This window comes from Lepeophtheirus salmonis, chromosome 10, assembly GCF_016086655.4.
Source record: "Lepeophtheirus salmonis chromosome 10, UVic_Lsal_1.4, whole genome shotgun sequence".
Lineage (NCBI taxonomy): Eukaryota > Metazoa > Arthropoda > Copepoda > Siphonostomatoida > Caligidae > Lepeophtheirus > Lepeophtheirus salmonis.
The window spans coordinates 16,698,371-16,986,728 of record NC_052140.2 but is presented as its reverse complement, the minus strand read 5'-3'; the positions used below and the strand labels follow the sequence as shown (position 1 = coordinate 16,986,728).

General features: G+C 30.7%; 3 protein-coding genes across 5 annotated transcripts; 1 reads left to right on the top strand and 2 right to left on the bottom strand.

The window, feature by feature from the left end:
• Window positions 1-2,359: 2,359 nt before the first annotated feature.
• On the bottom strand, window positions 2,360-2,941 carry LOC139906468 (piggyBac transposable element-derived protein 4-like). The gene has a single exon (XM_071891365.1). The coding sequence runs from the start codon at window positions 2,939-2,941 to the stop codon at window positions 2,360-2,362; it is 582 nt and encodes a 193-aa protein (XP_071747466.1).
• Window positions 2,942-94,824: 91,883 nt separating this feature from the next.
• Window positions 94,825-100,377, top strand: Notum (palmitoleoyl-protein carboxylesterase notum). Of its 2 annotated transcripts, none has more exons than XM_040720616.2 (5): window positions 94,825-95,062; window positions 95,730-96,637; window positions 96,826-97,171; window positions 97,249-97,901; window positions 99,792-100,377. In XM_040720616.2, exons 2-5 carry the CDS (start codon window positions 95,731-95,733, stop codon window positions 99,938-99,940), a joined length of 2,055 nt encoding a protein of 684 aa, XP_040576550.1. In that variant the 5' UTR covers window positions 94,825-95,062; window position 95,730; the 3' UTR covers window positions 99,941-100,377. The 2 variants fall into 2 exon arrangements, with proteins under 2 accessions (XP_040576550.1, XP_040576551.1); XM_040720617.2 differs by having other exon boundaries at window positions 94,835-95,062; window positions 97,252-97,901.
• Window positions 100,378-114,824: 14,447 nt separating this feature from the next.
• LOC121125560 (innexin inx2-like) lies at window positions 114,825-254,717 on the bottom strand. Of its 2 annotated transcripts, none has more exons than XM_071891493.1 (8): window positions 254,609-254,717; window positions 207,450-207,726; window positions 181,738-181,938; window positions 167,634-167,700; window positions 123,171-123,313; window positions 117,612-117,793; window positions 116,556-116,741; window positions 114,825-115,650 (listed from the first exon to the last, which is right to left on the bottom strand). In XM_071891493.1, exons 2-8 carry the CDS (start codon window positions 207,615-207,617, stop codon window positions 115,350-115,352), a joined length of 1,248 nt encoding a protein of 415 aa, XP_071747594.1. In that variant the 5' UTR covers window positions 207,618-207,726; window positions 254,609-254,717; the 3' UTR covers window positions 114,825-115,349. The 2 variants fall into 2 exon arrangements, with proteins under 2 accessions (XP_071747594.1, XP_071747593.1); XM_071891492.1 differs by lacking the exon at window positions 254,609-254,717 and adding an exon at window positions 247,618-247,670.
• Window positions 254,718-288,358: the final 33,641 nt, after the last annotated feature.

Below are 288,358 nucleotides of genomic sequence, written 5' to 3'. Positions count from 1 at the left end.
CATCTCTTATTGTGTCTCTTCTCATTCGTTGTTGCAAATTCTATAACTTATATTACCTGACACGATAGTGGTTATTTATGTGAGTCAGGTTTTTCCATTGTAATTATCACAAAATCAACGGCAAGGAACAAACTGAAAGCAACATGAAATACTACTCTTCGCGTCAGTCTTTTATTTGTCCGGCAACCGTTTGACCGTATGATTCCCCAGAGGCAACAGAGGCAAGCCCAAGTGGCTCACTGAGGATAAGCAGAATATTTATTTGGGGCATTACGGCTGGCATTGACACAAATTATATCTACTGCCCATTTTAATACTTTTTGTATATACATGTTTGAGGTTTTACTTATTCATTTGTTAAGAAGTGCCTCAAAATTTTTTTGATTATCACAAATGTACTTTTAGTTGCAATAGTTTGAGAACAACTGATTTAAGGTATCTTATAAGGCATTTCGGATTAAAATTGTATTTCAATAATTCTACAGAGGGTACATAATGAATTTTAAAAAAAAACTGGAATGTGGATTAATTATTTTTTAAAAGAATGATTAAATGAAAAACAAAATTAATCTTTTATAGACATTTATTATATTTTGTAAAAAAGAGCCTACCTATCAGTTAAATGTTAGTAGAATGTAATTACAAAATACTACAATATATGTAATATTAAAACTTGAACGAACTGATTAAAGTACATTAACTGCAACAATCGGTTAATGATACTATAAACATAAATATGTTCGTAAGTATATATTTGATCTAATTTATGAGGAATTTTAAAAGCTACAAATTGGTTTTGTTACATAGTAAGTAATAAAATCCTTTTTTTCTTATGTAGCAATCAATTAGTGTTGTATTGACTCAATAAATTATTTACTCAATTCAAATTTTGGAGTAGATTTTCGTATTTAAAAAAGCCAGAGTTGAATTAATATATATTTTTTTTAATATTATAGTGTTAGAATTACTCCAGCTGATCTATGAATTTTCTTTGAAGTCCATACAAATAAGTTATAATACAAATATCCTTCTCTAATTGTAACCGTGAATCTTATTTATTGTGACAATATTCCATATTCCATTGTTCCATATGAGCCGGTTAGTTTTTTATCACTTCCACCTTAAGTAATAGTATTATTTGTTAAGGTTGAAGTGATAAAAATTTTGGAAAATATCATCCAGAGGTAAAAAAAAGTATTTATACGGAACGTCTACGTCAAGACAAGTCTAATTGAATTTTGATTACTTGAATATTTTTATTGAGTCCAATTCAGTTTATATCCAGAGAAAAAGTTTAAATGACTTTTGAGTTCAAGTCAAGTCTTGAGTCTTAAATGTTCGATTAATTACTTCTATTAATTAGATCAGTTAAGTATTTTTGGTTGCCTCAATAACATTCAATGGTTAATCCATCCTCAATTAAATAGGTGATAAGAAGGGACTATTGGACTGTATTTTTCCTCGATTGTTGTCAACACCATCTCAGATCGGTTTTCATTGATAAATAACGAATGTCATGCTGAATCCCTCTAGGTAAAATCCTTACCTGCGCTAAATATTAGTTATATTGTTTTCAAATTACCAATGGGCATATCTGACATGATCTGCCTCTATTAAATTTCCAGTTTTTGATTTACTTAACTACTTGATCGACTAGATTCAATCAAATCAATTCTACACAGCACTACATCGAATATTTTGTAATTACTAATAAGTGATTACGTTTTTTATGTATCACTGTGTTTTATTTATTTCTTATCTACAGGATTCAGTGACAAATTTGGCCTTCTTAGAAAAGGTGCAAAAAAAATTGTTATCTTTAAAGATTTTTAATGAAAAAGAAAAACAACAGGTAGTTTATAATGTCCAATATTTACATCTTACTCATAATTATTTCCTTTTGTATCAATTAACTTTTCAGTCATGTTTCGGAAGCATTAACATACCTTCTTTAGGAGGCTCCTTTCCATTTTGTCAGTTTCTTCCTTGAAGGACTTTAACACTAGAACGACGGATAGTAACAACCCCCCCTTAAACGACGGTGGACATCAAAAATGATACCTATCTATTTTTTAATATTTGTAACTGTTAGTGGTTGATGAAATTAAAAGTAATGTGTTCATTTTTATTTTCTCCGAAGATTTATTTTTTATTTAAAAAAATAAACATAACTTTTATAATAACACATATAAAGAAATCATTATTTTTTACAAGTTACAATTGTTTTTTCAGTAACAATACAAGGCTTGCATAAGAATCTCTTACATTTACAACAGGTTTTGCTTGCTAAGTGCCGTGATTTTCTTGTACAGTTGACTGTACACCAGCTTCTATTTTTAGTTGAACAGTTTGATTGTGATTAAAATAATAGATTATTTTCTTCTATATCATCCTTAGATTCATCATCTTCACCAATAAGTTTGGTAATCAAATTATTCAAAAACTGGCGACGAGTTATTTTCTTATCAGTCACTTCTCTGTACGAGATAACAGCATTTATACCAGCAAAATCCAAAATATTATAAAAAACTTGTAAAGGCCATCGGTGAGAGGACATTTTGGTGGAATAAAGGATTGCCATTTGATCTAGAATATCAACTCCATACTTAGTTTCATTATAATACTGGATTGATTCTGGTAACCTTTTTCGTACATCTATAACTTTAACACTTTTGGGAACAGAGCTCATAATTAAATTTTTTTGGTTTTTTTTCCCTTGATAAGAAGTCAATGTATTGCCACTATTTACAAAGATTAAGCTTGAAAATAGTGCTTGTTTGGTAGCTTTTAGTTCAGGAGGTTTTTCTTTCCACGCACGATTCATAGTTCCTAAAATAGTCGTCCTATTTTTCGGAAGTTCATTTGCAAGGGACAATGACGTAAAGAAATTATCTGTTGTAACATTCCTCCCTTTACCCAAATACGGTTCCATTAGCTTCATTACGACATATTTTGATAAAGGTTTATTTGCTGGTCTTTAAGAATCTTTGCCCAAGTAAGGAAATCCATTGACCAAATATTTGGACGATGCTTCAACTGCTAACCAAAATTTTATACCAAATTTATCAGGCTTTTTAGCCATACATTTGGTAAATTGATATCTAGCTTTTGTTGGGAATAGTTGCTCATCAATGGTAATATTTTCACCTGGCCTGTATGATGACTTATAATTTTCGACAAATCGATCCTATACCATTAAAATCAAGTCGAACTTGTAGTTTTGAAGTCTTTGTGACCTTGTGGAACGAATATCAAAGCGGATATATCTCAATAATTCCTTATATCTGTCGCGAGGGATAGTATTCATAAAGAGACTGATCCCCAATTTTCTGGAGCAAATGACTTCTGTCGGATGCCCTTTGGCTAAGATTCCTCTCGCGTACATTATTGCAATCAGTTGGAGTATTTTTAGTTTGCTGGTTGTCCATACATCATTCTTAAGCTTTGAACGAGTCTCAACTATTTTACATTTTACAATGTGATCAATAATATAATTATCGATCAAGAGTTCAAAAGCTGATGATGTTTTCTCTGAAATGATGTTACGTTTTGCAAATGATGATGAACCTGAGACTTCCTTTAAAATGTTTTCTTGGCTAAAACGGGATGAAATTTCTCCATTTCCTATTTTTTTGTGCCAGATTGTGTTATCCTTGCCAACATACATTGACTCTTCTAATAAGCCGGTTGACTTATGTATCTTAGAAAACGAGAATGGAGAGAAATTTCTGTTTAAACAGGCTTGAGCCTGTTCATACACAATTGTAGAATAAACATATTATTTGAAATGATTGGGTATCAAATATGATCTGTCGAAGTAATGTTCACTGTACCAACGAAACGAATACTAATTTTAATTTATAATTTAGTTTTTTGTGATTAATAAAATGAATTAGGAGAATTCATGAACTGATAAACAAATACAATCAAGAAGTTTCTCACAATATTTCATTGAATCCCAAACGGGTATCAAAAGTGATACCCTCGTCGTTCTAGTGTTAAGAAATAGGCCAAAGTAGCTGTGAGAGGAAGTCCATTGGTTTGATATTCAAGATAACCTTTCTATAATCATTCAAAGGCTTAAAAACTGGACACATGTGAAGTGCCATAGGGAGACACAGAATTCATGGCCCAAGATACTTTGATACTTTCTCGACTTACAATTTAGAACATAAATATTTTTAAAGACAATTCTTATGCACTAAAAGGAACCTAAATATGATTTTTGTTTATTGTAGACGGGGAAAAATCCCGGAAATATGTTGACTAATAGAAAAAAGACAATTTTTTTATTATTTTTTTTTATTAATATGAACGATTTTGTTTGAATTTACGTCATTAACAGAACATTTATTTTTATAACGTAGTGGTTTCAATACCAATTTAATATATTAGCGTTCAACACTAGTGTACTCGTAATTTTTCTACCCCTGAAAAATCCTAAGTTTTATAAAGGGCATTCTGCTTAGAACTACATTTAAAAATTTAGATTTTTTAATGAGATGTGATTTATTTTATTTAGTAAGTTTTTTAAGGTATTACACAGTGTTACCTTTATACTGACACAAAAAAAAATATTGTTTTTTGATATCAGCTGTCGATTATTCTGTTTCTCTCCCCCAATCAGTGTTCTGAACGTTGATTGGTTGAATTAGAATGACATCTTATTAAGCTGTGAACAATGATTTTGGGTATTTTTTTTGTTTCTTTTTGTATGATAGGTTTGTGATACAATAAATGTAACTACGTGATTCATTAAAACAAAAATTAAAATATATATAATTATGGGTGTTTTTATAATACTTAGCTTTAAAAAAATAATATTTTTTTTTTTTTTTACAAAATTGTGTAGAAAAAATTGTTATTGTCATGAAATGAGGAAGCGTAGTTCCAACTATAACTAAGAAAAAATTGATTTTAAAGATGTGATGGTGCTAAATATTAGACCTCCGTCATTTTAGTGTTAAACTCTTGAATAATTCGATAACACTATTGATCTGGTATACCGAACACCAAAACACTATTATTTATGCAATATAACGTTCCATTATTCAAATCAACTCAGTGTTTTGGATGACAAAATCGAGGGGGGGGGCAAAAGTGTCAAAAAAAGATTTCAATAGAACTCAAAAGAATGACTAGAAAGAGATTGGTTTCCTTAATTGCTGGTGTCAAAAGTGGTCTCTCCACTCTCACCAGGCTCTTTCCTCCAACTTTTTTGTGGGCTCCCTGGACAGTCTGGTGTAAAAAAAACACGATACCTCTTGCATTGGCACTCATTGACTTGAGGAGATTGGCCTGACTGTTTTCTTTAACTCCTTCAGTTACAGTTTGGCTTTTCTGACAGAGCCCTTCTTTTTTCCAACGTTTCGGACTTGCTGACGACGTAGATGGTGGTCCTAGAGGCGCGTAAATGATTGGAGTGTGCAAATGGAAATTTGTCGTTCACGTTCAAGTCTCATTTTCTCGACTTGTTCCCAACCTTCTTTAATTATTGAATTAGTAAGTGTTTATATTTCAATGAAACAACCAACCAGTCAACAATTTTTAATCAAGATTTAGGGACTGTAATTAAATTTATGGCTTAAAAGCATTTCCTTTTGTTTACTTGGAATCTTTTGTTATACAAAAACATACTACAGTAGCTACAAATTTAAAATATTGTTTAAAATAAAAGGAACCTCATCAGGAACTGACGGGTACTCATTTGATTCCTAACATTTTCATAAAATAATGAGTCGTTTATATAATTTTTCTCTTATGTTTTTTTGTACCAAAGTAATCCTATATTTAAATTTATTACTATATAATGAATCACATACAATGTCAAGGTAATCTCGCAACTAAAACCTAAAACAAGGAAATTGCATTCATTTCAAAAAAAAATATGTATATATCAATCATTTGGACATAATTATCAGGATATAGCTAGCGCTCTATTGTATCTAAATTTGTATAAGATTGTTTGAGCTTTTGTGGTAATAATGTTTATTCCTTTTTGATTAGGGCAAATATAAAAATATATAAAATCTTTAGTATTTTATAAAATTTAAATAAAAACATTGAATGTGATAAAAAATACTTATCAAAAATATAAACAAAATAACACACAATAACTAGTTAAAAGTGAAGGCCCATACTGTTATGATTATATGAAAATTATATTTTTTTTTTAAAGTCTTATTTTCAAACAAGTATTTTTAGAATTTTAATTGATATTTACGAGTATAAAATGGATGAAATAGTTAAAAAATTAATACAACATTGAAATTACCTAATTATTAATATCGTTCAACTGTTTATGATGTAGTTAAATACGTTTTATTTCGGTGTTTATTTTTTCCCTTGAGTGATTATCAAGGAGCCTTTTTGCCATCCAAGATCTTTCTCAATCTCTATACAATTTTAAAACATATCGAGAGTAGGTAGAAAAAAATTAGATTCTCTAGCCTTTTAGCCTTTTATGACACTGTCAGAAAGTGGCGTTGGGATCCTTGTTTATAAAAACAATCCCAAGTCATCATTTACAGCTCTCCGGATGGTCCTAGAAGGAAGTATTTCCCAAAAATTGGGGTGTAACCCCTGTGGGGGTCCTGGGACAAAATAAAAAGGTCGCAAGAGGATTTCCAAAAAGAAGAATATAATTTAAATTGTGTCATGACAACTAAAAAAAAAATTATAGTGCAAAATTTTTATTAGTCTTTTCTGGATCATTTTAAATTATATTACCCAGAAGATAGTACTCCACTATAACATAACTGGATACGCCCCTTTTAGCGACAATGCTAATGATCAGTCCTCTGAAAGGCAAGATGCGCGCTTATCGAACTTTCATGTGACCAAACACTTAAAAAAAAAGATTGTGATTCTAAAACACTCCACGAATTATGGGTGTCTGTGATGAATGCGTACCTATTGCTGGCTAATGCAGATTAAGATTTACTTATACTATTTGGATAATCTTATTTATGTGGGAAGACCTTTTCTGTATTAACTTATATACAAAATATATGCGAATTGTGGCATAATGTGGAGGAGAATAATTGAGATGTTATGTCTAAAATTAAACCTAAAAAAGAATGTATTTCTTATATTTTTCAATATTTGTACAATACAAAACTTTTTTTTTTACTCAATATAGGCTAATAACTTATATTATTGGCCTTTGTGTAGAACTTTATAATAGTTCTACGGCCTTTATGTTATCAATTTGCATAAAATACACTCAAATTATATATTCACCTCGCAATGAGAGATTTAGGGATCCCACATTGTCTAGCCATATATTTTAATGGTCGAACTCAAAAAAGTTTTGGAACCACTGCTAGCCACCACAGAGAAGCTGTTGGTGATGTGGTCTATGGATTTGATGGGGTTTTCCCTGATCTTGTTCTCTAAACTAGACATAAACTCGTTAAATTGTACCCTTCACTACCTACTTTCCTGGAGAGGTATTCTCCACCATTCCTGATCTTGGCCACATAGTACAACAGGTTTCCAGTACATAATCCTCGCCACCTCAACTTCAGCATCTAGGAGATCTGAGATGTGCTGTCCTCTGCTTGTCGCTCACTCATGATGACAAGATGACGTAATGTTTATTTTAGCTTGCTTATGTTCTAAATATAGATAAACCAGAATATCAATAAATAATTATTAAACCTTGCTTAAACATATACAGAGTTGGCGGAAAAGCGTAGATTCTCAAGCCTCTGTGAGTTCATGACCTCTTTGTCAAAAGGTGTCGATGGGATCCTGGTGTATGAAGACAATCCTGTGCTGTCCTTCACATCCCTCTTGATGGTCCTATCATCCACGGAGTAGTCGTTGTTGAGAAGATTCATCAATTTGGTGGGGTAATCTTTGATTTTCTTGTATTGGCTGGACAGGAACTTAGTATTCCTTTATAGTATGTCCCCTGCACTTCCTTTTTTCCCGAAGAGGTCTTCTCCATTATTCATGATCTAGGCATCATTAGGAAACCAAGTTCATGGAGATATGGACATAATCATTCCCACCTCATCTTCAGCATCTAGGAGATCTGAGATGCTCTGCCTTTATCCTTCTTTCTTACTGATGGTGACAAGATGACGTAAAGTTAATTGTATTTTTGTGTATACACACAGGATAGCTAAACCCGAATATGAAAAATAATCACTAAACCTTCCTATTTTAATGAGAAAATTAACAATAATTAACAGTCCACGTTTTGTCGCCCAAGTCTATAGGTATAAGCAAGCATATCTATTTGTCTGATATTTTGTTCATATGTAACATGATATTCCATCATTTGCATCAACTGCGAAGACTGTGTAAAGGTAGTTACTCTTTTGATAACTATACATGAAAAAAATATCATAGTAGGTACATACAATGCGGCAAATTCTCAAAGAAAATGACAAAATAATAAAGCTTTATTGTGGTCAATCTTATCCTCTTTTTTTTATCATCCGATATGTTTTCCTACTTTTTTTCTATGGCTGTATGTATTTATGTTAATAATATGAATGTACATACCACCATAACAAAAATATGATATTTATTGTATATTAGGGTGGAGGTGATTTCTGAATTTTTTTGAAATGGTAGGTGAATGTTCTTGAAAGTACGTTTTCTTTACAAAATTACTGTATTTATAAGAAATTTTGAGTGTACAGGTCGGGGACTCATCACTTGCAACGACATGACTAAATTAAGAAAACATCATTTGATGGTTATCTAGAAAAGACTAATCAAAACCAGTTTTATCTGTCAATTATTTAAAAACTGTCTTAACACCCATCTTTTATTCTCTATGTCCTCTTTCACAAGCAATAACAGACTCAAAACGCCGGCGAATAGATTGACAGCTATTGACGATGAAGGCCGTCTCCAAGGCATAACATTTTTATTCGGGATTTCCCAAACTTCAAAGTCCAGTGGGTAGAGGTCACGGCGGGAGAAGGGCCATAACGAGGCAGGCTAGAAGTCAGACATTTTGTTCCTGCATTAGTTTTACATCTTTTTGGCGGCTGTATGGGGCAATAATGGACTTATTGATGTTGTAGACAGACCGGATGAAGATTAGTTCTTGGCAGTTTTCTTGGCACTGACATCGGTGCAAAAGAAATTGCACACGTGATGCCTTTCTTGTTGTTGCTCTGATATTTTTATTATTTGAGGTATTGGATGACATTTTTATTATTCAAGCTATTGGATAAAATCAACTTGTTTTTAAAACCTAGTAATTAAGTACGGGAATTAAATCGTAATTAAATGGCACTGCAAGTTTTGGGCCTTCAATATGTATTATATTTTTTGTTATATAAGTGTTTCCTCAATTATAAAGATTAAATAAAATTGTCCAAGTATTCAAAATTCGTACTTTTTGGTTTACTCACTAATTTATTATTTATTTTCTTTTGATGTTATATAACTTTTCAGTTTATTATGTAGTTTTTAATTATGAAGGTATTTATCCTGCAAAATAAGGCCGAAAAAGGTAATTAAATTCTCCTTTTTTTTACTTACTGATAAGCAAAAAAAAAAATTTCCTAATTTTTTTTAACTGAAAATAAGTTTTAGACTAATAATATAAAATTTAGAATTATAAGTAGTTCAAAAGTTATCAGTCATTAAAAATTCCAATTTTGTATTAATTTTCGTTTATATATACTATGCAATTTTGGTATATATCAGCTAATTTTTTTAACTATGAAATGCTAACAAAGAAACACACAGGCGAAAATTATGTCGTATTTGGCCTTGGTTATACCAAATCGAATCAAATTTCACTCCAGATTCAATTTTACACATGTAGTAACGTCAGAAGTTCGCAATTTAAATTAAAGTTGAGTTGTAACAACTAGGTTTTTGAGTTTCAAAATGTAACTAAATGTAGCTACTGCTAAATTTTATTGAGAAACGTGTATAATTAATAGTGATATGCCAATCTATGGGATTTGATGATTTTTTTGAAATAGTGATTTTCAAATTTTAAAAAAAAACGGAGTTGGCATTGTGATTTTTATCACAAAACTTATCAAATTTTGTATCGAGTTTTATGTCGCCGTTATTATTAGCAAAAAGTTTGGTTATATATCACAATTAATAATGTGATTTATATAATATTCAAGTAAACATAAAGGAAATCAGGGCCTTCAATGGAAAGAAAATGGATCCCTTCTTTTTCAAGCCTACTGAGAAAATCGGGGCTGAGGCTACTTTAAGGTCCTGAGGAGAAAAACTATGCATGGATCCAAGACGGTACCCCCAGCCATACTTGCAACCTTCATGGACAAGATCAACTGGCCCTCTACCAGTTCTGATCTCAATCTCTTCAACTTCAGTGTGTGGAACGTCTGAGAGAACTTGGTTGGAAAGATATCACCCAGAAATATGATGGAGCTCTTGGAATGTATCAACAAACAATTGGCCAATATGTCCGGCGATTATATTTTGGCAACCTGCGCCAAGTTCTGACCTCGTGTGGACGCTCTCATAGAGGATGGAGGCGGTCATATTGAATAATTCTTGCCAATAATTACAGCTAAAAAAAATTTCATTATACTTTACTAATTAAAAGTTAAAAGGGTTTTGGTTTTGCTTCTTGATTGCAGAAAATTTCACCTTCGCACACTGTATAGTTTAAATAGTAAGGATATTTTAAAAGCGAGATATACTATATGATCAACAAAAAAGTGTTGGGAGAAAAAACAATGATGATTATTTCAGCAAAAAACCATCCCAACATCAAGCAAAAATGTCGAAGCACAAAGTTGTGTGTTTGTTTTTTTTAGTTAAGAGGAAAATCCAACTTTACTGTGAGGACACAGAAAATTAGTCCTGTAATGGGTATTCCAACACAACAATGACCCAAAATACACGACTATGGCAACGGGGGGTCTCATGAGGGATACCTCAAGGACATTAAAAATCTTTATAAGTGTGCAAACTTCCAAATTCGCTTAGGGATCGATCAAATATTTATTTCATTTCCACTGTAGGTATACCACGATTTTGTAATGAATTTCACAATCTCAATATTTCTTGAAAAATATTTATTCAGTAGGATTCATAAAGGATAGCAAAATTATCCGCAAAAATTAGATATTTAACACATAAAGTAAAAAAATAAAACTATTTCAATTAATATAAATTAATAAATGACGCATAAAGTAATCAATAATTCACATAATTTTTTATCAAAAATAGATTTTTCATGTTTTAATATATGTTAACAAATTATATATTTGTAGAAGCATCAAATTTATATCATTTAGATAATTATAACATAGATTATGTGATTAAATAAATTTGAAGAGGCTTCTGTCTTATCCAGTTCACTAACTACGTAATGTAACAGATGTTACCTTTAAAATGGGTTAAAACAGCTCAAAATTAGGATATCATATCTTCAGACCAAAATGACCTTTTTGAAAAAATTTAAAAAGTAGGCTCCGTCCTAATATACATTAATACATATGGACATTTACTCTTTAAAAAAACACGACAAATAAAAAATATGTAAATGAGATAAGGGGAAAAATTGGTTGGACAGTTTTTCATTTCCGTTGTTATTCATATTGAACAATTTATTATATACTTTAATGTTTGTCTCCTTTCCGAATAAAAAATATAATGTAATATTTTCTTTTATTTATAAAAAAGGATGGTTTTTGGTCTTTATGAATAATAAAAGTATTTAGAACAATAACAAAACTTTTTTATTTAGTTTTAAATTGACCACGTAATCACTTTAGTTATTTGGGTTATTAGAAACTTATTTTGCAACTGGAGTCTCGTGTCTTTTCTCACATATCCAAGCTATAAAGTTTCAATCTACTTCAGTTCAAGTCTATAAATAATTTTATCGACTCTGATGATATAATTTGATCTTAATTACAGTCCATAATTAAAATTGTAGGTGTCGTGAAAATAAATCAAAATATGTTTGTTTTTTCATCAATTTTATCTATTTGAATAACATCAAAACATTGCAGTGCTTATATGACGTTTAGGTCGAGGATGTTCATAATTGTATCCAAATTTTCTCCAATATTCCTTCCAAAGAGTAGTGTATCTTTGACTCCACAATGATCGGAATTGAATCGACGAAGCACAATAGCAGTGTGATTAGCTGTTACAATATCTGGACCATAAACTCCATTCACATTTGTAGCTACCTGGCCTACGTTTTCGAATTTATCGAACAAAAACCTTCAAAAAATATTGTATATTTTGTTTTGTCTCCTGGCCATCCGAAATACATGTTCAAACAATACTTTGTCAAAGTATCACAAAATGATTTAAGAGTTTTTTTGTAAGAGCTCTTATTCTTCTAACACCATCTAGGATAATTGGATCACATTTATAGAACTCTAGATTTATATTTCTGAATTAATTTATAGATGTAATAACAGATATATTTTAACTATATCAATAATAGGGATGGAACAGTATGCTAAACCCACAGTACGCAGTTCAGTATGATATTATAGTAAGGTTGTTTTTTTTAATATAAATAATACTATTTTTAAAGGTTTTGTCGTTATTTCTTGTTTGATAATTTATTTTTGTACACAAAAATTATTTATTAATTATTTAAATTCTCTTTAAAATAAGGTTTATATACAATTTGCAATGGTTATAGAATACTAAAATTATTAAATATATTAAGAAAATCAAAAAATTTGAACTTTTCTAAATTTTCCAGTAATAAAAAAGACCTCTGTACTGGAAAAGACCAATTAGCAGTCACAATATCGCCAGCTGTCAAAAAAATATTTCGGTTGATACAAATGTACCTGTAGTTGCGAGCTTTCTTGAAGCTAACATGGAAACATTTATAAATTTAACTAAATTAGGCATCCTCCATACCACTGGTTTTTCGTCAACAGAAAAAGATAAAAATATATTTGTATATTATACACTTAACTCAATTTCATATTTAAAAGTAACTTTCCAGTTCGTAATATGAAATCAGAATGATATATCTTTTATATATTTTCTTATACTTCTATGACTGAAAACGTAAAATTTAGACAACGAGTATAACTAAACTAGTTTAGCTACTTGTTTGTGAATATTAAATAATTAAATTTCTCGAAATGACTTGGCAAAAGTATTTCTTGATTTCCTATGTGAATAACTTTCCCCCGAAAAATAATGGAACGTAAAATAATATGAAATACTGCAGATCGTTTAAGAACTATATGACAACCCCTTAATAACCTTTGTTTGTACCACGTGCAAAATCCGGTGGGGCTGACATAGTAATTTAATTGTATCTACATCAACTAATTGTCAAAACATGATGATTTTCAGAGATATAATTAATGAAACATCATTCACTGGAGATCTTTTTTCATATGATGCACTCCGCTTGGATACCAAAATGTTCAATCCTACACGGATATTCTGAAAGGAAACTGTTAGGAGTTCTACTGATTTGCCTCTCAAAAGAAGAATGCCATGCCCAAGCCTAAATAGATATATTAGAGACATGGAAATTCACAGATATGAATACTACTCTAGTGTTTGACACCACCTTCATAAGTAGTTAAAGTTATAAAGAAGCCGGTAAGCTTATATTTAAAAAAAAAAAATAGATTAAAAGTGGTTTTATCTAGTAGGTAGACTCAAATTAGTTGTAGGCAAAGCTCGGGAAAAGTTGTTTAGTGTAGTTCAATCTCCAGAAAATACCTGGTTAAAACAATTCACGGACAAATGGGGTAACATGAATAAAGAACATCCAAAAAGTCTTGATATTTAAGGATTATGGTTGAAAAAAGGGCAAATTGCTGATAGAAGATTGATAAAATTTTTAAATCAGACACATCTCTAAGATTTCATTATCAAGACATTGCATAACTCATTATAATTTCATTCTTCCTCGAGGGATTCACTGTAACAAACCACGAGAAATTCATTGAGCAAGATGAATGGCCAGAAATATATACTCAAAAAGATGCCTTATTCATTGCGGAAATGAAATATAATAAATATTATTGCACTTTCGAGCAAATAAAGGTTTTAAACTGCAGAGTGGATACCCAAAACTTACAGACGCATGACTTAATTACGAAAGAAATTATTTTTTTGAATCAAGAAAAGACAAAACAAAATAATTTTGGGATATACAATTTAAAAACTATATTTACCTACTTTTTTTAATTAATATGGACTTAATCACAACCAATAGCTGTCATGACACGCAGCTAAACACATTGGCAGCTCTTGACGATGAATTCCGTGTCCATGGCGTACCACACTGTCATTATGGCAGCTTGGAACAGCTCCAAATTTGTATTAGAGGTTCAACAGACATTCTTCTACGAAACACCTAAAAGTGCAAAGTCCATGGTGTTGAGGTCAGGACCGAAGGAGGTTCACAGAGAGGCAGGCCAGAAGTTAGCCATATAGTGACTACATAAGTTTTAGTTCTTTCTGGCTATATGGGATAGAATGGGGATGCAATTAAATTTCTAGTATGGTAGCCAGTCCAGATAGGCAAGTCAACGGTCTCTCCAGCCTTTTAAAAACTGAACCAGGCATAGATGGAGATTGCACATGCGTTGCTTTTTTTATGTTGCTCCGATATTTTTAAACTTTGAGACATGGGATGCAATCAAAACATTATTGTTTTGTCGTTTGATTGCATAATGAAACTGCGTAAATAAAAATAAGAGGTATAAATGTCAATACATTATATTCCAAGTTTGGGTTCCCACAATGTAGAAACAGGATCGGGAGGATTATTAAGGTTATAAGAAATTATTCGAATGAGTGGATGTAGAACAACATTAGGAATCTACTATATATATATATATATTTTTTTTTTTTTCCAAAAACAACTATTCAAAATAAGGATTTTGATGGTGCTTTCTGAACTTATCCCTTCAAAATTGTATGCAAATCTTAAAATTGACTCCAATATGTCTATTGTCTATTGGGATCATTGTATATATGTACATTCATTGTATAAATATAGCAGGATTATCTCTTTTTCTTAACTTTTATTCAAGATTGTTTATATATTGACGCACAATGTAAGTGGAGCATATATACTAACATCAATTTCATGGGCCATTTAGAAATTTTCACGCTTTAATCATATTCTTCTCAGACTTTTCTTTGTTAGCAGATTGAACAATACATACAATATGTTTTCGATTTATTCAATATAAATATGTATGTATACATACATTGGAAAACACATATTTCATGGTAATCGCTTTAAAATAACATTATTCAAACTAACAATGATGAATCAAAATATGTGTAAGGAGTAAAAAAGAATGATCCAGCAGGGTTTTAATCGATTCTTATAGTTGGAAAAGGTGCATATGGAAAATTAAATAGTACATATATAATTTGAATATCATTCAAAAATTGTTAAAAAGTACGGACACTTTTTATATTCTGTATATTTTAGTGTATTAATTCTCTATTTGACTCAATCAGGATAGTCACTATAGAGTAGACCAGGTCCGTTTTCTTGGATATCAAACATGGGCATGACTAAAGGACTCAAGGGATAGAGCGGACAGACAAAAAATCAACAACAACGACATAAGGGGAAGAAAAAAAGTTAATCATCTACGCATTTAGAAAGTACTAGAAGTTAGTATATACACAAATAGTCTATTATTTTCATGATATACAATATGAAGGACCAATAAATTGTAATTTTGATTTAGGAAAGTTATATTGATTATTATTTAAAGATTGTTCTCGTTTAAATTATCATTGTCACTCTCAATCTTAGGGTTCAAAAAGGGTCTTATTCATTTCTAATTAAATATATCAATCCGTATCATCACTTTTTGGATGCACTACATCGTCTTAAATTATAAAATTGTATAGATATTGTAAGAATCAAAAATAACGTTCATATCATCACTAAGCTTTGTTAATATTATAATATTCAAACAAGCGATTCGATAAATTTTAAATTATTCAATATCCATGAATTCTAAAATAAATAATTGCAATTCAAACTGAATAAACATTTCAATCAACAAAAAGTTTAGAGAATTTTTAACTGTAGCTGATCTATTTTTATTATACACTGGACTAAACATTTGACATTACCATTATGGAAAATATATTGGAATTATGACAATTAATTAGATTACGCAAACAAAATACATCCCAGACCTTTCAATTAGATATCTTACAAAAAATGTTCTTCTTTTACTAACTGTAAGATTCTTCATTTACTAATTGTCCACTCATTCGCTTGAGTCATTTAGTCGTGACCTGTAATTATAATCCTAAGTAATTCACTGTACTTTCATACCGAGTAATTTCATTCAAAGTACAGAGCATTAAGATCAAATCGTTGTTATGATATAACTGTATGATGATGTCTCTTTTTTTGTGGTATCAACAGACTCTAGTGAAGTTTAGAGCATTATGGTGAGAGCTGTAATGTCTAAAACAGGTTGGTGAAGCGTCTGAGTTTGAATTGTTATGACTTCATTGCAAAGGAATTAGGATCTTCCAACAGCCCGGATCTTAACTTTATTTTACAAAAATTCTAACTCCAGTTCTAATTAATTTAACAATTGCAATCGTCTCTGGATTTTGAAACAGTTGTAACATTTTAATGTTAAAGTTTTAGTTAAGTATGTACAAATACCAAATTTTATGCAGATTCCGTTTACGATACTAATTTTATATACAATTCCGATTTCGTATTATGTTTAATGGAATTTCATTAACAAATAAAAAAAATTTTAACTTATTATTAATTACTGATAGAAAAAAATATGTAAATTTAGTATTCATAATTAGGTGTAAATAAATTTAACTACTCTCTGTGCTCAGGAGTCAATTAATTGATGTTTTATTAATATTAGGGAGTTGGACGCCCCTATTTTGTAAAATATTTAAAATCAGCTTCCTTGCTTCTCGGCCTCTCTCCTAATTTCAACTGTCTCACGGATAAATAAAAAAAATCCTACAACAAGGACCAAATATTATTTTCTATTATTATACTGGTACGGGCAAGGTGAGATCAAATGGTCTTGAACTGTCTCCAGTTCATAACTGAGTTTGATATGCTTGCTCTAGGAATTGAAATATGTATTAGCTAGAGCTCGAGTCAGGACTTGTGTCTTTTTTCAGTACAAAACTCCAATATTTCAAAGCGCTCCCTCCCCCTAATCTTTTCTTTTTTTGAATTTTTCTGAACAACGTTGTCTAGTATAGTTATTTTGTGATTTGTGAGCGTAATTTGTCTACAAAAGTTAGTTCAAATAAGTTATACTATTTATAGAAATACTTAAGGATAGGTCTTGGTAGTATTGAGCCAACTTCAATACTTCAAAAAACACCAATTCTTGGTAATTCCGAGGCATATGTACACCCCTAAATATAATGTAATTTGTGGAAAAACTACGGATTGTTATATTCTATAAATAGAATTAAACAGGAGTTGCTATACTGTGGTTTATTTATTTGTTTTTTTTTGCGTCTGAGTCAACCAGCTTTACGAAATTTATCCAAAAACGTGTTGCATCTATTCTTGGTCTCCCTACAATAAAGATTTGAGATATAAGTAAATTTGTTCATGGAATTGTTTTATGTTTTTACCAAATTAAGTAAAACATTTTATGAAATCTTTATACAGGTGTGCACGTCTAAAACTGAACACTCCATAAAATTTTACACCATGCACATATTCGTCATTTTATTGCGTTGAACCCGGTTTATACTTCGAGGCAAGGGTCTTCAGTAGTTATAAACAAAACTCCAGCAAAATCTAAATAGCAACAGTGAAACAACAGCCGATAATATGGAGAGACGTCGAGTCGCAATTTTGGAGCTTTCTACGTGGGCAAAAACTCCCACTCAAATGGCCATGGTTCTGAAGTGCAGCCGCACTACCGTTTACAGCGTGCTAGCCAAAGGGAATCCTGAGGCGACCACAAGATCTAAATCAATGCCTCGAAGGTCGGAATGAAATGGTTGCTGCTGTGAAAAAGTCTTTCGAGGACAAGAGAGGCAAGGTTACCGTCAGCGGCCTATCCAAGGAGTTCAACGTCAGAAGAAGGACCATGGGCCGGGTAGTTAAGAAATATCTTCACCTTAAGGTCTACAAGAGAACCCTTCGTCAAGCCCTCAACCCCATAGCCAAGGAAAAACGCCTGACAAGGTCGAAGATTCTTCTCAACAACCTTTAGAAAAAGGCCTCACTCGCCTGATTGTTTGCCGCATGACTTTGCAGTGTTTGGACGTTTAAAGGGGATGCTGTCGAGAGTACAATACAAGTTCAAGGACCAACTGAAGTCTACCCTCAAGAATGCTTGAGCCAAACTCTACCAGAGCTTCATCGCCAAGTCATGCAGCATTTTCCAGTCCTGGCTGGAGTTGGTAGTGGAGAACATGGGCGACCATATTGAATAGACATGTGTCTCAGACTCTCATCTTTCATGTTAAATAAATTAATTCGTCGACCACTTTAAAAATTACAGAATTATTGAACTATTTTTAAAAATTTCAGAGTGTTCAGTTTTAGAAGCGCACACATGTATCAAGTATCAATATTTCTGAAGGAATATATATTCAATTATGCATTGGACATGCCATGTTTTCGGTCATCATTCAAGATTCCTACAGAAAATATTTTTTAAATATTATTTGGTCAATTTACATATATATAACATGGTAATAGGTAAATCATTCCAAGAAAATTTTGTTGATTAGAATTTATTCCAATTATTGTCAGTTATATTGAAAGGTACGTGCAGAGTGAATAGTTAAGAAAAAAATGTAATTAACAATTTATATATGGAATAAATCATAAACTCTCATTATTTGAACATAAGTAAAATTTAGGAAAAAGAAATGTAGACCTGTTTTTGGTATTAAAAAATAAATTAATAAGAAATTATTGAGGTTACAAGTTACATTTAAAAGTTACTTGCTAAAATATCCTTAATAAAGAATAAATCAGAATCTTAAATTCAATAAAGATCTATTTGAACAATTTATATAAAAAAACTGCCCAGGACTGTATTTATCTTCCAAGAAGGAATACATTTTTCTTAATAAAAGTTACTCTTTTTGACAAAAAAGAAAAGAAAATGAAGAGTGGTTCAGAACGAAAAACTATTATTCCTGGTCCCACAAAATATGCCATAGCTCATTTGGGCATCCACTCCGAATAATGAAAACAATACATTCAGAAGGTCTTTTTTTTTATCAGATACGCCCAAAATTCGAAAAACTTGTACAAGACTGACCTTTAAGTTACATTGATCTCTTTTTATTAACATATGTTAATATATCTTGTGATGAAACAGCATCTAATCAAGGTGATATAGAAAGTAGAAGGCCCTTTTCATAGTATTCATCGAGTAGGTTAAACTATATCTCGAAGGAAAATATAGTTTTTCATATGACTTAGATTTTTGTATTAGTTTTGCATATAAAATTAATACATATTTAAATGAAACAATTGATATTAATTTTGTAATTAATTATGTATTAATTTATTTATCTCAAACTACAAATATACACATTGTTTAATAGGATACTTCTGAATGCCAGGTCATTTAGAACCTTAAGACTACGGGTCTCCATAAAAAGCAAGGATCCCACTAGGGTTAAAGAAATCCATCTATTTAGTTGGAATGAATACGTAGTAGATGAACCTGATGTCACACAACTTTAAAGAGATAGACATAAATATTTTTGTGATACCCTCATTTACGACTAAAAACTACTTCTAAATATGAAGTAAAAAATATAATAAAAATGTTCATCCTATCTTGATTTGTGTTCATATTACTTTGATGTTGACGCACCAGATATGTATGTTGCATTGACGAAGCAATCATTAAACAACTTCATTCATTAAGTAGAAACATAAAGTTACATATATATATATATATATGATTTTTTGAAAAATAACCGTTGCAAGAAATGTTATATCAAATATAACAAATATATCAGAAGATTAATAATTTAATATAATTTATATTATTTACTTATTTTTAAAATTTGCAGGTTTTACTCCAATTACTAACGTTCCTCAACATAAATTAATGTATATTATTTTAATTTTTTTTTTTAACTAATGGCATAATAATAACTTTTCCATTTTTATTTTTATTTTATACTATGATTAATGAAAATAATATAATTTTTCATATATTTTTATAGATGGAAATAAGTGTTTCTCTTTTTTTGGGATATTGTCGTATTGCAAGATGCAGAGAAATAACAAGATTAAGTTATTAAATAATAAATATTGTGAGATATATGTATTATTTTTATACTTAAAAAAATAAACATAAATGTTAACCTAGTATCTCCCATAATATATATTCAATTTTTAAATTAGTAATATACTTTTAGTGTGTGGGTTAGACTTTTTAGAGGTTACAAGTCTACAGGCTAGAGGCTCTCCGGAGGGCATCATCTATTTAAATTGCAAATACTCTTTCAAATGTAAAGCATTAAAAAACTTTTATCTGAGCAATTATTCACAACAAAAACATTTAACGTTTAATTAAATTAATTATAATATATTAAGTGCACACTTTACTGTTCATTAATTAAATGCAGGACTTCCCACCCTAATATATTATTACCCATGAATTTCACATTGTTGAAACCTCCAAAGAAATGGAATACCAAAATTGAAACCCATCTAAGTATAAATTTACATGTATTGCACTTAAATGGAACAATTTTTGACGTTTTAATTTTTAAATAAATTTCTTACATACAGGGTTTAACGACAAAATTTGCACGAAAAAATATTCTTACACACATTGCAAAAAAACCTTATTTGAAGAGTTATATTACAAAAAAAAATATGCATTGTACCACTGATTATATTTTGTATTCATTCAGTTGTAATAATTTATAGTCTCAATAGCTCTACGAATCCTGCTTCAGCAGAGTGGGATCCAAAGCATGAAGTAACATTTATTCAAATTTTATTAGGAATATTTTTATTTACAAAGTTTTATTACGCAATTAAATGACAGCAGAAGCATAAAAAACATGTCTCTAACTGTAAAAATGTCGGAATAACAACTAAAAAGGCAATACTTGTGCAATTTCTTCCGAAGGCTACAATCACTGTTTTTAACCCTTTTAATTCCATTTTTCTTACTGATCAATTTTGGCCATTCCAGAACTCTCAATTCTCTTTTTTTTAATATTCCTTTAATTGTTCATATGAAGTTGTACTGGTAAAGTATTATAAAAGATTAGTAAATTACTACATTTACTACATCTGACATGGGAATCTTCTTAAAAGTCCATATAGGTAGATAAAGTATTTTTCCTTCTCTAGGAATGACTGGGACGCTAACCTACGCATATTGAGTTGAAGAGAATACTTTATCTTCAACTTTATCTCCTCTATACACACTTTTGTGGATTTTCCCAGTTTTCGAATTCTAAAAAAAATACATTTCCTTAAACGTTAAGGGGCTAAATGACCCAGAATCAAAATTAAAAAAAACACTGCTTTCGTTTGGGATTTCAAAACAAAAAGAATCCCTGGAAAGATTAAGGCGTTGGAATTATTGTTATTCAATTCTACGACTCTTATTTCCATCAAAATGACACATTATGAGCCTTTTGCTGCTGAAGAGATAAGAACTGTTATCATCTCCACTACTGCAAGGTATGCTCCCTTCTCTTCTATAGTCCGGACACTTCTGGATCTGGATGTAAATTTGGAGTTTATGTTATTAGGCATTTCCCTCGACTTGATTTAGACTCTTAGTTTTTAGAGAGATATAGTTTGCTTTTGAGACTGTTTGTACTTTAAATGGCTAATTTCTTCTAATAATTTATGCTTATTTGCCGTAGTTTGGGTTTTTTTTCAATTTGTTTGTATGTGTGTTCCGAATTTTGTAGGATGACTGATTTTATTGTGATGTTTTTAAATTGTAATATGTATTTAATGATTAGGTAGGTTTTATACGAGAGGTATAATTATAAACTAAAATGTGTATTTACGTTATTTTTTACATGATCCTTCTTCCTTAATTTTTTTTTTTTTTTAATGAAATTTATGCATAAATAATGAAAAATGGAAAAAGTTTCAAATATGGGCTAAAAATTTAAGCAAATCCCCCCTTTGTCATTTTTCTATGCCACAAATTGAATATCGGTAACATTTTTTCAAGCATAGAAAAGAAACCCTGAATTTGATTTGAGAACATTTTTTTGGAAACTAACATTGAACACATATGATTGAGGGTCGCAGGTTTTACTATTTATGTAAAAAAGTTTATTAGATATATTGTAACTATTTTAATTTAGAAATGTTACGGGACACTTAAAGTAGAAATGAAACTTATATTTTCCTTATATACAAAAAGGTTTATAGACGATTTTGTAAAATAAACTTCAAAATCTTAATTAAATTAACTCTCGTATAGTCTTTACTTTTCATATACACCTGTTATCAAAAGATCCCTAAATTACTTGCTTCTAAAAATATCAAATAAAACAATTAAATTAAATCACTCACCATTTATTAATAAACCAATAGCTAATTTTTCATTTAATTACGTTATAATAGTAAATGAAAAAGTATTATAAAAAATTACCCCATATAAATCTGAGTCACATAATAATATAACTTATTTTATAAATAGTGAAAAGAAAACTTCTTACTCTCTGCGTCCCTTTGGTTAGATTTGCCTTATCATAAAATATGGCAATATCAACTCCTCAGTGTAGTTTGAATGTCATCATATACAAGTTTTCAAATTTTGGCCATATCTGGGAAAAACTTATGAATTTGTCACATTCATCCTTGTGAGGGATGCATAAACAAGGCTTTGAATGTATGTCCGAAGTTGTGTAACACTGATTAATTGTTTTGAGTTAAGATTGGATTTTCATTTTCGATCAATCAGTACCATTCTATCTTACAGTTTTTGATAAAAAAAAAGAATAATTTTCATGAAAAAAGTGTATTCTTTCATTGGGCTGCATTTTTTATGTATTAGATGTAGGTAGATATATTTTCGTCGAGTTCTTGATCCAAAATTATGACTTATCAAGGATATTGTAGCAAGTAACTTTTAATTTCAATTTCTAACCTCAATAATTTCTTATTCATGGATTTCATTATCACCAAAAAATGATTTTATTTCTTAGTCTAAAATGTTACTCGTTGTGAAATTATGTGGTTGTAGACTAATAAATATTCACATTTTTATCTTTGTTAAATCAATAGTTTTGGGTACCATTCATGTAAATAAATAATATTTTTTTATAGATCATCATATCTCTAAATGTACAGATTTTTGCAGTGCTCTTATTCAGGATATATGGGGACATAACATGATCCTATTTAGTCTAAAAAAAAGAAGAATCATAAATACTTCATAAGGTTTAACTTTTTATCTTAAATATGTGAGTTTACAAAAGAATAGGCATAAATACTTTAAAAGGGTAAACTTTTTATCTAAAATAGATATAACATAAAATATAATTTATAATCACCGAGTCAAAATGACTCTATGTCAATTTTAGTGCAAAAGTCATTTTAGCAAAAATACACTGATACAAATTAAGAATTTCCTACTATTTCTAATGTTAAAGTCTATTTAGAAAAAAGTAAAGACATTTTAGTTTTGAAAATATCAATAAAAGGTGTTCTTCGTTTTCTAAATTTGAAAACGTGTCAATTTGAGCCAGAAGACGACACGAGGGCTATTATTCGATAAGTAAGGAAACCAATAAATAATGTTTTATGCATTTCTGTCAAAGTTTATACTAGTCATATCGGATAAAATGTTTCATGTCGGATTACAGACAAAAAATCCAACCTACAATTCACTACTCATAACCATTGTTTATTAATGCCGGGTTACAAGACTTTCTTCTTTTTTATATGGATTATGAATAAAACTCTATGTTGATAATTAAAGTATACTCAGTCATGTTAAAAAATATGAGACAATCCTTACTCTGGGTGGTACAAAAATTGTTTTAAAAAACCTTCAATGAACAAAAAAAAACACACATTTAGAAACGTATTAAGTACACGAAAAAAAACTTCTTCTTAAAGTCATCAAAGATAACCGAAATTATAATTTATCTTAATCACGAAACACGTTGTTAACGAATATAAAAATATGCTTATTTCTTGTCTGTTTATCTCTCATTAACTCTAATCTATTATGGACTTATAAAGAGTTTGAATCTGGTAAATGAGGGTTATTTGATTTTATCTCATGCATATTATTCAGTGGGGAGGGGGGTTATACGTATAATATGCATAACTAATTAATTCTTGCCAATTTTTTCATGCTTCACTCATTGAAAGAGAGAAAACGTTAGAGGTTTTGTTTGTTGTTTAAAAACATGCCGAAAGAGGAAATACAGAGTAGGAAAATAATTTAAGTTTTTTTTTTTTTTTTTTTATTATATTGATAATTTTTATGTAGGTCACATCTTTTTAAATATTGATCACAAATTAGTGTTGGATTCGAGTATTAATCAGACTCTCAAAAAAACTCGACTATATTAAAGTCCACAAACTTTTGATACTTCTGAAATATTATTTGAAAAACTCCACTAAGCTCGAATGATCAAAATTATCAAACATACTGGGCCAATCGTTTTTATTTATTCATCTCTATTTTGCAAATTTTGAAGATTAAGTGTCATTTTTTTACAATTTTACTATAAGCAATATTGTAGAATGCATAATTAGCTGTCGATGTCTATGAAGAACATAGTGCAAGTTTTCAGCTTGGGCACACAGTAAAAAAAGAGGATTGAGATAGTACTGATCCTCCGTGCGGGATTGTCCCAAATGGCTATTGGATATAACCCTAGGGCCTCGAGAAAGGCGATTTACAATATATCCTTGGATGTGTGCTCATTGTGGCAACTTGGGCAAGGTTTTTGTTTGCAATCGACAGCTAATTATGTGTTTTAAAATTTTTTTTTTTTTTTAAATTTGTAAAAAAATGACTCTTCACCTCTCAAAATATTCACAATAGAGATGAAAAAGTAATAACGGTTGGCTTAGTAATGAAATTATATCAAAAAAGAAGACATGAAATTGTTAGTGATTTGTGTAAAATGTTAATAACTAGACTGCCCGTGTCTCACAATACAATTAATCTGCAGAATTTTCACTTTTTGGCATATATTAGATATTCTTGGGCAGTTCTAACATTTCAAAAAATATTGCTCTTTACTGTTGAAACAATGTGTCTATATCAAGAATGTCCAACCAGTGGCCTGCACTAATATTGCTGCCTACTTGATGTTTAACTACGGCCAACTACTCATTATCACTTCAAGTAGTTTTTTTTTTTAATTCCTGATATTGGATTTTTTTTTTTTGAAAAAAGACTATTTTTTAAGATAAAATCCTCCCTGAATAGTGTTAACAGATTAGCCTTTTTTAAAAGCAATTTGGGGTCAAAAAAATTAGATTTCGCCTAAATTTGAAAGAAATATGTATTTTTTTTATTTTTTATGTAGCCTTTTTTCAAGAAATTTAATTTAATTGGTTTTGTGGCCCATTAAAATAGTTCAAGCAGCATTGAAGCCATTATACTTAAAGGTTGGACATCCTTGATCTAAATAATAGTTTATCTACTAGTCTTAATCTTCAAATTAAAATTCGGAGTGCAAAACAACAATTGTAAAAATAATGGGTAAATTCTTGTTAATTTACCTATCTTCTTTGGCTCTCCCTTAAAATTTGATAAGAGTCAAATACGTTAATTTGTCAGTCAAAGACAGTGTCCAATAGCTTCAACCTAAATAAACAGAGTACCTTTTTTTTTAAATTATATAAATATAACTTATTATAATAATTTCCTATTAAGCTAATAAATATGTTCACAAAGTACCTAGATTATTTAATCAATTATTGACTACCTTATTGAGGTAATCTGATAGAATAAACTTTGCCTCAGGTCTTTACTCGAGCTTGACTTTACTTAGGCCTGATGTACCAAAAAAAACGTTTGAAATTACAGAATATTTATCTGTTGTATCCGATATCATTTTTCCCAGCTTTAGATTCATCAACATATGATATATCATAACATCTTGGATTAAGCACATAAGTTCCCTTTGTGGACTTAAAGCTTTTTGAATCCGAATAAAAGAAAGGCAACGGCGTTTTTATAATGTTCCGAAACTTGAAATCAATAGTTTTAACTCACATCCAACACTAATAAAAACCTTTTGAAATAATGCATTTTTGTGTTTTTAAGTTTTATATAATTTCCGATTGATCTCTTTGATGATGCTTTTTTTTTTGTTACTAAAAAATACTCACATATTTTAAAAAACAAGTATTCGGATCTAAATACATACTTTTGAGAGTACCAGCTTTTATTCTGGTATCTGTTATAGGAGTATATTGGTTAAGTAGTAAATCTCAAACATTTCTTAGCGAGACAGTTTTTTTATTGTTAGCAACCTGAACAGTGTTTATTTTTTAAGGTATACTAATTAATCTTTCATTCTTGAGGAGTCAACATCTAAGTATAAAAAAATGTAACCACAACTGTGATTTTATGATTGACGAAGAGTACCACTGAGGATCTACTAGGGAGTTTTATGTAAAAGTCCTTATTAGACTCAGAGTAGAGTTTATGCTCTAAAAAGAAGCATTTTTTTCATATGTCCTTCTTTGATACATAGTGAGATTTTTGTTTATTTGCTTTCTCTGATAGCTGGTTGCAGGTAATCGAATGAAACATCATGTTCCAGGGAAGAGAAGCTTAGCTTTATTTATATCAGCTCCAAGTAGCGATGAGGAAAAAGGAAAAGACGGTAGCGAGAAATAAGGTACAAATTAATGAAGAACCATGTTAAAATCAGCTGCCTGCTATATCATTTTGGGAGAATAAATAAATTACTACTATGGAGATGAGTTCCTTCAACATTTATTTTCAGCTTTAGTGCAGGGAAATATATTTTAAAATTTATATTTAAACTTTCATTTTACTGTTTTATAATATATTTTTTTAAATACACTGAAGGTAGGGAGAAATTCATAATTCAGGGGAAGATGTTACATTAAATAATAAACAGAAGGAAAAAAACGATAGCACCAACCGCTTTTCTTCTCATATCTCAAAACTATTATTTTTCTCTACGTTTTTTCCATCCTTCCTATTTGTACCTTAGCTGTATTAGTTCATTATTCTGTGATTTCTCAGGTTCTTTATAATTAAGTTTATAAAGCAGCAAATTACGATTGAGTATTTCAATAAATATACGAACCCCATCGTTAAATTGCAAAAAAAAAAATTCCATTTCAATTATAATTCACTAGAAATAAATTTGATTCAGTTCTCACTTTTTTGAAATTTGCTCATAGATATGTGTATGACTATTACGTTTATAATAATAGTATAAATGTGAACCCTGTTTAATGGTGATTTTAAATAAGCGTATTTATTTTATATGCAATCATTTAATCCTAAGAAAAAGATATATATTTGTATATATATATATATTGCCTCTTTCTATAAAAAAGGGGATAAAGAATTCAAAAATGATGACATTTTTATTGAGTCAACTTAAAAAAGTCACATTTAATGCACCTTTTAGAATTGAGTCTTCCTTTTTAATAAATGATTGATTGAACCTTGGAATCTTGATCAAACATAAACTCAATTTGACGCAAAATTCAAAACCTGAATAAATCAAAAGTGTTTTTTTTTTAAATTCACCTCATTTTGAGCTAGTACCAAATTTTAAACGACAGCTGTCAAATCTTCATAACAATTTGTTCTTTAGTTTGTGAATTATTGTGCTGAGTGGTACCGGGGTACTGACACATTTAATATGGTTCACTACAAAATAAATATTACAACTCCACTATGTTATAAAAATAATTGACCCATAGATGACGTAACCCCTAAATATCTGAAAAATAGTAAATATACGACATAGTTCTCATCTTTATTTGATAATAGCTTGCTATCAGTCGCCACGTTGAAATCTGAACAATCAGTACTTTTAACTTTTACTTAATATATTTCCAAAGCCACTAGACAGGTTCATAAAATATTTCGAGACAAGCTGTAACTGTAAAAAGTGTCCTCTAATCTTTGATGTAGCTCGCTCTGGTCGACTTTAAATGCTTCACGAAGGCTTGCCACATATATAATTTGGGCATATCACCAAGTGTTCATTTAGGTAAGACCAAAAGGTGTAGTCCAAAGTCTGAGTGTCGGGTAAATAAGATGTCATATTTTTTTTTGGCCAGAAATGGATGTTATTGTTCCAGCATTTATGAGCAGCTTTTGTAGTGTGTGGAGAAAAGGTTAAGGGAACCAAAAATATTCAAGTTGAACTGTCGTTCGCTCAACTTTCATATTATTGTCAAAAATATTTTGTTAATAATTGTGGGGTATGTGCAGTGTTGCATAAAATATTTAAAAATATTTGTTATTAAAATAAAAGAAACCGAAAAATAATTAGGTAATCCTGACAATTTGAAGAATGTTTGAGAGGTTAGCAGCTTAGCTGTCATGACATTTTAATAGATCAACTGAAAATAGACGTAAGAAGAAGTAAATATATAAAAAAATCCTACTCATTATGTATCAAGGAGATAAAGGCTGGAATTACTTCGATGTCTATTCTTAATTGTACTCCATGTTCAACCAGGACTTACACTTTTAACTCCTGAGCAAAGCCTCATGGTTACTCTTCTTATTTTTTAAGCATGTGCAATATTTTTTCATTATACTTCGATGTTTTGTCATCAAGAATTAAATTATAATGATAACAGCTGTAGAAAATTATAAACGCTGTTCAGATTGCCAACTGGAAATATCCGCTCCCGCTTTCTACGACATATTAAATCAAATTTCCAGGTGTGTCACCCATTTGGACATAAAGTACCGAGTGGTCCATTAACATCGGAACACTTTGAATTTTAAACTTCAATACAATATAATTTATTAATTAATAATAGAATTTCAACAAAATTAATGCTATTAGTGGATTTGTGTCTGAGCTGTTTTAATTAATAATATCACCACCCTCAGCGGGAATAATGGCTTGCAGGCTGAGGCGGAAGGTTTGGTACTAGGAGGAATTGCAATTCTCTGTCATGGGATCCCAGTTCTGGATTACAGGGATTTTGAGGGCATCGGTGTTTGGATGATAGACACTGCAGCCCTTCCCATACATGCACCCTAAAGGTGTTTGCATCAGGGATGTAGGGGGGCAAAAAACTGTTCAAAAGAACTCATAAAAATCATTCAAAAGAGTCTTGCAGCAGAAGAGACGGGTTTCTTTCATTTCTTATGTCAAATGTGGCCTCTTAAACCTCACTACGCTCACTTTTTTTGATAGCTCTCTGGACAGTCTTGTGTGAAACCCCGAGATCTCTTGCATGGACCCTTTTGAACTTTAGGAGATTCGCCTGGGCTTTTTTCTTTAACTCCTCCGGGTCCAGTTTGGTCTTTTTGACGGAGTCTTTCTTCCTGTCTAATGTTTCGGACTTGCTGGTAGAGATAGAATGAAAACGTTCAAGGATCTTTTTCTCGATTTGTGGGTAAGCTTTTGTTGTGTAACTAATTATAATTGCTTACTATATAGAAATATAAATTAACTTTAATCACACAACCTTCATAAATTATTGAATTAGTAGGTGCTCAGATTTCAATGGACCACCCGGTAATGTTTACCCTAGTTCTTTATCTATTTTAAAGGAGCTCCAAATACATTCCTTGTGAAAAGTAAAAAGATCATTATTTCTTCTCTCTTAATCAACAAGAACCTTTGCATGATTTAATAGATTAACATACCTTTTAATAATTAAGTTTTTTTTTTGTTACTCTATCATAATATACTTAGAACATGATACTGTACAATTATTTATTATTAGTGTTAGATTCGAGTTATGTTATAACTATCGATTTGAGTTTTTGAGCATTGAGGCACGTCAAGCTTAAGGAAAGGCATAAAAACCCTTTTTACAATAAATTTATCTAAGTTCAAGGATAATGTCAGTTTGACTTTATTATGAATTCAAAATACTAAGAGAGGCTAATTAGATTTAATAATTTACATTTGACAATAAATAGAACAACAAATTTTATTAGGAATAAATAAATAAAAATGTAAAAACTCACTTCAAATTAAATATTTACAGTTTGAATTTGGTTCAGTTGAGTTTTTCAAATAATATAATGGCCGAGTCATAGTAATTTTCAGAAATAACTTAACTATAATAAAGTCGGGTTTTCTTTAATATAGGATCCAACACTATTAATAGCATGATGATTATATGCTTGTTATTCTTACTACATTACCTTACGCTTCATTTTTAACAATAATTGTAATTAGTATGTTTTTGACAAGCCGTAATTAAAAAAGAAAAAACTTTTGAATACAAGTGCATTTATGTACAAAATTACAAAACTTAAAGAAATTCTCAGAATATATGTTCTCTTGTTATTTTTTTTAATAATTACACTTCACATCAGGCTTATTATGTGAATTGGATTTTTTTAGAACAGACAAACTTAAATAAAAAATGACAATAATGAATATTTATCATTTTAAAATTTTGACCAATAGAAAAAAATGAGACAATATACGTTCATCCATTTTACAAAAAGATTTTTGTCGAAAATAAGGGTTGTTGTACACTCCATAGTCCCACCCTCTCGACCCATGTTTAATACATATCTAATATTTATCATATTAACCGTCCCTTTAATATGGGGACATTTGCATTGGGTGGTTTATTTGCTCCACACCCTAGTTAGTGTCAAACATATTATGAAGATCGTAGGGTGTACCCGGAATCATGTTTACAAGATTAAAATCATAATTAGCAGATCAGACCCTAGAGAGGTTATCTAGCAGTGGTAGGGGCCCAAAAATCGGGATTGTACAGGATACTGACACGGCGATCATCAGAAATCCGGCCAAGTTGAAAGGCAGTATATCAAGCCTCTCAATGTCAGTGATTGGCTTGCAATCAGATATATCAAGGAATGGGGGAAGGTGTCATATGCACAAAGACATCGAAAACTGCTTTCAACAGCAACCAAGGTCAACCGAGTCAAGAAAAAACCATAAATTATTTACTGGGTTCAAGCATAATAGCTCAACAGTTGACAACTATTCACAGACTCTTCCTCTCTCGACTATTCTATATTGAGCGTAGTCGAAAAAAGAGCCTCTACTATGTCTCATCGAAATTTTAATGATTTTAAGGCCTCGGAAATGGGCTGCTATATCCAAAGGCTTCAGTAAGAAGTGCTGCAGTACCTCTAGGCCTAGATCTGTGGGAATTTTAGTAAAAAAATGATTTTTTTTAATGGAAAGATATCTCAATAAAGAAGTCTGTTATTAAGCCTCAACGTTCATTTCCTTTCTATTTTTGGAAAAATTTACCCTATTCGTTTGTTATACAAAAGTGTATAATCTTATCTTGCACACTGTATTAGGTATGATGTGTACAAATAAGGGGAGTCTAAATTAAATCAGCTGAGAGTCTAATAGCTAACAATTTTGAAATGGTCCATAGTCTTCCTTAATTAATTGGTTTTTGACAAGCGTAATTAAAAAAAAATTGATTACAAGTGCATTTATGTAAAAATAAAAAAAATCGCACAACTATGCACTCTTGCCTTTTTCGTATATGTACATATGTATAAAAAATCAATTATAAAACATCAATGTACGTCTTTTACCTTTATGTAGTAGGTAAAAACTACTTCTTTTTAATAAAACGGCAACTGGCCGAAAAGATCAAAGAATACCCGCAATTGTTTACATAATGGCTGAGAGAGAAGAGCAGAGGGGTACATCAAAGGAACCGCCTCACACCCTTAAGAATAATCGGTCTCTTTGATCTTTTTTACAGAGGGAAAAGACGAGAGAGAGAGAGAATAAAATAACTTTTTTTATTATTTAAAAAAACAACAATATTTAAGAAAAAGAAGAACTCTTTTTTTAACCGCCTGAAATCCAGTCAGGGACCGGCTTCTTGTTGTTATCATTATCGTAATCATCCTATCTCTTCCTTGCCCCCATTTTACTTCTACACGCATAAACATGTCTTCGATCTCTAACTCAGAAGAGGATCATAGTTATTATATTATATATATATACAAGATCGTTTGACATATTCGATGAATGATTTTTTTTCAAAACTGAATCCGGATTAGATTTGTATTCCTCGACAAATTATCCTCCGTTTCTAATAACAAATTACTTTAATGTGTCCTTTGTGAGAGCCGCAAATTGAACTTTAAGTAACAAAATTTCCTCGTTACATTGAAAAAATCACAAATTGATAGAATTCATGCATTTGAAAGAGAGGTTTTTGGGGTCGAATGAAGTCCTATGCCCTAAATGAATAATTTTGAACAGTAGCAAACATTTTTGGTTATGTGAATACAAGCGCCAAAGTTAACTGGAATATATATGATTTGTGTTTTCTTGGTTTGTATGTAGGACTGAAGACCGTAGTCCCGTCCAGTTCATCCCTACATATTAAACTCGGTCCTTGATGACGTCACTCAACTTCAGTTCAAGTACTGATAGTCCAAGGGACTGACAGTTTTATAGACTGGACTGGACCGGATATATAAAAAAAAGTTACTTTTTCCTTATGAGTTGTTACGGCTTTAATTGATAAATTAAAGCCGTAATATTGAAATACATGATTCGATATCTCTTGTTAACATAAAAGAAATGCTATTTACCGCCTTTATCAATGACTTGGTCATTTTTCTTATTAGGTAGATCTTTTCAATTCAATTTAATTGTCTAATAAGGATATATTTTGTCAATCCACTAGCCAACTGCCAAACCAAGTTACGTAAGAATACAATGTTTTTTTTCTATTTAAAAATAAAATTAGGAACGGTAGAGACTAGAAACTAGGTCAAGGTTAATTCAGAACCAAATGTTATTTTCGTATCTCTTTTAAATAATATTAAAAGGATTTTTTTAAATTAATATTATAATATGGTGCCCGTCAACAAAAAAAACAAGCCTAAATGATTTTTCAGAATATTGCGTCTGAATTCATTTTTATTTTTTGAAAAATAACTCTCTATTTTTATTAGCAAATTATTCTTGTTGACCCTTTGAAGGCACCGCAAGTTACATTTAAACTAGCCAAAATCTATTGTCACAGAAAAATAATTAAATATTTTTAGATAATCTAATTAGCCTAATCTAATTTTATTAAATCAAACCTTAGTATCAACTATGGCTAAAATTCGTGAGTATATTCATTCATCCTCCATTTTTGAATGCAAAGCCTATAATTGACTCAAATATGTCTTTGAACATCGGTATTTTGGTATTCATAAATAGTCACTGTTAAAAAAAATTAGAATTTAGCTTTTTCTTGATGTTTCTTCAAGATAGTTTTTATATTGACAAATCAAAAATGTTTGTTTGATAGAGATATTTTGATTTTAACCGACAACTTTATAAGAACACTTGAATATGGTTAATGCTCAACAATTTTTTTAATTTTGACGAATAAAACATTACTGCATTTTTATTGTGCAAAAAAAAATATATATGTAAATAATTTTTTAAGTTAAATATATTTTTTTTAAATATCTATACATATTTTAAGTAAATATACAATGGTTAACAAATATTAATATCATTTTACCAAAAAATGTAGCATACTTTCAACAAAATACAATTTTTATTTCATCAGTGGGCACAGTGTGAACGTCATGAGGGCTTTCTTCGATGATTTTTGTGATTTTACACCTATAGATAACTCTCACAAAATCCTACATTTAATTATTTAAAATATATGGCTGTATTTATTCATTATAATTATAAATGCATACAGCATTGACGTACCGAGTAGTTCATTGAAACCTGAACACTTACTTATTCAATAATTAATAATTGAAATTAATTCATATTCTCATATATTAAAAAATAAACAAAAAGCTACAAAAAAAAGCTCTGAGGTATCTATCTTACGCACAAGTCGAGTAGGTTACATTTGAACGTGATCGACGAATTTTTATTCCCACACTCCTTGACGGTGGGAAACCCCAGAAAAAAGTATCAAAGCAGTTTGGCGTCTCAAGGACAGCACGTCCAAAACGTTGGATGGGAACAAGGGCACTGTCAAGTCCAAGAGGCACACGAAAGAAATGATTGTGTTTCACACCACACTGTCCAGAGAGCTATCATTACAGTGAATAGAAATACTCTTGTGAGGGTGAAAAGGCCACTTTTGACACCAACAATGAAAGAAACCCATCTCTTCCATTGCAAGACTCTTTTTGGTATCCTACAGAATCTGATGGAAACTTTCTCTGCATTTTGGGTACAGGTATAGGGGAAGACATCCAGTTTCCTTTATCGAAACACTGAGGCCACTATAGTACCACGGCGTTCGTATTCGGAAGATATCTCAAGGATTTTATATGTTTTTCAGCTAAATTTGATTGAAACACTTATTTATACATAGATCTCATCGTTGCCAAGAAATAAGGATTAATAATGTCTTGGATTTGATATCCCCACCCTATAGATTAATCGATTAATAACCGAAAAACAAAGAAATTTTCTTATCCTAGAATATTGCTTGTTGCCCATGGAAAATAACATTGCAGTTTATTTTGGAACTATTTGGAATTAATACAATGTTAGACCAACATGTAATTGGCTTCTAGAATTTTCAATTTGATGTATCGTACCGACTGCTGGGCAAGACACAAAGGTTTTGACAAAACACGCAACCAATCATATGTAGGACGTCACTATTGCTAGAATATTAAATTTGATTTATCGTACCGACTTTTGGGCAAGAAAGACAGATTTTGACCAAACACCCAACCAAAAAGCAAAAAAATGATTGTTGGGGGACCAATAGTGGAAGTAGGACAACCATCAGCAGTTATAAATTGGTCAAATTGACCCAGTTGATATTTTTAGGGTTAAATTATTTTTCATTAAATCTGCTGAACCCTATTTGAAAATGTCAAGTACTAATTAAATATAACAGACAACTCTATAAAAATCATCAAGTAGATTCCCAAGGGATTTTTTTTCTATTCTTTTCCACTTGAGATCTTCTTCAATGTGAAATGTTTGACGCGTCAACATAAAAATAATCAAGAAAAATAAAAAATCATAAATTATCCTTTTCTTTATTATATTTAAAGTTTATACAGGCCTATATTTCATAAGTATATATGAGCAAATTTTAGGCTTTATATTTGAATTTCTAGGATTACTTAAGATACCTAAGTATTTTAACTATAATTGTGAACCTTTTTTTATTTAAAAGACTTATATTGGCTCAACAAGTCTTCCAAATAAAATTTCTCAGTTTTTCATTATTTTATTTGAAACTTTTGGAACTTTTATTGCAATTTTTGAACCCAAAGAGTTCATAAAAGTAATTTGATGATAGAAATTGAAGATAATTTGTCTAAAATTACAAATCGTGGGGTGAGCACCAAATTGTTATCACTTAAATAATAATTTTACAGAATTATGTTTAGAAACTCTATTCAAGTTCTATGAACAATGGTTTATTCTAATTCTTTTGCAATAAAATAGATATGAGCAATTGATTTCAACAGTTTTAATTTCTCTGTTTTGAATGATTAAAATAGATTATTTTATTTTTAGGATATCATATATGCAATAACACCAATATTTGTCATTTTTGTGTAACAATAATTAGGCCTTCAACCCTCAAAATGTACGAGGGGGTTCTGAAAAGTTTCCAACCTCAATATGAAGATGGGTGTATTCGTAAATGAAAGCTAGTTACATACATCTAGTATCTGTTGACAATTACTCAGCAATGTAATAGCCGTTTTGAACGTACAGTAGTTACATAACAGTCGTTTGAGTAGTTAATTTGAGTATTTTTGTGGAAATGTAGAAAATTGAATATTAAGGTATCATTAAATATTTAAATAGATTCAAACAATAGTATACATATGAAGACTTGTTATTCTAAATTTTGATGCATCTACGTCAATTAAACTCGGAGTAATAATGTCATAAATAAAAATTATCTTGTGAACAATTATTTTGCAGAGAAAAACATCGAGTACTATTTGAATGGATACAAGTGATGGGAGCTGAGAGACGTGTGTAGAATTAAAAGGAGACTATGTTGAAAAATAAAAGTTCAAAAAAATGTCTTGTATCCATCTTAGGTCGGAAACTTTTCAAACCAATTTTTTAATATACACTTGATATTGAGAAAAATCATTCTAATAGGTTTTTTCTATGTTGATGGGTCTTTTTTTTCTTCTTCTTCTTTTACTAGTCTGTTCTGTTACATGCATGACCTTTTAAATGCCTAGTTATTTAATATAGAGTCAAGACTTTATTAAACCTGCATAGAGTAAAAGTATTATTTGCTTGAAGCAACATAGATTTTCTCTAAATCAACCATCAGTAATTATGAACTCCCTACTAATAATTTGTCCCCTGAGGAAATATTTTATGATCTTTTTTATTTTATAAACTTACTTTTTCTTCTTTTTACTTCCTTATAGAAGCTGAGAAACGGGGTAATTTTTTCATTATTGATAAGTATTGCCAGTGATGTAAGCTATGTGTATTGTTTAGCCCACTCTTTTAGAATTGGTAATCTAATTAATTATAATGTTTTTCCTCAGTTGTACACATCCTTATTTAACTCCTGAGTAGGTAACTTTGTTACCTACTACATTCATTTATATTCAAAACCTGATGGAACATTCATGTGTGCTCATATAAGATGGAGAGTAACCTTGACAATTTGTTGCGGAGATATACTTGTAAGTACTTGTTGGACTCAGAGTAGAATTGGAGATCAACATTGGAGGTATTCCAGCAAATTTTGGCATTGTATATATATCCTTTTTTCCTTCCTCCCTTATCACAGGTGATTGTAGCTGATCTAATGAAACATCATGACAACTAAGATACTTTTGTCAAATTGTCAGGGTTACCATGTTGATTTTTGCTTTTTTTCTTAACATAACTAAATTAAACACCATTTTCATCACATTATATTACATATGCAATCTTGGGCTGAATTCTTTAACTTTGATTTTGACATAGATTAGGTGTGTTCAAAAAGTAAGGTGACTTATCAAATTTTGCAGGCAATGTAGATTATGTATGCTCGATTTTTTATCTTAGTACAATCGCCATATATATACGTTTACTGTTTCACCTATATCAAATGTTTGGATAGTTTGTGAGAGGTATAAGGGTATGAAAGTATTTTGCATGTTCGGTGATTTTTTGCTATTGAAAACATGTATCATACATAGAATTTGTATCAATTTTTATGTAAAAAATGAAATTAATTACTACAAAATACTTGAAATGTTGACAAATGTTGTCACAGCTAGGAAGTAAAAAATGTTTACAAGTGGTACAAACTTCTAATATAGCCAGAAATGTGGAGATAAAGAGCCTCAAATGTCAAAGTTTTGATCATTGTTTTTTGTTTTGTTTTTTCGAATACTGTGGTGTAGTGTATCAGGAGTTCTTTACCATATAGGCGTAGGGTCAACACTATATGTGTATATGAATATGTGTACACGTTGGACGTTATATTTTATAGCATAATATGAAATAACATAATTATTGCAGGCGTGTGCAAATACCTTCGATGCACACGCTTTTAATACTTCAAAATACAAATACATTATTGCTATTTCTTAGATCAATATATGTTTGTGATATAAACTATGGTAAGCTCTATACATTGCACCCGGTGACGCTTTTTCCTACATACATCCATTCATACAGACAAATTCAGCTTTATTAATGTAGAATTTACGGATTGACTTTTTTGTTTTCGACTTAATTGACCCAAACTGATTTTTACGTAGACTTGTTAAGTTTGATCAAAAAACACATAAATATATTTTCAATTGTTTGAATGTATTTAAAAGTTGTGCAAGTCAATATTTCTCCCAAAAATTGCATTAGCATCCTTTTTTTTCCAAATGTTGCAATTGTATTTGTAGGCATGGACGGTTGGAACATTTAGAAAATATCAAATTGTTTTTATCAATTTAAAAAAATAGACTAACCAATATTTTTTGATGTATAAATAACTAGATTTTTGTAGGGAATTATTAAATTTGGATGTAATATCATGGATTAAGATGTCATAAGATTTATTCTGTAGACTACTGACCAGTAGTATATAGAAGAAAAAATTCACTCGAAAACACTATTGAAGAATAAAGTGTGGATGATATAATTTAATGATGAAAAATAAACAAAGGGGAAATATTGTTGTAAATGATCCTTTTATATATTTAAAATCATCCTCACTGAGTGAGTTGTGAATTTCAAAAAAACCATATCAACTGTTGGCAAAATAATAAAACATTCAAATGATATCAGCTACAGAAAAACAATAAAAAATTAGCTGCATTTGACTCAAATAACCCTTTTCAAAAAAAAAAAAAACTTTTGTTTTTATCCAATATCTCCATTTAAATTTGACAAAAATTATTGATTTTTTTTCAACAATAATTTGCATTATTATAATGTGATCATTATTGTTGTATCATCTTGGATATTTGAGGAAAGGAGGCCGATTCAACCCTCCAGTGTTGCAACTACCCCCAATCTTCCACTATATTGTGGCCCCGTTTTGTCTCCTACTCAATGAACCTTCATATGTATAATCAAACTATGACAACTATTTGTTTTAATCGTGCCGAAACATCCGACAGTTAATGATCTTTTATTGTGTATGTGGTTTTGCCTATTGAATCACTCGAATATATGTATGCGTGACGTTTTAAATGACAGGTTAAAAGCCTACATATGTACATTGTACATACCTTAATTTGGTATCCATGATAAACAGCTCATTATAGGCTAAAAAATATAATGGGAGTTTACAAATTTGTATCTTATGTTAGGCTGGAAGCAACAAAGGTCTGGAAATACCAAATTGAAATCTAATTAATGATTAATTTAGGCGCCTTTTAAGCTTCAAAGTATTTTTTTTTTTCAAATTTGACCATAACATTAATTTTGTGTCAAAGGCAATGGTGTTAAAACATTTTACTGTGTGTACGATAATGATGGTACGGTAAGGGGTTGCACTGCAATTTGGTTTGATGAGTTTTTACCCTCAGATTTTGTACATATATAATAAATAATCACAAATTAAATATTTTGATATTATATAATTTTAGTTATATTTTTTAATTAATAAATTTAGTTAGTGAAATAAGATTTCAATGCATAAGCATCCTTTTATATAAGAGCTCATTTCTATATTTGTTTATAGAAAAAAATAGAATAATGACATACATCCCAACTGATGAAAATCTACTGTAATGGTGGAAGGGTAATTTTAATAAATTTACGCATTTGCCCATGTTAGCTTCACGATACTTCACAACTAGAGATACATTTGTATCAAGTAAAATATTTTTTGGACTGCTGGCGATATTATGGCTGCTTATCAGTCTTGTTTATTACTAGAAAAATTGAGACAAGCTCATCCTTTAGCATTTTTTTTAAATTCATGTGTAGTAGTACTATAACCCGTGTATATTTCTTATTTTGTAGGGAAGTTATGTATATTCAGGAATTGTTTATTAGTACAGAAAAAATGTAGAGCAGGTGTACCAAACCTGGGGTTTAACATACCTTCTCAGTGCTAGTGATCTTATACAATTTACCACTAAAGAGAGCTTGCCTATGACAGTAGTAGAACCACTCGTCGTAGGAGCCCTTCTTCCTCTTTAAGGTTTCGGACTTACTGACGGCGTAAACGGACGCCCAACTGCTTGGAGTACGCTTATGGAAATTCGTCAACCACGTTCAATTGTCATTTTCTTGACTTGTACGTAAGCTAGAGAGCTCCAATTTGTTTCATTTTGGACCTAATTGCTTATGTTTTAATATATCAAAATATGAGTTAACTTTAATCACTCAATCAATTAATTATTAAATTAGTAAGTGTTCAAATTTCAATGGACCATCTGGTTGTACAAAAATTAGAAAGAGTAATTGAATAAATAATTTAATATTTTTACAATGTAACTTATTAGATCGTTCAACTATTTATTATGTAATTAGTTACGGTTATTTGATTTCATGAATTAAGAAAGAATATATACTATTAATAAAAAAATCATACATAGATTTATGCATATTGCAACTTTTTCCCCCAAAAAAACAGAAAAAAAACAAAGATTGAGTTTGAAACCATTTACTTTTTCCAGATTATAGAATTAGTGCTTAATAGTTTTCATGAATATTGTTTACAGTTTAACAAAACTTTATTATAATTCAACCAATCAACTTTTATAAGACTGATAAGAAGAAATAAAGATGAAAGAACACATTTGATTATAAAATACATCCTGCTTTTTTTATGTTAATGAGGTAACACCGTGATCTTTACATAAAAAAAATAATTAATTTTTACCTCCACCAAAGATTCATGTTTTCGCCTCTGTGAGTTTGTTTGTCTGTTTATAAGGAAGATTTAGTTACATAACGATTTTGGCAGAACTTTGTAGGAAGAATAGTTATGAGACCAGTAAGATACCATTTAAATTTGAGTGTTCAAAATCATCTGAAATAAATGTTAATTTTAAGTAAAAGGGTTTTCAAAACAAAGTTCAAAGACCATAATGGACATAAAATTGGGAAAAAAATGAGATCCATAAATTAAATTTATGTCAATTTTTGTGTATAAAAAAGGCAGTACTTTTATAGTATAAAAACAAGGTCACCAAAACAGGTGAAAAAATGTTTTAGGATTGCAAATCTTTAGTTATAAAATACATCTGAAATAAATGTTAATTTTAAGTGAAAAGGGTTTTCAGGAGAAGTTTGAACAAATCAGTCTAAAATTTAGCAAGTATAAGTATAAAATAACCAAGCATGTTCCTATGATACTCCATTTAGCCTCCGAGGTCATTAGTGTTTTTGATCACATGACCACGTATTCCTCTTTCTATGTCCTCGTGGTATCATTTGCAAGTTAATTCTGAGATCGGTTGAGAAAGAGTAGTAATCAATATCTAAGTATTGAGTACACTGTTTCTCAAATGGCGAAGAATACTCATTAACAGTTTTGAACAAAATTTAGTAAATAACAGAAATTTTTTTATTAAATTAAATATATTTTGCCTTTTCTCTTTCTATATCTTTGTCCATCTTTCTGTCTCTGCCATTGTTTCTTCTCCCTCTGTCTCTTTCTAAATCCCTGATTCTGTCTTTTTTCTTCTGCCTTCATTATTTGTTTATATTCCACTTTATACAGCCCTGCAAAACGGCACCTACTGCTAGTATCTACATTGCAACGAAAAAGTTTGGAAAAAAATGGAATTTTACTTATTTTTCTAAAAACCTCTGTTTTTATCACCAGGTTGCATAGTATTTAGTCTATTAAAATGAAGAAAAATTATGCTCAATATGGGTATGTAAAACATTTATTTGCAAAAATCAAATTATTTTTGTTAAAATTTCAGTTTCATCAAAAAGTCATCTCTTTGCTGATATAACTACTTTACAGACTTTTGGCAGTCTTGATGTTAGTTTTTCAAGATGGGCAGGTGGGATATCACTCCAAGCACTCGTCAAAATGTTCCAAAGCTCATTCTTACTTGTGCGGCACTTTTTACGACCTTTTCTGTCTAGGTGTTCCCACAATACCTCTATGGGGTTCAAATCAAGAGTTGGAGCTGGCCATTGCATAATAAATTAGATTTGAGAGGCTTCTTTCTTTTCCAAGAAGTTTTTGGAGAGCTTGGATGTATGTTTTGGACAGTTGTCTTTTTGAAAATCAAACTTCTTTCCAATTAATCTCTGTCCAAATGGAATGGCTTCTATCTGCAGGATAGAATGATAACCAATTTTTCATACTTGCCATAGAGAAACATTATATATGATATGAAGCCTGGCCAAAACAGCTGGATTTTTACAAACAAAAAATTAAAAAATATCTTTTAATAATAATAATTTTCATAAAGTAAAAAATTTGATAAAGTCATCAGCATAGATGAAAATGGCAAAAAAAAAAAAAAAAAAATCTAGACTATTTCTTGCCAGTGTATATAAAACCTATTTTTTATTAGTTATTATATAACAGTATTGGTAGTTTTTGGGGCTAAGCCTCCCCCCCTATAGGTAAAAGATAGCTATGCCCCAGATCGTTACAATAAAAAAAAGGAAAAATTCATAGATTTTACTTCAAAGAGGCCATATTTGGGTCAATAAAAGTCCCTTTAATCAAATACAGGTTAGGAACTATAGTTAAAATTATTGGACGTTTTAAGCTATTCTACAAATATGAATACAAAGCCCACATTTGACTAAGGAATATGTTGATGAAATATTGGGCAGTAAGTATTTATGAAGGAAGATAATTATTTGTCATTTTCTCCTTTTTGTTATTAATGTTCCAGATTGATTTAATGCTGATGATCCACATTTAAATATAAATGTGTATCCCAAAAATATTATCTACGTACTTACATTATAAATTGTTATAATATGTTGATATTATAATTCTTTATAAATATTTTGAACTTTAAAGAACATTTTCATACAATATTACATATTTAGAAAAAATAAATCACTTTGTAGAAAGAGCTATATTTTTAAAGTGACTTAAATGCCTACGAGGAAAAATATTAATAAACACAATTAGCTTTGATATTTCAAATGTAAAAAGAATTATTCCTTTGATTTAAGTATTCCTTTGAATTTATAATCAAAATTTAAGGAATGTCTTGTTGTACAGAAGATTAAAGACAAATACATTTTACAGTTCTAAGATAATTTACCGAAAACTTTATGGCCGAATGACTACTTTGTCGAAAAATGTAATATGTATATATGTTATGATCATGATATATACTGCTATACTATGTAATCATAATTTTCATTAAGTTTATTCCAATCTTAGATGACCTAAACGACTGATTCAATTCATACGAAGAAAGAACACAAAACCTCCAGTCCGTAGATAAATTACGAAAACGTTAATTTTATGAAATCAAGAAACAGCAACACCAAACTACATTTAGCTAAAGATATTTCCTCCATCCCAAGCAACAACAGCATCTACACACCAGCGAACCAATGGAAACTCTTGACAATGTAAGCCGTGAACGTTGCAAACCGCACTGCTATAATAGCAGCTCGGAGATAATTCAAATTTGGATCAGAGATGCGGTAGACATTTCTCTCTAAGATGTTTTAATCTACAAAGTCCTAGTGGTTAAGTCAAAGCTGTAGGAGGGCTACTTGGAAGCTGCCCATAAGGTAGTCAGATAACTTGAGTGATAAGCGAAGTTGTCTGAGCAAGGGAGGGCAAAGAGCCATAAGCTTCTCCTGCTTGAAAGAAACAAACAATTAAAAGTTACGTGATTATGTTCTTATATAATATCGAATGGTATTTTTATTCAACTCCCCCTTCATTTCGAATTGATTCAGATCAAAAATTTAGACCAAGCTTACAAAACAACGATAAATTTGAATAAGTCTTTCTAAACAAGGTCATTTGTCTTTTCTAAAATAAAAAAGGTCCTTAAAAAATAAAGGAAAGGAGAGGATCTGGTTACAAAATTCCACTTGCATTGATTTTTTACGATTTATATAAGGGAAAAATATTTCATCGTTATTCAGAGATTAAAAAACTAATGCCTACATATCACATTTTCAAGTGTTTCTCCATTCATCGTTGAACATGGAGACTCACAATTTCAGCTAGAACTTTTTGATACGCATCAAACCGGGCAAACTAGTTTCTGAGATCCACACCGACCTCACTATCATTTACCCAGATCCCCTCCCTAATTTTGAAACAATCTTGCAGTTGGCTGATGAGATCTGGGATGGCACTTTTAAACTAGAGAAAGGTGTCTCATCAGGACGTCCCCCGGAGACTAGTACACATTACAGCATCGCTCAAGTCAAGGAACTCGTAAAGAACAAACCCAGAAGCCTAAAGAAGAACAAAACTCACCTGAACGTACTTCTACACTTGTGGAACAATGTACGTCCCCACATAGCCGTTCTTAACGTGGAAAAAGGTGGAACGATCCAACAGAGTCCCTACGGTCCGGATCTTCACTTCTGTGAGTGATTTGTCTTTCGTAAGCTGAAGCACCTGGTCCGGAATTACGATTTTGATAGCCATGAATACTTCACACGCGGTGCTCTGCTGGTGACGAAGTTAGTGAAGGAAGAGGAGCTCTCCTGGCAGTTGTGGGAGTTGAAAACCCATTGTCACGACGAGCCGGAGGAGACTATGTGACATGATTGAGTACTTTTTTAAACTTCTGAATGTATTTTCTTCTAATCTTATGTTTTTCTCATGTTTTGTTCAGTTAGAAATGAAAAAATCATATGATCATTCTTGAATACAAGTTACCTGCATATCTGAATAATAAAAAAAATGATAAGGAAGAAATAACAAAAGGTTTTATTATGACTCATTCTCTTCTACGCAATATGCAAATGATTAACCATTTGACATTAAATAGTGTAAAAACAAGTTTCAATAAAAATATATTCCACCCTCTTTAAAATTTATATCACAATTACATTGCAAACCAAGAAACCTAAAATGAAGCATCAATAACATATTTTTATATAAATCATTTGTTTTTCTATAGAATGTATTTTTTCTCTTATGTACCGTGCGTTAGTGTAATTTTGACACATTTTAGATTAGTACATAATTTTTCTACTAATCATCAGTGGATGGGAAATGGAATGGAGACTTGCTACTCGACTTGATTTTATAATGAAATAGTAGTGACTTGATTTAGACTCGATAGCTGAGACTCTCAACTGGACATGGACATTTAAATACGGAACTCAATACAAACATTCCCACAATAAGTTTTAAAATACAATTATTGACTTAAAATTAGTTTCTAAATATATTTAAGGACTCAAATGAAGTTGATAAAAATATTTAATAACTAAAAATGCACTTGATACAAATATTCAAGGACTATGACTGTTTAAAAAAAGACTTAATGCTTGACTGAGTCTTTTAGCATAAAAACTTTTCTTACCTCTTCTTATTATTGATACAATTATTACATAACACATGATATTTTGAGATATCCGATTTGGTATATAAACTCTTTGGCTTCAATAACTTGCTTCAACCAGCCTCAAATTGACGAGTAGATTATAATACTATAATTTAACTTGAGTTTAGTACATTACTCAGTTTTTGTTCATTGAGAACACTTAAATTTGGTGCACGTTGAGTGATAAGATTGTTTTCTTTGCAGTTATAGGTACCAGTTTGACGGTCTTCCATACAATAGGCTGTAGTTTTATTCGTTTATAGTTTAATAGGGAGGCGATCTTATCAAGTGGAACACATTTTTTTTTTCGCAAATTGGACGTGCATCATTGGGGCATTCCCCCACGTTCGGTTATTTAGCATAGCTTACAAATGTTCACATAATATTTTGATGCCATTGTTCAAAATTAGGAACAAGATTCGAAAAAAATTTTTCGTCCATAATTAGTTTTTGTTAAACAGTATCCTGTCCATATATGTTCCCATAAGATTTTTCTCAATGTTCATACCGTTTAACGGCTAAATCTACACTTGTATCGGCTCATTATGGTTCTAAAAATCATTTTGTACGTTCAAGAAACTCTGTCGTTTTAAAAAACTATTTATATTTCTTAAAATGATATACTTCATCATGCACTCATATGTGCAATTTTGGGCAAAAATATTGCTGACAATAAGAATATTTTCATACAAATATACTGTGTGACTAAAACAGAAAATGCAGGCGCAAGGTGACTGGTCAATGGGCATTGGCAAGCAATATATTTAACATATGATTGCAGATTTTTTTACCTCTAAAAAATGTTTGGAAAAATTTGAAATCTTTTGCATACACGTAGTTCAAACATTTTAAATAAATTTGACTTTCATTAATATAGAATATCAGTTGAAGCAATTTAAAAATCCTATTGAGACAACAAAAAGTCTGTAAATATTTGATTATGATATAAGCCAGACTCTTTTTTAAGGATAAAAAAATCATGGTTGATTCAAAAAGTTTCCGAAAAATATTAAGTATAATATGATTTGAAGAGAGTATTCGTCCGCTCAAGAAATCCTGAGCGCCCTCACGTTTTTTTCCCACTCGAATAGGAGTTTTGAATCAAAGAATGAATTTGATTTTGATTGTAATTAAATTCCTGAAATTTATATAAATTATTTATTCCTCAAAATAAAGAGACTTAAGGTACAAGAATAAAAACAACCATAAAATCATTAAGCCAATGTTTTACCTACAAAATATTTGATTCATTGATATAAGTAAGTTTTTATCTTTAGAACTTTGACTTCCATCCTTAAATAATCGACCACCTTTAGGAAATGCTCTCTCAACGGTAGCTAAGGCAGCAGTTTAAAATCAAAAGGCAATATTTGTACAGGGTTAGATCGAATGGCAATGCTCCCAAATATTCAAATTAATTTTAAAACAAAAATTAAATTGATATAACTCACATTACCAAATAAAATGAGATAATATAAGGTGATAAATGGTCATTGTTCCCAAACGATTTGTAATCCAAATAATTTGTTTAATTAAAATAGTTTGGGAACCACTGTCTTAAGGGACATCTAATAACGAGGTTTCGTGAAATGTCATCAAGTTAAGCCTGATAATTTGTTTGAGATGAAACAAAGGATTCTAACGTTTGTGAACGTATCCTTGCGTGAGATATTGAGATCTTATGTGAATATACTACATAAAATATAAGAAAATCTTATTTCAGTCTGGAAAATTCGTTTACGAAAATGAAAGATCCATCTTCCAACGTAATCTACACACTTAGGGAGATTGCAGTGTCTCTGAGGGAACTGATGTCTGAGTTTTCGTAGAGTATCCAGCTACATGAGAGGTAAATTTGACAATGGAAAACAGTAGAGAGTCACTGATAGAGCATAGAAAAAAATATTGTAGCTTATCTTGAGACATAACTTCAATTGTCTTACAAAATTAAAAAAAAATCTTTTACTCTCAAATTTGAGGTAGAAATGGAAAAAGTAAAATAAATTAATATAAATGACCAAAATTTTAGCGGTTTTATCGTTCTTCTAATAGTGTGAAAGTGCTCCAGTTGTAGTTCAATCATCTTTGAGCTACGCTCACTAATGCTTTGGACTTGAATAATTTGGAGAAGTGATACTCAATCTTGATTTTTCGACAAAAAACATTTAAAGAGGATTGTTTATTTCATAAATGTATAATATTATTAGAATTTGAGATTATATCTGAAGGTTTCTGAATCAAGAGAGGTTCTTCGTGTTGAAAAATGATTGAGAAACTCTGTTGTTGTTAATTTACATTTAGAGTTGATGGGGGAAGACCAAAAAAATTAAGAATCATCCTGTTTAGTAGACTTTACAATATTTATGAAATCGTTACATTGTTAATGAATCAAAACAATGATTTTTAAAACAATAGAGCATGCTGATTTTGCATAATATAACAAGTACTGATATGTTAAACAGGCATGTTTATAATTATAAGTGGATCCGACTTTTATAAGATAAGTATATGGAAAATCGGTCCCATGAGATATCTATTTTATAAAAATGAAAGTAACAGTAATCTATCAGTTTATTTAGTTTTATATTAGGTTTAATAATATGCAACCTATTTCATTATATACGTCGTATTATTTTTTGTATATAAATATGCATTAAAATTGCCAATTTGTAAGTTTGTGGCAGTCTTCTTCTACAATTCCAGAAAAAATGGTTGCTAGCACCTACGACAGGAACCTCAATCTACTGAAGACCAATATCAAGCATGTAAGGGCCCACTTGTCCAAGTACATTATTCGTGACAACTGTAATGATTTCCTTTAGAGATTGAATTTTGTCATTAAACCTAAAGGTGTGTAAATATTGTATAATACAATAAATTGTATGACTTCGAGGTTGCTCAAAAAAAAATCAATTTTTCTTTGTAATATCCACCGTTTCAAAGATATAATTATTACTAATCTTCAAAACACTCATGAGTTACCCTAAACGTCCTACAAATTAACAATTTTTCATACAAATGACTGAATATTTAATAATATACATAACATTCTAACATAAAAGCAAGATCATTTTATGTGGAAATCGATCTGTAAGCTAAAATAATCGATTATGCCCTACTCTTCAATTATTTTTGACTCGTTGGGTGGAAGCCGCAGTTTTTAACTCCTCTATTATTTGTTACCAAATTCCAATACACAATGATAAGTATCAAAGTAAAATGACTTTAATTAAAAAAAATTGGTACTTCTAAAGGGTAAAATTTTAAATGAGGCGCATCATGAAAAAAAAAAAATCAAATATTAAGGATTGAGTTGACTTTAAACCTATCATTTGCAAAAATTTGTAGCAATGGAGCGTAATTTTAAGTGCTATAGAAAGATTTAAAACTATAAATAAAATTTTGCCTGTTTTTCAATGTATTAGGACAACTTTAAAAAAACATTTGTTTATATTTATATTTTTTTTTGTGGGAACTGTTTTTTTTAATACTATCATTACCTTGAACTAATACTTTTTAGACAGAGTATGTTAGTGATTCAAACTCATATGGACTGTTTAATAAAGTTTGAATGAAAAAAGAGGTCATTCTACATCAAAAAGCAGAAAAGTTTTTTTATTTGCAAACTCTATATCTATCTAACTAAAAAATACAATAAATTTTAAATACTCATATCTTTTGAAACTGTGCTTTAATTTTAAGAAACAAAGTATTACTTCAGTATTTTTATAATATTAGCTCATTTTGGAAATATAATATCATATAATTTGAAAATGTAAAATCAGTTGTTTTTTTGTCAAATTAGATTCATTTTAGTTATAAATCCCTTAACCATATGTGTGAAATTTTGAAGATAATAATTTCATTTTTCGAGCTATTTCAAAATATTAAAAATGAATTGCAGTTGATTAAATTGATATCTTATAAAATATTGTAAAATTATCAATCATATAGTTTTGTATTAAAATTGTATATTTTTTGGCAATTTAATATGGAATAACCCAGTTTCAATTTTGATAAAATATAAAAAAATTTGTGGTTTATTTATTATTTTAAATGTGTATTAAATATATAGTATGGTAGCATGAAAACAATCTTGAAAAAAATCAAGAAAAGAAAAAAATCCCGATGTATTATTTTTGGTTATGTGAACATACATCCTAATATTTCATGGACATTTGATCAAATATAGAATAATTAAATAAATTTTTCGAATAAGTTGATATACCAAAATAAATTAACTATATTTTAACAATTTTATTTGTTTAGTTTGATAAAATTAGGCTTGATTTTACCTTAAAAATCAAATTTATATGAATTTATCAATATGTAATTGTGACAATAAACTTTGATACTTTAAATGCACATCCAATGGGTAAATGAAATTAAATGAACTATAGATAGTCAAGATTTAAAAATACATTAATAATTTAATATCTTCAATAATTCGAAAAAAAATAATGATAACAAAACATGTAGACAAGATTTTTGCAAAAAATTTCACTCAATATGACCACTTTCAGTATCAATTACAGCCTTTGAAGGTCACCTGAAGGCCATGCAGTAGTTGAAGACTATCCTTTCTTATAAGTTGTTCCTCCAGCTACATTGCAGGACTTCTGGGAGTCCAAATTTAGGTGTTAGGTGATGTGGGTTTCCCTTTCAAATGTTCCCTATACAAATACGAATACTGGTATAACCTATACTGGCGAGAAAGGGGGCATATCTCTTTGGACCAGAATCGAGTCATGTTATCTGTGCATAAATATTTACCTTGGCGGACGTGTGAGAGGGCCGCTGTTCTGAGCCCACGCATATCCAACTACCCTACGAGTAGTTGGCAAGATGGTGTACCTTAGCACATTATAGTATGCCTCCTGGCCGATTATCTGTTCAGCTTTGAAAGAGAACAGAGGCATCTTCTTTCCATGAGAGGCTATAACGCCGAGGACCATTGTTTAGGCCGGATATTTGGTGTGGTAAACCCCTTGGACTTCTACCTTTGTTTCTGCAAGTCAGTGGTTTTACGGCAGTTGTGGAATATATCCACTTTGAAAATTTTCTTGTCCGAGAAAATTTTCACAATCGACCCATTTTCCTTGATCTATGTAAGGATTTTCTTGCAACTCTTGAGCCTCCTGGCTCACATGTCGCTTGTCAGAAGGTGGTGTAGGATCTTTGTGAAAGAAACGAATCCCAAATTGGGCTTTATTGGTCCTAGGAGCCACAGAGAAGTCGATGGTGAGGCGAATGATCGACTTAATGGGATCTTCCTATATATTCTTCTCCAAACTTAAGAAGAACTTAGTATCCCTCTTTAAATTACGCCTTACCCTTCCTGACATTCCAGATAGGTCTTCTTCATTTTTATTTGTCTTGGCCAACTTAAAAACCAGGCTCCTAGAATACTTTACAATGTCTGTAATCTTCCTCACATCAACTCCATCCTTTAGGAGATCTGAAAAGCGCTGCTTTTTGCTTGTCACTCGCCCATGAGGATGAAATTACTGAATGATTAGTAAAGCTTGTTTATGTAAAAAGGACACCGTAAACAGAATATTCAAAATTATCACTAAACTTTTTCGTAGTAATGAGAAAATAAACATTAATTAAGTCCACCCTTTGCTGCCCTACCCTGTATATAATACATATTTAATATTGAGATTCGGATTTACTGATGTGATGTTAAGTCACTTACAGTGTAAGAAACCAGATTAGAAACAATTATTTTATATTGAATTTGATACGCTTATTCTTATAAACCACGAAAGTAAGGTTGATAATTGATTCGACAAGAGATTAATTATAGATAATATATTAATTTTTCGAAATGGTCCCCACTCTCCAGTCAACACTGCATCTACAAGGACTATAAAGGTGTTTACTTCGAAATCACTAAATCTTTGAATAATATAGTAAAATGTTGGACATGCCTTCACCTTAACTTCATCCTACACAGTATAGTCTGGTGGCGAATGGTCAGTTGATCAAAGATGCCACATTATCCAACATCATAATCCTAACAAGGTTTTTTTTTAGATCAAAACTAGACCAATGAGCTTCTGTCTGACATAACAGTCATTTCTAAAATAGTTTACAACTGATCAGATTATCTTAGGATCGACTTGGAGCTCCGTAGCAAGAGTTTGCATGCTTGTAGTCGACCTGCCCTCAATTTTCGCTGATAAACCGGTCAGGAACTAATCAATACATATGTTTTGCACCCTACTACAAGCCTTACTTTTCAAAGCCTTTTTGATCCTCCTTTAGCTCCTTGACAATAGTTAAAAGCTTCATGGAGCAAGACATGATATGGAGACTATCTCCAGTTGAGAGTGGTGCGTCGAGGAGATCCGTCACACAAATACTTCTTGGACCCAACCTTCAACTGCGGTGTAGATTGACAAATTATGGAAGGATACAAATTATCAAGTTTGAACTACTTAAGACACTCATAGTATTAAAAAAATGTCTTATAATAAAAACTATAAAGACTCATCTTAAAAGATTTTAAAACTTTCATAAAAACAGTCATATGGTTCTATAAACCACAAACTTTTATTATTTATGGCTCATTTAGCTATATTTTATTTGTATTCTAAATATGAAGCTATTAAAAGTCATTTATAGTTATCTATAATTGGAAAAAAATCTTATACAATCAGAAAAGCATAATTGCCTTTGAGATTGAACTATTATTAAAAGTACTACTCTTGGTTCTTTTAATCTTTTTTCTCTCTTCTCAAAGTATGTACATATTAGGATTTCCTAACAAGACTCCCGTTTTCCCGGTTCGATAGTTCATTTGTTGATGATGCCATATGTATTTCATAACTATGAAAATTGGAACAATCACATCATAAGTTAATATAAAATATTTTGCTTAAGTCATACCTAATAATATTATAAAAATATATAATTTTCCTTTAATGTAAATAAATAATGTGTATATTTGTAAAATAGAGTATGCGTTTTTGTGCCCTTTATGGGTTCCCACACTGTTAAACCTGGAGGACTAATATTCTGCATGTGTGCCTCTATTGAAGATCGTCAAGCTAAAACAGGGATGTCAATTTTTGAGGGGCATTTAGGGGGCTTATTCTATACCCATAACTCAAAAATTGTTTTTTGGAGATCAAAGAGAACATAACCATAAGGGGGTTGATTTATGAATCAAAAAGTAACTGGTGTTTCAAAAAACAACTATACGTTTTTTTAAATTTATTTAAAATCAAAAAAGTAATTGGTAATCTAAGAAATCGGTCAAAATACACTTTCGTTTTTTGTTTTTCAAGTGTCCAAAAAATGGATTTCCAATCGTATTTTGGATTCGAAAATAAAATAAAGTTTGTTGGAAATTTGTCTGGAAAGTAGTTTGCATATAAATTTGAATTATAAAAATCGACGTTTAATTGAAATATCTTTCATTTTTTGTATAATGTTTCACCTTTTTTCCTTTTTTTTTTTTTTTCTCAATTATTCATCAAACGTAAATTTTTAATTTGTTTAATAAGAAATCTCACAAAACAACGCATTTTGCTCATAAAGTTGTAGACTCTAATACTATAAGCACGATAAATTATTTAAATTTCCAAAAAAATTATTGCATAATTTTTGTAATATTTGCAAAAATGAACAAATTGTTAATGTTTATTTTTTTGACAACATTATTCTATATAACTGTTTGGTTTTTAAGAACAAATACAATTGGGCTAGGTTTTTGTTCTTCTTCACAATGCTAATAATTTTTCCCTTGCTAAATTCGTGCAAAAAAGTGTTTTTCCATTTTCTTTGCAAATTTTGATTTGACAATAAATGGACTTTTCATCTAGACAAATTTTTTCATGCATGCCCACATTTTAGGGGTCTAAACATAAAGAAGAAATAATATTGCCAATTGTGAATGTGATTTCCGTCCCACTCCTTGGCCCGAGCAATGCCGGATGACACTTAGCTAGTAATATATACAAATTATATTTTTACAAAAAATAACAAGTAAACATTATTGCAAAATATTAAAAATGGTGCCCCAGCACAAGTTTACATTGTAATTTTTTTTTTGTTAAAGTTAAAACAAGTCATACATTATGACTAAGCAAAAAACTGGAATGGGATCATAATGAAATCATCTTCATTTCGACCTATATCTGAAAAAAGTCATAATAGTACATTTCTTCTTCTGATTTTTTCTTTCTTAGTATACCTAAGATGAATATGATGCAAATATACAGTTATTTAAACCAGGATAAAGGTACATGATCAATTAGAAAATATTTAGGCTTTGTTTTTGGTGTACTTTAGGGGATTTAGGTGGCAATGATGACAACCTTGCTAAACACTCTGAAGTCTAAAGCTGTAGTTTTAAACAAAGTCTTCCATGTCAACAAATTCACATTCTGTAAAACAAAACTAAAATAAGGAACATACCAATATGACAAATATAACTTTTTCATTTATAGACCTGAATGAAGATAGTTCCATTAATATTATACTCTAATTTTTTGCATTGTCGTAGTGTACGACTGGGTTAAATTTTGAACATTTTTTGGCAAAATCAAGCTGGAAACATGGCTGGGGGACTTTTCCTAATATTTTGCAAAAATATTAGAAGAGTATTTTTCACCAAATATGCCTTTTTTAATATAAGTAAAACTAAATCACTAGTTTTCGAGAGTTGAAATAAGTTGAGTCTAAGTGAAGTCATGTAGTCATGTCCCACTGAAGTGCGAGTATCCTTTGAAAAGGGGCGCACTTTGAGGTTCTCCACAACTGGCCCTTACACTCATATAAGTCTAAAACTTCAGATATATGGTTCTTTTGTTGGGATGAACACCTTAACTAAAAATTATCAAAATCGGTGATGACCATGTCAAAAAATTTCAAAAAGTGACACTTGACATGGATTTGACCTTTGGAAAAAAATGTTTAAAAGCAATAGTGCTCGAACCAATTTCTGAAATCCCGAAATTTGGAATATTATTTCCCGGTATACCACTCAACAACCATTTCCCGGAAAATAAGAATCCATGGTACACACATATTAGTATAATATATTAATATCAAGTAACATACACTGGTCGTATTCATTTCCATTAAAAATAATGATAAATTGTAAATGATATCTAATAACAATACTCGAAGAAGTAGGCGAAGTAAGATAATGTACCATAGAGTTCCATACTACATACTAGTAATAAGATTTGTCTAAGATTGATTGTCTCATACATCATATTTTTTTCCATTCCTTTCTTGGATGTTATTTCTAGCCACCCATTACCTTCTGTCATGTATGATATACACACATTAATAATATATCTATAATATAAATCTTTCTTTTCTTGATAATTTCTCATAGAAAATATATTAATAGGGTCGGGACTTTTGTTGAAAAGCAAAGACATCAGCTGACACAAAGGCTATAATATTACCACAAATTGATTAATATAAACGGCCATTCCAAATAGATAAATACTATTCAATTCTGACTACGGCTGAAATTCTGAATAGTTGCGAAGTATCGTGAAGCTCACTTAGAAAGATTTGGAAACTTGCTTAATTGCTCCACGATACAACTGAGTTTTCGTCACCTAGGAATTATTTTGTCATTTTGTAAGTCCTTATCTACTTTTTTGTATAAACAAATGCTAAGTTTTTTTATATAAAATTATGCTTATTGATTCAAGTCTTACCTCTCTATTTAATCTATTAATTTAAAAATTAAATAACCAAAATTTTATGATGTCAAAATATTTAATATTTGATTAATTACCGGGCCAGCAATTATTATTTTTTAGAGGTAAATAACCTTTATTTTTTCTTCTTCTTATGAGCAAAGTAGAAGAGCACATAATTACTTATCGATTTCTAAGAAAAACTTTGTCCTAGTAACCAACGACAAACAAAACAAGAAGACGATTGAGATAGTAGTGCTTCTCTGCGCGAAATTGTCCCGGAATGTCATTGGAGAGCAGACAGGAGGCCTCAAGAAAGACGATTTACCGTGTTGGCAGGCATGGAAGAGATTGTAAATCGTATTTTTTTATCAATTAAAAAAAAAAGACTCTTAATCTCTCATAATTTCCCTAATAGAGATGAGTAAATAAAATGGTTGACCCGGTATATACTTACTGCAACGAGAGAGAAAAACGTACCAAGCAGCAGTATAACCCCCTACTATATCAGCCCTAATTCTGTCTGACTCTGATAATTTTTTGAAAAGTCTACCTATCAACTTTTTTTTTTTTAGTTGACGTTAAAAAATAATACATCCTTATACAAATAGATAAACTAATTAACAGTATACTTTGACAAACAAAGTTTAATTCCTTCTCGGACGAAGCTTCTAAGTCAAAGCAATTTATCCCATAAAAAATAAGTAAAAAATAAGCTTCAAGCAACTCATCCGTCCTGTTGCCAACTCTCGGCCAGCATTTAGCTTAATAAAAAGCTCGTGTATTGTGGCACTCATATCTAAAGGTATTACTGTCCTAAACTGTGTACCCCATGTCATAAATGTTTATTGCAACAGAATTAATATAATTATCTTCTACTGTTTTACTGGAACGACAATCCAAATCTCTTTCATGTCTTTATTTACTCAAGTGATGTGATTGTCAAGGAAGTGTTTGTAGGAACGCCTCTTCTTAGCTTTCACTCAAGGTATACTAGGCCTTTGGATGTCTCTTGAATGTATAGGTTCTTCTTGTCCACACGAGCCAACTTTTAACATATTAGTTTGCGGGTGTCCTGCCTGGTAGAGTTGGTAGTATTTATTCAATTTTTGCAATCCGTATTTTATGTAATTGTATTTGAACAAAATTGTTTCCAAATAGTTGTTTTTCTACTTTTTAGACGTGTTAAAATTGTATAAATTCCTTCACGCAATCTCGATTTACAAGCATTTAAAAAAATGTACTTATGAAATTATGCAAATAATTAAGAATGTACTCCAAACTAGTAAAAGCAGGTGTTCAATACATAATAAAGTTCGTTTTTTCCATTATTAAATTTGAATTTTACACATAGAAAGTGCAAAACCAAAACTTAGAATTAAAATAAAACAACTGTATTTCTGTTTAAATTCAACTGTTTAGGTTGTCCTGAAAGCATTTTAGAGTTTCAATATTCAGTTTTTATTCATGGCCTTGAAGATCCTGTAAATTGGAAAATGATTCAACAAAAACAAAAAAAGAAAACGTGTTCCTTATTTTGCCACGCAAAAGTGTCACCAAAAAGTGTTGTAGTGGAAGAGTTTTGCTCCCAGAATATGGTCGATTTCTACTCCTATACCGAGTGACAATTAAAATCTGAAAACTTTGAATTTTGATCTTCAACAGGAAATAATTTATTCATTAACAAAATAATTTGAACATATAAATGGATATGTGTCTGAGATCTCTTTATCGTTAATTTAGCCGACTTTAGCAGAAATGATGGCTTCTGGGAGGTTTTGGAAAGCCTTGTACTTGCTGGAGATGGAGTCCTCTGTCAAGGCATCCGAGTGCTAGTAGACAGTGAGGTTGAGGGCCTCGGTATTTGGATGACGGACACTTCAGGCCTTCCCCTCGATATGTATCTAAAAAAGGTAGTCGAGGGGTGGGCATTAGGACTGCAGGGGACCAAAAGTGGTAATTAAAATAATCTTGCAACAGATAAAATAGGTTTCTCTCATTGCTGGTGTCAAGAATGGGATCTCTACCCTCACAAGTATTTGTTCACCCACTTGTTTTATTGCTCTCTGGACTGTCTGCCCTGAAACCCCCAAGATCTCTTGTAAGGTTATAATGGACTTGAGGGGGTTTCCTCCGGATCTACTTTGGCCTTTTTGACAGGGCTTTTCTTCCTGTTCAACGTTTAGGACTTGCTGACGGCGTAAACGGTGGTACTGCAGACGCCCAACTGTTGGGAGTGCGCGAATGGAAATTCGTTGATCAATATCAATTGTCTTTTTTTCATCTTGTATGTAAGCTAGAGAGCTCAGATTTGTATGGTTTTATAAATAATTGTTTATTTAATATATTGAAATATGAATTAATTTCAATCAATTAACCTTCATTGATTAGTGAATTATAAGGTGTTCAGATTTTAATAAATCCCCTGGTAACGTGTGGTCCAGTATAAACCCGATATTAGTACATTGGATTATACATTGGGGGTGTTTTGGAATAAAAGAGAAATAGGACCTCTCATCTGAGTGTAAAGTCTCTGAAGTCCACAATCACCAATGAGTTGGATAACCTTTCTAACTAGTTCATCATTAACAGCTGCTTGAACATCCGACCTCGTCTGCAGGTTGTTATTGAATCAAGTTTTGACTTTAGTATTTCTCTATATGTTTTATAAAAGTCATTAGCCGAACAAAAAAAGTTATCAAAATTCCAAGTTTTGCTACCCACCCTGTACGTAAAAGCCAAATCATGAAAATTATATATGTATATGAAGATAATACATTATTTTATCAACAAAATACTTTTTAACAAAATTTTAAAAAGATTAATATTTCATCCACCTTCATTCTTTTCATCATTTTGAATTATCCTACAATGAGTGTTTTTTACTCCAACTTTAATGTAATTATTTCTTTTAGAATAACCTACATTTGATTTTTTTTCCTTCAGAAAGTAAGTACTTAAATGCAAGCTTTTAAGATAAGCTTTCTAATTACATTTACTTATAGTAATATACCTTCATAAGAACTAAAGATATAAAGAGTAAAGTTAAGATATTTTAAAGTACATATATTCAAAATATGGGGCTTCTTGATAAGAATAGTTTTGAAATATTAATTTCTCAAAATTAACAGTATGTCTCAATATTTGATTAGCTTTTTCATAATTGGTTTTTCTATGTTTTCTATGGTGAATGAATGCCAACGAAGACATGGATAGACATATGTTATATTACCTCAATTTTCTAAAGGAGGCTGTCTGGTTCGCCCAACTGTATAATCTGCTGGTTAATTCAGATTATTATTTTATGAAGCCTAATAGATTTTTATTCTTCATGATGGCAAAAAAAAAAAAAAATCAAAACAACAATTTAATTCAATAAAATACAATCAATAAACACACCGGTTGAAAACTTGAAACCTCAACACTTGGAAAGAAAAAAGAAAATAACCTTCTATTCTTTAACTATACACTTAGCTATAATATTTATTAATCTTTTTCTGATACATAGCTAATGACAAATTGGTATAGTCTATTCGGCCGCACAGGCCACACAGATGAAGATTAGCCTATTGCAAAAAGGTTTGTAAGTATTGTGAATGAAGTTCGAGAACATAACTCCCACTCCTAGTCAACAGTGGCCTTTATGGCTTCAACGTTCAGGTGTCAGATGCTACAGACTCTTTTCTCGATTTGCAGCCAGAAAGACAAGTCAAGAGGATTTACGTCCAAACTGTATGGTGGGCAAATTCTCCCAGAAAGCGATGTTGTTAACAAAGAAGGTCTTTTGCAATGTGAACAGGCCCCATTTTTATGACCGACAATATTTACCTGGATATAGGGGGAAAGTTTTGCCTTGAAATCTTCGATGCACATGACTGCTGAGAGTCTATATTCCTCATAAATTCACCTAAAGTTGCTGCCCACATAGATGTAAATGGGCTATAAAAAATGGGGCTTGTAGAGGAGTTTAATACTGACTTTTTCAAGTTTGGGTAGCTCAAGTTTGTATTTAATTCCTAGAGAGTCAATGATTGAGCAACAAAAACCTTTAGAGTGTTGATATAGATCAAAAAGAATTCTGAATTATTGCATAATTGGTGAATAACAACTAAAAGTCGTTTTTTTTTAAATTTTAAATAAATTTTCCACCTGAATCGTGATATTCTTCTGTTTTCTGAGATAGGCTTTGACATTTTCGAATATAAAATTTTAATGGGGAAAACATCCCACTGACAACAAAACAGAAAAAGCTTCTACAAGCTCTTTTTATGTCCATCCCTATTCTTTCGAGATTTCTTACTCTGGTTCTTCATTTCATCCTTGATTCATTTTCAATTGAGAAATATGAATTTCCTTATCACCTTGCCACTTTTATGTAGAATACTTCATTTCACTACTTCAACTCTGCTATTTATGAATGATTTATAATTTTGAAAACTTTTTTTTTTTTTTTGCATTAGTTATTTTATTGACAATTTAAAGTGATTAAAAAATTTAAAAAAATCAAGTCATACATTAAAAACAAATATATGAAAAATTGGAGTGTAAGTTATGAGATTATGTGCAGTCATAAATTGAAGATTAAGTTGGACTATCTTTAAATCTATAACTTTGTTTGTACCATATAATTTTGTAACTTCAAACCCTACAATATTATCATATAAATTTATTCAAGACGAATCTTCCCAACATTATTTGTATTTGTTTTCATTTATTCGTTATTTTTGTTTTATGCTTAATGATAAAAAGTAACTAATTGAATAGATGGAACTTTTTTACAAATTGATCCTTTGCTATTAGCACCTTTGAATAATTTGATAATTTTTATTTTTGATTTAAATCATAAAATGCAAAAAAAACCTGGTCAAGAGTAAGAAATAAATTCTTACAATAATCATTTATGGTAATGAATATTACACGTAAATTGGTTTAATTTTAAAATCACAAGACTTTCTTAATTTTAAAAGTTTAAGATACAAAAATTTGGGAAAAGTCAACTATAGTCTTTTAAAACAAAATAAAAAAATTGTAGTAATAGTTTTATTGCATAACTTCAAATGTGCATCAGTCAGATGAGTGGTTTACGAACTACAATCAAAAATGTAAGTGTCTTCAACACGATTTGTGATTCAATTCATTATAATCCAGAGGTTAAAACTCATTGCTGAATTAAGCTATAGATAGGAAATTTCAATTTTGAGTATTTAAATAATATCTTGTTTGTCATTCCACATTTGAATAAAGTGGGATTAAAAAAACAATCAACTGTTCTACATTTTACATACCTTGGGCCCGATGTTCTCAATCATACGGTTTTTCGATTGGCTTCTCATTGACATTCATCTCCATGGTCAGGGCACAAATGTGCTAGTTCTTACAGTTTTATGATTGTCTTCTCATTCACGTTCATTTACATGGCTAGGGCTCCCATGGACTGTCCTGAGTTGTTTCCCACCATATTCTGGAGCTTGTCAATGAATTCTTCGTCTTGCTTTGGGTTAAACCATTTGGAATGTTTTTTTTTTTCAGATAGGCAAAGATTCAAAGTCATAATTTGATTCATTAGCTCATGTTTTACATTACAGACAAACGATTCAGCAACTTTCAACATGTCTGTAATATTTTTCGTTTCATGTTCGGTGGATATCATAATGAGTACTGCGTGGCGTTTCCACTCACGGGGAAGGTAAATGCATTTATATTGTTAGGTTGCTGGCCAATCTCCATACTAATCAGCTGACTTGGTTTCAGTTCAATAAACAATGTTGTCTTACAAATATGAGTTGCCAAACTCACGATTAAAATATACTCCACACCCAATAATTCGGCTGTTCTGTAATGACAAAAGATCGGAATTGGGGATCAGAGGATATTTTTCATTTTTTTCATCTGATCAAGAAAATAAACTTAAATCCTCCGAAAAAATGTTTTTCATGGATGTGTTTTGATTTGAAAGTCTGTCAAATATCCAAAAAAATGATTCTCACATGTTTCTATAAAATTATCGATTTAAATTTTTTTTTTTTAAACAAGTAATGCAGATCAGAATTATATATTTCAACAACATTTGGACTACATTGCTCTTATTTGCCGCACATTATGGATATTTTCGGACTAAAGATGTGGCAAGCAAATAAATCGACTATTTAGCACTGTGCATTACGTATGTGTTTTGATTACTCGAATCTCGTTTTATGATACCAATTGTATAATATATTATTATTTGTTGTAGATTATTCTGCTTGTTGAAAATGGGGTCAACTTTGCATGTTTTTTCATCCGAGAATAAGATAACACGATTGCCATGATGCCTCAGGTTGTTAAGCAGTCGTTTGGTCCGCTCCAAATGGACATTTTGTTGCTGTCCTATTATTAATAGTCTTTCCAAGTACATCTTGGACTTTTTCTCCGGCGGCCTTGATCGCCCTGGACACGGTGGAGGGAGCCACTGACTTATTTTTGCCAAATTTGGCGATAGACGAGGTGGGCATAGCCTTCTACAACTCCCCTCGATTTGAAGGTTTTTCCCTCTTTCATGAGCTTTCTGACCCTGTAGACAGTATGACTCTCTATCCAAACAATCTTGAAAATTCCAGGTATGGTGTGGTAGGCGCAAATCAAAGCAGCAATCTGATTTATTTTTGCTTCCATTTTAGTTTACAGAAATAATAGAGGTAATAACAATAGCTCATTCCAAAGCGTAAAAAGTCACCTGTCGTATGAAACATCGGAAATTTACAAATTACAATCACTATACATCGAAAAATAAATTTATACTTTTGGTACATCCATTCTGTACAACCCAGTATATATATTGACCATCTTTCTTCCGTAGGGAAAAATGATAAATCAACGGCTAATTGTATATTTTCATCTAGGTGAAAATAAAATAAAATAAACGTTGCACTATATTGGAGAATTTGAAGATAAATTCTGAAAATAAAGGGTTGTTATTTTAAAATGAATTAATTATTTTAAATGACACTTCTGGTCGATTAATAAATTATCTTACTGAATGCACTCTGACCTCTATCTATCTATATATATTTTTAATTATTATTACCATTATTACATTATCAACTAATATACATTTATATTTAAACATTAGACACACAATTTCACCTACCCCCCCTCCGACATAGAAGTTTAGACCTTAGTTCTACTCCATATAATCTTTTCTTCTGCCTTCTTTATCTCCCTGCGTTCAGGATGTACCTATATTTTCTAGACCGGTATATATCGTGCCTAAAGTTTATATCTTAAGTTTGCTGGTTTTTATGACATATTAGACGATAAGTACCAGTTTTAATACTAGTTTAGTATCATACCGTTTTTAATCTGTCAGTATCACGGTAACACTCTAGTACCGGTAAAACAAAATACCATAATAACACATAAATAATTTATTGAAGGAAACTTTTCCCTTGAACGTAATATATAAGAACTGTACTGCGAGTAAAAAAATGTTTAACTATATCGATTTAAATACAACGACCATACAAGGGTGATTTTAGAGGAACATATTACGACAGAATATCGTTTAGGAATAACTTACTATGTGATAAAAAAAAGCAGTAAAAATAGCCACAAAGATTTTATGTTTTTAAATATCCAGGAATGTAATTGCAAGTTATTATCACTTGTAATTTATTTTGGAATTTGTAATACAAGTAAAAACTTGAAAAATAATTATAATTCAAGTTATTTTGATGATATCAGAACATTAAAAATAATGTAGAAATACAACTATTTCGAAAATTTTATGTGATGTTTTAATCATAAAAAACCTAGTTTAATCAGTTGCTTAAAATGTGATTCCTCTACGCAAAAATGTTTCATGAATTAACTAAAATGTTATCTTATATCTACTCGAATAAAAAGTAATTAGCTCTTCATATTTGTTATTCATTAGCTACTTCGATTAATAACATTTCCGTCAATAATTATGTCTCTGTTTAATTTACAAAGTAAATACATGTATTTGGCTATTAATTCATAAACTATGTATTTGTTAAATATATATGATCAATATAATTTGTACTATTTAATATTCAGAAGTCCACCTTATTATCTATACCTTGTTTTTAGTGGTTCTAGGAGATGTTCTTCTTTTTTCTCAATACCGGGCCTCTTCACGTCTGTATTAACGGGAAACTATCGTTGCACAGAATCATCTATTATGTGAAAACAAATATGTGGTGCTAAATTTATTTTACTGTCGTAACTATCCCATTAGCAGTGACATTCAAGTACAGATTGTCATAAAATCACAAACTGATGTAATCTTGAAATATAATGGGGTCGTTTGAAAAGTCAGTGCAAAGTACGAGAAATGGAAAAACTGATAGTAGGGTCCCATTTAAATCACTTTTTGTAAAAAAGTAAAGAGATAACTATTAAAATGCGTTCTTTTTGATAAAAAATACAATTCACAAAATTTGACAAATTTCTATGAATATTTCAATGTAGATTAACGGTAATAAAGTTTTTAAATTTTACATATATTTGGAAAACAAAAACGTGATTTTGTTTTAATATCAATCTCATACTACGCATTAAAGTTTATTATTTAAATTAATAAACTTAGTTAAGTTAAACTTCTATCAAAAGTTTCTTATAAATGCTAATGATAACTCATTTTTTACGTGTCTTAAAGAACGATAAAAATGTTTAAATGAAATGCAGCCTTTTTTTTTGTTTGTTCACCTGTGTATCACAGCCAATGAGTGGCACTGAAATCTAAAAAAACTACAAATACGTTTTGTTACTTATATTTACTAATAAAGTGACAATTTTGAGGACCTCAACCTTGATGACCTTTTTGCGTTTAATAAAAAAATATTGCAATTAAATGTAGTAGAAGCTAATTTTATAAACAAAAAAGGAACTCCGAGGTCGTTTACTAGATTATATTTACTTTCAAGGGGAAGGGGCTTGGTTTTTCGATTTTTTTTGGGAAATTTTTTTAAAAGTTTTAAAAATTCATAGCTATTGACAAAAAATTAGATTTTGTAAAAAAAATTGGAAAAGTTATTTTTTTAGTTTTTTTAAATATGATTTAAGGACTGATAAAGCAAGGACGTCCTGTTACTCCTTTGCCCCAACTTTAAGGCCTTACGGGAACCAATACGGATGCGGTTTTTTTTTGTCTGATGCAACGATTTCGAATATCATCGCAGAGGCTACAAACTTAGTCTTGATGAAAAACTAAACCTCATATACTCCGCTTTTTTTGGAATTTTTATAAGAAAACCCAAAAATAAAATAATAAATTTTTAAAAACAAAAATGTCAAATAGAAAGTATTTTAGAACAAAAATTTAATATGAAATTTTTATAAATAAAATTTAAAAAATAAAAATTTATTGTGGATTTTTTTTTTTTTTTTTTGAGAAAATAACAAAAATTCGGAGCAGTTTACAAAAAATTAAACTATTTGAAAATAAATTCAGGATTTTAAAGTTTTTGAAAATAAATTTTAAAAACAATCAGCTATTCAAACAAAAATTAAACTACGGCTAAACATTCCAAAAAATGTACATCTCTTTAAAAAAAAAATCAAATATTAAATATTTTGGAAAAAAATTTTAAACATATACACAAAAAATTTAGTTTTTTGGAAATTTTTTCAAAAATTGACATCTTTTCTCAAAAAAAAAAAATTTGATTAAATATCTAGAAAAAAAAATTCGAATGTTAAACTTTTGAGAAAAATTTCAAAATTTATAACTAATCACAAAAAAATTAAATTTTTCGAAAATTAAATTGAAACATTAAACTAATTTTTTTAGTAAAAAGAAAAATTCCTTAATTTAAAATTTAATTCTTATAGATATCGCTAATGTACTGGATAAATTTCTGCAAATGGACAAATTCTGATATATCTTTTTTTATCTAATTTGAAAAGAAAATTAAAACAATTTTCCATCAATATTTTGAAAAATAATAAAGAAGACCATTAACTAATCGATTATATATTTATTCTTATTGTAGTCATTATAGATTATTCCAAAGCAATATATATAAGCTTATATGTATATATAATAAATCGGACTTATCGTTAAAAATAATCTTAAATAATAAACAATATAACTCATTATTTTTCTTATTCAACTTTCTTTCACAGCAAAAAATGCTTTTATTTTAATAGATATACAAGCTAATTTTTGTTCGGTATACCGGCACTTTAGTGATACCGGAATATTCATGTGTTTCAAACGTATTCATACTTAGCTGATATTTGAACTAATAGAGTCTTTCGTCATACAAAATTGTTTATAAGCTCTAAAATGGTTCATTATAAAATTTAGCAAGAATGAAAATTGATTCACCCTCTAGTTACTTACTTAGTTTCTCCTTACACAAATTTCACCAAAATCTCTATTTATGGAATTCTAAAAAAACAGATACATGTTAATTATTTAATAAAAACATTTTTTTTTTAAGCTGAGCTGGACAAGTATTGAAATCCTTGCGTTTAATAAAAAAATCTGTTTTCACAAAGGTTTTAATAGTTATTGTTTTATAAGTCAGTAACATACTTAATATGACTGAAATGAACCCTAAAGTAACTCCCAAATAACTAAATGGAAATGATTTCTAGATTAATTTGAAAATAAATTTATAAAATATATTATTTGATAAAATTTTAAATAAAATAATTAAATTTCCAACTGTCCATACATTGTATACACATAAATATTCTTGATATATTTAAAGAAACAATTGTTTGTCAATAGTTTTTTATAATGTATATTTTTTGTAAGAACAGTCCTATTTGAGATATATCTAAATCTTAGGCTTTTTATAAATTAACTCTAACTCGTTTGAAGTAATTTTTTGCCAGTTTGAGTAGAAAGAATTGTTCGATTTCAGGACTCAATGGTCTTACTCTGTTGAAAAAGTCCTTCATGAATGACACGTCCCTTTTATGATGACATTTGTGAACTAGTCTGAAAAAATTTCCTGTGAAAGAACCCTGCATGTAGATTACCACTAATGGAATGTTAGTCGAAAAAGTATTTTGGAGGGAAGTAGTTGAGTGGACAATGAATAAAGAGCTCGGGAAAAATTACTCACTTGAAGTCATTGTACTTAAATTTTATACCCGGTCGCTCTTTGGGATTGATAAATCCTTACAGTATGTAAAAATGACATCCGGCGTTTAATATTTCCGCATTTTCCCCATATATATGATTTTAACAAAAAAAAATTATGAAATTGTACAATGTTTTCTTCCCAGTAAAATTTACGTAAACATTTTCATCTTAATAGCCGAAAAACCACCATGGAGTCAACAAAAGAAGATTTAATGGTTATTACATTTTTCAGGGGCAGCGCACAGGTGTGCTGTTATGATGATTTTGGTGAATAAACGTTTGGATATTAGTAACTTTTAACAAGATTAGATTCATAATTCTCGAAGCCCATCTGGATAGCTATAAACAAATGGGATGTTTACCTAAAGTTATAAATACATAATTCCAAGCTATTGTCAAAATAGTTTGGGTTGTCTCAAACGAAGCCCAAGACATACCACTTCACATCTTTTAGAAAGGCTTGAGTATAAATACTGGAAGTCTGCATAAAGGTGATGAGGTATGTGGTGGTTCCCTAGATTAAAGAAGTCCCTGAAGATTTTCCATGGGGCTGGAAACTAGACTATGCCCTCTTCCACACCTCTAAAATGACTCAATATTAGCTCCAGGACAACTTGTTGTCGAAAGAAATTTGGATTCCTAGCTCTGCCAATCTGAATTAAAAGTAAACAGAAGTCACTGATAGTCAGTGATCGACTTCATCGTGTAGAATGCAAGAATTGAGATCGGGATCAACTTTGCAGGACCTGTGTCTTGATCAGGATCTAAATCGAAACCGAAAATCATAAGCAACGAATGTCGTTGTAATACCCAGTCAAAGCGGGAAACTGAAAAAGTAACCGCGTGGATCATGTAAATTCTTAAAGAAGATTTTCTATTTTCTATCGATTCTGAATTGGAAGCTGGAAATGGCCGCTTATTGCGGTGAGACGCTTAAAACAAGTGGCTGATAGACCAGGTTTGAATATAATATTTATTGTAAATTTACTTACATAGGTCAGATTGCTTAATTTCGACAAAAAAAAGTTAAAAAACGTCTACTCATACTGTAATCGGTATTTTTATACTGATCCTTCTTTTGGATGGAAGACTGCAGTATTGTCTAGTTGAGTCTCTGTCTGTTCCAGTTCAGTGCTGAAAATTAGTCCTCAAACTAATTAATTTCGGTATTTAATGACGCCACTCATCTTCTTTTTTTTTTTTATCAATTCTAGTACTAACACTCCGAAGGGCCGGTCCTACGACATAAAGTACCAGTCCCAAGATCCGCTTGGACTGAATAAATAAAATCTGATACATTCCTCATAATTGATACAACCCCATCTGACCAATGGGAACGAAATACAAAAAAAGTATCCAAATTACCATACTAATTTTGGTAGTGGAAGACGTATACATAAACTAGTTCTTTTGTAACTATATATGTATAATCTGTGATCAATGAATTTAGTTTGAGATGATATAAAAACAAAAACAAAAAGCATATATTATATTCCTTTATTTACTTATGAAAGACGATCTTTTTGTTTGTACTTCTAGAATTTGTATTTAAGCAAATAACTTGTATGTATGTTTTGTATGTAGATTGTACATATTTATATAAGTTGACACTAAGTAATTAAATGCCAAGAAAGGTATATATTTACTTAGCTAATTCTATTTTTTGTGATATGTTCACTAAACCTTGGGTATTAAGATACAATGGATGGAGTTTGAATATTTCTTTTTAACCAAAAGGCTGCAAAGACTCAACTTTAATTTTTTGTATTCTAATCTCAAAATTTATAAACAACGAAATTAAGATTAAAAGGAAAATTATGATTAGATTGTAAGCCGTACCCATACTTACATATATCCCTCCGAATTTTGAACAAAACTTACCTGACTCAACTTTACCAAAATTCTCAAAAAGACAATTAATAAATAATCACTCTTGCCCTTTCACATTCTTTACGTATTCCTCCAACATATCACCTTACTCCTCCTCTGCAGAAGTATTTAGGCTATCCACATTCTCATGAGAGGTGGCACATTCCTTTTTGTCACCATGGTACCCCAGATCACATGGACAAAAAGATTGGCAGTCTTTAGAGGACGGAGCCACATTGACCAGGGACATAAATCCGCCAGATTGTCTTTAGATCAATTTTTAGTATTTTTGCCTTTGTGACCGGGATGGAGTCTCGCTTGATACCATAATTTATCTTGGGAAAGTTGGCCGTCAACCAGAGAAAGACCCATGTCTCCATGAGAACTATATACACGTCTATGTCGAACTCAAGGTGCATTGGAAACCAATAAGGGAAATAATCGACTTTGAATCGGATGCATCGAGCCCAAAACTTCCAGGCCTTTTCTCAAGGCTCTTGTTGTAGTGGGTTGTTTTTTCTTGATAATTTGTCCCTTATAGAACGGAACGGTGCAGGAGATCTCGTTGTAACTCATTCCCGCGACTAGAAGTACTGACATACGATTTATTTTGGCCTCCACCCCAGATGTCCTTGGTCGATTACAGAATCGTGTTACAAAATAAATGTTTGTATCTTTTGGTTTATGAATTGATTGTAAATCGTCTTCCTTGAGACCCGGGTCTGCTACTTGATGGCTTTTAGGACAATCTCACGCAGAGAGGTGGTGATGCTATGTCAATCCTCTTCTCGTACTGTGCGCTTATGGTGGCGACCAGGTCAATGTTTTTCTTGACTAATTATATATACTGCAACATTGTTTATAAGAAAATACCGACTGCTAGGCAAGACATACAGATTTTGACGTCATAGAGTTAAGCAGCAGTACTCTAACAATAACAGTCAAGAAAAGCGATATATAGCTACTCAAACAGTTATACTCTTTGATTTCAATAAATAATAACAAACAAACGACTTTGAAGTAAAACAGTGAGTTAAATTTACTAAACCTCTTATAAAAATAGCTGAATATACAAATGTATCCTAAACAAGGGTTTATCGAAATATATAAAGAATGTTATATTCTCTATTTTTTTTCCTCAGGAGTATACTGAAAAGTATTGGCGAAAGAACGTAGATTCAAAGGAATTTGAAGCATTTTTATAAAGTTTGGGGGTGTAAAACATCCCAGTTCACTAACAGAGGATTAAAAAATATAGGTATTATTTACCCCCTTAGGAATTTTGAATCATACTGCGCATTCCTAGTTTGGGGTTGTGCAAAGCAATAGTGAGCGGCGCTCAATTGAGTGCCACTAAAAATTATTGAGCGGGTGGGCACCAATTGTTTTGCATAACGAGCGTGAGTGTACTTGCATTTTAGAACAGCGATAAAATTGCTCAAATTTTACTCATTTATAAACATTTGTATTACTTTTTTTGTTTGTGCATCTTATGAGATAACATCAAAAAATGTGATTTGTCACAAATCGTACTAAACACTTGAACTGGCCTAAAAACTCACAGTATTTTAGTCTAATATTATATTAGTACTTAATATGATCTTATTTGCATGTGGTAATGTGAGTTCTATCAATTTAATAATTATTATTCAATGATATTCGAATGTTTTGTAGAATTGTCATTGGATCAAATCAAGTACTAATGTTACCTTTTGATTTAAACACTGCTGTCCTCAGCTACCGTTGACAGCTTATTTCCTAAAGATGAACAATGTTTTAAGGATAAATGCCAGAGCTTAAAAGATCAGAATTTTGAAAAAAAAAAAAATGTGAATGAAACAAATTATTTATGTCAAATATGGGATTTTAAAATTTTTTTTCCATAAAATTTAATTTTGTGTACACAGCTGGCGATATTTTGAATTTTTTTTTCTAAAAATCAATAAAATTTCTTAGTAAAGGATTAGGTTTCGAAATTTTTGGAATAGTTGGAATCAAACTGTATATTTAATTTTTTTTTTTTTAAATATAATTTTTAAGCTTAAAAAAAAAAAAAAAAGTTTTGTATATAACTTCCAAAAAAAAACCCTTCCCCTAAAATATAATCCTAATAATAAAAAAAATTAATAGAAACTATTTTTTTAAATATTAAAGAATCGGAATCAGCATTGCAAATTTTTACATAAATCGCATCGGAATCTGGATTTTTTGGAGTCGTCCCATCACTAATTTACATATAGGAAATAAAACAATAAATTGTCAATAACTTATTTCTTGGATTTTTGTTTGAGATGCATTTTATGTTGGCACCCACTATATAAAAATATGTATTATAAAATTTGTCACTAAAAACATAGTAATATACATTTTTCATTCTTTAAGTGACTCATTTTTTATCTTGATTGGCCCATTAATCATAGAATATATACTCTTTTATTGCGCCTCATCAATATGATATACCTAATATCCATATGACTATAAATTATCTTAACATCTCAAATAAAAAACACACTTTTTTATGGACTATAGTTGGATTTGTAAATTTGTGTAGACATCTATTTGATAAATACGACAAGGTATATTTATTTTGCTTTATTCAATGTCTTTATCTATTAAATTTTCTTAAGGGGATTAAAGTTATTATTTATTTATCTTTGTCTCAAGTGCAACACTTTTTTTAAATATTAAAAATCGCTAAAATTCAAAAAATATCCTCAAAATTCGGATAATTAACAAAATAATTTTAAATTTTTTCCCTCTGGTTCTCAAGTGAAATGAAAATGTCATACATATAATTGGTCAGTTCTTCATGAACCTCAGCTCTAGCTTAAGCGGCGATGATGATGGTGTTCTGCTGATCCTTGATCGTGTATCAGACACAAAATAGCCTCATCTTGAGACATCCAAAGATAGAAAAAGTTGAGTGGGGTTTCAGGGAGAGCCGTGTTGGCCAGCCTCCTTGACCTTTCAACATATATCATGTGAACATTTAAAATCTTATATACTAAGTTTGGAAATAAATACCAGTCTCCCCCTTCCCCCCTTCTACAAATTTCAAGCATTCACTTCTAATTAATATCACAGTTTTAGGTAAGGCATTTGCCTTGACCCGCGTTGGAATATAAAAAACAAAACCCCACAAAGTAAAAATTGTTTTGTAATATTTTTTCATAAAATTTCTAAATTTATTACTTCAAGGGACGAGTTCTGTTTAAACTTTTTAAACTTCGTATTTCTTTATTTGTTATCGAAACAAAAACAAATGGGTTTTCCATTATTATTATTTATTTATTTTTGTCATGAGATTATATGGAAATCATTCTTAAAAATTATTGACCATATTTATTATTATAATATTGAGGTTATTTTACGTGCAGGAAGTTCTAGGATCATGGTTATACTCGGCGTATTCGTATACATTGACATCATTGTTAAAGTATTGTTTTTCTGTCATTTTATTTACTGATTTCTTACCGTAAAGGAAAGACGAACAATTTTAAATTCTATATTTTAGACGATGGGTTCTCTATGCATCTTTAGATTAATAATAATTGTATATGTATATGTTTTGTAGTAAACCAAGGAAAGGGTTAACTGATCAGTCTGAAATATAGAAAGTGAATACTTAACTGCTGACTGGAATTGGTATGAGACCTAATTTATGTTTTTTCGTTTTATTTCGTTGATTTTTATTCAGTCAATATTTTGATTAAATGCTTTTAACATTTTAGTTTAGATTTATGAACAATTATGTTTGGTGTAAGCCTTAACTAGGAAATTATATTTCCTCAAATGCAACTTGACCAAAAAAAAAAATTACATAATTCTTTTATATTATTTCCTTTCTAAAAAACTGCGTTCTTGGTAACCTGTTGAAATAAATATGATCATTTATTTTTAATAAAGCCTTAAAATAATAATTTTTTTTTTGTTAAATTATTTCTTTTTTTTTCAAGTGAACCAACTTTTTAATATTTAAATTTTTCAGATAGAGTTGCTTTGATTAAGTATAATTAAATATTATAGAATTGCAATTACTCTGTCTGACCTAGGAATCTTCTTTAAAGTCCAAATACATAAAGGATATTTACTTTTCTAGAAACGACCGAGGCAGAAACCTAGGAACATTAAGTTAAAGAGAATAATTTATTGAACTGCGTTGTTCCATTCAATTTAATTAAGAAGTAGATTAATTAAATTCATATCTGAAAAATCCTGTATATTAGATCAAAGAGGCTGTTAAATTACAAAGTATCTTAAAATTTAATAACAAAAGGGAAAAAAAACTGTTTAGTGTATATTCTGTGTTTAAAAAGGGCCACACAGTTTAATTAATTCAATTTAACTATACATGATACAGTTTCTAGTATTAATAAGAAAATTTGCCACCTATTCATTTATAAATAGAAAAGAACTTTAAATAAAGAAATGAGGAGACATATTTCTTTTTAATGAATGGAAGATAAAGTAGGTATTGGGTTGATCGCCTACATAAACTGAAATAGATGACAAATAGCCTGTCAATTATATGCCTAAAAATACACCCCTACATTAATTAGTCTTGGAATAGATAACATCAAATACGTTTTGCAATTTACAACTGCATCAAATAAGTATAATTTGTTTTTTGACAAAATAACAATTCAAATGGCATTCTTATGATTCTTTTTCTTTTTTCTTTCTTTCAAAACAGTGCATTCTATTTTAACATTATAATAGCAACTTTGGTTATGAAAAGCTACATTTGAAATCGTCTTGTAGATGTCATGTATAAGTTTTAAGCTGTGTAAGCAAAATTGTAAAAGTTGTTGCCCACCCCTGCAAAAAAAAAAGAAGAGTTATTTACAATTTAGTGTTGTTTCGGTCTTAAATTAGGACCATAAACCGCGGTACAGTCCAATCCCAATTTTTGGTCATTATAGAAGATAAAAAAGATCTTTTATTACGTCCGCAGGACTGATCCCAAGGACCAAATAAGACCAGGCTTCAGACTAGACTGGATCGAATAAATAAAGACTTACACAACACTACTACAATTACAACGAACTTTGACCTCATTCAGAGCCTGAAAAAATGCATTGTGACAATTTTTTGGCTTGATTTAATAGCGCAGATTGTAATAGCATATTAATTCTACAGTCAAACTATTTTTTCATGCGTTTGTAGATCATTGGAGTATGCAGAGTTTTGAGTAAAAAAAGGTTGCATTATCTTGCGTAGCTTTTCATTTTTCTCTATGTTGCACTTTTTTAAGGAACATACGCTTAATAAAGCAAATTATTTTTAATAATTTGCTTTATTAATATAGATGACTCCTGAACATCTTTGTATATATGGAAATATGAGTCCCACTACAACTGCAGTCAAGTAAATGGTGTCCTCTCATGGCTTTGGTTTTTATGATGAAAATGAGAAACAGTCTAATGTAAAAGATTAAAATTAAATGTTTTATGATATGTATATTCAGTCGGAACTCATAAAAATAGCCGCTACTGGTTTCAGAAGCAGTCGAGTAATAAATAGTATAATCTAATAATAAAAGGGATTTTCTAAAAAAAGGATTGTGAATTATATTTCATCTAAAGACATTCCGATATCTGATAAAAAATCATTATTGTTATGATAATATCCCTCAGAATAATAGGTTTTTCTTCTTCTTCAGAGAACTGATAAAGTTAAAAAAGATAACTTTTGTAATGCTCAAAGATTAGAATATGCCAATAGCGTTGCTCCCTTCTCGATTATAATCTGCCGAACTATCCAAAAGACATCTGTTGTTGTTCTTTTCGTCTTTCAAAAGGATTATTTTAGAAATTTTATTTTTATTATAAGTTTAGCTATATGCTAGTTATCTAAAGTGCTTAATTCTTTATATTTATTTATAAAGTAAAGATTAGTAAGAAAGATTGTATAATAATAGAAATAGAAAAAAAACACTCTCTATAGAGGATGGGTTTTTTCTTAAAACAGTCCCGTAGTAAATTTAAAATCGATTAAATCTGAAAGAGACAATCGACATGGTTTATGAATATACTTGTAAAATATAAATATGCAAGAGTTATTGTGTAATGACTACTTTTGGGGTATTAATGATCTTCCCTATGTAACCGTTTTGTTTGTAGTTTACATAGTTTCTTCTGGATTTTTTCCACCAAGATGCCTCAATATAAACAAAAAAGTAGTCTTTAAAGTCAGAAACGACAAAATGGAATTCAAAATAATTCTTATACTGGAAATGAATGCATATTGGAAGACCGCAACCTAGACTGCCAATGCTGAGTATAAGTATACTATACCAGTAATCCATAAAACATATCCTACCGGTTGATAAATATAAAATAAATAAAAAATCAACGTGATAATCCTGAGAAATCGTAGAATTCTTGAGAGGGGAGCAGTTTAGCTATCATGACCTCATATTAAATCAGTTGCATGCAACTGTGAGAGAAATAAACAAACTCAAATCACACTTTGTATATTAGGAAGGACATATAAGCTAGAATTACTCATATGGATCCTCAATTTAATCACAGTCCAAAAAAGATTCACACTTAAGGCTCCTGGGCAAATCCTCATTATTACCCTTCTTCTTTGACGATCATACACAACAAATTATTATTTATACTTAGATGTTGTGTCGTCAAGAATTAAATTTTAATGACAATAGCTTTGGATGATAAAAAATTCGTGCTGGGAAAACTGCATTGGAGAAAATTGAATGTGGAAGACTGCCATTGAGGAAAATTGCCAGTTAGGAAAACTGCCCATATTTTGATCAAACTTCATGATGAATAATTAAAACATTATAAATTCACTGGATGTGACTATTGAAATACAAATAATGTTATTTGCATGTAACATAATATCCATAAGAGAAAAGAGTTAAATGGCGTAAAAATACAGAAAAAATACGGTTTTCAATTTGCAAACCAAGAACTAAAACTATTCTTTGGTATCAGAGGGTTACTTGGATGTTGGTGATGCTTTGGCGGTGGTTTTTAATGATCCAAGGGTACCCCAAGTGTCCCACGCAACCCGAGGGCTTGGAAGTATTTTTTAGTATTAGAGGGGTTCCTTGGATGAATTGGCAGTGGTTTTAGCAATCCCACAATACCCAATATCCATATATTATCTTCTTAGACATTTTTAATACACCTCTAGACCTCCTGGTTTATTTTTATACACGTATGTTAATCATCAAGACTTCATATCTTAATATTTTAGTTTTGACATCTGTTTTTTATTGTTTTGTTTTTTCCATTTATTATATAGGAAAAATTGTACAAATTTTGTTCGCATTAAAAATCAAATTTTTTGTGATGATGTATTCTAAAGTGTTCAAATTTTTATTAATAGCTATATTTGTAACTAAAAAATTACACTTCAAAAAACTATTTCCATTTGTTCTTAATTTTGAATCTATTTATATTCAAATGATTTCCAAGCATCGTTTGTATTCAAACATATGAAAAATATATTATGTAGTTATTTAAAAAATATATATATTATGTTCATCATAACTTTTTATTATCAAAAGTGCATTTTTAGAAATGAGAAAAAAAAGTAAAAGGTTAACTATAAAATAGGTATATAGACACTCAAATAAAGAAAATATAATCTCAGATGAGTAATTTTTATAAAAAGACTTGTGATAATTTTCAAAATGTCATATTTGATAGTCTGTGTAGTAGACCGTCACGCTTTGGAAAGAGATCTCATATTTCTTTCGAGCCTTCAAAAGGCAATTTAGAAAAATTTAAATTCAATTCAAAATTTCTAAAACATGAAGTTGTTTATTAAAAATGAAACTATTTAATATTTTTGAAGATATCAGGTTCAATTTTTTTTTATTTGATTTGATCAGGATCTCAATTTACCTATAAAAGTTTATTGACCTCTTTGAAATAATTCAACTATGGACTATAAAGTATTCTTGTTCCATTTTGAAATGGCTTGAAAGATTTGAAAAATGACCTTATAAGGTTGAAACTTTGCTGATATCTTTTTATGATCGATATGTTCAGAGAAATCTTTTGGTATCAACAAAATAAGAGATCTTCAGCAAAACGGGACATTTTAAAATGTATGGCGCATTAACTAAAGACCTCTCTTGGGAATATATTTCAATAATGAAGATCTTTGAATCAGTAAAAGAAAATGACCCACTTTTAACATTATGTAGTATTAACTTTTTTTCAAAAAAAAAAAAAACCAAAAATATAAATTTAACAATAAATTTTCATGGATAAAGTAAAATATTTTTTACATCAAATACATATGTTGACAAAAAAGCAATATCGTATAATTTTTACAAAATTCAGTGTCAATATTAAAATTTTATTCCTACAAAATTTTCGTTAATTTATATAAACAAATTATTCTTATTGACCCTTTGAAGGCACTGCTAATTACACTTAAAGTTCCCACAAATCCCAGTAAGTCAGTAAAATGATGAGAAGTTGATGGATTTTATTTTAAAAAAACCATATTGAGGCCACTTTAAGTTTCTTGCATCGAATAAAAGTTTTAAATTGTAGTAAAAACTCTGGTGTATGTTATCCTTGTCCGCAAATTTGAATACAAAGTTAATAATTGAATTAAATATGACTATAAAATAGTGAGGTCTATGTATATATGACCTTAAAAATAACTTGGAAAAATCTATTTTTCTTGACTTTTTGTTCAAGACTGTTTTATGTTAACGCTTGTTATTTATAAATAACTGATTTTAAAGTAAAATTTTGTCAAAAATTTATTGGTTATTAAATATAAATTTAATTGTTATGAAAAATAAAATAACATAATATAATAAACTTTTAAGCACTCTTATCTATATTTCAGGTCAAAGTATTCGTATGACTAATTAGTTAATTTGGAATATTAACGTCATATGTTATTATAAAAACAATATCGAATAAATATCAATAAAAAGAAAAATGCGTAATTTAATATTTTTACAACAAAAAATACATACTATTCAATATTTTATAGGCATATTTTAGTCAAATATAGACTTCCTATTCCAATTTAAGTAATTGGTTAAGACGCCTTAGAATGTTAGCTATAGCTTAAAATCTTCATTTGATTGATAATACTAAATTTGGTCCCGTCCAAGTAAAATCGTTTTTTTTTTTTATGTTGATCACTTTTGGCTAATTTAAGCGTAATTTTGAGCGTCTCTAAAAGAATTAAATAATAGTAATTTGTAGATAGAAATTGACGATATATATTCATCAAAGACTTTGTATAGACTCAATTTTGAGAAAAATCATTCTAGCTTGCATTTTGTTTAGACGTACATATATTATCCATTTTTATGACGATAAAAATAATTTGATTTCTAAAGAGTTCTTGATTGAAATGATGAATTAATTTCTTAATAACTTTTTTATAGGTAGAAATAGTGTAGAAAGCGATTTTTTGTTAGCTACGTAAATATGATTTGATTTGACGGACATCTCGTTATACCCAATTTTAAATACATATACATTAAAGTGATGCTGATGTCCAACAAAGTCATAAATTTGCACAATTAACACTTAACCTTATTTTTAAATTATTTATTAAATTACGAATAACATGTAATAAAATTATATTCATATTTACTTTCAGTATAGATGGGATATTTTTTTTTAGAAAAAGAGACAAAAAACAATAGAATTCCCCTTTTTGGATTTGAATGTCCGTAATATATTTTTTTAAATCTATATTTTAGATTAAGATACAATGGTTAGAAAATTTTTATGCCATTTTTGACAAAAATTACCAGTTGTTGCCAAAATCGGAGTAGAGTTTTCAAAAATGTCATTGTTTTCTTCAGCTGTGAGTTAAAGTAAAAAAAATCTTAAACAAAAATATAAGAAGAGGAGAAATATTCAAAAGAATGTTTGGACATTATATACAGGGTGCTTCAATATAATTTTATTTTTTATTATCCATGACAATCAGCTTTAGAAGTAGTAAAATGGACAGCGTGGTTTCATTCTATAGCCAAAATTTAAAAGTTTTCCTAATAAATACAGTTACTATTTATTAAGATAGGAAAGATACACTAGACCCGTGGTGTGGTACGAACCACAGTACACTCTTCTCAGTACGCATTTTGGCAAATAATTATAATGTTAAATAATATCATTTTTTTCTCAAAAAGAACTGCAAAAAGTTAATATTTGAACTATAAATTTGCATAGATAATAGAGACGCATTACAGCTTGGAGTGTGCGAATATAAATTCGTCGATCACGTTCAAGTCTCATTTTCTCGACTTGTATATAAGTTAGAGACCTTAACTTTGTTTTGTTTTATAACTTCTTAATGATGCTTTAATATATAGAAATATGAATTATATACAATCACTCAACCTTCATTAATATTAAATTAGTAAGTGTTTAGATTTCAATGCACTCACAGTTTTACATACAGTATTAATATTTCGGTCAATTGTAGGTTTCCTTTTGAGATTAACAGGATGAGTTTAGATACTCAAGATTGTTAAATATAATTTAAAACCTTCAATTGATTTAGAATACTTAATTTGGGGGCTACCAAAATATATATGTATCTTTTAATTATATTACTATGACGATTATTTTGTGATATTTTATGTGAAATTTGTGCTGCTTCCAAAGAATTAAACAATAAACATAATTCTTTCATAAACATCAACGATCATTATTCCTTGGAAAAAATAAATTTAGCTTGTGTTTGTTTTGACAGGCAAGATATTATGTAATTTTAAGACTCACATAAATAATTTCAATACTAAGAACTTACTTTTTAAAATGATTAAATAATTGTTTAAAAACAATTTTTTAATTTATTAAAAATTAGCAGTTTTGGAGGGACATTTTTTAAATGATGAAATTCTTAAATTATTTTGTCAGAGGATATTTCAACAGTTTCCTACCTTAGAAAAATAGTAAAAACTAAATTGTATGAATAATCTTACGATTTTGGTAATAATTGTAAAAAAACATCATCAACTAGCTACGTAAACATGGTTTTTATTTGACAGACATTTCATTATATTTAAATGGAATTTAATGATATTCACTTTTAGATATTGATATATATATATAATGCGTATGCCAAACAAAGTTGTAAGCTTTGACAAATAACGCTCTACCTTATTTTGAAACTGTGAATGGATTTTCTAAAAATATTTCATTGAAATTATACAAAACTTTGAATGTGTACCATAATTATTAAAAAAAAAATATATTTTATTTAGTAAACTTGTTTTAATATCGTTTAAACAGAGGAAAGTTACGCTGTCGCACACTGTATAACATATCCAAATATTTTATACACATATTTCAGTCTACTTTTTGAAATAAGTTGAAATACCAAGAATTTAAGTATAGTTTAACACCTTTATTTGGTCGACATTCGGTCAAAAAATTATCAAGAATTGTTTATTTAAATTGCCCGCGCTGAAGGGATTTTAATTTTTTTTTTTTAGGTCGGTAGCACTGTTTTTTGTATTGATGCCAAATTTGAACGCTGTTTGTAGACCAATTTTCTAGTAGTAGCAGCTGGATAAGTCAGTCTACCTCACAAGTGTTCCAAGATTTTTATAACGAACACAATTATAGAACAAAGAATTAGCTTCAAATTTTGTGTTGCGAACAAAATTTCATATGCTGACATGTTGAAAATGTTAGAGAAGGCTTTTGGTGAATCAGATTTATCAAAAACCCATGCATATGGGTGGTACGAAGCGTTCAAAAAGGGCGTTGAGATTGTCGATGACATACCGCATTCTGGAGCACCTTCATCCTCTACCAGCAAACTGAACATCAATGCAGTGAAAGAGTCAATAAGGAATACTAGTTGGGCTTACTAAAGCATTTGCGTGAGAAAGTCCGTAAAAACAATCATAATTATGAAAGAACAACCCGTGTATTTCACAGGACGATAACGTATCATCGCAGAGAGCCACCATGCTAAATAAATACCATCGATCAACATCATTTTCGCCTGATTTAGTTCCGTGTTACTTTTTTTTTTTTTTCCAAAACTTAAATTGTCACTCAATTGAACACGTTTTGAGTCTATTTAATCCATATTAAAAAACTTGTTGAAGGAGCTAAAGGCCATGCCAAAAAGTGGCGATAGAAAATGTTTTGAAGACTGGAAAAAACGTTGGTATATGTGTTTAGCATCCAATGGAGATTAATCTTGAATGCGACCAAATACATCTTAATGATTAAAAGTGAAATTTGTGTTTTATTTAACAATTCCTGGTACTTTTTTGACAGAATGTATGATACTTAATTTGGTCACTATATAACCTTTCAAATATAATCCATCAATATTTATTATTTCAAACTGACGATGGTTTTTTGCTATTTTAAGTTCAATTTATGTTGCTTTCAAAACTGAATAATTTGTTGAAAAACTCTATAACTATTTTTCAAAAACACAGGAGTAATATAATTTTATCTAACTTCTATGTTTACGACCCACATATTAGTATTAATAAAAGTAATATTTCCGGGACGGATTTTAAACCATAAACATTAGAACAATGTTGAGGCAATAACTTCACCCTAATATATATATAAATATTACCTTTTTTATCAAATAAAATAAGCATATCTCTATTAATGTCAATTTAAAAGCCCTTCTTTGATGATGTTTAACGTCCTACTATAGAAAAAGCTAACACAAAAACAAAAAATATTTTAAATAGTAGGACTATAACCATTAAGAGATTTCATGTGATGCCTCTTTACGCCTTTCTTGTCAGGCTAAATGATAGACCATAATTCTTTTTATCAAGATATTTTATTCCTTTTAAAAGTAAATGATTCTTTAATTATGTATAATGATAAATTGTCAAAGAAAAATCTAACAAAAAACAAAATCAATTTCTCATAAAAAGTGAAATAAATTTGTCATTGAGTTTTATATCCTCCATATTTGGTTTTCACAGATGACTGCAAATTAATTATCTAATGACAGTCAACGTGCTCCTGTCTGTACTTCCGCCCTTCTTTCCCATCAATGTGTTATCCCAAAAGGAAATCAAGAGTAGGTGACACATTTAATGTCAAAATTCAACTTCTTTTTTTAGAGAGGAAGACAAAAATACAGCATTGTTTTCATTTCTGAATGACAACTTGCAAATAATTTACGATTTGATTTGTAAGTGAAATATGTGGAAATTAAATACATGCGGAGATCATGAATGAATACGTAGGAGTAAATACACCAGAGGTGGGATCCTGGACTAAAGAATTGCGTCTCGAATGGAACCTCAAATTTAAAGATTCGTGACTTGACTTAGACTCAATTTGCCCTCGAAAGCTAGTTTATACAGACCTCCATAAAAACCTGACCACTATCAACCTACTAATATATTTATGGACCTGAAACATAGCTCAAAGGAAATTTGAGGACTCAACCTTGACTAAATAACAAATTACTCTGGGCAGTCTTTGAAGTTTGGATTATTTCTATATATTTTTTTTTATTGGAGTAAGATATGAAATGATTTAATATATTTCTTTGTAATCTTTCCGACTTTTTAAATCTTAATTCCGTATAATTAAGGCAAATTAATGATAATAGCAATATAATCCTTATAAATTAAGTATGATTGACAGGAGAGCCAATATACATAAATTAGAATCTCCTCCTTTACCTGCGGCTCCGATTATAAATTATATGTACCAGAGGAACAATAACTACCTTCTAAAAGGCTCCAAATTTATAATTATAGTATATAAATATATATTTTACATAATTAATGTTTTGGTCGATTAATTAACTGTTTGACGATAGGATGTTGTTGAGATGTAGAGAATCTCTTTCTAGAGTATATAAGAAGATAAACTGTCAACGAAAACAATATTCGAGTCATATGTTGTTATATGTTATGTTCCATGAGACAAATGGTTTTAATTAATAGCCGCAAATGATTTTTTAGTTGTTCAATAGTAATTGTCCCAATATCTCAATCTTTCGTTAAGGTTTTAAATAATACATGATCCTTGTAGCCCGTTCATATTTCTATAATATTCGTTTATTTATTTTATATACAAAATGACTATAATGTCTGTTTAAATTTACTTAGCAACGAAACACATTACCCTTCCTTCATAATGATACTACAAATTATGTCAAGTTATAATAGTCCTTCGTATCTTATACTATGTTTTCTTCTTTTCTAATAATGCATCTTTTGAATTGAATTAAAAGGTATTTGTTATCTCTAGAGTAATTAATAGAAATAAAATCTTTATTCATGGTTGATCCTTAATATGGCAAAATTAGCAATCGTGTACATCTTTATATCTCTGTAACCAAAATTGAACAAAGGTTACGTTCTTGCCTCTGTTTGTGTGTTATTCACCAGGAGTACGGCAAGACTTACAGATTGATTTTAATTAAATTTGGTAGGAAGTCTATATTTAATCACAGTAAAATACCATTATATGACATTTTATGTAACAAAAATCGTAAAAATACATAATCGATCACAACTTTGAGATACATAACTCAATTTGATTTATGACAGAGGTTTTGGGATCTACCAAGTCCACATTCTAGTTTGTTTAAGTTTTTAACTCTTTAAATTCTTTACCTTTTTACCACAGTACCAAGTGGTCCTTTGAAATCTGAACTCTTTGAAGTTTCAACTAGATATAATGTATTAATTAACAATAGAATTTCAACAAAGTTAATACTATAAATAGATGTGTGTCTGAGCTCTCGTAATCATTAATGCAGCCGCCCTTTGCGGCAGTGATGAATTCCAGGCGTGGGGGGAATGTATGGCACATGCTGCAGATGTATTCTTCCGTCATGACGTCCCAGTGCTGTCTGACAATGGCTTTGAGGACCTTGGTGTTTGGATGACGGACACTTCAGTCCTTCCTTTCGACATGCACCCCAAAGGTGTTGTGAATGGAGTTTGCATCAGGGCTAGAGGGGGCCAAAAATTGTTCAAAAACAAATAAAAAGTCGCATTCAAAAGAGTTTTGCAACGGAGGAGGTGAGTTTTTTTATTGCTAGTGTCGTAAGTTACCTCTCCACCTCGCAAGCCTTTTTCCACCCACTTTTTGATAGCTCTTCAGGCAGTCTGATGTGAAACTCCAAAATCTCTTGCAGGGGCCCTCATGGACTTGACGGAATTGGCAATCCAGTTTGGCCTTTTTCACGGAGCTCTTCTTCCTCTCCAACATGTATGACTTGCTGACAGCGTAGATGATGGTCTTGGAGACGCTCAACTGCTGAGAGTACGCTAATGAAAATCACGTTCTATTGTCATTTTCTTGACTTGTAAATACGCCAGAGAGCTCAAATTTGTTTATTTTGTACTTAATTGTATATGCTTTAATGTATCGTAATTTGAATTATTTTCATTCTTTCAACTTTCATTTACTATATAATTAGTATAATTGTTCAGATTTCAATGGACCACCCAGTAGTATATCAAATTAATACTAATAATGCCACCTTATACCGCCACTATGTCTTATTTTTGTTCTGGTAGATCCTATAAGATATATTAGATTATTTTTTTGTCAAAACCCAATAACTTCCTTCATTAAATTTGGTCTTAAAAGATCAAACTTTATCAACAAGAAAAAACAATGTTGGGAGACCTGACTTGGACAAACTCATGTACTCTCTTTTCTCTCGTAAATGATGAACTACCAAAAATATTTGTTTAAACTTTGTTTTGATCAACAATTTATTATTATTATTTTTACAATGATACCTCTAAACCTATTTTAATTTAACATTTTATTTAGTTTTAGCGTTCACACTGTACTGGTTTTTTTTTTAGATGAAGAGAAACTCTTTCTAGAATATTTATTAAAATAAATTGTCAACGAACTCAATATTGGAGTGACATGTTTCTGCATTATATTCAATGAGACAAATGGTTTTCATTAATAGTCGCACACGGTATCTCAATATTAATTGTCCCAATATCTCAATCTTTTCTTAAAGTTTTTATTAGCGTCATCTGGCTTAGACTTGTTCCATTCCCGTTTCTCCCCTCCGTTTTTTACGTAAAAATATGTACAGATCCTCAATCGTTAATTTAAATAAGTTTATTATTTTAAATGTAACATAGACCGTGTGGTCAATTTGTGTCCTTATTTAATTGGCTACAAAAAAACTCTTATTCAAAAATTGCATAGTTAACGAGGTAAATGATAAATGGACGTCATATTTGGTATTTCATAATGGGCATCTCCTAAAGACAAAAATGAGGAAAGTGGGAAAACCCAAATTTTTTATTTTTACTTCAAATACACAAACAGCCTAATATTTTATAGAGATATGGGAGTAAACTATTGGATGTGTATTCATATATGTGGAATGAGTTAATCTACCCAAGAATTTAAGCTACAGTTGTGAACCTGTATTTGAATGAAGATAATTATAGAAAGGGTCTTTCAAACAAATTCTATCAGGGTTAATTTTGGGTACTTTCAGATCAATTTGTGGCGCTTCAAAAGGGGTATGAAATTTTTTTTGTTAACAAATATAGTTCATAATTTGTCGAAGAGCACTCGTCTATGACCCATACAATTTTGAAAAATTTATTTCATCTTTTTTATTATTAACGTGTGCATGTTATATTTAAGATAATTACAACGTAGAAACTGTTTAGATATTGAGATGCAATGATTGACCACATTCTGAAGGATTTAATTAGTATGTACAAATGTTAGATTTTGTTGACTTATAATAATGAATTTATTATTAAACTTTGGAAAACGTTTTTGTTGTTTCTTGACGAGGCTGCTAGGCACAATCTTTATTAAAAGAGGAATCCAGCACGACCGAGAATAAGACGAGGTATAATTTTCAAGGAACACATATATATTCTTGATTAACACATATTAAACACTACTCTAATTAATTCAGCGATGACAGGGTATTTATACTAATAAACTTATAAAGTAAGCACCTTACCTATATATACATTACACACATCTAATGATTACGATAAAAGAAGAAGTGGGGAAGTAGAAGAAGATCCTTTGTACATACACAACTTCAAGTCTTCACAACTAAAAACACAACGAAAAACTATTAGATCATAAATAGTTTCAATAATATATTAATAATTAATTTATTACCAATATAAAGTTACTAACAGATCTTAAAAAGATCTTTGATTTGAGCATTTTCAATTCTAGTTTTAGTTTCAATCTAAAATAAATAATTTATTCATAACAATCTGTCAACGAGAAATAAGAAAAGAAAAAGAGATCTCTTATTGAAATACAAACATGTGGAAAAGTCGGTAAAAATCAAACCTCAAAAAGAAAAAAACACACACAGACAGGAAGAAAGATGTTTATTGTAAGAAAATAACAAGAATAATGGAACAAGTGCACTGCTACTCAGTGAGGCCCTCCTCATTCAACATTTTCTTCCCAAAATGTGTACGCATCAAACTCCCTTGATAATTCAACATTTCCTCCTGTCAACTTTATTGTTGTTCATGGAGAGGAGTATTGAATAAAAAAGATTCCAAACCAGAGGAGGACTACCCTCCATATGTACAAGGTCTTACAGATGAATTGAGAAAATCTTTAAAGCCCTATAAAGAACGAACTTGAGGGGGTAGAATCATAAATTATTTATTATTTGAAAGTTAAATTTAATGACATTCTATTATTCATAATTTTTGAGGAGATAACATCGGAGTATAAAGTAAGCGTGTTTGCTTATAAATGATGGAGAGTTACATTGAGGACTTGTAACGGATTTATAAGTGTATATTTTTTCTGGACACAGAGTAGAATTGAAGATTGAGATTGGGTTAATTCCTGTCTATCTCTTTGTAAGACACAGAGTGCTGTTTATTTGTATTTCCTTAACTCATAGCTGCTCGCAGCTAATTTAACATCATGACAGCAAAGCTGCTTCTTCCCAAAGCATTATTTAAATAGACCAAACTACTATTTCGATATCAGGTTTTTATTTTATTAGCATATCGAAAATGCTTAGGATTTACATTCCTACAAGGTGGTCCATATAAATAGAGAAAACCTTTAAAGACTTATAACAAACGAACCAGATGTGGTAAACCATAACATTTTTATCATGTGAAAGATATAATTAATGACATTCAATTAGTTATAATGAGATACAACCCTCTTGCTAAACTGGGCCAAACGGTGCCGGAAGTTTTGAAAGGCTCAAAATACCTCGTACAGATCTAGCCGTGCCAATGTACGGGTAATGGTATTTTCAAGGCTTCAAGACAAATTATACTTGCCACAGGCATCATACTCGATCCTTCTCCAGAGATAAAAATCGAATTGGTTCATGTCAGAGCAGTTTGCTTGCCATAAATCCGTTTTCCAAAAGTTAGCACATTTTGGAGCCAAGACATTCTGCACTTTTTTAGCCTTGTGCAATGTGTAATCTCTTCCTTGCGATACTACATCCATAAATTAAAATGTCCAAAACCAGAACTAATAAAATGGAAAAGCTGGATTTACACGAGGTAACCCCATGGATCCATCTAATTCCTTTGTTATAAGGCTTTAAATGTTTCCCAATTTATTTGGATCACCCTGGATAACCTCATTTTGTATCTTGTACCAATTTTCACCATCTTCAAACTACCAACTATTCTTCAAAAAATTATTTATGGAATTGGTCATGACTGAATATTTAATGAGATCTATCCAGACCCATTTTTAGACCGGTCCAGACAGAATATCCTTAAAGGTCTGAAATTGTCTCTGACTGGTCTAGGATTTTCAGACCAAAAACACATATTAATGGAAGTGAAACCGGCTCTTAAGTACTATCACATAATTGTTTTGCCAATAATACAATCTTCCGAATTTCTAAGTTAGAAAATTAGAATGCAAATAATTTTCTAATAACGCTTTCAAGCGTTATTCAAACTGGTCAACTAGTCATAAAACGAATTCAGTGGACACTCCTGTTTGTAAAAGTTAATTTTCCATCACTTCTTACCAGATTGATTTATTTTTCAAATACATGTCCATTTCTTGCAGATACAATTTCTAGAATACAACATTTATTTTTGTAAAATAACCAGACATGACATAATATAAGAATAAATAAGATCGTCATGATTCTTGAGAGAGGACATATCAGCCGTCGATGTTTTATTTTTTAGAGAGGGGGAGTCATATAACTGCTACGAGAGAAGAAAAATTCAGAATTCTAAGACAAATGGATATTGGATAAGCATTATGGATCGATTTTCTGTGGAGGTTACATCTTTAAAACAATCTATAAATACCTTTTTTTATCTCCATCAAATTCATGATGGTCATCGATTCAAATTGATCAATGAGACCCTGAATTTTATAAACTCCCTTCCACTTCATAGTGCCGGTCTAATATAGTTTGTCAACTTTACATATTCAGGAAAAAAAAAATTACAATTCAATTTGTAGAAAGTGGTTATTTTAGGGATCACTCTGATTTAATTGTATGCTTGCTAAAATCTTCCTTCTTTATACCAGATGGTCCATAACAATCTGTACATTTTGAATTTTAAATTTCAACAAGATTTAATTTATTAATTAAAAATAAAATTTCAACAAAATTAATAGTGTAAATAGATGTGTGTCTGAGCTCTGTTAATTATTAATGTACACTCCCTTAGCGGCAATGATGGATTCCAGGTGGTTGTGGAAGGCCTGACACCTGCTATAGAGGTAGTCATGGCGTTCTAGTGCAGGCTGACAGTGGTTTTGAAGGTCTTGGTGTTTGGATTACAGACGCTGCACGCCTTCCGTTGCAAAACTGTGTTGAGTAAGTATTTTCTAACTCTTTTTTGACACTTCCGGCCCCCAACAGCCCTTATGCTAACCCCTTGAACATGCACTCAACAGGTGTAGTCAAGGGGGGTTAGCATCAGGCTATAGGAGGGGGGGACAAAAGAGTAAATAAAAGTTCCTAATAACTCCAAAGACTCACTCAATATAGTTTTGCAACGGAGAAGATGAGTTTTTTTTAGTCCTGGTGTCAAAAGTGGCATCTCTACCCTCACAAGCATCCATCAACATACTTTTGATAGTTCTCTGGCATGTATAGGTTGAAATTCTGAAATCTTTGCATCGGCCCTGATGGAGTTGAGGGGATTGGCCTCTTTTTTTGATAAGTATCAAATTAACGATGCTAACTTGGGTACCAGAAATGGTTTTAAAGTATCATGACAACACTCCTCACCATTAATTGATCCTTATGACCTTCAATTATATAAATTTCCTTCTTTTCCTTCTTCTTCTTCTTACTGACACGTATAATCAAATGAGTTGTAATTAGTGACAATGAGTAATTAGGGGGAGGTCTTTTTTTAATAATCCCTTTGATTTTGTATAAAAATAAACAACTCTGATTAATAACTACGCCAAATGTTACTGTGATAAATGATGTGAAGAATTACAAGAGACGCTGAGAGAAACTTTTCAACAAAAAAAAAAAAAGATTATCCCTGGCTGTTTTTTTCACACATATAGAGTAGCATCCCCTCAGATTGTATTTGATGGAATTTCCCATCTCGAAATTATTTGATATAATTTTAGGTTGTTAATGATCTAATAAACATTTTTGTTAAAGATATCAACCAAATCAATCTATGCTTTTAATTTTTTTAAATTCTGCCTTAGATTTTCATTATTTCTTATCAAAGGAAAGAAAATGAGATACTAATTCGCCCAAAAGTGCTGTCAAGCATTATTCTGTGAGTCCTACACAGGTGAACTTCTTTCAAGCCATTGTGAACACGCTGTATGCGCTCAACAGCACACTATTAGCTTAAAAATATCCCCTTTAGCAGAGTTTATTCTCAAAGTAAGGAGGATGTTAACAGCAACGTATTATTTCATCATTAAACTCAATTTTGATCATCAACAAGTTTACATCATTAAACTTCATCTTATTTTTAAATAGGTTTTGTTAACAATTAAAGAAAAATATATATATATTAGATTAAATATTAAAGAGCACTGTGACTTGTTTTTAGGCCCTTATGACAAAGGTGAAGGACTTACAGTTGAAGTATTGGGGTTTTAGATAATATAATTTGAACTATTTTTATTGATGATGCGTGAGAAATGCATTTTTCGGGGTGAGAATGGGAAAGTTATTGTAATTGCTTTAATTGTACACAAATTGCTCGAAACTTGAGAGCCCTGAACAAGTGGTACATGTAAAATATTTTGAGAAGTATAAAAGTATGGATAAAGTACTTTTTTCCTGACGCCCATGACGTTAGAGTTCAGTTACTTATTGTCTTGTAATCTTTGAAAGAGTTTATGAATTATGATGAAACTTCAGCGACTCATATAACGGTATTAGTTGTAACTACGTAATTTCAGTTGGTGTATATTTGTATTTTTAAAAGTCCGATAAAGAACGGATCCAACACTAAATACTAAAGCAGATTTGGAAAATAAAAGAAGCCTGTTCAGATTCCCAACTACAAAAAGCCGCTTTCACTTTCTAGGAAATATTTTATACACCTCTATCTACTATGAATAAAAATCAAACATTTTGTTTCCTGTATTTTTTTTGATAACATATACACGATAATATAATTGACATATTGTAATAAGTAAGTGGTACATCAACACAACAACAGGCAAGATTGATTTCTTTTTTTTTAAAAATTCAGTCTGGATTAGATTTATATGCTTCAAAGAATCATAGTCAACTCCTATTTACAAATTATTTTGATTAATACTTGTGTGTCCCCGTAAATTACATTTAAAGTAGCCGTAATTTATCGTCCCAATGAATTAATTCTAAATTGATAGACTTTATTAAAAAGACCATATACTGGCTAAATCCGTAATAAAATGAAGGGTTTAATCTATAATTAACATTGTTGGGTGTGTGAAATAATCTCAAACATTTGAATAAAATGTCTATAATTGATTAAATATGTTTATATAATATTAGGCTACATTAAGTATTTTGTTGCTCCATATTTATTCGGCAAATGCCAGTCATATGACCGGGCCTTTTGGTCTTTGGAATTTTCTGTAAAAATATTAATGGTTTATTTAGCCAAATAAGATTGATAAGATGACACAAATCTGGTAAAACATTATTAATTTTTTTCATTATAGCGCAACAAAAAACAAACATATTACAGAGCGACTCATAAGTCTTAGGACAACTTCAACACCCTATAAAATAAACAAATATTTATTTCTCAAAGCAATTTTATACACCATTGCAATAAGCAGAACATTTTCTTCCAAATGAGTGCCAGTTCATTCATTTTGGGCATAATTTACGACAACTACAGCTCTCAAACACTTTGGACTTAAATTGAAATGCTATTAATTTTTCTCTTTATAATATTGATGGCTTTTTATGTAATGCAAACTTTATTAGAATATAATCATTCAAATAGTTATTTAGAAGCAATTTGCTAAAATTATATATTTTATAAAAAATACAAAACTTTCTAATTTCATACCCCTTCTAATATCTAAATGAATATTGTATATCATAAACACATTGATCTCCTTGGTATTTGATTGTTACCAAAATTTACGAAAAATAAAATAAAAACTAACAATGAAATTTGATTAAATTAATTATTATTTTATAATCCAATCATCCTGCGGGAAAATCCTTGGATCCTTAGTAAACACCGACCAAAATCCCTTCACCAAAATAATAAAGTCTCAAATAAAATTCCCTGGAATTAACATAGGATCATAATATTAGAGTCAATAAAATAGTTTATTCACCAAAAAAAAAAAAATATTATTATGGTTCAATTCACTAACATATAAATTATGAGCTTAAAAATAAATTTATTGCATTTGATTAATTTAAGAGACAGTCTTACAAAAGACCCAAAAAAAAGTTAAGAGATTATAAACTCATAAAACATTTAAAGAGTTATAGTTTTAATTTTATATGAAAAGGGAGAGACATTGTTTTTAAATTTGTGCAAAATTTACACATGCATTCAAAATTTTACTTTTGAGCCTTGCACTGTTTAGATTCAAAATAGTTTTTTGATTTATTTTTTAAAAATTTAGCCTTGTAAGTGAGTACAAAATGGTTGTCAAATTCATGTGTAGAGATCCCACTGTTTTAATAGACGTACTGTAGGTGATGTCATTATAGAGCGAGCACATAACTAAACCTATATGAAGTTTATAAAAAATAGTTACACGCATACATTATGGGTTTTCTAGATGATATATCTTCCAATCAGCAATTCAGAGATTGAAAGATTTTCCTTTCAATTAAGAATGGTTAAATATACACACAAATAAATTCTTTACAGTCCAAGCTGTTGAAAGCAATTGTAGGCTACTAAAAGATATTTATTTAAGCTTTATTCCTCTATAATTATTAATAGTTACAATAGTTTAATATATATATATAGGTTATTCCGAGACAAGAAGACTACGGATCTCAAAAGTGGCTTATTAATTTAGAGAATGTATAATGGAGATCCTTCTAAGGTATGAAAATCTTGAAAATTTAAAATCAAAAGGTGTATTCCGAATAAGTGACTAATCGATAGGATGCCCATGCTCCTGTTATACAATTATGTAGCTCAACATACGCAGTTTACAAAAATGCAATTGTTATTTTCTATTCTGCTCCGCCACATGTCTAAAATTGGCATACAAACTTGTGCTGTGAGTTACCGCAAACTGTTCATTGAGGGGCTGTATCTCTGGCTAATTCCTTTTACAAACAATAATGTACATTTTTGGGATTTACATTCAATTTGTTTAAATAAATTAATACAAGGATTTTAAAATAATTAATTAAAAAAGGAATGAGTCTTTTACTTTAACGATCCAGCTTAGCCTTTGAACGAATAATGAACTTCTTCAGGGCTACCACATCCAATTGTAGTTCGCACAGGCCATGTAATTGATCCTTCCCCAGAGATATAAATCGCATGGGTTCAGGTCCAGGCTGTTTGTTGGCCAAAATTCGGGCTTCAGAGGATATTTTTTTTGGCCTTATGTCCTGTGTACTGTCTTGATAGTAGGTGTAAATTCTTCCTTGGGCTACTCCCTCCATCCAGGGAATGTAAATTAAAAGTGCAAAACCAGAACCGGTACAAAGGCAGATCTGCATGAGGTCACCCAGGCATCCGAAAGGTTCCGGTGCATTGTGGACGATGTTATAAAGAGAGGCGGATCTCATTATAATTTTTTGAATTTCATTAAATGTAGCTTTTAAATAATAAAAATAACATGGTTCGAGCCCATCTGGTTTGGTTGTAATAAGCCTTTAAAAAATTTCCCAATATGTTTGGACCAACCTGTATATATTCAACTATTGTAATAATAAATATTTTATGTACTCTCCAATTCTCATATGTGTTGTCCCTCATCACAAAAGCAATCAAAAAAGATTTTTCTCAAAATTGAGCATCGATTACGTTTGTATTCCTCAATAGATTATTATCCATTTCCATGAAAAAATAATTTTTTAATCCATTGGCTGTGCTAAAAACTGATCGCCAGAATAAAAGAATAAGAAATTGATATATATTTTATCTTCATAGGTCCAAGTTATGTCTTTTAAATCAAATAATTTTTATTAACTAGAGTCAAAATTTAGTATTTTAACATTTCTCCAAGTTTGAATACAAATACTAAAATTGACTCAAATGTGTGTATGAAATATTGGCCTGGTAAAAATACTAATTGCCATTTACTTATTTTTGTTCAAGATTGCTATTATGATGATGCATGACATATGCAGTTAATTTTATTTTTATTTTTTCGTGTGCAATGAACCACATTAGAATAATACAATAAATAAAACACCTGTTGCAAGTTTCTATGAGCTATTTTTTTATTTACATTGAATATATTTTGCATTTTAGTTTTAGGGACCTGGAATAACTGGGGAGAGAACAGAAAACAGATCCGTTTGAATGATATGCAACGGCATCTCTCATGGAATGAGGAAGAATAATTATTCACGATCCTTATCGAATCCCAAACGAAGATAATTGGCAAAATACATAAATCATTTCTTCAAAAACACATTCCTCTACACAAGAAAAAAATAAGTTATATCCCCTCTAAAAAAAAACAATAAAATATGTCAAACTAGCGGACATTGTTTTTATGTTGATGCTGTCAACTGTTTCCGGATCCTCATTTTAAAGTACGTATGTAGATATTTGATATCATTCATGGGAGTGAAAAAAAGTCAAAGAAAATAGTTTTTTATTCTCCCACATGTTTTTGTTTTTTATTTTGAAACGTACCTTTGTCTAAATCAATTAATCAATCAAATTCTTCTAAATAGAACCGGTTCTTTAAAGGGCTAATTTAAAAACAAGTACACTCACGGTTGATACATTTGCTTCAATTTATAGAAATTTTGTCGATAAAGTTAGGTTTTTGTTGTCCATTGATTCTAAACATAAAATTTTTAGAATAATAATGCCAAAAAATATGCCTAAATTAAACAGCAAGATCATAGCCCTGAATGTAATAATTATTATTATTAGAATCATTTGACACTTTGAATAATTTTGAGCATATCTAGTAAAAAATTACATTTTTATTTATTGACGAGTGACCCTTTTTACCCCAGGAGTATTTGTCATAAATATTGATATGTAATTTTGAATGTTTGCAAGTGATGACTAAGAAAATGAAGAATGTAGTTCATAGTTTCTTGTGACGTCATCATCTGTCTTGTAAATTCAGCAAAAATGCTTTCGATTACCTCACCTATTTATCCGTGCCCTTACCTTAACACAAGGGGCACCTGAACCAATTCACAAGTGAAAAGGGTTTGTTTTATAAAAACGACATCATATTTTGATGTGAAAATTATTTAAAGCAATACATTTTTTGTTAGATGTGGATTTGTCTCTTCATAGCCCTTATCAATGTTAAAAACACTAAAATCTCTAAAATTAATATTTTTTTAATAGTATAATATAGTTTTTTTATAACATATTCTACAGGGCTCTTAAGTTTAGAAATCAGTTTAGCGTGTAATTTTTTATTTTACTACGTGACATCATTTCATCGTATAAGAACATAATTTTCTCAATTTCGTAAATAAATTCTTATAAATGAAGAATAATCCTCGCAACCATTAATGTTCAACGACTTTAGACTAAATATTGAAATGCATTTGTAGCTTGTTGTGTTGCCTTCTTTGCAAAGATGGAAACTTTGGATTTCTAAATCAATCATTTTGAACTATTTGAATATATTATCAAGAACAAATGCCAGATGAACGCAATGTGTTGCGTGAGAATTTAGTTGCAAATGTGTAGACTTGAGAGCTCATAAACATTAATTTCATACAATTTTTTTTGAATAGTGTACATTTAGCTGTTCATGGCAAAACGAATACGATCAGGATAGTCTTGGAGAACTTAAGAGATAAATAGCAGTTGGTACGATTGACTTACTTGACTAACTACCAGATGATTTTGGAGGAAAGGGAGTGTGATATAATAAAAATAACGACGTATCGCGAAAAAAAGTTGTGTACGTTCGAGGGAAAATGATGAGCTGTCATCATCAGCGCTACCTCAAAAGGAACTTTGTGGATAAAAAAGTCTTTGAATAATCAACTAATGTTGGACAAGAATTCATCACATTGTCGTTATTTCGTTAGAGGAAAAATGAAGGAATGAACACATTTTTTTTTCTTTTACAATAATGCACGGATAAACCAAGCCTGTTTATTAATAGTTGTCTATGAATAAATAAATAGAATGCATATATTTGATCATATAAACATATCATTGAGCTTTTCTCCTCTTTTTTTTTTTTTTTTGGGGGGGGGACGAAATGTTGCGAGGAGATGCAAGTAATATTTTCAAAAATCAATCCATATACGCCATAGTTTTCTATATGATAAATTTATCATATAGAAATCTGGCAATCTCTATCATTTTGTATATAAGGGGAGAGATGACTACCCTACCTATCTGGAAACCCTTTACAAATAATGATGGAGAATAATGGTTAACCATTTATTTTTATCATACAAATATTGTTCTTTATATTATTATATCTGAGCAGTTTTACTTTCCCGATAAATGTATGTGAAGATGTGTATGAAGTTTACATTAGTTGTAAGACCGCGTGCGTTCCTCTCCCTCCTTTTCTTTTTCTTTTTACTTTTGAATTTTTCCCCGATTTACATTTCCAATTATTATCAGTCAGTTGAATTCTCAAGTTCATTAGAGTCGCCTATATGTGAGACAAATATATATAGCAATTTAGTCTATAATTGATTGCCGTGTTGCTTATTTAAACACACACCCAAAATGGTTTCGGTGATAAATATATTTAAAAAACATCAAGAGGAATAATAGAACCATCCCTTTTGAAAGTTTATTCTAATCTTATATTCGTTGGAGCCTACAACCCAGTTTTTCAACCCAGGTATGTAATTATATATTTTAAAGTATTTTTGAAGGTGTACTATAAAAAATTATTGTTAATTACAAAAAGGGGTCTTCTTTATGATCAAATTATTATTCATTAAAGAAGCCGATCAAGGAAATATTTCATCCATTATTTAGAAAAAAAGGTTTTTCCATTAAGCAAATGAGAGTTATCATATTGATTGAATAAATATAGAAATTTCTTCTTTCAAACCAATTCGTACACTATTGATTTAAAAAAAAAAGATTACGGTGTGTGCCTTTTGAGACATTAAATTTGAAAAGTACTTTATTTTGGAGCTATATTTTTTAGATTCTTAATTAATAATGATGTCATAGGGATACAACAATAATCAAAAAACTGTTTACTTTGCGCAAATTATTTATTCAATTGATGAATACGTAAAAGAAATAAACACCTGTGTTCCTTCAAAAATCTACATATAAGAATAGACTGAAAAGAATCGGTGAAAATTTTTTAGAGGAAGGATCTTAATGATAATCTGTTCCACTTTTGTTATTATTTTCTTTCAACATAACTATTTTAACCATTACATTTGCGTATAAATGACGCGTCTATATGACGACAAATAACTCCCAATCAATGATCATAATATTTAAAATGATAATGTATTTATGAATATATATATATATTGATATTATAGAATGTGGACTCAACTGCTTGGACCTACTCTAACCCTCCTCCTTTGTGGTCTGTTTCAAGCCCAGGGATGGCGCATTGACTCTTCCTCGAACGAAACACCACAAAGCTTACCCCCGGATACTTTTCGCAAATTAGCTCAAGCTCTTTATCAACGTGGAGATAAAGCAGAGAACCGCCTCTCCAAAAAAATATTTTACAATCGTAACATTACATGTAATGACGGCTCCCCTGCTGGTTATTACATGCGGCGCAATTCTCGTTCCAGACGTTGGGTCATATTTTTGGAGGGTGGATGGTACTGCTACGACAACATATCATGTGAATCTCGTTGGATACGACTTCGAAGTTTAATGTCATCTGAGAGATGGCCCTCTGTTAAAACAGTCGGAGGTATTCTAAGCTCTGATGTGAGCGAGAATCCTCACTTCTCTGATGCAAACCACATCCTCATTCCCTACTGTAGCTCTGACTCATGGTCCGGCACATCAAAAATGGGAGAAACAAATTCTCGTTTTGCTTTTATGGGTGCGTACATCATTCAAGAAGTCATCAATGAGCTTGTCTATTATGAAAAATTACTTCAGGGGTCGGAACTGTACTTGAGTGGAAGTTCCGCTGGAGGAACGGGAGTACTCATCAATGTAGATAGTGTTGCGGAATCTATTAAGCGCTTTGGTCGAAATGAACTGGTTGTTCGTGGAATCTCAGACTCTGGATGGTTTTTAGATAGTAATCCCTTTTCTCCTCGAAGTGATGGCTGTGACGAAGAAGGAAATTGCTCACCTATTGGAGCCGTCCGCAAAGGAACGCATTTATGGAAAGCCAAGGTGCACTCCAAGTGCAAAGAATCTTTCGGCCAAGAGATTGCCAATTGTTTTTTTGGATACAAAGTATATCCCTTAATCAAATGTAAGTGTACTTTTTAACGAGCCTTTGCATATTTAATATAATTTAAAACGATTTGTCACATAAAAGAAGGTTAAAATATAACTTTTGCTTTATTGCCAATATTTTGAATATCATAAGTAATTTATTATACTATATTATATCATTTTATAGCCTCATATTTTTATCATTCTACACATTTATTATTACAGCTCCTCTCTTCATATTTCAATGGCAATTCGATGAGGCACAAATGATTGCAGATAATGTGGGTGCACCTGTTACTAAAGCTCAATGGAACTTTATTCACAGAATGGGGGATCAACTACGTGATTCCTTTAATAATGTCACTGCAGTATTTTCTCCAGCCTGCATATCCCACTCTGTCTTAACTAAACGAAATTGGATATCTATTGAGGTGGATGGAGTCACTCTACCAGATGCACTGAACTGTTGGATCAAACACCTCTCCTCTTCTTCTTTTTCCTATTCGAAACGGTTCAAAAACACAGTCCCAGATCAAGTTAAAGTGAATGTTATATCACCGCTGAGTAAAAGGTAATTTTTAAATTCGTAGTATTTTGTATTGGAGCTATTCATCCAGAGTCTATATTCTAAATCTTTATTATTTAAAGTAGGGGTATATCTTCAATGCTTGCGGATGCTCCTCGATTTATTTATAGTACAAAAGACCGCTACAAAAAAGTAACTACGAACTTAATCCCATCCGTATCCATACCTCCAACTGAGGATAATTTCAAAAACACAATCTCAAATCGACTTAAAACCCAAAAGAATAAATCCTCAACTTCCTCCAGCGAAAAACGGGGTAAAAAAAGTCTTTCCTCCAAACGAAAGAGACGAAATAGAAACGTAAAAAGACGAAGACTTCGAAAATTAAGACAAAAATGCAAACGACACAATGATGCTGCCTGTGTTGAGTTTTTTAAGCCTATCAATTCAGAAATTGTTAAATCCCTGGACCGAAGAAGTAGTCGACGACAGGGAAAGCAACATGTTCATAAAAGGAAAAATCACAAAAAAAGTCAGCGCAAAAAGAAGAAAAAGAAAAAAAGGCGAAATAATAAGCGACGTCGAAGGAGGCGTGAAAGAAAGGCCAGGCGGCAAGCTAGGAAGTTGAAGCCTCGGAGTGTTTTATATAATCAATCCACTGGTCCTCCACTCAAGACTTACACAGCCCATAAAAAGTGTTTACTTAGGCATGTAGACACTTGTTCCTGGCCACAATGTAATCGATCATGTCCAAAGCTTCGCAATCCTGCCACTGGTAAGTCAAAGATCATTCACGTAGTATATTAGCCCAGAAGTAAAAAAAATAATTAATATCCGTTCGCGTAAAACAATATTATTGAAATTAGCAAACCTGAACAAAGCCCTTGCTGAAGAGTTGTAAATCATACAACGTCTCAGTTTATATTAAAAAAAGCTATGCAAAAAATGTCATAGTTATGAAACATAGCCTTTATGTTTATGACGTCACGGGTTTTTTTAATCAACATACTAGCAGCGAATATTTTTTATTACTCTAAGTCTTACACTTTGATAATGTGATCAATGGAACTCTATTCCGTGGGCAGATCTTAGATCTTATTTGTTGATTTTTTTTTATCCATTTCTGGAATATCCGGGTTTTTAAAGAAAAATGGCCAAATTTTAAGTCAGAAAAATTAGCAAAAGACAAAAATTTGTTAACCTTTCTTTCAAAATCTTGCCACAAGGCATCATCAACTTCAAATTCGTTTATTGGAGAATTTAATAGTTAGTTAGTCTAGTTAGTATTATATTAGGTAGATGGTATTGCAATAGTGACATGTTGTATCAGGTTTGTTTATAGGCGTCCGCTATACTTCTGTCTTATCTTATCACATTGCACATGAAATGTCCCTAGAGAGGTTGTCAACATTGCAATATATTCCCAATATTGGTACATTTGTTTTATAATAACCGAAAGTTTGCTCAGAGTATCATTATTGGTTGTTTTAGAATTTTTCAATCGGATCAATTTTTAATGGTTTTCAGTAAAATTATGAAGTTTTCTTCACCTAAACAATAACGGCAATATAAAAAAAAAACTCAGAGAGGATTCCCAGTTCTATAAGCTTTTCAAAGTTTGACCATTCATTTACTCTTTCAACCATAACTTTGAAAAACATAGTTCGGGGGACTAAATGATGTTAACCTTCGAGGGATGTAATTTATTGAAGCAATGAGTTATAAATAAACATCATAAATGTAGGAAAAGGAACGACAGTGTCTCCTACTACAAAGTCGGGGAGAAGTCGAAATATTGTCATAAGGCTGGTCAGCAAACTTCCAATGAATCGAAACTTCAGTTTTTACACTCATAATTGCTTCACATCTCAACGTCTACTCTGTGCTCTCAAGGAGATTATAATTTATAGCAGAGGGACAGTAATATATTACCAGGATATAGTTTGAAAGTTATGTTATGCTAAAAAATGTGATATTCGAATCCAGACAAAAAAACCGTTTTCCAATGGTATGACAAGTATCTTGCACATATTGCATCCAAAATGTACTATGAAACAAGGGTCAGTAAATGAAAAAAAGTATAGTGATGTTCCTGTCCCTGCAATGGTTAAAGAAAACAATACAAACATGGATGATGTTGACAAACAGAATAAAAATAGTTGTAAAAAATTGTGGATTTTTGAAAAAAAATTTCAAAAAATTTTATATTTCAAATCATTTAATTTTTGAAATGTTATGTGAACATTAGATTCTGGAAATTTTTTGTTAATAGTTGGTGATTTTTGAAATTTTTTTTAAAAATATTAAGTATTTTTTCCTTGTTTTTTCAAAAAATTCAATATTTATAATTAAATTTTGAAAAGTAAAATAAAAATTAATGTTAAATTTATTTTCAAAAATTTAACATTTGAAAACTTTTATCAAGAAATTTAGTTATTGGATATTTTTACAAGAAAATTCCAAACCCCCCCTCCCCGCTAAATACAATCCCGCGGACGCCCTATAAGGCGATGATTTTTTTTTAAATTCCTGAAACTGTCAGGGCTATCAAATTATTCCAGGTTTCTATTTTTTACGCGTACTTATATATATTATTTTTTAACATCTCTACAAATGTAACACAGTATCCATGAACAATAATTTCGCACATTTTAATTAATTGCAGGTGAGGAAATGGACTTTTTAGAGCTTCTTAAGTCCTTCGGCCTGGATATGAAAAATGTTGCCCGAGCCCTTGGTGTGGATTATGCAACACTCAAGGATATGGACAAAGACGTACTCCTTCATCTTCTTACGTCTCAACCAAATAGTTAGATTGAAACCCCTACAAAACATTTCTCATTACGTCATTGTTTTGTTCTTGGTTTTTGTCACAGACTCTCAAAAGTTCCTTTGTTTGGATAAAATATAATTTTTATGTTTGTTTTTATGTTTGATTTTTATCTTGAAGAAATAGACATAAAAAAATCTACTGACTTGATTCATTCAGATTTCAAATTTTTATTTCTAAGATGTTTTTTATGAATAATATGACTATGTATTTATGTATTCAGTACCTGTGATTATTAACTCTATTTGATTATTTGTTATCAATTTTTGTTAGATTTAGAATCTAGTATTAATCAGTAAATGATTATTTTATAAATGACTCATTATATAAATTTTTAGATTTTTTTTTTAGTTTTTAGATGTTGTATTTTTATTATTTGATATTTATTTAATTATATGCAAATAAAGACCTAAATCATTAATATTTGATATTAAGATTTTTTTTTTTTTTACTTGATAACTTACCTATAAATCCTAACGTCAGTACTTCTCTGGGGTTTCTAACACCCTAACTTTAAAATAAATATGTCAGCAATAAAAAAAATCATCAGTGTTTAATTACCTACATCCTGATTGGCTGTAACATATATTTAACAGAACCAGCGAGAGGAACTAATATTGCTCGTATTGGGATCGAGATTAATACTTATCCTACCGTCCCTGACGGGCAAATTGTTCTGTTAGATATGTATATAATAGGTCAATTTTGGTGGAGCAACAGGTGAAGTAGAACTTTGCCTTGTTGCTCTATGGACCCTTTACCATTGTTTGTATCGTTGTTCGTGGATTTTGTGGAGTATGATTTAATAGTTCTACTTGATCTCTTTGCCGGATACTTCCACTAAAAATAAGTTCCTAAAGACTCAACGACAAACAAGACAGACAATTGGGAAGGTTCCATTGGCCAAAGAGGCATAGTTCTACCTTATCTGTTGTTCCACATATAGTGTACAAGGGTGGGTACATTTTTAACGAAAATGTACCTCATTTATGCCATTTGAATTGAAAAATTAGCTTTTGTATCATTCAATATGATCCCCCTCGCCATTGTTCACCACAGTAACCGTCGTTTGAGTGAGATGATGTGAATAATTTTTGGGGGGAAATTTGAATTTTAGAAATGATTTTTCAACATTGTCTCCATGTAACTCTACCCACTTCTCCTAGTGAAGTTACCAACGGGACAGGTTCCAAAGATGGGTCCATTGCCGGGATAAGTTTGCAGAGCTGATGACAAAAACTCACTTTAACTCACTCAAAATACTGTTACGTAAGAACTGCACGTCTAAAAGGACTGAAACTTTGATGAATAACAGTCAACAGATGCTGGAGAGATGTGACAAGCTTTTATATACGAGTGGTGTTATCTTTATGTTGAGGTCGAAAACCTTGCAGACAACCTTCCAGACTTGTAGGAGTAACTGGCATTGCTAGGACAGGGTTGTAAATTTAGACACATCTTACCCCCGGGAAAGTCAAACTGTTCTGTCAGGTTAATACAGTTTCATTCAAAATAAGTTTGTTTTGATATTTGACAGAGATGTATTTTGGTATAATCATTGGATTCTGCTCTATTTTAACAAAATTAAATCTAGAGCCCTTTTCCCCGCATGTAACTTAACTTACAATTGGACAAATAATAAAATTAGTTAATTAAACATTTATAAATGCCATAAACAACATATTAATTAAGTATAATCACACTCAAAAAAGAGATGTAAACAGACAACTAGACAAATTTTGCTTCATTAATATATGTATATTAAAAAAAATCTAGCTTTTCTTTATTTTTAACTTTGAAGATCAAGTAATCAATATTAAGCTTACAATCTAAAATGAGGTGTCAACAGAAAATTGTTGTCTTTTTGATATCAAAGAACATGATACATTTTCTTTGAATATCGTATATGTATGTTAAAAAATATATTAGTAATTCTTTTGATCTATTAGTCACAAAGTTTTATTTTAGTAATCTCTCAATAAAAAATGAGATGTCAACAAACAAATTTTGCATAATTAATATAAAAGAAAAAAATAATCACTTTTCATTTTTAATTTGACGCCCATAACAGGCTCAATATAATTTATTATGATGAAGAAGTCACTCAGTTCCAAGATTTTTAGCTCAAACAAAAAAATGAGGCATCAAAAGAGAAACATACACACTTTTTTATCGATGAAGAATAAAAAAATACTCCTTTGCTTTAATTTGACAGAAACACTCGTTATTTCATTGTTCTTTCTTTGACTAAGTATTCATGCATAGGTAAGATATTAATCTCAGACTTTTATATGATGTATTAACAGACTCACAGACAAATTTTGTTTTATTTATAAAAAATAATTAAAAACATTTTTTTTAATATGATACCCATGTTTAATATCAAATTGTTATTTATTTTTATTAATTAGTCATATTAACCTAAGATATTATGAGCCCTCAACAAAAATCCACAAACATAATATGGATCAGCATCAATTCCTTTAAGATTTTATTCATCTTAATTATAAGTTTGGGAAAGGAATTTTCTGTTTCAACAACAAATTCAACATTCAAATCTTGTTTTTTCTTAGAAACAATTTTTTTCCATGTTCATTGAGAATGTTTCGTCAAAAGATCAGCTCATTCCACAACAATAGTAATCACTAACTTAGAAACTATTCCCAGATTCACATCCAATTTGAATATGTATAAAGGTTTGTGTAACTTTTTTTTGAAAACTTCAGCAAAATAAAAGTTTAAAAACTTCTTAGAAATTGACACATATGATACTAAAAGCATCAGTGAATCTATAAATATTTTTTTATTAAGACATAATATACCTGTTCATTCAAAGTCTAAAATAAAAGTTGTTGAAAAAAATATTTAATTTTTTTAACTGTAGAGAACATATAATTTCTCAATTAACAAATAAGTATAAAATATCACATGTTTTATACAAAATATTATATCACTTACTCCTTTTCAATTTCACTTTTGAAGTTCACTGTTCGGTTCGGTAAACAAACATTATTTAAAAATTAATAACATAATTAGTTAATAACTTAAAATCTTATAAATTATTATCCCAAATGAATTGAATACAGGAAGTGATGTTTGATAAATTAAAAAAATTTCATGGAGGGTACATTGAAAAATTCATGATAGACACGCTACAATACAGGAATATTTCAGTCTCTGGGGTGATTAATCACTTGAGGAAGAGTTAAAAAAGATAACATTTTAATAAGTGTATGAAATAATGGTTCTATGCTATTAATGGATGAAAATATGAAATACACTACAAATATTATGAAAAATAACATTTAGTGTGTCTAAACTCTAAAGATATGCTAATCAATATTTTCCACGTTACGAAAATAAACAAGTTCCTGGCATTGCCTGGAGTTATTTGGGGTCCATCAACATACACGCATTGTTGTAATAATATAAATTTGCATTATTAGTAAAGAAAAATATTCCAAATATATATTATTACTCTACGTTTTTCATAAAGACATTTACACTAAATTACTCAGTACTTATATCTTCTCTCCTCAAGAATGGAACATTAGGTTTTTCCAAAATGATTAAAACAGATTCGTTTGAAGGGAAAGGAGAAGACCTAGCTACGAAACTCCACCAGCATAAAATTTTCATGAATTCTATGGTGGCAAAACATTGTATATTTATTCATATATTAAATGGCTAATGCCTACATCCACATTTGCACATGTCTGTCGATTCGTCGCTGAACATGGAGACTCACAATTTTCCCTCAATCTTTTTGATACGCTACAAACTGAGCAAAATAGTGTCTGACATACATACCCACCTCACTATCGTTTTCCCTGGCTGGTGAGATCCGGGTTCTTCTTAGACAGGAACGAGCAAAGGAATGTATTGGTTGATCCCATGGATAAGCGACCCTCGACTGCTTGTCCAAAATAGACAACGAAAATGATAATTATCCTGATTGGCTTTACCTGCAAACCCAAGCGAATTTTGTTCCAATCCCTACCTGCTGGGACCATAGCCAACCGAGTGACGATGATAGAGTACCTCCAGACATCAAAGAGAGTCTTTACATCCCTGAGTTCTATCTCTGTGACTGGTTTCTCTTCCGTTAGTTGAAGCACCTGATCCGGGATTTCGATTTTTATAGCTATAAAGAACTCACACGCTGTGTTTTAGCGGGTGATGAAGTTAGTGAACGAAGAGGAGCTCTCTAGGAAGTTATGGAGTTGGGGAACCATTGCCACGATATTTTCCAAGCCGGAGGAGACAATGGGAAATGATTGAGTACTTGATTGGTTTGTCAACATGTAAGAAACAAACGGTACGATTTTTAATCCCTCTTATATAGTTGAAAAGGATGTCTCTAGGACCTATTTTACATCTGTGTAACTCTATATTTTTCATAATTATTTGCCTTTCCATTTTTTGTCATTCAGTTAGATTACCCCTACTATTGAAGATCTCAACAAAGTACTCTAGCTTCCCTTTGATGAACGTTCCAGCCAAGTAAATAAACTTTCGATTTTTTGTACAGATTCTGGCCTATTCATAAGTTGGAAGATTTTCGAAAATATGTCTTTGCTTATCGTAGCAACGCTAGGCCAGAACAGATTTATGGTTTCAATAGTTTCATCTAGACCTTCTCTTTTCATTAAGTAAATTTCATTTCGAACTTTTTTCCACCAGGTCATGTTCCGATAGTATGTTCCAAAAGAAAGAAAATAATCTACACGTGACTACTTGATCCAAGAAGTAACAATGCATTGGTATGTTACAAAAAAATTTCTAATTCATTTTTTCCATATGAACCTCTTATATCTAATACAGGAATTTTCGACCTCTTTTTTAGTGATGTACCCCTTGTAAAGTATATATTTAACCTGAGTACCCCCTGTTCAAACACAAAACATTTTCAATTTAATGACAAAGGTGTATGCAGGATTATATTTAGGAGGGAGTTTTGATTTTTGGACATTTTTTTTCAAAGAAATCCAAATATTAAATTCCTTCGAAGGAAAATTTCAAAATCTATAGCTATTAACAAAAAATTAAGTTTTTTCGGTAAAAACATTAAAAATCTACAGCTTGTTTAAAAAAAAATTAAACTTTTATTTGTAAAAATTTTAAAAAATCCTTAGTTATTCATAAAAAATTTAATTTTTTGTAAAAAAATTCCAAAACCTATATTTATTTTCAAAAAATTATTGCATATAAATCAAAATCCACAGCTGTTCGCACAAAATTAATTTTCTTTGGAGAAAAAGTTAATAACCCATAGAGCTACTCACATAAAATTAAATTAAATTTCCAATATTAAATTTTTTGAAGAAAAATAATTAAGTATTACATTTTCTAGTAAAATCGAAAAATTATTCATTGGGGTTGGGGGCTACAGACCCTAGAGCCCACCACCTTCATACGCATACCTGTAAATTGTTCTTTCAAAATCTCAATTATCCCCGGAATGCTTTAAAGTACCTCGAGGGGCACTAGTACCTACATTTGAGAACCACTGATCAAATGGATAATGATAAAAAATACATTTTGATACCAAAATCAAGTCTATAGCTACAATATTAAGGAAGTTATGACCAATTTATCATCAAAATGTTACGGTTTTTTTTTTTTTTGTGTGTTGTTTATATTATAACCTATACCAAAATCTGTGATCTATTAAAATATGATATAATTAAATACCTGTAATTTAATTGTATAATATGAAGTTCTAGAATATGAATATTTTCCCATGCTCTTCAGACAATTAATGATAGTTATTGAAAAAAAGAAGAGGTTAAAAATTAAGACAAAGTACTTTCATATTGTACAGTAATAACAATTGAATGTGCTTACGTCGGGTTCAAATATTTATACTTGGCATTAACAAATTAATAAAAAATTTCACAAAGTACTAAATAAATAAATGTCATAACGTCCATTATATTTTTTATTTGATTTTTTACACTTTATTCATGTTTTCGAAGGATATTTTGAGATAACTTAGTTTCAAGCTAATAGTACTATTTAACGAAGGAACGGATTGATTTTTTTTTTAAACTGGGTGAAAGATTAAGAATTTATCTACAGTAAATTTAAAAAGGTGAAATTGATTTCCGCCATTTAAGTAATTAAAATCCAGCATTTTTATAAGGCATCCCCAAAACACTTTTAGATTCTGCGCACGCCTCCTACAACTTTTTTTTTCTCCGTAAATTGGCATTTTGTAACTTACCTACAATGTAGTAACGAGCATGTGCACCTACAGTAAGGGATTACATGTCTATATTATTTTAGTATAATGTGTCTGTTTGTCGACGTCTAACAACTCCAAGCAATGTAGGGTTCTCCTTTTAGTAAATTATATGATCATTAGGATTGACAATGAAGTTATAGGCGTCAAATAATAATACTAAGAATGTCGAAGATATAAATAAGGTTTTATTAGATATAAAAAATTTGAAATATGATATTGTGGGCGCTAATACTTATCTTTTTTTTTTTTTTTTCAAATATGTCATGTCCACTCAATTATCATCTCTTATTTTATTTTAAAAGATTCATATAGTTGTATAAAATGAAGTGAGATATATTTTTTTATTATTTTAATGCAATTTGTCATTAAATGTAGTCCATCAACTAGGCTATTTTAATGCACACTGTGATAAAAAACCACATGGTATTTAATAGCGTTTATATTTCATTCATATATTTATATTAATTGACTTGATTATTTTACATAGATCAGTGCTTCTCAAACTTTTTACATCCCATAAGTCTAAGAAAGTATCCACATCCTCATTTATTACTATTTTTTAGCTCCTATATACGTTTGAAAAATTATTACTACACATACAGAGTGAGACAGGGACATTTTCTGCTACCATTAAAATTATTTCTTTCCCGGTAATAAAGGTTTCAGGTGACATCTCAATTAATGTTCTGGTAAATCTGTTGTTTTCTTGTGTTTTGTTTTGTGACATGAACGATGGAAAGAGAATGAAAGGTGTGGATTGACTATGTGTAACACTTTATTACAAACGTCATACGGTCTTGCAGTATCTAGCCTGTCCAGGGTATTTATAGATAAATACAGCTATCACAGTACATACATTATAAAACTACTCGAGATAGTTAGGAGATTGAGAGGAGGGGGTGTAGGAGAGGAACTGACTGAGTGGCAATGCACAACGAAATAAATGACCAGAATCTAAAAGGGTAAGGGTTTCGGATGTTTTCCACGCGGATGTTGAACCAAAAAGAAATTTGGCATTGTCTAGTGTGACTGTGGGAAAGTTGGGAACATCAAGGTCGCCAAGGAGAATGCTGAAGGAGTCAAAAGGAATACAGTAAGTAGAAGAAAAGGTTTGAAGCAAGACGAAACATTTACCAAGTCCCTGGAGGAGAAGATCAAAGAAGATCCAACAGTCTCAATGCGCTGCTTGGCTGACAAGTTCAACGTGGACGACATCACCAACAGAAGAAAAGAGCTTTGTCTGGACTCCAGGGCATCTCCTCACCGACAATGAAGGCCTTAAGGCTTGAGATATGCAAAAATGCGTAATTACTTGAAGAGTAATTTGTCATCTGTGAAGATCTTCTCAGAAAATAAAATTTTATTATAAAAGAATATTTTATGTATAATTTAAATAAATAGATTTATTTCAAAAATATGCATATCCAATTATTATTGTTCAATTTTGTAGTGATCCCATTTTTTATGAAAGTGTACAAGCAAAAATTCACTATCATCATATTTTTTCAAATTTCAATCCCAATTTTTTGACGGCATTCCTTGTAAAAGGAAGATTAATGCAATGGGAGAAGGTTACGTCTAACTTGATCATACATCTCAAGCCATGATATTCCTCATTACAATGTTTTATGAATAAGTTAAAAGGGTCCGAAGAAGATAATCCTTCTTCTGATTTGGGGATTGTTTTAAGGGTAAAAAATGAATCTGAACAATAATAGTCCCAAGTTAATATAATCCCAGATTTTTCAGAATTCAGATGACTGAAAAAAAAACAGAGATCAGTTTTGTATTCTGCACTTAAAGATAAATTTCCTTTTTTGGCTTGAATTCGTTTGTATAAAATGAGTTGTCCAATGTGTAATTAGTATTTTATGAACTTTTTGGGTTAATATTCATCATACCCCTGAAAAATAATTCATAATGTGTCATTTCGAAATTTATAAAAAGATAAATTAGTCTGCTTATTTGATTTTTTTTCTCAATGGTAAACAAAACAAGATTTTTTATTCTTACCAAGCCGTTGTAATTATTATTTGATTATTGAATACAGTGCTTGTACACACAATGAGGGTTTGCTCAAGAGTTATAAGTGTGAGTCTTTGTTAGACTCGGATTGGAATTGAGGATCGAAGGCGGAGTTATTTTATCCTATATGCTGTTGCTGATCTAATAAAACCTCATGACATCTCAGCTACTCTCCTACCAAACTTTTTTCAAATTGTGAGGGTTACCTCATTAATTTTATGTCTCTTTCATTTATACGGGTGTCGTTTCAAAAGTCCGTGCGATGTCCGAGAGATGGCACTGATGGAGCGTAGTGAGGTTATGTTTAGTTAGTAACATCACTTGAAAGAACACACACCAATTTTCAGCCATTAGAGTCTATTTCTTTTTGTCGGGCATTCATTTGAATCAAGGAATCGGCCAAAAAGATTATGCTGACTTTCTTTTGGATTCGCAAAGAATAAGCATCATCGACTATCTGCATAGAACCTAACTAAGGGTAGAAGTATTACAGGTGTATATTATTCATCGTTATTGGACCGTTTGAATAAAAGAGCTTCAAGAAAAATGCCCACAATTTTCCAACAAAAAAGTCATTTTCCATCACGACAATGCACGAGTCACACCACCTAGTTATGGTTGCAAAATTAATTGAAAAGAGGGTTCTAAATCGAGATGCTCATAGCAATAGCAAGATCACGCACCTTTACTCTTCTGTAATCCATCACCTTATTATGGATTTTATCAATGGTTTCTGGAGTAGTAACCTCAACACGGCGTCCGGAACGTTCAAGGTCACTTTTGCCCTATGAAACTACTTAAAAACTGTTTCCATCAGAGGCCCCTTTAATGTTTATCTAGCTGATTTTTTGTCTCTTGAGACCTTTCTTCCGTTTGTACAGTGATGTTTAATCGACACACGAAATTATTTTTCGTCCATTTTTGAAAGTCACTCTGTTTCTGCGATTCAAACAAATGCCAAACAGAAATAATTATACCAATCTGGTGGAAAGTAGGTGTGTGTTCTTCCAAGAGATGGTACTAACTAAACACAGCCTCGATACACGGCAGTAGTTGACTAATTTTCACCTCAAAAATTGAAACTATTTACTATTTCGAGCTTCTCTATCATATCACTACTATCTTCTAATATTACATTGCAAATATGACATAGTTACGAAGAGTAATAAAAAATATGTTTCATGCATACATGAAAGATGCAACTTCCTAAGTCTAAGTTTTTAAGAGTTAAAGAGACCTGGAAATGAGTTTATGATGCATAGCTATAAGAACTTGTTAATTACTAAATAATCAAATTTGAATAGCCTTAATTTCAAAGAGTAGCTTGAATAACATATAACTTTTCACGTATCCACTTATTATAAAATGAATTTAATTATTATATGTACTTAATTATTTCAGTCTTGGGGAAATAATTAAATTAGACTTTGAAAAAGCTCGGCGACAGTGTTCGAACTGCTTTAATTATAATCGCACAATCTCTAAATGTGAAAACGAAAAAATAACAGTGAAGCAATGTATGTAGAAGATAACTTCTTCTCTCTCTGAGAAAAGACAAGAGTACATCAGTTGTAAAGAATGTAACAGATCAAATGCCGAATATGGTATCTATACAAATCCACTAAAATAATCGATGATAGTGACATAATGTTAATCCTTCTCGACCCCGAAAAGAAGAATAGCTTTTGGCACATCGGATCGAATGGAAAAAGTTTATCAATTAATTGGGAAGAAATTAGAAAAAGTATACACTGAGAGTCCCAAAGGAGGCCGTCAAGACTATCTCAGAAGCCCAATAAATCTCAAAAGATCTAGATCAAGCTCCATCAAGAGTGAAGCGGTCTCCGATACTCCATTTAGTTAGGAGATGGAACAGTATATTGCTTCAACATAATCTAACACCAAATCAGAAAAGATCACTATAAAATTAAGTCATTGCAACAGATATATCAACAATTAGTAGCCCCAATGAAGGACCCCCCCCCCCCTCGTATATTGGAACGAAATGTTTTAGACAATAGTCCCAATAGAAGGAAAAAAAGAATGTTAGCAAAACAGATTTACAAAAAAATCGTTAATGTGTTGGTTTTATTATAATATAATTATGTTTTGTTTCGTTCTTTTGAGATGAAACAATATCAGTAATCTAACCAAAAAAAACATATCATGTGTATTATGTAAATTTATGCAGAGAGGCTTTTTAAAAAAAATACTTGGCAATTTGCATTACTCCCTCACATTTACAAAAATCTCAAGAGATGAAATATCTCAGCATTACATTGGACTCGAAACTTAGATTCCACACTCCTCTCAGAGCACAATTGTCAAAATTTAAGAAGTTTCGCCATACAATACTTATCGGACTAACCTGGGGCATTAGCCATCGCAAAGCAATATGGGCTTATTTTAGTGTGGTCAAACCGGCCTTAGCATATGGAGCTCTGATTTAAGCATACAATAACAGGGCAACCAAATTTTTGACAAAATACAGAGACTAGCATTGCAAAATTCAAACACCTTTATACGTCCAATTAATTTGTTTGTTTGTTAGTCAAAATGATTACAACAAAAGTTACAGATCGATTTTGAGCAAACTTAGTATGAAGATTATATACAAATGGCCACAGGAAGAGGTCATAACAGATCAAAGTAATTCAATACTAAAAAATGCATAAATCACCACAACTATGGAAATTTTGCTCTAGATTGATTGTTTATTCTAGTTTATGATGTAGCTTGTCCAATTATATACTATACATGGATTTTTAATATAACTGTCCAATCCAAAATAATATTATTAAAGTGAGAATTAGTGTAAGCTATCCAAAATATTAAAAATTTATAACTTTAATGCAATTCAATTGGGGGTCTAAGGAGGAGAATAAAGGGGCACATGTTCTATTGGGAAACAACTTCATGTACAAAAAGTTCACTGCACGCTGCTTTTCATCCGAAAAAAATACATCAGGTACATTGTACAAGTTTCCACGCACGTCAAACTATCTCTTTCTATCTCAAAATAGGAGACAATAACAGCAGAAATTCATTTATCGAAACTTTTTAATAATAAAGAAATAAATTCGCTAAATAAAATGTCGCTAAAATAATATTATTGAAGTAGAAGGAGAGGACTAAGAGTCGATCCATCGACTGAGGGTGAGGCTGCAGGAGATCATATCTCATTATGCCCAGTACTACGGCTATTTCCATGATGGGATCTCCTATAGCCTCTTTCCTTATTCTATGAATCGACTCCGAGGTCTTCTTTTACTTCACCTCCTTCTGTATACTCCATAAGAGAAAAACTCATAACCTTTTCCACATAATGATACCTTACATCTACTTGCGTGATCATCCAAAGTGCTAATACCCCAAATATCTCTAAAAAGTTGGGGTATCTCTCCTCCAACTCCAATTACAATAATGTATTCTTCTCTTTGCAAAGTTATTTCTTAGCCCGTGTGGGCAAACTTAAAGAATGTACCCAATAATGGTAGTACTTGGAAGTGTTATTACTATGGGAACCATTCATCTAGAGCATTTAGTTTTAAAACCACAAAATTAAATTACGTTTTATAAAGATTTATTCCCAATATGGACACTACTTATAAACCATTCCTTAAAGATACATTGTCAGATTTATTTAAATAGCAGCTCCATAATAAATCCATATAAATAAATAAGTAGCGTATCTATAAATATGGCTTATTTGATTAATAACTTACTTATATTCAGATTACAAAATCTCCCAACTAACAAAAAAAACAAAAAACATTAATAACAAACCAAACACATTTAACTACTGCATTTTTTTGATTGTTTTTTTTTTTTTTTGTACACCTACTCAGTCAAGTAGGTTGATATAATTTCTAATAGATTATTTTTCATTTCTTTTTTAAGCGAAGAAGAGATGTAGTAAATGTGACCTATTTTTATCAGAATCTAGGACTACAAACTTTTAATTTATATGGTCTACTAAGTTATTCACTTTCTCCCAATCCATGGAGAAAAAATATACATTTTTCAATCTATGATAAAAACGTATTGACATGATATAAAAAAGAGTTGTAAATCATAGGGCACCCAGATATATTAGAAAAAACAATCTAATAATGATCTTAACAGTTTAACAGATATTTAAAAGAATAACATCTAAGCTGTCCTGACGTTTCATTAGATAACTACTAAGAATCTTGCAAAAACATAGATTGGATGTCAATCCTTAGTACTACTATGAACCTACTAAAGGCTTACCCTATAGCTAGAGTTGTTTAAAATATGATCTTTTATTTATGTTTGTAAACAATTTTTTTTAAATGTTATCAGTATTATTTAATTCTTGAGAACATATAAATTTAAACAAATTAGGAGTTAATATGATAATAAATAACATACAAAAACACTGAGCATATTTTGGGGGAGTTTTAAACACGAGTCCTTGTTGGAGTTAGAGCAAAATTAGGGTCGACATCGGAGTAATAATTTATGTATATTTCCTTGTAGATAGGGTGTGGAATTTGTGATTATTTTCTTTCTGTAAGTTGCTCCCAGCTAATTTAATAAAATATCATGACACTTAAGCTGCATTCATCTCTAACATTCTTCAAATTGTTGGGATGACCATGGTAATTTTTGATTTCTTTTATTTTTACATACATGGCAGATTATATTTCATACAACCATTAATTTGAGACTTAATTTAACTTAACAGTTGGGGAGTACAAGTTTATAGGAAATAGGAAAGTAAACAGTCAGCCCATTCCAACTGCCCTGGAGAAAATTGACCGTGGAAGATTGCTCTGGACAAAATTGTCATGGAGGAAAATTGGGGTTAGGAAAATTGCCTGGGAGAAAACTGTCCTTATTTTGCTGAAACTTCAAAATATTTCCAAGCCCTGGTGTCGGTGGGGTTCATGAGAGTATCCCTGTGTCCTTAAAAATCACGGCGAATTCATCATCCAAAGAATAATTGTCTATTGCTTGGAACTATTTTTGATATTAGAGGGGTTCTTTGGATGCATTGGACGAAATTGGCGGTGGTTTATTGCAATATTACAATTCCTGTGGGTAATCAAGGGAGAGGTATTCAAACATATTTTTAGAGAACCTAAGTTGTTTATCCCCCTCCCCACTTGGCAATCCTCTCAATCCATTTCTTAGAAGATTGGATGGAATTTAAAAAATTGAATGGAAATTGTATTGCAATAATATTAATCACACTTGAGGGAACTTCCAGGGCGAATGAAATAATATGTTTAGATATTTGTCATAAATAATATTAAGAGAATTTCTAATTTGTTATTATTCATCATGAAGTTTAAACAAAATACGGGGATTTTCTTCCACGGCAATTTCCCCCCCGGGTAGTTTTCCTAGTACCAGCTAATACGTATTATCAATAAGTAAAGTATATTAAAAAAGTTATGTGACATCGTTAATATATCATATAGCAAAGAAATACTCAATTTGCATCATTTATATAGTAGACTATAAATTCATCTTTTAAAGTTATTTATCTCTTTTTATTGAACAAATAGGTTATGCAACCAACAATTTGTACAATATCGTATAACTTATACATACACGACACACACATACCCATAGGACACAATGATTAAATATACATAATTATAGGAGTGCAAAAGAGGAAGAAAAAAGAAGTTATCACTTTTGAAATGTGGGGACAAATATTTCATTTTTATCACACTTTCAGCACATTCCTCCCCTTCCCAAATGTAATTAATTAGCAAGATTGTATTTTAATTCAACTTTTTGGGTACATTTTTTTATTTGCTCTTCAAAACGTCAAAAACTTCTCTAAATATTTCTTTCAAATCCGTAAAACTCTTTTTAAAGAAAGATGAAATATAATATATCCCATAATTAATGGGGTGGTTAGTCAACACTGAAGCCAGCTTTTTCTCATGATGGACTTGGGATTTTATTCGTATTCTTTGATGAATAATTATCGTCCATTCATTCGGATAAAGCCTTAGTAGGCAATACAAATTACACTTCAAGGTCAAAATGAAACAATGAGTAAATTTATTGATGTTATTTTAGGTTTGTCAATTTACCTGTCAAAATGATAATAATAATTACGGTGTTTTTTGATACCCAGATTCCCCTAGTTGTTTGAATCTATGTGATTGACCGTTCACATTTGTGACAGTGGGGCAACAACTAAATTAAACAAAAATTCTAGACGCATTTCTAAATCATTTTTTAAAATTGTATCTCCTATAATTAGTAATTTGTGGAAGACAGACTAAAGAAATAATTTTAAAATACACATACAATAAAACCAATGTTAATCGGTCAGATAAGGAAAACCTAAAAACGACCGCTGAATGCAGGTGATTTTTATCATGACTATTAATATATATATTGATATTTCAAATGCATGCCTTATATCAATTCAATAGACTATTGCGTTATCATTTTGAACTATTAATTTTTTTCCTTATATACAAAAATAGTATGTTTAAAAAAAAAATAAGATTGGACAAATAATCTTTTTGTTTAGTTTTTGGTAAAAAATTAAGGTTTTATTTTTCATTTAAAATAAATAACTAACGTTTTTAGTGGATGTTTATTCAAAAAATGAAAGAATTTCTTTTAATAATATTTTTATAACATTTCTAAATTTGCATTTGTAATTTTTCAAAAGACAGGTGGTTTATTTAGTCATATTTATACTGTCATCAAAATGCAGACACTGGAGTAGTTGTTTCAAAATATTGAGTTAAATAATCATCATTTCTTGACTGACAAACTAAAGTTAGAAAACAACATTAATGTATTCACCTATGATATAAAGAAGAAAACATTTTTAAAAATGATTTTAAAGTCGAATAGTTTTTTAAACAACCAATGGATTTGTAATTTACAGCCGGAGTATTTAATAATTAATTATATAATATCTATCTTATCTCTATAATATATATATATGTATGTTGTATATATTGGCGTTTGTCAGCTCTTAATAATTGGCTTTCAAAAAGGTTTCAAAACATACAAAATGAATAAGTAGAAATGTTAAATTAGGTGACTCCATGAAGCACATCAAATACATTAATATTATGTTTTAATTCAATATATAGTAATTATTAATTGTTCAATCAAACGACATAAGGCATTGCCACTCGACCTCGTTTTCTGGGTTTTCCGTTTTCACTTCCAGAGCCATCCTCGTAGGCTCGACCGCCAAGGCTATCATCCACACTAGACTCCGCTTTATCTATGCTCGTAAATTTGCAATCGATGTATCTTAGTAAATATCGAAAGAAATGAGTGTTGGAGTTTCTTCCAATTTGGTAGAGAACCCACCAATCTCCTAGATAGCACCGTGCTAAAATCCGTCGAACTGATTTTGAATCTTCAGGCTTGAATGTTCGAGCTCTCATCATGAGAAGCGTAGGTCTACAAAAATATATAAAAAAAAATAATTGATTTTTAATGTAAGGTTTCGTTGATATATATTATTGTATGTTCCGTTTTTTATAGATCTCAATATAGTTATAAAATACATTTTTTAAGACTTGTACTTATGGTAATTTGATAATTGAGAGAAATATATAATCTTTAAATATATATTAATATGCGGTGAGTCAATACAGCAACAATCTTGAAGATAAACCAAAAAAATGAATGAGAAATATATTTATTTACGTCATACAAAAAACCCAATATTTTATGGATATATTTTTATTTTTATTCAAATTTCTTGGATGAGTTTGGTTACACCAGAATATTTACTTAATTAATAATTTGAGCCCGATACGAATTTTTAAACAAATCTGTCAATATATACTTCATTTAATATTTCAATGCATTTTTACTATTTTAAGTTCAAATTGCAGTAGTTCAAATTTGATAATTATAATAATTTGTTTATGAAATTGAACGATAATTTGTACAAAAATGCATAAGTAATCCAAACTCCATTTTGAAAAATTGTTTGTACTTGCTTTTTCATTAGACGGATCACAAATATGTATAAAATTCAGTATTTTTATACACAAGACAAGGGAAAATTGACACAAAACGAGTAGCAAAAATTGTAAAAAAACTATGCACGTTAAAATTTTTTATGATTTAGCATTGGAGCTATTATTTAGTTAATTTTTAAAGAATTGTGATTTGATGTATTTGTGACATTCATTAATTAGTAAATAGTTATAAAATTATTTTTTATCACAAATAAGGGGGGAAATTAGTTTGCTTTATTGATGACGTGTCACATATGTTTAATTTCGATAAAGTCGAATATAATTTGACTACATTTCTATGACTCCATAATCTATGCGTAATTATTCTTCAAATACCTGACATGAGGCATCATAATCACAGCAAGTCTGTAAAACAGATGAATGGCAGTTGCAATAGTGACTCCGAATAGCCAAAACCAGAGAAGTACGTATATTTTTTCATTGATGATATTAAGTGATAGCACACATAGACTATTAAACTTTTGTTCCCCGGCTGCTGTTCCGACGCTGTGGAAAGTACAACTGAAACAAAAAATCATATTAGTAAATTATATTATACAAGAAAAATGGGGCATTTCAGAACCAAAACGACCACTGGAGTGAAGGACATATTTGAGAGTTAGTTAATATTTTTCATGATGAAAATACCACTTAGATATGAAAATTCTAAAGTTTTAATATAAATTTGTGTATTACTGGAGATGTGGGTGTCTAAAGTTAGTAAAATATTAAATATTTAAATAAAAGTCCCAAAAATATTTGTAGACTAAGGATTTGTGTACCATTGCCCAAACTTTGCTCACTTTGACCTATATAGGAAAAATTGCTCATTTTCCACCTTTTTTTTTGTGAAAATTGCTAATTATTTTAAACTGGCTTAGAAAAAATAGAGAAAATTTCAGTTGAAGTGGCGTCACTATACCTTTTTTTTTTTTTTGGGGGGATGGAGGCTGAACCACCCGAAAAATTTCTGTTATATCCCTCCTCCCTATTTTTTTCCTTGGTCTCTTTCTACATCCCTTTTTCTGTCTTTTTTCTTCTACTTTTATTCTTTGTTTCTATTCCCCTCTATACAGCTCACCCACCCGGACATCCTCTAATAGTATAGAAATAAACCTATTTGTTTATATAAGTTAAACTAAAACGGCGTTGATAATTTTTGGGGCCTAGCCACCCCTTCAATAAAGAAAGCTAGCAAAGCCCCTACTCAGCTATATTACAGAGAAAAATCAGCATTTAAATATTACGGATGGATTATTTTTTCATATTGAAGAAATCTACCTGATTTTTTTTAGTATTTTCATATATAAATAGTATTAGCCTTCTACAAAAAGATGTTTTTTTTTAATTTTTTGGACGTTATGGCCTGGAATGACCCAAATGCAATCTCACCTTGTTACTGTTGGAAAAACTGTACACATTGGATTAGGAAGATCCCTTCTTCTAGAATGCGAAAAACTATAATACTTTAAAACTTGTGATCCATAGAGCATAAATCTTCCACCAAGAAATATATCCGTGAGATAGATATTTGATACATCAACAATAAAGTTTAGAACCTCACATATGAAAAACTAAAAAAAAAAGAGAATAAAAAAAATTACATAATGTGTAAAACTTTACCGATTAAGGGTCGGTCTTATACATACAAATTGTAGAATTTTATAATACTACATCTATGCCTTCATCATTAATATTTGGAAAGCTCCTTTATCAAAAGGCTTTAAAAGGCCTTTTGAAAAATGTACCCCACAAATAAGTGTAATGCTTAAATTTATTCATAATAATTCTTTTTATATTTAAGGAAAAAAATATGTCCTCAAAATCATATATAAATTAAAAAAGTGACAGATTTATGATCACACAAAATTAAATCATTTTTCTTCAAATATGATCATGTTTCATTCAATGTTTGTAGTCATTTTCCATTCCCCTCTCCTTGTCCACAATTAATTCCTCATTTATTTTATCATTGATTGATGGCATCGTTTTATTGAATCATATGTGATTATATTTATCTCTTTATTTTATAGTTAGCATTACTCATATTTCTTCCCTCACGACGCGACGCCTCAGTTTGACAATGGGTATTTTGTCTAATGTGGTTTTAAGAATAAAATATTAACTATACAACTTTGCTTTGTCAAATATGTTTTTAATACAAAGTGTTTTATTTGTTTTCTTTATTAAGTACACCGGAGGTTGAATGGAGGCTCTTTAAGCTATAATACAAAGTTTTTGAACGCCCATAGGATTCACATTTGAAAAGAATTACTTTTTTTAATATCATTGAATGATAATGCTTACCATTTAATCTAACCATGCATTTTGAAGTTTGACTTATTACGTATAAAATATGTAGTTACTAAGGAATTTCCTTTGAATATATTTTTAAGTATTTTTGTCTTACATTCGGATATATAAATTATTTTTACTTATAACTCTTCAGTAATGTATAACCCAAGGTTGATAGAAATACAAGATTAGACCATAATGAATTTGCTAGAATTTTCAGTTTGATGTATTGTACCGACTGCTTGGCAAGACAGACTGATTTTGACAGAACACGTAACAAATCATATTGTATAACGTCACTATTGCTAGAATTTTCAATTTGATGTATCGTACTGACTGCTAGGCAAGACCGCAAGACATACTCATTTGGATAAAACCCACAACTAAACATACTCTATGACCTCACTAATAAAAGCATGGTGGAAGTCAAACATCAGTCGTACATGCATTATGTTATATGTAAACTTGTATTTCTTTAACCTCGGTATAACCGACCAAATTTTTTAATTATTTTACCCTTAGCTTAAGCAATAAATTTTGTTTTATTGTTATTCAGTAACATGGTTTAGCACGTGTTATCTTAATTTTATCATGCAACCTTTTTTACAAAAAGAAAAATAATTAAGGGCAAAAATCAATTCGTAGTTGGCCAATTCATCCGAACTATAGAAATAATGTTCAATATCTCTTTTGGAATGTTAACAGTTTAATAAGAGAGAACAAATTAACGCTTAAACACTAATAGGAAGAAAATAAGCGGAATCATCGACAGGCGACATACAAAATACAGTGTAATTTTTTGTTAGATGAAGAAAAAATTTCATATTTTATATATTTCAATAAATGAATTCGGTTGGTTACTCTTAGTTTTGTTTATTGTATATACTCCAATTACATTTACATAAATAATTAGAACAAAAGCTGATGCGGGAAATGATTTCAAAATGGTTAAATTATACATTAGAAACTAAATTTCTAATATTTAATCTGTATCGCTAATTATGAACAAACACAGTAATTAGGGTGTTACTTCACTAGTAGCTATACAAATGTACACTGCATACATCAGCTGTCTTAGGAGAGCGGTTGCTGAAACATAAATTTGATTTTTTATTGTAACCAGTAAACATTTTGAATGACTTTTTTATCAATTTGAAAATATTAAATTACTTTTCTGATCTCGTTAAGTTGAATATTAACAAGATATACACTAAATCTTTTAATCGTTCACCACTATAGAAATTTGACACATGAGGATTTTTTTTTTTTTCAAAAACAAATTTATAATTATTTTATAAATGTCAAATAAAAAGAAAATAAAACTTTTTGACAAATTATTCCAATACTAATTTTGAAATATTACAATGTTTTAGTTGAGGTTTTTTTCTTATAAAAAAGGAAATGTTTACTATTGATATTAATAAGTAAAAAACTTATATAAATTTAGACATCAACCATTGCCATTTGCCAACGCAAAATTTTAAATACCAAAATATAGCCACTGGTTGGAAGGGTCACAAATTAAAAATAATTTATTGTTTAGTACAATAACTAGATATATGCCAATTCTCAAAATTCTTGCAAGGGTAAATATTATAAATAAAAGAATATCAGGGGAATTAAAAATAAATCCATAATTTTTAATGGACCCCCTATTAATTTTTATCTTTTTGGTAACCAAAACAGTGCATACATGAGAGTAGGTCTCGAAAATTTCCATTATTTTATTTACATTTCCGACAGTTATTGTTTTAGTGAGTCGTACATCGTTGATATCAAAATTACAGGAACAGAATCAACAAAACCAAAATTGCGCGTTTCACACTATTCACATTTTTGGCCTCCATGCTTGCATTTTACCCTTTATCGAAGAAAAACAACAAAATATGGCGTATTTTCTCTTTCCAACTGGTGCACATTGTACAGTTGGACGTGCACTCAAATTATACAGATTCAAATAATAACAAATCTGTCAAAAAAAATTTTAAGACAGAAATCATATGTTTCTAAAGGAGCTTATACAAAACGTCGATTGTCAGAACGTCGACAGAAAGAACCTTGACCGACAAAACGTCGAATGTAGAATATAAAATAAGGGGCTTCTCAACTGATGTTGCGATATATCCCATTCAGACATTTCCCACCTGAAGTATACCTCCATCACCACTCCTATATAAACTACTAGAAAAGGCCCCTTCCAACCCCCTTATAAAACCTGAATGTTGGGATATTTTTGGCCGTCCCCAAAATGGGATAAAACTCACTGCTACTACTTAAGCAACCACTAAGAGCCCCTCACAACCCCTCATTTACAACCTAAGTGTCGGACCCGTTATGGGATGAAACCCATGGCCACTATTTAAGCAACCACGAAGAGCCCCTCCAACCCCTATTTACCCCACAACTGTTGATGCTAATTTTGGGTACAGCCTGGCCCAAAAATGGGATGAAACACAACCCCACTTTTTAAGCAACCACTAGGATCCCACTAAACCCTTCATTTACGCTCCAAACGTTGGAGCTGGTTTGGGGTACAGCCGGGCCCCAAAATGGGATGAAATCTACTGCTGCTGCTTACATTTATCCTCTCCCTCGATTTAAATCCCAAAGGCCCCTGAAATTTGAGGGTGTTTCGGGGTTCATCTCATTTTGGGATCTGGTGGTACCCAAAAGCAGCCCAACTTCCTTAATATAAATTAAAGTGTTTGATAAGTAGTCTTTGAAGGTAACTTATATGCCGCTGGTGGGTTTCCTTCCTTTTTGGGATCCGGCGATACATGAAAACATCCCAACTTTCGAAGTATAAATGGAGGGGCATTACTGTTGTTTAAGTGGGGTGGGGGGATGTTTCGGGCGGGAAATATTTGCAGAGTAAATGTTGCAGCACCTTAAAAATGAATCCAAAAAGTTTGAAAATATTAATAAAAATTATCTAATGTCTTTAATAAATATGAAAATATTGATAATTTAGAAAATGTAGGTTGTATTGGTCCGAATTTATAATTTCACATTTTCTATTTTATGTGTATAAGAAAATAACAGAATAAATAAGAATATTTAATAGGTATTAACGATATAACTATTAATTTTCGTGGAATAAATTAAGGTGTTTAGAGAGGCCCTTAGTTAGTTAAGAATTTATTGCTGTTTACATTAGTACATACATACATTATAAAATTATATATATATGTATGCATTACACAACTATACATGCATACGGCAAAGAACACCACAACACAAAAGGGTATATATGCTACTTCAGCAGAAATTGATCTTAAGTTCTGTTTAATTTTATAGTTATTATCAATAATTTGTTGGATTTTTGACCATTTAATAAATTTGAGAATAAGAAGATATTCATCTTCTTCTTGCATTGCTTGGTATCTCTCATATGAGAGCTATGGGCATCTGTTAATAAGATGGCCTGCACTTTGTGGTTCTTCCATGCAAATATTGCACATTGTACTTGTAGTTTTTTATTTGCTCATATGGGCTAAAACTGGCTCATGACCTGTGTTTACTTGAACAAGTGACTTCATGTTTTAACACGAAAGTTTAATACTCTTTCTTTTGTTTTGGTTTGTTCAAAATGTGATGTGAAATTTTTTGCACCAAACTTCGAAAAACAGATCTCATATTCTACAACTCAGTTTATATTTTTATCTCGTTTTAGGGGGCTATGGACTCAAAATGCCCCCTTATGTTACGGCACTTTAACATTCTAAATTATGCGAGGACAATTAAACAAATATAGGTTTGAAGTATATTTTTATATTGGGTTAAGTAAAACGTTCTGAGCGTTTTTCGCTAGATGTCTTTAGTGAACTATATCTTACGAATTAATAAATTGCATAAAAAACAACAACCTTAAAGAATGCTTAAAGGTTAAGCGTACACTAAAAAATAAAGTTCATTTCCAGTTTTGTGTTTGGTGAAGCCAGTTGTGTGTTACAGCGTTCCAAAATGGAAATAAAAATTCTTTAGTGTCGCCACTGCCAAGGTGAAAAGGCGGAGCAGGCGGTCAAAAAATGTGCTGCTTATGTACCCAATACAGTATTGAATGCAATAGCAAAACCGTGGTTCCAACGATTCTGCTTTGGTAATATGGACATCGAAAAGGTCGATAAAATAATGACAATCGTCGTGTTTGAACGGTATGTGAACACTTATACCATTGGCATGGAACTTAGGATTAGCCAAAACACCGTTTGGAACCATCTAAATTGGATACTCCTAAATATGTTAATTTTGTTATCAAAATTTTGAGCTAAAAAACGTACAAAACTTTTTAGTTCACCTATTATATCAACCTAGAGCAATATTTATTTATGCAAAAGGCGTTGATATATAATGCTTAGAGAGGGAACAAGACTCTACAAAATGGCATATGGTCTTAATAGTTTCATTATACAATGTTGTTTGAACAATCTAAGGATAAATACATAAAAAATAGCAAACGTCCCAAATTGTTAATTTTATTATGATAAAAATGTGTTTGGTCGACATACATAGATAGGAAGAAAATCCACATAAAAAAATCATTCACAAAGCCTGACGTCTCACTATACCCATTATAATATATATTCTAAGATGTATGCTTTCTTGGAACAATAAAACAAACAAATATTATTCTAATAGCATAATAATAAAAATAACCTGTAAAAAGTATCCGTTGTTGTGGTGTAGAGTGCTGTGAAAAAAATTAGCATATTTTCTTGCCACAGCTTCTCGATACAAGGCATTTTCAGAGTTGTCATCACATTCTTCTGGTAGTAGAACACTATTCTTTGCGTCTTTTCCTAAGAAGAAAATTTAAATGAAATATCCAAAACGATTGTTAAATTTATTTTAGTTTGAGAAAAATATTTTATCATGTAAAGTCTCTTAATTAGACGTGAAAAAATGTCATTTTACTCCAAGTTCAATTCAAGTCTCAAGTTTTTAATCCCCAGTCCAAGTCCTTTTTTTTAATTCGTACAATTAAGTCGGACAAATCCATAAAACAAAAAAGTGATGCACGCTTTACGTGGTTAATCAAATTTTCCTAACTTTTTTTTCTTTTTTTTCATAGGACAATTTTAGAAAAATATTTTTTATACAATTTTTATAAAATAAACAAATGTCTCTAAATTTTTTTAAATTTCGAATAACTAAAAATGTCTTTATTGTATCTATATTCACTTAGTGAATAGTTTTTGCTTTATTCTCATAATTTGATCTGGATGTGGGATCTAGAGATGACATTGAAAGGAAATGCAATTTTACAAAGGTAATTTTTAAGCCATATGAGAACTATTGGACACCAGTCGTAATGGAAATTCGAAAAAGTTAATAATCAAACTAATCTAATGTAAGATTCAAAAAATACACAAACGACGTGTTTTCTAAAGTTATCAAAGTTCAATGAAATATTGATGGGAAATTTGTGAGTTGTTAAAATAGGATGAAAAGTTTTATTGAATAATAAAAAATAAAATTTTATCATAGTTTTGAAATGGATCGAGTCCATGTATCATACAATTTATTTTTTTTCAGATCAATGTACAAGAAGAGGAATCATCCTTGATATGTTGCTATACATATATTACCCTAAAAGTCGTCTACATTAAAAACATTTTCTCTTTTTTTTGTAAAATAAACCTGACCTTTCGAAGCATAGAGTTTTTTTTTACCGAAAAACATTCACAGTTTGTTTTATTTGACTTTTTGGTATATAACAAGGATATCACCAACCTGGTACTAAAATCTTAAGTATATATATTAAGGTTCTTCCAGTTATTCAATAAATACTTTTATCGAGTCTAGTTCAAGTTCTTCAGTTTCTTTTGAGTACACTGCAATTTCATATAGGACTTAGATATTTTTTTTATTTAATTAAAGACTAGCATTTGAGTTCAAATCGAGTCGTACATCTTAGCCTTCGAGTCCATGTCAATTATCGAGTCTTTAAATGTGAGATTAAGTCGAGTCACATGTATAGAGTTTTAACCGTATAACATTAAACGTATTATATTTGAAACATGAGTTTTGAAATCCTTTATTTTTTTTAGCAGTTTGCCATTTTTGGACTTAAAACATTATGAATACAATAGCAAATATATATTTTATGGTAATTTTTTTATATTTTAAATGCAAATTTCTTACGCATGACTTTTCAGATTTACTAACGTATTGCCATATCAAAAAATTGACAAAAACCTTCTTGTTTTTTTCTTTTTGAAAAATTAAGAAATCTAATTATAAATATACATGAATACAGTTTACAATTATGCAAATACGTTATAATTTATATTTCTACATCATTTCTGAACGCAGTGATTAGTTTTGAAAACGAAAAATTGAAATATTATTTTTCTTGAATATCTTGAATAATAAAAACAAAAAAAGAGGATTCAGCTACACAGGCTGTAGTCCAGAAATTGGCCAAGAATTGTTTTACTTATAACAAAATAAACATAAAACTGGAGTACTGATACTTGGTTGAAGACATAGTACTTGGTGAATTCCTTGTCAAATCAACCAAAAAAAAAAATAGCTTAAAATGCTTAAATTCATGAGTAGAAGTTTATTAAATTTCAGCCCATAATTATTCTTTGTTCATTAGACGTAAATATACGTCCAAGTACCTTTTTTGGACTAAAATTTTCTGCGTCGCTTTAATGTTTTATTACCAGACGTTTCTGTTTTTTGTAAACTGTTTTATTTAAAAGAGCTTAACTTTTAAAATTTGTGAATTAACTATTTTGAAGTGTAATAGTCGGATAAATGAAATCAAAAGAAAAATATTTAAATGTCTTATTACCTGAATTTAGATTTTTTTTATAAAATAGGAATATACCCTCACCAGTACTTAATCAAAAACATAAAAAATAATTAACTTTAATATTGAATTGAAGTTCAAAGTTTTCAAATTAAGATAAGCTATGTTTTCTTTAAAATATCAATATTTATACATACATTTAAATACAGGGGTGATGTTTAATGGGTGTACTTGTTCTGTTTTCTAAATTTGACATTTCAGATTTTTGACTAAAAAACATACATAAAGCAAATGAAAGATTTTGCCAAATTCTTTGGACAAGCTTTCAAACTCAAAAATATTCATTTGGCCCATCCCCCTATTGAATAATATTCGAATAATTAGAAACTGGACTCCATTTCTATAGGATTAACCAAGCTCTTGGTTATTTCTTTAAGCGTACTATCCTTACACGAATTTATAATACAGTATCTTGAAATTGGAGTATAGCCTCCTAAGTATAACTAAGAGTTTTGGCACTTATTTGTTTAAATTTAGAAGGTTTTCACTACTTTATATAGTATTAAACTGCCGTCAAGTACACTTTAGCCAAATATAAACTCATTGTAGTTTTTGGAAACATTCAATGAATATATAATGGGCTATGATTGTTTTTTTCTTTTTAAAGTAAAAATATATTTCTTAGACAAAAAGTTATGATCACTTAATCTCAATATTGATTTACAAAACTTATCCCTGTGAGAAACTATGACCTGTAAGTATAATTATAAGCCGTTACAAAAAACAAATACACTTGGAACAAAAGACTTACAGCTTTATAAAAAAGACTAAATACAAAAAATTAATTTATTTAAAAGTTTATTAAGCTTTGTTGCCTTAAAAAATATAATAAGAAGCTTGTTTAAATATGAACCTTTTTGAATTTCAAGGCATGAAATGATGCACTCTGTTGGCATGAAAAACATAAATTTTGGAAATATCTGTTTCATTTGGCGCTGTAAAAAACTAAAATTCCATCAAAAAAAAAAAAAAAATTAGCAAAATTCCTTTAAAGCATAGAAGCATGGCACCGCCTTGTTGAAACCACATGTTTGCCAAGTACATAGCTTACAATTAGGACCAAAAAATATGTTATCATGGAGCCATAGCGATTTCTATTTTTAGTAACGTTGCAATTATTATCATCAACGAAAAAATATTGTCCAATGATACTTCCAGCATGAAATCGCACAAAACAGTAATTTCTTCAGGATTCAATGATATCTTGTGAAGCACTTTTGGATTCCTGCCTTACCCATAAACCATATTTTGCTTATTAAAAAAGCCATTGAGCCGAAAATGAGCTTCATCAATGAAGACCAGATTTGGCTATCAAAATCAACATCAGCATTGAACTGTTATTTGAATACAAATTTGGATAATTCTCATTCGCTAATCAAGTTTATATTGCTCCATGAGGAAATGTATACTAATGAAGTTTCTAATTGTCAAAGGAATACAAAAAGTATGGGATCTTTTTTTTCTTGAGCTGATTTTTTTTTTTTTTTTAAGCGTCCGTTATGAAACCTCCTTTATAATTTGATTACTCCCCCACTTGCAAAGCCAATTTTTGTTATTCACAAAGTTGTCATCCTTCTATTTAAATCTTCAATTTCCAAAAATGAACTCTGCCATAAAAACTCACATAGAATAATAAACGATGACCTATAAGCAATATTGTAAGCCCCATCCCCTCCCCAAGTACAACTTATATATCCCTTACTAATCAACATTTGTAAGCAAACTTCATATATTTATGTGCATGTAAGATCAATTTGACTGAAATGCTTTCTATTCCATTCATGTTAGAGAGGGAGTATAATTAAGAAATGAGAATAATCCCGAAAATAATTCCTTTGGGATTTACGATTCCGTCACCTTTTAATCCTATTGAGACGTTAGACATGTAGGTAAACTTTTATTTGATACGGGTTTGTCAATAAAAATGAGCTGAACCAAAGCTAATATTTTGTTGTGAGGAAGTTGTTTTCTCTTTTTATTATTAGTTTCGAAAGCAGAAATATCCATTATTATAATAAGATATTTTTTGGAAAAGATTAAAGTATTACATCTTCTAAAAAAAAAAATTATTTATCATACATCGTTATAATAATTATTATGCAAAAAAAAAGTCATCATTTTAAATTTAGGAGATATAACTAGTGTTGTGTCAACTTGAGTCAATTCGAGCCAATTCGAGTATGAAAAAAATAGAAAAGGGGAAAAAAAGGAAATAGAAAGAATATCTGTGCAATGTGATTGTCCGCTGCCCATTTTTTAATTTATATTTATTTAAAATTTTAGTGTGTAGGTACTACAATTCAGTTTCCAATATTTTTTTTTGGAACTGGATAGGCACGAGTAATAAAGCTTATTTATTGGGTAAAATTCTGCTTTTTTAATGCTTTAAAGTAATTTTTAGATATACAATTAAGATTATAAGAGGTTTGTTCAAAAAGTAAGGTGAATTGTATTTTATAAGAAAAAAATTATTTTTTTATATCAATATTCATGTTCTACTTCAAAGAAATCCCCCTCAGATACAATCCACGTATGCCAACGTTTCTACCAATTCTCAAAGCACTTTTCATAAGCGCTATTCGGTATACTCTTCCAGTGATACAGTCCTGATCTCCTTAATCGTTGCAAATCTCTATCCATTCATATGTTTTCTCAATTATGGGAACATGAAAAATTGACATGGGGCCAAATCTGGTGAATGTGGAGACCGAAGCATGACTGGGATGTTGTTTCCGAACGAATTATACGACGCGTCTTTTGGTCAAACTTAAGCAGTTTCGAAAAAAACTTCACTGACACTCGTATCATGCTCAAAACATTCGAAAAAGTTTATAGCGCGGGCCAACTGATTTGTAAATATGTCAAAACAACTTTTTTCACGGCTTCAACAATTTAATCTGTTGTTGACATGGTTGGGCGTCCAGAGGTAGGATCGCCATTAGTATCTTCCCAGGCATCTTGGAAGAGTTTGTACCCCTTTTAAACTTTTTTTTTTCAAACCAGTATACCAAATGTACTTTGCCCGCGAAATTTAAAAAGTCATTTAACTTTTTGAACAAACCTAGTATATTACAAAACGTCACAAAAAGTTTTGAACTAATTTATGCCTTTTTATAGAATATCTTAATATTCCAAAGGACATTTTTATTTACATCGGATGATTAGTTTAGGAAAAAATCCATTAAAAAAATCCTGATCGCTGATTGTACATGGAGTACTCAGAGAGGGGTCATAATTTTTTTAAACGTACTCAAAATAAGTTTTGAAAAAAATAGATGCAATTGATGATAACACAGGTGAACAATTAGGGGAGTGGGGAAATTAGTACATATGAATTGAAGAAAATAATCAAATTTATCTTTGAGCTATGATATTCCTTATCAGTATATATCAAAGAAGGTCCAAAGAAGAGTATTGCTTTTAATCATTTTTGATCCAAAAAATGGAAATATATGGAATTCAGAACAAGATATAAAAAATGAATAAAAACAGAAATTTTATTACTCGTATTCAAATTTGGGGATTGTTTTACGGCTTAAAAATGACTATGAACCATAATAGTTTTGAATTACTATATTCCAAGACATTTGAGAACTTAGATGACTGAGAAAAAAACTGAGATCAGTTTTGGAGTCTGAACTTAAAGATAAATTTCTTTTTTGCCTGATTTCGTTTGTACAAAATTAATGTTCCCTGTGTAATGAGTGTTTTGTCGATCCTTATTTAGGACTGAAGACTAGAGTCCCTTCCAATTTAGTCTCAATCCGGTCTAGTTCAATCATGTATATCAGTCCTAACTTATAAAGTTCGATCTTTCACAACGTAACTCAACTTCATTTCTTTTTTTTTTATCAGTTCTAGTACTGAGAGTCCAAATGACCGACGGTCTTAAAAACTGAGCTCAATGGCAAATTTAACCGGTCCTAACACTGAGCTGGACGGAATAAATAGGGATTGACACAACACTAACTGATAAGAATGCAGTATTTTTAGCTTTTCATACCTTTTTCATACTCTAAGTTCAATAAGAACTTACAAGAGGCGTCTGTAAGAGTATATTGTTTTTTGTAGGAGGTTTGGCTAATGGAATTAAAATAACAAAATCCAAAAATTAAATTTTTTTGAAAAAAATTCAAAAATCCATAGCTATTCACAAAAAAATTTCAGATATTAAATTTTTTGAAATTGTTTTCAAAAAATTGAATTTTTGGGGAAAAAAAATCAAAAAAAATCAAAAATTAAATTTTTGGGGAAAAAAAAAAAAAATCAAAAATTAAATTTTGTGGAGAAAAACTTCAAAAATTATTAAGTATTTGCAAAAACTTTAATTATTTGAAAAATATTTTTAAATTTTCAAATATTAGATTTTTGAAAAAAAAAACAATATTAAGTTTTCTTGTTAGACAGCAAAAATTCCTTTTTTTTTGGGGGAGTCTAAAAGCCCTCCCAGCCCAACTTTGTGGACACAAAAAAAAATAAAAACTTATAAAGTTGGGTCTTTGATAACGACATTCAGCTTTTTTTTTATTTATTCAACTTTTTTTTTATTTATTCAATATTTTTTTTTTTTATCAGTTAAAGTACTGATAGTCCGAAGGACCAATGGTATTAAACGACTAATAGTACCAGTACAAAGACTTGACTAGACGGAATAGACAACATCTGAAGCAACAATAATGAGATTGTCACATATGTGACTTTTCGTCGTCAAAGAGTTAGAAAAATCACAACTCTGAATTCAACAAAGTAATCCAAATTTCTTTATATCACGGTCTACTTCGCTAAAACAAAAGTACCCTATGTGTTTTATTGCCACCTGTCGATTCACTATTCTCCCTTGATACGTCATGGCTATTTCATAATGTATTCTTTTTAATATATAAATAAAGTAATAAGTTATTCTATACATATGCTCCGTTTCCAAAAGAACAGGAATACAATTTCTTGTTGATCCCTCGTTGTTTATAAATTTAAAAAAATGGTAAAAAGAGATACTATGTGAGTAATAGTCTTTCAGTATATAAGATATAAATAGCAATTGGTATGATTGACTTATTTGGCTAACTACCAGATGATTTTGGGCTTTTTTCTGTTACTTTTTGGAGGAAAGGTTGTGTGATACTATAAAGATAACGACGTGACATATATGAAGATGTCTACTACGAAAATAAGTATAGAGGAAGAAAAAAAATCATGATTGACTTCTACAAACATCCAGCTACTTATGAATATATTTGTAGGATTATGGACCGGATGATTTTGAGACCTTGCCAAGACTCAATTTTACATATCTTAAAAAAAAAATATGGAGAAAAAAAACATGGAATTTTAGAGAAATAAGATTTTAAATATATTAGATATAAGATTCTTGCATTATGTTCAACCTTGAGGGGGATAAAATATTATAAGTACATTAGGGTGGTTCGTTTTGATGACGTTTATTCAACTTAATCAAATCTGGAAATAGTTGTGTGTTGGCAGAAAAATAATTTATGTAACTTATGAGCTTTAGAAAGAGGGTTTTAGAAAGTCGAACCGAAACTGCAATATATTGATTATCGATCTCGGTTCATTTGCTTATTTTCGTTTGCTGTATTTTTTGGCATATTTATAACTTTTAAATGTTCCATTCACATAACTTTATTTAAGTAAAATACGTCGTTACCTTAATTGTATCACGCCACCCTTCCTCCGAAAAGAAAAAAAGGAAAAAGGCCCCGAATCATCTTGTAGTTAAATTGGGGTTTCCCCCACTTTACTTTGCCAAAGCTCCCTTACACTAATTAATTTGTAGCTGAGGTCTCCTTTTTACAATACATGTGTACTATGTATATGTAGACTGAAAGCAATCCTCAATTCTCCATCTTCATGTGCCCTCCCCCCCAGCCCTGTTACGGTCCCCACTTTGAAAAACATTGTTTAAGCAACTTTTATTTTGGGAGGCCCTGATGGAACTTGGGGGACTACACACACTGCGTATAAGGTATCTGTAGCCCTGTTTGTATCAAATATATTTTCCTGTACTCGAATTCTCTAGCAACACCCCTTATTTTAAGTGCCTGTTACCAATCGATAAAAGCTGAACCAAGACCCTTAACTGTTGAAATGAAGGAACTGATACCTGGACCGATAGAACACATGAACCTTAATACAATTTGCACAATTAATTCCCAAATTTTAAAGATCTCTTGCGTTTTCTGTTGTTCAAATAACAATTTTTTAGCCGGTGGCCGTTCTAAAACTGGAACTTTGTTGCGTAGTGTTATTTAAGGAGGTCATTTTTTTACTGTTTTCCCAATAAATATGTCGTCAGTTAACACAAAAGAAAACTAGAATGATTTTTTTTTCAAAATTGAAAGCTTACATTTGTATTCTTTGACAAATAATGGTCCATTTTGATCAATAAAATATTACTATTAACCTTTTGTAGGCGCTGAAAATCGTACTTAAAGTAGGTAAAACTGATTGTCATTATAGGAAAATGGAGGGCCAGAAAATAAATTTATTAAACTGTATCTCAAATTATTGGCTATTTTAAATCCTCTGTTAAATATATACTTGAATATTTAGATATTTCGGTAAAGGGAAGATTGAGTGAGGGTATTTTAAGAGGAAGAGAAGAAGAAGAGGAAATGATGAATCCGTCAGCCCCATGAATTATAGAGGGAAAAGTACTCCGATATGAAAAAATATATTATACCCATCTCCACACAAAAGCTATTTTGATTTTACAATCTATTGTTTCTCCATAAAATAAAACCAGGCATCTAGTAGAATTTTCTTTTAATATATTTACATTCATTCGAAGTGAAATACCATCTTTTAAATTGATCATGCCTAAGATAGTGTACCCCTCAGTGCTCAATAAGGAGCTCGATAGAACTAAGATTTGGACTTATTTCTTATAAATAAAGTATTTTCTATGTAAGCTTTGCAACTTTAGTGATAATAGCAACAAGAAGTGTGTCCTAAAATAGCTTGGACAGTGCCCTAGACACAAAAAGATTATAGATTTAATCAACAAGGGAGCCAAAGGCTACACAGAAAGTTTTGTACGTCATCCCATCTAACGATAACTGCGATGACGTCTTCAATACTGACCCAGTGAAGGCTTTAATAAAAAAAAAGGAAAAATACTCAAAATATGAATATATAAAATTTCAACTGGAATGAGAAACCATCAAATTACGTTCCAGAGTCTCGAAATTTGGCAAAGAGTAATTTTATATGGTATTTCACATTTTCCAATATCTCCCATCATTGACTTCTCAAATTCTGATTTTCGACCCACTCTATTCCGTATACAAATAAATGTATATACTTTTGTAATGTTCAACATTAACTATGTATATATTTTGCAAATAAATTTGATGGAAAAGCAGCGATATAACTTTGTCAACACTAAAAGCAAAGGCATGTCGTTGACAGGAAATGAAACATTATAATATCTTATGAAATATTTACGACTTCAATATAAATAAAATTCATACAAAAAAACTATATTAACTAACAAATGATGTAGGGAGTTCATATAGAATACGAGGAACAAATTATTTTGCTGAAAGATGACAAAAGCCACAACTGATGGAGTGACTTAGCTTTTAATGGACAACGCACTCGGAAGAAATTATTCTTTTGCACTCATATTCAGTTGCTTCTAAAGAAGAAAATGTCAATTATTTATCACAGCTAGTAATATGTAGATCCCTATGAAGGACTGAAGACTGCAGTCCAGTTTAGTCTCAATCCCCTCCAGTTCAGTTCCTAAAACTTATAAAGTTTGCTCCTTGATGACGTCACTCAATTTAATTTCTCCTTTTTTTAATCCCTTTCAATACAATTGTAGTCTGAAAGGCTGGTCCCAATACTTCATTTGCCTGGATTGAATAAATAAGAACTGACACAACAAATCACTATTTTATCCACTTTCAACCTCGACTGTCAAAAGGAAAAATAAACATTCGACAAAAACATATGGCAGGGGCGTCTGCAAGGGGTGGGCTGGAGGGGCTGTAGCCCCCAGCCCCAAATTAAGGATTTTTTTCCTTTTTACTAGAAAATGTAATATTTGAATTGAATTTTGAAAAAAAAAATTCCAAAAATTCATTTTTTGTGAATGGCTGTAGATTTTTGAAAATGTTTTCCAAAACATTTAATATTTAAAATTTATTTTCAAAAAGTTTAATTTTGTATGAAGAGCAGCAGTTTTTTGCAATTTTTTCGCAAAACATTTAATATTTGAATTTTTTTTTGATAAATTTAATATTTGAAATTTTTTTCAAACAAGATTAATTTTTTCGAATTTTTGTAATTTTTTTCAAAAAATTTAATTTTTTGGAATATCTTGGAATTTTTTCCAAAAACAATAATTTTCACAAATTTTAGTTTTCAAATTTTTTTTCAAGAAAATTGATAAAATAAATTCCCCCCCAAAAAAAAAAAATATATATATATGCATATATGATCCTGGATCCTGGACGCGCCTGTATGGTAGCTAGTCTTCTGTATTTTATTTGCTGTGAACTGTATATTATTTGTTAGAGAATAGTTCTTAGTAACTATTTTATACATTGAATTGATAATATGATTAATGACAGAGTATGAAATGATACAAATTCTAGTACAAATTCTGGATTGATATAGGTATATTAATATAATATAATAAATATACATTGCATATACCTTTTTTGAGTTCATAATAAGTAATCTTAGAATCAAGCAACAGTCAACGTACAAAAATGAATGAAAAAAGCTGGAAGTAAAATAAAATACATTTTTGTTTCCTAAAAAAAACAAGCTATATATGGACTTTAAGAGACAATTCTTAGGTAATATAAAATAATTGTAATAGTATTATTTTGACTTTTAACTTATCAGGGCAACTCCATCTTACCATTTTGGAATATTAAAAAAATGCTACAACAGCAAAATATACGTGTGTTGTATCGGTTTATAATATCGGACATACAATCGATCCCGTTGTAAGGCTCCTCCGGTTTATTCAATTTATGTCTTTGATATTCCGAATTTTGAAACACCCACTACAACAAATCATTTTAACTAATTGCAAGTTTAAGTACTAGTGATGGGAATTCCGGTTCTTTTTAGAGAACCAGCTCTTCCAGATCGGCTCACTAAAAAGATATGGCCATTTTAGCTCCCAAACAGCTTTTCAGATTTTTTGTTTCTTTAATATATATATTAAAATTGTAAAGGCTTCCGGAGGGGTGGAATGGAGAGGTTGAACCCTCCCAAATATCCAAATTCCCAAAAAATATTAATTCTGCAAAAATAATTTCCAAAATATTCAATTTTGAAAAAAAAAATATTCTACAAAATTTAATTTTGAAAAAAAATCTAAAAAATTTAATTTTCAAATTTTTTCTCAAAAAAAAATTAATTTTCTGTGAATAGCTAAGGCCCTTTCTGTATTACAACAATAACGTTATTTGAACACATATACAGACACAATTACAAGAACACGTATCAAATTTTACTGCGTAGTGCGTAAGTTTTCTTTCTTTGTTTAGTTTCTAGTAGGTATTACTGATTGACGAATTTGCACTCACAGACCATACTTTGTTCATTAGTAACATTGGTCAATATTTGATTATTTGGTTTAACTATTCTATAGCCTAAGACATTATTTTTTTGTGATATCAAGGCTGATGTCTTAGCATATTTATACAATAAAGATCTATCTACTCAGCAAAAACATAGTTCAAGAATTACCTAAGTATTTGTAACTGGACAGCAGTAAAAACTAAATCGCTTTATTATTTTTGGTAACCAGTCATGGTTATTTACAACTCCCCTTCCTTCAGCAGCACCTTTGAATGATCTCACTCCATTCAATAACATAATCAGTTATTTAAAGTTCCATAAAAATTGTGCAAATGTAACAATCAAGGCATTCTCGGCACATTTGTGGTACCTAGTAACTGAAGTATTCGTACCATTAACTTTATACTTCGATCAAGTTAGAAATGACATCAAAACATACTTGGTGCCAAAATTTAAGAAAAATACTCTGTAGTAAGAGGCATGGCTCATGATATTCCCTTCCAAATCAAAGAAACAGAAAGCAAAAAAAGTAGTTGGTTCTTAAAAATTAACGAAAGATCTATGTGTAAAGTGGTTACATATTTAATATTAAATTGATATTATTATTAAAAGGTGATAATTAGTAAAAAAGAAAATAACTAACAAAGAAAAACATTTATTAATTTTCTTATTCTTTTCTGAACTGAAGTTTAATAATGTTTTCTTTATTTAATAAACGGCCTAGCCGCGATCACAATCAAAGAAAGTAAAGTGACAAAAATATAAAATTGCATTGCAAGAAAATATTTATTTGATTATACAAATATGTTACTTTTCAAAATGTTTTTTTATAAAACCCTATAATAAAAAAGTGTTGCTTCATACACGTTTAGAAATTGCAATTGTGATAGAGTTAAACGTTTAATAAAATTGGGTAAAATTTTGTATTTGTTTTCTACTTACCTAGCTGCAGTACCAAAATAGGATTATGCTGATTCTAATCATGTTGGGGCAACTGAATTACTCTAAGCTAATCCCATAAGTTATCCTGGACTAATATTGTTATATTATTTATTTACAATTTTTTGAACAAATTTTAACTTAAAATTTTTGGAGCCCGGCCTGAATTTCCTATATAATATGTATTTTTTCTGTTTTTTCAATTAAAATTATCCAACCACAGTGATAATTTTTGGTTGATAAAGACCAAAAGTCCTTGAGTTGGGGGCGGGGAGGGGGTTACATCCCCTAAACCCCACTTCCTACAAACGTTATTGAACATAGATATATATATATATATATATACAGTATTAAAATCCAACAGATTATTTGATTTGATACTGTATTATAATTTATTAAAATTACTTAGTAATATTTATTATAATAAAATTGGTTATACCTTTGGTATTCCTATATAATGGCAAATCATAATTATAATAAGATGGCCAATATATACATACCTACATATACAAGATGTGCTCAGAAAGTAAGATGACTTTTTAAATTTTGCGGGCAAGATACATTTGGTTAGTCCAATTTGTTTTAGTATGTTAGCACACTCGCCACGAAAATATTTTTACTGATTCAGCTATATAATATGTTTAGTTTGTTTGTGGGAGGCATAACAATTACAATTGTATTCTGGGTTCTGCGATTTTTTGCTATTGAAAACATGGATCAAAGAATTTGCGTCAAATTTTGTGCAAAAAATGAAATTAAGTGCTCCAAAACAGATGAAATGTGGACAGTGAAACTTTTATGAGTCTAAAAATGATTACAAATCGTACAAACTCTTCCAAGATGGCCAAGAAGAAGTCCATGACGAGGCTCCCTCTGAACGCCCAAGCACGTCAACAACAGATGAAAACGTTGAAGGATTGAAAAAAATTGTTTTTGAAAACCGTCGATTGGATTGGAAAAAGTGTTGGCACAATTCTATTGTATCTGAAGGGGTATTACTTTGAAGGGGAAACCCTAAATATACATTTATATAATAAATAAGTCATCTTACTTTTAGAGCACACTTTGGATGTACAATGTTGTGTCAAATTTTGCTGTGTCTGAGTCAAACCAGCTCTGAGTAATTTTGCAAAAAGTAACCCCGGTCTTCCCTACTATCAATGACTTTTCTAACATCTGAAGACAACAGCAAATCATAATCTACGTACAAGAATGTAAAATAATAGTTAATGCCTATTTCATAACAAATACATAACAAAGTCATATCTCCAGGTAATACTGAGCAAATTATACAATATATATGTCATTTGTCGGCCTGCGACAAAGAAACGATTCATCTATTGTTTATTTTTGATTTAGCCACAGATGGAAATTTTATAACTGACCGATATCTTTTAAACTTTTCTTTTTCAATGAATTTATATTTTTACGTATTTATGTTTTAAATGACTTTTTTAATCTCAGAAACCCAGAAGAATCCTGGAAATCAATATAATCTTAACTAAGTTTTGTTTTTATATTAATGAATGGAATATTTCGAGATGTTAATGCATTGAATGTGACCCACGATACCCATATTTTCATACCTGTTCAGGTGAAAAATAAATTTTGGTACTTTACGTTATGTTTTTGACTAAAAATAATTCAGATAGTTTAGAAATTTGTGATTTTTTTAGATAGAAATATATTTATTCTTTCTTGTTTTATTAATAAAATTTTGTTTGAAGTAATGGATAGCAGAAAGAAAAAAAATAAACTCATTTTTCCTCCGTTAGATGTCCCTGGAATATCTCTTATTACTATTTTAGTTTTTAAAAGTGAAAAGTACTATGATAACAATGAAATACATTTTATTATTTTTGAATAAACCTATAAACATGTTTCGTTAGATTTAGTTTATTATTTAAAAACTTTAAACCTACGTTGAGGATCCCAACTGAAAACAATTTGAGAGGCTCAGTGTCTATTGCGTTGTTTTCTGGGAGATCCTGCACTTTGTAGCTTCCAGCCCTGTTAGGATATCTGGATCGCTACTAAATGTTTTTTAGTTATACAAGTGACCTTCCGGCTGCGAAAGACGAGTAGTAACCAGCGTTGGGGTATGGTATAAGGCTCAGTCAGTTCTATTGGCACAGGTTATCTCAAATCTAGCTTAATATCTTTCCTCCACCTATAATGTTGTCCACTCTAAATCTATCATACACTCTCATTCCTCGATTTTTAACTTACTAAGGATCTCTACAACCTAATTCCGGTCATGTTTTTATGACACATTGGTGTTGTAAGTAAGAGTTTTAGTGTCAATTGAATATAGTTAGTGAATAAAATCGGGTGTATTCTTTAGCTCACCTGTTAATTTGAGTTGGGGAACTAAACAGTAAATTTCTCCAAACCCCTCTCACAACTACTTGTTGAAAAAATATTGAAGCGTCATGAGAACATGTTAATTTTTGGCTTATTTTTTTATTAACAGGCCCAAAATACTCCCAATTAGCATCACTACATATAGTACCGTTTTAAATACGTTGGCTCATACGGAGAAAAAAAATGTTTTTCAGCTCTCCTGATCGTTTAAAACAAAAGGGATCCCAATATCATGGGAGACAATTACATTGTATGTATCAGTACACATGTAAACAACAGAAAATACTCCCCCGTATTGGCTGCAACTTAAGTAATTTTTTGTTCTGCTGTTCGTTTATTTCATGGGAATTCTATTCTGCATATCATCCAAGGCAAGGCTAAAAAGCCTACCTTCTATAAAAATTTTAGTACTCCGAAGATTTTAGAGGAAGAATCTTTAGAAAAAATATTTTCACCTTTTATGACCTAAAGGCCCAAACCCCCTTTTGCGATGGTATTTTTTTCTCCCCTTTTAAAAGAGCAACAAAAGATTTTATTGTTCCTAGACCCTGGCATCTTAAAAGAACTTTTATTAAACCAACCGATGAAGCTCAATGTATTTGTGAGTACTATATGAATTTATTAGGACTTTGAGAAAATTAGAGAAAAATAATTATATATAACCCTTTGTAAATTTTGGATGGTAGGAAATTACATCTGAATTTCCAATCTCTGCTATTTTTATCAAATTTTATAAGACATGGAAATAATTTGGGCATTTTTTTAAGAATATACTGCATGCTTTTTTGCATAGTAGGACTGTAAACATTCCGCAAACATCATGGGTCTGGAAAATGGACCTTTGAATTTAACCAAAGCTTCTATACTCTATGGATTATCTCAAAAGAAGAAACAGTCTCCACAGGAATCTAAAGCAATTGATCTTGCTTTATTAAAATAAGATGTATTAATTGCTGGAAGGCTTACATCCTATGAGCCAATATAACATTACGAACGTAGAACGGTTTTTTTTGGCATACGCTGCTGTATATATATAATCCTTTCCTTGAAAATCCCAAATACTGATGACAGATCCTCGATCCCGGAAGCAAAAGAAGCCAAATTATATCTATTGGTATCACTCCAATATTAGAAGCTACTAACATCAATGATCAGAAGTTTTAGGATTTCTAACCCGGACTCTTGATTGCTATTATTTATTTTGGTTTCAACTATTTTATATAGTAAATTTATGGATGTATTTATTAATGATGTTTTTGTATAATTATTGATGTGCTTAATTTTTTTTTTTCTTAATTTTAAATCAATGACACTTAGTTGACCCCACTGGAATACACTGCTTTCATAAAATAAGTTATTTAGGGTCTTTATTTTCCATCTGGCTTTTTAATAGGAATTTTGGAAAGTTCTTATATGAAGCAAATACTTTAAACTATAATTTTTATATATGTTTATTTAATAACGTAATTGCTTGCACATTTAAAAGAACGGTGAATAAAAAAAAAAAATATTCAATTCTGTAGTACTTGATCAGTTCCTAAATATTAAGTTTATTTTCCCTACCAAATACAGTGTTTCGACTTGGATCTGTCGAATAATTTAACCCTTTTTACAGGTTTCAACCTACTTTTGAATATGAAAAAAAAGAAGATATATGAATTGAATAAGGAATGTATAATATTTGTATAAAACTAAATATTTGTTGTCTAGTGTTATTTTTGATATAAAAGCTTAAAAAATGTTTAAGGCTATTTCAGAGGAAAAACATGTAACTGAATACTTTAATTACGACAATTATGATTAATAATTATTTAACAAATCTTAAGAAATACCGCAAAAGGGCAATGTGACAAAGGAAAAAAATATGTAATTTTAATTGTCATTCTTTGTAAAAGTAAAATACATAAAAATCTATCGGTTTCTTTACAAATCTCATAAAGTTTATTTTAAATAACCATTAATATGTAGTTTTAAGTAACAGAGTTTTGTAAGAAATAAGAGGTTAAGTTATCTAAAGACGGTGGCTTTTTATGTATGAGTAATGCCGGCTCTGTGGGATATCATTTATAGTTGATGAATCTCTATGTTAATAAAAATCATGTACCTCATGTTCCATATTTGAAGTAAAATATTCATTAGTGGATAGAACTTTTGTTATTAATGAGGTTACGTGATAATGACAAACCGTGAGTGCTATTTATAATTATCGATAATTTTCCTATCGAGAACTTGGCCGAATTGAAAGCGAAAAGAATTTTTTTCCTCTAATGTGTTTTTTTCTTCTTCTTTTAGACCACGAATTAGCTCTAAAATCCCCTTATATGACCCTACATATGTTTTTTTTCTGACATGCCTTTGTCTTACTCATCTATTTGATCAAATGGTGGCATTTTTGTACAATCTGATCGTTGATGGCCTTCACAACAGCATTTATAGGGATATTCCTCTTTCTTCTTTGGTGAGGGTTTCTTGCAAAATTTTCAAGAATGTTAAACTGGCTGAAAATACGGTAAACCAAGGCTTTGTTGATGGACAAATCCCTGCTGATACATATAGGGATTACCATCAGGAAGACATTTTAAACACAATTTTTTGTTTCCTTGCATTTCAATCATGTTGTTGATAATTTTAATAAAATAAAGTTAATCAAACCTTGAGGTATTTCTTTATTAAGCAACTACGTCGATAGAAAGACCTGCTACAACTATTTAAACTATTTTTCTTTTAATGTATGTTTCTTTAAACATAAACATGGGGATATATGGGGGTGGCCTGAAAATGTTCCTACAAAGATACAAGATTTTATAACTGTAACTGTGCATACTTCTCCCAACGATTCTCCGATCTCTGTAACCTGACCAAATAGTACTTGGCGTTTTTCACTGCAAAATAACTATTCACAAAAGTGATTCCATCTTCATTTGACAAAAATCATTAATAGTTTAGATGTAAGAGGGTTAAAAAAGGTTTATTGATGCTTTATATTCAAAATAATTGGTAAATTGAAATCTTAAGAGATTTTTTCCGCGTAAATTTTATTGTAATCTATATTCACACAACCTAACCAGCTTATTTTATTTAGATTTCTAAATTTATATAATAGAAACTAAATTGACCAATTATCAAGCATGATTGACCTTTTTTAAAGCCTTTTTTTTAAATTGAACTATAAAGTATATTCTTTAACTTCAGGTAGAATATAAATCACTTGAATAAAAAATATAAAAGATATTCGCTTCTGAATAAGGTCCTTCATTTTACTTTATTTTTTGGAGGTTATTTACATTTTTTATTAATTTTAATCCAGATAAAGTAATAAATAATTCATTTTTCAAATGTTTGTATCAATTTATATTTACTTTTATTTTCATCTATATAGTACTTTCATGTCGAAATATTGCACTTAATTGTTGTAATACCCTTAAAACTTGATTTTATTTTCAAGCTTTAAATGCCAAACTGATACCTTTTGAAAGTTTTAAGGTCATATTCGTGTTCTATGGCTTAAATAACAATAATAAATTTGGACTTCATCCTTCGGGAAAAAGTACTGTTGCAATGTTTAATTGGTTAAAAATACTTTATGATTAGCTTTAAAAAAAATTGCCTTCACTTTTCCAGAAAAAATAATTGTTTTTTCCCCCATTTTTACAGAAAAACACACACATCAGGTTACTCAAACGACTGTTACATAACAATTGCACGTCTACATGACTAAAAAATTGGTAAGTAAGTGTCAACAGATGGAAGATAGTTGTCATAATCTATTATTTACGAGTGTTGCCATCTTAACGTTGAGGTGGGAAACTTTTAAGATAACCTCCTATATTTGTTTGTTACTCATATTGTGTCGTTCTTTATCTAGAACCGCAATCAAGTTTGTTCATCTTCAGCCCCACATATCAATCCTTGAAGAAGATAAAATCTAACACTCGTGATGTTCCTAAAGATGAGTTTTCTTCTTTAGTTATTGAGGTAAATCAATAGTTATAAATTATACAATTAAATACGTATTGTATTGAATGTTCGTATTATTTTGCTTAATAATGAGAACAGGCATATTTTTGGCAAAATATTTTCAATATTCTAAATGTACATATGATAACTCTTATTTGGCTAAATACAATGTCACAAACATTTTAGGACTGTCAGTTGTAAGGTCCAGTCGCAAGGACCGCTAACTTAAGAATTGGCCCTAAGGCATGGCTGAACGGAATAAATTGCTACCAACAGTACACTAAATATTACAAATTCCGAGTATTGACCAGTCAAACCGAACAATCAGATATTGGTGAATCTATACTTGACTGTATACGAAATAACTTTGTTGATTAAACTCTGCTAACTTTTACAAACAATCATTAAAATCCATAATAATTCTTAATTATTATTACTGATGAATCAAAACCTTTCCAGAATTACGTATGAAAGAGTGAGTAATTATAAATCCAATGAATCCTTTATGGAAATCCCAGTACTTACATATTATTGGGAATAAGTCGGTTACTATTTAAATGAAATATAAACTGGAAATATTTTAAGCAACTTATATTGGGTAGAATATTTCATTTTGATATTTTTATGTTCCTAAGATGGTCCATCAAGTTTAAATAACTAATTTAAAAAAAATGGAATAAGTTCGGCTACCTCTGTTAGTAAATTATCCTAATTGCAAATCAAAACGTATCTTATTAATTTTAAAGCATGAAAATGGGTTGCATTTAAAAGGAAATTATTGGAATCAATAATTTAATATTCGGAACAATTATATTTACTCAAAAAATTATAATGACAAATACTATCTGAAGTGACTACTTCAAAAATATTCATATAAGTTTTTTAAAAAATCATAACTACATTTTTAAAGTGCGTTTACAAACTTTTGCGACCTTTGCAAGCATCAACCAAAAGTATAAGTATAAATTTTGTATAAGCTTGCAGGAGAAAGGTGTGCTCGAATGTTAGCTGTAACTGATATTCTAAAAAAATGGGCAAAAGTAATATTTTCAGATTTTCAAAGGGCAAAATGGTAAGGTTACATAGAGAAGGCGATTCTGCACACAAAATTTCTGTAAGGATGTGGTGTTTATACTTCCAATAGTAATTTTTGAAAAATTTGGGGGTTATAAGGAGAAAAAGGGATCAGGGTGCCTAAAGAAAACGTCCACAAAAGATGCCGCCTCGATGAAATAGACTTTTTCAAGATCTCCCACTAGCTCCTACAAGAAAAATCAATTTCTAAAAGGTGCGAAGTAAGTATTTCGAATCTTTTGACTAAACTATTCATGTTTTATTTTATTCCTGAAATACTCTCCTTTCCTGCTAAAAATAAGTTAATATTGCAGGTGGCCTATAACTTTTGCAAATCACTGAATAATATTATAATCTAAAAAAATTAATTGGACTTCTTATTTTTCTTGGTTTTGGTTCATGTTTGTTTTTATGTGAACACACCACATGTATGAATAAAAAATACAACTTTTTTAATAATAAAATGCTTAAATTATATTGAACAAATCTATTTATATTTATATTTGAGATTTTGTTCTCAATTTATACCATAAAGTAATTTTATTATATATTCTATATTGCTTAGTTATTGCTTGAATTCTTTATAGGTCTTGTAAAATTGACGCAGATATTGACCACTCTTATTCGAAAAATAAAATAAAATAGATATGTGAAAAATCAGAGGAACCTTGGCATTCAATGAATAGAATTCTAACAAACATACAATGTATGTGAAACTACTTAGGTATATTCATTTTACTCAAATTGAATTTATTATGGAGTTTGTTGGAAATCATGTTTGAGTTTTTAAAGGCTTTGTAAGTATGAATTTTTCTTGAAAATACCAGCAAAGATATATAGAAATATTAAAACATTAGAATTGTACATTAGGGAATTCTTTTTTTTTTTTTTTTCAAATTATGTTTTCAATGTGTTAATTTATGAGTGTAATTAGGCAAATCCTTCCTCCTGAACAAAATAATTTCATTAGGAAATGGAAGATGATCTTTGTTTACTTATATTAGTTTTATAGAGTGACGCCATCTTGTAACAAAATAGTACAACTCTGTAATTAATAGAATTATTTATTATTACATGTAGGTGTATGTTATTCGCATAAAATTATTTTTAGCATACATTTTTTAAATATCTAGTTTAAGTAACAAACTACATACTGTCACACCACCATCTGGATAATATTTGTATATGCCCTATTGTTTTTAACAAACAAACGACATGGAAACTTTCCGTTTATTTTAATAACCGAACCTTAAAATAAAAAAAATTGTCAATTACTCAAAAATAATATTATTAAAAAACTATTACAAGCACGCTATTTTAAAGATAGACAATAAAAAAATTAAAAGATTTTGTTTATATTTCGTTTGTTCAAGTTAAAATTCTAAACTAAAACGATTTACTATAAACTATAAATTTATAATAGGGTAATTTCAATTTTAAAACCTCATTGTATACAACATTTTGTATTCATTTGATGTAAATATAATCAAATCTGCACCCCCTTTTGACACTCTTGAAAATGCAACTTATAATTGACCATATGAAAATACTGATTTTGGTAGATATAGAGCAATTTTTCAAATGTTTGACCCTGTCATTTTTTTTTTTAATGTCATCACCATTGCTTACTTGATTAAGAACTGCTTTATAATCTAATAAATAAGATGGTCTTTCTTTAAACATAATTAAATACATACTAAGACTAACTTGCTGATCCTCTTCTTCCCTTTTTTAATTCGTATTTAATATATGTTCTTATATATGTTGTTTAGTATATGTGTGTAGAATAATTAGTTTTTTGGATTTTCAATTATTTTGGTGCTTTTTTAAACAAAGAACCCATACCTTAAGCAAAGTTGTAGAAACATGAAATCGATCTTGTTATATGAAAAAAAATGAAGTTATTATAGAAAAAACAAAGTTGCCCTCCAGAGCCCAGCAACCCGGTCTGATCAGAATGAAATAAATGCGATTTATCGTTGGCTGTTTTTAAAAGTGGGACGTACATTAAACACCCACATAAATTATTTTGATACTTTGTAGGACAAACGTCATTAGTTCTGATTGGACATTTAAGAAATAAAGTAAAAAGTTCTGTTTAAAATGTTGGTTAAGGGAAGTTTTAAGCAATTTAAAAAAGCTTTGGATTTATACGTAAAACCATGCATATAATATTGTTTTTAATTCAAATTGTCTTTTAAAAAACCTTTAAACCAGTATTTATACCTTTTACTAATGCTAAAAAACTGAATTTATTACCTCTTAAATGTCTCAAACTACTATTGTTGATTCAAAACACATTCTCTAGCAAACATGTTCCATGTATAAATAAATATACTACTCTAAAATAAGTTAAATTTTTCTTGCAAATATAACCTCGTGCTCTTAATGAAAATATTGTATGTAAGTATATATATTGAATTTTTTATCATACAACATCTGAGGATACTAATGGCATGAAGGAACAGCTGTACCTAATATAAAATAATTTTTAGCCTCATATATATATATTTTTTTTTTTTCAAAAATGTTAAATGTTATAATTTAATCCCTAAAAAAATTGTCCTACAAGATTGTTTTACTCACTTTAACATACGGGATCTTTTCATCTAATATACATATACATATATATATAAAAGATAATATGTTGATTTATCACACAAAGAAAAGAAATTTTAACTATTTAAAATGACTTAATAATTATAAATGCATTTAGTTTTTGTGCCTCATATTTTTTTGTTTTGTTTTCTTTGCTTACTAATTCAATCCGTTTAACACTCCGTTAGTAAACATCTTTTCTGTAGCGTGGTTAGTAAAAAAGGTACAAAAGTAATTTTAAAAAACAAATATATTTAATGACATGATAACAAATTGAACGATTATAAAAATTTCGTCATTTAAATTTTGAATTATTTTTAATAGTTTTATTCATTTGTCATTCGTAAATATCAATTATAATGCCAAAAATACTTGTATAAGTATGAGAATAACTTTTTTTATGGAAAATTAGTTAATTGATGACGTTGTGTGTATTATATAAAATAATAATAAAGAGAAAAATCGAAGAAATCAATTGTAAAAATAAAGGAATGGCTATTAATCAATAGTTAATTAAATTTATTAAACCTTGACAATAAAATATTGAATATACAATACATCCTACAAAAGACATTATCACCATAAATATATAATTGTTTTAAACAAGATTTAATGTTTCAGGAGAGCACAAAAAAAAAGTATTATATTAGCCTTAAAGGATCTAAATCATACGCTCAAAAAAGATATTTTTATATGTAAATATTAAAATATCAATTTTTTTGACATTATATCAAATGTTGTGTTTTGTAGGCCAAAAAGTGGGAACTACTCTTTTATTATTCTTCAACAATATTACTGAATGGAAATACTCAAAGATACATATAAAAATATTATTTGGAAAATTAAAATGATATTTTTTTTAAATTTTAAAGTTGGATATATGTATACTTTTAGAAAAAAAGAGTCCACGTTATCATGTACGTCATGAACACTACAAAGAATTCCAATACCTTGTACGAGGACTATAAACTAGACCTTCAACTAAAGGATTATTTGGACCTACTTCTAACTAGTCATTATATTTTAAACCATGTTTATTTATAATATAATAATTTAGAAATTGAACCAGATCGGCTTAAATGTGAAAAACCTTGTTCTATAATTTTTTGATCAAGTTTGTGTTTCTGTATTCTTAATCATTAAATATTTTTTACAAAAGTTTATAATTGGGGTATATTTTGAACTTAACCAATCAAATCAATAAATAAAATATTTTTTAGATACTATATGAGGAATTAGCTCGTTCACAAAAAGGCATTCATATTAATCTAAGCTGTTAAAAAATCAATTCAATTGAGCCAAAATAGCAATTGCATCCAAACCTTGAAAATAAATTTTTAGTCCATTTCATTCGATAATTATTTAAGACAATAAGCAAAAGTTCCGTAATAAAGTTTATCTACAGGTATATATCTCAAATAAAATAATTATATTAATAAAAAAATCTCATAAGGTCTTTGGAACCCTAATAGAAGCCTATTAATTAATTATTAATCTATCACCAGTATCAATAGCATTTAAATATAAGATATAATACGACGTACTTGTTATTAAATTATTGGATTAAATCTTCAAAAATTATGTTAAAATATTGAACTAAGATCATTTGTTATCTAAACGAAAAAAAATAGAAAAAAAAATACCATAATTCCTAAAATAATTGCAATTATTTGTGATAATTAGAACATCAGTGGATATAGGCCAATATGGAATCGGAAAAAGCCAAATTTTGTTTTACCCTTATACATTGGACAGTAGACCTAAAAAGAAGAAGGGTTATTGTATCTCAAGCTGTTTCTAGCTGCTTTTTTTTGGAAATAAATGGAAATCAGTTCAATTTGACAGATACATTATAAAAAAAAGCAGAAATACATTTGTTCTAGCTTTCATGAGTCGCCAGACTTGAACATCAGAAGTACTACTGGTCTGTTAAATATAGGCCACCACCTTTTTTTCCATCTAATGTTATCTTCATGGACAGCTTCTTTTTTTTTTTTCTTAAATACAACAGATCAACACCTCCTTTTCGTTCATTATATTTTTTTAGAAACGGCATCATGAAATGTCTGATTTATATACTTTTTTTTCATATACTATTTTACTCTCTTGCTTTAAAAAAAAAGGAATATATTTGATACTGTCTCTAAATTTTAGCAACACTAAGATATTTTTATAAATCACTATATTTAACCTACTGGCGAGAGATTAATTCTTTAACCACCCAATTTCAAAATGAAATAAAAGTGTAAAGAATGAATGAAAATGATTAAAAGTTAATTCTGAGTAACATCAACAATCAAAAATCATTTTTTATTAAAATTTATTATGTAGATCTTATTCTGGACAAGATATTCTCCCTTTTCCCAGAAGCTACCTATAATTTTAGATTAAACTACACTCTCGATTCGAGATAAAGTCTCAAGTAATGCATTACAAATTTTAATTAATTTGTACTTTTCATTTTATGTAATATTATGTAAAGTATTCAGGACGACAGAGAAAGAGAAATTATTCATAAATGTTTTCATTTAAATTGAAAACTTCATACTTTTATGTAGTGTTCAATAAATTGACTGATCGTTTGGATTAGCTTAACATTAAATTAGTCGCAGTTCTAAGTGATAGGGTGAATCATGTCTTTATTTATAACCTACATATGTTATATTTGGTAAAATGAAAGTAATTGGTGAAATGAAAAAAGAAATAAGATTAAAACTAAATCAAAAAAATATTTAAGTTATTTTGTGATACAAAAACCCCGTATATAATTTTGCCATCTTTGGTTGTTAATTTATTAATATACAAAAAATATTATTTTAGTGTGCAAAATAATGAAAACATGGTTTTTAGTTATTATCAAAATATTTCATTAAAAGATGTTTATAACATATACAAATATTGCACCAAATTAGGCATGTAAAAAAAACATTATACACGAGAGTGTTTGCTATTTTGTAAAGTTGACCTAATTCAAATTATCATGGATCAAGAAATGTGTTTAGATGTTGATATTGACCTTCTATTTTTTTTTCTCTGCCATCAAAAACCGTTATTCTTCATCCGGTCAAATTTTCAGCATTCTGGAAATACCTCAAAATGAGGTCAAAAAAAAAGAAAAAATCTTGTAACAATTAAAGCCTAAGAAACTTATCTTATAATTCTTTTGAATTTGTTAGTAATCTTTTTGACTTTATTATATGGTCGTTTTTGTAAGTGAAAACTCATGAAGTAACTATCGGCGCATATAAACATAGACAAGTAGTTATGGAAAATCCATAATTACTTGACTATAGGTTTGTATGCGTTAATAATTAGTGAGGACACCAAAAGATAAATTTATTTTTACAAGTGCCCCTACTGATTCTATGTTTTATTTGAAGTATAGTAATAAATGATTTATTATTATTGTGCGTTTATAGTTACTTTATGAGCTTTAACTTACAGCACTGACTACATAATAAAGTCAAAAAATTACTAACAAAGTCAAAAAAATTACTAACAAATATAAAAAAATTATAAAATAAGTTTGTCTCTTCTTATGTCTTAATTACAATAAAATGTGTTCCTTTTTTTTAAATTGATCCCAATTTGAAGTAATTCCGGAATTCTGGAACTTTGACCGGAAGCAGCGTAACGGTTTTTGATGGGACAGAAAAAATAGTTAGGAGGTCATTATCGACACCTAAACACATCACATTATACATGATAATTTTGAATCTGGTCATCTTTAGAAAATAGCTAAATCTCTATCATACGTCCATCAGGTTAATCACATCGTATAGTATACAAAAAAATCCTTTCCAATTAAATAATAACAATTATATAAATTGAAATATATATATTTAAAGAATTCGGAAAAATTATTTATTTGAAGAAAACAGTATATTACTTTCTTACTAAAGGAAGATTTTATAATAAAAAATCTTGGCAATATCGATACTAGTAAACAGTTAAACACGAATCATAACATTAAAGAAAAACAAAACCAACTAAAGGCTTGAAATTCTAGGCATACATATCATATGAGGGTATTTTGAAAAGTCCATGTAAAGTCCGAGAGGTATTTCCTATTTGCAGGTATTGAGGTTATGTTTAGTTAGGTGCATCTCTTGGAAAAACAGACACCAACGTTCAACCAGATTGGTTGATTTTTTTTCCGTTTGCCTTTGTTTGAATCGAGGAATCAGCCGCAAAGATTATGGCAACTGTTTTTTGGATTCGCAAGGAATAATCCTCTTCGACTACCTCCAACAGGGTAAAATTATTACAAGTGTATATTATTCAACGGTTATTGGACCATTTGAAATCAGAGCTGCAAGAAAAACGCCCACGATTGGGTCACAAAGAAGTAATTTTCCATCATGACAATGTACCAGCTTACACCTCAGAAATTGTGGTCTCAAATTTAATGGAAATAAGGTTCCAACTCAAGATTCCCACATCACCACTCTCTTATCATCCCTCACCATGTCATTGATTTTGTCAATGCTTTCTGGAGTCGTAATCTCAACAGGACGTCCACAAAGTTCAGCGTCACTTCTGCCCATATGGTAACTCCAAAAGTATGAAACCACTTACAAACTGTTCTAATCGAAGGTGCAGAGTCTCCATAATGTTTATCAAGCTTTTTTAGGCTTTTTTCCTTTCATAAAGTAATTTTTAATCAATACACAAAATCCTTTTTCGTTCATTTTTTGAAAATTACTCCATTTCCTCAATTCCAACGAATCCCACAAAGAAAAAAATAGACTGATCTGTTTGAAAGTTTGTATTTGTTCTTCCAAGAAACGCTACCAACTAAACATTACCTCGATAGGCACCACTAGTGCCATCTCTCACACAGACTTTTCAAACAACCCTCGTATAGTTATAAAAACATAATCCCAAAACATCAGTTACTTATTGGATCTTAGTTAAAAGTTACATTTCTAAGATAGTTATTCAATGTTGGGGGACGCCGAATGGTAATTTAACCGCTAAATATATCTGTGTTGATGATAAATATTCTAGATTAATGATAGTAAAAACATATGAGATATATTATTGCATGAAAGAAGAACGGAGAATGTAAAAATATTTAGAATCTTATCAGGAAATATTTCACTTGGTTTTTTCTGCCTTTGGTATTTTTATGAATAGTTTTTTTTTATGAAGCAGAAATAATCAAAAAGCTATAGTCGACATTACATGATGGCTTTTTTATATGAAGAAATCAAAGAGAATAAAAAAAAATACTTGCCAAAACTTAGTTTTAGAGTATCTATGCTTTTAATAAAGTACATATCACAAAGTTTGAGTACATTTAATTGAAGAAAAAAAATATATATATGCTCGATTAATGATGATTAAAGGATCGTTTTTACTTCCTTAAGTGATAATTTTATAAGCTATTCTACTAACATAACTTTTCATCCCTTGTTTTATAATCAAGTCTTACTTTTCAGTCCTTAATGAAGGAAAATGTGATCCCTGTGATGTCATTAAGTTGTTTCTTCTTTAATTCATATATTAATTAAATACAATTAAGGAGCGATCCAAAGGACCAGCCCTTGGCTTAAATACATTGTACAAATTAGGACGGAAACAATTCTAATTTTTACTAACGTTATTGTAAAGTATTTCAGTTTACAAATTAAATTAGGTCTGTAAAACTTTAAGTATTATTATTCTTGATTTAACTTAGTAGTAGATAGAAGAAAAAAAAGCAGTGGATACTATCGAAGTGAGAAAAGAAAATAAGAAGAAAATCATTTTTATTCCGTTAAATGGCTTCTAAATAGTTTCTTGTAAATTATTTGTATTCATAAAGTATATATTTGAAAGTAAACACTTGTATGATAACATATATATATATATATGTCAATATTTGTTATTAAACATAAACTCTTGATTAGTAATATCATGTTAGATTAAGTTTACTGAAATTACAAGCATTTAACCTACATTGGTTACCCTGACGTGATATTGTAGGTTTTTTTTTAAAGTTAACATTCTTTTTGAACTTGGGTAAACACTAATTTATATATTGATCAAATATTATTTATTGAAACACAGTTGACATAGACTCAAAATCACGCTAATTAATCATAACAACATTACATTTGGGCATTATAAATATAAAGTTTTAGGATTGTTAAAGTTGAAATAATATAAATTCATTTTCGATAAAAACTTATCTGAAACATTAATTTCTTATAACTAAATTTGGTATCAAAAATGAGTCATAAACTTTGATGAGATTGAGTGATGTATATGGGATAACAGTTTGTAGCACTGAGTATACCTTAGATCGAAAGAAAGGAAATAAAAAAAAAGCAAAAAAAAACGATGGAAAAGTTATCAAATTAATTAAATTCATAAAAATTAAATGAAAAAATAGCTAGTATTACGAATATTTCCAAGAAAATACAAAGTTGCATTTATTCTAAAATATGTTTTAGGAGCATATTAATAATGTTTCTAGCTTTAAAATCTATTTTCCTCAGATTTAAAGCATTTTTATGAATACTGGGATGCACAAAATCCCACTTAACAAAGGTCTATAACAGGATATCCAATTTTTTAAAGTGATGGATTCCTCATTTTTGTATATAAAATGGCCTCTTTTCAAAAAATAAAAAGTATTGTAACAACAAATGTCAATTGTTTATGGAGGAAATTTTTAAAAATAAAATTTGGTAATACAAAAGTGAAAAACAGGTCGTTAAAATGTCCTAATATTCATTTGCTTATCATAAACAAATCTTATCAACAATCAAATATTCGATATTTTATCAACTTATGATTTTTTTACTACTCTTGCACTTAATTAGTTTTTGAAACGTTGATATGATGAACTCAAATGGACTCATATTATGCAAAATAGTGTTGTTACATGATGTCAGTCATGTTTGGGATCTTCAACAGGAAATTTTATAAGAATAATAGCCTTTCTTTGTTTTGATCAAAGAAAATGTTGAGTTATTTACCTTGTATTTGGATGTCAACATGGAACTGACATATAAAAGGATATTTCTTATGAAGAATTTATCACTTATGTAATATTTATTAAAAATATCTTATTACATCAGAAAATATTCTTATTACACAGTAAAGTAAATAAACAATTATTATTATAATTGTAAAGAAATATGACAAATACATTTTGTAGTTACAACCTAAACTGAGTATTTTATTTACACAGGCTACTATCAATATTTTTAATGCTAGAAACGATAATATCTTTAATTACTTTTGCATGTTCTCATGAGTAACAAAGAATACCTCTGATTAATTAATATGGAGTAAGTCCTTGTTGGACTTTCAGTCCAATTGAGGATCGACATTGTTGCTATTGTTTTTTTTTTTTATAGATACGGAGATTTGTGTCTATTTACTTTCTTACATAGGTACTCGCAGCTCATTTAATCAAACGTCATTAAAGCTATGCGTCTTTCCTGCCAAAATATTCCTCCAACTGTCAGTGTGACCACGTTAATCTTCTGTTTCTTTTTTAAACATATCGGCATAATTTTTACAAATATAGCCATTACAGAGTAACGTCTCAAAAATTTAAAAAAATTTAAGCCACTTTCCCTACTCCATATTTTTATTTTATGCCAAACTTTTGATTCAAAAGTTAGTTATTCAACAATTTCTACACTTTTTATTCAATATGCCCCCTCCACTCTCAATGATAGTTTCATTACGGGGTCGAACAGAAGCACAGCTCCCCTTGAAAAATTCTAAGAACAAGTTGTTCCACTCCTCCGTCATCACGGGCTTCAGGGCATCGATATTCGGGTGATAAGTCTTATTCGTATTGACTTCCAAGACACACCAACAAGCAAAGTCTAAGCGGTTCACGTTGTGTGAGGATGAAGGCCAAAAGTCTGCCGACCAGAAGGCAGACATGTTCGACCTGCAGAATTGCTGCACCTTCTGGGACGTGTATGCCAGGTGAGCGTCTTGGGTAAACAAATAGTTGTCCCTGGGGAACGTGCTCTTCAACCATTGTTAGACATGGTGCCTGAGGACCTTATAGTAGACGTCTGTGCTGACTTTTTCATGCCCTTGAAGAATTAGGGAGGCATCTTGCTGCCGTTCGACGCAACTACGCCGAAGACCTTGACTTGAGCTGTATGTTTGGTACTAAAGATTCCCTCAATCTTAAGTCCTGATTTGGCTAAATAGCAATCATTTCTCCTGTTCAGAACAGCGTTGACTGTGACTATCTTTTTGTTGGAGATAGATTTGTGCGCGGAGGAGATAACACACCTTCTACGTATTTCTTGTTGCTCTAACATTTTTGATCACACAATAACAAAAAAAAACACCTCAAACTGTAGCTTTTTTGTTAGTTCTTTCGAATGGCGCCAAATACAAAATTTGTTAGACATTTAGAACTGAAGCTAGACAACCTCAAAGAGGATTCTAATTTTTGAGTACTCAACCTATAAATTTTCAAAAAGAAAGCAGTGCACTAAGAGAAAATTTGTATCTTGTAGAAGAAAGTGACGTGAATCATCAGTAACCATGATTTTAATAAAAACTTACAGCCATCTAACAATGAAGAATATAAGAGTTTTCAGGATAAATAATTAACTCTTTCTAAAAAAAAAAGATGCTCTTTATGTTATTACTAGTACGCTTGAAGTGTTTCATAGTTATTTTTAGAAAAAATCATACACTTTCTACTTTTGCATAGAAGAAAAATAAACTTTATCGCACCAGCTATATAAATGCAAAATACTATGGATAATATTTGATAAACTGGCAGAAGAATTAAAGATAATTATTGGAAAGCCATTGAAAACGGAGGATTATTTTTTTTTGTCTCCACATCGGAAACTAACCTAAACTAGCGTGCAGTGCTTGTATCACTACAGTATTATTTTTATCCAATCAAGGCCAAGTAAAGAGATTTGTGCCTCTATTTTTTTAAATATACCAAACAATTATTCATACATTTTAATAAACTAGGATTTATGATTTTTTTAAATCATATTAATGTTCATGAATAATTTATCTGATTTATTTAATTTTATGTTTTTGAGTTCCAGAATAAATTAATACTAGTTAAAAAAGTCCTTGTGGGACATTAAGTGGAATGAAGAATAGAAATTGTATTTATTGATGCATATGTTCATCCTTTTTACGGAGATGGATTGGTGTTTATTATCTATCCTTCGTAACTCTTGGAAGCTCATCTAATAAAACGCATTCAGAGCTAGTGTAGTGTCACTACTTATTATTTATTAATACAGTCTAGTCTTAGGATCTGTCTATGGGGCCTGTACTTGAAAATTTGCCTAGAAATGGCAATGCTTTTTGAAGTCAAATATGATATATGATATACGAATATATATTCCAAAAAATATTCATGTATTTATTACAATATAAACATTTTATATTTTTACTAAGTTGTATGATTTATTCAATTATATAGCTGAATAATTAAAAAAAAGGAAAAACATCCTCCTCGACGTCACTAAGGATCGATTTACCTTCTTTAAGGACCGGAAAGAGGAACTGGAATGGATGGCACCGAATTGGACTTGGTCCTAAATAAGAAACGACTCAAAACTAGTTCATCTAAGTCTTCCCAAACATTTTTCAAACTCTCATTGTGACCACGTTATTTTTTGGCTTATTTTCCTTAACGTACCATCATTATATTTACAACTAAAACTATTAACCGATTAACGAGGACATTTTTTTTTAGTTAAAAGGATTTGATATTGGTATATAAGGTAAACCCAATAACTATATTTTGTTTTTCCAAAATCTCGGATTTGTTGAATTTGTATGCTTTTGTTGACCGTTATAAATATTTCCTTTAAAATGTATTCAAAAAAAGTACTAAAAAATATAATCGAAAAGCTAAAGGACTTTTTATGGTAATTTTTATTTTATTTCATGCCTGTTTAAATTTTAACCTTTTACATAAAAACATTTAAATCATAAAAAATAATGAATTCCTTATCTTTGAACATGATTGGAAATTAACCTATATTTAAGGCAAATAACTTTTTCTTAAGTAAATATACCCTTAGGCTGGTTATTGCTAAAGAATAGGTTGTCAAAAAATTGGGTATTAATGCATAAATTAGTCCCAATAATTGAAAAACATAAAAGTTTGAATGGGCCCACTGTAATAGTTTTGATTTATATATATATTATATACAGCGTGTTCCAGCTAATTGTGAGACTGTATCTTTGGAAATGTCTCACTGATTTACTTAATAATGTTCCAATTTACTTCTTTATATATACTTTTGAAACAATAAAAAGAAAGAATTTTTGTGACTCACATTTCTTCATTATACCGTGGATAACTGAAATGAAGGCCAAAATAAATCGTGTGTCAGCAATTTTTGACGCGGGAATGAGTTATGATTTGATCTTTAATAGAGTCGCCTGCTCCAAGGATCTCATTACCAAGATTAAAAAGCTTAAAGACGACGCCAAGAGTCTCAAAAGTCGTGTGAAGACAATTTGACAAATTTCTGTAAGTTCGGTTTTCGGTAAATGTTGCTTCTCTCCTTATCATACAGTAACTTTCTCGACTATGGGATCTGGGGCCCCCATCTACCATGTGAATGCTTAAAAGGCTACCTTGACTTCGGGTCGAGGATTGATGCCATGATAGAGACCAAGGGTGGACAATGTAAGATGTAATTGCTTTTATAATGGAATATACATATATATACAAGATTACCCTAAATTCTGTAAAATTAAGAATTGTATGTAACTTCTTTATTTATATTACAAGACGGCTAAAACTTAAGATAAGTAATATTTTACAAATAATTGAAAAAAAAAAATCAAAATGATCTCCTTTTACTGAAATTATAGTCTTGAGTCTATTAGGGAAGGTATTGCAGCAGGCATGGACCATATACATGGGAAGGTTGCCCCATTCTCGAATTAGAGAGGTTTTCAATTCATCCAAATTTGAATGAGATTTCTTGTGGCCCTGTCTTCCATCATGGATGAGATTCAAAAGTCCTTCTGGTTGAAATCAGGACTGAATGAAGGTCAAAAATAGGGCTTCAAAAGCAAAGATGATGAGTCTTGCACCACCCTTGCGTCATATTGGAAGCATATAAAAAAACACCATCTTCTTAAAAGGTCCAAGGTTCTTCATTGAGGTGGAAATTTGTCTATGGACGAAGAACTGTCTCCAGGATAGGATTTGCATACCCTCTGCTATTAACTTTGACTCCAGGGGGTACAAAAACTAAGGGGACCTTACGAGATCTGCTGACAGCTCCCCAGACCATTATTGACTCGGGTTTTTGTGTTCGATAGATTCCATGGGGTGTATTATATCCTTTTATTGAGTCAAAATCCTTTCCTTTTGAGGGTTTTATTTAGCCTCAAAAGACAAAACGATAACATCACTGAAAATTATGTTAGAACCATGCCAATTTCGGTTAACTCTCTTTTCTTTGTTTTTGACCAAAAGGAGATGTTTCCTTAAATGATGACAGGGAACATCTTCAGGTTCTTCTTCAAAAGATTTCTCAAAATCCTCTCTTGTATGGTTTAAATGTTCTTTGTTATCCGTGTCGTTCGTTGTAGACCAATTCAAAAGCGATTTTTGACACTATTTGTATATTTTTATTTGTCTTCAATGTGTTTATATGGAGGTCCTCTTAATATTCATGGACTTTAAGGTCTTTAAAAATGTCTGGGTTGTGTTTCCCAAACAGTGAAGCTTGACGACAGCATTCCAATTGCCTTCCATACTCGTAAATGGAAAAATGAAAAAAACTCTCTTAACAAACATTGTTGACTGTTGATCACTGATTTACTACGGATTTTGTTCCTTCATAATCTCGAAGTTTCTATGATATATAAGTTTAAACATTACTACTTATCCTTTTTGATAATTTTGATTAAGTTGAGCAAGGGAAAGTTAGTTTACGATTTCCACATACATATTGCATAATATACAGTGTATATTATATGCAGGGAAGAACGGATACAGTCTCAAAATAGAACAATTTCTACTCGCCCTTTTTCAGGAACATCAAAAAAGCTTTAGTCATAAAATTTACCTCACAACTCTATAATAATAAATATGAAAAAAAAATATTAATTTTTCTCCATTCTAACCTTGAGTTATTATTTGAAAATTGATTTTGAAGGCTGAAAGTAATTTTTTTGAAGGATAAATATATTTTATTATTCCAATTAGTTTTCCGTTAATTTACATCATTTGATTTATTGATTATTCTGTTATCATTCATTGTTATTATTATTATTTCTTCAAGTTTTAACTATTTATTTTACAATCATATATAAGTAATTTACTCTGATTGCCTGAGCTAATGGATTCGGATAACCTATATTCCAAATATAAAATTCGAGAGATATTAATACAAATATGTACAAAAAAGATTAATAAAGAGAGTCTTAATTAATTCGTAATTACCACACAAAAAGTAATATAAGCACATATTAATTCGTAGTTGTGTGAAACTAACTGGATCCTGCAGGAGTCTTGTCAAGGAATTTCTTCAAAATGATTTTGAAATTAGAACTCCGCGAAGTTGCCAATTGACGAACACAGTCATCTTTTTGAGTATCCTCTTTCACTTCATTTTCTAAAATATTTTCAAAGATAGATATCCCACGTGGAGCATCCTTTTCAATAAGTATATAACTAGAAATGACTTGATTCATCCCTAGGGTAATTTGATTATGTGAGTAGGAGGCAATAGCCTTGGCGAAAACTTGATCCCCCTCTGTTCGTTCAGGGATAATTTAATTACATTCTTACTCACACTTTCCAAAATATAACTCGGCTTAAAATGATCTATAATCGACATAATGATGCGCTGTTGAAATATTAAGTGACAAAGAACCAAAGGGCTCACAAACAACAGGGATACTGCCACTTTATAAGCCCATTGATCGTTGTATACTTCCGACAATCAATCCTTTAATTCCCCATAAATATCATTAGTTCGGCTTTTTGTCGTTTCAGAATCTTCAATTTCTTTGATGAGAGCTACACTTCCACTCTCATCCATACTAATAGATCCGAGTCTTTCTCAAGATATGGGATATTTGGATTTGAACTACGAATAGTCCATTGGTCCAAGTAAAATGCGAGGCTCCGTATTCGTCTTTGGAGTATCGAACGGAGTTGCCTCTGAGATTGATGCAAGAGTGTTTAATGAGGGAACATTATCATTATCATTCATTATTCGTTATTCAAATTCAAAGCTAAATCATTGAGGATACATTTTTAGTCATTGTAAGGCATTGATGTATAAGAGCTACACTTTTGAAATTATAATAACATATATATCCAATATAAACAAGTAAAAATATAGCTTTATTTTTTTCAATATTCTACATAATACTTTTATAACAGTAACTTCTCAATGCAGTCTCCCTTGGTGTCGATAGTTGGTCGTTGCAAATATAAGGAAAGATAATCATATCTTTCTCATAACTCATAGGTTTTGGATAGGATCTTGGTAGAGATAAATACAGCATTGTGATTAGAAAAACAAGAAAAACCCATTGTTCTTTATTTGAAATTATGTTTATTATTATAGATCGTCATCATGTAAAAATTCCCTTTTGAAATTAGAATTTTACCTAACTTTTTCTGCATTTTTTTTAAAGCAATATAATTTTAAAATATACTAATACGTACCCGTAGTAGATATTTTATTTCGAATTATGTTATTAGTAATGCTTTAAATAACTCCAGAATTAAGTTCAATTTGTTGACAGACAACATTTGAAATTATTTTATTCCTTTAGCCAGTATAGTTATAATAATCAATAATATGTTGTTCCTTCAACCATAATGTAGATACATACTAATACTATCTCGCTAATTCTCTTCTTCCTTCATGTACCTAATTCCCTTTCTTAATTCGTATTCAATATGCGTCCTCCCTTTTTCCGTGTGTATCATAATTTGTTTTTTGGATTTCTAATTTTTTGATGCATTTTTGAACCAAAAGCCAATACCTTAAAAAAAAAACTTCGAGACGCAAGGAATCGATCTTCTTTTATGACAAAAATCAACTCATTTGCGAAAATGAACTTGCACTCCTAAGCCGAGGAATTTGGTTTGAGTAGAATGAAAGAAAGCCCTGTGCATGTAACTCAAAATTCTGAACAACTTTTATTTTAAATCTAAAGTCAGTATATGTCTAAATTTTTAAAATAATAATCCTAGCTTTGCGTTTTTATTACAACTATAATATTTTATTATCGTAGGTGGACAAATATAATACTCCTCCGGTACAACTTTTTATATGGTTATAGCTAGTGATGTAAATCGTGTATATTTTTTGTAGGCCTATTTTTGGAATTGGTAATCTAAAGAATTAATTTTCTTTCCCTTAGCTATTGTCAATATTAATTAACTGCTAAGTAGTGAACTTACTTTCCTACTAAATTCAATTACATTCATTCTTGTGTGTACATAAAAGAGGGATAGTAACTTTGAGGATTTGTTGCAAAATTATGAGTGTATGCCCTTATTGGACTGAGAGTGGAACTGAAGAACGACATACCCTGGGTCTTTGTTTATTTTATTTCCCCCTCCCTTTTTACAGCTGATTGAAACTGATCTAATGAAACATCGTGACAGCTAATCTGCTCTACTCCAGGGTCATTATTTCTTTTTTATCATGCCCTAAATACACAAAATTTTCATGAAGAGTTATTCACTTTCTCCCCTTTGCTACCTACAAAAAAGATCAGATAATATAACTATGATGTTTACAAGGATCTTCACTCAGTAATACCATATGTATCTCTCCCGCTTTCTCCTTGCGTTCTACACAAATCCCATTCCAGATGATATTTAGAGAAATGAAAATGGCCACATTTTCATACGTGCAAATATACAATTTGCTTATACAGTTTTCAAGTGAGAAATAATAATTTGTACAAAAAATTCTACAAATGTGTCATTGCTTTGCTTAAAAATGCACAAATGTTGACTTCTTTACTCATAACTAATATTTCTGCACGCCTTTACAACAAATCATTCCACATTTTGTAATAAAATTATTTCTTTTATAAATGTATACAGGGTTCTACAGCTTTAAAGCGTTTGTTCAAATAGGAACGACTTATATATTTCTGGTAGTAAAATTGAAAGTAATAATTCCATACGTTGAAAAGTCTAGTTATTATTTTTTAATTTTCTTAATTTCAAAATGGAAGCTGATTTATTTAACTTTTGTTGGTGATGGAGAAAATTGCAAAATTTGACGAGTTGCATTCAAATGTAATATGTTCAAAAACTACTACAGGCTCGTTCTGGTAAATATAGACCATCTTTAATTATATCCTGAACAATAAGGAAAGTATTTAACTTGGATATTTGAAAGTGAGAGGTTGAAAGGAGGAGGGGACATAATAGAGAAAAAACCACAAGCCTCGGAGTTATAAAAAAACGAACTCCCATACCCAACGTAGGTCTGAAGCTTTCATTGAAATCGTTATCTGCGACTAAGACTAATCCTCTAGCCAAAAAGCGCCAAGTAAACCGTGCAACAGTCTCCATGGCCATAAACACTGACCTTAGGATGAATTCATACCACATCTACAAAAGACATATCCTTATAGACAATATGAAGGGCACCAGGGCTGCCCCGGAAGAAAGTTGCTGAACGAGTTGAAGTTGCATTGTAACTTAAACATTTTTTATTCGGATTAGCAATAATGGACTCTCGACAAATCTCACAACATCCAAAACGACAGAAGGTTGGCCACAGAGAAAACTAATGTCCCCCACGTCTTTAAATCCAAATTTTTAGCCAGCAAAATGACCCTTTGGTTCATAGGGATGCAACAGGAGTCTCTTTCTACCATCTTCTTTAAGCCAAAAGAGAGGGTGGGTGCCAATAGGTACTTTGAACTCTTATCTGACCAAGTGATACCTTCGATGAAAGCTAAGTTCAATGGTGCCGAGTTTCTGTTTCAATGTGAATTGTCCCCCCTCTCACAAGGCCCATAATAACAAAAACTTATTTAAAGAATAGAAGCTGTCATTTTGACACCCCCACAATTAACCCTCTAAATCCTCGTAAATGAATCTCATGGATTACTTCTTTAAGGGGAGTTAGATAGTAATGTTTCTATCTATTCAAACAAAAGAATCCACTCCTTGAAGGCATTTATCATCAAGTACTGGAGCAAAGAAAATCCTTTAGGCCTCGTTTCGTGCGAATAATTGGCGAAAATGGCAAACATACTTCATGATTTTTTTTATGTATTTTTAAAAGTCGTTTATAAAATTTCAAAGCTCTATTTGCTTCCCATAAAGATGCATTTAAGATAGTCCGGATTTACCTTAAATACCCTGTATATTAGAGGCGGAGTGGTACGAGTTTCATAGGAAATACCGTGTCTAAACTTTAATAAATATGTCATTTAATGATGCCCATGTCTCGATTGGCCTTCCTTATAATATTGTATATATGGCTCTTAAATCTCAGATCACGAGAAATGTAAACTCCTTAGTCTAAGTAATCATTTAACAACAAACATATGTAGGCTAGTGAGGGCAGAGTCACTGAGTTAAAAGTCAAAACCTTCCACGATCTCCCCTAAATTATTTATAAATACAAAACCCACTATATAAAATTTTCACTTGTGATTTAGTTTATAAAATAAATCGCAAGCTTTTATTTTAAGTTATGAGCTCAACTACATCAAAATATATTTTAAGTGTAATACAATTTATATGAAATAAGGAGGCATTGTAATTCATATTTTTTATAAAAAAATATATTTTATTATAGAAAAAGAGAGTAAAAAAAAATGGAAAATACAATGTCTATTATTTTTTCTTACATTTTATGAGTCATTCATCATTTCTCAATAAGTAAAGTAGGGGGGAAAAGTTCTATTATACTACTCAAAGTGCCATCAGAAATAATTCGAATCTAAAAAAAAAGAAAACTATTGACTTAAAATGTTTTTACATATGGGCATAAATATAGCATATATATTAAAATATTTTCACCAGCGTATACGCATGATATATTAGTGTAGAATGTCTGGCTTGTTAAGTTGAATAGAAAAAAACACCAATTATTTAGTGGTATACGGTACAACAATTAGCTTAAATTGTGTGTAACTAAAATGGGAACAAACATAAAAGGTTTTAAATGAAGAGTAAGGATTAGAGTTACATGTTTGAAATTGTTAGCGATGTTTTATGATTTTATAAAGAAAAATTATGAGTAACTTTTTTTATATTTTATTTTGGTTTTGAATCAAGGAACAAACAAAACGAAACAACAATCTCATTTTGCTCCGCACCGGAATAAAATTAAGGAACATTGCCCATAATTTGAAATCCTCTTGCACCACTGTGTATGCAGTGTGGGACAGATTTGAATCATTTGGGTCCCCTTGAAGGCTAAAAGTTCAAAGTTTGGCTTGAGTCCAGTTTCTGTGATTTTTAGCATGCTTCCATGTAGCACCATCGTCACGAATCCACTGGATTTCAGTATAAGTAGCATGGGGGAGAGAGAAACTTGTTGAACATCCCACATGGATTATGCGTAGGCTAACATAATTACAAAATAGAAGAGGCCTACAACAGGAAGACTTTTGAAGGCTGTTGTAGGAGCTAATGAGAATTATATTGAGTAAATTATAATTTAAGTATATGATGATTTAGTAGCAAAAATTTCAAGTTTCTATCTCTTATTGTTCTTGAGATATATGATAAAGTATTGTTGTACTTACATTTGTTTGGATTTCGATTACACACCCTGTATAATCATATATAGGGCGTAAACTTTGTTAAACGACCAACACTTTTTTGAAATGAATTTTCTTCTAAGCTAATCATCCAATTGCAACAAAATCAAATTGAAATTAAAGCTCAGTAAAAAAGAACACTATTATTATTCAATATAATTGCCTCTGGCGTCAATGATAGGCTTGACTCGACCTTGAAATCAGAAAAGGTCAAGATGACAGTGTTCTTTTGTGTATTCCAAAGTTCCTCTGGGATCCTACACATCCGCTCGGATTTTGTGTTGCAGGAGGATTTGTTGGTGTGTCGCTCAACTGTACTTCACGAAAAGAAGTCCATAGTATTAAAGTCTGGTTAGCTTGGAGTCAAAGCTTCACTTCAAGGTGAAGAAGGCGAAAAATTTTGTCCTGAGCGACAGCGATGGTTTCAACAAAATTCGATCTCCAGCCTTTTTGGACTCGATGTAGGAGAAAATAGACAGAAGCCCGATGAAAAGCATGAGAAAGATGGCCAAGGGCATCAAGGTCTCCGAGAAACCGCTCAGGAGGACAACAAAGTACCTGGGACCCGTATCTTACGTTGGAAGGCCACCTCAGTTGTTGACAGAGGTGACAAAGGCAAGGGAGATCGAGAAAGGGACTGACATTCCCTGGACAAAGCACCGTGCTTTGGTCATGATGTTTGGATTAATATGCTCCGAAGGGAAGAGGATGGGGCTTCACTGGTTTGAAAAAGGAACACAGGGTTGGTATGCAGGAGTACCTCGACCTCATGAACAATGTAGTGAAGCCGTGGCTGGATGAGAAATATCTGGAGGGGAGCTACGTGTTTTGGCCATGGGAGATGTTGTCCCTGATATCGTCGGACATGAACCCCTGGACTATAAGGTGTTGGGCGCTATTGAGAGGAAGGGTTTGCAACTTCTCATACCAATGGGAGCCCCCGAATGCTGCAGTGGACATAGAGTGGGAGGACTTTGTGAGGAAGACTTGCTTGGCCTTCTGTCTCAGGATCTAGGCCACGCTGGCGGCCAAGGGTTACCATTTTGAGAAATGACATAGCTTATGATATCTCAATAAATCAGTAAAAATTTCGATTCTCTGCCGCTTCTATCCTCAAAATCTGGGTGAAATTGTACACGGAATCAATTACTGCACGATTCCCTACCATACACTGTATATTTAAAAAATAAGCAAGCCCCCTCCCCCTAAAAAAAATCACTGGTTAAAAGTTCTAAATATGAGGGGCTGTTTATTGAAATATTGAACTTGTTCACATCTATATTTTTTCTACTTTTACTCATTTTTGCGTGTTTTATCAATTTTAATTAATGTTATTTAGTATAACTTTGTTTGTTTTTTTAGTTCCGAGGAAATAAATATACAGAAGTTTACTCAAATGACTTTTTATAAAACAACTGAGTAATCGATGTACAATACATGATATAATATACTATAAATCTACGGCTTAAGGATTATAAAGTGATATATATTTACAGGAAATAAATTATATTTGTATATAAAACTAGTAAATAAAAAAAAAGGTTTAATACTTTTTTTTTTATTTAGAAAACTTTATATTGGAAGTTTACTCAACTGGTGACTTGTAGTCCAAATTTGTAACTTATCAACGTCGTAGTTGAATACTAAGACCCAGAAAGAGAAAGTATATTTAAATCATTTAAAAATATTGGTGCCAGATTTTCGGATGTACATATTCATACAGTGACATCCGTCAATTATTTAAACTTTGCTAAGAAAATATATATGCCCCACTTTATAAAATTTGGCAAGAGAATGGGTCAGTATTAGCATTTAATGACTAATTTCTCTGTAGTTAAAGTAATTTTAGTTTGATAACAGTCATTAGGTTGATAAGTGATCATAACTTTATGATTTTGTAAAATGTGAATCCTTTATTCATAAGGACCCTTTTTTTGATTTGGTCTGTTCGAAAATTGGTTTAAATCATAGATTTTTTATTTTTTATTAAGAAATTATGAGTTTTTGGCAAGAAATTAAGTTATAACTTACAGTTATTTCTGATTTATGTATAAAAAATGAGTAAGTTTTTTCATTAACAGGTGTAAATTTATATTTGTAATTATTCCATTACCCCGTGTTTTTAGCACTTTTTTCAAAGGGGGCAATATATTTGAACCTGTCACCGGAAAATAAATTCTTAGGAAGTGCATTATTCAGTGTATTTTCATTTCTAGTAATTATATTTCCTGGAAAACATTGTATTCCCATTTTGAGGAGGGAAGAGAAATTTAAAAAAATATTTCTACATGTAATATACCACTAAATAATAATATCCACAGATTTTATTCCTACTCACTATTAATGATGTCATATCTAATCCATCAACACTATCTGACATGCTCACCCACGAATCATATCTGCCAAGACGTTGCTCAATGGACAACGCGCTCGAGATAAATTATTCTTTAGAACTCTTGGTGCGTAGGTTTGTGCCCTGATCGTTCCTAGAAAAGGAGATATACATTATGTATATAGACTTCAAAGAAGATTCCTAGGTCAGATGGAGTGGGAACATGGATAAAACGTCGAATAGACAAAACAACGAATGGATAGATTATCAACCATAGAATATAAAATAAGGGGCTCCTCCAAATGGTGTTGCGATGTATCCCATCTAGACATTTCCCGCCTGAAACATCCTCCAACCCCACCACTCCTATATAAACTACGAGTATATACCAGTAATATACCATCCCCCTTATGCAACCTAAATGTTAGGGCTGTTTTTGAGTACGGCCTTTCCACTCACAGCCCTTAATTTGCACATCCAAGTGTTGAGCTACCATTAGGCCCCCAAATGGAATTAACCCCACCATCACAACTTATATTTAACTTACATTTTCAAAAGGCAAGGGCCCCACAAAATTGAGGCTGTTTTGGATTTGAGCTCGTTTTGGGAACGGTCGGTACCAGAAAGCAGCCCAACTTCCTGGATATAAATTTAGAAATATGGACGGGCCTTTGAAAATAACTTATCTGACGGTGGTGGGTATAAAGAGGAGGTTTGAGGGGCCATTACTGTTGTCTATGTAGGGGGGGAGATGTTTCTTACAATTTGACGTTTCCAATTTTCAAATTTTGAGGTATATATGGGAGTTTGTGAGGTTTCCTTACTGTTAGTCTATGTAAGGGTGGTGAGGTAAATATCTAAGGCGGGAAATATCTGGAGGGAAATGTCGTAAAAACTGTTTTTCATACTTTGTAATTTAATATTTTCCAGTCGATGTTTTGTCCATTCTACATTTCGTCGTTCGACGTTTTGACCTACTACCGATGGAGTAATTGTAATGTTTCTTTATACATAATCAGTGTAACTCCATCCGACCAACTGAAGGAACAGCAGATTAAAAAATATACGTCTCTTATTCATCATTAGTCATCTCCAGTACCCTCTGCTGACTACAGAAACCTCCCTATAGCGCTTTACACAAAGCTACTTCCTAGTTTAGAAACATAGCCGTATGACGTCACTTATTATCCCTCTTCAAAATGAGAATGAAATGTCCGAGAATAAATTTTACAGGGAATGAAATTACTAGGAACTAACTCATATGGACTTAATTTACTAAAACTGTTTATTCTTAGCACCGTTTGAACCACTGGAAGTTAAAAAACAGTGTTGTGTCAGTCTTTATTTTATTTGGTACATTTCACATCAGTCTACGGATCGAAAGATTACTAAAAAATAATACTAAATGAGGTCATTAAGGACCAAAATGTATAAGTTCTTGGACTGAACTGAACTGAGAGCTACCAGTTTTCAGTCCTATATAACAACTGACACATCACTAGTCAAAAGTGATGTATTCACATTTTTATTCTGTTAAATGATCCTTTGATTATATATTGAAAACTACATCCATTGAGTTTATGAGCTGTAAAAGTGTCAAACTCTTTAAAAAGAAGGATTCCCAAAACTCATCTGTCAAATATGACCGTGTGGGGTTTGAGTCTTTTACGCATAAATATTGATTTTTTTTTTCTTCTTTATAATAATATTAATATCTTTGTGTTCTTACCAAATGATTCCATCAGTCCACCTTCAAAGGATTTCCAAAGCTTTCGAGGTATATAAAAAAGCATTGCCTATAAAAAAAGTAATAAAAATGTTAACAAACTATTACAACAGCATATTTTAGTGTATATATATATATATATTCATATAAGAGGGGAATAAATTATGTAAGACAAGTAAAAACAACACAATGAGATGAAGGGAGAGAGCAGACCACAATTGAGTAAAGATGTTAAAATATATAATAAAAAAATAATGCTATCCTTATGGTCCAAATATTTCTTCTTCTATTTTTTTTCAAGAAAAAAAATTAATTAAAATTAATATAAGGGAATAAGAAAAAAAGTTTTTCTTAAAAAATAATATAAAATAAAAGAATTTTTTTTTTTTTTTTGGTTCTTGAACCACAAGTCGTCGTCTATGCTTTTCCCCCTCATCGTTGCGATTATATATTTATTATGTTCTATTCATAAGGGGAATCTTTATTTATTTTAATAGTTTTTTGTTGAGAGCCACTGTATTTAGTAAAACATTTGAACAAAGATTGTTCAATTAATTTTGTTCCCAAAATCTCTTGCAAAACTCTTATATATATATTTTTTTCAAATTGCATTATTTAAGTTACATGAATTTTATATTATATGGTACTTCATTCAGACTATAGGAACTGTTTAATGTACAAGAATAGACAATAGAATTCACTTTATTCAATCAAAACCTGACTGGATCTCAAAACCTAAACGATAAGAAGAAGTCGAATTTTTGTCAAAAAATTCAAATTACTCCCTGGCCTCATTTTCTTGTGATATTGTAAATTTGGTCTTGAGCTTGATTTTTTCACATTTCAAGGAGTTTTCAACTTCATTACTACCGTTTAAAATCCTATTGAGTTTTTTTGCAATACTAGCGATGTGTATCAAGATCCAACACTTGTCGGACGTTAAACCATCCCTATTTCTACTCAAAAATCTAATGGATCTTGTGGGTATAACTAAATTTTTGATGTTGTAAGCGATAGTATTTAGAAAATAAATTCAAAAGCATCTTTTGAATCAAACTTATTTCAATTATATGATATAACCCTAATGCTTCACACTTCACAAACTTCTAAGTAACTATATTTATTAAAATTAATTATATTTTTTTAAGATAACTAATTATATTAGTCAAAAAATTGTGGGTGTTTTATTTTATTGTCTTTACCTTCAAAAAGATGCAACTGATCTTAATAGCTAAACCTTTATGGTTTTGTGAACTATAATAAGCAACATTTTATATACTAATATAACCCTTGATAGCTTCATAAATATAGCAAATATTTTTGTAAAAACAAATCTTAAATAATTGAAAAAAATAATAATATTAATGTGCTTTATTTTTTAATGAAGTTGTTTGTCTTTCTACTACGACAAACTTTTTATTATTGTTTTGTAAATATTATTATTAGGTTTCCTAAGAAAGAGTCCATTTTTCAGTAATTACAAGACACTTTATATGCACTGTTTTGTTTTCTTTTATTTAGATGTTTCAAACCGAAAAATATTACAAAGTCATATAAATATTGCAACTTTACAGTTAAAAAACAAAGACATTTTGCTTTATAATTGGTGACTTATATTCCAGGTAATGCGGATTAAATAGATGCATTTAGATAGATTAGCGGCCTTAAGCTTAAAGAATCAGATACTGCAAGTAAGCAATATCAAAAAATTGTTGGTATGGTAAAATATTCATTAAAAAGGTCATTATTAATTTTTCTTAATAATTAAACGCATATCCTTTCAATTATTATTGACAATCCATAATTATTTTTTATTTTTGTAAATGGAATCAAATACAAACTATCCTAATCTAATGACAAAGAAAAGTTGAAATTTAATAAATAAGACCAATTCATAATTGCAGTCAATATAACATAAAACGGTAAATTATAATAACGAATAATTTATAAAATGAAGAATGAAAAATGTTAAAAATTTAATTATGATATAACATTATACGTAAGAAATGCTCATGTTTTTAATCCGACGATTGGTAAATAAATTCTTATTCTTAGAAATCTAGCTATTAGTATTCACAACAATAAAGATAGTTTATTATATTTTCTTCCACTCACACTCTTCTTCTCTACCATGGAACAAGGTTATACCGTAAGGTGTGTACGACTGATGTTTGACTTCCACCACACTTTTTAATATTGATGCCATAGGGTATGAGTGGTTGCGTGTTTTTCCCCAGTATTTGGTAAGATACATCAAATTGAAAATTGTAGCAATAGTGACGTCATAGACTATAATTGGTTACGTGTTTTGTCAAAATCTACCTGTCTTGCCCCACAGTCGGTACGATGCATCAAATTGAAAATTCTAGCAAACCTGATTACATGATGGTCTGACTGTGTATTTCTATAAATCTTGCTCTTGACCAATTCTGTCCTATGTAAACTCGTTTAGAGCATCACTAGTAAAACTCCTCGAGGAATAAAAATTTTCATATTATGTTCTAGATAATAAACATTGTAACTTGGTAATTACTTATGAGGCCACTTGCTCAAGATTGCTAGCTCCTCCAAAACCATACAATTTTGGGGACTAGTGTTCTCTTTTTTATTTCTTTACATTTAAAATTTTCTGCATCAGATCCTTCCGAATAAAATAATATATGAACCATTTTTGCTGAAATGTTTACCAAAGCCCTTCTGGCTTTATAAATAAGGATCACCCTAATATATATACAACATGTATAAAAACCACCCTTATATGTACTCATAAGCCTCTATCCTTTTTTGTTTTTTTCACAATGGTTATGTATAACAACAACAAAATTTTGTTGTACAAAAAAAATATATAGACAAACAGAACAAAGGGTATGGTTAAAGGGAAGAGGGTGCCAAGTGAGTATAACAACTGGTATAGGAAGGAAAGATTTATGATCATTGATACAAGGGAATTAAATTGGGTATTTGTCGAATTACATTTCTTTTTTTTATGCTTTCTAAAACACAACGAGAATAGCAACCATCGTCCTATCTGTATTAATACTTCCTTCGCCTCTTGACCTCCCATTATATACATAACCATTTTGTGTACTAGTCTTTACTATAAATTAGACGTATATATATATATAACTTTTAATATGGATAGATTTAAGATATTAAGAAATCCTTATCTTTACCAAAGAAATGTTCACAACACATTTGCGCCAAACTGATAAACTCTGGAAGAGGTTAATTGTCCCATATCCACTTTAGATAATTAATGAAACATTGTTCATGACAAAGGAACCATGTTCTAGCTTTTTCTCTTTTTTTAAAGAATTGTTTAGTGTGGAATCAACAGGAGTGGATTTATAATTCCTACAGAATACATCCTTTGAGTAACTGATTCTTGCATTAGTTTGTTTTAACCAAGACGAAGTTGGTTTCAAAAGTTTCCAAGCTCAAAGTGAAGTTGGGAGGACTTGTAAATAAAAGCTTGTCACATCTTTCTGGCATCTCTTTACAGTTACTCATCAAAAATTTAGGGATTTTGGACGCGAAGTGGACAGTCGTTTGAGTAAGTTTATGGGAGTCTTTTTGTGAAACTGAAGAAAATCGAAGTTTGAGCTATCATTAAATATTTGTTTTTGAAAGTGTAACTGTCTAGATTCAAACCATAGTAGAGATATAAAGGCTTGTTGTGTAAAAGTTTGACGTGTCTACGTCTATAAAAATCGGAGTAATTCAGCCAACTACGAAAAGTGTCCTGGTTACAAATATTTTGTAGAGAAAATAGCTGAGTACTACGTGGATGGGTTATAGGGATCGGAGCATCGCTCGGAGAAGTTTTTAGAATTACAAGGAGACTATTTTAAAAAATAAATTTTCAAAAAAGTGGCTTCAATCTTTATTAGGTTCGAAACTTTTCATACCCCCTTCTTAATATTTTTTTTTTTTTTATAGGCCTCTGTACCAAAATGTTTATCGTTTTTTTTTTTTTTTTTTTTTTTTTTGGAAAACAGTGATTAACCAAGTTTATAAAGGTCAACTTATATTTAATGATAATAAAATATAAAATTATCATTCTTAATAAAAGTGAATCATTTAAAATACAAATAATATATGTTGTTTTTTTTAAATGACATGATAGTGCAACGAAAAAAAGACAATATAATAAAATAAACCACATATGTAAATAATATATATATATACGTGGCACACAAAAAAAAATTAACGAAAAGTCGCTTGAGGTCAGCCTCACTTCCCTGGCAAAAGTAAAAAGATATTTTATTCCAAAGACTTTTCGATATGTAAAAGAAACCAGGCTTAAAGATGTCATTCTTTGGTTTTGGTAGGTAGATGGTATTGAGAGTTGAGAGTCTCATTTTGTGGAGGAGATAGCTTTTATTGAGTATCCAGGGTGAGTAGATAGGTGTATCTTTTTGTTTAAAATTCGGTGGGGCGTAATTATATCTTTAATAGCACGTCTATGAGACAAAGTGGTGATGCCAAGTCTTTTGATTTTGTATTCATAGATCTCGTTATCTCCCAATGACAGAAAAAATGAGACAAACTGTTACATATTCTAAGAACTTAATCAAGTATTTCGATACTATTCTACTAATAACAAGGAAAACAATTCACATAGACTTATAGAAACTACCCAATTTTCATTCTTATTTAGAGAAGACTTGGCTCTGAGTTTTCCTTATCCCCTATTGGCCCGATGGAGTTACACCAATTAGGTGTTAGTTGACATTTTAGTAATACATACAGTTAATCCATCTGACCTAGGTAATATCTTAAAGTAAACATATATATTTTTTAGTCACACGGTTCTGTAGGAGCGAACAAGTATTGATCAAACTTTCATTGTCTTCAGCTGAATAACTTCTTTTAGAAAGTTACTTATTTTATAAACAAACATGCAAAATTAAATTAGCAAAATATTTAATCGGATAATTGTGTATTATCAGTTGATTTGGTAAATATTTTTTGTCAATTCCGCAAAGTTCTTAAAAAATTTGGTTTTTCCAAAATAAATCCAATTGTAATTATCTAATTTGTACAATTTGCACTGGTTTAGAATTATTACATGGCCAAAATTGTAATATGACCAATTTTAGCTCTTTACCGTCCTTATCAGTAATGTTACTCACGCCCAAAGAATTTCGAAAATTTCAAATTATGTCATTGTATTTAAAAAATCTTTTTTTGTATATTACAAATGGAAGCAATTAATAGGTTTCTATAAATTGCTCCAATAAATACTAATAAGATGAATTGCAATTCCTTTTATTGGATTAAATTTTCTGCCAAAGAAATTCAAGGGAATATTTATTTTTAACGGCAAACAAACTATTCTTACTATTCCAGCCCCTACTGGCGATTTACTGTATTTACAAAAAAAAAACACTTTAGAATCTCCTCACTTAAACAAAACAACCACGTTGACCCTGCTACTACATCTTACGTTATTAAATCATGTATAATTGTATCTAATTATTAAAAATTATAAAAAAACTTCTGTTCATATACAAAAAATATCCGTTTAAAGAACATTCACTACTTTGTAAGACATATATTTGAAAAATGGATTTTTTAATGTAAAAAAATGAATTGAAGATTTGCATTATTCCATAAATTACAATTTCTTTAAGTGTATGTAAACACTTTTAAATTACTTTATTTAATCAGAAATACATGTAAGATATAGGCAAATAAAGCATATTGTACATTCTAAATCGGATATTTTATTCCAGACATATCCCTGCTCTCTCACAATAAAATGCCCTATCTGGTTTACATTTAAAAATTGAGTTATCACTTCTGCTTTCCTGCTCAACTTATCCTGAACAGTATGTTTAAATAATTTTTCCATTTATCTTTATTATTTTGCCTTCCAACAATGTAATAATGTTTAGTCTGGTAAATTGAATGTTTACTAGCTATTACATATTGTTCTAAGGGGTGGAATAATCTATGTACGACAAGTCCAACTTGAGTCTATAGTTCATGCAGAGACAATCCTTGTATATTGTTATCGAGTATAGTTAAAGTCCATAGACTTTTTTCGAGCTTATTTCAAATCCATAATTATATTATAGGGTCAATAGATAAAAACTTTTCCTTCAATTCAGTACTTACAGGAGTATTCAGCATTGCCCTTAGTTATTAGGGGTCGAAGAAGATATATTTCTTTAGAATATTATACTTTTATTTATATAGAATAAAACTCCAGAAGAAATCATTAATGTTACTCTTCGTTTTTTATGAACAAAAACACATTTAGTAATTCAATACTTATATGTTTTCTCGTCAAAAGTGAAACAATAATAACAAAAGCTTGGGATTTTGTATTTATTTAAAAGACCAAGAACTATTTTAGTCTGTAGAACGCTACATGGCTGAGTTTTTGTTAGACACACTGTTTGCTAAAGTTAATCTAAAATTACAATCATTCCTTTATAGCGCGTCGGGATTTAAAATCAGGAAAATTTAAGGATAATTTATATTATAATTATTTTCCCAAAATTGATTAAGATATTCTCAAATCTTTTTCTCTTACATGACGGTATCTATAATGAATTTAATCACTCAAACCAACAACCTCCAGCTTTAACTACAGCCTTTAACAAACCCTGAATCTGGCACAGGAATTGTTGAGGAAGTCCTTGTCCATGTTCTCACTGCCTTGAGAATGGAAGCCCACAACGAGTCAACATCGATATGTGCAAAAGACATACTAAAAATATTAGTCCAAAGGCTTCAGATTCGGTGCACTGAGAGGCCACACTTTCTTTACCCTCTTGCTTCAGGAGGTCTGAAGTATTTTCTCTCAAAACGATAATGAGTCTTCTTTTCAGATGGTCCCGACTCCTCAGACTCCTTGAAAGCCTCGGCGATATCGTAAACAGTTGATTTGGGCAACTTAATAAATTCAATGATCTCCTGAGGTGTGCAGTCATCATAGATGCATACAATAATGGCAGCACGGCGTTTGTGCACGGAAGATATGCAAAAGACTTCAAAATCTCCAACCAGTATAGTATATATGCATATTCTGTTCCGTTGGTTGAAAATTTAACCGGCTATGAAAAAAATAAGTACATTTGAATTCACTGACTGAGTTTTACCTACATACGCTTGTTATTAATCAATAGTTACATCCAGTATGAGTTGACCTTAATGCCTGAGATGATTGTTTTATTTTAATGTATGGTATTTAGACAATTCTATACATAATCTCCCTCTTTTTTAATTTGACACGTTGTCTCAATTGCGTTGCTATTTTTTAATTCAAGTATATAAGCTGTCCTACGATACATCCAAAAAAAAGGACTATACGTAGTACATCCACACATATAACATACAGATAAACTTTGTTTTATTAATATAAATAAAAGGGTTTCGATTTCAATTTGAGTTTAAAGTCTTAGATTATGCAATACAGTCGAGTTGCAAGTTTTTAAAATATTGAACATAATCATATTTGAGGCATCAGTCTCGAGTCCATGTGTCTACTTCTTTTTTTTCTTAATATATCTTCCTCAGATAAATAAGTATAAATAGTAGTTATGGGACAATACATCGGAATCAGAGAATCGGCATCGGGAAAATAATGTTTAATTTGCGATTCCGAGATATATTCTTGTGGATTATTATTTGTTACTAATCAGAGGTACAAAAAAAATTAGAAAAGTTATATGGTAAGAAACGTCATGTGAATTTGTTACTGGAGTCTTATAATTTTATAAATATTCTAATATAAGTAACTTATGATAAAAACGGTTCCAAAACTTTAAAAAGCAAAACTGAACACAAATGAAACGTACACCAAAGTGTTACAAACACATAAAATCAGTGCAGATACTGTTATTTCAAGGCAATAAGTTTTTAGAAGGATCTACGAAAGCTCACCTTTGGAAAGTTTACCGGGGAATACTCGCCCTGGGGAAACTCTCTTTGACAAAGCTTGTGGGCAGAGAAATCGCCTTCCTTTATTTTATGGAAGGCAGGTAGAATTTTATTCTATATACCTTGATTTAATCTAAATATTATCTACGATTAACAATTTACGGATGCAGATTTATTTTATCAAATGTAATTCTTAGAAATTTATAGCAAAATTGTAATTTTTAACTATTATTTGAAATACTAAAGAATTGGAGTCAGCCTCGGTAATGTTTTAAATTGACCCATCCCTAAAAAAATTATGTTTTCAGTTAATTGACATAAAAACTGTTTTCATAAGTTGACTATTCACTGAATTAATATTTCTATGATATTATCCTCCCCAAAAACCCACTTTTGATATCAAATGCTATTGGTTTCTATATTAGTGATTTGATATTATCCATATCTTTTTGACTTTATTCCATATCCTAACTAGTTTTATATAAGTTTAAAATATTTATAAGCTTCAATTTGTTTTAAGGAAAATTATAGCACTCACAGTGAGGTTCATTTGTGTCCCAGATGGGTATAAATGATGAAAAAATAAAAATATATTATATTAATATTTAAAACTATTTTTTTTTATACAGAAGTACTTCTGAGTGAAGGAATGTAAGCTTACGTAGGGGTATGAGTTTTGTTGAGGTGAGGGACCAAACTCGAAAATTCCTATATGGTTTCTTTGTTTCGTTAGACAATCAATAATAAACAATATTAATTGAACTGATCAAAGTGGTATTTATTTGTCCTCTACGCAGCAAGAAGTAACAACTCTCGCATACCTATTGGTTTGGAGACACTCCTCATAAGATCCCAAAAAGTGCTAGAGAGTTTTAATGTTAATGAAACGGTAATTGTGAATGAAAAATGATAAATCTAATCTAAATGGTCATCATCCAGAATCTTTCTTCATAATTGTGACTAGCCCTTTCATCTATTAAAAATCCATGGAAATATCTGACATTATCTGGTCATTTGAAAATATTTAAAGGATAATTAATTAATCCTAATCTGTTTGTTTTTGTGGCTTAATTAGGTAGGTACAATTACATCAAACGTAATGAATTCTTGCATATTTTATTAACCATTCAATCCTGAATGTACCAAGGTATTTATATTAGAATTTTTAAATTTGTATTGAAATATAAAGTCAACTTACACTGAAAAAAAAACTGATCAAAGCGTTAGTAGCAACTGTTATTTTTCTCTGTTTCAAAATCAACTTCATCTACCTATACATTTTTTGCATCTCTGGACATACGGAATATTATGTAAATGCACATTTATATAATTAATGAAGCCAAATTTTACGGCAAATGGATGTTTAAATGTAGCACAGTTTCTTCATGTTATAACAACACTTATTTAAAAGCTAGTTTGGACTATTTGATAATATCTCGTTACAAATTTTCTAATGGCATCCCATTGGATGATAATAAACATGGTTTACTTATGTACTTTTGAATATCAATGAACTCTTTGTTACTTTCCCTCTTCAAATCCTAAAGAGAATACATTTATAAGATTTTGAAATACCCCAATACAAAAATCATTTCAGCACTTTTGGACATCAAACCAGTGATTTGAGGGGTTTTAGCGTTATTTAACTTTAAAAATCATGTGTTTTTGAAAACAGTCAGCCCAAGCTAGATGTGGAATAATAAAGGGGAAACGGTTTTTTTTATCACAGTTCATACCCATCCCGACTTTGCAGAAACAAAATGAATTTTTTAGAATGGGGACCTTAAACTCGCTATTTCAAAAATGCCATGATTACAAATAACGTGATTCTTATGAAATCAAGAAAAGACATCTCGAAGCTAGGGGTGTACTGATGCATCGTAATCGGCAAGAATCGGTCTTTTTGAAGTATCAGAATCAGCTTAATGCTGTCAATTCAATGGTGATACCTATGCTTAATTATTTTTATGGATAATATGACATATTTGAGCTCATTTTTGGAAACAAAACTACGTTTACAAATCAATAAAATAACTAGACTACCATAAAGATGGTATCGGTGCATCCCTACTCAAAACCGATTTGTGATATGTTTAAATAGGATATTTAGCGATCGTTTCTTATTCAATATGTGTTCCTTTACATGCAATAACAGCCTTGACAAGCCAGTGAACTGATTGACAGTTCTTGAAGATGAAGGCCGTGTTGATGGCGTACCGCGCTGTTATTATGTTAGATCGGAGCTAATCAAAATTTGGTTGAGAATTGAGGCAGACATTATTCTCAAATACAAATGAAACTGTAAAGTCCAGTGGGCTGAGGTCAGGGCTTGAAGAGGGTTACATGGAGGCAGGCCAAAAATGAGCCATATTTTTGCTGGAGAAGTTTAGATTCTTCTTGCCTGTATGAGGCTGTAATAGACTTCTTGATGTTGTCGGTGCCTACTGGAGACTGACACTGTCACGTAAGAGGTCGCACACGTTTCTTTCTTTGTTGTTGTTGTTCCAACAAACATTATTACTATTAGAGATATGGGACTAAAAGAAAATTCGCTTATTAATGGTTCAGCTGTCGTTTGGTTGCGTAAAAATACTTGTGATAAAAATAACTGGGATAAAATAGTAATTAATTCTACTTCATGTTTTACGTCCCCACTCTTTCGTCCCCACTCTTTATATATGTAATTATTTCTTGTCTAAATAAAATCTTGCAAAAAGATTATATTTCAGATACTTTCTTTTAAAAAAAAACAAAGTTTTTGGTAAAAAGGGAAAAATCCCTTTTAACTTATACATGTTTTTCTTTTTTGCCATTTTTGTGGCAAACTTTTGGACCAAAATGATGGCTTCAATACGGGAATGAACAGAAGCACAGCTGGCTTTGATGAAGTCCGAGACCATGTTGTTCCACTCCTCCGTCATCATGGCATTCTGCGTATCGACATTCGGGTGCAAAGTTTAACTTTGTCTTGTCCTTAAAGAAGCACAAAACAGCGAAGTCCAGGGGGCTCATGTCCGGTGAGGACAAAGTCCAGAAGTCTGCCCACAGTAGACCAATGCACCTTCTTCTTTTTGTCTACTCTGATATCTTCATCGTTGAGTTCACCTTAAAGACCTCAATGATGTCTTCAAGATTCACTTAAGTCCTTAAGGTTGATCCCATCAGCCAAACGATTTCTGACCCAACAGACTGTGGCCTTGCTGACGTTTAAGGCTTTCATGATGTCCGAATTGTCCTCCCAGCATGGATTAAATTGCCTACGATAGCTCTTCTTGCCTCCATCTTAACATATACAGAATTTTCGTTTACAAGGTGTACATCACCCAAGACTTATAATGTAAGCTATTCAAAAATCATCGGAACTTTAATATTTAATCAACAACACCTATTTAAAACTGTATTTTTAGGAAGTTTCTTTTTTTTTTCACCCAGATGTTGGTATTTTCTCAAAAAAAATATTCCAATGTAGACGGAATCATAGTTGGAGTTGAAAAATATAGGACCTGATTCCTTGAAAAAATAAAAGAAACCTAAAAAAACAAAGTAATCATGATGATTTGTTGACTCGGTAGAAGAAAAAAGCTTAGCTGTCATGACAGTATATAAGATCAGCTGTAAGAATCTATGAAAAAATTCAACAAGGACAGGATAAAACATAAGTTTTATATATTTTTTAATAACATCAATGATTACTGGTGTATTTACATTCAAGTTGAATTTTTATGAGCATATGTAAAAACATATTAATCTTCAGTTAGAATGATCTATTTTCTATTTTACGAACCTGTTCATAGCACAGATACGTATATAATAATATGCATAATTATCTCAAATGCATATACTTTATTACTTGTAAAACTCTGCCTATATTTTATACTAAACAAATTATATATACTTTTTTGCATCAGAAAAACAATCTTTTAGAATATACATGCGTGATTTATAGAAATAAGGACCTTAATAAAAACTATAACAAGTTAAAAACTACAAATTACTTTAACATCTAGTTAAGAAAGAAAAATCTAAAAATAAAAAAAAACTCACTTATACTGCGTATAATAGAATGTCCAGTTTCGGCTAAATAGTTTTTTCTCATAGATATAGAAATTTTCTAACAATGACAATGTGTAAAGCCTCTCAAACCATTTTTGGGGCAATTTTACTTTGAAATAAATGAAAACTGCCACTTTTAAGCATCTTGTACTGTTCTAAATAAGATTTACTGAGTCAAAAGTTGTTCTCTATATATTAATTAGTATTTGGTTTATGATTAAAAGCTTTATTGTTCTTTCTACTTAATTTATTTGTTCCTAGATCTGCGGCTTCTCAAATTATCATAGATAAAAAGACTTCATAATCCAAAATTTATCTTTTGACGAATTGACTTCATCACCAATAAGAAAGAATATTATATTCTATAATACAGTCAAACCACAAATAATTTTTAAAAAACACACAGTATTTTGAACGATACAAGAAGTAATTTAAGGCCAGTTTCGAACCAAAAATTCTATTTTTTTTTTTTCAACTTACAGAGGTTTATACTATATCATAAATGACTTGGAATGTTTCATGACTTTTTCAAATGCCATTTTTTGATTGTTCAGAGTAGAAAAGTAAATGTTTAGGCAGGGCCAATTTTACCGTGGCCTAGAACTGAAGCAACCTCATTATATATTTTTTAAATTGATTATTATTTACCTATTAAAATATGAACCCTTTATACTCTTTTTTTTATGACGATTTACAACGTCTTCATGAAGTTGAAGGTCGGAGAGGACCTAAGATACTCTCCAGGAGTAGGCCGAAACCCCTCATTGTCTGTCAACCGCCTGAAGTAGGCCTTCTAGAAAAAGCTAGATTTCTCAATTGCTGACATGGCCAGGAAGATGATCAAGTTCTAATCAGTGGTGTCCAGGGCACTAAAAAAGAAAGGAAGAAAGTCTCTGTATTGGTGGAGCGTGAAAGAAAGATCCTGAAACACCTCCAGAGAACCTGTGGACTCATTATGATCTGTTATGGTGAAGGCTGATGAGTATTTCAAAATTCTGGACATCAAAGTTATCGCATGGATCAAATCCATCGTTTGTAATTTTCTATGGGTATCCCAAGAAGATGGAATAGCCGCCCACACTTCAAAGAAAGCCCAATAGTGGCACCAGGTCAACAAGCACTTCTGTGCAAAGGACTACTTGCAGCCGGAAGGCCAAGACCTCAATTCCCTGGATCAGGGATTCTCAACCTTATTTTAGTGATTACCACTTCCAAAATATTTATTTAAAGCGATTACCATCTTACCAGTACATTGCATTTTAAGCTTCAGTGAAAGGGGTGTTGGCAGAATTATATTTTGTAAAGGGGTTTGGTTCTTAAAAAATCCAAAAAAATTTAAAATATGAAATTTTTTTGAAAAAAAAATCAAACTATTAAATACTTTGTACAAAAATTTCAAATATTACATTTTTTGGAGAAAAATTAAAAAATTTATTGTTTTTCCCAGAAAATTAAATGAAATATTAAATTTTTTCTAGTAAAAAAGGAAAATTCCTTAATTTCGGGGGAGGCTACTGCCCCTCCAGCGTACCTCCTGTGGACACCCCAGAGTTATGTACAACTTGTAAATATTCTTTCTAAATCTCAAATACCCCTTGGAGTTCCTCCAAGTACACCAAGAGGTACACCTACTTAACCTTGAGAGCATCTGCTCTAGACTATTCCGTCTAGTTGACGTGGAGTCCAAGGCCTGCAGGAGACTCAACAACAGCATCTGCATGCTAAAAATCTCGGTCAATAAGGCCTATACCTCCATGATTACCAAAAACATCCATAAGGTCTACAGCAGCTTCTCCCACCGTATCTCATCATCCATTCTGAGGGTAGATTCAATGACTAAAACATGTTGTTTAGTTTCAATTAATATTTTATAAACTTTTGTTTTTATTCACCCAGGATTCTGCTATGGACTTTAATACTTTGTGTGTTTAACTTTTTAAATAATAACTGTTGGTCCGGTACATAGAATATTATACATTAATACATAAGGGACACCTCAAAAATATAATATTAAAAAGCTGCAAATTTAATAATTAGATAAAAAACCTCTCTGTTTATTACTCTAAGCGGAACAACCATACAACTAAATTAAATTAAATTATATTTCTACGAATAAACATAAATACATAGACATTCATAATATGTAAGCAGTTAATATTACCTGAAACATTAAAGTAAAAGGAACCCATTGATAGAAGGCAGTGTCTGGTGTTTCCTCTGCTGCTTCGTTGCGACTTTCTTCTCCTGTTAGCACTGTGTCTACAACACAGCCCACATTCCCTTGAAATTCACTCCTCAAATGAAACGTTGAATGAATCCAACAGTAGTCATCCATGACTTTTGAACTTAATCCAGTGGCAGTCTGAAAGTGATTCTAATTGAGTGAGATGTGTTTTTAATAAGGAGGTTATTTGATATGATAATGGGTGTGTAAGCAACACACTTCATGCAAAAGAAAAATGAAGGGAAATATTAGTTATTTTTTTGTAAAGAAGAGATAAACTGATACAGCATTGAGGTTGATAAGTTATATGTATATGCTCTGTACAAGTTACAACTTGTATACACAAATTGTACAAACTTTAAAATACATTATTTAATTACAACATTAATCATTCTAATTACCAACTACTATTGGATCCTATCATTTCATTTTTATCTATTAAAATTAATGTTATGTACATGTTAATAATTGTACAAAACATATCCAAATATATATGATGTACCATTTGCGTTTTGTAAGACTTACAACACCGTATTGAATTACAATATGAGTCAATTATTATGATTTTATTTTTTTCTATTGAAATGATATGATTATTATTAGGATGGGTACGGTACGTTAAGCCCAAGGTTCGGTACGAACCGCGGTACACCCTTCATGGTTTGCAGTTCGGTATGGTATAATAGTAAAATGTTTTTTTAATAGAATTAATGTAGTTTTTTTAAAATTTTGGATATTTTATCCCTAAACATTTTTTTTTACTATACAAATTAATTTATTTGAAAATTTACTTTTTTTAACACTAAAATTAAGAGTATTTTATGCTTATTCTGATCCAGTAATAGAAAGTCATTGCCTAATAATTATATCCAAATTATTGATAGAATGATACAAACATTATTATAAGAATGACATTCTTTTACTGTTATGTGTTAGTTGTGATTTCACCCCCCTCAGTACATACAAGGTGTTATAAAAAATCCAGAGCTTCATATTTCCAGATTTTTCCGACAAGTATGACGAAATATATGAAATTGTGCTTTTTTTGTGGTGACATCGAAACGTTTCAATTAGTAGCCAAAACATGAACATGGAGTCAACTACAAAATATTTCAAATCTATTACATATTGAGAGGCAGAACACAGGTGCGCTGTTCTGTTTATTTTGGTGAATAACGATCTATATATTACCAAAGCTGAGGTCTTAAGCATGATAGAGATCGACAAGGGTCTAGCAACATGACTTCCACCTACAACACCTCCACATCGACTAAGAATTATCTCTAGAAGCATTTCTACGACTAGATGTCCAAGGATATTTGGCCTCTTAGCTCTCCCGACCAGAATTTGATGGACGATTTTGACTGGAGCTACCTTGATTTAAGGCTAAAGAGAGGTCCTCACACTACCAAGAAGTCCCTAATTAACTACTTAGTCCTAAAATCTAAGAATATAGAACGGTCTATTGTTACCCGGGCTAGTGCAAGGTTCAGGTCTCGAATTGAGGCTGTTTTTGAGGCTAATAGGGGCTATATTGAATGAGATATAATATAAATAATTGTATCTGTTACTGAATATATATATATTTTTTAAGTAATCCTGAAAAATGACCAGTTTATGTTAATTTATTGTATAAAGATTAAAAGCCCGGATTTTGTTGTTACTTATAATAATGATTGATAAATTAAATTAAAATATAGCTATACTTAACCCTAACAATGAATAACGTCCATTTTTCTAGACGGAAGAAAAATAATGTTTTAAAATAAATACTGAGTCTATTTTCTATTTTTTTTTTATCAATGAACATCTGAAAATATTATCAATCATTAACTAATAAAAGGTTACAGGCATTTTCACCCTACTTTGAGAGTTAATAAGCAAAACAGTTTATACGTTTTTAGACGAAATAATTAACTAAAATCATTCAAATATATTGATTGGTGAATTTATTAATCTAACTCCTAAATGTGAAAAAAATGAAAAAGTTATATATATTTTTAAACGAAATTTGAAATAGTTGATGAGTAGTGGGAGATGAATAAGGTTGATAATTTTGGTAAGAATACAAAAGTGTGCGAGGAGAAGAGAAGAAATACTTATGACATCATTGATAAAATAACATACATCTTCTTCTATCAAGAACGTTATCATTACCGCCTTTATTATTCAATATTAATATAATATTTGATGCTGATAGTCGCTAGAGAATAAAAGTAATTATGATACACCACTCATTAAACAGCAAACACAACTGCTTAAGTGGTCACAACAACGGGGGAAGTAGCTTTGGATGGTTCATAACTAGTTTGTCTGACACCAGTTTCTTCACTTAAAGGCCTGAGCATGATAATGAGGTTTTCCCATATTAAAAAGTCAATAAATCTTACTTTTTTATCACTTAAGGATTACCTATGATTGATAAGCTCCAAGAAAAGAGGTTCAGAAAACTCATAGAAGGCAAAACCAACTGCTTAAATGGTCACAACAACGGGGGTAGTTACATTGGGTGTAGCATTATAATAAGCAATTCCTTCATGATAATAGTATGTTGTTATACAAGCATAATCACAGGGGGAAAAATCTTTTTTTGATCCTCTTTATAAGGAGTAATATCGCCGGACATTACTACATAACTTGCTTTTGCTTTAAATCTTTACTATGGATTTAATTCTAACATTTTTTTTTATTTGTATATTTATTGTCTAATTTTATGATTTTGACATTTACTTGTTTATTGATAATTATTTAGATCTCATCGATAGAGATATATCTATCCTGTGCACAATTGTATATAGCAACTTCCACATTAGGAAAAAAGGGTGATGATCTTTTTGAATAAACTACACGTCTGGTTTGTGTTTAGCAACTTACAGTTATGACATATTCAACTGAATTCCGATGTCAGAATAAGAAAATATTATTTGGATCAATCTATTATTTCAATATTCTGTATTTATAATTTATTGTTATTATTAATTATTATAATTTTAATTGATTAATTTTGTTTATTTAACAAAATGTTTAATGGTTAATTTTTTAGTATGTAGATAATATTTAATTAAAGCCTTCTTTTTTAAACTTTGAACTTCAAATATATTTCAAAATACTCTACTTTATCGATTCAGTAGTTATTATTTTGAAAATATGGTTCATAATGATTTACAATTTCATGGAGTGGGACGTTTTCAAATCTACTGTAACGGATAAAAAACGTCTAAGTCAATTATACGTAGTATATCTTCATTAAACATTTTGCTAATAAATACTTTTGTTATGCCCACAAAAATCATAATAAAGCAGGCAGCCAATAATCACATCAGTATTTTAAACAATGATAGCATAAGTTTTCTCCCCCCCTTCTCCTTGCACGAGTTTTTCTCTGCAGAATTATCAACTTTAGAGATGAACAAATACAGGGTTAGGACTAAAAAGTTAGAAAATTTTAAAATCCATGTTCACTTTTATAAATTTGTATTTTGTGCAATTTTATGGCAAACTTTTACAACAAAAGTTGGTAATTTAATCATTTTCTACACTTTTTATTCAATATGTCCCCTATATTCTGAGTTATGGCTTCAATACGGGAACGAACAGAAGCATATCTGGCCTTGATGAAGTTCAAGAACAAGTAGATCACGGCCTTCAGAGTTCCGACATTCGGGTTAGAAGTCTGGTTTGTCTGTACCTTCAAGACGCACCAAACAGCCGGACAGAAGGCTGCTGTTCTTGCTACAAAAAATGTTGCACCTTCTTGGACGAGTATGCTGGGGTGCTGTTATGGGTAAACAAATAGTTGTCCCTAGAAACCGTGATCTTCAACCATAGCAAGACATGGTACCTGAGGACATCCGGGTTTACTTGCCCTAGAAGAAGTAGGGGCCTTCTTGTGGCCGTCAGACGCCACGACGACGAGGCTGGATGTATAGTCCTGATCTCTTAATTCAGCCAAGAAGAGATTATTTCTCCTGTTCAGGATAGCGTCCACTGTGTAGATCTTCTTATCAGAGATCGACTTTTGCACGGAGGAAACTGCACACCCTTTGCCATTATGCTTGTTGCTCGAACATTTTTGATCGTATAAAAACAAAACAAACATTAAACTGTAGCTTTTATTCAGGTCTTTCAAATAATGCCAATTACAAAATTGACAGACTTGTATAATTGAGGCTAGATGGCCTCCAAGACGATTCTAATTTTTGAGTCCTCCCCCTTTATATAAATAGAAACATTTGTTAACATTATGGATGAGTGGGTTAAAGTAAAAAAAAACTTTAACTAAAACTTTGGAAACAACACCAATAAATATTAAACACCCTGTAATATCACCTTTATAATTGTAAACAAATATTTATTTTTATGTTTTCTCCTTTAGAACATAAATATTTAGTCCATTTTGACATACGCTCACAGAGAGTGTAGTCGTACACATGTTTTGTCTTTTTATAAGGTATTATGACATTAATTTATACATTCTTTTTATAAATACTTATTTTACAACATCTTTTGGGACACATACACAAGAAAGGAAAAAAAAAATGAAGAAGAAGAATATGAGGAACACTTGAAGAATTTTCAATGTTCTAGGTATTGGAGGAAAGAAAAAATATTCCTACATATAAAAAAAGAATTTCACAAAAAAAAGTTTTTTTTTATAATGAGAAAAATGGTTTTAGTCAAATTTTTATATATTATATCTTCTTTGAGAAAGAGGTAAAATGTTCGTTCTATTCAGTAAATATCCATTCATTCATATTAAGGAGATGCCTTTGGTTATATGAAAGTATAAATGTTATTTTTTCTCTGTATCTTATCGAAAAGAAGAAAAAGGGGACTTTAGCACAATGAATTGATGAGTAGCAGCATATTCTACAATATAAAAAGTTCCACCTTATTTTTATAAAAGTCATATAATAAATATAAATTAATATATAATACATCCCTAATCAAAGCCATACAAGGTCGTTCTGGTATCTCCAGACTACCTTTAACTGCATCCTGATCAATAAGGAAAGCAATTAGAGGTTCCAAATTGTAATGGTACAAAAGAAAAAACTAAATGAATTTGTTTGCCATTTTCACCAATCATTCACTCGATATGAGGCCTAAAGGATTTGCAGGCCTTGACTACGTCCGTGTGGGAGACTTTGTCACAGTATTTGAATATGTAGGCCTTCAAGGAGTTGATGATGTTACGGGAATTGAGGGAGAGTTTTCTTTCTAAACATCCCTAAAAGAAGTAATCCATGGGATTCCTATAGGAGGATTTAGAAGGCCAGGTGTTTTCTTCTTTATACAAGTTTTGACTCTCGCAGGAGTCTTGTTGAAAGAGGAAATATACAGAATTGGACTCAGCTTTCATATCACTTGGTTAGACAGTAGTTGACTGTACACATCTGTGCCTCCCTCTCCTATGGCTCATAGAAGATGTGGGACATGAAAATACAGTTTGCTCCCGATGACCCCAAGGGTGATGAAACTGCCCGAAAACTAGGTTTTAAAGACGTGGGGGACATTAGTTTTCTGATTGGTCAACCATATGTCGTTTTAGATGTTGTGGGATCTTTCGAAAGTCCATTGTTTCTCCTATGAATAAAATATGATACTATTTTCCTCAGGTCAGAGTTGATAACCCAGGAGATTTTTCCATGGCTTACTTTGCATTTTTTGGCAAGAGCGTTAATCACAGTGATAGGAGATAACTTAAAGGAAAATTTCAGGCCTTCGAGGAATATGGGGATGTGTTTTCTTCCCTTCCTTCTTCCAGTGATTGTAGACGTCGTAGACTGTGCTGTTTGGATATCTGAGGATCTTTTTGATGTATGCTGGGCTTTGTCCTGCGCAAATAAGTTCGATGATGGTTTTCTTGCGGGTCTCCTACATCGTAAATACTTGTTTTGAATTAAAAGTTGTGCAACTAAATTAAAGATAAGTCTCAACCTCTCCCTTTAGATTTGAAATAACCGAGTTAAATCCTTGCCTTATTGTTCAGAATGTACTTAAAAATGGTGCGGATTTATCCAAACAAACTTGTATTACTATTTATTTTACTTCTTTGGGGGTTAGAACAATTTGATTTTCAACTTTCTTAGAAGTTTGATTACGGATACTGCATAAAATTTGTCATATCTATGCAAAAATTTCATTGTCCTACAAGGTCATGTTTAGGTCGCACATCTCGATCAAATGATGAACAGAGGCAAAAACTCTTAACTTAGTGAATATAGATACGAAGAAAACAATTTTAGCTATTTTGCATAACGTAGTTTTGATACACATCTTCCCAACTTATAAAAAGTATTTTTCTCAAATTATCTTATTGAGCAAAAAAAATAGGAAAAGTTAGGCGCGTATAGCCCCATCATTTCTTAAAATTTTCAGAAAAATTAAATAATTTTTTTTTTTGTGTTATTCTCTATTTTTGCTCAATAGTGTTGCTTTAAAAAAATTATGAACCTTGTTTGTAGGTTAGAATAATGACCATCATCATTAATTTATATACAATAAAATTAATCTTCTTTGACAAAGTAAATAATTTTCTCTCTTTTCAAATTCGATATTTTTATTCAAACAAATCATACCGATTAAAAATATTGTCTTTATTAAAAGACTAGTGGTTTTACCAGCATTAGCCAGAGTAATTTGGCGTCGACTAAAAATAAATTATGCTCTAAAAGTTATAATATTAAAAATAACTCGGCAAGAAATCCTTAGTGTTCCCCTCTGTTTTTTATGAGCTTACTCATAGTTTCTGAATACTTATATCAATTCATATGACGTGTTCCCTCCTCAAAAATGAAAGAAGAATAATAAGTGAATGAGAAAAAAATATATAATGGGAAGACTGATGAGTACTTGAGTCTTTAAAGCGTTCAAATATAGAAACAAACCATATTCATTTTAACATACCAGCGTTTAAATTTTAATTCAATTTTAAACATATATTGAAAATGCACATGAATTATAATATATATACCTAAAGGAGCAATAGCAGAAACAAACGGAGACAGGGCTCCTGTTATACGCATATATATTTTGTTAGGCCATATGTATTTCATTAATACGACTACATAATTACATCTTATATCAAAAATATATTTATAATTTATATCAGGGAGCACTATATACAGTGAACCCTGTATAAACGTTTAAATATACAGGAAGCGGGGATTAAATTGTTGCCTACTTTAAACCTTGATAACTTGAAGACGACATTATCAAACATAAAACCGGTTACCCAATGGGAAAGCTATTCTCGTCAGCTTACGATACGTAGTTCAGTTAGCATCATGCCGTCATCATATGAGGAGATAAAGAGCTATAAGTGGAACGAGGAGCTTTCGAGGTCCACCGTAGTCATGGCATTAGTTAATAATGGAGGTGAAATCTCCAATTCAACGATTGCTTCAACCTTAGGAGTGAATTTACAGACTGTTCAGCGTATCTGTAAGAAGCTAGAGGACACTTGGGATGTTGATGCCACCATAAAGAGGGCACCCAAGGAGGAGGGCACCGACAGGAAGGTCAGGGACACCAACTTTGTCAACAAGGTGAAGAAGATGGTTGAGGATGACCCTACCAGGTCCATGAAGGCCGGAGACAGGCCCTGGGTGTAGCAACAGGACACAGCACCCTTCCATGTGTCCAAAATCTCCATGCAGTGGTTAACCAAGAAGTGTTATGACGTCGTAACCAAGGATTTGTGGCCTCCTAACTCTCCTGACCTTAATCCTTTGGACTATTTTGTCTGGGGCTATGTCGAGAGACATACCAACAGACATCCCCATAGCACCAAGGCCAGTCTGATGGACTCCATCAAGGAGGTATTGGCCAACATGGACAATGAGATGGTCAGAAGAGCCTGCGGCCGTTTCAGAGGCCATATTGAGGCCTTTATTGGTGCCAACGGTGATTATATCGAATGAATGGCTACTCTATATCTATATGCTCGTCATAGTTTTGATTTTCAATAAAAAAGTTAAAAAATGTATATTTTGTGTTGGTTTTTGTAGAAAAATATTTTGGCGACAATTTAATCCCCGCTCCCTGTATATGCGTACATCTGCAATATTTCATTAATTCGACTTCATTCTTATTTCTTCAATCAAAATATGTTTATTATATACATCACAGAGCACAATATATACTGCACTCGGTGACTCGTTTTCATATATTCTGATATTCATACAAACAAAAAGACAAATTTTGATGTATTAATATAGATTTATCGTGTAGGGCTCATTAAAAATAAGCAAACAAGTACTGGGTGCGCAAGTTATCTATCCACAAAAAAGATATCTTTATAAACATAAATTTATTTATAAAAATATAACATATTAATAAAAATAAAAACATATTCTTAAAGCTTGATTCATTTTATTCAATAAAATCACATTTAGCCTCAATTACAGTCGCTATACGAGGACGAAAGCGTGAGCAGGCCTTTGTCAATTGGTCCCTTGTCAAATCCTAGATTTCCTCTTGATCTGACATTTAAGTTCGTCTTTGTTGTTGCAAGGGATTCATTTGGTTTGCTTTCTATCGCGCCCACATACAAAAAAAAATCAATCGGATTTGTATCAAGTGAATTGTAGGCCAAAAGTCCGGCGACGATGAAGTCGTCAAACTTGTCTTTGAGCCATTAGATACTTTTCCTCGAGGTATGGCAGGGAACCGAGTTCTACTATCACATGTAAGGTTTTTCGTTTGCAACCAGGGATTCACCTTACTCTTTAGTATATCCAGGTTATTGTTACGTTGTCGCTCCTGTGCAGATTCCAAGGAGAACTCCGACGCTTTTTCAGATATTTTGGACAACGAATTCTTCAATTAATTTCATTTTTCTTTTTAAGAGGTACAAAGTTTGAACAAGCTACTGAACAAAAAATAAAAATTAGCCGCCTATGTAAAAGACGAAAGATTTATTAGTGAGGTGCAAAAAGCATGAGGTCTTTCTTTTCCCTTCCACAGTGGCCGGATAGTTCTTTGGTATCAGTTTGTAACACATGATGCCCTGTGAAATAAAGGAAATTAAGGACTTCCTCCTTATGGCCAGAAGGAAGAACACCAAGAGCGTCAAAACAAAGAAGAACCCTGATTCTACCAAGTTCAAGGTACGATGTTCTCGTTTCTTTTGCACTTTGGTCATCACGGAGAAAGAAAAGCCCGAAAAGCATAAGCAGTCTCTCCCTCCAGGTCTTCAAGTTAAGGAGTTGTGCTGATTGTCTTACTTAGTTATTAATATTTTGTTAACTGAAATATACATAAGATGATATATATCAGACGCCTAAGTGTCTTCGTTTGTCCAAGCAGTTCCCCAAAAAGGCGGCATAGTGCAACCTATATTTGTCTCTCTAGTATCCTTATAATAACTTATAATAAAATGATATGTACAAGTATACATCAGTTTCTCCCATTATAAAACTTCAATTTAATACAATTAAAACAACATACATACACAGTTAATTGAGAGTAGAAATATACAGGTGAGAAAGTAATCAAGATATTTTACAAATGAAAGAATTAAAAACCCGTAGGGAAACAAAATAATTTCTATTTTGATCATTTACTAATGAATCATTTTTTTATTTTTTTTTGCATCCAATTTCATTTCTCCCTCTTAAGAATTTGTAATCATTTTCTTCAGCTCGTTTATTTTTATATCCTTTCGTCCCCTAACTAAATGATTTCTTCCAAAAACTCTGAATAAAAGGGTGCCAATGAGCTGTATATACGTATGTAATTAGGAAAAGGGATTGAACACAAATAATTAATTAATGAGCTCCATACTCAAATTAAATTGGGATTCACGTAGTACTTAGAATGGTGTAATCAAAGTTTTCCTCAGAGACAGAACAGTTAATGAATTAATAGTATGTAGCTATTATTTACTTGCATCAACAACAACGTCTGGCTGGCTTTTAATTTGTGGAAATGACCTTCCTAAGTTTATTTGTAATAATGTAATTGATTGCATTATCCCCTCCCTCTCACAATAAGTAAGTAATGAGAAAAGAAAGTCTTGAATGTTTCCATTTTCCTCCAAAACAAAACCTTATAATAACAAAATTAGGGGTCATTCATAATTCTTAAGCCCCTCCCATTCTTTGAAGGGGATTAGCATTGTTGTTTAATTTTATTAAATAAATATATAGATTGCTACTTATATTTCGGCCCTGAAAGAAACTGTGTGTCATAACTTCCATCTGTAGTATGTAGTTGAGGGCTTAGTATTTACAAGTGTCAACGTTATAATTACGTTTAGTTATTTGAGAATTTATAGTGATTTGAAGTAATTTTTCTAGTAATAAATTGGAATTGACGCGTGAAAACTGTCGTGCAATGATTACTCATAAATGTCAATCTAGATTATCAAGGCAATAGTGCATCGATGAGCTTAAAACCGTATAGTCTGCACCATCTTATAGTAAAAAAAGTACGAATTCAATCGAGGTCGAAGTTTACTCCACGATGAATTTTGTGAAGGTCGTACAAAATCAGTTGTTGTACCAGAATACATGGATATTGTGCATGCACGAATGAAATAAGATCTTGATGTAACTTACTGGGACATCGAAATATCTTTGGATATCAATATGACGAGCATCTACAGGAATGCGTAATTTTTTGTTAGAGGTGCATTCCAAGCTGTTTTTAATATTACAGGTCATGAAACATGGATCGATGTGCATGCCCCTAAAACAAAACCGACATTGACTGTATGGGTCTTTCAAGATGAGCCAAGTTCAACAAAAGTTGTATCTTGGAGAAGCACATCAAAGCTATTGGTTGCGTTTCCAGCATCTACAGGTTATTGCATGAAAATTTAGAAGTAAAGAAGACTTGTAGAGTGCATCAAAAACTTTGTATAATGTTAACACAGATGTAGAAACATGGATCTGTACATATGAGCCTAAAACAAAACCACATTTGACTGTTTGGGTCTTTCAAGAAGAGCCAAATCCAACAAAAGTTGTTCGCGGGAGATACTCATTTAAGCAAATTGTTGTTGTTTTTTTCGGTTTGAGAGATCATGTAGCTTCAGTTGCATTAGAAGCAACGTAGAACAGTTACTTCTGAATGGTACGGGGCTATCTGTCTGCTGGATTTCTTCCAAGAAATCCAAGAGAAAAAAAACTCAAGAAAAGGCGAATCTTTTTACATCATGACAATGAAAATATTGAAACTTCGTCTCAAACTAAAAAGTTTCTGGCTAGTCAAAACTTCGAAATTATGGGCCTTCTATTCCCATACATCAAAAATAAATTACGTGGTTTGTGATTTTCATCACAATAAGAAGTCACAAATACATTCAAAATCTTTTTTCGGAAGTCACTTCAATCAGATTGGAACAAAATATTCCAAAACTTCGTCAAACGAATGCAAAAGTGTATTGATCTTTATGAAGTATGGATAACACCAATTTTGTGTGTGAACATTTGTTTTTTTAATTATCAGGCCAGCAATATAAATAGCAGCCTATGTATGGTTTAACCATCTGTTTACGTTGTGCAGAGGAAAATTAACTTATATAAAACTATTTAATATGATTAACATCATTTTGAAATTAGATAAAAAACAAGAAGCTATTCATTTTGTAAAACAGACACATATTTGCAATTTTGCCAATGTTCTCTGTTATTTGTATCCGACTGTTGAGAAACTTGTACAAGTATCATTTGAACGTTAATACTAACTAAAAATCCGATGATTGTATTCTATTGGTATCACCCTACGAACTTTTCAGTAGACCTAACACACTAAATGGGTAATTGAAGGTGTACTTGCAACGCCAATACGTCATAAAACATTCACTCGCCGTTAACGTAACGAAATACTGATACATGCTTTTTTACCGGAACCGGTACGAAAATAGAGGGTTCATGACAACACTAGTGTACATAAGATGTAGTAAGGAGAAAACCATTATTTTAAAAGAGATGGCTTAGGTAAAATGTATCTCGCGTTGTATAAGTGCGATCAGTATACAATATAAGGCCTTAGAAAGAGATAAGACTTCGGCCTCAATACCTTATGATACAGTATTGTGATTGTTTGAGTGCGTGTCAAAGATGGACACCAGCAAATAAAAAATATGTAATATATTACATTTTGCCGTTAATAAAGGCGAAAACACAAGCCAGGCGGCTGGAAATATGAATAGAGTGTATGGTCATAATACTCTAACAGCCAATCAGGTAAATTTTTGGTTTCGTCGTTTCTGTTCCGATAATTTTGATGTCAAAGATGCGCCACAAAAAAGTAAGTCATTAAAATTATTGGATGTATTTTTACTACACAAATATATTACTGGGTATTTTATTGTCAAATGTTCCACACAGATATCATCTAAACTTTTATTTAATCAAAAGTCTAGAAGTGACCTTCTCAAGTTTACATACGTTCAATATAATTAATTACACTCCACGCCCCCACTCCCACAATATTAATGGGAGAATAAAGTGTCATAATTGAATTACATACATAGATACAAGTTGAAGGGTATTGAGGTTAATTTAAAATATTATATGAACGACTCTTTATTTAGAGATAAAAATAATTTTATTACTGTACATGTAATGCGGAGAAGGCTTTTTATGGATGAAATATGCATAAATTTAATTTTTTAAAGTTCATAATTTTATAGTTATACAGTGTAATTATTAGTCATCAAAAGCTCCGAACTATGAAAATGTCGTTAACTAATAACATCATGGAATCATTTTTAGATGTCAAAAAGTATTGATTGCCTACTAGTGATGACTCAGCCCATAATAGATTTTTCCCCGGACCGATCCTACATTATTTTTATATGTCAATTTGGACAAAAATATATATGTTTTCTAATCATGGACCAATTTGTTGGTCTGATTATATCCATCCCGATTTTATTTTTTATCCTGTCAAATGAGTTGTAGATTATCTCATTCAATATGACAACCAAGTTCATGTTTCTTTTTTTTTTTTTTTTTTTTTTTTTTGGGAGGCGGTGGGGGGCTGGGCTTTCTTGTAACTTTTTTTGCTGTATATTTGATACAAATTACCTTCGTTCTTTTTTTTAAATTTTATTCTCCAAAAATTCCTTTATTTGTGGAGGACTACAGCCAGGGCAATATGGTGTACCTAAGTACCTTATAGTAGGCCTCCAGGCCGATTTTCTGTCCAGCCTTGAAAAAAACGCAGGCATATTTTTTCCATCAGAGACCACAACGCCGAAGACCACTGTTTGAGACGGATATTTCGTGTGTTAAACACCATGGACTTCTTCGTTGGTTTCTGATAGCCAATGGTCGTTCTATCAGTTAGGATAATTATCAAAATTATCTACACACCTTCATAATTTCTTAATCAAGGTTACAAGGACATCGTAATTAATCCTTTTCTCTTTATAGAAACTATCGCCCCAGAAGATGAGAAGATCCTTCTTACTAGGAACTGAAGTTGTAGTTATTGATAAATACATAATGAGTAACTTGAATGTGTTAAAGAATGCCAATTTTTCCTTATTTTTCTGGTACACTTTAGCAGGTAATTTGGATCTATCGATACAGGGCAATTTGAAATATAGACTAGTAAGTAAAACATAAGATTTATAATATAAGAATATTCTGTGGCCCTTGGCCTACGCAGTGAAAGCTGTAAGCAAGTCTTAGAACTAGTTATAACTTGCATAATTGTTATAATTTGTAGGTTATGGCGCCATTCCTATCCTTTGTTGTAAATAATTTCATAACAAATATTTGTAAATTTTGTGCTATCAGTATCCTGAATATTTAAATAGTAATATACAAAATTTGCAGGAATAATATGATATTCCTTGATATCGAAAATATATGAATAAATACTTGATTATTGGAGACTCATCAAAATATTTAGAGTTTTCTATTTTTCGAGATCAAACTATTTTAAGTTTTTCACAAGATATTTTGGATGAGTTCGAGTAATTTTAACCAAATCGTCTATAATTATGTCATGTATTTTTTTTTTCTAGTTCTAGTAATACTCGAATCCAACTCTAGTATATATTTTTATTTTCCAAAGATAAATGTAGAATGCTCATTAAATCTTTTTTTTTTTTTGTCTTAATTTTTGATAAAATTGAAGAAAAATGTACTAATTTTGATTGATTAAAAGAGAAGGGTTTAGTTGGTATTATACAACCGCCGTTCTATTGTTAAATGACCGAATTAGTGCGATCCAACATACTTTATATCGGTGTGAAACCGGTTTAAGTTTTTCAAACGAAACCCCATCACTAATATCAACATATGTAGCTATATGTTTTCTTCAATTAAATGAATTAATTTAATGTCAAACGAGGAGTCTTTTAACAAAAAAAGTACCGAAAAGTTTGATCCAAATAAATACGATAATTTAATATGAATAATGAAGTGTGTTTATGTTCTGTGTGAATTAACCCTCTTTTACTTCCCTTCCCATTCTTACTCGAGTACATTTAAGGGTTTTTTTACCCTTCAACATTAAGATAGATTTTTTTAAATAGTAGATGGAGCATATGATACTATACCGGTTAGTCCATTGAAATATGAACACTTACTAATTCAATAATTAATGGAGGTTGATTGATTGAAATTAATTCACATATTGATGTACTAAAACATTAGCAATTAGTTACGAAACAGAGCAAATTTGAGCTCATTAGCTTACGTACAAGTCAAGAAAGTGACACTTCAACGTGATGGATGAATTTCTATTCGTGCACTCCAATTAGTTGGGCGTCTCCAAGACCACCGGATACCCTGTCAGAAAGTCCAAAACGTTGGAGAGGAAGAAGGAGTCTGTCAAAAAAACTCAACTGGATCTGGAGGAGTAAAAAAACCAACCCGGCCCAATCTCACCCAACTCCATGAGGACCGTTCAACAGATCTCGGGTTTTCCCACAAAATTGTCCAAAGAGCTAAAAAAAAAGTGAGAGAAAAGAGCCTTATGAGGGTTGGGCGCCCACTTTTGACACTAGCAATAAAAGAAAAACATCTCCTTTTTTGCAAAACTCTTTTGAGGGTGGGCCGCCCACTTTTGACACTAGCCATAAAAGAAAAACATCTCCTTTTTTGCAAAACTCTTTTGAACTCTTTTTTGTCACTCTTGTCCCCCTTATAACCCCTGATACCAACCCCCTCGACTACACTTTTAGGGTACATGTCGAGGAGAAGGCCTACAGCGTCTATCATCCAAACACCGAGATCCTTAAAACCACTGTTGGCCAGCACTGGGACATGATGACAGAGTACTACATCTGCAGCAAGAACCAGGCCTTCCGCCTACACCTGGATGCTATCATTGCCCCTAAGGGTTGCTACATTAATCATTAAGAGAGCTCAGACGCACATCTATTTTATGTTATTATTATGTATTAGTTTTTGTTGAAATTTTATTGTTAATTAATAAAGTAGGTATTTCTTGTTGAAGCTTAAAACTCAAAGTGTTCAAATTTTAATGGACCCATAAGTAATCCACAATTAATCATGTTATTAAATCTATGCATGATTTACAAAAAAATGACTATAAACCATTTTTCTTTTCTACTCCAAGATGTATAAAGTAATTATTCCTTATAAAACTTTAAAAAATTCATTTTATAACATAGTGAATATTCTGCATTGCACATAGTTTCATTATTTATTCATCTTTATTATAGTCATTTAATCAATGGTTATGAGGGCAAAAATAAGACTACAACATTCACGGTAGATGGAAATTGAAAAAAGGGGGAAAAGCAGTATAGGATTTTGGCACAAATCCCTAAGATCACATAATGTATCTTAGATAATAATAATCATAAAAAAGAATAAATACATTTTATTCTTATATTCTTGTTCCTGTCAATAGAAATTAATTTTTTCAGCCCATTGAGTATTATTTTTTTTTTTTAAGTTACTGTACACAAAAAAATGATGGACTTTTTTGTTCTCTTTATACATGGATAAATATGTTAGAATGGTTCCTAAAATAGTTTTATCCATCTCACTAAAGATATATAGTTTTTGATGAAAAAATATTTTGATACAATTTTTTTTTTTTTTTTTGATCTTACGTTCTACATAAAAAACAAAAAAGTGCGCCTTATAAGCGGTACATAAAAATATGTTATTTGGTGGTGGAAAAGTTTTGATGAGTTCACCTTCTTCCTCTCATATTTCTCGACTGGCTGGTCTTTGCCATTTGTTTTTTTCTGTTATCTTCTTTACTTACGAGTATAGTATACGATTAAATTACTAGCAGTAATACCCGAAATTCCCTGAAGTTATCATGTGTTGACAGACAGACGTTCGTCATACTTTGCTTTACTCATATAGAAAATAATTTCCTCAGAAATATTAGGTGTTACTCTACTTTTGTCAGGAGTACCTTTACACGGAATTACTCAATACTTATATGTTCTCTCCTCAAGTATATAATAATAATAATAACAGCTTGACAAAAAAAAAAAAAACGAGTTCTTCACTCATATTTTAAAAACTCTATTGAGAATAGATTTATAAAAATAGGATATGATCTAAACGCTTGCAATATTCTATTCATTTTTACACACAAGCTCTGTATATACAGGGTGCGTGAACAAAATCTGCCGCATTTTAAAGACGATATTACTCCATCAGCTGATGTCTGATCCGTCTGTTTTTGGTGTTAAAATTTTTCCCGGGTGATAGGCTTCAATTTTTGTTTACCACTTGTAGCAATAGCATCATTTTAAGTGCCCAAAAAAGTCATGATGTTCAATGAGAGAGGTCGTAGGTGCGCTGCTATTCAGATTATGCATAGTGATCACATTAAATTAAGCAATGCTGACATCTCTGGCCTTCTGCCCATGCCAGTTAAAACGGTCAGAAGTCTCAGGAATCAGCTGGAGGAGACATCGGACCCGATGGACGTTCAGGCTCAAATCCACAACTCCCAGGACCATCGCTGGATTGCCGTAGACAACAGATACGCCCCCAGGGTCATAAAGACCAAGTTTCCGGCCACTGTCATGGTCTTTGGGGTTGTGTCAAGTTTGTTGTCAGCAACAGGCCGTGGATGTGGCAGCAGAACTCGGCTCCGGCTACAAAGCTAAGTGGATGAAAGAAATGCTTTTGCGTTCGTACCCATCTCCTCTTGGCCTCCCTCATCACCGGGTTTGAACCCATTGGACTACTTTGTATGGTTCTACGTGGAGAACATGGCCAACTACTCCTCCCAGAACACCAAGCAGTCTCTCATCACCTGCATCAGGGAGAAATTCAGTGAGATAGAAGCAGTGCAGATCCAAAATATCTGTTCTCAGTTTTGTAGCCGCGTTGAGCGGGTTTTGGCCGCAGAGGGCAGCTACATTGAATAGATAGCTGCTTTATATACTAATAAAGATTTTTTTTATTTTATCAATAAATATTATAAAATAAGCTTGTAGTTTTTTTTTGTTTTTTGAAGCGGCAGATTTTGTCCATGCACCCTGTACTGTATAAATGTATATGATGTATGTACATTATAGAGCACTGTATTTGTTGAGTGTATGCTAAGAGTTGTATACAAAAATGAAATCCAGAGATTTAAAATCATATTTTGTTAGAGCTCTAGATATACTGCATAAGGTCTTATTGCTTTTTTTAATATGACACTCGATGTTAATTGCAAAACGGCACTGAGATTTCATCAATATGACAACTTTGATATTTCTCAGATCAAAAATGGATGTATGGATTACACAAATACGTACAGACGGATAAGCTTTGCTTTATAACTTTGCATAATAACTTTTTTTAAATTATCCTTTTATCTAAATTAGTTATTCCTTCAAAACTCCTCTAATTTTTGAAATGTATGGACTTTTTTAGATTAATACATTTTTTTATTCCCCAATAAAATTGTGAAATTTATAAGGTCAAAGATTTACACAGCCTCTAAATCTTAATAAATATGACTTAAACTTTATATATTTCTTCATTTATGGACTATGTCCTCCTAATATTTAAAAAAAAAAACATTTTAGGAACCATTCTAATGTATAAATATTCAATACCACTTCAGAGCATATGACCAAGAAAGAAAAAGAAATAAAAAAGCCACTCACATAAATTCCAATATTTTTTTTTTTTGAACCATAAGGAACCTCATTTTTCACCCTCTTAGAAATATGACACAAAAATATGAAGTTATTAATTTTATTCTCTCGATGGCTTTCCAAAAATCTACCATAATCCTTTATTTCTCTAGTTAAAAACATGTGTAAAACATTCTTTGGGTTCCTTAACATATTTCAAAAAGAGGAGAATGAAAATAAATGACAAATGGTAGTCCCCTGTTTAGGTGGGGGGAGAGAAAACTTATCTCCCCCTCCACCTTACACCCCAAAAAGTAAACGATGATAAGTTCATAATTCATTCTTATTTTTTTTAAATATTTTGAAAATGTGTATATATCGTAATAGATGTGAGAGTAGTCTTCTTTTTTTTTCTCCATTTGTTGAAGATGGGGTCAAATGGTACATTATTATAATGTTGTCAAAAACTCGGAATTTTACTGATATATCACTTAGTTCTAAAAAACCACTTAGGTTCAAAAATCATCTACATGTACATACTTCAAACTCCGTTAGAGAAATGGGGTTCTATAACGATTTTTAAAATTCTTCTTTTCCTTTAAATATATATTTTATTGCCAAATCCTTTTCAGTTTTTTACTAAAAACAGTAAATATTATGTATGCAATATCATTTATAGTTAGTAGCAGCCTAAATCATAGTAAATTCAAAATTTCATGAGAATATCTTATTTATTTTGTGAGTTATTCTGCTAAGTGTGACGACACTACTTTTGTTATTTCTAAAACAATAGATCAAAATCAATTTTGTGAATTAATTTTACAGTGCTTCTTAATGGGAAAAAAATATTATATAAGCTAAACAATGGCTTGAAAAGTGTTATGGGGACTTTGCTTCATAAAACAGAATAAATAAAAATAATTATAAATTTAAAAAAAGCCAATTTTGAATGAGAAAAATAACATTTTTTCTTTGTTACGCCAGGAACTTTTCACCACATGCGTTTTAACTGTACCAATATGAACTTTATAATTTGCTTCAACCATTGTATTACCCTCCTCATCCAAAGAAATCCTGTAAATCCTTAAATAAAAATGTTCTATCTAATTTTTTTGGTAATAATATGCACTAAAACGATACTTGTACGCAACATATATATATTAGACTGTACTGTTATGATCAAAGTTCATAATTTGCTATGTCAGGATATTTTTTAATCTGTATTTTATTCATCTAAACAAGAAAATAATGTTTAACTGTTTGAAAAAAAGAAAGCATTGTTTTACTTTTTACGTTACTTGTGATAAGGAGCATCCAATAACTGAATATTCCATGGATGATCAATTTATTATTTGTGTCATTTTTGACTAATGTTAAACAAAAATACTATAATATAAGTATTCTGTGGAAGTTCAAATGCCCACAGTTCTATTACTTATAATCAAAACCATGACATCATTATACACCAAAAGGAACTGATAGTATCAATTAAAAGTGGTAATTAGAAAGACTAATTTTATAATTAAATAATGCATACCAAAATGAAAAAATTGCAATTTGCTAATAGAAATTACAACTTGTACACAATATACATTATATAAAGTAGCAGGATTTAATTTAAATTGCTCGCGCTGAAGGGAAATTTTTTTGAATTTTATACATTGCTATCGCACCATCACACAGAGCCACAATTGTGAGCGAATTTAAAGCCAAACACGCAAAAAATACTATATATCAACCACCTTATTCAACTGATTTAAGTCTGTGTGAATTTTTTTGTTCCCGAAACTTAAATTGCCACTCCATGGAACCTGTTTTGAGTCTATTGAATCCATAGAACAAAATTTGTGGTAGGAGCTAAAGACCATGCTAAAAAGTATCTATAAAAACTGTTTCGAGGATCGGAAAAAAACGTTGGAATATGTGTATTGCATCCAATGGAGAGTATTTAACAATTCCCAGTACTTTTTTGACAGAATGTATACATACATATTAGAATAGTTTTTCCTTGTTATTTAAAAAAAAGAATTAAATGGAGTATTTACACATTGTTTGAAAACAACGGCAACAACTAAAATTCAACCGTGTGTTTATTTACTTATTTTGAACATGACGCATAAAAAGTTTTATGTACACATTCTATATTTAGTTTAACGTTCAACCATTTGTTTATCTTGAAAATAATTTGTCTATTTGTCTTCATTATTATTTTCTTTCCTTATAAAAAACTTTAAAACTTATATAGAAAAAGTAATGGCTTAAAACATAGATAAACACAGTTAAAAAACAATGTCCACCCTAAAAGTCTGACCACCTCCCTAATGTTCTAAAATTGACTAGAAATTGGAACACGAGACTCCCGACACAATTTGGATTAGAAATCTATTTTATACTGAGCTAAATAACATTATGGACCATTTTTTATAATCATGTCCATTGCTAATATCAGCGTTGAAAAACAATTTAAATATTTGTTAGGTACTCAAATTTATGTATTTCAGCACAAAATTTGATTTTGAAGGACTGTATTGTAGCATGTAAAAGATAAAATATGTTTTTGATTGGCAAGAGCTATAATACCTGCTCATTGAAAAGGAACAAATTTAATTTAAGGGCAACTTTTCCAGTGACTACATATCTTGGTAGTATTTTGGTGGAACAAGAAAAATTGAAAAAAGGAAATCAAATGTTTATTTTTGGATCGATGTAGCTATATAAAAATTCACTTTCTAAATATAATCCAGATTAATTATGGGTAAAGGCGTACAATGTACATAGATATGCAGTCAGAAACCCCATTTGATAGTAAAAAACCAGTGAACTCTGACTTATTTAGACGATATTTTTCTTTAAAAAAATTTAAAATTTAATAGTGAGTATAAATCCCTCCATCTTAACAATTTAATAAAATATAACACTTCAGCATGATTCAGAATGATTGATAAGTTCCAGTTGTTTTATAGTTAACTTTCAATGCCTAGTTAAAATATAATAGTATCAACCAAGGGTTGCAATTTCATCTTAGTTTCATTTTTGTATGACGATTACCATAAAGAGCCTATCAAATTGAATTTAACGAACTTTCCCATCATATCAATATCTTCATATCTAAGGAAATAATATTTCCTCTGTAAAAGGAATCATTGGGGTTTTTTAAGAAGAGCAATTATTTTAACAATTCTGTTGAATTAATGGAAAAGTTGGCTGACTGGGAAATATCAAGCATATCTCAATGATTTATTGTGTTCAAATCAAAATCTAAGATTTAAATCAATTTCATCAGAGACATTAGGAGTACTTGAAAAAATCTCCTCTTTCTACGGCCACCAGTCTAGGCCTCGCACACTTTGATGGCGTAGTCATTGGAAATATTAGCCCACTCCTTCTGAACAGAGGCCTTCTGGGTATCAATATTATGGATGGGAACTTTGTTGTCTACGAAATTCCATATTTGATAGTCCAGTGAGGAGTTGTCCGTTGATGACGGGGCCAGAAGTTTGTAGCACAGAAAGCGGTTCTATGGAATTTTAATTGAGGCTGTGCGATTTGCTTAAACAGATGGTAGCATGAATCTTTTTTTCCTTATTTTTTTATGCGCAAAAGATAAGAAATAGATCAAAATTGGATCAAACCGAGTCGATAATTACTCAAGTATAAACAATAGTAACTTATAGAAAAATTAAGAAAGTCATTTTCTACATATTTAATTTGATTATAAAACTAAAGTGTACAGTGAATACTCGTATCATTTGCATTTTAAAAGATTGAAAGTATATTTATAAAATTCCAAGATAAATTTTATCACAAGCAATAGTACCAACTACGTAATTTTAATATAGTACAACTTTATTGTGTAGTATAACAATATGTTACTTTTCAATCAGTAGCTAATTGTCTTGTAACAAATATTTATTTTAATCCTCAATTATTTTTTAAGTATAAAAATAATATTACAAAATATCAACAAAATCAAGGATAAAAATTTCAAAAAAAATCTTCGTTTTTTTCTTTATGGATAGAAAGTATAATATAATATCATAAGTTTTCTTTATAAAAGTTAATAGTATTACGGATTCTTAATCCTTATTTCAATAGATTAAATATATTTTGACAAATATGGGATATACATAAAGGAAATATGTATATAATATATTAGGCTGGTTTGTATTTCAACTTTTTTGGAATTATGATTACAGCTAGTGCAGAAAAGTTGGTATGTGGAAAGATAATAACCTATTTAAAATTTAGGCCGCAAATTTTAGTCTAAGTTTGAATAAGTCATTTATTTAGTCCATTAAGATTTTTTTTTTTAAATTATTCGTTATTTTACAAGAAATCATTTTAATTTTGATCGGCAAAAAGTTAAATGACGTAAGGAAATTGTGATTATATTTGTACATGACGTGCCTTTTTTACATTTGTGACGAGCAAAAAGAAAATCAACTCAGAATGATTTTTCTCCAGATTAAGTTAGGAACATATTTTACCGCTTCCCTCAGTATTAAAAACCCCTTCTAATATCCTAAAATGCACCCTTTTAACGGATTGTGCAAGTGAACCCCTGGCGCATTAGGTGAGTCATTACTCACTGCCACACCTTCCCTTATCATCAAGGAACCCATCTAATATCCTATAATACAGCCCACCCATGGGTTGTACAAGTGAACTGTTGCTCCAATTTTGAGGAAAAGAATCAGCCTCCATCAAAAGAATTTCCTAATATCTCTCGTAACATTCAATGTGTGGTTGAGTCTGTCAATTACAGAAAGAAATTTGGTGCTATAATCGAAAATGATTTTCGGAAGGCTTTTGACTCTAACCGGTTGGAGAATCCTATAGAAAAATGTCTATCACATCTCTCATCCAAATTTTGATTCGCTCTGAGCTGCAATGATGACAGTGTTGTACGCAATTGGCAATGCCTTAATCGTCAAGAGCTGAAAATCTGTTTACTGGTGCTTCAATTCGCATCCTGTACCCAAAATTAATCGCCACAATAAATAATGAGAAAAATTTAGATTTTATTTTATGGGTACATATCAGGGCAAATAAAAGTCTATTAAATCAAATAAAGTATCTAAACTTTAGCCTAATTCTTTGGTATATTTACTCATCCCACAAATTTGAATACAAAACTTATAATTTACTCAAATGATTTCCTCCTTTTCTTGATTTTTGTGCAATATGGTTTTATGTTTACGCAACACATTTTCAAGAGATGAAGGATCAAAATAGAAATTCAAAATTTCCCTACGATATTCCTTCTGTTTGCTTCAAAGGGTGACTTTCGTACAAAAAAAAATCCTACAAACTTTTTATGCGAAATATTCAATAATGTTATATTTTAATCTGAAAAGAGTTTTTATATCATGCTAACTTCTCTTTAAAAAGTTTTACGAGATGAGACACCTAAAGACGACATTATAACACTTTGAAATTTTACAAATACTATTTGTACCTCATTAAAACTGTTTTGTTCTGGTCGTAATTAAGATTTGAAAAAGTTAAAATACAAACAGCTCTAAAAAATATAATGCTTCTGCTAAATATATAGAAAAAGAAATATATAGAGCTGGCAACAAGTAGGGAAATATCTTGATCTAGAATTCAGCTGTTTACAAACATGGATGTAGTAGAAAACATAGAGAGAAAAAGAACAGTTGGAAAAGAAAAGCAAGTCACGGTATTACACAGTTAATTTCAAAATTGTAAGTTACTTTTTCCTTCCATTTGGGATATTTTTTGCCCAATCATTTCATCAATTAAATTAACTCACCTGTTTAAAATAAACAATCAGCAGGAGTAACAGGGAATAGGCCAAACTTCTTATACAAACCAAGAACATTTCTACAAACTCTATTTTTAATGCAGCTGAATTATTCTACCTTAGCTTTATATTCGAAAAGACGTCTGCTTTACAATGTCAAACTGCCATTAAAATTACTTTTCACTAAATACGTAGGTTGCTATTTATATTTTTGTGCTAAAAAAACTAGGGTTTTTAAGCTTCATCTGTTATATCCAGTTGATAGCTTAATATTTACAAGTATCAATTTTTTCATAACGTTTTGATAGTTACACATGATTTGAGTATTTTATAACTTTTAATGTAGGTTATCTAGACAGCCTACATTGATGAACTGAGTGCCTTTTATGACGATCCTGTACTCTCCTAAATTACAATAAAACTGGCATAACAAATACAAGCGAGGTAGGATTTCGCTTTCACGACGAATTTTTGTGAAGGTCGTACAAAATCAGTTGTTGTACCAGAATACATGGATATTGTGCATGCGCAATTGAAACAAGATTTCATATGACTAACAATATGAACAACATCTACAGGAAATGCTGAAAATTTGTGTTAAAGGTCTATCAAAAGCTGTTTATACTATTTACACAGCTCACGAAACGTAGATCTATGCATAAGTGCCTTTAAAAAAACAGCAATCGACTGTATGGGACTTTCAAGATGAGCCAAATCCAACAAAAGTTGTTTATTGTAGAAGCACATCAAAGCTATTGGTTGCCTGTTGTTGTTTTTTTGGGTTTGACAGGTCATATAGCTTCATTGGAATTAGAGTAACATAGAATAGTTAATTGTGAATGGTACACAACTATTTGTCTGTCGTAAATCTTTCAAGAAATTTTTTTTTTAAATTAAAAAAGGCGAAACATTCTTTATCCTGACCATGCTAGCTCACACTTCCCTTCAAACTAAGAACTTACTGGCTAGTAAAATTATCGAAAGGATGGTTCTTCCACCGTACAGCCTTGATTTAGCCCTCAATGACTTATTTTCATTCCAATACATTTTAAAATCAGTTACGTAGTCAGCAGTTTTCATCACCAGAAGAAGCGGCGGACGCTTTCAAAACCTATCTTAATCAGAATAGTAAAAATGCTTCGAAAACTTGTTCAAAGGTATGCAAAAGTGTATTGATTTTTATGAAGAATATTTGGAAAAGCAATACAGCCAACTTTGCTCGTTAATTACATTCAATTATTTTAATTCGATCCGCCTTTCTTGATAAACTCAGCCACACGGCATGGAAGTTTTACAGTTTTTGGAGACCTTGTGCAGATACGCGTTTGCCATTTTACGGGTAATGGACGTCTTCAGGAACTCCACAGGCGAATAATACTTGTCACGGGCCTCATGCTCGATCTTCCCCTTGATATGGAAATCGCATGGGGTCAGTCCATCAAATTACAGGCCAAAAATCCAGGTTCAAAAAGTATAGATATTTGGTGGCCAAGACATTCTGCACTTTTTTTGCCTAGTGGATTAGTACATTGTCCTGTTGGAAGGTGTAATTTCTTCTTTTGGTCATTCCATCCAAACAGGGAATGTAAATTTAAAGGTCAAACCAGAACGCAATGCTAGATCAACACGAGGTCGCCCAGGCCTGCTTAAGCTTCTCGTACAGTGTGGTCAAGTTTACAAAGAACGGCAGATCTCATTATAAATAATTGAATGTCATTGAAGATAACTTTCAAAAAAATAAACCTCATCTAGTTCGTTTATATAAGCGTATAAAGATTTCCCTAATTCCTTAATTTCAGTGTATTTTGTAGTTATTCAACGTTATATAAATATAAAATAACTTACCTGGCAGTTGATTGGATCTCCAAAGTATTGTTTCGCTACTCCAATTATTGAGCTAGTTATCAGAATGAGTACGGAGAAACGATAATGCAGTTTGAAAATCCAATTATCAATTGCAATATCCTCTGATTTGAGCATATAACGAACATTGGAGAATATTTCCCCAAACATGATGATTATAATTTGATGATATATAAAGTGTGGGTTTTTTTAGTGAAGTTGTTATAGTGAAATAAGTTGTATTTGAACTATCGTGTATTGAAACATTATTTCTGTAAATCTGGAAGAAGAAAAAAAAATTAAAAAAATGTCTAAAAACATTAATGAATACTGATAACTTAGGTAGACTTAAAGACATTCCTTCATTAATTAATAACAGAGATTTTTTCTCTTGAATTATCTTTAATCTGACATATTATGCAGACTTAATTATACTTAACACTATGTCTTTTATTTAATAAATAAAATTATTATTAGGGATGAATTGGTCTGATCATTGAAATGAATATTATAATTTTTAAACCACAAAAAATCTCCCTTTCAAAATCAAAAGATTTTGTGATCTAAAACATATCTTGATTGTAGGAGATAACTGCATCAAAACATGTTAAATTTTGGAAACACAAAAATTATTAAAGTGGAATTTTTTATTCACAAAAAGAGGTACATTTTAATCAAGGTTAATGGAAATACAAGGTTAGACACTCATGTAATCGGGCTTGCTAGAATTTTCTATTGGATGTATTGTACCAATTGCGTGGCAAGATAGGCAGATTTTGACAAGACACACAAATACTCATAGTCTATGACGTCACTATTACTATAATTTTCAATTTCATATATAGTACCGATCGCTGTGGAAGAATAACAGGTTTTTAACAAACACGCAACCATTCATCTACTATGACGTCAATATCAAAAGCGTGGTGGAAGTCAAACATTAGTAGTACACATGTTATGGTATAACCTTGTATTTCTATGACCCTTGTATTTTAAATAAATCGAACTAAAAATATGAAAATGCGACTTTCTTGGTAGGAAGATTGAAAACCAAACGCATGTATACACAGATGGATCGAAAAGCAACGGAGGTGTTGGTTTGGGATTTGTGATCACTAAAGGTGATCAAGTAGTGGGGGAAGCTTCCATAAATCATCAATCCTCAAATACCAAGCCCAGACGACGGTTATAAAAAAGTTTTTTCTTGGATTGAAGACAATCCTGATAAATGGGATCCTAGTAGTTTTTGCATCTGGTCAGACTCTCAAACAGCAATTGGAGCTTTGCCATCGATAGAAACAAATAATACCCTGGTGGGATATAAAGAAACTCTTTTGAAGCCAGTGAGGCCCTTCTCTCTCTCTCTCTCTGATGGGTAAGAGGGCACAGTAATGTAACTGGAAATGAAATGGCTGATATTCTAGCTTCTGGATCTACCTCCTGACCCCGAATTGTTGGTATCCCTAAGTCATCTCTTAGGGAAAAGGTCTTTGCCTATTATACTGACAAATAGCAGACACTTTGTTCGAACCTTGACTATTGCCGTCAATGCCATGCAATGCTCTAAAGAGTTCTACTTGGGAGGTGGAAGCATCTATTGGGTTTCTCAAAAAGAAAACTTAACTCCTTGGTTCAATTTACCACTGGGCATAGTCTCCTACGACGACACTATCACCTTATTCGCCATGACGTTAGCCACACTATGTTGTGAATGTGGTTTAAGAAATAAAGAATCCCTTCATCTGTTTAATGAATGTCCTAAATTTATAATTGAGTGGACACGGCTTTTGGACAATTTTCGACCTTTTCAAGGACATTCCGTCTCCATCCTCACCAGTTCCTTAATGAAATCTGATGTCTGGCGCTGGCTGAACAATACACCATCCCCATAACACGTTCAGGAAGAACTGGAGCAGGCAAACTATTGCGAGGGTCCCACAAATTAAAGTTATTTTTATATGTTTGCAGGTTTTCATATGATGTGTAGTTGTAAATGTTTTAAGTTAAATTAAATGAAGGTACATTTTAAATCACAAAACGTCTTTATTTTGATTGTGAGAGTTGTTGGCCTTTGAAGATTATAATATCGATAGTTCTTAGATATAAATTGAGTAACTCACTTTAATTCAATTCAGACTAATCTATAATTATTATTATGTGATTTTAATTTTATCATTTGCAACGATAATACTCTACTAGCATCATAACTGTTTTTTTGCACATACATTCTAACAGACAAAGTTGACAATGTTATAGAATGAAGTTGTACAAGGACTAGGCAACCGGAGGCCCCTGGCCATTTCATTTTTTGAAACTTTACAGTCATCATATACCAAGCGTGGCTGTACTTTGATTTCTAAAAAGGAAGGACATTTAATAAAAGATTGTGAAAAAATTATTATTTATTTTTCTCATTATAAGAAGTGTTACAATCATTTAATTTAAGGGACGTATACCCTGTTCTGTTCTGTTTTTTTTTTCAAAACCAATGAGAGAGGTACAGGACTCATATTTAAGATCGATGCAACCCTAATTAATGTTATACACATAGAAATACTAATAAATATATAAAAACTCTACTTCCTTCATATCCTAAAATATTTTGACCGTACAAACGAAGTAAGAAGATATTTTGAGGTTTATTCCTTGATAAAAAATATAAACTTTGACATTATATTTAACTTTATCGTCAGAGTTGGACATAACTTTTGACAGTTTTCAAAAATACTGCAGTATTCATTTTTTTGTTATCAGATTTCCAAAAACAAAACTAAATGGACGTTAATCATTTGTATGCCCAGTATATTGATATCAGCTAAGGGGTCGTATTTCCTGTCAAATTATAGTTAAATGTGACCCCGGGAAATGCTTTTAAATTTAAATAATTATCAGATGTAACTTATGCAAACACTGCATCTTGTACACAATATATATAATGAAATGAAGCTTAAATTATGAAATAATATAATACAGTTTTTCCCGGAATTTCACGTAAGCCTCAAATCCCGGTATTTGAAGAAAGAAGCACTCTCATTAATAATATGATGATTGTGAAGAAAAAAAATATTAACATAACTCTGCTTTAACTTTGACAAATAAAAAAAATGCTTTCATCGAAAGACGTAAGGAATGTTATAAGTATGTCTCTATCAATAAGTCTATGGACATTGTAGGGGAGACCAAGTAGTATTGCAATATGTCTTAGTCATGAATATAAAATGTTACTGCAAAAATAGGGATGTAAATCATAATTGTATAATAAAATACCGATTATTGATGAAGATGAAAATTTTGAGATATTAGATAAAACTGTTATGGATAGGTAAAAGTTATTTTGTAATAATGCATTCAGTCTTTCTTTGTTTCTCCTCTAAATTATGACGTTTGAGTTCTTGATGTTTTGCTATCAGTTGATATAATTTGATTAACATTTTAAACGTACACACTGTCGAAGAATTTGACATATCATATAATACGGAAGTATTTTAACATGCAGTAACAGAAATATATTACAACAACATAATTTTTGATGGAATCAAGAAAAGTCGACTCAAAAACAGTTTGTGATGTTTTTGAATACTATATTTAGCAATATGTATTCCTTCAAAAACAATAACTACGTAGACAACCCGGGAACATATTGACAGCTCTTGGCGTTGAAGCCCGTGTCTATGGTATTCCACACACTCATAATGTACAGAACTTTTTGATATTTCAGAGAGTCCGGATATAGATACCAACGGTCTCTTCAGCCTTCTCGGCACTGATACCACCGCGGAGGAGATGTTTTTTTTTTGTTCTTGTTCTGATGTTTTTACATTTAGAGACATGAGATAAAAACAAAACGTCTTTATTATTGTTTCATCCGTAAGTTAAATAGCGCCATCTATGTTTGAAGCCTAGGATTTTTCAGTCCATGTTTTACTAGAACGTAAAGTCTTTCATGGAGAAAAGTAGCTCAATAGAATAAGCTCTCGTGAGAAATTATTCTAATGCGTGAGATTTGATTGCTCCTAGAGAAGGAAAAATGTTTATGGACTTCAAAGATCAAGTTATCACATTCCCCAAAACAAAACTAAATGGGCGTTAATCAGTTGTATCACCCCATTACATAAATATCAGCTATGAGTTCACCCTTATAACTGAATTGATAAGGTAAATTCTGAAGAATAGATTACATAGAACATAAGGGAAAAATAAAAAAAAGATATTATGACGTCCTTGGTGATATTGTAAAAAGCTTTCATAGGAAATAAACAGGTAAGAAGTGAAAACAACTGTTTCCGGCCTCCCTATTATATATATACTCCTTATACTAGTAGTCTAAAGCCAAAAAAATGACAGTTTATTATTTAAGAATCTTTAAAAAAATATTACGAATTTGTATATTCTATAAGTTATATACAACATTAATGCCTACATAAATCTTTTCTCAGCTACATGCTTAATACCTATATGACTTAGAAAAGACAAAAAAAAGCGAAGAGAAATACATATATCAATTACACTCTCAATGAGAACAAAAATAATAAAAAAATCACTATAACAATGTCATTATATGGTCAATTTGCCAAAAACGATTGTTTATGACCATCTATATATATAGTGAATGAATGGTTCAGAAGGAAGAGAGCCAAATTATTTTTCTAAGGTCAAATAGAATGATAGGCAGGTGATTGATTGTATCTTCAATAGGAGGAAATGCAAAGTAGACATAATGTTTATGTGTATACATGTTATTTTTGAAGTTCATATCTATCTTGACGCATGTTATTATATAGATATACTGGGGGTACTAACAAACTAGTTTTATGGAAATCCGGCCAGTCAAAATGTTTTGGAACATAATTTTAATTGAGTTTTCCAGATGTTTTGGTTAATTTTATGCAATAGTTGAGTTTATAAAAAAACCAGCGGATTCTTCACTTTAAGAACGCCTTATTTATCAAGTCTCCAGAATAAATATTTATGTGTATGGAGAAAAAAAACCAAGAATTGGCTTGTTTAGTGCGTCGGGCTTAGCAATTATAATATTGTATAAACCCTTAATGTCAACATAAACCACCGTTTGGAGGGTTAGGATAAAGGTCAACAATGGTGAAGACATCTGTGATTGTCAAAGAAGTGGAAGGCCGATCAAAATAAAATGCCTTCAATGACAAAAAAAGGTTTTTTGAAAATCCAAAAATGACGCTGACGGACTTGGCAAAGAAGCGGTCGATGAGCCGATCTAAGGTTTCCAATGCCGTAAAAAGCTGGTGGCAAGTCCCTATGATATATTAAACTACCTTTGCTCACTGAACAACAACAAAAATTACGATTTGATTTGCGCAAAAAGCTTTACAGTAACCTGCAGTTTCATGGAAACCAAATTTGGTTCTTCCCGTACAAGAAGACATTAAAAGTGGATCACGTGTAGAATATGCAAAATGATCGGGGCGTATGTATTGGGGAAGTCAACTGCAACCTCCGTGGAATGTCCACTACCAAACATCTGGCCTCAGTAATGATGCTCGGCATTATTTCATCTGAAGATAATAAAATAAAGCCAATTTGTTCCCCGCTTGAGGAATAGTGGTGATCAACGTGGAAGCACTACGTTGTCAACATGTACAAAGCGTTCCGGGGTCGCATCGAACATTTGCTTGAAGGTGTTTAAATTCATAAATAATGTTCTGTAATGAGTAATAAACATGTTCCAATATAAAAAAATCGGAAATTTTATTTAAGACTACTGAATGTAATTAATTGTTCAACGTTCATTATGTTCCAAGACTTTCTGACGGCCTGGTATATTAGTTTTTTTTGCTTTTTTAATTCATAATCGTAGTATACATTTACACTTTAATTTTAACATTGTGTTATGTGGTCTGGCGAAACTGCTAAGGGAGACTATCCACTTGAATGTGTTAGAACTTTGTCATCGATTGCTAGAGAATCAGAGTCTGTTGTTTGGAATCAACATTTTTTTAAACGATTAATAGCGGCTGAAAGTAAAATGCTTCATGACTACAGAAACAACGTCCTGTACCCGTTGTGCTTGATTTTTATTTAATTCGTGCTTCTGCAATTATTATCATTACAACTAGTGGTTTTATTTAATTGGGACGACGTCATTGCTTGCAAATTGCATTTATATAGAGAAGAATTCACTATTTTCTATCCACTTTCTTATGTATGTTTCTTTAAAAACTCAGATTGAGTTGCACGAAGTAAACATTTTAGTATTACAATTACCCCATCAGAACTAGGAATTGACTCTTGAAGTCCATATGCATAATATATATTTTCTTCTCTAGGAAAGATTGAGTATCAAATCTACACACATTGAGTAAAATAATAAATTTTTCCAAGTGCTTTGTCCATTAATCTACCTGGCTCCATGATCCCATCTGTTTTTAAGTAATGGAAATTTACCTACCAATTATTTTGAAATTAAAAAGAACATTTATTTTTTTACAAATAATAATAAATACTATCCCCCTTCGTGAACTGCTGGATCGAAAATGATCTCGCTAAAGTTTCAGAACGATACTGGTTAACAATAAAATGAAACATTGTATCACGTCTAGGATCTTTTTCACAGAAGGTATCTACAAGGACAAGCGTGCAATCTGCAAATAATGTATTTAAAAAAAATACAGTACTTCATAATTTCAGGGACTGCTACTCCCTAAAGTATATAGTACAAGCTTCGCCAGGGTGTTGAGTCCAAATTGGGAAGGAAGCCTTGTATGGTTTTGATCGCTAGCAATCTCGAAGGAGTAGCGTCGTAGGTTGTTATTAAATTGCAGTTTTTATTATCTGAAGAACAATATCATAATGTTTATGCCATGAGGAGTTTTGATCTGGCTGCTCTAAATATGTTTGGGTGGACCTAGTTGGCCAAAGGGAGAGAAGAAGATAGAGTGAGGGTAAGAGAATAAAAGAAACTATCTTCCCAAGTTTCTTAGATTTGTTTACCAAACGTAGGATTAAAAAAAAACTGGATCCTCTCATTTCCCCTTCTTCGTTCTCTTCTTTTATGAGAAGAAAGTTATTTAGAGAACATGTTGTATCAAAATTTAGTTTTAGTTTTTTAATAGTTCATATTATTAACATTTTATTACAGTAATTATCTAATAATTTTAGCAGCTATTTTGTTATATTTTACCGTTTTATTGTGACTGTGATTGTGAAAAAAAAAACCGCAATAGAATCATATTTCTTCTTGTAAATAAGTCTTAAAAGAACTAAAAATATTTAATTTTTTTACAAAAATCAAGCCATTTGGAGCAAGAAATAAACACCAATATTTAAGCAAATAAACTAAATATTGTTGAATAGGAATAATACCTCAATTTTTAGATTGTTTTTTTCTTATTATTATTTATTTCAGCCCTAAGTATCTAAAGTAACAACTATTAACAACAAATAACGTTTTAATGTTGGAGTAGCTAAACACTAATGTTGGGGTTTGGTCTGAAAATCATAAATCGGTCTGAGACCTTTATATTTTGTGTTGGACCGAATTAGTTTAGCCCTACAAAAATGCTCGGTCTGGACAGGTCTCATATAAAATTTTTGTCTAGATCGTTCCAAAGGAAAAATCCGGTCTAGACCGATTTCACAGATAAATCTTTTATAAATTAACATCATATTTTTTTCAAGTACTATGACGTTATACGAAGTTTAAAAAGAGATAGCTTGGATTAATTTTGATACCGCCGTCTCTTATATGTATACATTATTTTTCTAGAACTTATTGTTGATAAAATTGAGGCTAAAAAAAAATCCATCCATAAAGTGAGACCAAATCAAAAACGGTCTGCAATGTGTGACCAAAAAAATCGGTCCAAATCGTTCTAGAAAAAGTCACTCAAGACCGAACCGAAAAAAAAAATCGGTGCTGGACGAGTCTCAACACTACTAAACACTGAAGTTAGTCTTTGAAAAAAAATTATCAAAGGACTTACGTATTTATTATACAATTCAACTACTAATGTCACCTATTAAAGAAAATAATAAACAAAGTCATATTAAAGTTGCTCCATGTTCATAAGCCATGTTCCTCCTTTCATAATTATTATATTTAAAAAGCTCCATTTATTCATTAAATAAAACATTATTTTTTTAAATTAGTTATGTTAAAATTAATTAAACATCAATTTATTACATTGTGCTTTAAAAACTTTTTATTATTTTAATATTACTGGAGAAGTAATTATGCAATTTATTTTTGGTATGAAAAATCATGCAATTAATTTTTGATATAAATGATTATTACACATTTTGAAAGCTATGAGTATATTTGTAAATACATAAATCATCTATTAATTGTAATTTATCAGTTACACATTTCGATTATATATTCTAAATTATACATACTAAATACTGCTAAAACGGGTCCATAACATATTATCTCCTAAAAAAAATTATATCTATTTTTTTGCTTGTCTTTAGAACATATTTTACCTAAATATTTATCATGATATATATTATTCAAATTTTGGTTCAATCTGAGAACACCTTAGAATAACCTATGAATAATAAAAACCAAATTTATTGCTGTTAATTAGACCGTAAACACAAAAATGATTACTAAAATCTTAAACCGCAATAAGTTTGGCCTTAAAAAGTTGTTTTTTTTAATGAAGTTTTAATGTCATTTACATCAGTGAAGTTACGAGTCAGAGTGATATATTGATGTGAAATAACTATAAAAGTGAAAAGTAAAGGTAATAAGAATTGATAAAAAAAAATTACCATTCGAAAAATAAAATATTTATCAAGTTCCTACAAAATGGTTTTAATTCTGTTATGTTATTCAAATAAAAAAATTAACAAAACAAAAATTGCCTCAATACGAGGCCTAAATCCCTAGCATGTCTTGGCTATGTAGTCAGACTTGAGCTTGGTCCACTCCTTCTAGATGGAAGCCTCTAGAGATTGGACACTCTCGAGAGAAGTGGAACATACCCTCTCCTCCAGACGCGCCTACATAGTGTAGTCCAAATGATTCACGCCTAGAGAGGAGGGCAGCCACATTTTGAGGTCCCAAATTCATGAAAGTTGTCTGTCAGGAAGGTATTAGGAGCACAATGACACGGAGCTCTGTCTTGAGTGAAAACAAAGTTGTCCCCAAAATTTTCTCTGGCTCAAAGTATCACGTTCTTATCCTGAACTTTGATAAAAGTATCTGTGTTGAGCTACTTCTTCCTCTCTACAAAAAAGGGAGAACATACTACTCCTGTGCAGGCCACTGGATTATTTATTATGAAGGCATGTCTCACTGAAGCTGATACATTTCAGAGATAAGATGTAATGTTGTCCTCATCCATTATTTTGTATCAATTTTATTTGGGCTTGAAAATAATAGAATGTGTACCACCGGATAAGATCAGCCCTTGAAGAAATATGATGCTCTTATTTGAAGGTATTCCTGTTGAAATAATAATATGCTCTTAATTTGAGCTATCCCTGTTCTCATCCGATAAGAAATTATAGTATAAATATGTTTGAAAATGTATTTATTGGGTTTTGAGAGGGAGATGTTATTACGTTTTGAGAGTCTCGTTTCGTAGAAGTAGTCATTTTTTTTAGTATCCCGGCTGAAGAAGAAAGGTTGATCTTTTTGTTTAAAATTATTCTGTGCGTAATAATATCTTAATTTTTTGAGTTTGCATGGATTGTCTCCCAATGAATAAAACATCGATACACCACTGACATACACCTTATCCATGGACCTAGTCAAATAATTTATAAATTTTATATCTGTACAACTTCTAAATTCGTAAATTTTAGAACATTTTTATTCTAAAACATCATTAAAGTGTATTTACTGGAGTGTGTCTCAAACTTTATAAAATACATAATGTACCACTTCGAAAAATATCATTATAAATAAGATTATGCAAAAAAAAAAAAAATTGTAGAACTTTATATGGAAGACTCTATTTGCTCAAAAAAATGAAATATTTTTGTAATGACCTTTCTTAAAAGACATAGTTATTATTTTACCTATGAATTATAAAATTAATTTTTAAATTTTTTGGTCAGGGATGTTGTATTCCTGCCTCAATATTTAGCAAAAAAAATCAATGGGTATATGCTTTTTTTGATTGATGGAGCAATGTATCTAATAAGTGTTTTCTCTACATGCCTCATTTAATATTTTGAGTGTAAGAAATAAAATTATAAACAACATTTCATAGGAGATTGAACTCCCCCGGAATAAGAATAAATTCAATATGACCTTCAACCCATTAAAAATACAGAATAAACACTTGAAATGTACCGATACCAAAATTTTAGTAGATTCATATTCCGATCTACCATCTTTATAAACGACATAATATTAATATTATTTATAAAGGAATTACATAAACATATAACAAAATGATTTACTTTTTTTATGTTTAACTTTTTATTAATGAGGGCTTGACAAGAAAATACATCAGTCATAATTACATAAAAAGTAACTTCCTCTCCGTGCTCAGGAGTGAATGTATTCCTAGTTGATTGCCTTTACAAATGCATAGACTTTCATTTCGAATGGATATATCTTAACTTTATGCTGGTCTATTATAATTGTAATTATTATTTGTTAATGTATAGATTACCTAACATCTGGATAAACTATAAACTAACACTAAATGTATCGGGATACTTATCAGATAACCTTGATTGTTATTTCTGCCATTCAAATAGAGAGCCAGCTTCACACCTTCTGTGGGAGGGCCCAGTTTTAAAACTTGTTTACTCTACTCTTGGAGAGCTGGTAAAGGAACGCTTTGGAGACTCAGAAAGCCGAAAGGATTTTTTCACTCTGGCTGCCATTGACATCATCACGCAGTAATCGTGGAAATTTAATTCTGAATCTACGCTATGAAAACATTCAGATACAAGTTTGACGATGGCCTGATAAACTTTTTAAAAGACTATATCGGCATATTAAATACAATTCAGCATAGGTCTTGAAGATTTTACTGGATGTTTGTTTGTGTTTTATATATTTTTGCAACCCTATTGTAGTATTCTGTAGTATATATCCAAATCTTTGAAATTTGATGTTTGTTTTGTTTTTGTACGATCAAAAATGTTCGAGGAAGAAGCAAAACGGCAGAGGGCGACAAGAAGATCTTCAGAGTGGACGCTGTTATGAACAGAGGAAATGATCGCTTCTTGGCTGAATCAAGAGCTCAGGGCAAGGGAACATTCAGGAACAAACATTCATCTCAAGTCATGGTCTTCAGCGTCGTGGTGTCCGATGGCAACAAAAAGTGTCTCTACTTCTTCAAGGCTAACGAAAAAGTCAACGCGGACGTCCATTACAAGGTCCTCAGGTACCATGTCTTGCCATGGTTGAAGATCACGTTCCCCAGGTACAACTATGTATTTACGCAAGATGGTGCTACGGAATACACGTCCAAGAAGGTGCAGCATTTCTGCAGGGAGAACATGGCTGCCTTCTGTCTGGCATACTTCTGGTCTTTGTCCTCACCCGACGTGAATCCCCTCGACCTTGATGCTTCGTGTGCTTTGGAGGCAAGACGAACAAAACTTCTCACCCGAATGTCTATGCCTTGAAGGCTGTGATCAAGGAGGAGTGAAACAACTTGTCAATGGGATTCATCAAGGCCTGCTATTCTTTTGGTCGTCCCCAAATTAAAGCCATTATTTAAAATGAAATGGGACATGGGATAAAAGTGTAAAAAAATGTTGAATTAGCAACTTTAGCTTCATAAGTTTGGCATAAAAATGGCACAAAATAAAAATGTGTTTAAGTTAAAGCGGCTTTTAAAGTTTTCTCCTTTTTAAGTCCTCACCCAGTATACCATTGTAAAATAATTTCGTTCATTCAGAAGATATATTTTTTAAAAGGCTTTGTCCATTTATTAATACTTTATTAATTGAAGCACACTGGACAGCTACAAATAAAGTAAATGAAATAATATGCAATTAATGCAGTGAGCAAATGATTATATTATATTCACTAATTTTACGTATATAGACAAATTATAATTTGATGGTAATAGAAACAGTAATTATTTATAGTATATTGAATTTGGTATTTTTAAACCTAATGATAATATATTCATTATAAATTAATTACTTGTAATGAGTATAAAAAAATAGCCCCAAATCTAAGTTGAACATTTATTTTACATATAAGTTTTATTTTAACATATTAAATTTAGTTTTGTGACTACTCAATCAATCATTGAATCGGTTTGTACAGATTTTGAATATTAAAAAATCTGAAATGATTTCATATCCTTATTGGATTGGCTTGATATTTATAACTAAACCTCACTAAATGGTTTGAATTTTGTGGGCTGTTTTTAAGGTATTTCCTAATCAATCAAAATATATAATACGATTCTTCTATATTTCTGAGGAAACAGACTAGACGTAGGTATTGAACAGTTTTGTAACGAATTGCACGATCTCACAGTTAATAAACAATATTATTCATAAGTGCTCAAAATGAAAAAAAAAATGGCCGAAATAAAATATGAACATAGGACATGTAAAGCTACTGATAATGCTTTTGATCATCTGTGTAGATTAATCTATTTAATTATATTTACCTTTCGGTTTCTACATTTTAGTTTTTGTAGATAGTTGTATTGTTTAGCACTCTGAGGGTGGACTGAAATATAATTATCCCTGATGTGTTTATAAAAATAATAAATTATATCTTGAAGAAACCCAAAACTCCTCGTGTAATATACGAGGGTCGTTTGAAAAGTCCGTGCAAAGTCAAAGAGATGGGACTACTGGTGTGTAACAAGGATATGTTTAGTTATTTGCGTCTCTTGGAAGAAGACACACCAACTTTCAGACAAATGGGTCTATTTCTTTCTGTTTGGTATTCGTTGAATCAAGGAATAGTTCAGAAAGATTATGGTGACTTTCTTTTGGATTCACAGGGAATAATCATTATTGGACCATTTGAAACCCGATCTGAAAGAAAAAAAACCCAATTGGCCCACAAAAAAAGTCATTTTCCATCACGAGAATGCACCACCTTACACCTCAAAAATAGATGGTTCTTTCGAGATACAACGGTAAGGCATTGTTCAGATGTTGGTTGTAAAAGTAGACTACCTCCTACTAAAGGATTTCTCCACTTGGAAGCAATGAATTAAAACCTTCATTACATAGTTTCCCCAAGAATCAGCAAACACGAAATGCCTGGATCAAGGCTGTTGCACGAAAAAATTAGGCACGAACTAGATATTCAAGGATTTTCTCTTTTCATTTTAGATCACATGATTTCACTCATTAGAGATCAGATCTGCTGTGCTCTAAGTTGGAGTGATTTGAAAATAAATATTTTAAAACAAGAGGATATTGCTTTAATCTTTCCAAAATTTCCCATAAAATACCGAACATTCCAAAACCAAGACCTACAAACTTTTTTTCGACAAAATCAAATCTTTCTAGGGAATCAGATTTGTTGAATGAGCAGATTGTGGAATTTGAAAACTCCAATAAACTAAAAAAATACGACGACTTCCTTGAAAAAATTTGAATAATTTGGATTCATTTTTCATGAAAATGATACAAAAATATTCATTCATTTTGTATCATGAACTCCAGGGACCTAATTTAAAATTGAGCTTGGTTAAAGAGCAGGAAATAAAATTTAGTGCATATCATAAATAAAAGAAATTTCAACTTTCACAATTTAATGATACCTTAAAAACCAATAAAGTCTAAACAATTGAGTTCATTCAAAACCTCTTGAATCATCCTAAATTATTATCTTATTAAAGAAGAAGGCAATGATAAAGTGTCAATGGATATTATTTCAAAAAATTATTTGTCATGATCAAGCATATACATCTAATGACAAATACAAGCTTGTTTGGAGCAATTGAAGTTTGCTATAGTATTGATGGATATAAATGTTATGATCCGTACTGAATGGCAGCTGGTTTCTCTATGGTTGGCCACCAGTCCAGTTCTCTGTCGTTTGATTAAAGAAAGTGACGATATTTCTCTAGTATCTATCAGGTACTAAAATTATTTATATGTTATTAATATATTTATTTGAATTCATTTTTTCAGACACTTCTAGAGATTTTCATCAAGTTCAACAGTGGAACAAGGGTTTACTGGTCCTACAGAAGCATAAATCAAATTATAAACTAATGCCTCCCCCTGCGGACGCCCCTGAAGGAATTCTGGTCAAAGGACTTTTGACTGCTGTCAAGCACGGACTTGAACCCCCTGGAGTAGGGATCGATGCCATGCCGACGGCCAAGGGAGACCATTTTGAGAAATGGTATATCTAATGGCATCCCAATAAACCAGTAAAAGTTTCAATTCTCTGCCTCTTTTATTTCCAAAAATCTGGGCAAAATTGTACGTGGGAATCAATTACTGCACGATTCGCTGCTCCACACTGTAGTTCCTGTAAGCGTGATCATAAAAACAGAGAGTGACAATGAAGATTTCTTTGGGAGTTAGCATCTATATTATTAAAGCAAATTTGAATTTTAGCCGACGCCTAATTACACCGGGGAATACCGGATACACACGAAAGTATATTACATTATATAATAATCTCTGTGGACATCTTCTATTTAAATATTTATTCAAATTGTAGGGAATAAGGATACTCTTGATTGGAACAAGGTTTTATGAAGCCATAAGTAATTATGTATCACAAGAAGTTAACACAAAGGAATGATTGTTTATTACTAGAACTCCTATAATATATTTACCTACGCATAACATATACTGATCTTCCTCTTAAAAATATTATCAGTAGGAAAAAATGTAACATCATATGTGAAGCCACAACATAAAAGCAAGCTGGTATACTTTTTCTCAATATTGCAACACTATGATAAACGTATCCATTGTTGTGAGTACTCTAATTGATATTAATTCAAAAAGGGAATAAATTCCTTAGGAGCCGCGGTTTTTAGAAATTGATTATTTGGTAACACTAATCAAAAAAACCATACTGAGACGTCCTGACGTTAAAACTATTTTTAAAGAAGAGTGTATAAGTATTCACGTTGCGAGAATAATAATTAGAAGAGATACGCTGGTTAAAAACCAGCTCAACAACTGAAATTGATTACATTGATGATATCAAAATTCGATTTAAAGTTCCAATATCCCACAATCAAATTGACTGAGCTTGTATATAATATATCCATGTAAAAATTTTAAAAAATATCATCAATCGTTTGTTTTTCTATTATAGCCACACATATAACAATTCTTTTACAAAAAAAAAAGTGCTATTACAGTCGTCTGACACTATGATCTTCGATCAATATGAATAAAAAATTCATAAGTATGAGCATCGTTTCTTAGTTTTTTGGGCAATACATCTCGTTGGACAATATTATTTCCTGGATATGAATCCTGGAAGGACAAGACTTCCCTTCTTTGGACAAGAAACATCATTTGTCTTAATTACGGGTAAAAGTTTTCCTGTACGTTATAATTTATCGGTTTATTTCGTTGAAATTCAACTATTGCAGCCTTCTAATAATAAGAAAATAACTTTACACAGCGAAGAATATATGATTGAATGAGGAGAAGAGCCATAAAAACTTAACCGAATACAATTACTCAAATAAGTGCAATCCTCCTTAAAGCCCTTTTGCCTCAAAGATATTTCACTTTAAATATCAATAAATAATTATAGAATTTTGCCCCCAAATTTCAATACATATATACAAAATAGTTAATTTAATTAAAATAATAGTAATAATAAATAAACAGGAGAACAATTCGAACGGATGACAAAACTTCGTTATTGACTATTATTAGACATGATGGAGTATTCATGTTAGAAAAGACTCATGGATTAACTAACAGGCATAATTTGAGGAAAGAGCATAATCTCATCCAACAACAATTTAATGTGTTGTATAAAAATACATTTTCAATATTTTGGTTAAATTATTCAAATGGAACATCCATTTCAAACAAAAATATATAATAACGACGTAAAAACCTCATTTATTTATATTTTACGGCAAAATATCATTAAGGCAAAATGGCTTTAAGGTAAAATGACCATAGGTATTATATGGAACGAATGTTGAATGATAGTTTCTAATTGTTTGTAGATTAAAAAAAGACAATTCTACATGTAACAACATTCAAAACATTGAATGGCCGAAAATAGGCAGAACCATCGACAGCTGACAACTAAATACACTGTTTATTTTTATGTGAGCGCAGAAATACCATGTCTATATTGACTATTTTTTTGTCAATGGACGATTTTTATGAGAAGGAGTCCTGATATCACCTTATTCATTAATGTACTTGATATTTATGGGAAATATTTGATAATTATCCATATTTATTATCGTGGTCAATGCAAATGAAAGTCAATAGTAAGAAAATGTCAAAATCCATGGGGTACACCTATCCACACGACCTTGTTCAGATTTATACTCATTTCTATGTATAAATAACCATGAAGAATTTTTATCATTAGCTGCAATGCGACGAACGTAGATATAAATGTATATGAACATTTATAATAATATATTTCTGGCATCCAAAAATCAAGTAGGTAGATGGCATATAAATCATTTTTCATCGTTATTTTCCTACCCGCATTTAACAAGAAGTGCTAATGGTGTTTTGGAATATATGCAACTGAACACCTTAATCAATTCATCAAAAAATATTATATCTTATAAAAAGTAATTATAGTACGAGTATATATATTAAGTAGTCAGACTGACTGCTTTGCCCAGATTACCCCTTAAACCAGGTTCAAACAAGTTGTTTGATATACCTACCGAGTGGATTTCCAAAACTTGAAGGAAGAATTTGATTACGATTTTATCACAAATTATTTTTGATTTGATCAAAATTTGATTACGTAATCAAACGACAGCTGAAACAAATATAAACATGTTTTATGTCTCTATGTCTAAAAACGTCGTAGCAATAACAAAAATGTCACTGCGTACGCTATCTTCTTTGCAACAGTGACAATGACGAGAAGACTACGGAGACAGTTGGCATCTCTATCCAGATTGACTACACCTTCAAGAAGTGCATTATACTCTCATACAGCCAAGACGAACCAAAACTTACTCAACAACAATATGCCTCACTTTTATCCTGTCTGGGTGTGGCCCTTTTCTAGCTCTGCCCTCCGCTCCCTTGGCATTACCATTTGTGGAGTCTAGGAGAAAAATATCTCCCCAATCTCTCATTCAAATTCGGATTCGTTACAAGGAGCCACCCTAACAACGTTTTAGCTATGTATAATTTGTGTGATGTATAGCCGTAGATTTCAAGGACAGGTCTAATACACTTTTTTAAGTTATAAATTCCTCCGTAGGAGCAAGATATGGTTGCTTAGTGGACTGGAGACAAACTTGATACAACTCTTGACTTTAGTCCTTAAATTCAATGGATTAATTATTTATCAATCAAAAATGTCAAGTCCAACCATGAAATCACATTTCACAAAGCAACGAACAACGATACACACAATAAATAAGGCTACATAAGGCAATAAGGCATAGTTATACATTGCCCATTGCTCCACCAAAAATTGATCTATTTTTTCACTTTTATGACATCACAAATTAGAATGAGCTGACTAAAATTGTTTCCAATCCTAGATTTTTATTTACTATATACCAAAAAAATATATACACAAATATGTAAGAGCCTGTTTATTACTCTTCCTAACAGTAGTCCAATTATGGCATCAGTTGTCCGAGGTAGGATTGTTGTAAAAATGAAAATATACGATGGTTGTTTACAAAGTCCGTACAAAATCCGAGAGATGGGACTACTTGCGCATATTGAGGTTATCTTTAGTTAATAGCATCTGCTGGACGAACACACTCCAACTTTAAGCCAGATCAGTCAATTTCTATCTGTTTGACATTCCTTTGAAATAATTCTAATCGACTATCTAGAAAAGGATAAAACTACTAAAGGTGCATATCTGTCGTTATATCATCGTTATTCGACCGTTTGAAAACCGATCTGCAAGAAAAAAGCTCGCGATTGGCCTACAAAATAGTGTTTTTCCATCATGAATGCACTAGCTCACACCTCAGTAGTATTGTTTGCAAAATTAATGGAAATAGAGTTCAACTGGAGATGCCCACAGACTAGTAATTTCACCATCTTCACTCTTCTGTCATCCATCATCATATCAATTATTTCTGGAGTAGTAACCTCAACAGGGCGTACAGAACGTTCAGCATCACTTGTGCAGATATGTCCGGTTTTGAAACTACTTATAAACTTTTTTAATCGAAGGTCTAGAGTCCCAATAATGTTTATCAAGCTTTTTTTTACTCTCCTGAGGCGTTTTGCCTTTCATAAAATAATATTTAATCAACAGACAAAAAAATTTATCATCAGTTTTGACAATCACACCACTTCCTCAATTCAAAAGAATGCCAAACAGAAAGAAATGGATCAATATAGCTAAACATAACCTCAATACGCGCCAGTAGAGCCATCTTTTGGACTTTGCACGGACTTTTCAGACGACTTTCGTATTACAAACACATTCTACATGAAAAATTTAAATGTAAATTCATGAAATCTTAATTATAAAATAATTTTTCTATAATAAACTGAGTCCATTTTATTTATATTAACATGTAATGCCGAAGTGAATGATTTTTAAACAGTTTCAACAACTTATGTTTGACAATAAATAGAAGTGGAATATAAAAACCAGATATCCCATTCTAAAATAGGAGATAAAAAAACTATTTCTTCTTTTGACTTAGAAAATGGTGGGCCTTTCTAAAGAAATAAATGAAAAATGACTTGTGAAAAAAAAGGTGGATCTTAAAGGGAAGTCAATGTAAAGCTCTGTTCTTTGCCTAAGAGTGCGTATTTTTATATATTTTTTTCACAAAAATATCTTGGTATTGTTCTATAATATTGCAGGTATCTTGAATGGTTTTTTATGTATTCAAGGTTTTTCATTATTTCGAAGTAATGCTTCTGTGTAATTAGCAATATTAGTTAGTCTTTCATGGTGCTCAAATAAAGTATTAATAATAAGCTGGAGTTGTATCGGTCTCTATTATGAGACTTAAAATCACGTTTCGCCCTAGTTTTTCGTCTTTCAAAGATGTCCCAAAATAAAAAGAGAGAATTCTGTAATACATCATTTTAGTAATATAAAAAAACCTCCTTCAGTTACAAGATTTAAACAATTCTTACTAATTAAACATTCTTTATTACACCAAATTTGATAGCAACAATTTGAAATCTTTAAAACCATAATCAATGGAATTATTCGTGCTCAAATAATGTTGCTAATTTCAAATTGTGCAAACGAATTTTTTTTTTTATTCCTTACAAATTTAAAGAATTAACTTATTTTCATACATTGCATGAATTGAAACTCAGAAGCTAGGGTATTTCTATTATATTTTAACAAATACAATATACCCACAGTTGAATTATGTCAAAACATATTTAAAAAGGCTTATATATGCAGTTAAACTTACACTTCAAAAAAAAAAAAAAAAAAAACGGCCCTACCGATTAGCAAGATAGATTTTTAAAACCTTCCCCAACTAGGAGGCGGTCACAAATTGAAAAAAAACTTTTATCACTGATTTTAGGGGTCATAATTATTATAAAAGTATGATTTTGGTATCAAATTATATCTTATTGGTGGGGTGAGAAGCTTGAATTTGATGGTATAATTAGTATAAAACCAAGAGCAAGAAGGATATTTAATGTTATAAGTTTCAAGAGGCATATCCTTGGGCCCAATCTGAGAATGAAGTATTGCACAAATTATTGAAAAAAAAATTGATTTCCTTAAGAGTTCTATATTCCACTAAAATTTCTTATTTATGTTTTTAATGAAAACGGCTTCATGATAAAGGCAAACAGTGTTATGGTAAAACTTCGGAATAATTTTCTTTTGTTTCAAGAAACACACCTACAACTTTGATCCTCTAAAAAAGAAGTACATGTTCTTCTTGTTGAAAAGATGAAAATATCTTACTAGATTGCTTTTGCAATTTCTGATGCTGTACTATAAGAGATGGCATTCAGTTTTTGATGCATTTCCAATGTAACATTTTTCTAAGGAAATGACTAATTCTACAGTAATTTTAAAATCTAGAAAAAAAACCATAGAAGCAATCAATCAACTAAGAGTAAAATCAGTTGATCATCTACTTCTAAAACTAGTAAGTACAAAGTCTATATTCGTTAAATGCAAATCCTACTCAGTAGAATCATTAAATTTGCATGGATGAATTAAAGTTGAAGTAACTAACTAACATAAATAAGAAAATTTGAGTGGAATATTGAAATCTTGAAGGAATAACAAAAAAATTCATAGTTTGGTTCAATCCTTCATCCAAAATTTGGGCCCCAAAGATATGCCTCTCAAAACATAAAAAAAATTGAAAATCATTGCTTTCCCTTAGTTTTATAAAAATAATAACCTCAAATTCAAGTTCCGTATCCCCAAAGTTATGTAATTTGATATCAAAATACCACCGAGTGCTTAAGATTTTAAAAAAGGCAATCATATTTAATGATACTCTATACATAGAACAGCGTAGTTAAAATAAATTTCCGTTGAAGTGGGTGGAAAATTGTTTGAAAATTTGTTGAAATAGAATGGAACTACCCTAGACTAATACATGATAACAGCTGGCTATATTACCAAGAAAACTTTAAAGTAGTCTGTCTGGAATGAAACCATGCCAAATTTCTCACTACTTTTACAGACTGATTGACAAAAATTAAAAAAAAAAGTTATATAATGTTACATATATGCAAAGGGTTCAGGAATATTTAGTATAGCAATCTAGTATAGTATATTTAGATTTACATATATAAGTGAGAATATACTTTATCAAAAGTTATTTTCCATATCCAACCTTCATTTTTGAATGTTTTTGTCTTTGATCCAATACACTGAGTACTAAAGTACTTTTCATATAGTATTTCCTTCTGTAATGCATTTATCAAACTAACTTTTTAAAAAGCTTTGTTATTATGTATGTGTATATATGTATGTAATATAGCTAAATCAATTATATGTTGTCTATGATATATTTATATCTCTTTCATTAGTATTTGTCTTATATCTCTATATTTATTAACTATATATTTTTATTAGGGTGGCTCCGAAAAATCAATTTATTACAATTACTTTTTTCACGCATCCATTTTCTTCACTTCATAATAAAACTTTGATGTGTAAAATATAATACATATTAATTACTGGTGGCCATCACTCCTTATTTTTTTGCTTTGCACCGTAGGGCAGCAATAGGTGGACTCGAGAAATGGATTCAGAAATACATCAATAATTTTTTAATAATAGACAAAAAAATAATGTTAACTAAACATGTACTCAAGGTTTTCCCCCAAAAAACTCACTCAATATGGACACCTTCATTATCAATCACAGCCTTTACATGTTGCCTGAAGGCCACGCAGGAGTTGATGGCAAACTCCTCGGAACAGTTGTCCCATGCAGCCACTATGGAGGACTTCAGTGAGTCCATATTTGGGTGTAAGGTACTGTTGGTTTCCCTCTCCAAAGTGCCCCGAATATAAAAGCCCAGTGGGTTCAAATCTGGTGAGGAAGGGGGCCATATCTCTTTGGACCAAAATGGATCTGTTTTCCTGTGTATAATTTTTGGCACCTCCGATTAGTGGGTCTTCATCCTTGTAAGATGGTGTAGTAAGCACCTTATAGTAGGCATCCTGCCCTATTTCCTGTCCAGCCTTGAAAAAGAACGGAGGTATCTTCTTTCCATCTGATACCACAACGCCGAAGACCATTGTTTGGACCATATATTGGTTGGGGTAAACCCCTTGGACCTCATCTTTTGTTTCTGCAAGCCAGTGGTCGTACCGGTGGTTGTGGAACTGATCAACTGTGAAAGTCTTCTTGTCCGAGAAAACTTTTCACAATTGACCCGTTTGCCTTGATCCAAGTGAGGATTTTCTTGCGCCTCTCGAGACTCCTTGCTTTCGTGCATTCTGTCAGAAGATGGAATGGGGTCCATGTAAAAGAAAATAATCTCAAGTTGTGCTTTATACCCCTCCTGGTGTTCCTAGGAGCCACAGAGAAGTCCATGGCGAGGCAATTTATCGACTTAGTGGGATTCTCCTATATATTATTCGCCAAGCTTATTGAGAACTTCGTATCTCTCTTTAAATTATCCCACTCCACTTTCTGACCTGATGGAGAGGTCTTCTCCATTTTTTTTTTTTTTTCATCTTGACCAACTTAAAAACTAGGCTCCCATAAAACTTAACAATGTCCGTAATCTTCATCAGCATCTAGGAGATCTGAGATGCTCTGCCTTTTTGCTTGTTGCTCGCTCATGATGATGAAATGACTAATGATTAGTATAGTTTGTTTATGTAAAAAGGACGGTGGAAACAGAATATGAAAAATAATCACTAAACCTTTTATTACTAATGAGAAAATAAACCTTAATTAACAGTCCACGTTTTGCTGCCCTACCCAATATTAAAGAATTAAACGGAAAGTATCTACAATTTGTTTCCAATAACATAAAGTTATGTACAATACCAACTTTGTCAGTAAATATAAATCAATTTTATGCTAATAACCTTACCTGATTTAGTAGTTTTTTGTGGTTTCAATATTTAATTAATTTGAATATTAATTAGATAACTATTTGATATTTATTGTATAACAAATTATCTACAAAACAAACCAAAATTTGTTAACTCTTTCCTTCTTGGAAGTAGCAAATCTTTAATTTATTCTAAATTTCAGTTGAGTTTAAAAATAAAAATGTCAACAAATGTTGAGAAATGTAGTAATTTTTAGTAACAGTATATTATTTGATTTGATGAGCCATAGAGAACATTAGTTCGTTTGTAGATTTTATATAAAGTACTTCCCGCTTTTTCTTTCTTTGTTATATGAGTTGACTTCATTTATTTTATACGGTACTTCATGAATCTTATACTCCTTTTTCCTATAAACTGTATCTATATATAAATCGGTACTATATATAGTGTATCAGACACATAAGACTTTTACAGGACAATTTGCAAGATTTTTCTTATTTAATCCAAACAAATAATGGTCTGACACAAAGGCGAGCAATGCACCACTCATATTTGACATCCTACGTCCACCTTTTTCTCTAAAACACGGATGAACACAATGATAAGGACTGATAAAATTTGTGAAAGAGTGCGAGGAAAAGGCGGGAGCGATACATATGATAATACTGACTTAAGACCTTTCTTAAAATCAGCTGCCTTTAATATGATAAACAGGAGAAAATACATAGTGCAGGGAAAATATTTTTGTTAATGAAATTATATATATATTTAAATTCAAATGTGCATTTATATTTCAATTTACAACTAAGATAGGGTAGAATTATTCTTTTAGGGGGAGATGTTGACAAATTCACGACTTATTGGAAAAATTTAAAAGAAGAAGAAACAGCACACTCATCAATTGTTTTTTTGTTTTGATTGTCTAGCGGTAGGCTTAGTTTTTTCTTTACACAGATCCTTTCTTTAATAATGCTCAAGATATTTACTAATCTGGAATAAATTATGCAAACATGGACGTAAATTAACTAACTTATTGCATTTCATGTTTCGATAGAATTTAAAACATACTTTTGTAGACCACACAGAATGGGAATTCTTATTAAACTCGTTACCCTTTCTATTACCGGAGTAACTTTGAGACAATCACAGCACAATTAGGAGGCAGTTTCTATATATATATTTTATTTTATTCAATCGACGGACATCTCATTCATTTCGACTCAGTATGATGAAACAATTTCATTTTCAAAATAAGATTGGATTTTTAATTTTTTCAAAAAATAATAAAAAATATTTTGATAAATTTTTTTATATATTCATAACCAAATGGCGGTTTTTTTTAAAAGTCATTTTTTTGAAGTTTTAATTTCAATTTACTTTTCAAAATTCCTTCTTTGGAAAAAATTTTATATTTGTCCAAACGGCATTAATTCCTATTTTTTATAGACACAAACAAAATGATCCCAAATTCTGACACTGATTATCTTTTAATTTCGAATCTGATACCCCATTTCATCAACCATTGCAATGTCCCTAATAAATATCGCTTAAATGTTGCAATTTTGAGAACAGGAATATATTTTAACTATGTACTCATTATTTTCACGGATTGAAAGGTTGAATATAGAGAATATGAAAATTAATATTTAAAGTACACAATTAGGGGCACCCTAATATATTTGGTGTCTGACTTTTGACACATTACTATAAATATATAAAGAGAGACAAGATGAAACTTTTATTGTAGAAAAATGGAGCAAACCAATATTAACAAAATAATAAAATAAATTGTATCTGTCAAAAAAACAAAAAAACAAAGACAAGAAAGAGTTAATCATTTGTGGTTATATAAATGACCAATACTCAAATAAATTTATATTAACTTATAGAATAAATTAGATAATTAATTTGTTAATAGAGAAAGAGGCTTCATCATTCAATTTATATAATATAGACAATGCAATTAAACATATCATTTATTCAATATAAGAGGGGAAAGAGAGAAAAAAAGTCGCATTATACCGTGTGAAGAAGAAATGTTTTTGCATTATACAATTATACAAAAATAATAACTTATTTAGGATGTACAAAGGAATAGAGATGTAAAATTTATGACTTTAAACGAGTGTGATACTTTATGCAATTGCAATATTTACCCTTCTTTTTTTACGCAGCTGTTATCATTATTGTTTAATTCTTTTGTAGGGAATATTTGAATATATAGACACTTTGTGTGTATATAAGTGTTCAAGAAAAACGGAGAGTAAACGTGATGATGGGTGTGTGGGTCAATACTGCGTAGCTCATTGTTAGACTTAGAGTAGAATTGAGGATCCACATCGGTGTAGTTGTATTTTTGACTTTACTAGATATGGAAAGCAATTTGTGTTTATAATAATTTTATCAGCATTTATTACGTACAGGAATTAACTAAAGGCGGGAAACATCCTACAAGTGAGGCAAAAACCTCGACAATTCATATCTCCACGGAAATTTTTGAGATAGTACTTTAGCCCAAAGGTGCTCCAGGTGATCTAGAAGACTGTTCATGAGTTATTACAAGTTTTTAATAGAAGAAAAAAACACAGGTATACTACCTATTACGTATAAAAACTTTGGAATTTACTTTATCGTTGTCCTCAGAACAGAGCGGTCCAATACTTTCTTGAGAGATAACCTTCTGAGCAGAGGTAGGCAACCCTTGGACCGCGAGTGAATTTTGACCGACCAACCATCTTATCATGAACAAACATCTAAATATAGACATACTACTCCACCATGGCTCTGGGGCCTCTACTCTCCAAAAGGTTGCAACCCCTGCTTTTGAGTAAGCAATGTAAAAAGCTCAAAATTTATCATAAGGCAAGTTCTTTCTATTCTATCAATTATTATAATTGGTGATCAACATATTAAACAGTCAGATAAATTAAGTCAATCACCGGTGGTCTAGAAGATATGTCACTGGACTTGATATAAATATGAAAGGACTTGAACTTATAAAAAAAGACTTGGGATTTAGGCTTGTGGTATATGGACTTTTCCTTTCGATACTGTCTTTTTCTCTCATATTGTAACTACTAGACCTGGAAACTCCCAATTGTCTAGAACTGTCTGCTGGTGTCTTGCCTCCTACCGACAAAATTGCACGGATTTGAATTCATTTTTCAAGTTCTGAAGCCATGTTAAGTTATGGAATTTCTAATCAATCTAATTCATGTTTTATTAAGTGTATTATTTTCCCCTGCGCACTTGGTATAACTGAAAGGAAAGCTATAAGTTCAATGTCATCTTAATTAAATTAATGGGAAAGTTAAAGGAACTAAAACAATGAAAAACACAGTAGGGTCATAATGAAGAGATTTTTTGTTATATACATATATCATTATTGGAAAAGAAAAACAGAAAAACTTTGGTAGTAATTTCGTTATCGTTATATTTTTATATATATACTTATAAGGCCTTCGAGCAATTAGTGCAAAAAAAAAAAAGAAGATAGGTATAAGATAAATTTATTTTTAGAAATGTATTTAAGGAGAAATAAATAAATACTTTGGGTGTACAAATGGAGAGACAATTAGATATATATATAATTAAAAACCCATAAATTTAAATATATTGAAATATATTGTCAATTGATCTATTTAAAAAAAATCATTAAAACATTAATAAATAACTCTCAATTATAAATGAATAAGTAATCAGTTTTTTTATATAAGTCTTATATTTATATAGGGTACATTGTAGTTGAAATCTTGTCAGTGATAAAAAAATTCCCAATTTAACATTTTTCACAGTTTTAATTATACCTACATCAATATTTACAAGTGGAAATTCCACTCTCTTATTATAGATAAGAAATGAATATATTGAAAAGGTTCTGGAAAAATTGTTACAAGGAAATTGACAAAGGTGGAATATCTTCACTCAAAACTCTCATTTTTAGCTTTGAATATTCGAAGTTACTTAGAACTATTTAAACCAATGAATCTCTAGAAATTGTCTGAAATCAACGAAATTTTATTATAAAGACAATTTCCTTTCTTTTTTTTAAATATTTTTGTATCCTTTACTTTTATCACAAAATAGTTTAATTTACAGAATTTAGCTTCTAATTGCATTATTTTTTTGCCTGTTTGAAAAGTGTTGACAGAAAATAAAAAGAGGTGGTAAAAATACATATTTGTCTTGAACTTTTGACTGTCAAAGTGATAAATGAGTCATATTTATCAATTATATTTTGGATTCATATCAAATTGTGTAGTATGAAGAAAACCAGGCTAATTAAAACTGTGCTTCAATTTTTATTTTGTTCCAAAGCTCTCTTTTTATAAAGTTTTTATGTGTTCCACCCCTGGCAATTTTCCTACTTGTAAAAATTTTCTTTAATGGCAATTTCCTATACACCCATTTATACAGATGAAGATTCAAATACTTGTTCAAAAATTTTATCATGTCTTTTCAACAATTTAGAACAATTAACCTTTCTTTTTTTTTTTTTTTGACGAAGAATATTTCGTATTAGGACAAATTGCCGAACGAACAATTTCGCCAAATAACAATTAACCGAACGGACATTTTCGCGGAAAGTCAATTTGGAACATTTCACAGAAAAAAACTATTTTATATTTATATTTAGTGCTCCCTGATATATACATATTTTTCATCTTAAAAGAAGAATGTAGTCAAACAAATTAAATCTTGGATGTGTTTTGCATTTAGCATCGAGTGTGTGAAGATAAGGTAGCCAGGTAATGCTCCCTGGCTCATCAGTCCTAATTTAATACTATTATTTTTTTCTTTAATGATTATTATTATACTTTAATTCTTGAGGAGAGAACATCTACATGGGTAGTTTGACAAGATTCGGACCTAACATAGATACAAAATATTTTTCCTGAACTTTATTATTTTTTAATTTAGTCTCTTTGCAACTCTACACACTTCTCCCATTGGTGCTTCCATCTCTGTAACCCGTTGTAATAATCATCGGCGTTTTTCCCTGCAAAACAAATGTTCATGAAGGTAACTGTCCCCTTATTTGACAAAAATATTTGCAGCCCACTGTTTAAACTGTATTTTTTTCTTCACCTGTATAATAGTATATCCAGTCTTATCTACAGTAATTAATCAATGCCGAATCTCGGATTTATTCCCCTTAAACTTCACCAACAGAGCTATACTCCATATCACTCACATCAACTCACTCAAACAACTATTATATAACATCAACGCGTCTAAAACGGCTGAAACTTTGGTGAGTAACTGTATTTACGAGTGCTACCTTCTTCATGTGGAGGCCAGAAACTTTTCAGACCAAGCTCTAACACAAGTGTTGTGTCAGTATTTATTTATTCGAGTTAGTACAGTTCAGTCTTAGGAACGGTCCTTAAAAACACCAGTCCTTCAGAATATTAGTAATATAACTGATTTAAATATATATACTTGAGTGACGTCATCAATTATATAAATTTATAAGTTTTAGGACTGATCAAGACCAGACCGAGACTGAACCGGACAACTCGGTAGTTTTCCGTCCTAAATAAGATCCAACGTTACATTAACAACGAGTAAGTGTGCTCAAGAAAAATGGAAAGTTACACTGAGGATTTCGAGAGTAGTCATCTTATATTATTTTGACAAAAACTTTGTCTGTTCGACTATTACAAAATGGTAGCAATTTATACTTATTAACTTCAATATATTTAATTATGATGAGTTGAGTAAATTATTTAGATGATGCAACTGGATAGTCCTTGTTAGTAATATTTTTTCACACATTTTCATTAATAGCACATGCGAAATAGCTCAAACTCTATCCTTTTGTAACTAATCCCTCCTCTAAAAAATCAATTAAATATATAATCAATACTGATTCCTTTATATAAACCATATCAAGGTCACAGTAGGATATCATCCTCACTACCAAATGAAAAACGAACATAATTATTTATGAAAATGACCCAAATATTAAGTATACCACTTAAATCACAAAAACCCACTCCTTTTATAAATATAATCGATTAATAGACAAAAAGCAAAACATTACTTTTCAAAATTTGCTTATCCCTATTTTTAAAACTAAATGTGCTTTCAAATAGGTTTTTATCTTATTGTTTTTATTTTGTATGTTATGTATTTTTTTATGGATCTACAAATCCTTTTAATGAAAGAAGATATAGGATTTTTTTCAATACATGTTGCTATTTAATAAATAGTGAGCAAAATGTTTGAGCAAAAAGATGTGATGATATTTGAAAATGTTCATGTATGAGATAGACAACAATTTTTTCTATACTTGTTTATATACAAACCAGTGTTTGAATATTATTTACATAAAGGGGGAACGTAATTAGAGTCCTATTAAATTTAAAGATATCAAATAAAGAGTACTCTTTGCAAAGATTTCCTTACGTAAGTCAGAAATACCGGGCTAATCGTTATTATTTATTCATCTCTATTATGTAAATTTTGTGAGGTTAAGACTATTTTTTTTTACAAGTTTCCTATGAACAGTGTTGTAAAACACATAATTAGTAGTCGATTACTAAGAAAAAAATTGTCCTAGTAGCCATCAGGAGTAGAACATGTCTTCCATCCATGAATACATTATAAATCGTCTTCCTCGAGGTCCTTGTCTGCTCCCTGATGGGCCTCTGGGACGATTTGGTGCGTACGAGCACTGTTATCTCAATCCTCTACCCGTATTGTGTGCTCAGGGTGGCAGCTAGGACTATATTTTCTTAGAAATCAACAGGTAATTATGTGTTTTACAACATTTTTCATAAGAAAATCGCAAAAAATGACTCTAACACACTCAAAATTTTCATAGTAGAGATGAGTAAACAATAACAGTTGGTCCGATATTGCAATATCCAGCAGAGCTTGCAATAATCTCCACTCCCACGTCACGTCACGTTTACTCCCACGTCTATAATTAAACGCCACTCATTATCCTCATTTCATATCAAGAGCATGGGTATTCATCTATAAAAATCAAGTTAATGATGAATACGTCAAGTCAGACTTTAACTCTGATCTCACAAAGATGCTTATTACACGTAATATACCCTTATTCATGGCTAATCATCTTACGTTCAAAAAATTTATAGAGAAATACATGGGTACACCCGTTCCTTTCCGAGGAACCATCATTAAATTTATGGATGATGTTGGTAATGATGTCATCCCCAAAATCAAAGAAAAAGTCGAAAAGTAACGATATTTTTTTATTTAACAGTAAGTACTCATTTTTTTCAAATCTAATTATAAAATATGATTCTATTTTAGCTAAATTTATCAAGAATTATGATACACAACTTACAACAACGGGGGTAGTAGCTTTGGATGGTTCGCAACTAGTTTGGCTGACACTATTTCTTTACTGAAAGACTTGGGTATGATCATTAGGTTTTCCAATATTACATAGTAAATAAATATTTAGCTATGGTTCCTAATCTCCAAAAAATGGTGTTCAGAAAACTCATAAAAAGAAGAAACAACTGCTTAAATGGTCACAACAACGGGGGAAGTTGTATTGGGTGTAGCATTATAATTAGCATTTGTGTGTACCTGTCATGATAATCGTATTTTGTTATAAAAGCGGTAGAGATATATCTATCCTGTGCACAATTGTATATACATAACAACTTACACATGAGGAAGAAGGGATGATGATCTTTTTGATTAAACTCCACGTCTGGCTTGTGTTTTGCAAACTAAAGTTATGACATATTTAACTGAATTCCGATGTCAGATCAAGAAAATATTATTTGGATCAATCTATTGTTTCAATATTCAGTATTTATAGTTTATTGTTATTATTTGTAATATGATTCTAATTATTTAATTTTGTATATTTAACATAAATGTATGATGGTTTATTTTTTAGTATGTAGATTAGATTTAATTTAAACCTTCTTTTTTAAACTTGGAACTTCAAATATATTTTGAAATACTCTACTTTGTCGTTTTATTAGTTATTCTTCTGAGAATATGCTTCATAATGAATTACAATTTTATGGAGTGTGACATTTTAAAATATACTGTAACGGATAAAAAACGTTTAAGTCAATTATACATAGTATATTTTTATTAAACGTTTTGCTAATAAATTGTTTCGTTATACCCTCAAAAATCATAATAAAGCAGGCAGCTGATAATCAAATACGTATTTTAAACAATGGTAACATAAGTCTTTCTCCCCCTGGTGTTCACATCACCCTTGAAAGAAAAAATTATTGTCTATCTTTGATGTATATTCTAAAAATGCTTAATAAAATAGATATATGAATAGTATTGGGTTGATCTTTATTTAGGACTAAAAACTTATGTCCTGTCAAGTTCAGTCTCGGTCCTGTATAGATCAGTCCTGCATAACAGTCCTAAAACTAATAAAGTTCGTTCTTTGATGACGTTGGGCAACTTTATTTCATTTTTTTAAATCCCTTCTAGTACTCACAGTCCGAAGGAACGACCGTCTATCCCCAAGACTTTATAAAAAATACCAAATAAATAAGAATTGACACAAAACTATTCAAATATATTTATATAAAAAATCCTTCACTTACTTGACTGTAGAAGATTTTTCTCTAATGAATAATTATTTCTTTCCCCCCTTAATCATACAACAAGCAGCTGATAGTAAAAAGGGTATTTATTCAATAATCCCATAAGTCAACGCCTTCTTCTTGGCCTCATTTTATCATTACAAAATTGACTCCTTTTGTGATGAGACGTCTCTGCTAAATTTTTCAGAACATGCGCAAGCACGTTTAATTAGATATTAATCAATTCAGGATAATATTAAAGCTGTTAAATGTATTAATATTTATTATTCAAATACAAAAAAAATAATATGTCAGTAGTTGGTTTTTAAAGGATTCCACTTGTAGATCTCCCTGTCTATAATCAAATGGATAATATTTAAGCAGTTATATAGGATAAATTTTATATACCAAGCAAGGATTTTGTAAATGCTAAACATCTTCTGTATTTAAAATATTTACCTCTTGACCTTATGGGCAAAATCTTATTTTGTTGTCTTATTGAATAAAAATGCAACAAAGGGATAAAACAATTATCTCTTAAATGGCCGAAACTTTAAAATCCTCTAAATCCTGATCCGGCGAGAAAAAAGGCTCAAATTTTGAATTATTGGGTATTAAAAAAGTAACGCTGTCCTCAGAAACACAAGAATGTTGTCTGTATTTGGTTGTCAGCTATTAAAGTTTTTTGTTCTGTTCCTCCAATCAGTGTTCTTAGCATTGATTGGTTGGATATGAATTATTTCTTATTAAGCTGTGAACAGTTATCAACTATTATTTAAAAATATTTTTATAGTTGGAAAAATTGGGCGACTACAAATTAATTTCAGGGTTTTTCAGTTTCTTTTCGGGGGTGAGGTTACGATATAAAATAAAGATATTGATGTGAACAATGTTAATATAACAATAATTCTAATAATTATATTACAAAATTAATGACATTGTGTTATTTATTGTTTGAGCATCAGTAATCATAAAAATGTAACCTGAATCATATCATATTTTATTAAGGTATGTACTTCATGTAAAATGATTATAGAATTCGAGAAACTTATCCGTCTAATTTTGGTTTTGTATTTGGATCCAAAAGTTGAGGTAAACAAAATTTACCTGGGTATTTAGGCATAAAGATATGAAACAATCTGGATCTGAGAAACGGGGGATCCAACCAATTTGTACATCAGAGTAACTCCTGTCTTTGTCTTCCCCTGGGAGGCATTGTCATTTTGTAGGGGGTCACATGGAACGTCTTGACAGCTCAGCTGCTCTCTTCAAAAATATTTTTTTAAATTGTCCGGCTACTAGGCTGAATGTCGGTTTCAATTTTTACATAACCAAAAGGCTTAAGATTTATAACTTTTTACATAGTCTTAGGATTTACAACTCTAGGAGTACGTTTCGATTTCAGCAAGACGTTGAATACAATGACTAAAAAAACAGCTATTTGACTTAAATATAAATATAAATCAAATGACTTTATAGTCAAAATAATTAATTATCATTATTTAACTCAAATTTTAATCTTTTTGACAAAAAAGTATTTTCAAATATTACTCTATGGGACTCTTTCATCTTGAAAATAAGTTAATATATTTGAACGAATGTACATAATATATGTATTACTTTTCATATGCTTGAAATTAAATGCATTTCCCCCCTCCCCCTCTTGACTTACTTTTAATGTAATGTGGCATCCCTAGGATTTCGTACTTTAATATTAAATGATTTATTGAGAAAACGGATTTATATATTTCGATCATTCATTTTGCTTATTATATACATATATTTTATATACTAGACTAGTTCTCATTTTTTTTTTCTTATTCTAAATTTCAGGGAGCCTGTCAACACAAAAATAAGTATTTCTTAAAGATGTTTATGATTACATTTGTGTTCTTTGATAAATGATCGTCCATTTCTATCAACATTTAACTTTAATAAACCCTTTTGGATTGTGGAAAATTGTACTTAGAGTTGCCATAATGCATCGTCATAATTAATTAATGATAAATTTACAGATTTTATTTGAAGGGTCATATTGGAGTATAAATAAGTTTGTCCAATCAAAGAAAGGGTCTTCTTAACTATAGCTAAAATTCTTGACTATCCCAACTCACCCCAAAAATTATAGTAAAATGTCTATAATTGACTCAAATATGCCATAAAATATTGCCCAGTATATACAGGGTGGAGATTTTAAAACGGAAAATTTGATCAAATATATATATCAATTTTATTCCAAAATTAATTCACAAATTATTAGCTCTTACATAACGGGTACAGAGTAAATTCCCTCACTCAAACCAAGTACCTCCAGTTTCAACTGCAGCCTCCAATCTGGTATAGACCATGGTAAAGAACTTCTGGCCCATGTTGACCACTACCTCAAGAATGGAAGCCCACAAGGATTTGACAATTTTATGTGTACGTTTATTTGATTCTCTTGGCAAGATGCCACACATAGTTGTCCAAGAGGTTCCGATCCCGCAAATTAGGAAGATTTTTTATTATTTGAAATATAATTGTTGATCTTTAATTTTTATTTATTCTGGTACCTTATTTCTCTTCATTTTTTAAATAAATAATATACATGAATTTCAGGGAATTAATTGCAATCTGAAAGAGTTGTCAACTTCAAAACTCATATCCGAGCGAAAAAAGGAGCGCTCCTCATTTTTAGTTGAGCAGGAGAGCATTCATTCCTTTAAGAAAACGAGTGGGAGCTAGAACAAGCTCACAAAATTAGTAACTGTGCGGGAATGCACTCAGAATTTATGGAGCGGAATAATGGTCTGCTGTACAGCAACGTATACTGCACTCTTTTTTTTCCCATTGTTGTAATAAGATCTAAATGCTGTTTAAATATTGTTTCACAAAGGAAAAATTTGCATATCCTACATAGTGTTTAAAAAATTTATGTGTGTGTGTGTGCCATGGACGTCCTGCTTAGAAAAACAATGATAAAAGCACATTTATTTTTAAACGGAGACAAATACAGACTTTAAACATAAAATAAAAGTTGTTCAAAATTTTAAGTTACGTACAATATAATATATTTAATTCTAATCGGACCAGATTTCTGTGCTCTAGAGGGCAAGTTTCACTAATCAGTTGATTTTTATCACTAAACGAGATCCATTTTCCGTGTCTCAAAGTTTTATTTAAGGTATATGTTGTCCATTCAAAAATTAACCAAAAAAATCCAAAATCCAAAAAACGAATTATTGTACAAACAGAAAAAGGGAGCACGTATACTAAATAGGAATTTTAAAAAGGGAACTATGAAGAGGATTTGGAGTTAATCTTAGTATGTATCTTTATTTTTCATTAGGTTTGAAGAAGGAGCATGGCATGTTAGCAATGGCAATGGTAATAAATAAGTCATAGAAAAAATTGCTTTATATTTACCAAAATAAGTATTTTCACATGGTTAATTAAATGTTGCATTTTCAAGAGTGTTCAAAAGGGGGTGTAGGTTTGATTATATTTATATCAAATAGACAAAATACTACAACAAAAATGGTATACAAAGAGGTTTGGTAATAGAAATTTACCTATTATATAATTATAGCTTATAGTAAATCATTTTAATTTAGAATTTGAACATAAACAAGCTAACTATAAATAAAATCCTTTTTAATTTTTCATTGGCTATTTTTAAGATAGCGTGTTCATACTAGTAATAATTAAACATTATTCTTATAGCATTACTCGGTAATTGCTCAACGGTATTCCTCGCAGCATAAAAATAATATTTTATGAACCAGTCTAAATATTAATATTTATATACATATAATATCAATTTGTAATTTATGTATACATAAAATTTGTAAAATTTGATTTATTTGACCTCTTTCTTTGCATGCAAAAACTATCATGTCTCTTTTTTTTCAAAATAAATCAATTTATGCCGAATAAATAACCTATAGAAAATGATCATATCATTTATAATTGAACAAAAGTTAATTAATTAATATTCGAATTTTTGTGTATATAAAAAAATATTTGCTTTATCAGCTAATTTAGATAAATATATATTCATTAAAATGTCATGTAAAGTAAATTTATTAACCCTTCATTAGTGCACTAGGATATTTCTATGAGTTAACTTCAATTTTATTTGTTTCTCTTTTTTGTTCCCTTTTGTTAAGATGGAGTTGCATCGTTAATTTTTTAATAGATCGTAATAGTATCAACATTTCCTGCTCACAGGTGAATTCTCACTTAACTTTGATGTATTAAAAAAACCCATAATAATTTATAATTATTACTATAATAAATTCTATATAATAATGTTATTTTAAATGAAGTAGATTCTCTCGTTTATTGAAGTAATTCAGCCCACTCTTTCAAATCATATCAAAGGCAGCTGATGTGAACAATGGTACTCATTAAATACTGCTATAAGTCGTGCTCCGACCTTTTCCTCATACTTTACAAAAATCCCGTTACTAAGTAGAAGTAGACATTACAGTACAACAATTAACCCATCTGATTTGGGAAATTGAAGTCAATACATATTTTACAGGACCATTTGTCTCAAATATCAACCTTTTTTTAAATGGTGCGCCTTTCTCCGATGCCTTATATTTCGATACCCCCCCTAATAACTTATTTTAAACAATTGTCTAAAGAAACTGTTTAAACAAAAAATGAGCAAAGTCTAATGAGAAATAATAGCCTCCATACCAAAAATATGGAACCATCCAGAGCTGCAATTATGGAGCTATCCGGGCGTGGAAAATAATCATCAGATATCTATAAATTGTTTGGCTGTGACAGCTGTAGTATGTACCGGGTGACTCCAAAAGCTTTTGCAATGTACGGATCAAGGCTAAAGAGACAAAAATAATTGGTTGTGGTAGTTAAAGACACCATTGAAGGTAGAAGAGGCAAGGTGACATTCAATGGTCTTTGCTGTCAATTTGACAGCAGTAAAGCCACCATGCACTGCTTGATGAAGAAAGAATTAAGCCTTAATGCCTACAAGCAAACTCCTCGTCAGGCTTTGAAGCCTTTGAATCGAGTAAAGTGAGTGACGTGGTGCAAAATACTCGCCAACATGCTTGAAAATCAAGGCTCTTGGCATCCCCACATCCCCGATCTTTTCCCCCTGGAATATGGTATTTTTGGGCACCTGAAGGAAAAGCTTTTGGAAGACTGTTACACAATAAAAATAAAATAAAGGCTGAATATTTTTTTTAAATGATAGGTAATATTGTTCAAATTAATATATTAAAAAGTATTTGCTTTTAATCCTTGTCTTGAGTTCTACCAAATATTTTAAGCATTTTAGGAAATATTTACGATTTTGCAAAATAGAATAAAATAGTTTGCAAAATACCTAAAAATATAAAGAACACTAACAGTAGATTGTTAAACTTCATCCCTTGATAATAAAAACTATATTCGATATAAAGAATATGTGAGATAAATTGATGAATTTATCATTTAAATATTTAGATAAATAATAGAAATTTATGTAGAGAAATACAAATTTGTCAAATACCACGTGATGTTTATCTCAATTGAGCAATAGAAAATAACAATTATGTTTCTTTTAATTCATACAGACACTTCTCGAATTGTAAAGGGATGGCTTGGGGTGCAATTCCCCCTACAATGCCTACTTAACAATAAAATTACAGTATGATGCGTATGTTTTTGCCACAATAAACCACAGTTCATCAGCCCATTCATTATTAATATAATTATACCACTGCATGATGGATTTTCGTCTGAAATGTTTTTTTGTTTTTTTTTTAACTACTTCATTATTATTTTTTTTAGAGTGAATATTAACTTATTCAGTCCAAGATCGCAAATATATCATTAGTGTAAATTCAAACGAAAATATGGGTACATAATTTGAATAATTAGAAATATGATCACAGAAATTTAATAAAAGATTAAAAAACCTCATTGCATATACGGTATGTCAACATTAAAACAATGGATAAACATCTTTCTTGAAAGGGTGTTTTCCAGTAGAGTCCTTGATCCCTCTTTTTTCTTTTCTTGAATATGTAATTCAGTATGAGATATGGCGTAGTATTGATCAACACTCTGTTGACGTCACGACGCAGGAATTATTTTCATTTATTTACTTCAGAAGTAACAAAGAAAATCTGTCTCGAATCTCTATGGTCTAGAAAATTCCCTAGTCTGTCGGTAAGCTTTATACGAACTAAGGGAGAGCCGTCATCCCTAAAAGTGTCTAAAATGGAGATTGACTTCCCTATGAGTTTATGATGCTTTTTTATGACTGGGGAAGACATTATCCGCCACTCATCCAATGAGATTGGAGCCCATATTATTTCATTTTTGATATATGTTCATTTATAGTCTATATATACTCATTTATTGTCTATATAAATATATTCACTTATATTGTGCTAAAATTGTACTTATTTCAACTATATATTCAAAAATTCCTCGGGGAATAAACTTCCGAATCCTCAATAATCAAAATCCGTCACTGAACCTCCCCCTCAGTTTGATTTTACAGATCGAACACTAGCCGTACACTGGGGAGCAATTTTATAAATTTAAAACTAGTCAAATTGGAATGAGCCGATTGACAAGTTTACATATAAATTTTGAAGATTTAAGGACCAAAAGATTAAGTATAAAGATTATAATTTTCATCCCTTGTCTAAATGGCCTTGGCCGAGTGCTTCATTATTGCCTTTCACGTTGTTCATACAGTTTCTTCTTGTATTTATTCCAATACAACTTAAAATAGGCCAATAAATTGTCCTTGTGAGTTCTAGAAACCTCATTGCTCTGTTTATAAAACTATTCTTTACATTGAAAAATCAAGGGGATCAGATGTCAGGGGTGCTACAGGGTGTGGGCTGGAGAGAATGAAGCCCTCCCAAAATTAAGGATTTTTTGCTTTTTACTAGAAAATTTGGTAATGATTTTTTTTTAATTTAATATTTGAAATTATTTTCAAATATTCTTATATTTTGTAAATAAATAATTGTTATTTTTTAATTTTTTTCCAAAAAATTTAATATTTGAAAATTAATTTTTTAATATTTGCTATATAATTTTTTGATATTTTTTACATTTTAAAATTTTTTTTATTTGATTTTTTTAAAATTTTTTTTTAATATTTGAAACTTAATTTTTGAAATTTTTTAATTTTTTTAATATTTGAAACTTAATTTTTGAAATTTTTTTCAAACATTTTTATTCTTTTGAATAGCTGTGGATTTTTGAAATTAAAAAAAAATTCAAACCTTCTTTCTAAAAAATTCAATTTTTGAAAAAAATTCCAAAAAATTCAATTTCTGAAATCTTTTCTCAAAAATGATATCTTTTGTGAATAGAAATGGATTTTTGAAATTAAAAAAATAATAATAATATTTAAAAATTTCAAAAATTCTTATATTTTGTAAATGAATAACTGTCAATTTTTGAATTTTTTTCCAAAAATTTCCTATTTGAAACTTAATTTTTGAAATTTTTAATATTTGCAATATATTTTTTTTAATATTTTTACATTTGAAATTTAATTTTTTGAATTTTTTTTATATTTGAAATTTAATTTTTGAAATTTTTTAATATTTGTAATTTTTTTCAAATCATTTTTATTTTTTTGAATAGCTGTGGAATTATGAAATTAAAAAAAAATTCAAACCTTCTTTCCAGAAATTTTCAAAAAATGATATCTTTTGTGAAGAGCATTGGATTTTTGAAGTTAAAGAAATAATAATAATATTTAAAAATTTATTTTTTAAATATTTTTGCCCAAAATTTTAATTTTTGATTTAAATATTTTTTCTCAAAATTAAAATTTTTTATTTAAAAAATCTGACTAGAAAAAATATTATATATATTTATTTAGCCTGCGGACGCTCCTGGATATTTGAAGAGGCTGGCCATGTGATTTTGTTTTTAAAGTATTTAAATAAATTTGTACTAAGATCTCAAAAAGTATAAGCAGACACTTTATTCTAAGCAAACATTTTGATCGGCGGATACTTAGCATACTCATGCAAGTACTTTAATTGCCTTCAAAAATTTCAAATATATATCCTGGTTGATTTTTACACCGTATTAAATTCGATGGTTGTGGAGCATGTCATCAAATATTATTAAACTTTCTGCTTTCCAATCGTTTATGACGTCTATTTTAGGAGTGATATTAATGAACAAACATTGTTTACAATTAAAGCCTCCCCCCCCCCTTACAATAATTTCATGAAAAAATCTATACTAAGTCAAATAGCTAATGTCTACATACTGCATTTGCACATATTTATTCATTCGTCGGTGAACGTGGAGACCTACTTTTTTATACGCTACAAACTGGACAAAACAGTGTCTAAAATCCACACTAACCTCACTATCGATAATCTGATACCTCCCTTAGTCGTGCAACCATCTATGAATGGGCTGGTGAGATCTAGAATGGCACTTTTATTCTTATGTCACTCGGACGTTTCCTTGGAGACAAGGACACCCAATAACACCACCTAAGTAAAGGACCTAGTATAGAACAAACCCTGTTTGAGAGGTCTAAGCGGAGCTTTCCTACCACTCACAGCAATTTTTAGAATCCTGACGGAGGATATCCACTTCAATAACCTCTCTCAGGCTAACATGAATGAGCGAGTGAAGTGTTAAAGGTCTCTGATGAAGCTCTTCCAGGACCACGGAAGGCAGTTTTTGAAGCCCCACCTGTTTTCAGGACGAATCCTGGTTTTTCAGACAGAAGCGAGCGGAAGGATACCTGGATGGACCTCACATCCAGCATTAGGAGGGTGATGAAGTTAGTGAACGAAGATGAGCTCTCCAGGCAGCTATTGGAGTTGAAGCACCATTGCAATGACGTTATCCGAGCCGGAGGAGGCTATGTCACACGATTAAGTATTTTTTTAAATCTTAGCAATGTAATTTCTTGTATTACTAGTGTTAGTCTAAATAATTTCGGAACAACCTCATATTAACAAATTACAACACTTATTGCATATATTATATAATAATTTTGTTAGATTATATACGAACTGTATAATATTATGTGCAACATTTTAAAAATTTATATTAAATTTAATTGAATTTACCTTACAACGATCTGGTATTTACCAAAGCTGAGGTCTCAAAGATACCATAGATCGGTAGGAGAAAGATTACAGAGTTAAGAAAAGCCCTAGTAAGACCGAAGATACTCCCCCAATGAGTGATTTGAAAGAAATAAGTTTATCAGCAAAGGGTAGGAAATGCCCACAGAGAATTGTTTGAATGCATGGCACAAGATCTGAACATCAATAAATACACATTATTCGATGTGTACATGAAGATTTGCCGTACAAATCTTGAGACCAAGGGAGACCACAAAAAGTGAGATATATTCTCAATCTGCTGTTCAGTTTTTATTGATTGAATAAATCTTTAAAAATAACCCTTTTATGTTAATTTAAAGTAGATAGATTAAAAAATGAATTAAACCAAATTTCTTAATTATTTTTATGTTAAATGAGTCTATTTGCAGGATATCTTAATTAAGGCTTTATTTACAGAAGAGTGTTTGATTCTAAAAGATTAATTTCTCTTGGAATATTGGTTTGGTTTTATTTTTATCAAATAAAAAATTTTAAAAGAATTTAATTATAAATTCAAATAAAAATTCAAGAAAAACAGATTTGATACGAAGAAAAACTAATTGCAGATTTGTATTCAGTCTGTCAAATACGAACAAAGTTGAATATTAAATATTTTGAAATCTTTATAAAAACGCAAATAAATTTTCGTTAATGTGAAAATTTACTCAAAGACGAAATCTTAATTGCATATCATAAATAAATTTGGCAAATGATTTTAAGTTTTTCCTAAAAACTAATATAAAAAAATGCTTTGATCTGTACATTTCGTATATAACCAAATGATTATCCAAGAAAAAAGACTTGGTTAAAAATATGAAAAGTATTAACTATGATTCATTATCATTCTAAAATAAAATTATAAAGGCTTAATGCATTAAAAAAAAGTGCATTTAAGTCCAATGACAGGCAGTATTTTTTTTTTTTTTTGTTGCTCACAACGATAGATGAATTTTCATCTTTACATTACACTATTATAATTGATGTTTATTTTTGAGATATAGCTAATAAATGGAGCATTAGAACTCTTCAAATTTGATTTTTTTCATCAAAGATGTGCAAACTGATATTATTTCCATTTTCCAAGGTCGAAACTATCACTAAATATACTTTGAATTGATACTTTTGAATATATGTAACTTTGATTTTGAATCATGGATATTCCTACCACTAGAGTAATTTAGCTTTATTGTAGATGTTTTTCAAAAATGCTACAAAATTCAATATACCTATTATGTTTTTGTTTTCATTATAGTGGCCCAGAATTGATATTATAGAGGATTTTTCATAAGGGATACTTCAAAAAAATATTTCGTTGCAATCTCTGATCAAGTGTATATTGCTTCATGATTAAATGTATATTGATGAAGTTTTTAAATGTCAAAGGAAGAAAATAAGTTGGGCGTTATTTTTTTTCTGTAACGGGTTTCCCTAATAAAAACCCGTTAAGAATTGAAACTGTTACCAAATGAAAGCTAATACAATTTTATTGAATATGAAAGTAAACACATTTTTATATGTGAAAATTTTTCCATATATACATACTTTGTATCTATGGAAAGGATGGCATCATATAATATATAATTCTATCTTTAAAATGTTGCTCTTAATACACGTGTATAATGAGAATACATCAAAAAGTACATAAATCTAATATTGATGACCTCTCATATGGAACAAAAAATAAACAAAGAACCAAAATATTGCATAATTTCAGCATAAGTCACTGATGTAGAACCAAAAGTAGGAAACATTTTGACTTAAAGAACAAAACAGGGACTGATATTAATGGCGCTTCAAAATACACAAAGACAATACCAGGCTGTTCATCAAAACCAAGTATAATAAGGTCACGTGTTTTCACGTTTAGTTTTTAACTTGTGAAGAGGTTTGTAGCACTGTAGATTGGTTGTTACTATCTGCGAACCAGATTAACTCCAGAATGTCTACTGTGTTGAATATGAAAGGCGCAAATCTTGATGACTTTGTTATATCAACACTCACTGCCAGTTCGAAAGAGAATAAATACTCACCGTAAAATGTACTAAAGTATCAGGAACGGCTTCAATGAAAATCCACCAGATTACTTCACACTAGAATAGAAAACTTATAAAGGATTTTCGTCGTGAAAAATACAAGGAGAAAACCTTGTGTAACTGGTATCTGGTGCTCCACAATATGAGAAAGGGAAACTTCTTTGCGTACCCTTCATAGAAAATTCCACTAGAATACAAAAGTTCAATATTAGATTGGATCTGATAGAAACATAAGTTCTCACAAACAACATTGGGTGCATATTACTTGATACCACGGAGAGCAACAGAGTTATCAATATGGGTGCAGTTAAGCTAATTTGAAGAAAAACTAGAAAGGAAGGTGTTTTGCATAAATTGTCATCACATAACAAAGTCAATAATTGGAGGTGCATGTCAGGGTGTTTTATGAATATTATTAATCTAATTTTTTTACAATTTGAATAAACTTCGAGAAGAATTATGTAAGGACTGCTCAAAAGTTCCCACCCAACTTGAGAAAGATGGAAGAGAAGATTACAATTGCAATGCTAGCAATTTCGTAGAAGAAGCATTTTTATGGGCATATTACAGAGAGATGACAGGGCTGTGTATAATTCTGCTTGTTGAGAAAAATACTCGAGGCATCCATTGGCCATCCCAGGTGTCATTCAACCACACTGTTGGATACCCAAGAATATCTACTAGATTATGATGCTTATGTTTTCCTAGGAATTAAAATGTAGCAAAGGCGCTCTATTCAAGCTGAAGAGGATGACCAAGTGCCTCGCGTGTATCTACATCGGCTTGGTGAACACTATATCTACTGCTGAAGTAACTACCCATGATTTGCAGCTTATGAAGAACTTGATACAATACAAGCAACATGACTATACCTCTGTACTCAAGATACAAGTAACCAGTTTTTCTTGTATCTGACCAAAAAGCTGGTGTCCTTCGTTTTGCATGAGAGTATAAAGAACTCTACAATGGAGAAGTTCAAAGTCAAGTCTTAAATAGAGAGTCCTGAGACTTAAATAAAAGCCTAGTCAGTGGCATAGACTCATAAACTCATCTACATTTCTCACAAATCTAGTAACACCTGGCTCTCACTTTATGCTTGATCCTATGGGAGGGAAATATTACACTACCCCTACTGACACCTAGATGATACTGACAGCTACAAAAAAGCACAGAAATTTCTAAAGTGATAAGTGACTTTGCAACTCGAATCCCAACTGAGCCTGAGCAGAGAAGATAGTTAGGCAAATTGCTAAGTACCACAGAAACAAGCAGTATTAAGAAACCCCTATTGAATTAGTGACATCCTATCTGAAAAGTTGATTTTTTTTCACTTTTTGTTATTATGTCATTTATATGTTGATATGTTCACAAATATATTTTATGTATACTTTTTTATTCAAGAAAATTTTATTAGGTTTCATTTCGTACCACTTTAAGCTCTATAACATTAACCTTTGAGTAGCTGAAATGAAAACAAAGACATACTATCTTGAGTTTTGCAACATTCATGGAAAACTTTATCAATATAGTTAAATGGCTTTTGTGGCAGGCATATCCAAGGAGCAAAATCAAAGTTATTGATACATTTAGTTAGTTTAGAGCTTGGAAAAAGGGAATAATATCAGTTTGCATATGCTTGTTAAAAAAAAGTGAAATTTGAAGGGGTCTAATAGGTCATCATTCCACGGAAAACTGGAGTTATTTTTAATAACTTTATAAGCATGACAATTTTTAATAAATATTTTAGACTAATAAAAATTGAGATGTGGGCCTATCGAAATAATTTATATAACTTAGAACTCATTAGCTAAAAAACAATCCGAGGCAAGACTGGGCTACCCTCATATTAAAAATTGAGATGTGGGCCTATCGGGCAAAAACTGGGCTACCCTCATATGTGTAGACGAATTACTTTTTGTTTGATATTTTAAGATTTAAATATCTTTATTTTAACTGAGTAAAAATGATAATTCCTTTATACGAAAATAAAAAGGAAAAAACTAGAAAAAGAATACAAGGTACTTTGATGAATAATTAATATCATCTAAACAAGTCGAACTCCTACAGATATAAACAAATTAAGAAGTATATTTTTTTGTCAAGGTCCAAAAATATATAAAAGTATTGGATGTAATATTCCACAAATATTATATTCATATACTTTTATCAATTACCTTCAAATTGATTTTAACTATTAGGTTGCAGCTATATAATATTATTTATATCAAAATAGAGGACTTCTTAATAAATACATTTCATAGGTATACACACATATATGGGGAGGACTCAAACAGTGCATATCAAACATTTGGGAGGTTGTCGTTCGTTAATTATGAAAAATGTAAATCCATACTGGATAAATTCCTCTCAATATTTTTCTTCCTTGGTAGGCTGTTCAGACTGGTGATGGATATTGCCATGGAGTTATCCCCCCCTAACGAAGATAACGCTGCATTTGAGTACTGGGAGGCTTGCCTGATATGTACCTCCGATGACATATCCTGCTTTGCTTACATCTCAACCACTGTTGGCCTTTTCTTCTCTGTCTAGCTAGTCTAGCTCAGGTAGCATCTCCTTCTCCGGTAGCTTGTATTGTTCCTGTGGCCTCCTCGGTTTGGTTGGTATTAACCGACGTTTCATTCTGATTGTCAATAATTTTTAGCGTTTCCATAAGAGTTTTAGCCAGCTAACGTGTGACACGTCCTGACATAAACTGAACTGTTGCTAACCTGTGTCGTAAGATACAAAAAATGGTCTGTTGTTTTTTTTCTTTTCTTGAGGAAAAATAGGGGAGGGGGAATGATCAGAAATGTGTAAACTATTTTATTTAATGACTCTTATTTTGAAGAGGGGGTTGGGCAGAAGTATGTTTTGTACTAGACTTCTGCTATGCTTTGTTTGTTTTCTTTAGACGAAGGCCTTATTCAATAGAGCAACTAAATGTTCGGCTACAATGGCATGGTTTTAGTCTAACATCAACTATCAAATATCAATTGTAGTGGTTTTTTGGAATGCATTTTGCGACCTTGCATCTGTGTCTCGCAACCCCCACTTGTGGAACCTTGCACTAGATAGTGAAAATTAAAAAGGGAAATCATATCATTTCACGAACAATGTCGTATATTTTAATTAGCAAGTGTTGTTCGGTAAATCGGTAGTTTAGTAGTATTGAGATACTGACAATTTTAAAATAGTGGTAGATTAAATTGGTGCTAGAACTAATACTGACAAGGCCACTACGTATTAAAAACATTGACCTCCATAAAATAAATTTCAAATATCTGAGCCTCCTTCTCACTCTAAAAACAATTGCCCTTTAAAAAGCAAACAAGAGTGAAAATTGTTGACCCTCTATGAGTGAGCCTTTGTATTACGCAGTTAGTGAACTGAGAAAAAAAGAAGCCCCAAAAGAAGAAGGATTAATTAAATGATAAACAGTTAAACGATTACAATGTCATTTAAAATTGTATAATTTTTTCTAGTGTTCCATACATTTCACACTTGTAAATATCAATTAAAATGCTAAAAATACTTGCATCAATATAAAACATCAGTGAAAAGTACATTCTCATAAAAAAAATCTTTTGGAGATTCTATATGATGCATTCAAGTTTTATTTTTGATAAATATTTGAACAAAATATTTATTACTTCATAAAAATAAAATTGAAATCAAATTTGTGCCCATCATTTTTTTAATGAGGTAGCGTGTATATTATGAAATAATACACAAACAATGTAATTTTGTGGCTATTGTTGTACGTCTCAGTTCTTACATTGCAAATAGAAGAATCCATGAAATCAAAAGAAAAACATCAGTACGATATTCAAGCAAACCAGGTAACTAAATTTACTAAAACTTCGATTAAAAATAGCTATATATACGAATACATACTAAACAAGAAATTATCAATATAAATTAAAAGTTGTATATAATTTGATTCAATGTTTTAGGAGCATACGGAAAATTATTGCCGATAAAAGGTAGATTCAAATTGTAAAAAAGCAATTTTATCAATTTTGTAGTTTATTATATCCTAGTTCATTAACTCATGGTTAACCCTTCGTGATTGAACTGGGATTTTATGTACACCAAATATTATCAAAATCTTTCAAATCTGTTTTAATACCATATACATATTGACAGAAATTTTTGTATACTTCTAAAATATCCTTCAAAAATGTAACTTTTTCCTCTTGTAAAAATGCAATTTCTTATAATAATTCGTAAATTTTCTAATTTTAATACAAATTTTGTGACTTTGATTAATTTTTTGGTTGTAAGTCGTTTTTTCTCTCTTTCTACTTCACTCTTTTCAATTTAAGGACTAAAAGTTTTTGAAAGTATATCATATTTTATATAATTTTTTCATAAAAAAATTATAATGTTTTAACTATAGTAATAATAAATAATATGTTATTAATAAAGTTATTAAAATTTGTTTTTAAAATATAATTCATTTAATTTTTAGTGTAACTTTTCAACCCAGTTTACTTACTACATACAAAAGGATGTTGTTCACTGACGTAAAGTCATCAAATTTCTGAAGTAGCTCCCATCTTAACAAAAACCCTACGTCGCCCTTGTAAAATGATGGTAATTGCTCGAAGCAAATTATGTGTATGATATTTTTAATTCAAAAAAATTATTGAAAAGTAGCAGAATACTGAATGCTATTTATTTTTATGTCCAAAACTGTACGAAAATAATTGTATGATGACAACACTTCAAGTAATGTAAATCCTATTCATTTTGAATACAAAAACTATCAAAATATATGAAAACTGAAACGATTTAAAATTAATTTGAATGCAAAAAGGTTATATAATATGTATTAAATAATGAATAAATAAAAAGTTGGGCTAGGCTATTATTCCTTTAATAAAATGTTTATTCCGTATAATGATTTAAAAACTTACCTACGTGTAATTATGAACTTTTTTAATATTTAGCGAAAAAACAAATCATTTTATATATCCCTTGATAATATAGATTGGATCATCTGATCTTAAAAGACTTGACTATACTAAAGGGAAAAATGTAAGAAAAATTCTTATATATATAAAAATAATAAATGAAAGAGAATGGGAACTTTCTAAGTTGATGTTTCTACTGTTGGTTCTATAATGATGCGCGCGTGGTTTAAGAGGGGGAAAGAACATGGATTATAAAGAGGAAACCCCGTGTTTTCCTTCGTAAACTACGAATAATTCTAGGTTTTAAAGAACCACTTATCAAGAGATGCAAAAGTTTTACCTTGAAAGCAATTAGACTAGAGCAATCGTAGAATTTAAATTTAAAGTAAAACATATTACATTTAGGTTGCATTGTAAAAAAATGTTATAAACCTTTATATGACCCGACTTGGACGATGGATATAATTAGATAGACTGAACCCTTCAATGAGAGCTTTTTTCAATGGGCTAGAAAATCCCAAAGGTTTGGGGAAAGAAGCGATAGAGTGTAAAATTCTTACTGTGCATGATCTGCATCAGAACTTTGACTCTTTATTATCGTTTCCCTCGGCACTTGAAAATGAGAGTTTCATCTTGATATAGTGGAGAAGCATCCAAGGTGTGCAAAAATTATGTAAAATCTTGAAAAATAAGGGAATCCCTCCGTGGAGTAGAGGAAGGAAGAAAAATTTACTTCACCAATCCAGATATCCACGGGTGTCTCTTTTTTAAATGTCTCTGTTAAGACTGTGGGAAGTTTTTGAATACTGTTTTTCATTAATTCGTGGAATGCCCTTTTGGAGCAATACTTCAGGAGTTCATATTGTACGAACATAAATATAATAGAGCACCATAATGGAGAGTTATTAAAGCCAAAACTTCATTTGGTTTTTGGAGAAAACAATCACAGGAAAGTCAAGCAATGCATTTTACCCGGTTAAGTGGCAAAGTTTTCATCGCCGCAAAGCGGACTAATAATGAACCAGTTTGCATGCAAGATTTGAGGGCAAGAATTATATCTGCATGTGCGAGATATGCTTCTTTTTCTCTCAAAATTCATGGTAGGTTGCTCCTGGAACGATCCCCTGGATCTAATACGATATCGGATATCGATTACCTTCGTTACCATTCAAAGTTGAGGAGGATCGTCCGGCAATATGAACTTTTCATAAAGAAAGTCAAATCCTACATTGGGATTTTCTTTCCTCGAATCCCCATCATCTTCTGGATATACTCATAGGTTTCATTTAAGGCTAACGGTGGGGTTGAGGGACTAATTTAGTTAATTGTATGTTTATATTTTAGTCGCTGTTAGGTCTTTAGTTAGGTGGTCTGATTTTAAACTATAATCTTTATTTATGTTTTTAGCAAAGCCATACTTCCTTCATTCTTGTATCGTATTTTTGTATTTATTTTTTAAATATGTCAAGGATATAAATATAGACCTCTAAAAAAAAAATATATATACATATATATATTATCTGCAAAAACATATTTATAAAAATTATTCAGACCTTTATTAATTTGTAGGTACCCGTTATTACCTTGGATTTTGTTATATATTGATGGTTCATTTACAGAGTCTTTCTCTTTTTTGATTAGCTACTTCTGTACACAAGTGATGAGTCGTCATTGACGTCATATATGAAACCCACAATTTCTTATTTCCTGCGCTCTCACTCATCACCAATGCCTCTGGAACCCCATTCAAAAGTGAGGAGCAAGATGTAGTTCCAGGAAAATGACGTCATATACGAGTATTAATATAAGATCATGGAACAACATTTCATTGCTATGTTCCTTTCAGAAGTTCGGGTGGCCCATTGCGCCTTAACCCCCCGTTTCTGGAGTCCTATCCACAGTGATGTTATTTATTTCCAATTTGTATCTTGTCCGTATTTTGGAACTAGCAAATTTATTTTCCTAAGCTATTATCGTTATTAGTTCATTCCTGAAGAGTGAACTTCCCTCTCTACTACATACAAGCTGTCATTTATACATCGAAACCCGTATTGAACATCCCTTTCTTTTCATAAAAGACGGAAAGTATTATTGAGGTTTGGTTGCTAAACTATAATTGCAAGCCCTTGTTAGACTCTGAGTAGAATTGAGGATAAACATAGGGTTAAATCATGCCTTTCTTCTTCTTTGACAAGGTATCGGATCAAGAGAAGTTCGAAACATCACAAATATTTAGGTCATTAAGTTAAATTTATAATTACGTTTGCATGGCTGCTGAAAGATTGAGTATTTGGTCGTATGGTTGCGATTTATTGTATAGGGGATTAAATACTCAGGGAGATGGTCTGGGAGGGAATTATTTGGTGGTAAAAGGAGATAATTAGTCGGGGGGTAGTTGTTCGGGGGTAAGAGCCCTACAACCCTTTCTAAGATTGAAGCATACCGGTATTCACGATAAGGTTTTTATTAAAACAGTTCTAATAAAAAGAGAAAAAAATAACAACTACAGAAACAAAAAAGGTTGCATAATTACAAAAACAAAACAAGGAATGCCGAACAAATAATAAAATAAACAACCCCAATCCCCTTGAAGTGTCCAATGCACTATCCCTAGCATACTCTCCCCTCCCGGATGACAAACTACTGTTTTCATCAGAAGCATGGTATAAGTAATGCGAGTTTAGTAAGAAGGACAATGTAATGCTCTTCCATATGATGTTCTCACTTCAGCACTTCTAATCAAACCATCCGATCACAATATTGTCTTCTGAATAGAACCGATAGGCCAATCATGAAATGTCTTCTCATCTGCAATAAGTGCAATGTCTCGAACAGACAGATTTCTTGATTTGATTTTCCATTTAGATCTTCTGTACCGACATAATAAATTTTTCCATCGATCCTTAACTATCGGAAGAACAGCACTCCAACTTTCTCTATCTCGTATCGGATGCTCAAACAATTCTTCTGAAAGATTAATCACTTTAAATCCAGTCATGAGCATCAAGGGCGTCAAAGCTATCTCTTGAGTTTCTGTTGATAAAGGAGTTACGGGTCTACTTAGCGTAATAGCCTCAATCTACACTAGTGTTGTCGCCCTTTCCTAATAATTAAGACTTGCTAGTCAAAAATGATGATTCAAAAGAGTTTTTCTTAATTTTATAAGGGCTTCCCAAGCTCCTCCTTGATTTGGAACTTAGGAAGTATAAACTTCCACCAAAAACCATTGTCTCGGCACCACACAAATATCTGGTCTCTATTTTTTAATAGAACTTGTATATAGCTTTAGATGAACAAATGAAGATTATTCCATGGTATGACCATATAGTATGTGGAATCCTTCGTCTACATGTAAATTGTCTCAAAGCCAAGAGAAAGTGCATAATTGAAAGACTGTTAACCAACTCCAAATGAACTCGGATAAGATTGATGTAACATGGAAAGGATTTGGAATTTCTCTGATTTTCTGAGCCCTCGGTTTCACCAGTGTTCTCTGACAAGTTATACATTTACAAAATTGATATCGTAGTAACTGGTGTCCATTAATAATTAATCCATTACCTTCTTATTATCTTTGAAAAGAGACACTGCAGCCTGGCATGTAATAATCGAATACGCTCAGCAGCAATAATCCTAAACACACGCAATGATTCTTTTAGTATAACTATAGGATATTTTTCTTTATTTGATAGAAACACAACAATCCCTAATCTTCAACCAACCTTGATGATTAAGTCGCCCATATCCCAATAAGGCCTTAAAACAGCAAGCTTACATTTAATAACCAACTCTTTATCTGATTGGATCCCATTCCCTATATAATAGATCGTTTCACGACGTATCAAATATCTAAAAGATAGTTCTATTTCCTTCAAAGACAATGCTTCATTAAAAAGGTCTTTTTTTTTTCCTTTTAAGCACAAACTAAAACGTCGTATCCCAGCAGCATATCTCACCATTTTATTCCAATTAGACACAAGACTAATTAATTTATTATTACAGGACTGTTCATTCTTTAATACAGTATTAAAGACCACCTTCTTTTCCTCCCTGTCTAGTTCAACCTTGTCATCCTGGTATATCAATCCTCGAAAAATCTCCCATTTATGTGAAGGAATAACTACGTGGGACCCTTCATCCAAAACTTGGATCTGACAAATTATTTGGGCAGTACGCCTCCACTAGAAATATCCACTGGATTTTCATGTTCATAAACATGTTAACAGCCGTTTGGATTAATACTCTCCCCAATATTTTCATCCTTATTGGTATTGTAGATCTTCCATTTAGAAAATTCTGATTTAACCCAAGCTAAACTATTATCTTGTACGAAGAACAGAGTTTACTTGTAAGAGAGTGAACCAATTTTGAAGCCATGATAACAGCTTCTAATTCCATTCATGGAATAGACATAGCCTTTAAAGGTTTCACGCTTTATCTTCTAGTTTAAAAAATTACGAGAAATAACCCATCTTCTCTGATAATATGTAATTAAAGTACAGCCCCTTACTTCTGAGAGGCTTCACAAAATACAGACAATTCAACTAAGAATCATCCCGTAAACCATCAACCTAGGAAATGATATTTCATTTAGTAAATGTAACTAATTTATTCATGCATTCCATTCCTTTACAATTTTCTCAGGCAACAGCGAATCACAATCCACTTTTATTTTCCAAGTTCTCTGCAGAAGAACCTTTGTTATAAATGGTACAGATGAATGACAACCTTGGAGTTCAAAATATTTGGATGAACAGATTTTGTTTAGTTCACACAGTATTTTCTTAACTAATTTTGACATCCAATTAAACCTTATCATTCTTGGGATCCCAAACATATCCAAGAGTTTGTGTCTCCTTCATAGCTAAAGATTAATGTCCATTTTCTAAAAAGACTTATCCAAATGAGACAACGTCTTTGTACAATTGGTATGTCCTCGATAGCGGTTGTTGAGGGACGAGAAAATTGTCCAGACAATTTTTTGGCATTCCACTGAACTGTTGCAAAAGAAGAATGTGTAGCACTAGACATTCCAATGACTTGGTGTGTATGTCTGTATTCTTTGAGAGCACCATTTCCTCCTCTCTCCAAAAAAAATTGCAAAAGATTCATCTGATCCACAGAAACACAAACTTTATTGTACATTTTCGATTTAAATACATCGATGTCTTCAATCAATATAACTCTAATTATCTGACAAGTGGAGTAGTTATCAAGCTAATTTGAGACCCGGGACCCAATAAAACACAGACGGGCGCGTTTCTTCTTTTAAAGAAGATCTCAGTCCATGTTGTCATCAATAAAGTTAATCTTGTAGTACTCGTACGTCCAACGTTGATATCACTTTTATTAGATACTGAATTATCTTTATAAAGGAGGGAATTATGCCTTCAATTAAAAGTCATGCAAGTACTTTTGAGCAATATATCCTCTCCACAGATAATTACTAAAGACTCGAAATGATCTTGCCTGAGGTTTTCGATTCGAAATACATTGCTTTAAGAAAATTGGCATTGGTATAATGCACCTATTGTATCATTACAATTTTGGCATACATCTTTCATCCTCACGACCAAATTAGAGAAATTGCGTGATCCTGTCATAGTCTTATCCGTACAAGCAAAGTTAAGGGATTTAGTTATCTAAGCAGAAATCAAAATATGCCCCAAAAATTCAGAAATATTTACATCTTCTTTTTTATAGAGGATGAACATACTTTTCTCAACCAAGTAGCCCTGAAACTTTGTTTCCTAAGATAGGCATTACAAACTGACAGACGTTGCATTCATCTAAATCAACACCATTGCCCTTTAAGACTCGTTTTAAATTTAATATATCTTAAATCTATTATAGATCTTCTACTATATTTACTACCTATCTCTAAGCAAGAATATAGACAATTCAAGAAATCAAAAATAAGAGACATATCAGATGGAAGTGATTTGGGAGATATCAGTGTACACCATACTGCTCGCATACTCTCAATGGTGATAAAATTATTTATATCAAGGATTTGATCAACACCACCGAGGCTTTTATGAATGTAGTCATTCCTGAAAAGTCGTATCGAAAAAAAGAAATTAAATATTCATAATATATGAAAAATATCAAGCTTATAGAATATAAAAATATGCTTAAATAACAACAAATCAACTTAAAAAATTAAGGAATAATAAATATATGTATGGTCGTATTTTTAAGAGTTTAATTTAAAGTTTTCGTAGTCCAAAATTATAAATTGGTAAAATAGGTTGTCTTATTTGGCATAAATGAACAACAAAAGTATATTTGAGGATAATATATTTTACCCTTTATATCAAAAAATGAGATTTTATTAATAAAAAGAAGAGAAACATCAAAATAAATGTGCGTAATACGCGGTACCAAAAGATAATATTTATTTATTGGTAGCATGTTTGGAACTAAAATACTCATACTATGAGGCAAGTTAGAGAAATATTGTTAAACATTGTTCAAAAATATATGGTTCATCTGTAAAACTTAATAAAATAAAAATACTGTAGCTGGATTCAAATCGATAATTTTAAAGGAACAAGATTAAAATTTTCTTTTTTTCGACATTTTATAGAGTTGTTTCAAATCAAGAAAGCCCATTTCTGTACGTTTAATAGTTATTTTCTTGTTTAGAGGAATAAAATGCAAAATAAAAAATATTCGGCAATACCAAATTCCCAACTATTGTTATTTCGGTAGAGTCTAATATATATTCATCAAATTATCAAATTCTTCCAAAATAAATTTTGACAATTTATGAAACTTAAATAATCGACATTTTCGAATATCTATTTCATTGTATAAATTTACAATGCGCCCTTCATAACTCTGTTTGAACTCTTTTACATTTCTTAGATAAATTTGAGCCCTAATTTTTGGCGGAATTTCATTAATTTAATGGAATTAATAATAGGAAGGCAAGTCCGGGTACAAACCCCAATGACAAAGTTATGGGACTAATTTGGAAAAGTAATTTCAGAACAACATCGAAGATATAAAATTTATATAGAAAATGGAAAGGTATATTAGAAGAATAGACGGTTCTTAAGAGTCACCAGCCAAAGTGGAAACACCAAATATCAATACCAACCCAATTAAAAGAGTATCGTTTATGATATATCTTGAACATAAAATCTTTTTTATTTACATTTGAAGGAAGAGAGGTTGTTGTATATTATTGACATATAACTTCCGTATAAATAACTATATAATTTTTTAAATTGTATTTTATAGAATATATTGTCAGTTAATTAGAGAACGTCAAACCCATCACAACAATAGGACTTATTTTTTCTCCATGACTTGTATTGATACAATTGTTTTCAGCACTTAAATTGATATTCACGGGTGCAAAATTATTTGAGTAGTAAAAGCAATGCATTCAAAATGTCAATGATGTAATTACTTTATTGTTTAACTGTTTATCATGTAATTAAATACATTTTATTTTTGGGTTTGGAATCTATCCAGGTTACGAAACGTGTTAGAAAAATGATGTTCACTGTCGTAGGGGTTAAGCACAAACTCATGTAAGGCTTTATTTTATTTGATGTCTTAAATTCATGGAATTATCTTTAGCATTTTGATTGATATTACTTAGTAGTATAAAATTGATGGAATATTTAAAAAAGTGAATCAAAAATTTTATGACGTAAATATTACAATCGTTCAACTGTTTATCAAGTAATGGTATACCCATTATTTTTTGGGTATATTCATTACTCAGTTTACTAACCGTGCTAACAAAAAGATAGTCACTAATGGAGGGTAAATGGTGTCATATGAAAAGCGACATCTTGCAACAACAAAAATGTTAAAACGCTACACGGTTATATATCTGAGGAGTCTAACTGTCGCGTTTCGCTACCGGGGTTAAAGCTTTAAGTCACACAAATCAGCTTTCTTCTCCCAAATATCAAAATAGTGTTTGTGGCCTTGGAATTTTGACAAACAAAAAATGTTTGCAACTAATTGGTGATTTACATATTTTAATATTCTAAACTTTAAAAAAGTATTATTTGACAAGAAATAAAATGATTATTTTAGATAACATCTATTGTGTATATTTTTTTTTTTATGTTTGAAAATTGTTTTTTTTTCTTTCTTATTTATGTATATTAGTGTTGTTTTTTTTTCACAACAAGAAAACAAAAAAGATGTACTAGAAATGCCTTTGATTGTATCAAAACAATTTAAAGAAAAATTGAGGAATGATAGTATTGTTCTTTTGCTAGTGTATGAGAAAAAAATATGCTAAAAAGCATTTATTTTTATGTATCGTATGAATCGCGACTATATATTCTTAATGTTAATTTAATTTTATAAAGTTACGTATCTACAGTCTTGTCTATGTACCTATAGAAGCTGAATAAACTTTTTTTTAATTTGATAAAATGCAAAATTTTAATAAAAGTCGTTGTCATATAATTTATCTAATCCTGATATACAGAAAAAAAACACTAATTCAGTCTTATTTCATTGCAATGGAAAAAACATATACTAGGATCTGCCAGAAATTCACTTCATAAAGGAGGAACAAAGATGCACCGTAGTTATCTGTCAAATTAATAATCAAGGACAAATCAGCAACTGTGACATCTCTAACACCACTGGGCTGACAATGTGCTACCTCCAGGAAACCAGGAAGACACTAAAAGATTCAAAGAACCCCAAAAGAATATTTCGAGGTAAAAGGAGGACTCCAGGTAGGTGAAGGACGTAGAGTTTATCGCGAAAGTGTGCACCATCATTGATCAGTCCCCGGCGAGATCCTTCGTCTCTTCTCTTGGGTGTAGCAGCAGGACTCTATACACTGCCATGTGTCCAACAAGTTTCTTTTCTGGGACTACAACACAAGAAATGCCCATGGACATTGTCATCAAGAATTTCTCCAGCTTCAGAAGCCGTATTTAGGCTGTCTTTAAGGCCGAGGCAATTATATCCAGTAAGCCTCAAGACACATGACCTACAATAACTTTGTTTTTCTAATTTGAAATAAAAATACTAAAAATTACGAATTTGATTTAGTTTTTTGTAAATACAACAATACAATTTTGCTCGTTCACACTCTAAAACAATTGTTACACTTGACGCAAGAATCTTTGAAAAGTACGTAAATTGAGAAAAATTAGCCTCACAACTCTAAATTTTTGTTTAATTTTTTAAGTAAACTATTAACTATATTGTCTATTCAAAATGTGATCCTCCAGAAACAACCATAGCCTCCTCACTAGTCATTAACGCCTTACAGACATTGGCTCGTTGCTTAGGGAAAACTTTGATAAAATATTTTACTAAGAAGTTACGAGGTTACCAATATTTATAGATATACTTATTTTTCTATATTTTTTAACATATTAAACACAATATTGTAAAATCTTTTAGGCGGTTGTTTTCTTGTGCATCTCAATTTATATAACGGAACTTGTATTTTTGCAGCTAAGTAATTTATTTCCACTTGATATGGGCCGGTATAAAACTAACAACAAACTTTATGCAAAAGACTCAACTTAAAATTTAAAAAAATCTCAATCACTTGGTTCATTACACTAATTATAATGATATGAGTACACTCTAATATAAAATGTTGGGATGTCTCCAGTGATTGTTACAAATGAGCATGTTCTCTCTTCTGATGCTAAGAAAATATTGATTCATTTATTAACATTCTTTATTTGATATTTCATATTGTAAATGTAGAAATTTTTCCTTCGTGTAAATGTCCATTAACTAAGAATATTTCTGTCATGGAACACCTCATCCTGTTTGATCAAAGACAAAAAAACGAATATTTATTGCTGTCCTGCACAAAAAAAAAAAAAAAAAAATCAGTTTTCAAAAAAAAAAAGAGTAGAACAATTAACTTCCCAAGTATTCCAAAAGCTATTATATTGCTCACTTGGGCTTAGACAAGATTAGGCTAGATCTGCTATCAAATGTATTTTGGCTTTCTGTATCATTGGAGTTAGTAAAATTTCTAAAAATTTGGTTTTGAAAGGTTTAGGGAGTCTCTGCATTAAATTTTGACCAAAGTTTTAAAAAAAATAAACATCTGGCTTGTAACATTAGAAATGCTTTTTGGTACGTAACAATTTTGCTCTCTTGCACTGTAGATTATTATCAGAGAGTGCCTGCCTTGCAAGGCTAAATATAGACAATAGAAGCAAAAAATGAGGGTAGAAGAAAATAAACAGAGAGAGGGACGTAGAAAGAGACAGAGGGAGAGGAGAGAAGGGAAATGTGTTTTTATTTTTGTCAAAATAACCTTGGCCCCCAAAAAAATATCATAGGAACACGATAAGTCATTTTATGCTTCTACTTGCTAAATTTCAAACTGATCTTTTCGACCATTTTGGATCCCATGACTAATAATAACAAAAATTGACTCAAAGTATGTATAAGAAAAATATTGTCGGGTTAGAAACTGAACACGAATTGACTCCACAATTGAATTTATAATTAACTTTTGAAATCTCAGTAAAACTTTAACGATAAAAGTCCAAACATAGCCCAAATAGAATTCTATAGAAAATACAGATTTTTTTCCCCAACTAATTTTTGAGATCCCCATAAAAATAATCAAATAAAAATAAATTCCAATAGGCAATTTAATCAGATAGAGAACTAATAAAAAGGAATCTACGATCCAATGCATGACATAAAAATCGAAAAACTTTATTCAAATTTGCCTGTTAAACTTGATGTCATCAAAGATTAATAAAAGAGTGTGGTGGCACGTAGACTTTTTTGGTCATTTTGGCGTTGTTATTGTTTGTATTGTTGTTACTGCTAATTTGTTTTCTGAAAAATTGCGAGTTTAATGTTCTTGATATGGAAAACAAAATCTCTATCAACTTATTGACGTTAAGGATAATGGGAGTCAAATCTCTGGGCCGCCCTATAGATGCAAGTAATCCACATAGTTATTAAGTTTATTATATTAATTAATAAATAATGTACTCGAAACACATTCAGTTGCTTAAGATACTTAAAGGTACCAAAATACATTAATAAATTATCATTATACTTACACAATAGCCATTGTTGGACACAGTACGGCTACACATTGACGTTCTCTTATAATCTAATGGTGTACTAGAAAGTCAATATTAAATTTATGTCATTTCCTCATATTTTATAAAGTATTAAATGAATTTGATATATACAGTGCTCAAAGATAAAATCCGCGCCCACTCTTGAAATTATAAAAAAACATAGAATCCATAATTTTAAATTTTTTTATTTCAAATTAAAAAAAAGTCATGGTCAGGCATGTGCCTTGAAGCTTGCTCGATATAATTGTCCTCAGCTTCGATCACGGGCTAGGTAAGGTCTCGAAGTGGAATCAGCTTTCGATGAATAAATCCCTGGGCATGGATGCAAATTGTTTCTTGATGGTAGCAGCCTACTTGCCTCAGTTTTGTGGAGACGTCTATTAGTGTGGTTCAAGATAGCCCTAGACAAGATAATCAATCACATTAAAATAGGGGCTGCTGGGGAACAACGTTTACTCGGTCACTAGGTCGTAGAAGATATCCCATAGCCAGACAAGATACATGTCGGACACATGGAAGGGTGCAGAGTCCTGCTGCTCAAACCAGGGAACTCATTGGGGCCAGTCAATGATGGTGCACACCTTCCCAATAATCTTAGAGAAGCCTCAAGGAGAGGTCGTCCCAGAAAATTGAATACTGATACTGCACTCAAATCCTCAAAATGCAACCAGATCTCTCCATGACGGAAATTAGCATAGACTTTCCTTTCTCAATGTCCATTATGTCTAGTTGCATAATAGAGGCTAGCAGTACTTCTCGACGTGCCCGAAAAATACTATTCATGACAGGCGAGATGGTGAAAAATTTAGTTATCAGTTCAGTTCCAACTTTTTTGGTGAAGTAATGGGCCAAACACAGTTTAAACTCTGCTGCGGCTGTGATTCCATGCACCAAGGAATCCATCTAATATTCTATAGTAAACGTTAGCCCACAGGTTGTGCAGGTGAACTGCCGGCTCCGAAGAAAGTTAAATTTCTCTGCTGCCGCTTCCTTGAGCATCTAGGAGCCCTTTTAATATCCCAATATACGCCCTGAAGCCGAGGTTGTGGAAGTGAAGTACAGGACTCAACCCAGTTTAAAATCCCAGCGCTGGTGCATTTATAAGCACCAAAAACCCCTTCTAATATGCTAGAATACACTTCCACCCACGGGAAGGACCTAAGAAATTTTTACTAAAAGCGTTTCTGGAGCTTTAAGAACGTGCATGAAAGCTTTTAGCGAAATCCCTTCATTGGTTCGGCCGTGTTTGAAGGTCATACACACAGACCATAAGATAGATCATAAATTGTAATTATAACATTATTTTTGATATTAAATGTATACAAATTTGAATACTATGGTTTAATTCCTTTCAAACTGTTGCCCGGAATTGTATGTTGACCAGCAAATCTATTATGGGTTAGCAACAACTGTGTGATAACTATTCAATTAATAAAACAAAAATAACATGTGAAGATTTTAGCAATAATATTTTGGAAAAAAAAAATATTTCATGCCCATTCAAAACAATATTAAGCGACCTTAACAAATAATATTTACATTATTAGATATTTAGGATAATAGATATATGATAAAGAAAATTAAATAAAACGGGTTTAATCAAGTAATTGATGATTTGATAGCTTTAAATTTAATATCAGAGTTGATCTAGTTGAAAAACTACACGTAGTTAAACATTATATATGCATATATATATATATACGAGGTGAGCTCAAAAAGTAAGCAGGCTTTGTACTTTTTAGGAAGAAATATTTATTTATTTATCATTTATATTTATGTTGTCCTTTTCAAAGTAATCCCCCTCCGATACAATACACTTGTGCCAACGCTTTTTCTAATCCTCAAGGCACTTCTCATAAGTACTTTTGGGTATAACTTTGAGCCCTGCTAGAGATGCAGTCTTTATCTCCTTTCTCGTTGCAAATCTCCGTCCCGTTATATATCTCTTCAGTTTTGGAAACAAGAAAAAGTTTCATAGGCCCAAATCTGGGTGAACATAATGGCTGAGGCATGGTTTTGGTGTTGTCTTTGACCAAAAATGTGACAATTCTTTCGATTAAAATGGAGTATTTTCGAAGCCACCTTCGCTGACACTCGTCTCATGCCCAAAACAATTGTTTCCCTGCTTGGTTATCTAGAGCAAGACTTGCCATGGGTAACTTCTTGACCATCTTGGCAGAGTTTGTTCCACTTTTGATTTTTTTTTTTAACTCATAACAGTTTATGCGTATGCCATTGTAAGATTTTAATTTTATTTTTTTATTTTTTCTTCATGGTTATGTCAGAAATCGAGGAATTCCACTGGTCTTGAAGGACGACTTCAGACGGTTGACGGACAATGAGGGTGTTCTTCCTGATCCTGAAGAGTGTTTGACGTGATCCCAGATCTTCAACGGGAGGAATACATTGTAAATCATCTTCCTCAAGGTCCCAGTCGGCTCTCAGACGGCCTTCTGGGACAATCCCTGCGCAGAGGAGCACTATGATATCAATCCCCTTCTCGTACTGTGAGCTCATGGTTGTGATTAGGACAATGTTTTTCTTAGCAATCGACAGCTAATTATGTGTTCTACAACATTGCTCATCGAAACATTGTTAAAAAAGGACTCTTAACTTCTCAAAATGGTCATAATAGGGAGGAGTAAATAATAACGGTTGCCCGATATATAAACCAAATTAAAGAATGATAAAAAAATAACCAAAATTTGATACTGTCAAAATAATTAATATATGATTATATACTCGTATATACCAACTGCACCGAGAGTAAAAACGTACCAAACTGGAAGGGTCGTACTGGCCTAAAATGCAGTAAAACCCCGTACTTTACAGGCTTCAAAATATATATTATAATTATCTTTATAATATGATCATTTCATTGGTCCTTTAAAAGACAAACTCATTTATAAAGCTTAACCCATATTTATTCAAATAATTTAACTCATCACTGTATAATGTATTATATTCGAATAACTTTGATCACCAAAAAAGGCATCAAAATTTGATCCTAGATCTTTTAAAATACATTTTAACACATGACATATCTATAAATATATCAAATTGTGAAATGTTATCCATCATTTTACTAAATTTATCTTCGATTCAATTTTTCAAAGCTCCCTTTTGCATTTTTTTTTCTTCATAAATATTTTAGAACAAGTTAAAATATATTTATTTGTAGTATAAAATAGAATCCTAACGTTAAATTTATTAGTGGAGTATTCCTTATTCGAAGGAATTTAGATCTTGTTTAAAAAGTTCAATATGTGGTATCACGCATACACACGTTTCTGTCTATTCAGAATACCTGCGTTACTAAGGCTATTGTTATTTTCTAGGTTTTACCAACCAGTCACAACCTGTACAATGTATATATGGTTACATAGCAATCCAATAGTTATTATTTATAACGTCTCTATTATGGAAATTGTGAAAGGTTAAGTGTCATTTTTCCCAAGTGTCCCACGAGCAATATTATAGAACACATAATTCCACGCGGGAGCGCGGCTATCTCAATCCCTTTCTTGTACTGTGTGCTCATTGTGGACACTAGGGCAATGTTTCTCTTAGCAATCCCCAGCTAATTCGGTATTCTACAACATTGTTCAGAAGAAAATTGAAGAAAAAATGAATCTTAACCTTTCAAAATTTTCATAATAAAGATGAGTAAATTATAATGGTTGTCCCGATATAACAACATACATATATTAAATATATCATTAGTAAAGAAAGGATCCGTGTAAAGAAAAAATTATGTATAGCGATTAGAAAAGGAAAAACGGTGGATTTGTGTGCTCCTTTTTTTTTTTATTCATTGTATTATAAGTCGCGGGAGTGTCAACATCTCCCTTTAAAAAAGAATTATCGCCTATTTTTAGCGTTTATTGTAGGAATGTTACAAATTACCGATTTGCAGAGAAAAAAACTTGCAGAAGGCGTGCCCGGAAGTCTAGAAGTGTTTTGGGGATATCCATAAAAATGCTGAATTTTCATTACTTCAATGGGGAAAAATAATTTGACGTCATTTATATTTAATGTAGATAGATTCTAAATCTTTCACGCAGTTTATTGTTGTTGTTTTTTCAATCCGTTAATTTGTTTAAGCACACCATTTCCTGGAAAATTAATCATCTCAAGATAACCTTTAAAATCCTTTACACCTAAAAAGGTGTAATGAATAGAAAAAGGTAGAATGGACGTGAACTCATTTAGTTATTTAGTAATAAAAAACTTTCCAACTAATATAGTCATGCGAAGTACATAACTTTAAGTCCAAAATTAGCAACTTCTATCTTTTGTACTGCGCAAAATGATAGTACTTTGTCTTAATTTTTAACCTCTCTTTTTTTTTTCTTTTGAATAAATATCATTTATTTTCCAGAGAGTTTCATTAGGGCGCATCAGATGCCCTTATGTACTTTTTTTTTTTGTCTATTCTCCTAAATCTGTGACTTTGGGAAACAACATATGAGAAAAAAATCAACACAATCGGAGGTGGTCCTGGGGTAACTGCCGAGCCCTTGAAGTTTTTGAACTAAGCTGCAGTACAGTAAAAATTCCATATCTCATTTTCCCTCACATTAAATTTCTTGGTATACAATATATTATTTTATAAATAATTTTGTATTTTTTTTTGTATAAATACGTTGATCTAAATTCCCATTGATGCCCTTTGTTTTAAACAAAGGAGAAGAAGAAAAATTAAGCCCCTCCCTTGATGTAATATAAAATTGAGAAAAAGAAACATTTATTCACTAACATTTGTGATATATACTTTTGCAATTTCTCTTTTGAAATTGTGGCCATGAGGACTAACAAAACTATGACAACAAGTGTTATATTTGATCTTTGCAATGGCTTGCCAGTGGAGGATGGTATATTAACTGGATTCCACCTCCCAACTGGTGGGTAAGTTCTTAAATGTCTGATGTGGCACTTTCAAAAAGAAGTTGGGGAAAGTAAGCAAACACAGCCACATAAGTGGAAATCTGCAAAGACCGTTCTCATTCAGTTGAAAATTTTCTCTTATTAAGGCAAATATTCCTATCCTTTCCGGTTAACCTTTGATGTTCTCATTGACAACAGCAAATTACGTCAAATTCCAGCGTCTCGTCGGGGATATTGAAATACCTTGACAAAGCAAGAGTATGAAAAATCCCAACTAGAGAAAGTATTTTGTATATAGGTTTGTGATGCTATGGAAAAGATTATTCATGAAAAAGATGATACATTTTCGGGATCTATGATATCAGATCGGTTGGCGTCATTTGGTGTTGCAAACAGAAAGAAAGCAGCTATGGATCATAAAAAGAAAACTTGTCGTCGATCTGAATCGTCAAGATTAGAACAACATGAATATTCAAACTCAAAGCATCTTCCAATGCCTTTTAGTTTTTCCGGCAGTATCTCTAAGTCTACTGGGAGCTCGAATAGGATCGAGGAAATCACCAAACAAAAGAAACGGATTAACTTATACCAGTACGCATGCATTAATTTCTCATGACATTTTAAAAAGACCATCGGTAGTCTCTGTTGCGACTTGTTTGAATATCAGTCCTGCTCAATAGGCTGCACTCACCCAAGTGGTGATTGAAGAATCAGGAAGTGATACCTCTTGCATTGTTAAATCGTATTCAACTACAGACAAGGCTAGGAGATCAACAACAAATGCTGTTGCCAAAATTTGTTGTTGTTGCATTTCTTGTTGTTGCAAAAAAAATGAAAAATTGTAATGGTCCCGTATTTGCAACATATCTCTCAAGAAGCGGATGGTCATCAGGCAATATTATTACAGAATTTACTCTTTAATTCTTAAACGAATACCCTTGCAAGCAATGGGTAGTAAATATATGTTTTGATACAACAGCTTAGAATAATGATCATAATACAGCTGCTTGTATTTCTAGACAAATTAAGCTTGACCGTGCACTCATGTGGTCAGCATGTCATCATGTTGGAGAGATAATTTTAAATTATGTTTTTAATGTCTTGGAATTGAGCCCTCAAAGTCACCTGAAGTATCCTTATTTAAAAGTCTCCAAAATAATTGAGAGCTTTTTTGTTGTGAGGAGCGTAGAAAATTGTCATAAGTTGACTTGGAAAATACGATGCAGATGGCAAAAAAATACTTTTATCTTACAAAACATGTGTAATGGATTCATTGAAAACAGTGACCTCATATTGTAGAGATGGTGATAAGAAAATTGCAAGGCTAATCTAAAGTTGTTCCCACTGGCGAAGAGATAAGAAAAGAAAAGCTTCACAAACCAGGAGCAATGCATAAAGCCAGAGGGATGTCTAAAATTATCTGTTCAATAAAATTTGTCAACTTGAAGAGCAAATTTCTTTCGATGGAAGTGTAGCAACCAGTTATCAGTGATCAAAACTCAAGGAACAATATTAGCTAAACTTTATTTTTTTTTCTCCTTCGTCGGATTTGTGTCTGCACAAGACTCTGCTGGAATGCTCTTATTTTAATAAAAATCTTACCTATTAAGCAAAAAAAGTTGCTGTGTAATTTTGGGTCTGGCTATGATCTAACAATGAGTTTCATTGAAGAAAATATAGAAACATGGGAGATGAACAAAAGATTTTTTAAGATTTCTAAGAAAATAATTGAAAGGATCAGCGTAATAAATGATTCAGCAGAAAGAGCTATCAAGATTGTTGCAGTTTTTCCTCCATCTTCCAAAAAAGAAAAATGGAATCGAAATGTTTGGCAAGTTTTGGAGCAAAATAGGAAATTAATTCCAAATTTAAGAAATCCATTAAAATATTACTTAAATGCAATTTAAATATATAGAAATATAATAGATTTTCTTTTTTCTAATTTAGTGTTCAGAATGTATGTATGCATGAATTAGTTCATTCTTGTTTCTAGAATATATTATTTTTATAGGAAAACATGTAAAAAAATGTATATCATGAATAAACTAAGATTATTTAACGTATGCATTTTTGTTGTTATAAAATTATTTTTTTGTAATTTATATCTATAGTAAGAGAGACAAACATTTATTTTACAAAAACCGAAAAACTTTAGGGATTGGTGAACCTCCAGGATCACCTCCGATTTTGTTGACTTTTTAAATACATTTTTCCACAATCAGGTCTCACATTTGAGAGAATAGACAATGAAATGCAATGAAACATTTGTAAACATGGGGTGTTTGAGGCCCTCTAATATTCATATACTCGGATTTCATAATATATATATATACTTTTTTTTTAATTAGGAATAAATCGGTGAGCCTTAATATATATTCAAATGCCTCCGGCAAAAAGAAATCATGAAGTATTAACGTCTCATCCTGGAGTAGCCTGAAGTCATGTAGAACAAAATTTAACTGTGATGGCAAAATCTCAGAAAGACAAGAAAAATAGACGAGTATTATTCCTTTTAATTATTAAATAAATGCCTTTTAAGTCTGTACTATATCTTTGTAATGTTTCTAAAAATAACAATTATTGTTATGTCCTCTATGAGTATTAATAAGCTGTAGCTAATTAACTAAATATACAATTCAATTGCAGGTATTTGAAAGTATCATCTTTTACACTTTACTGTATTCTGTAACTCCTGAAAATTTTATTCAATTTTCTTGATCTTTCAGAAAGTTATGCTGTTGTATTGCAACATCATGTGAAATCACATATATCCTTGTTTTAAAAATGCATTATGAAATATATATATATATATGTGAATTTAAATAATATTACAATAGTTTTAATTACAAACTAGACGTAAAGTGGACCTACAAGGTGTAATTACATTCCAAGCATCAAATGGAATCTAAACACTGAACAAAAAGAAAATAAGTAACAAAATTTTAAGTTCGTTGTATATCCCCTTATAGTCCAACGTTGCCATTTTGGGAACATGATTTTATAAGGCTATATCTTTTTTCCATTTGGTTAGAAAAAATAATTATTTTATCAAATCGTTTTATTAATACTTAGAAAATACATCAATCTTAATAAATAATTTAAAAATATATATTATAGTACTGCTATGTTTGCATGAAGATGACAGTAAATTCAAAATTTAGTTATGCAAATTTATTTTTTGAGTAGTAAAAAGTTATAAATATCAAATTTACTTATGCATTTTTTTAAATAACTATATACAATAGCATTTCCCAAAATATTTAATACTTTATAAATTTGGAACTTGTTAAAAATAACGTTTGAATCTGTTGTTCCCAAAATAGGAACGTTGGACAGTTATACTACTGAAAGATAAATAAAAAATTAGAACAAAGGAAATTTTCTGTTTCAACATGTCTCCATTTTCGTTACTTTCATTGGCTTGTAGTAATTAGAGTTGTTAGTGTAGTAAATGACTCCACAGAGACAAGATCTGTCAGTAATGGACACCAAATCTTTTTATGGAACATCGAGATTACGATTTTTAGCAACAGCAAGATATTTAATTGAAGAGAATGCAGGTGATGATTTGCATATAGTTGTGCTTCCTTCTAAGCTAGGGGACCAAGGCAAGGATATTTTTTACATAATTACTTTGAAATTGTCATGTTAAATTATAATTACATTTGAAAACAAAATTACCAGAGTAAATAGTAATGTGTATACTAACAGTCAGGTAACGAGAGTGATGAAGAGGGTGATGATAATATTCTTGATAACGATAGCATGCCTGATGAAATTGCTGGTGAGGTTGAGTTGAGATACATGGAGAAAATTCAGAAGAGGAAAACAATGCAGAACATGGAGATAATGATGTGACGAATACAATTAGTAAAATATGGAGAAAAAATGAAACAACATTTTTTGGTGAACTTGACCCAATTCTAAAAAGGGATGTTATTAGTGAGCATGCAGAAGAAAGTATGCATGACATATTTTCATTATTTTTCACAGATGATATGATATCACTAATTGTGGAAGAAACAAATCTTTATGCACTAGGAGACAAGAATGTACCGACATTCTCAGTAGATGCTAGCGAAATGAGAAAGTTTTTAGGTTTTTTGATTATTAGCGGCTATCACTGTCTTCCGTCAGAAAAAGACTATTGGAGCACTGCAGATGACATGGGAGCACCTATTTTCTCGAAAGTAATGAGCAGAGATCGTTTCCGTATTATAAAAAAATATCTACATATTTCTGACAATGAGAATTTGACCCATTGTAAAGTAGCAAAAATTCTCCCTCTATTTGAAATGTTAAGATATAATTGTCAGCAATTAAGAGTATTTTATGAGCAATTGAGCATTGATGAATCCATGGTTCCGTACCGCGGTCTTCACAGTGAAAAGCAATTTATCAAAAAGTAAACCTGTCAGTGGATACAAACTGTGGATGCTCTGTAGCTCTGATGGTTTTCCTTACAACTTTGATATTCACTGTGGCAAAGATTCTAGCCGAAAAACTCATTTAGGATCGCATATTGTGACAAATATGTTCACTCCGGTTTCAAACAAAAATCAACATGTTGTCTTCTTTGACAATTTCTTTACGAGTCACCAGCTTCTTACTAATCTTGCAGAAGAAAATATTAGGACAGGTGGTACCGTATGAGATAATAGAACTGGTCACTGTCCACTACTATCAAAGAAAGAATGCAAAAGGAAACCAAGGGGAACATATGATTTTCGATATTATGGAACTGTTGCTTGCGTCAAATGGAATGATGACTGTCCAGTTACTGTTGCAAGCAACCATTATGGAGTGTTTCCCATAGAAAAAGTTGAAAGAAGAGTTAAACATGACCACCAGAAAACAGTTGATCAACCGCATCTGATAAAAATGTATAATCAAGGAATGGGAGGAGTAAACATCTGTGATAGATTTCTTGCTTCATATCGACCACGACTTCGATCAAAAAAATGGTGGTGGAATTTGTTTGTACATGTAATCAGATTCTATAAACAAAGTGAAAAAAACAAACACAACTCATTTGTAATTTAGGAGAGAAATTGTAAGAGTATTAGAGAAGTCGGAAAATATCAGAAAGCGCCAAGGAGGGCCAACTCCTCCACCTAGCGTGGTCGTAAGATATGATGGACTCAATCATTTCCTAGTGGAATGTAAACAAGGTAGATGCGTGATGTGTCAAAAAACACAAGACTGAATTGCACAAAATTTGTAAAAAACTTCAGAAAGAATGCAGTCCTAAATATCATGATCAGAAGTAAAGATCGTAGAAATTGATGTTTCTACCAAATAATATAATTATTGTAAATGGAAATATATTATCAATTTTTTTTTTTTTTTGTTAACTAGTTATCATATATTATGTGTAAACAGTTATCTATATATGTCAGTTGTATTGTTTGCTTATCAGGAGTTAAAATAAAGTTATGTTTGAATTGGACTATTATTTATACCTTGAACGTCCCAACGTTCCCATTTTGGGAACATACCAAAAAGCCATGCAAATACAATTTATAACAAAAAATCCATATACACGATTCTTAGTGGGGTCAACACCTATGTAATACCCAAAATTCAAGTTACTAGATCAATTATTTATATGTGCTGTCATTAAAAAGATATATACAATCTTTAACATTGATTTAAAAAATTGTATGTTTTAAAACCTTTTAACTAAGCACATGAGTACATATATGTTAAGCTTATATATTTTTGGTTGAGTGCCTCTTCTAAGCTCATAATTATATATATTAAATGAACTAAAAGGATAGTCAAACACGTATTTCTTTCCACTAAAACATAACGTTCATATATAACATTCATTACTGTTTAAATAGCCCCTTTATCATATAAATGGCAATACAATTACGTCATTTGTACATTAATTTTATCTACAATATATGTATGTATACAAATTAATTTATTCTCCATATATGTACATTAAAATACGTGTTTTACAAAGTTGCTTTTTGCTAAATTGATGTTTCATTTCTGGGTTAGAACGCCTAATATATAGCGAAGAAGAACGTGTGTATTTTGGGCATGTTAAAAACAAACAAGCAAAAATCAATATGGGAACCCTTCACAATTTCAGAATGTTTTGGAGGAGAGCAGGTTAGGCTCTCACGAAGTTTCATTATATCAGCAACAATCACTTGCAACAAGGAAAGAGGGGGAGGAAGAATTTCACAGGGACATGTTGATTCCTAATTCTACTTGGACTCCAACACAGACTTATAATCATAACTCCACAACAAATTCTGAGGGTTACTCTCCGTCTTATATGAGCCCACACGAATGTTGAATCAGATTTTTAAAATAATTGAATGTATTAGAAAAGGAAATTCACTACTCAGGGCATAAATAATAATGACAACAGCTGAAAATAGATCATTCATCTATCAGACTAACACTTTAAAAAAAGCAGACCTCCTAAAAAATACACACGACTTACATCATTATTAAAACAAATGCACATTACGGGAGTATTTATTTTTTAAATAGTATTGTCTTTGTGAGCCACATGATCTTGGTAGACATTGGATCAAATCTTCTTAGAATAATTTTTGTTTTGAACATCTTTTGCAAAAACTCCATAGGAATATGATCGAATACGAAATCAAGTATTGCATCACTCACATTCGTCACTAAGTTGTCCGACACTCTACATATTTTCTTCTCTAAACACACACAATCATCAAGTTTTTTTAGCAGTCCTGATAAGATGATATTGCTTAATATGTTAAATAATATTACTTCCAAGATATATCTGTAGTCAATTATATAAGACTTTGATAGACTCAGATACAAATAGTTTGTCTCAGATAATCGTTAATGAAAGTTTGGAAAGGTTTCATTTATTGAATAATTGACGGATTTTGTCCGTAATATCAACAACCCTGGTGAAGGAATAAATAAAAAGAATCCATGTCAAACAATTTTTTTTTCTGACGCCGTAAATAAAAAAGATATTGCTTAGTGACTGGTAAAGTTGGGGTAAAATGCATGTATGCTTCTGGCAATCAACGATTGCGAATATTTTGATTTAAAAAAAGGAAGCTAAACTCAATATTTATTTCGTAATTTTCATTTTTCTTGCGTCCAGAAAAATAAACTTCCATATTAATGGGTTTTAATATAAATAAACATGTTTATAATACATTACAAAATAAAATCCAATGCAAAATATTAATAGATTAATATATATATAAATATGTAATTCATTTTAAAAATTGTGAATATATATGTAATATGACATTGATAATCTGGTAGTACTTAAGAGATAAGTATCAGTTCGCTTATAATATATGTTCAAACATGTCCAAAAACTATCATACCGGTTAACTTATATCTATTATAACTGGTTTGGAGCTATTTCAGTATTAGTACCTTGTCAATATGCTCACAAACCAAGTATCCTGTTTTTTATTTATAAGATAGGAAACAACTCCTGAACTAAGCAATTAATTTGTCTTTTTGTGAGGAAAATAAAATTCTTAATGGTACTATTTACTTTATATACTTGCTTTCCAATGGAATATTTTGAAATGGTTTCACTCTAAGAAGATTGTTTTAAAATGAAACTAATCTATTTTAAGACTATTTTTATGAATTCTTATAGGATGATTTATATATTTTTATGGTCTTACAAATTGGAATAATTCATTAAATAAAATTAATCATCCTAAAAAAAATAGCTAAATTGTAGTTGATATGATTGACTTATTTGGCTAACTTCCAATTGAATTCCGGCTTTTTTGAATCGTTTTTTAACAGGAGGTTGCGTGATTTCAAAAAAGTAATGACGTAAGTTAAACCAGTCTTTAAAGTATATATATTAATATAAGTTATTCAACCAAAATTGTTTCTAATTATATATTCAATTGTAACCCGTTTCTAGTAAATGATATATTAAATGAAAAGCTTTTAGTCATTTATTTTAGCCCTCCGTTAGTGAACATCCTTTTAATAAAAAGTTAGTGAACTGTGTAAAAAATAACACCCCCCCCCCAAAAAAAAAAAAAAAAAAAAAACTGTATTTGTTTATATTTTAAACAGTTAAAAATTACAATCATTACGTCATTTCAATTTGTATCATTTTTTAAAGAATTTCATCCATTCTAATAAATAAAAAATACGAATTTTAAGGAAAACAGTAAATGTATTTCACTAAACCTCAAATAAAAATTGCTTAATATACCGATCACCTAGATCAGGCAATATTTAGATTAATAAAGAATTGCATATAATCTAATTTAATGTTTTAAACATACTAAAAAGTGAAAAAAAAAGTAATAATTACGAATTCAATAATAAATGAAGGTTGAGGGATTGAATATAGTTCATATTTCAATATACAAAAAGCATAAGTAATTATTTACAAAACAGAACAAATTTGAGCTCTATAACTTACGTACAAGTCAAGAAAATGACACTTGAACGTGATCAACGAATTTTAATTATGGCACTCTAAGCAGTCCAGAACCCCCGTCTACGCCATCAGCAAGTCCAAAACGTTGGAGAACAAGAAAATTTCTGTCAAAAAGGTCAAACTGGACATGGAGAAGTTAAAGAAAACAGCCCAGGCCAATTCCCTCAGGTCCATGAGGTTCATGCAAGATATCTCGGGGTTTCATACCAGACTGTAAAGAGAGTTATAAAAAAAGTGGGGGGAAAGAGCCATGTGAGGGTGGAGAGGCCCCTATTGGCACCATCTAAGAAAGAAACACATTCGTTCCAAGACTCTTTTGAATGAGTTTTTAATGAGTCTTTTGAACTCATTTTTGAAACTTTTGGACCTCCTACAGTCCTGATGCCAATCATCCCGTCTACATCTTTTTGAATGCCTGTCAAGGGGAAGGCCTGCAACATGCATACACGGAGTCCCCCAAATCCGCTGTCAGCCTTCATTGTCGCTAAGGGCGTCTAACTTTTTCATTAATTTGGTTGAAATTCTATTGTTAATTAATAAGTTATATCTTTTGAAGTAGATTGACGAGAATAACAAGTATTGTTATGAATCTTTGTGTGTATAATATAGATCAGTTTACTAATAGAGGGTTATTTCTATTTTTTTTTAAAGAGTACGAAAAAAAACATTCCAACCAATCTAAAAAAAAAAAGAGTAAAAAAATAAAGGTATATAGAATAGAATATTGGCATGTCATATTTCCTGCAACTCTACTAATATTTACAAAAACACCAACAAAACATTTTATTCTCAAAAGACCATTCAAAGTTATTTTTTCTTTATTAGTATTGTTCATATTTTATATGCGTTTGTTGATCTTGAAAAACAAAGTAGAAGAAGAAACTGAAATACATTAAAAAAACACGAGATAGCAAACTTATATTTATTGATATAAAAAAGTTATGTTTTATACTTGTATATATATCTATATATTTATGTTTATAGTCCAAAATTTATGCGCAAATATAAATTTGTATTGGTAAGTTTTTTGATTAACTTTTATTTTCTATTCTTCTCCTTATTTATCTTCTTTTTTTTTTTTTTTTGTTCCTTTTATATATATAGATATATAATTGAAAATATATGAAATTGAAAAAAAACGAAAACGTTTTTATATAATTATATAATACATAGGTGAAGTAAATAGTTCTGAGCAGTTGTTTTTGTATTTTTTTTTTTTTTTTTTTGCTTTATTTTGACAATAAAGTAAACTTATTTAGGATTATCCGATTTAGATGGTTCTAAATGGTTTTCTGACTAATCTTCAGTTCTTGGTCAATTGAATAAGTGCTCACATATTGATCCGACTCGATGATTTCCATAACTCTATCAACATTTTCGATTGCTACAAGAGCGTGCCCCATCTTAGACGTCCATAATACAAGAAAAATCCCTCCCTCACTCCCAAAATAACTTTTTCACCCATGAATGCGAGTTTTTTAATCTAGTTTCTCCGTAATAAGTTGAAACTCGCGTATGACGTGATCATTCAAGCCTATTTATGCTTAAAACAATAACTATAAAGCATTTTAAGGTGATAAAGTACAGTTTTAAGGTCAAAAAAAGATCAAAGGTCACAAAAAAGGTAATTTTTTTTCAATTTTTATTTTGGCGCGTGGGTATCCAATTTTTAGGGTGATCTGTTAATTCGATCCTCGGTTGCGTTCTAATGAAAAAGTTATATTTGTAATGTCTCAGTCTTCCAATGGCGTCTTTGGACCTCTATAGCCATTAAAAGATTACTTTTTTTTATTCAAAATGATGTATTAGTACAGGGATTAAGATGTTTTAACTTTAAAGTTATGATGCTGAACTTTGGAATTTTGAATTTTAAAGTCACGTTGCTCAATTTAAAAAGCTTCCGTCAAGTTCCTTTTCTCAAGTGATATATAAGAATATAATCCTTATGTTTCATTTTTAGGGAAAACAAATTGTAGCCCAAAGAAATCCTTTGAATACTGAAACAACTAGAATCACTCTACTTTCCTCCAAGTAGCAACATCCACAGATGTTTGATACAAAAATTTAGCACTTAAAATGAAGGAACTTTATCTTGATTTGAAAATAATAAATCCTGGAGATTTCCTATATATTTCCCAGGTCACACCGTCTTTTAATTAATATAGACATAATTGTATATGTAATTGCTCTTCTCAAACTAACTGAATGATTAAAAGACAAATTAATGAGAGCATCAATAAATACATTTTCAAAGGGGTCCATGATGGTGATCGCCATACAAAGTTGAAACTGAAATGGAAAGGCATCTTTTGTTTGATATTATAATCTTTCCCCTGTAAATTTAGTGATGAATAAAAATCAACTCAAACCAATCGATCATTCTGAATCATAACCAGAGTGTTATATTTTATTAAATTGTTAATGTTAAGCGATTTACTTCCAATAGTAAATATGGCTTCTTTTAAAAAGAAAGTATAGACTAAATAAGTCAGACTTCATTCTTATGTACTATAAAATGGGGTTTTTAACCGTATACAAGGAGCGGGGATCAAAGTGTCGCCTACTTTAAACCTTGATAACTTGAAGACGACATTATCAAATATAAAACCGGTTACCAAATGGGAAAGCTATTCTCGTCAGCTGACGATACGTAGTTCAGTTAGCATCATGCCGTCATCATATGAAGAGCTATAAGTTGAACGAGGAGCTTTCGAGGTCCGCCGTAGTCATGGCATTGGTTAATAATGGAGGTGAAATCTCCAATTCAACGATTGCTTCAACCTTAGGAGTGAATTTACGGACTGTTCAGTGTATCTGTTAGAAGCTAGAGGACTTCTGGGATGTTGATGCCACCATAAAGAGGGCACCCAAGGAGGAGGGCGCCGACAGGAAGGTCAGGGACACCGACTTTGTCGACAAGGTGAAGAAGATGGTTGAGGATGACCCTACCAGGTCCATGGATCCAAGGGGTGGCCGGAGACAGGCCCTGTGTGTAGCAACAGGACTCAGCACCCTGCCAAAATCTCCATGCAGTGGTTAACCGAGAAATGTTATGACGTCGTAACCAAGGATTTGTGGCCTCCTAACTCTCCCAACCTTAATCTATCGTATCAAAGGCTTAAAAAGAAAATGACGCGACACTGATTTAAAAGATAGGTATATCCTCTAAAAAAAAATCATAATCCTAATTTCCTTTGTTATCCTTTTAGAAATACAGAGTGGACCATTAAAATATTACCACTTTGAATTTTCATCTTCAACAAGCTATAATTTATTCACTAACAATAGAATTCCAACAAAATCAATACTACAATTAGATGTGTGTCTGAGGTCTCTTAACCATTATTGTGGCCGCCCTTATTGACAAAGGATGACTTTCAAGCAGCGACGGAAGGCCTTGCACTAACTGAACATATAGTTCCAGGACATGGCATCCCAATGCTGGCTGATGGTGGCTTTGATGGCATCAATATTTGGATGATTGTTGATGCAAGCCTTCCCCTCGAAATGCATCCAACAGGTGTTGTCGAGGGGGTTGGCATCAGGACTCTAGGGGGCCCTGAAGTGTAAAAAAGAGTTCAAAAGTTATTAAAAGAATCTTGCAATATAGAAGATGGGTTTCTTTTAGGCCAAATATCAAAAGTGGCCTCTTTACTCTCACACCGCTCTTTCTACCCGTTTTTTAATAGTTCTCTAGACAGTATGTTATAAAACCCCGAGATCTCTTTCATGGTGCCTCATGGGCTTGAGAACAATATAACGGGATGTTTTCTTTAACTCCTCAAGGTCCACTTTGGCCTTTTTGACGGATACCCTGTCGGTGTAAAAGGTGGTCTTGGAGACGCCAAACTGCTTAGAGTGCGTAAATAGAAATTCGTCAATCATGTTTAAGTTTTATTTTCTCGACTTATATGTTATCTAAAAGGCAAATGTTTGTTTTGCTTTAATTTATCGAAATGGGAATAAATTTCTATCATCATTAATTATTGAATTAGTAAGTCTTCAGATTTCAATGGACCACCCGATATGAAAAATATTTTTTCACATTTTATATGCAGAGAAAGTATACAAAGTAACCGTTTTGCACTTAATATGCGGGTACTTTTTTTTTTACATTATGTTACGGATAGTATTAGTATTTTCTTGATCCATCCCTTATGGATACACCTCAAACATTTTATCATGACGTGTACGTTTTATGTATATTTCGATAGATTTTAGACAGACACGTCTAATTGAGGGCTCATATCTACAAATTATTATTTTTACACATTTCAATATTTGATATTTATCAATGGGTATAATATTTTATTCTTTGAATATCAGAAAAAGTGAAACCTTGTACAATTTTATGCTTGAAATGATTGATTGACATATATTTACTTTTGAAACAAAATGTGTAAATTCTACATATTTAAGAAATATGATGGTGGAGGAATATTTTTCAAAGATCTTTAATTGTTTAATCTTTGTTGCTTTCAAATATCTTGCTCAGTTTCTATGTTACGCAAACCATATCAAATATTTATAGTTTTTGAAAATATGCACAACTATTATGAATAATGAAGTAGACAGAATATGTACAGGGTTGTCTAGATAAATAGTCCCATTAACTCTATTGTCATTAAACTTAGAGTATTGAGTGCAAATATTTTGTAAAATAAGTCAGATATATTGCGACAGAGTTTTTAGTAAAAAATATATGTCAGTGTGGCCCAGTCCAATTATCTTACCATCATTAATCTACTGGTAGTGAATTGGGATATTATATACCTCTAGATTTATTAAAATCCTTCTAATTCCTTTGAATTTACATTTTATGGCCCAATCTATTCATTATGGCCTTGAAACACTCAATCAGATTATGTGTCATTCTTCTTTACACTATCTTTACAATAATTTAATCTTATATAAAGCAATTTTTAATTGAGGTTTAATTAATTCTTTGTTTACTTCTTGTTTTCTTTTTCGTTGAATCGACTTATCTCATGGACATCGCACTCGGAAAAAATTATTCTCTCGAACTCAATGAACGTAGGTTCGCGCCTAGGTCATTCCTAGAAAAAGAAATATACTTTATATTTATCTGTAGACTTCACACAGTGGTACTCCATCTATCAAATTAAATGAACATTCAAAAAAATCATTATTTGGTTAAAAGTCGTTCCTTTATTTTTTTAATGAGAGGACTAAAGCATACAACCGTAGCTAAAACAAATCATATATATTGTAGTTAGTATTTCATATAATACATGTAACCTCATTAAAAACGGATAGGTACAAATTTGATTACCACAATTTGTATAAGGTCATTAATATTTCATAGATATTTTTATTAAAGATACAAATTTAATGTTTTTAAACTTAAATAACTTGTTGAAACGCCAAACTCTTGTTAGTAAAATCTAATTTTTATTGATGTCTAATGCTCTTACAAGTATTTCGAGTTTTTTAAGATTTATGTTCCTCTAAAAAATGTGTGGAATAGTTAAAAAAATGATAGAAAATGACGTAATCCAAATAATTGTTCAACTTTTTATTATGTAATTAAATACGTTTTCTTTTAGACAAAAGAAATCATAAATATTGTGACAGTGTTGGTCATGGAAAATATTACATTATGGACACCAAACCAAGCTTTAAATGAAGCACACAAAAAAATTAGAGCACTTTTGGGATCCTTTGTTATCTGATCTGGCTTTACCGTCTAGGGTATGTTAAAGAGGGATCAATACAGATAAGGGACTAACCTTAAAGGACTAGAGATTTGTAAGTATAGATTTTAGTGTCCTTTCTACTAAACTGCTAAAAAAACGAATAAATTATGACAATGTCCTAACATGAGTTTGAAAGACAAATTCTTATATTTTTATATAAAAACATTTATTAGATTTAAATAGCAAAGTATGAGTCATAAATTGTAGTTTTTATGAAGTTATTTTAGTCCAATAACAACCCTATAAAACACCAAATCTTTTCATAGGTATATATTCCACTAGTATTTAAATCTAATACATACTTTTTAAACCCCCCCCCAACTAAAAATATAACAAATAGTCTCTTGAACTTTTGTTTTGCTTTTATTATAATTTATTTGTTCTTCTACACCTTTTGAAGCAGTAGAATTTTGGGGGTTGTTAAAAAAAATAGAACACGAAAATCAGGCCCGAAACAATGACAATTTGAAAAATGTTTTGGAGAACAGAAGCTTAGCTGTTATGACTGGCCATTAGATTAGCTACAATCAGCTATAACGAGGAGGGGGAAGGAAATGAAAGAACCAATAGTCAATAATTGTTCAATTGCCGATCTCCAATTCTACTCTGAGTGGATCAAAGACTAACAATTCTAACTCTGCAACCAGTTATTGACGTCTCCCTCTTGTATGACGACACGAAAATATTCAATCTAGTTTTGTATATATCAAGGCTAGCTTTCTATGTTGTAAAAAAACAAAGAAGGTCACTTCTCAGGAATTAAATAATAATAGCATCTTTGAAAAAGGAAAAATACTTTTCTTGCAGACTCAGACATTAGGGAACAAATTATGACTCTCTACCTTTTATATCCATACAGAAATATTTTGTATATATCTAGGATAGCTTGTATGAAGTAGAAATAGAAGTTCACTCCATAGGAGTTAAATCATTAGGATATTAGCTTAGGAAAAGAAAATTCACACTCCAGGATTTTAATTCCTAAAACAAAATGGCTGAGTTAAAAAAGTAACCAATTAGAATCATAAGTATATGTTTGACTATATAAATCTAATACTACTTTTTCCCCCAATAAAAATATGAAAAATGGCCTTTTAAACTTATATTACATTATTGTTGTAGGTGTTTTTCTACGGGTCACTACCCATTTGTAGCGGGCGCGCAAAAGCCTACGTGTATATGTATATAGTTATATATGCAATAATGCTACTCGATAGTACTTGGGGCATGTTAATAAAAGAAACATAAAAATCAACTTGGTACCTTAAAAATTTGAGGAACTCTTGGAGAGCAGCTTAGCTGTTTTGACATTTCATTCGATTAGCTACAAACAGCTGTAACGAGGGAGGATTGTAGAAGGAAGTCAACATGTACATGTTAATAATGACGTTGATGCCGATTCTTGATTCTACTTGAAGAAGCAGCTTAGGAAAAAAATAAAATTTACTCTTCATTTTGCCAAATCCAAAAAAAAAAGAAAAAGGAAGGCAAAAATTGGTAATATTTAACATCACTAATCATATGGCCTAGGAAGAGCACACTGATGACAGTCATGAGAGACACGAAGACAAGACCTCCAACAGAAAGTAAGTGAGATATCAATGTCTCATTGAATGTACTTCCCTTTGTAAATCCACATCAACTCATCCAGAAAAAAGACTTTTGTCACCCTACCTCTTCGATTTTCTTCTTAATTACAGCATAGTTAGTTTTGATAAGAATGAGATGATCCTGAAAATTTGAGCGTCTAACTTCAAGCGGTTCTTGAGATATCTCATTTTTAAAAATCAGCCATGTCGAGAATCCGGTTGAAAATTGCAACATTTAAAATGACCTGTTTGGTCATAAAATCTCAACGCTCCAATTTTCAAGATCCTCTAATTTTCATTAAACCTAACTCTGCTACAATTTTGAAGAAAATCAAAGAGGTCCAATGATATGTCCTGTATGATTTGATGATTTTACCCATTGTTCTGTTGTAATACAATGGTATTAAATCTGTAAAGGTATTATTATGTAATACTATAATAATAACTAACTAATGTAATTTTAGAGATGGGATTTTAATTCTGAACAACCCTGTATAAAGAAGCCGACAGAATATATGAATTTGATTTGTAGATCAAAGTAATAATATGTTGTTATTTTTATAATAACTTTAATATTTGCACAAAAAAAAGTGGTTGAATGTCTTTGGGGAAGAATATAATTATTAAATTATTTAACAAACTTTTTAAGATTTTGTTAAGACACTTATCAAAAACTAAACTTCTCCAAAAGAATTATTTTTACTTATGTAAGGAAATTAGTTTTACGGAAAATAAATTGCATTTTGATTATTCAAATTAAGATTTATTAATACAAAGACAATTATTTATACATTATAAACTAATGTTTATAATATATTAACCCCTTTCTTAACTCCCTGGGGTGTTGCTTCATCCCAGACACTGAAATATATTTGTAATATCATCTTGTGTGCATCATATTTTATTCTGCATTGTGTGTGAATTATTCATTTATCATACTCTTCCTGTTTCAATTTTTTTGGAATGGTAGAAGAGACAATGTATAATTCCAACATCTTTTTGTATTTGATTTAATGTCTCCCAGCTGCCTAACCTAAACTCATCATTTTTATGTAATATACCTACGTATCGTTGACCCAACAGGAAAACATTCAAATTGGTCAAACATAGGATTTAATTCTGCAAATTTTTATTTGCCAAAAGTCAATACTTTCCTTATTTCAGAAGCGAAAATTTGCTATGCCCTTGTTGTTTTCATTGCAAAAACATGCTATGTAGGTTTAACAATCATATCTGTAAAGCAGTGTTCTAAGATTTGGGAGGGGCTTTCCGTTTTTTATTTCTTTTGAAAACTTTATAAGCCCTTTGTCGAGTGATAAATTTCCTAAACAACATTGAACAATTTTTGCATACTTAATTCCTTCGTCAAAAAAATTAATTACAGTATGTGTTTGATCCACTATCATAACTAAGCAAGATTAGCTAATCTAGTATCAATGCTAAAAGGTCAGGACTGAATCAAGCTCTTCCTACCAATTAAGAGTTTGCGAGGGAAAAGTAATTTATTTGCAACAAAATACACCGCATATACTATTTTTGTTCAAAATATATTGTAATGAGCCATCTTTCACATGGGTCGCTTCTTTTGGATGTTAATCTTTCACCTCGTTATCTCAGTCAACCTGGGTGTCTCATGGACCTCAGGTGACAACTCTTGGGCCTGTGAGAAATATTGAGCAAAGTTGCTCTCCAAAGACTTATGGTCCACCTTGTACATATAATTTGATAGTAGTTGTTTATTATACTATGAAAATCAAATAACATAACTGTTCTAAATTATTTAAAAATCTATGTATTAATCATTCTAGTATTTTGATGAATATGAACTTCTTGGAAACCATACTGGCAGATCAGCGTGGAGAAACTAAATCAAGTCGAGTCAAATGTAGTGATAAACTACATTATTCAACCAAAAGACACTATTTCCCAAACGAAAGAAACAAGAACATCTGTCCCCTGTAGTTTACAAAATTCTAACTTTTATTTTCCATTCTGCTCCATTACATGTCTTAAATTACCCTTAAAAATTTGTGTTATAAATTATTACAAGC

Excerpts from the sequence above, each read along its gene's own strand:
- LOC139906468 (XM_071891365.1), bottom strand. The coding sequence starts at position 2,941 with ATGAAGCTAATGGAACCGTATTTGGGTAAAGGGAGGAATGTTACAACA.
- Notum (XM_040720616.2), top strand. The coding sequence starts at position 95,731 with ATGTGGACTCAACTGCTTGGACCTACTCTAACCCTCCTCCTTTGTGGT. Across the intron at positions 96,638-96,825 it reads AGTATATCCCTTAATCAAAT|CTCCTCTCTTCATATTTCAA; the intron begins GTAAGTGTACTT and ends TTATTATTACAG. Across the intron at positions 97,172-97,248 it reads ATATCACCGCTGAGTAAAAG|TAGGGGTATATCTTCAATGC; the intron begins GTAATTTTTAAA and ends TATTATTTAAAG.
- LOC121125560 (XM_071891493.1), bottom strand. The coding sequence starts at position 207,617 with ATGTTTGGGGAAATATTCTCCAATGTTCGTTATATGCTCAAATCAGAG. Across the intron at positions 181,939-207,449 it reads GAGATCCAATCAACTGCCAG|ACTGCCACTGGATTAAGTTC; the intron begins GTAAGTTATTTT and ends AATCACTTTCAG. Across the intron at positions 115,651-116,555 it reads ATTATGATGCCTCATGTCAG|ACCTACGCTTCTCATGATGA; the intron begins GTATTTGAAGAA and ends ATATTTTTGTAG.